Here is a 288,358-nt window from a genome sequence, read left to right as displayed (position 1 = left end):
GAATTTGTATCTTCCAAATGGGGTATTAAATGTGCATAGCTTTGAGATTTCTTCAGTTAATTTTAGCTGCCAAAAACCTGAGGAAGCATCTAATTGACTGAAATATTGAACATTAGGAAATTGAGCCATAATCTCTTCTGTGGTTGATAGTTTGAAATGTTCTCTTTTTATAGCCTTGTTGAGGTTTCTGGGAGCTAAGCATATGCATAGCTTGCCGTTATTTTTCTCCACAATGACTAGGGAGTTCACCCGTTCTGTTGGCTCCTCAATTTTTTATATTACTTGCATTGCTTCCATCCTTGCAAGCTCGGCCTTGAGTTTATCACGGAGTGCAAATGGCACCTTTTTACATGGATGGATAACTGGAGGGAACTGGTTGTTTATCTGAGCTCCTGTGTCTAATTTCAGTGGCATAATTGTTCCATTCACTGTCCTATGCAGTATCCAGTTCCTCTCATCAGGCTTGGTAGAACCTAGTACATCTATGAAAAGCGCCTCAACCAGATTGTCTTTAATTGAATTCACTTGACATTTCTGCATTTGGGTTCTGCAGCTTTTTGCAAAATGATTATTTTCCCCACATTTATGACAGAGTTTCTCAAAGGCAACACACTGTTCAGGACCATGCTGTGATCCACACCTTCCACATGACCATCTGTACCCAGTCTTCCTCTTTTTGCAGTGTTTTTCACTCTTTGATTTGACCTATTCTGGCTATATTCTTTTTTACCCTGTATATGGATTACCCCTTCTGGTAAATTCAGCTCTTTGGCTTGTGCTTTTACAGTTTCTGCTGCCCTGCATATTTGGAGAGCTTTTTCTAAAGTTAAGTTTCCTTCACGAAGCAGACTCTCTCTTAACACATTGTCTTTAATGGTACAAAAGATTCTATCTCTGATTAGAGACGTCTGCTCACCAAAGTCACAGGTTCTACTGAGTTTCCTTAATTCTGTGACATTTTGCTCTAGGGTGCCATCAGTTTTTTGCATGCATGTAAAATTTTGTGTTTCTCAAAGGTCTCAGTCCTTTTTGGCAATGTTCCTCAAATGTATTCAATATTTTACTTAACTTCATGCTTTCATCTTCTTCAAACTTAAAGTTGTTATAAATATCCAATGATTCCTCCCCCAACAACATGCAAAAAGTTTGATGATTTCATGTTATTACTTTTCTCCTCTGCCATGATGGCTGCTAAATACAAATCAAACTTCTGTCTGAATTTTTCCAGTTCTTTGCAACATTGCCTGACAATTGCAGACTGGATGGAGGTTGCAACACGTCCATTTTTGGCTCTGTTCTCCCTTCTTAAGCTAGTCAAGCTACTATTGTGCTCACCAAATACATGCAAAAGCCTTTGTGCCTGGTGCTCCACATGCTTCTCAGGTGCCTCCCTTTGTGTCCGTTTTCAGTTGCAAACACAGGAGTTAACTTCAAAATGGCTGCAGTTTCCTTCTCGTTCTTTCTCACTTCTGACACCATGTAAGTATCTTGGTGTTCATTAAATAACAAGCCAGTGAATGAGAAAGGAATAAAACTTCAGTAAAACGAACCAGGGTGTATCTCTGTTGAACTGCTGCACACAGCCATGCAGTGTACTCAACCCCCGCCATCAGGGCACATCTCCAAATTCTTATGTTCATAATACTGTCCCTTATTAGGGAGCAACTCTACATTATAATCTTCTACAAATATAGCTCCACAGTTATCAGGTAACTACATATATGCACCATAGGCTTTTGACTCAAAAACAATCAGACCACCACCTAGTAACTGACCTAAAGGTCCAATTCCATTAAATCACTGCTAGACATAATCAATAAATACTGCAGCAAGTTTGATCATACAACCAATAAATAGCAACAGAACACAAAAGCACCAGACAGTTTATTACAGTGTTAATGACCATATAGTCAATAACAATGTCTAAAACATTACAATTTTAGTCAGTTTTTAATGTCCTGCATCTTTTTGTATCATATTTTGAAATGTTGACCTTGCCTATTGATTAAATGGCAATTTCATATGGCCAGTGATTTAATTATCTAATCACACCTGCCATAAGTGATCAACAGTATATGAAATAAAGGACAGAAGTTGTGTAATTTACAATACAAATGAGCTGATTCCAGTGGTTTTGATTAAATAAAACAAAAATTAAATTAACCAGTGATTAAATTACGGGGATGGCACTGTTACAATTTTAATTTTGCATGATTCATTTGATTTACAATAGCACTGAACTAAAAACAGAAACTTTGTGATCATTTTTCCATTTTAAGTTAGATGGCCTTGTTTAAAACTGCACAAAAATATTTGAGAACTACTGTCCTAGATCACTCAACATAACTCATGACCCTGAACCATCCTGTCTTATCTATATACTGTACAAAAGTATTAAAGGTACTGGTACAGACAAATTTAATATGAAAATTGTGCATCCACTGATGTTTTAATGGCCTTTCCATGGCTTTTTCAAACTGCTTACGACCATTAAGGGGAGGCTGTACCAGGTGGAATGTTGAAATATTCGTCTCAGAAGCTCGTAAGCATAAGCTAAATCTCATTATGTCACAAATGTTATTGAACAGAGAAATTTTAAAACCCTTCAACGGGTTTTGTGCATATTTTATGTGGAATCTTTGCATTTAAGTCTAATCACTTGCACTAGGAATTTTATTCAAGAATGAGACACTAGATCAGTTGTGCATAAAATTTCCTTACCTTTCACTGGCTCTCCACATTTGTTGACTTCACTCAATGGGCAGGTAGAAAGTGCTAGGTTGCTAGTTGCCCATTACTGCTCATGTTGGGAGAGGTAAAGAGGCAGACCCACTGGAGAAACCTGGTGAAAACCTGTTCTGGGAAAAAATTGCTGTAAAGGCTGCATATGCAGGTAGTGTTTGTCATGTCATGCAGCAGGAAGGGCATCATTATACTGGCAGTGGTATCTGATACTACTAGAATTCTGTTAGAATTCTTTGAAGGTTTCAACAAACATGGACAAGTGTGATCCAGTGGATATAGTGTACTTGGACTTTCAAAAAGCCTTTGACAAGGTTCCTCACCAAGACTCTTATGCAAATTAAGCAGTCGTGGGATAAGAGGAAAGGTCCTCTCATGGATCAGTAACTGTTTAAAAGGTAGGAAACAAAGTGTAGGAATAAATGGCCAGTTTTAACTCAGAAAGAGTTAAATAGAGGGGTCCTTCAACGATCTGTACTGGGACCAGTTCTGTTCAACATATTCATAAATGATCTGGAAAAAGGGGTAAACAGTGAGATTGCAAAGTTTGCAGATGATACAAAAGAACTTCAGATAGTTAAGTTCAAAGCTGACTATGAAGAGTTATAAAGAGATTTCACAAAACTGGGTGACTGGGAAAGAAAATGGCAGATGAAATTCAATGTTGATAAATTCAAAGTAACGTACAATGGTAAATATAATTCCAACTATAGGGGTCTAAATTAGCTCTAACCACTCAAGAAGGAGATCTTGGAATCATCATGTATAGTTCTCTGAAAACATCCATTCAATATGCAGCGGCAGTCAAAAAAGGAATGTTAGGAAACATCAGGAAAGGGATAGATAATAAGACAGAAAATATCATAATGCCACTATATAAATTCATGTTATGCCCACACCTTGAATACTTCATGCAGTTGTGGTCACCCATCTCAAAAAGATATATTAGAATTGGAAAAAGTACAGAGAAGAGCAACAAAATGATTAGGGGTATGGAATAGCTTCCATATGAGGAGAGATTAATAAGATTGGGACTTTTCAAAAAGAGATGACTCGTCGGGAATATGATAGAGGCCTATAAAATCATGACTGGTGTGGAGAAAGTGAATAAGGAAGTGTTATTTATTGCTTCACATAACACAAGAACCAGGGATCACCTAATAAAATAAAAAGGCAGCAGGTTTAAAACAAACATAAGTAAAAAGAAAAGGAGTACTTGTGGCACCTTAGAGACTAACCAATTTATTTGAGCATAAGCTTTCGTGAGCTACAGCTCACTTCATCGAATGCATCCGATGAAGTGAGCTGTAGCTCACGAAAGCTTATGCTCAAATAAATTGGTTAGTCTCTAAGGTGCCACAAGTACTCCTTTTCTTTTTGCGAATACAGACTAACACGGCTGTTACTCTGAAACCAAACATAAGTAAGTACTTCGTCACACAACTCACAGTCAACCCGTGGAACTTGTTGCCAGGGGATGTTGTGAAGGCCAAAAATATAACTGGGTTCAAAAAATAATTAGACAAGTTCAACAGCCCATCAGTGGCTATTATCCAAAATGGTCAGGGACACAACCCTATGCTCTGGGTGTTCCTAAGACTATGACTGCCAGAAGCTGGGACTGGACATCAGGGAATGGATCATTCAATAATTACCTTATTCTGTTCATTCCCTCTGAATTATCTGGCACTGGCTACTGTTGGAAGGCAGAATACTGAGCTAGATGGACCATTGATCTGACCCAGTATGACCATTCTTGTGATTTTATATGGTGATGGGCAGGTTCTGAGTTGAGTCTATCAACGAGAGGAAGGGCAGTAACAGGAAACCAGTTCCCACTAACCAAACAACACCAATATATTTTATAGAGAGACATTTCCCACCCAACCTGGGAGTGAAGATCAAACTGCCATGCAAAACTAAGTTGTTTTGAAGCCCCCAACTATTTCTAATAGAGAACTTAGTGTCAGAAAAAGTAACGCCCAGCAGAATTATCACTGCATTTGATGGCTGGTACTTGCCCAAAAGCACCTCCAAGCTAATAGATGAAGATCTATATGAGTATATGCAAACTGTCAGCATCTAATAGTAAGTGTTTTTATATGTCTATGGCATGCGTATATTATTTATATAGCACCAAATACATTTTACAGACAAATACAGAGGCAAGGGCCCCCCTAAATAACTTAACAAACTAAATAAGCAATATAGATGAAGGATGGGATGCAACAAAAAACAAGTGATTCAGTTGTATTTAGCACTTCTTGTATATTTTATGTGTTAGATTCTTTTTCTTCTATATTTCTTAGAGGTGAAAGGTCTAGTTTATAAACCTCACAGATGAAGTATGTTTTAAAAGAAATAAACTACATGGAAATGAAAGCATGATAGCCTGGTTCCGTGAGTGGTCTCCATCCATAGGTGGCTCCATAGATATATAACAAACGCAAACACACACCATATACGTACTTTTTATATACACAGAAACCCATGTTAAAAGACCGTTAGCTCTTGAGTGCTTGACTTCGTAGTCTTAATATTCTTTTAACATAGTTTTTGTGTGTATCTATATATACATTACTACATCTGATTCTTTTATTGCTGAATAATTTAATTATTCTGTTTACCTTCTGCAGTATTCTACCTTCTGCCTACATCCTTGGGCCCCCTAATATTATTATATACCACCCTGTGATGGGTATCAACATTGTCCTCTGAATGTTCCAGTCACTTTCTCCATGGCAGCATTAGGTGAAGGAGCTCTCTGCAGAAAACTGCACTTCTACCATTGCTCAAATTCTTTTCAGGAATCCAGCAAGGCTTACTGAGTATCCTTTATCCTCTATTACTCCACCTATCTGCCAGGTCTGGTATGGCTAGGCTAAATATTTGAGGCATTTGATTTGAGCACTTTGGGCATATCTGTGATGCTTTTGTGCACTTTTTTACATAAGAACATAAAAACATAAGAACGGACATACTGGGTCAGACCAAAGGTCCATCAAGCCCAGTGTCCACTTCAACCTCCCTGGTCACTCAATTTCAGACCTAAAAAGTCGCAATTCTCCAACAAAAAAACTTCAAAAACAGACTCCAATGAGAAACTGCAGATTTGGAATTAATTTGCAAACTGGACACCATTAAATTAGGCTTGAATAAAGACTGGGAGTGGGTGGGTCATTACACAAAGTAAAACTATCTCCCCATGCTAATTTTTTCCCCTACTGTTACTCACACCTTCTTGTCAACTGTTGGAAATGGGCCATCCTGGTTATCACTACAAAAGTTTTTTTCTCCTGCTGATAATAGTCCACCTTAATTGATCGGTCTCTTTACAGTTGGTATGGCACCACCCATTGTTTCACGTTTTCTGTGTAGATATATCTTCCTACTGTATTTTCTACTGCATGCATCCAATGAAGTGGGTTTTAGCCCACGAAAGCTTATGCCCAAATAAATTTGTTAGTCTCGAAGGTGCCACAAGTACGCCTCAATTTTTTTTGCTGATATAGACTAACACAGCTACCATTCTGAAACCTGTATTAGTTTAATAGCTTATAATTTAATATTTTTAAGCATTACATAAATTGATTTCTTTAGTCATAAAAATACACTGTATATGTAACTAATTAAGCTTGCATCATTTGTAATTTGTTAAATTATTTCTTTTCTTTCTGCTTGGGATGGATTATTAGGTGTCACCATTGTAGGCCTCATTAGGATGATGAGTAAAGCTCAGATGTGTGTGGGGGGTGTGTGTGTTCTGAGCTAGGTGAAACCTTGTTACGGGTTGAGTTAAAACGTCATTGAGATTGACAGGTATGAACTCACCTTTCAGTTAACATAACTCTAAGCATATACAAAGATGTGTGTGAACCCACCCAGGAGCTTGTGATTGACTATTGTTTTGGGTATGGGTGTGTGAGGAAAAGAGATCACACAGAAAATGAGAGCGAGGGAGAGGCAAGAAATCTGAGCAGGAGCCTGTAAGCACAGGGTGACACTGGAAAAAGCTAGAGAAAGAGCTTTGGGGTCTGATGTTGGCGAAAGAAACTTAGACGCTATAAACTAAGAAACGGGGGATTTTTTTGTTTGTGGTTCCTTTTGTGTTCAGAGATACTGTACTGTGTACATTCCTTGCAAATAAGCAAGATCACATCTAAGAAAACAACAGACTTCATCATTTCTGCTTCCAACTGGAACATCCCCAGGGCCCTGAACTTTGACTACCCATTCAGGTTGAAAAAAAGGCAACGATACAGGTGAGGTATTTTTTGTTGGACCAATTGTTGAGAGAGACAAGCTTTCAAGCAACACAGTGCTTGTAGTTTGGGAAAGCTCTGTGTGGCTTGAAAGCTTGTCTCTCTCGCCAACAGAAGTTGGTCCAATAAAAGATATTACCTCACCCAACTTGTCTCTTTAATATTCTGGGCCTGACCCAGCTTCAACTATACTATGTACAACAAGGTGAGACATTGTAAGCCGTGTAGAGCGTTTTTCAATGCCAGTTCAAAATCAGTAAGTCCTTTTATGTGTAACGTTAAATATTTTGTATAATAATTAATAAACAAAGTTAATGATAATTAGACTAATAGTAAAGAAACTGGATTACACTTTGTACATTGGATTCTTACACTGCCTAAGTCAGAAATTGTCACCTTTTGCTAACGTGGCCACAAATGACAACTGGCAGTGATACAGGTCTGAAGTGCCGTCTGCAGTTACTGTTCTTTTCATACAAAGCCTAGCTTATGCTTTGCAAGTAGACATTAGGATGGCCCAGTCAATAGACCAAAAGAAAGGAAACTTGCACAACAGCATTTAAACACAGTAATAGGTGGTTGTCTTGTCCTCAGAAAAAAATGAGGCTTGCTTCAGCCAACGTATAAAAAAGATACATAAGGATTGTTTTAGATACAATTTCAATGAACCACATAGGGTTTCCATCAGCCAAAGTTGAAAATCAATTAGGGAGTGACTTACCAACCTCTGTAATACACCCCTCCAGCCTTTGTCTCATGTTTCTAGCTTTTAGTTTATATAATAATAGTCACAATTATATTCCTGCTTATCCTCTGCCTAGCTCCCACCTCATGAGGACAGAAATCTGTGCCAATTAGAATTAAGTTTCACAAAGAAACTCCTGTTGCCTTCCTGATTCCGGGAAGCCACAGACATAGATGACTGGAGTCTTCCAGCTGCCAGGGAGCAGGGTTATAATTTCTCTCTCAAACACACTTTGTAGATGTAGTGTAGGATTCAACCCATCTGAAAAATGGACTGTTTCAAAAGTGGACAATCATGTTAGTTGTTTTACAACCACATAAATAAACAGATTTCTTTTTATACCTTTTGAATGCAAAAAACAAAAACCGAGCATGGAGGCAAACTAGGAAGTCACCTGTGAGCATGTTTGTGATTTGCCAACCATTTTTAGGCAGTCTAATACAAGATTCTATGAGTTGCAACAGCTATGCACAATGGAGTGGGCCCAGTAATCTGTATTAAGCAGGTTTAATTCTAAATATCTTGACTCTGAGTTTAATATCATATTTTTAATATAATTTTAGTGAGGTGCTTTGTAATTAATTTGTTTGGTGAAGTTTAAGCCTCTGATTATCGTATGACTTATTAAATACTGTGTAAACTCAGAATTCAAATGAATAGAAAGAATAGAAAATGTAGTTTAGAAAGAATATCACAGGGCACAAACTATCTGTCTTGGTACTACTGGAAAACAACAGATTATGTATTAGAAATTTTATTTTATTTACTCAGCATGTCTCTACTAGAACACAAATGAGAGTGAGCTGGATAACACTCAACAGAGTTAAATCCAGTGATGAGCTGCCAAAATCTTAACAACCGATTGATTCCCTATAAAAAGTTCTGATTTAAGGGATGTGCCCCAGTGTATATTTTTTCTACCAACAGGGTTACCATACGTCCATATTTTCCTGGGAGGAATTTTAAATTTTAAAAATTCCTCCCGGATGGCGATTTAAGAGCCAAAACGCCTGACCTGTCCGGGAAAATACGGATGTATGTTAACCCTGCCTAAAGTTCTTTTTTAAAAAGATGGGCCTGAACTAGAGCTCCGTTTCACATGTGTGGGTCCCCGCCACTCCCTGGGGGTGTGCTAGGGTGACCAGATGTCCCGATTTTATAGGGACAGTCCCGATTTTGGGGTCTTTTTCTAAAAAAGGCTCCTATTAACCCCCAACCCCTGTCCTGATTTTTCACACTTGCTGTCTGGTCACCCTAGGGTGTGCACATGCGTGGGTCCCAGCTGCTCCCTGCCCCCCTCATTGAAGCAGGTGCGCAGGGTTACTGCCCTGGGAACTGCAGGGCACCAGTGGACGTGGGGCCAGCTGCAGACAGTGGCGTGGGGCAGGGCTAGCTGGAGGCAGGGGGCTCAGGGCTGGCTGCAGGCAGGGCAGGGGGTGCGGAGCTGGCTGGAGACAGGAGGGTGTGGGGTTGTCTGGAGGCAAGGGGGTGCGGGGCTGGCTGCAGGCAGGGCAGGGGGTGTGGCGCTGGCTGGAGACAGGAGGGTGCAGGGTTGGCTGGAGGCAAGGGGGTGCGGGGCTGGCTGCGGGCAGGGCAGGGGGTGCGGCAGGGGCTGGCTGCGGGCAGGGCAGGGGGTACGGGGGTGGCTGGTGGCAGGGGTGGCTGGAGGCAAGGCAGGGGGTGTGGCAGAGGCTGGCTGGAGGCAGGGAGTGCGGGGGTGGCTGGAGGCAGGGTGGGGGGCAGGGGGTGGCTGGAGGCAGGGCAGGGGGTGCGGCAGAGGCTGGCTGCAGGCAGGGCAGGGGGTGCGGGGGTGGCTGGCTGTGGGCAGGGGGTGCAGGGTGTGGCTGGAGGCAGGGGCTGGCTGCAGGCAGGGGGTGCGGCAGGGGCTAGTTGCAGGCACGGGGTGTGGGGGTGGCTGGAGGCAGGGGCTGGCTGCGGGCGGGGGGTGCGGGGGTGGCTGGAGGCAGGGGCTGGCTGCGGGCGGGGGGTGCGGGGGTGGCTGGAGGCAGGGGCTGGCTGCAGGCAGGGGGTGCGGCAGGGGCTGGAGGCAGGGGCTGGCTGCGGGCAGGGGGTGCGGGGGTGGCTGGAGGCAGGGTGGTGGGTGCTCACGGGGAGAGCGGCTCGGAGCAGCCCGAGCAGCAGGATGCAGCCCAGGCCCAGCAGAACAGCCGGGGGCCCACCAGGGAGCAGCGGGAGCCCCAGGGCCAGGGGTCGGGGGCGCAGCAGCAGCACCAGGGCTCCTGCGCAGGGCCATGCGGCAGCCCACATGGCTCCCGCAGCGCAGCGCCCCCGGTGGCCGGAGGAGGAATTACATCACTTCCCGGCCGGAGCCCATCAAAGCTTCAGCGCCCCCTGCAGGGAAGCAGGTTAACAACCGGTTCTAAAACTGCTTCAAAATTTAACAACCGGTTTGCGCGAACCAGTGCGAACCGGCTCCAGCTCACCACTGGTTAAATCTGAGATGAGGCTGGTTGTTTGGGAAGAGGCTCTAAAGAGAATGGTGGGGATGGTGCTTGATCTCACTTCTGAGTTGTTTGCCAGTGCTTTTTGTTGAAAAGGTTCTCAATTTAGGAATCCTGTTGGATACTTAAATTGCTCCTGGATTTTAAGGTTGTTTGGGTGGCCAAGAGTGCCATCTGCCACCTTTCTTATCTCAACAATTGCAATAATTTCTCTTGGATTTGGACTTTAACACAGGTATCCAAGTATTTGTGATCTCCAGATTGGATTACTATAATTAATTATATAAAGAAGGGTCTCAGATGTGGCAAAAGAGTGCAGATACAGAGATGGGCAGATACAAAGATGGTTTTAATCCCCTTCCATTTTTAAGTGTCTAATTTATGGGCCAAAGAGTCAGTACTATGGGTCAGACTCTGGCACTTGTTCTAGCTGTTTTGCCCTACCTCAGTGACACAAAGCAGTTCAAAAGCCATCTTGACCTGTTGATTTCCCTTACATAATAGGGATCCATGGGTGGCAGAGAGCCAACATAGTGACTTTATGCCTCCCCCTTCCCAGCCTCTACTGCAGGAGGTGTTCCTGGGAGAAAGAACATGTGACTAGGCATCTCTCCAGTCCAGCTATTATCAGCTGCTGGAATTGCCTTTGGGGCCATGGACAGCAGAGATAAATTAAAGCAACCTTGGATTAATCTAATTTATACCAGGGACCAATCTGGTCCCTGGTTGGCCTCAGGATCCTGGGACTGCAAAAGGTAGTGTAAAGCCACATGTGGCCCCACTCCCCATTCTATACTGAATGACGGTAGGCCAAACCAACAAATCTGGACCTATATTGGACCCTTATAAATACTGGATATGAGTGAATAGTTAAACTATAAAACAAGGTGTAAAAACTTGAAGGGAATGTTGCAACTATGAGTGTGTAAAATGAGACTTTGAGAACTCAATTAGCATTTAAAAATCTCTTTGCTTTAATATGATTACTACTATTAATTGTGTGTATTACAAGAGTGCCTACAGACCCCAAACTGATATGGGTGTGTTGTGATAGGCACTGTATAGACTCACAGTAAGAGACAGTCTGTGTCCCAAAGAGCTTACAATCTAAACAGGTAAGAAAAGCAGGAAGTATTAGGTAGTTATGTCAACTTTTAACTGGGGACCTGGGTGTTAGAATGTTTCTATCTTAATACTGAATTTATTCTTGGACAATATTTGTTTAAATCTTCCTTATTTGGTAGCTTTGCTGGTTGCACTTTGATCCCTTGCTAAATATTTAAATACTGTGACCCTTTGTCTCCATTTAACTGATGCCTAGAAACTAGAATCTTAATATCTGATTCTTTAATATCTTAGGTATATTTCAAGATTGTTTTAGTAGACAATAATTTTGTATTTTTCTATTAAAATTTTTTATACTTTTCTATTAGAAACTAGACTTCCTGGATCTATTCAAATGAGAGAGGAGAAGAGGTGTAGCTGAGTCCTGCAGTCAAGAGGCTACTCCATAAGTTTCAATTTACTGCCAGAGATAAACTTTAGGATAATGTTCTGCATTATACATGCTTTGACTCATGGAGATTCCTTATCACCATTCCGTTAAGGTGGGAAAGGTTTGCACCCATATATGCACAATGCAGTGGATATGCCTCTCTAAGCTCTAGGATAACTAAAGTTATGTGTAGGCAAAAGCCATCCATGCCAAAACTAGGCCATACTTTTCCCTAGTTCTTGTCTCAGCCCGCATGCCTGCATGACTCCTGCAGGGTCCTGCACTTAGGATGGAAGAATCCAATGCACCGCTACAGACTAGGGACCGAATGGCTAGGCAGCAGTTCTGCGGAAAAGGACCTAGGGGTGACAGTGGACGAGAAGCTGGATATGAGTCAACAGTGTGCCCTTGTTGCCAAGAAGGCCAATGGCATTTTGGGATGTATAAGTAGGGGCATAGCGAGCAGATCGAGGGACGTGATCGTTCCCCTCTATTCGACACTGGTGAGGCCTCATCTGGAGTACTGTGTCCAGTTTTGGGCCCCACACTACAAGAAGGATGTGGATAAATTGGAGAGAGTCCAGCGAAGGGCAACAAAAATGATTAGGGGTCTAGAGCACATGACTTATGAAGAGAGGCTGAGGGAGCTGGGATTGTTTAGTCTGCAGAAGAGAAGAATGAGGGGGGATTTGATAGCTGCTTTCAACTACCTGAAAGGGGGTTCCAAAGAGGATGGCTCTAGACTGTTCTCAACGGTAGCAGATGACAGAACGAGGAGTAATGGTCTCAAGTTGCAATGGGGGAGGTTTAGATTGGATATTAGGAAAAACTTTTTCACTAAGAGGGTGGTGAAACACTGGAATGCGTTACCTAGGGAGGTGGTAGAATCTCCTTCCTTAGAGGTTTTTAAGGTCAGGCTTGACAAAGCCCTGGCTGGGATGATTTAACTGGGAATTGGTCCTGCTTCGAGCAGGGGGTTGGACTAGATGACCTTCTGGGGTCCCTTCCAACCCTGATATTCTATGATTCTATGATTCTATGACTCTTCATCTGCTGCTGCCTCTTGCGGGGAAGGGCTACTCAATGCATAGAAAAGGCCACAAGTGTAAGCTAATACTACTACTTCATCCCTGAAGGGATGAGATGGAAGAAAACTACTGAGAGAGCAGTCCCTCACCCAACCTTGCCCCTTCCAACCTCTGGAGACCAGTGCTTGTGGTTAACCTACTGTAGTGAGGGCTTCCGCAGGACTCGGAAAAGGACAGCCAGCTCTAACTCCTGTCCACGCATCCCACCCTACATGCACCATCCCCTGTATTTGCCAAACAGGACACTCAGGCTTTCAATATGCTATAGAGATCCTAATGTGATGTCATTCAAATCCCAGATTTTCCTTAGTAGATGACTTGGAAAAGGGAGAACTGGTGGCTTATAAGGATAGACATAACATATAAATTTAAGGTTTCAGAGTAACAGCGTGTTAGTCTGTATTCGCAAAAAGAAAAGGAGTACTTGTGGCACCTTAGAGACTAACCAATTAAATTAAATTAAAAAAAATTGGTTAGTCTCTAAGGTGCCACAAGTACTCCTTTTCTTTATATAAATTTAAGGAGTTGCAAACAGCTTTTAATGGCATTGTAATGGGGAGCTTGTTATATAATAGAGCAGATTACTGTAATTCATCTATTGGTTGCAGAGATGGACTGAATTACTTTACTATCACATCTAATGGGTCTTACACAAACATGTAATGACATGTTAATTCTTTACTATAAAACAAATACAAAAACAATAAATATAATGTATAAATTTTAGATACATTACTATACCTTCACTCTATACATAAGAGAGTTTCTTTTAGAGATAGCAACTAGTCCTGTGACTCTGGCTAGCATCAAAACATAGAAAGCTGCCCCAGCCACAATGTGCATACTAAATAACCAAATATCAGAAACTCCTAAATGGAAATAATGGAGAAAAATTAAGAAATTAGGAATCAATAACTGTAAAAAGAGCTTAAAACATTTTACATGTTGATTGCTGAAAGAAGCTAGCAAAGTAATTATTCAGTGGAAAGAAATTACAAATTTTCCAATGCAATTATTTAGGGTATACTTTCCCAGTAATAGTTGTTAAAATTAGTGATAATTGTTAGCACTTCCAAGTGATTTTTTTAACAGGGAAAATACAAAAGAAATTTTTTACCTTTTCTGTTGACTCAAAGATCACTAGTTTTTATTAGTTCAAATGTATTAATTCAAAATAAGTGTAAAGCAAATGTAAGTTAAATCAGATGTGTAGTAAAATGTCAAGAATCAGAACGATGTGCAATTTTAATCTTGTTTTCCAGGCAGCCCTAGAACTTAACCATGTCTTTAACTTTAAGTATATGAGGTGGTTTCAATGGACTAGTCATATGCTCAGAGTTAAGCACATGCTTAAATGCTTTGTTGAATTATGGTCTCTGTCACAATGCCTACCATAGGAGATGTGGCTGAAGTGCCCTGTCACTTTTGGGATCCTCAGTCACCTAGGGTGACCAGACATCCCGATAATATTGGGATGGTCCCTATATTAGGAGTTTTGTCTTATATAGGCAACCATATCCCCTCTTTCCAAAATAAATTTTCACACTTGCTATCTGGTCACCCTACATTCACCAGAGCAGCCCCTTGGGGGCCACTGAAGCTGGCACAACTTGCATCAACTGTGAGGCTGCTTTAAGTCTTACTTCATGCCAAATCCATTGGCTCAAGTATTGGTCTGTGCAAAGGAGTCTTACAGCACATCTTTGCACATACCCCCAGGTTGCTCTCAGCACCGATGGCCTCTCCTAAGGATATGGCCCTAGTCCCTTAGTCTTTAAATAAAAGAAAATATTGCAGGAAGAAACCAAGGAGAAGAAAGAAAGAAATGATTGCTTCCTCATACAGAGAAAGCAACAGATCCTGTCTTGCAAACTGCATCAGAACAAATGTTTCATGCAGTTTGAGATATTAAGAATCCAAGTGTAGAGATTCTGAAGAGACTGCTATTGTCACCCATTTATTTAATGAGACTACCAAATATCTGAGAAAGGCAGCATAACATATTTCTGATTTGGAGCATACAAAATCTGTAACTTTTTAGAACTTTTCCACTAAAGCAGGAAATGCTTAGTCTGGGTGCCTCTCACAGCCATACTATGATGGTTCAAGATCACTCAACCACATTTAAAGATAGTGAACAAAATTTCTCTTTTTCAACGGGACAAAACAATAGAAAATGTACTGTAAGGAACAATCCTGTATTGGCTAGAAGATAAACCGGTTGATCTAATAGGTTATTTCCCTTTCTAACTTCTACAATTATGTGATTTACAAAGGAAAAAATATTCTAATTTAGTAGATTATTTAGATTATTTCTGCTTAAGATCTTCAGTCACAACTGATGACACATCTACTTTTCCAAATAAGCTTCCAAGTGCTGATGTTTTGGATCAGTAATCTTAAACTAAGGTTTCTAGTAAGAACTTTCACTTCAGTCACTGAACACGCAACCTTGTTGTGTACATGGTTTGTAATGAGTAAACTTCCTTTACCTTCTGTTCTTTAACAAAATGTATACATATGAATTTTGAAATCAATAGGAGTTGAACATGCACTTGTCTGAGGTCAGAAACTGGTTTAACAACCTGCACGATAGTAAACGCAAAGAAAGAAAGTAGGAAAATAGTGTCTTATGCATAATGAGATTATGATTAGCAAGGGGCGTAATGTGAAAAGCCTAAGAATCTGATAAATTGTGCTCATCTATTTTCAATACTTTTTAAAAAGTTTTGTCTTTTAAAGCAAATACTTTCTAATTTTTTTAAAAAGTATTGTTAAAGAAACCATCCACCTGATTATCATATCCAATCCGCATTTATTGCCATATGGACATTCACTGCAAATGTCAGGTTTACTTTTGAGATATTTTCATACTGTGCATTAATTTTAATATAGTAACTTTAATATACACATAGGTAATTATTTGACTATCTGCAAATTGATTAGGGTAGAACTAAAATGTTTAATATTACATTGATTGATGCATGTGAACTGCATGGCAAAAATGTGTATGATCATTACTTTGATTTCAATTGACTTGAACTATACAGAGCAGAGGCAGCTCACAGGTGTGTCCAAACATATGTTTCTGATGTTTTCTAGAAATGTGCTTGTTTGAAATGTTTTGTTCTAGTAAGGGGAATACTTTGTTACTAGAGGAAGAGGGAAGAAAGAGCTAGCTTGTTTGGGAACTGAGATAGGTTGACGGTAAAGGTTCTTGTTCTTACAGAAGAAGTTTTGGGTGCTGAAATGAGGAGCTGAAGGATTTGACAGTTTACATTGGGGAGGGGATTCAGGGCTTTTGTTTCAAGGTAAGGGAATGAGGCTGGTAACATCATTTTGGACCACTGTAATGAGGTGGGAGACTAGGACTCTTGCTAGTGGAAGAGGATTTGGCAATTTAGGAATGGATGGTCTCAGGTTGGGGCTTTGGTCATTTAGGGAAGTGTTTGACAGCTGTGAGAGGAAGTTCAGTAATTTGATCTTATTATAATCCCTAGTCTTTGCTCCCCCCTTTCCCCCCCCATTTCCATTCTCCATAGCAAAATATAGTTTAATCTAAGGGATATTTTACCTTTTGGAACATTGGCAGTGCCATAGCCAAGACACATCATGTGGCACATAGTCCGAAATAAAGCAAAGGCATACCTGTGTCCAGCAGATTTATTCTGTGAAATAGAAAGTAATTCAATTATTTTCTAATCAGATTAAAGAGACACTGTCAAAGACTTTTTAATTATTATACTGTAGTATAGTTGCACTATTTATTGAAAATGTTTGCAATGCAACAATTTAAGAGGCTTAACAAATACATTTCTTCTCATATTTCACCATTTCCATTTTGCTAAGATGTTTTCCCCTGATTATAATGGATAGTAAAATTGATGCTCTTATGTGTGTAATGTCTTCACCAGAATCATAGCATCATATAGATACATGCATGAGAACAAAATATTATTTCTGTAGTTTTTTAAATTCCCCAGTGAAAAAGTGGTGGATTTAAATAAATATCTAATTATATATTTACATCTCTAAAGAATGTCCACAGGACATTATATGAGTCTTTCCTATATCTCCACAGAATCTTGTGTTTTACACCCTAAGGATGAAATTCACCTGAAGGCAAAGGCCCCAGAAAAGGCTTTTAGCACCAATTAATGGATTTTTTGCAGGTCCTATGCCCTGGGATGAATATAAATATTGACTGTTATTAAATAATTATTGTCTTCCCCCCCACATTGTCTCATGCCCCCCTTAATTTCCTGCAACTGTAAAAATTTCAATAGATAAAAATAAAAAAGCTTAAAAATAAATATCAATATTATCTGTCAAAATAATTTTTAAAATGCTTTCTGCCAAGCCCACATATAGGAATGATTTAATTTATTTAATATTTATTATTATTTATTAGTACGACTGCACCTCTAAATCGGACTTTTGCAGTGAAAACATCAAAGAGTTATCAAATAAGTTATGTTGTGATCTTTTAAATATATACGTCTTCCCAGCTAGAGTTTTCAATATGTACGTCAATGTCATTATTTCATCCAAAATATATGAAGTCTTATTAACGAGACTTGTATTTTTAATCTAATAGCATTTTAAACCAAGTATTTTATAGCCAGTAATTGATAACAAGAAGCTTGTAAACAAAGCCTTTAGTGCTTTATAAAAACCACTTCACATGATTCATTTAGATCCTTTCAGGAGGGATAATACCTTTAGCCTGAACTTCTGTATGGCTTGGTGGCTTCTCACTTCTTCAAGATGACCACAAATTGGGAGTAAATGTCCTGAAAACACTCTTGGGAACTTGAATGTGAAGTACATTGTTAAGAGAGGGAGGAAAGCTTTCCATAAGAGGACTGGGAGAAGGGAGTAGAACCCTTTGGCTAGTTAAGATCTTCACATTGTGGTAGCCACTAGTAAGAACAAATAAAGATATGAGTGCACTAAGGATTAGAGGCTACCTTGACAGGGATCTGAAAGTATATAATCTTAATGGATTTCCTTCACTTATCACAGGCTAATTGTAAAGATGAATAAATATTCATAGACTATAGCTTCATTTATGTACCCTCTAGATTTATAATTCTTGAGTTACTTGCTAGAAGATAAAAAGGTCTTAGCACAAACTGTCATCACTTGGTCAAATCAGATGGAATAGCTGTGAAATTTGACAAGTTTCTTGGATTTTTATACTGGGTAGACTTTAACAAGAAGAGACTCCTGAATGAAATGTTCAATCAGGGCAGTTCTACAGAACTGTCTCCTGAAAGTAGCTTCAGAAGTAGGAAAGAGTTTGAATTAGGGAATTTAGAAGCAAAGGATTAAACTGCACTGGTAGCAATCAAATTAGAGGGGCAGAATTAACAGCTGGTTTACTGCATGGAAACCTTTGAAAAATGTTTCAGTAAAAAACTATTTTGCAAAAGTAATGACATTTTCAGTGGTTTTTTCCCTATGCTTGTTTTCATTTAAAAATATTTGTATGAAAATAGTTCTGCTGTTTAGGAGCTCATTTACTCCAGAAGGATTTTGTTTTCAAGTGAAGAAGAAGTAGCAGCAGCAGATGAATTCCTAAGAGCTTATTTGTTTGCAAATGTCTCCAGTAATAATAGGGGAAAGTGATTAAGAGCATACATTAAGAGCATACATGCTGTAGAAACAGGATTGTTTCTAAATAAAATGTTTTCAAAATTTCTCATGAGAGGTCAGGAGTTTTAAAAAGTACGTTTCAAATTTGAACAGTGTATGCTAGATTTTTCACAAGATATTATAAATTTATTTATTTATTTATTTATTGATAATTATGAAAGGCAAAGCAGCAAAGACTAAAAGGAAGCACTCTCAAGTTTGGAAATACAATTCCCATGAATTACATATATGCAATTATATCTCAAGGTATCAGACTGAAAATTCATCTTTAAAGACTTTTAATTAGTCACAGATCAGGTCAACTGAAAGCATTTTTTGTGTGTACAAATAGCCATTAATTTCCTTTGAGCAAAGAATAAGTATTGTGGGGAAAACCCCAATCCCATCCCCACTCCACTAAAGACCATCATTTTATAGGAATTACAATATATATCTTACCAAAATGTTTTCATGTTGAACCCAGCCAGTAGTTGGTAAATTTCGGAATCTCTGAATCAGAAATTGTAAGCAGGAATTCCAGTACCACATTATTATCAACAGAATAATCATGTGTATCAGGCTCAAATAACTATTTGTCTTGTAATTAGTCCTGAATCCAACCTTCACACACAAAAGGGAAATATTTAATAATTACAAAATTGTTAAACAAAAGCCAAAATATTAACACAATTGTAGCACTGATTATCAAATCTTTATTTGGAAGAGTTACTGGATATGCATACACAAAAATTATAATGTAATAGACAAAATTTAACAGCAATGTAAAAGTTATGTGTTGAGTAAAAATGATAACAAAATGGGCATATGTGGATGAAAGTAGTAAACTAGTTTAATTAACACTGATTTGGCATTCAATGCATTTCCAAGAAGTATAATTTGCATGTGCCAAGCAGAGTTTAAGTCAAAGGCAGTTCCCCTGCAAGTAAGATTTACATTCTCCTCTTAGTTGCTTTTCCTTTCTGACTCCATGGTGTAAAAGTTACACTGGTTTTGTGCACCCAGTAAATTCCAGCTTGATGCAGGTTGTGCAATTTTAATACATATTCCCATTTTCTGACAAATGTACACCCAATTTATAACATATAGCACTATTTGTTGCTGAATTTAGTCCAGGGATTTCCAGGGGAGATATACCCACATACCCTGGAGCTGAATTTAAGCCTTTTTATTTGTAGTAAAATAGGGTCCCAAGTATTCTGCAGAAATTCTGTGGGTGTTTAAAATACACTTTTAAAATGGAGTTTTTATCAAATTAAATGTAACATTAAACGGTACGTTCAGTATAGTTTGACCTGCATTATTTGCTATTACATTTATTGTATGCTGTCCATGCTCTTTCAGTTTTCAATTTGCCACAGATAGTCATCATTAGGTTTATGTTAACAGTCCATTAGGATGCATGGGGCTGTTCACCCCCCCTCAGCAATTTTCACCTGTCTTCAAACTCATGATTCATGCTTCAAGGTTGTCTTCAAAACAATAAGAGCTATAAATAATTTTATAAAAATGAAAGCTGTGATTCTGGAGCACAATTCTGTGGCAGGGGGTGAATTCTGTAGTCACCCCCTGAGAAATGCAAAATACACAAGGTTTGACTATAAGGATAAAGTCACCAGTTGAAGACATGAAAAAAAGAACTAAAAGGATTTTTAGCAAGTTTATTTAAAAAATGAACTGGAATGAGTAGTAGGATGACAAATTTCCGCCCAAATGGTAACTAATCTTCAAAAGTTATAAATGCCTTATAAGAAGGGGCTTATGACAGAAGTGTCCCTTTAGCGATATTATAGAAGTTTACTATTCAAATTACTTGTTTGTAATTTACAGTATATTACTTTGCCTACTGCCGCATTCAGATAATTAGTGGAATACTAGGCATTGCTCTATGTGAATTAATGTGGGTCAATATGTTTAGGTCAGGGTTTCATGTAATTTCTTAGTTAATGGCCTCCACAAAAATAGGCATTAGGAATCTCGAGCACATAAACCGTGTAACTTTCACCTCTGCAAAACTTGGGAAAAAAATATAATCTCATGCCCTAGTTACCAAGCAACCTACATTACTATATTAACCCCCCAAAGATGCAATTTTCAATGTCTGTGAAATATTAGAAATCTGCCTATCTAAATTTAGTCAGTCTATCTGGATGAGAAATTAATTAGGATTTATTTAAAAACACTCCTTTCATAAAGCTTTAGTCTCCAGAATCTACACAAGAAGTTACAAGGGACAGATTAGTTTACAGATTACTTTAAATTATCTCAAAAAGAATGTCATCATGTTGTGAGAAAACTCCTAATGGGGTATTTTTACTCTGCAAAAAGAATAAATAAAGTAAAGGTTAAAAAAGGGTATGAAACATAATTTTGAGAAACCTATTGAGGGCTAGATAGTCAGTGTGCTAACCCACACTAAAAGACAGCATGTTGTTGAGATGTCCTTGGAGCAGCCCAGCAGGGAGATGCAGTTATAATCACCCTTCCAATCTACTTTAACCTTCTGATGGTTTTCTTTTGGGTTGCAAAGGCTACTAAATGAAAGGTAAAAAAGAGCTCTCCTATGTAACATCTTGCAATGTGCAATCCTGCCCCTCTTCAATATGTGGTATGTAAAGATTATTCAACTGTTCTAGTGAATATATGGAAAAGTTATGAAACATTGCAGACCAGGTGCCAGAAACACATTGATAGCACGGTTAAAAGCTGTGAGAATCCCATTAGCCTGTTATCCCAATACCTGAGATAAAAGGACTTCAATTTGTAGACTTTAAGCTTAAAGGGGACCCCTAGATCATCTAGTCTGACTTCCTGTATATCACAGTGTATATCCCACTGTGACTTATGTTTGGTTAAAACATAATTTGTGTTTGACTGAAGCATATCTTCCAGGAAGCCATCAACTCTATGCAGATAATGCTGTACTCCAGACCCATCCAACTTCATTGTCACCCGAGCTGGGACCTGCTATCCCTCTCCACAAGAACTTTGATGGGAGCCAAGGCTCTATGAATCAATGCCGCTTCTTGTTCTTGCTTCGACCGCAGACATATGCGTCCAACCAGACCAAGGTAGGCCTCATAGTCAGCCTGCGGACGGGGAGATATTGGACTGGGCTTCACTCTTGTTGAAAGCCAACAGTCCAGTTCTGTCCAACTGGGATGCCTTTCAGAGGACAAAATCAACCATGTTTGATGATCCCAACTGTGCTTGCTCTGCTGCAGCTGCCCTATGGAAACTCCAACAAGGGTGTGGCATGCCTGCTTCCTATGTAGCTCACTTCCGCTTCTCATATTGGACATGGAATGTAGTGATGTGGAATGGAGTGATGTGGCCCAGATATTTCAGTTTCAATGGGACTTGCAGGATGAGGTTAAGAATGAACTGGCCCGAGTCAAGACCCCAACAGGTCTAGACGCCTTCATAGATCTTGTTATCCATATTGACAATCATCTACATGAGTGATGAGAAGAAAGGAAAGGGGTGTTGCAACCACATCCCATGCTATTGAATTCTGCCCCACCAGCTTAGTCAATGCAGATAGTCCTGATGCTTCAGCAACTCACCCATTAAGAGAGAAAGCACCAGTGATGCCTTAACTTGTATTACTACTGTGGCAATCCTGACCACACTATTTCCAGTTACAGCACAAGCAACCCAGTCCAAAGGAATGTGGTAAACAAGCCAGTCCAGGTTTGGTGAAGGAGGCTAGCCTGGGTATCTTGACAGTGTCCCCCTGAAACCCAAATTGAGATCCTATTGGGAATGAGTGCTGGCTCCCACTGACCAGAACTACACATACAAGTACCAGCTGAGTTACAAATCCTGGAGCATCCGCAGCAACTCTCTCTACAGTAGGCCTTCACTGACTCAGTCACAGCAGACAACTTTATTGATGCAGAAGCAGCCCAGGCACTACAGATTCCCCTGTAGCCCAAGCCCATTCTGGATCTAGTAGAGACAATTTATGGGCCTCTCTTATTCTCGGGGCCAGTGGCCACAGAAACTGTTCCTCTGAGATTACTATCCAAGAGCATTGAGAGACCTCACAGTTCAGTGCCATCCATTCCCACATTTCCTTCTGATCCTGGGTATTTCATGGCTGGCTTTCCACAATCCTCTTATCAGCGGGAGTGAACTAAAAGTCAAATTTTACTCAGAATTATCACAGCAGCAATTCTTGACCCTAGGAAATAGGTAGCATGCAGTAGTTCCCCAGCAGCTGTGTGGCAGGTAGCTAGCCTGACAGAGCCACCTGCTGATTCTGATCCTCAACTTCTATCCAAATACAGTGACTACAAAGATGTCTTTTGCATGGACCCATGCAAAAACCAGACACCTTGCCCCCACACAGGGACTACAGTTGCCCAATTGAACTACAACTTGGAGCAAACATTTCTTTCAGGCATATATACGCCATGTCTGAACCCAAACTAGCTGCGCTGCATACCTACCTTCAGCAGAACGTAGCCAAGGGCTTTATTCATGAGTACACTTCGCCTGCTGGGGTGCCAGTGCTCTTTGTTAAGGATGGAACCCCACAACTATGTGAGGTCTATCGGGCCCTAAATCAGGTTGCCATAAGAAACTGATACCTGTTACCACTAATCCCCAAGCTAATGGACTGTGTGAGCATCACCTGGGTATACACGAAGCTCGACCTCCGGGGGGCACACAATCCAGTATGTGTTAGAGTTGGGGACAAATGGAACTTTCGAATATATTATGATCACACGGAATATCTCTTAATGCTCTTTGGTTGACAAATGCACCTGTGACATTCCAACATTTTATTAATGATGTACTCTGGCACATTCTGGACAATACATAGTAGAATACCATTATTTTTTCAGACAATACTGAACAACACCATTATGCATATCTGTTCCATCCTGAAGAGGCTATGCCAGCCTTGCCTTTATGCTAAGCTAGTAAAATGTGCTTTTGACTAGTCCTCCGTAGAATTCCTAAGGTTCATCCTATTTCCCATTAGTATCGAAATGGACCCATGCAAGATAAAGGCAGTCCTCAAGTGGAAAGCATGAAGGAATGTTTGCAAACTACAACATTTCCTGGGGTTCGCGAGCCAGTTCATCCCGAAGTTCTCAGGGTGGATCACCCCTCTTACTGCCCAGCTCTGTAAAAACACCAGATTCCTCTGGTCTCCTGAAGCGCAAAAGGCCTCTGAGTAATTTTAACTTGCACTGACCACTGCTTCCATATTGGTCCACCCCAACACTACACAAGTCTTCATAATCAAGACAGATGCTTCCAAATTGGTGATTGTGGCAGTGCTATCCCAAAGACACAGTCTTCACCATTTCTATATCTATGCACCTTTTATTCAGACCCGTGGAGCAAAAGTATGAAATTTTGGACAAAGAACTACAGGCAATTAAGGCGGCCTTCAGAGAGTGGCACCACGATCTAAAATGGGCCTGTGCCCTATTGGGTGTACACTGATCATAAGACCCTTGAATATCTTTGTCGGACCAAGGCCCTCACCCAACAACATCTTCAGTGGGCCTGATTCTCTTTGTGCTTTGATTTTCCTATTGTTCAGGAACCAAAAATAGCAAGGCCAATGCGTTGCCCAAAAGGGCGAATATTATGCAACCTGAAGGACGTGAACCCTAAAACCTCCTGCATCCTTATGCCTCATAAGTTTCGGGACACGGCCCCTCCCTGAGATCTACATACCCTCATGCACTCAGCCTTGGCCCATGGGATCCCTCCCTCCCTACATATATATAAGTTCTTCCTGGGCCTCTGAGGACTACAACCCTACAAATATGTCATGACTCCACCCTGGAAGGACATTTTGGCTGCTTTAAAACTCAGCACCTAGTCTTTCATGTCTTCTGGTGGCTTCACATGTGAGCCACAGTGCAAGCCTATGTGGCCTCTTGAAATGTATGTGCCCACTCCAAGGTGCTGCACAATAGACCCCTCAGAATCCTGCAACCCCTTGAGATTCCACTTGCCCCTGAACAGTCACCACCTTAGATTTTGTAGTAGAACTACCTGAGTACAATGGGTTCATGAGCATTCTGACAATAGTGGGCCACCTCACAAAGATGGCACACTTCATCCCGTGCACTGGCCTACCCTTCTCCCAGGAAACCGCTCAGCTCTGGGTAGACCAAGTAATCTACCTCCATGGCCTCCCAGAGCACATCATCTCTGACTGTGGTGCACAATTTTTCTCCTGCTTCCTCCTTTGGATTTTGGGCATTCAGTCCTGCCTCTCTTCTCCCTACTACTCTCAAACAAATGGTCAAGAAAAGAGAACCAACCAGATTCTGGAGCAGTATCTTCAATGCTACACAAACTTCCACCTGAATGACTGGTCCTTGCTGCTACCTAAGGTAGAGTTCACGTACAATAATGCAGAACACATTTTTATGAGGCAAAGCCCTTTTTTTTTAAACTATGGATTCTATTAGAGTTCTGCCTGGAACATCCTGCAACTTCCCATACCCCAGCAGCCCTGGATTGGATACAACAGATACATAAAACCCAAGATGACCTAAAAGTTCACCTGGAAGCCACCAAGAAGAACTACAAACAATATGCAGACAATCAATGGCAGGCAGGGCCTGCCCTCTTGGTAGACCAAAAGGTATGGCTTTCAATGGGATCAAGAAAGAATTTTTCCTCTTGGGCCAAACTGGCTGAGGACTGGTAGGTTTTTCAGCTTCCTGACAAGTTTCATGGAAGCAGAGTTGGGTTGAAACCAATAGGACTTGAAAGTTTAATATTAGGAATGGAGAGGCTGTTTAGCTTATTACAACTTGTGGCCAACTCCCAGAGGTAAATGAAATTCAGGATTTGCTGGGGACTTTGCACCTGTAGGAGAAGGGGAGAACTGAAGTCTTCCTGGACAGATGTCCCACCTTGGTAGTCTGTACCCCCAACCTCCATGCATAGCTAGGAAGAGGGGATTCAGAAGTGAGCTGAGTCCTAAGGGTAGGCCAAGGAGGGTCTACCCTGAGTTATTTGTTATATGGACCCTGCATTAGACCCAATGAAATGCCAAGTTGTGAAAGTGGATGGTAGATGTATATTGCTTTTCCCCAGTGATAAATTAATAAAGTTGCAGCTTGCCACTTAAATCTACCCCTGTATCTGTTGTTCATTTGCTTGTATGTCCTGATCAGTAGAGCTACTTTAGATTTAAATCAGCCAATGGTATGGTCTATAAAGTAATAGAAACAAAAAACAACATTTTTACAGGAGAGAAATGAGTCTAGAACAGTGTTTCCCAAACTTGGGACGCCGCTTCTGCAGGGAAAGCCCCTGGCGGGCCCGGCCGGTTTGTTTACCTGCCGTGTCCACAGGTTTGGCCGATCGCGGCTCCCACTGGCCGCGGTTTGTTGCTCCAGGCCAATGGGGGCTGCGGGAAGTGGCGGCAGGTACATCCCTCGGCCCGCACTGCTTCTCGCAGCCCCCATTGGCCTGGAGCAGCAAACCGCTGCCAGTGGGAGCTGCGATCGGCCGAACCTGTGGATACGGCAGGTAAACAAACCAGGCAGGTACATCTCTTGGCCCACACTGCTTCCCGCAGCCCCCATTGGCCTGGAGCAGTGAACCGCGGCCAGTGGGAGGTGCGATCGGCCGAACCTGCGGACAAGGCAGGTAAACAAACCGGCCCGGCCCGCCAGGGACTTTCCCTGAACAAGTGGCGTCCCAAGTTTGGGAAACACTGGTCTAGAATACTTGCACCTTATACTTTTATATATTACCATACTGCAGTGTTAAAAAAGATGGCCTGCAATCATTTTCAAACACAATTTCCAATTTGTGTATGGCATAAAGAGCTTTCCACTGTGTGAACTTCCAGAGCGTAACCCACATTTTTATGTGCAGTCATGAACAGCCATGTGCAATATGTTGTAAATTTTGCTACTGTGCTTGCACGTGTATGCTCGGTAGCTGATATTACAAAATGCATAATGATATGGCTCCTTCAGACTTCAGTACTGACCAAAACATATTCATCTTTAATTTAACATGAACTAAGATTTAATAATAATCTTAGAATGAATTTGGTAGGAAGTATAAAGAGTAAATGATGGGAAATAATTCAATATCGGAAAACAATCCAGACAACATACAATTATATCAACTCTGATAATTTTACAGCTATGGAAATGAGGAATTTCTGCTATGATGCTGTTTAAACTCACTACTATATTTTTTTTAAAGAAAATTTGGGAAAACAGTATTAAATATAATACCTATATACAAAACAAAATGCATTTAATTAAACCCTTTTAATCCATACTTTAAATGCCATACAGTTCACAGAGAGGTGAATTCACTTAAGTAATTTTAGCTTGTACCTTATCATGATCTCTGATGTATCCAGTGAAAAAATTTAAAATTATATCAACAAAAAATATACTATCGAATATTCCACTAAAAGTATTCCAGTCAGCGCTTGACAACATTTCATACTCAAAAAAACTGACCGCAAATGGGATCACAAAAATTTGAACAAGTGCCAGAAATGAGATCTTCTTAATCCAGTAACATCTGTGTAAAAAATACATTATTAAAAATAAGTATTAGTATAATCTAGCTAAGAAATATTCATACTGCTTAATCCACTTTATTTTAGTAAAATAAATAGAGGGCAAGGATCTTTCTAATCTTGTGATTGAACAATGACTTCATTTTGTAAATGATGTTTGTATTGTGGTTGGCAAACAAATTAAACTACACCTCATGAGACTGCAATTTTTTTCATCCCTTACACTATTATGATCTTTCTTATGCTATTACTTTGCACTCCTATGAGCAAAACATCAATAAAATTTTATGTAAAATGAATAAAATGACAAATTCTGCAATCTGTTCCATTGGTGCAAATCTGAGTAACAGAACAGAATTTAGCTCAGGATCTTTCGTACCTGTAATGCTGTACATAAAATCTGAATTGAACTTTGAGACTGACCTTTAGTAGTTGATCGGTCCCCATCTTTGCTAGTCAGACCAGAGATAGCAGCCCCTCCCCCTCCCATATGCTTGTTAGTTCAATGAAATCAAATTATGGCTATCCATTGTCAGATTCACTTGGTAGGAGAAGAGGATCCCTGCATCCTCTTTCTTTCCACCATTCAGTGCACCCACACCCACTATAAAGATGATAATATGTTCTTGCATTAATAACATCAGGATATTTTTAAACATTTTTATTTTTCACCATTTATTCTGGTTGTTTTCTTTTGTTGCTGGAAAAATGGCTATTGTCATTGTTCCCAAAAAAAAAGAATGAAGAAGCCCTGATCTCTGTTAATACCTTAACCAAAATTGTTTTGAGAGATGATATGGTCATGTTGTGACATCCCCCAGGGCATAATTGGGCTGTTTATCGTTGTGCCTCCTTAAATATCCAGTCTGGTGTACACTATGCCCTGCTTTGCTGTGTGAGTTGCCACTCTGCCACTCACCCCAGCCTCTACCATGCAAGTTACCCCCAGACGTATACTAGAGTGCTATTCCCAGCCACTTTTGAATTACATATAGGGCGACACCCACATATCCCTAGTTCCAGCCTTGCACTCCAGAAGTGTGCCGTCTTGTACTGTTCAGTTACCTAGAAAATTGATAAAGAAATTGATCATGCACCAGCCCTTGTTAACCTGAGTAGATTCCCCAGACACTTCAGCCAAAAACACATTGATTTAGATTAAACACGAAACAGATTTATTAAAATAGATTTCAAGTGATTAAGTGGTACTGATTGGCAAGATCAGAGTTGGTTACAAAAGGAAATAAAATATAAAATCGTAAGCTAATTCCTTAACTTTACCATGCTAATAATTCTAAAAGCAAAAGGATTTCTCTCACCCAAAACTTCACAGCAGTTCATGCCAACTGGAATGCCTTCTAGTTAGGACTAGCCCCTCCCATAGCCTCAATGGAGTTTCTTTGTCTTCCCAATAATCTTGCCTCCTTGTGTGGAGATGGGGGAGAGGTAACTGAAGTGATGATGTCACTGTCTCCTATTTATACTCTTCTCACTTTCAAGAATATCTTCCTCCCTCCTCCCCCTCCCCCAACCCCTCTGGGTGCAGACAATGGGCATGTCTATACTATAAACTTAAGTCAACCTATGTCAGGTCGACTTACAGCCACTGCAGTAACCATTGCAGTGTTCATGTCCATTCTGCTCTTTTTCTGTCGGTGGTGTGCATCCTCACCAGGAGTGATTCCACTGACTTAAGATGGGCAGTTGGGGGCGGGGAGGAGGCTGACAAGGTGGTATAGGGGTGAATGATTATGGGTTGTGTATGTTTTGGTGTGATGGAAGGTGGTACTTGAAAGGGGAGTAAGGAGGGGATGTGTGTGTGTTGGTGTGCAGTACCTGAATGGGGAGTTAGGGGTTGATGAGGAAGGGTGTGTGTCAGTGTGTGGTGTATTGGGAATATGAATAGGGATTAGTGGTATGCATGGAGCAGATTGTATACTGAGGTCAACGTGGAGGTGTTTGGATGAAGTGCCTGGTATGTGGTGAAGTCTGTTGTAATGTATGCAGTACCTGAATGGGGAGTAGAGATGGATGAAGAGGGGTGTGTGTTGTGGAACCTGAATGGATAGGAGGGGTAGTTGAGGAAGATGGGGTGATAGTATTATCTTCTATGGTGTGTGGGTTACCGGAATGGGGGTGGGGTGAATGAGGCATGGATGTGTTGGAGGGAAGGGAGCTGTGTGTCGGTTTCATGTGTATCATGTGTACCATGGGGGGGTGGTACCTGAATGGAAAGAAGGGTGGAGGAGGAAGGTAGGTGTTGCGTTACAGTGCTGTGTTGTATACGGGGTACCTGTAGGGAGGTAGACATGGATGAAGAGGAGTGTGTGTGTGTGTGTGTGGGAGGAGGGGTTGTGTGTCAATGTGTTGTGGTGCCTGAAGGGAGAGTAGTTTGGATTAACGTGTGTATGTGTGTGGGGGAAGTGATGAGTTGAGGTACCTGAAGGACGAATATGGGTGGATGGGGAAGGGGCGGGGGCAGGGGTTGTGTGTCAGTGTGTTGTGTTATGTTGTGGTACCTGAAGGCGGAGTAGGTGTAGTTGAGGAGGGGTGTGGGTTAGAGAGGGGGCTGTGCAGCTGTCTGTTGTGTGTTGTGTTGAGGTACCTGAAGGGGGAGTCGGGGTGGAGAAGAAGGGTGTGTTTGTGAGGTTTATTGTGTGATAGTGTGTGGTGTTTTGTGTGTGTTGTAGTACCTGAAGGGGGAATTGGGGTGGATGACCCGCAGCACGCATATCTGCTCGATCTCTCTCTCTACTGCCTCTTGGCTGCTGAAGGGGTACAGTGGTGGCAGGAAGAGCTACTTGGCGCCTCTGCGCTTAGGCCCGGCCCACCCTGCCGGCTCCTGCTCCAGCCTTGCTCCCTGATGGGCTGGGCACATGTGGGCCCTGAACCTGATCCTCAGTGGCTGCCATCGCCACAGCCTCCCACACATTAGCTTGGAGACCCCACCCTACCCCGCCTCAGGGGCTATGGGGGCTTCAGCTTCCCACTCCCCTGTAGCCCCAGCCTGAGCCATGGGGAACCCAAGTGCCTCTGCCACTCCCAACCCAGGAAACTACTGAACGACACCCCTTCCCCATTCCTCACACCACCCTCTCACCAGCCGTCTCCTCTCCTCTCTCTTTCCCCTTTGACTTCTTACTTTGCCCTTCTTTTCTGTCCTTTCCCTCTCTTTTCCTACCCTTTTCTTCCCCCTTGCTCACTGCCATTACCCCTACCTACTCCCCTTTGCTCCATTCTTCTTTCCCTCTCTCCCAAACTCTCCTTCCTGTGAAGGTGCAAAATGGCTTCTTGCTCCCCTCGACCTGCTATGGGACACTAAGAATGACACCATGGACACGTTTATCATCACTTGCTTTCCACCCATCCCTGTTCCTCTTTATTTCACACCTCACAAATGGAGGTAACTTCCCCTTGCATCTGTAACTTTCTCTTTCCTGTTAAATTTTCAGCAGGCCTCCTGAAAATGCACCCATATTATTTGCAATTATACCTGTCTGTACATTTTTCAGATAGTTTAAAAAAATAGAAAATGATTGATCTGAAAAACAGCATTTTGCACACACAAATCAATAATTGGGCATGCAATTACTTGGCTTTTTGCAGATGCAAATCCCTTTCAACTGCATTCTCAAGTTCTCATTTGCTCCCAAGCAAAGAAAAACAGGTCACTGGGCACCTCACTGCCTTATTCACTTGTGCAAAATGGTGTGATTTCTGTTGGCGTATTTTTGGAGGCCCAATGAAAATGTGGCTTGAATTATTATTTCTAAATGTTTTACATTTCATTAATTTGTTTTTAAAAAGGTGGGCTGAGAGGAGAGAGAGCATGGGACCATTCAGGTAACATAAGACCCTGATCAGGCTTTATTGTTAGTAACCAATCTTGGTCAGTTTTTCAAAGTGACATTCTCAGAACAGAAAGTCAGGTATCCTAATCATCCCTTTTTCTTCTGTTTTGTGATAGAAGCACCTCACCCCTATCTGTGCATTATCAAGAAGGGCTGGAGATCATGGCCATAGCATTTGCTTTCACATGACAAGTTCCTGCTCCTTCAAACAAAAAATCAATAATAACGAAGTTCTTATGTTCTCACTCTACCCCAGGCAGCTGGCAACATATGGGGTAGGGAGAAAAGCAGCTGTTCATGCAGTAAGTATTGTAGTATTGCCAAATCTCATGACTCTATCATGAGTCTCTCAATTATTACATTTTTCTTGAAGCTCCAGCTCCTGGAATCAGGTAATTACCTGAGAATCTCAGCTTTCTTTTTTTTTTTTTTAAGTAAATTTCTAGCCCTTATGGTTGCTGAGAAAGGCAGAAAACACAACCCAAATGCACCCTAAAAGCTCAGAATCTAAACAGCAAAGAAAAATAACCCCATTTTTATTAGAGATATTAAAAGGATTACTAATAAATTTGAGGGTTTGTGTTACAGGTAGCTAACATTTTATTTGGAGGTGGGCGGTTATGTTAGAGTTCTATGGCAATATTTAGCATAAACCAACACTAATTCACTTTTTTAGGCATTTGTGTGGGACAGTTCTGTGCTCCCACAGTCCCCACTCACTGCAGGACTGCTCCTTTGAAAGGACCACACTGTGGCTTTGCTTTAGTATGGGAACACAGTTGTCCCATCGGTGATTTTTGCACCGGATTGCCAAAGGAAAACTCTCCTTCTCTCCACATTCTATGTGCTGGTGGGAGAAGTTGCATCCCAAGATTATGGCAAAGCATCCGCAAAATGAAGCAACAGCTAGCTCTGGGGTCTGTAAAGCATCTGTCAATCAGAGTTCATTCCTGATTCCTGTCTGGGTGGATCTATGTTAGAGGTTTGAGACCATTACATACGATTATAATAAACAGTTGTCATATTTAGTTTACCTAACCTGATCATTGTTTATGATAGATACAATACAGTATCACAAATCATTGCGAGTATATATGAAAAATCATTGCTATTAAACAAGAAAAAATTTAGAGTGCAGTTGAGTCACATGGTGGTATGGGCTCCTTTAAGAAACCTGGCATCTGGATCAGATGTACTTCAAAGCAGAATGCTGCACTGAGATGTGCTGCTTTGAAGTGCAGCTGCAGATCCAGACAAATTTTGGAGCCCAAACCATCATATGAATCTGCTGTACTTTAAAAGAAATTCTGTTTCAGATGCCAGTTTTGACTCATTTTAGAAAATTGCTGTCTGGATCAGCTGTACTTCAAAGCAGAACATCTCAGCACAGCATTCTGCTTTGAAGTACAGCTAATCCAGGTGCTGGGTTTTCTTAAAGCAGTCAAAATTGGCATCTGACCTTCCCAATATTTCTCTTTACCCTCAGCACCTTTTTTCTTCCCCCTCCCTCATATCCTCTTCCTTTTGCTTCATTGAAAAACAGTGCTGTAGCCACTATCTTGTTAGTGATTGTGATAGTCCAGAAGCAATAAGGAAGGTGAATTATTGACCTTAAAAGGGTTTCTGAAGTGAATAATTAACTGTAGGTATAGTGTCTGTTGAACAGCATAATGGAACCGGTCAATCAATGTCTGTTAGGTTGTAGAGGCTTGTTAGTGAATAATCATAGTATTTTTTTATCCTTCCATGTATTAACAATAAAGCTGAAAATAGATATAGCTAAATTGCAAATATATGTAATAAACATTCACAACCCACATCACAACAGTTTCATTATAATGGTTGTAGTGAATATCAACAATAATATAAACAGCATAACATAAACTGATATTAAGTACTTAAAAAGTAGTTGTTGAGCATGACAGATGCTCTTTAAACATCACTATTGTCATCCATTGCTTCTCATGTTTTGGAAATACTAAAATGAATTACTCACATTTGGACAAACTGCCTCCAACATTTCATTTTTAACAAACATATCTATTTTGTCAGGGGCAAATTTTGCCTTTAAGGCATGAATGTGAAGAACTCTTTTGGAAATGATTCTGCTGTGGAAGGCAAGCAGGGAGCAGTAGCGGGGTGGATTTTCAGAGGCTACACAGCTTCTTGCAGGGAGAGGTTGGGAGTAAGAAGGCCTATCTGGACAAGGGTGGGAACGGGGCTAAGGAATCTGTCACTATGTGAATCCTCCCCCCTTCCTCCCAGCAACCCCTGATCTCAAAACTGTATAAGTGAGACACCCCCCCGACACACACACACACGCATACACTCTCTCTAGGACCTGCTTGTGTATTCTACTACTTCCCCCACCCTGTGTCTGTCTTGTCTGTTTAGATTGTAAGCTCTGTGGGGCAGGGACCATCTCTGTGCTTCTGTAGTGCCCAGTACAATAAGGCTCCATTCTTGGTTGTCCCTTAGGCACTACTGTGATAAGCATGATTAATAACAAATATGATTAAGTCATTCCTGAACTGGGTGCTATACTGCCATTCCACAGCCTACGTGAGAGGATTGCACCCCCTTTCCCTATGCAGGTCTCTGGCCACTAGCTGAATTATTCAGACTAGGGGCAGAAGAGAGGATTTTTCCTTAGAGAAGTGCAAATGAACTTAATTGATTATTCATGCTTAGTGAAAGAAAATCAGAAAAGTGGTTCTTTCCATTGACTATAATTATGGTACTGGCTAAATGTTATAATATTCAAATAAATATTCCTAAAAGGGCCCCTGTAACAGGCTGGTAGTAGTCTCCTGTGAACCCACCCTGTGATTAGGTCTTGATTCTGCTCAGAGATACTGAATCCTGCTGACTCATTTTTGCTGGTGGCTTGTTAACTCCAACTTGGAGTAACCCTTTGAAGATAAGGTTCTAGGCTGACCATTCCTCAGGAGGAACTCCTGGGAACAACCACACCAGGGGAGAAGACTTTGGCTGGAAATATGATAATCATGCATTTCTTTGTAAATAAACCAAATCCTAGGGGTAAGCTTTGACTATACAGGGTGTATGGACTGTGTTTGGAGGAGGCTGAGTAAGGGCTGGCCTACGCTGGAAACATACATCAGCATAGCTGCATCTCTCAAGGGGTGAGAAAAATTCGCACCCCTGAGACATGTAGCTATGATGACCTAACCTCTGGTGTAGACAGTGCTAGGATGACAGAAGAATTCTTCCTTCAACCTGGCCATTGCCTCTCAGGAAGGTATATTATCTTCAGTGATGGGAGAACGTCTCCCCTCGCTGTAGTGAGTGTCTACATTGAAGTGTTACTGTGGCACAGCTGCAGCTGTGCTGCTGTACTGTTTTTTAAGTGTAGACATAGCCTGAGTTACTTATTCAAATGTGTCAGTAGGAGTCATGGGATTTTTTTCGCCTCCTCCGTATACACTGCCCACCCCACCATAAAAGAGGTATAAAAGGAAAATATGGAAGTGGTCACAAAATGGATGATGGAACAGCAGAAAGAGCAGTAACTCATGCTACAATTTATGAAGAAACAGCAACAAAAAATGAGAGCAGCCACAGATCCTGGAACAGCTGCTTCAGAGACTTATTAATCTGTGTGGGCTGCCCAGAGCGTCAGTGAATGCCATTCCTTCCTTTGCAAAGATTGGACTGGAAGATGACCAAGAGGCTTACCTGGTCGTTTTTGAGAGGATAACTGCTGTAGCCCATTGAAAGAAGGAGACCTCGGCTATTACACAGAGGCTGAGGCACTGGAGGCCATTGTGGTCATGACTGCAGACTAAAATAGGGGGATAGCCAGAAGAACCTTCACAGAAAAAAAATGTGCTGAGGAGTCAAAGGGGTAGCCAAAAAACCGCACACTCCAGAACCCAGAAAGAAGCCACAAGCCCCTCCTATGATCTGTTGGGGGCGGGGTTTGTGGGGAAGGGAGAAGGGATATATATACAAAACCGTATTGGTTCTGGAGTGTGATGAAGCAGAGGCATGTGGTCTTGTGGAGGAGCTCTCTACATCCCAGATGAGTACCTTAACCACGATACTGTAGCATATTCTCTTTCAGTCTCTCCTGTTGAAGCTGTTCCACAGTGTATAAATAATGCATTGTGCCAGAGAGAGTATGAAAATGACTGTACTGCAGGACTGACAAGGAACGTGGGAAGACTCAGCATACAATCCCCTGGTTCCAAATGGATATTTAATTCCAGGAGAGGATTCACGGCTATGAATTCTGAGCAGACGGAGGCACCTCCCTTGAACCTAGAGTTATGTGTCTAATTGCCTTTGAGGGGCAGGTCTTCGGATGAACTCCTCTCCTTGGAATTTTCTTCTGTTGTCTAGTTTAGGTGACTCAGCATGTTGGATTTGGTGGATCTGTGACTCTCCCCATTGCATTGCATAGGGAGCCTGCTCACCTAGCTCAGGGGTGTGTGTTCCAGTGGGTGGCAGGGCATCTAAATGCTAGGCATTGCAAGGCTGAGTCTAAAGGTTAAACCAAATTAAGACCACTTTCATTCTGAATGAGAGTGTCTACACAGAGGTTTAATGCAGTTTAACTAATCCACTTTAAATTCACACCTTTAGTTAATTCAGATTAAAATATCTTTTGTGTCCCTGTGTAGACAAGCCCTAAGTCTCCTTTATGGATCTAGCCCAGAGTCCCTGTGTGATGTTGGGCAAGTCACTTAAAGCAAACTTTACACAAGTGTCCACTAATTATATGATTCTAATTTTTTGGGTGCCTGACTTGAGAAACTGGAGTCTGATTTGCAGAAGTGCTGAGCACTCAGAGTTGCAACTGAAATCATTGGGAGCTGTCATTTGAACATATAAATGCTATATAATACTGAGTACACTGCAGGTCAAGCCTTAGTTATCTCAGATTGGGCATTGAAAATTAGTGGATGCTTTTGACTTTAATCTCTTTGTGCCTCAGCTCCTCCTCATCTCACAGGGGTGTTGTGAAAATAAATTTGTTTGTGAAGCAGTCAGATCCTATATTGATGAGCATCATAGAAAAACCAATAAGGAAATTAATTTTGTATTAAGAGCGGAGTCTGAATAGGGCATGGGACCATATATTGCACACTGAGGATAAAACAAAATATTGAATAGCATCTCACTAAATGAACGCTGTCCATTCTGTGCTCTGAATAAAGCAGGGGTCTTGTGTGAAAAGTATCTGATCATGTTATTAAGGTCTGTATCATAATACGTACTCACAAAGGGTCTGTATGAAGGTTGTATAGGCAACTTTCATTCTGGCATTTCCTAACTTTTGAGTGCTTGACTTTGCAATCATCAACTTTTTTTAAGATAATTTTGTGTGTTTAAGATATATACATAATGAATACTCCATCCTGTTTGGTATTTTAAGAACTTGCATCATGAAGAATTATGTTAATTTCTGCTGAACCTGTGGTGAAAGCCAACCCAGAATGGTAAATGAGGATAATTTAATGAAACCAGCTCTCATTTTCTGTAAAATAACTTTTGAAAGAGGAATCATTGGACACAGATCAGCTTTGTATTTACACAGGTCATAAGGCATGTCAGTTTGGTGATCTGCTCATAGCAGGAAGTCCTTACTTAGAAAATTCCTAGAGAGAGCTGCAGCTCGGGTAGGTGCTTATTAAGATCTAAAGACAAAAAGTAGTTAGCAGAAAAGCTTGAGGAATGTACAGAGAACTCAGGTTATGTTATGAGGCAAGAGTGAATTGCTGTTAACATAAAAGAGTGGCAATCAAGATGAGGTGCTGGGTTTTCAGTGAAAGTCTGTCAGTCCTGTTATTAGTAAGTATCTCTTTAATATTAAAAAAACTAATTGGCTATATATAAGTATTTAAGCTTGTTTAAGAGGTTTTTTATGGTTTGCTTACAGTAAATGAACAAGTGAAATGTAAAACCTGTATAAAATATTCAGCTTTTATAAATAGGCTTTAAAATAATTTAATGTCTTACTGTATTTTTTTTAAGCATTTTACTTCTCAGATTAAGGGAACAGTGGTTTATAATTGGATTGGAAATTGTGCTCTGAATTATTTTCTGATTTTTTTGTGTGCGGGAGTTCCCTCAACCTTCCCAACTCTTTTCACTTCTGAAAGTCTTTAGTTTTCATTGTTATTGCCTTTTGCAAACACATACACTTACTTCCATGCTAAATCAAATGTACTATCTGACATTTACTATGTGATGATATGTCCTCTACTGGGGGACTATATCTGCATTTGCCAAAAGATAGCCTCAGTCTGATAGGTATTTTCCATTTCTAACTTCTGTGATCTTCTAGAACTGTGTTTCCAACTGGTATTGAAATATTTCCCAGGTCCTTTTGAAAGAATACCACAAATGATTTAATATGCAGTAAAATATCCAAGGTGGCATTAATCAGTCATCTTCCCCCAACCCCCACTTTTTATTGTAGCTGGTGTGGCTGGGATTGAATTTATATCTGTTTATTGACACATACCACTGGTATGAAGAAGATGATGCTTACCTTTATACACGAGTTATGCTGGGTGTAAGTATGAGTTAGTCTGCTAAGCATCTTCTCAAAGGAGAATGTTGCAACATGCGTATTTTATTATCGGTCTCTACTGTACTACTTTTGCTGATACCGAGTAATTTTTCCAAATGAGAGACTTGCTTTTTAATATGTTTCCTTTCTTCTTTAACCTCCCCCCAAATTTGTAATATAATTTTTATACCATTATGTGTACAGTCAACACTGGCTTGGGCGAGAGCTTCTGCGACATGCCTTAATTTTAACTGCATGTTAATCCTGCTACCAGTCTGTAGAAACCTTATTTCATTCATAAGGGGAACAAGCATTGTAAGTACAGTTTTTGAAATCCATGTATTATTTTCTCTTATTTCTATAGCTCATCAATGTTGTCCAAATCAAAAATTGCAAAGGAATGTAATTGTTAGAAAAATCTGTGCATTTAGTTCTGAGTTATTATTGTTTACACTGTTATTATATGCCCATAATTAAAAGGAGACTAATCATTTGTAGCTTTAGAGGCAACACTATTTAGGGCTAGATTCTGCATAATACTGGTGATGCGAAGTGTTGTGCATATAAGCACAAAGTAAAATGTGATGGTGTGGACAAGGAGTATAGGGGAATTCAACTTGCATTAATGGAGAACATTGCTGTGTATCCATCATGTTACTCCTGTCTAGTGGCAAGATGAAGGTGAAAGTGAGGAACACATAGGTGGATCCTCATGTTTCTAATGAAAGTTGAGATTCTCACATACTCACATGATTCCAGGAGGCAAGGCTTTAAGAAAAAACCCAAACATTTATAGACTTGCAATAAAATCACAGGAGTTGGCAATACTGTAAAAATGTGCCCTCTCTTTGTGCACTACATAAGAACTTACACGATCAAGACCTTATTCAGTAATTGGTTTCGACTGAATTTCTGCCATTAAACCCTCAAGTGTACTGAATCCCTGTGAGAAATACTTGAATAAATCATGTCAATATGTAGCATGCAATTGCTTGATTTTTAAAAAAATTAAAAATAGCTGTTGAACTCACGATCCCCCTTTCCCTATGTGTGAGTTAAAAATAGTAAATTGAGTGAACTATGTAACTTGTAAAATGAGTTTTGCTTTTTTGCCAAGTGTTGTAGAGGAGCACTGAGGAGACAACTTGACAAAAACCTCACATTTCATAAGATAGTTGCCTATGGAATAGCTGTAAATGCAAGTAAGTTTTCTATTTTTCCTGGTTTGTCTTTCAATTGTCGCTTAATAATGATATAGTGATTCTACCTAATATTATAACCTCTGTATGCCACCCACCTGCCTCAGCAGGTGGGGGGAACTTGATGGGGTCAGACACCCACTACGGGACACTGGGTAGCTCCTCCTGCTAGCAGTTTCTGGCACCCATTGGCCAGCTGAGGAGAAGGGAGTATTGATTGCCCAGCATTCCCCAGCTCCCAGGATTTAACCTGGCACAGGGGTCATATGGAGCATCCTTCAGAACTGGTTTCCAGTGCAGTTAAGAAAATAAGAATTGGTCCCAGAGGTAAAAGACCTGGGATTTTGGTGATGGGCCTTGGGCTCATGGGATCCTCTTGAGGGCAGGAAGGGTGGTAGAACTCAGAGAGAGCCGAGACCTGCGGGGGGTAGGCTGAGGACAGCCTATCCCGAGTTATGGGTTATATGGTAAGGAGCTCTGTAGCCCCTGCACTAGAACCAGTTAAATGCCTAGTATAGGGGAGTAACAGTGATTAGAGAGTAGCGGTCCTCTGCTGTGTTAAAGTCTAATAAAACTTGCAGTTTATTCCATGCATATGTTTGTCCTCATTTTGCTGCTGTGTCCGTATAAAAAACGCTGATACACTCACTGTTCTAGTATGACCATTTAGTGAGTCAAACTTTCAATATGACAGGAGTCTTTCCTGCTGGTCAATAGTCTGCACAAAATTCTAGTTTTTGCTGTGGTAGAGTTAATAACATTTCAGCTGCAATAGTGCCTAAAGGTTACCCTTCTATTAGCTCCATCAAGCTTTAGAAACTTACTGCCTAGTGTAAAGACCTGTTTTCAGTAACATTCAGCAAATCCGTGAGAGAAAGTGTAACCGACACACCTCCTGGGTGTAATGTTCTGTCCCCTCTAGTGGCACTGAAACCACTGAGAGAGAGAGAGAGAGAGAGAGAGCTTAATGAGTCCACTCTATAGCCTTACCTAACAGGTGTAAGGCATTTAGCTCATGCAGTAGAGGCTCATGCACTAAGCTCCCGGGGCCCCAGGTTCAATCCTGACAACCGGGGTCTGTCAGTGGTACAAAAGGATATTTGGAGAGGTGGCACAGTATTTTCGTTACATTGTGTGAGTACTCTGCTCAGATTTCTAGAAACACCTACCTCAGACTGGACATGCTCAGAAACTTAACAAAGTCTATTTTTCTGTAGTCACTCTGTAGCAGGGTAGCTACGTTGCTCCTAAAACAGAAGGGGTTAAAAGCAGCCCTGGAGAGGGCTGTGGCTGGGGATCGCTGATTGGGGAAGCAGCCATAGCTGGGCTATGCCCCATTCAGGGCCCAGCTGGCCTGTATAAAAAGGCTGTGAGCCAGTGGACTAAGGAGTCTCTCTCTAGGCTGGGAGAGAACAGGGCCTGGTTGCCTGCCTGACAGGGTACTGAGGGTGGTGCAGTGCTGGGGATGGAGTAGGCTGAGTGGGGGTGCTCTAGGCTGGTAACTCCCTAGGCTGTAGAGCCTAGTCCAAGGTCCATAGAAGTACTGAGAGGCAGAGGAAGGCAACAGGTCCAAACGCCCTTGCCTATGATGAGAGGCCTTTACACTGCAGTCTGCCCAAGGGAGTGGGGGCTTGGTGATGACTGGCAATAGCCCAGACTGAGGCAAGGTGGGGATAGTGGGTTGAGGGTTCCCCAGGAAGGGGAGACCCAGAGGCAGAGTGTGGGGGTACTGCCAGGGGGTAGAATCCCAGAGAAAGGAGTACTGGGGGTCTGTGAGGGACATGGGGGCCAGAGCTGTGGTGGATCACTGGCCTGCAAAGGGTGCTCCATGCTGGAAAAGAGCTAATTCCCAATGACCAACAGGAGGCGCTGCAGGGGTGAGTCTGCTCCTTTACACACTCCCTTACTAACATCATGTCATCTAGTTTGCATGGTCATCACACCATACTCTATAGCTATCCTTTCACTAACCATAATGCTATTAGCTTAATGAGGATTCTGGGGTGAAAGCCTGATCCCACTGTGGTGTTACTGTAACTTTGTGAGCACAATTTCTACCAGTATAGATACATACTCTATATTTTGGATTCAAATAAGGTAGTTTATGCAATCCTCTATCATAATAGTTCTTTAGATATAAACTCAATTGATATTTATACTTAAGATAATGAATTGAATCTTCAGGGTGTAGGAGATGACAGCCAGAGAAGACCATTGGTTTTAGGTTAGACTGATGGACTGACCCGAGTTAAGATGTTCTGTGTATATGTTAACTATGCATCTAATAAAGACTGTTGTCAAGTTACTAGCAATGAATTATCATTAAAACTAGTGGATTACCTGAATATAAAACCGCACACCCATTGAAGTCAATGACAAAATTCCTATTCACTTCAATGGGGTCAGGGTTTCACATGGGTTGTTTTTTGTTTTTGTTTTTTTAAATATATTTATTTTTTAAATCTTGGGGGGGGGGGGAGCGGCTTAAAGCAGGAGAAATGAAGGGGTTAATTAGGGTTGCTACAGCCACAGCAAATTTTACTGTCAGAATTCTGCTCTCACAATGTCATAATTGAGCTTGACTCTAATATTCTGCTCTCCCTATATGAAGGATCTGCTTTCCCATGCATGTATCTGACATTAACCTTTCCATGGAGACAGAGCAGAATATGGAATCAGGATCCTCCATTAAGATCCAAGAGCTGAATTTTACCTTTTGGATGTAATGTTAAAGTAGTTAGACAGGAAGGGGGAAGAAGTAGAATATGTATCTTCCAGTATATTAGGATGATTTGCTTATCTGTCATGTCCATTCACTTATCAGAGTTCATTTTCAGCATAGAACACATTGCTAGAGAATGCAACACTTTTTTTTCTTTTAATTAACATATCAACCCAGGACTGTAAATCAGCCAACTTCTAGTTGGTGTATAATTTCTGTCATACTCCAAAATGGGAGTAAAACTGCACAGTCAAATAAGCCTGTTTTATTTTTATTTTTTATATTAGTGTAAAAATGTTTGCTAGTGTGTTAAACTGGACATTTTTGGAAATGCAAGCTTCTCAGAAAAGTGATTACTTTATAACTTCAGTAATTCCAGAGATTTACACAGCAGCTGATGTCAAGTGCCAGAACGCCAGTACTTAATCCTGACTGTCTATAGGGAGAAATTGATGATGAAATTGAAAAAAAGAAAACCTCAAAACGAAAGGACATTTGACTAGTGAAACATTACAATTTATGAACTCAAGTTTCCTTTTAAAAACAAGTGAGAAAAACATTTTGTTTGGGGAAATACTGAGTTGATGATGATATCCTTTGTGTTAAGAAGGGCCAGAAACTCAGTTGTTTAAAATACAAAATTAAATGCTACAGAAAACTCCCGATACTAAACGTTTAATCTACATCTGTACATTGTGTGGAAAATCACATTTATCTGCTTGCACTATAAGCTGTTACCCATAAGTATATTCAGTTCCTTGTTATAATACTTAGCAATGTTAAGATGATGTACAGAGAAAAATGTGAAATATTTCAGGCACAATTGTCAATTTTTTTTGTATGCTAAAAAGCATTATAGGTAGTACCCGCATAAACAATCAAGTGCCACACAACTGTTAGAAATTTTCTAGTTGTTCTTGTGACGTTGCACTCCGTATATTTTATGGAAATATGTTTATAAGTGTGAATATGATTGGAATATGCTTCATACAAAAGGTCTCTTGTAAGATATTACAAAGCTTATAATCTGTGTGTTCATCCTATTTTTATGAATGTATCATTTTTGTATCTGAAGCTAGAAATATGAAGTATTACTCTGAAGTCCTACTGTAACTATGCAAAGTGTGGGCCATTAATGGTGGCTTGGAATCTTGATGGCTTCCATTAACTAGGACAATTGGTTGTGAATGGCTCTGTTTACTCAGGTTTCAGAGTAGCAGCCCTGTTAGTCTGTATTCACAAAAAGAAAAGGAGTACTTGTGGCACCTTAGACACTATCATTTATTTGAGCATAAGCTTTGGTGAGCTACAGCTCACTTCATCAGATGCATTCAGTGGAAAATACAGTGGGGAGATTTATATACATAGAGAACATGACACAATGGGTGTCGCTCACGAAAGCTTATGCTCAAATAAATTGGTTAGTCTCTAAGGTGTCACAAGTACTCTTAGTCTGTATTCGCAAAAAGAAACACAGCTGCTACTCTGAAAACTGTAATGAGAGTGATCACTTAAGGTGAGCTATTACCAGCAGGAGAGCTGGGGGGGAAAACCTTTTGTAGTGATAATCAAGGTGGGCCATTTCCAGCAGTTGACAAGAACATCTGAGGAACAGTAGCGGGTGGAAGGGGGGGTATAAACATGGGGAAATAGTTTTACTTTGTGTAATGACCCATCCACTCCCAGTCTTTATTCAAACCTAAGTTAATTGTATCCAGTTTGCAAATTAATTCCAATTCAGCAGTCTCTCCTTGGAGTCTGTTTCTGAAGTTTTTTTGTTGAAGAATTGCAACTTTTAGGTCTGTAATCAAGTGACCAAAGAGATTGAAGTGTTCTCCGACTGGTTTTTGAATGTCATAATTCTTGACGTCTGATTTGTGTCCATTTATTCTTTTACGTAGAGACTGTCCAGTTTGACCAATGTACATGGCAGAGGGGCATTGCTGGCACATGATGGCATATATCACATTGGTGGATGTGCAGGTGAACGAGCCTCTGATAGCGTGGCTGATGTGATTAGGCCCTATGATGGTGTCCCCTGAATAGGTATGTGGACACAGTTGGCAACAGGCTTTGTTGCAAGGATAGGTTCCTGGGTTAGTGGTTCTCTTGTGTGGTGTGTGGTTGCTGGTGAGTATTTGCTTCAGGTTAGGGGGCTGTCTGTAAGAAAGGACTGGCCTGTCTCCCAAGATCTGTGAGAGTGACGGGTCATCCTTCAGGATAGGTTGCAGATACTTGATGATGCGTTGGGGGGGCTGAAGGTGATGGCTAGTGGCGTTCTGTTTTCTTTGTTGGGCCTGTTCTGTAGTAGGTGACTTCTGGGTACTCTTCTGGCTCTGTCAATCTGTTTCTTCACTTCAGCAGGTGGGTATTGTAGTTGTAAGAATGCTTGATAGAGATCTTGTCGGTGGTTGCCTCTGTCTGAGGGGTTGGAGCAAATGCGGTTGTATCGCAGAGCTTGGCTGTAGACAATGGATCGTGTGGTGTGGTCTGGATGAAAGCTGGAGGCATGTAGATAGGAATAGCGGTCAGTAGGTTTCCGGTATAGGGTGGTGTTTGTGACCATCGCTTATTAGCACCGTAGTGTCCAGGAAGTGGATCTCTTGTGTGGACTGGTCCAGACTGAGGTTGATGGTGGGATGGAAATTGTTGAAATCATGGTGGAATTCCTCAAGGGCTTCTTTTCCATGGGTCCAGATGATGAAGATGTCATCAATGTAGCGCAAGTAGAGTAGGGGCATTAGGGGACGAGAGCGGAGGAAGCGTTGTTCTAAGTCAGCCATAAAAATGTTGGCATACTGTGGGGCCATGCGGGTACCCATAGCAATGCCGCTGATTTGAAGGTATACATTGTCCCGAAATGTGAAATAGTTATGGGTGAGGACAAAGTCACAAAGTTCAGCCACCAGGTTTGCTGTGATATTATCGGGGATACTGTTCCTGACGGCTTGTAGTCCATCTTTGTGTGGAATGTTGGTGTAGAGGGCTTCTACATCCATAGTGGCCAGGATGGTGTTTTCAGGAAGATCACCGATGGCTTGTAGTTTCCTCAGGAAGCCAGTGGTGTCTCGAAGATAGCTGGGAGTGCTGGTAGCGTAGGGCCTGAGGAGGGAGTCTGCATAGCCAGACAATCCTGCTGTCAGGGTGCCAATACCTGAAATGATGGGGCATCCAGGATTTCCAGGTTTATGGATCTGGGATAGTAGACAGAATACCCCAGGTCGGGGTTCCAGGGGTGTGTCTGTGAATTTGTTCTTGTGCTTTTTCAGGGAGTTTCTTTAAACCCCTCAGAGAGAGACAAACACCTACAAGATTTCCCCATGTTTATTCCCCCCCCATCCCCCACTGTTCCTCAGACGTTATTCTCAACTGCTGGAAATGGCCCACCTTGATTATCATTACAGAAGGTTTTTCCCCCCAGCTCTCCTGCTGGTAATATCTCACCTTAAGTGATCACTCTCGTTACAGTGTGTATGGTAACACCCATTGTTTCATGTTCTCTATGTATATAAATCTCCCCACTGTATTTTCCACTGAATGCATCCGATAAAGTGAGCTGTAGCTCACGAAAGCTTATGCTCAAATAAATTTGTTAGTCTCTAAGGTGCCACAAGTACTCCCTTTCTTTTTCTGTTTACTCATCAATCTTCCTGGGTACATGTAGGCCAGCCCTGAAAGAATGGAGAAAGAGGTCTTACAGTGACATGTGATCATGTCACCTGTTACTGGAATCCATCTTAAACCTGGTGCTTTTCCATTTAGAAGGAGGGATGGGGATCCAGAGAGACACAAGATTCCTGCCTTGTGCCAAAGCTATAAAAGGGGTGGAACAGAACAAAGGGGGCTACAGTCATGAGAGAACCCCTAGTTACCATCTGAGCTGGAACTAACAAGGACTGTACCAGGGAAAGGATTGGGCCCAGACTAGGAAGGAGTCTAGTCTGTGAAAGAAGCTTTATTGGAGCATCTCTGAGGGTGAGATTAACCTGTATTCAGTTTCTTAATGTATTAGGCTTAGACTTGCGTGTTTTGTTTTATTTAGCTTGGTCACTTACTTTGTTCTGTCTATTACTTGAAACCACTTAAATCCTACTTTTTATACATAATACCACTTTTGTTTGTTAATTAACCCAGAGTAAGTGATTTAATACCTGGGGGGGCAAACAGCTGTGCATATCTCGGTCAGTGTTATACAAGGCAGACAATTTATGAGTTTACTCTGTATCAGCTTTATACAGAGTAAAACGGATTTATTTGCGGTTTGGATCCCATTGGGAGCAGAGTGTCTGGGTACTGGAGGCAGGAGTACTTGCTGAGCTGTTTTCAGTTAAGTCTGCAGCTTTGCGGGGTTCAGTCCCTGGGTCTGTGTTGCAGCTGGTTAGCATGTCTGTCTCAACAAGGCAGGGTTCTGGAGTACCAAATTAAGAATGTATGAAATTTAATATTAAAATATCAGATCGTGTACTGGGCTCGGTATGCTTATACATTGTTGTATTACACAGATTCATAATTTAATATGTTAAATGGTATGATTTTGATTTTTCTTGTAGTTCAAAAGGAACAATCTGTGACAACAGAAAGCAGAGTAGGTGATGCTGCTACAAAACTTAGGGTCAGTTTGCTGAAGCATTCAGACTTTTATGCAAGACCACTCACTTAGCGAGGTTAAAAAGGACAAGATTTTGACCCTTTGATTTTTATAATAGTGGGAATACCAAGATGGTTAATTAGTAGCAACTAACTTCAAAATGATTATTATCCTAGGCAGGCATGCAGAAAAAGAGAGATAAGCACATGCCCTCAGATAAGCACGTGCAATTTCTATTTAATTCAATGAGAGGTGTGCATGCTTCACTGACAGCAGAATTGGCTGAATAAGACTTACTAAATTGACCAGACTTACAAGAATGTAATTAAATTACATTTCTTTGTTCTTTTTTAAAATTATTTTTAAGATGTACTGTGGACACTGCTCTCTATGACAGCCCCTCTTCCTTTTCTGTCTCCCCAATAAAAGCATGTAATTTGAACTCAGTGGACTAAATGAAAAATGTAAAGGCTAGCATACAAATTACTACACATGCATACCATTTCTAAGGTTCCAGATTTTACTAATAAAAAGGGCTAAATCCTGCAGCCCTTACTCAGGAAAAACTCCCACTGATGTCATAGGAAATTTTGCTTGAGTAAGGAATGCAGAATTTCACCCATCGTATATGTCTACTTATGAGCAGTGGGGAAAGTACTGGTAAAAACAAATTATAGATGAAGCATTCTAAGCTCTTTACCCATAATGAATAAATTGAGAGCAATGAAAAATGCTCATACATTTCAGGAATTTGTACAGTGGCTTTTGAAAGTACTTAGCAAATTCCACACACTGTAGATCTAAGGAAACTCCACAAAATGCACTATAGAGATATAAAATGTTTTAGCTAATGACAAGGTATCTGGTGCCAGACTTTTTAGTTTGCTACAACTATTGTACATTAAAGGAACTACACTGAAATTGAATTAGATGTTTGCATTACTCTTGCTTGCCTGCTATAATTCACTTTTAGATTGAATTATTTTTTCTTTTAGTGGCCCACAAGAAACTATCAGAAGCACAGGTCTAATAAAACTCAGGCCAGTACTTAACATCATAGGAGACCCAGGGAAACCAACATTCTGAATGCATTTGTTTGAATTTTAATATTTTTTCTGTATAGGATTATATTTCGTATGTTAACATCTTGCACAAAATAACTTTCAGGACAGCACAGTCTGGCTCACGCTAGAAGACTTGTGTTGTATCTGTCAGGTACAAGTTGGAGTGATTGTCACCCATCAGAAGGAAGAAAATTCCAGGTCTAAGTAGATTTCTTAGTAAGGCCCCCAAAACATGAGTCTGGTAGGATGTGTTTGCATTGGGAATAGAACTCTGATTATGGTAGAAGAAAAGAATAATGTGCTGATGCTACCAAATAACATTTTTACAATGATTAGAGCAAAATGTCTTAGATAAACTACAGTGGAAATTTGATCTTCGCTTTCTCACAGAAGAGGTACAACAGTGGGAGCTGCAACGTATGCTTTCCCCACTCCGCCCTAAGTGAACCTGACACTGAAGGACTCACTTATTGGCAGGAAGAGGTTATGACTATTCAATCCTGAGGTTCCCCTTTGAGATTGCCCATTACGTTAGTTGTAGTTTTGTGATGTGGTAGTTTTTGTCCAACAGGAATTAAGACCTCTGACAACATGTTATCGTGGCCACCCATTAGGTGGCACCAATTGTGTCACTATTGACATTAAAATTTGCATAAGTGCCGTTGAGGTGAAAGGCTCCATAAACTTTTTAACAAGAGAAGGTGCCTAATTTTGAGTGAAACCAATCAATTTTATGGTGTATCATTCCTATTTTGAAGAGCACACCTTTCCATGGCACCAAAAGCTAAAGGGCAGTAGATTTGGGAACACAAGAAATGGCATCATTGGGAAGATTATGTTGAAGCTGCTATTCCATTTTATACGTTGAATATAACCAGTTGCCATGTATTACACATTGACAAGTCTATTTTTGTTGTTGTTGTTTACTGTGTAAAGATCTTAATCCACACAGACTTTTTAAATGTTTCATGTCATAGTTAATAATATTGATGCTGGCATGGGTAAATGTACAACTTTAACTTCAGTTTGCATAATTATCTCTTTCAAACAGTCATCCACATTGTTGCACATCTGCTCAACATAGAGCGATATCATATAAGTCAATCGAAGGAAGCAGGGGGGTTACGGAATAAACTTTCTGGCATTGGCAAAACGCCAAATGAAAGCTACTTGAACCCAATTAGAAACTATGAAGTGGTAAGTTGTCACAAGGTGCTTGCTTTCCTCATCTGAAAAATTGTCCTCTGCAGGTTCTTTTGTTGATAAAACTCTATTTCAATACCTTTTTAAGCAGAGCTAGGAGATGCTGTCAAAGATTAACCTGAATTTCAGCTGAAAACAATAGCTTAAAAAATGCAGTATTCAGGTTTTCCAGCTCAGAGAAATGTTTGCTATGTTAATTAGTTTAGGAAGGAGATAAGTGGGGTGTGGCTGAGTGTTATGATTAGTTGAAAATTTATTAAATCTGTAAGCTATTGATATATGAAATATGACTGACAACCTCAGACTAGAAAAAGAGAACAATATCTTAAATTTAAAAAACCAATAATAGTACATAATGAAACTTCTTTCACAGCAGGTGTTAGGTTCTCACAGTGGTTTTGCAAGGTGTCCTGAATTTGGGGCTACATTCTACTTTTTGTAAATTGGTGTTCATCGGGAGTAACTTCATTGACTTTGGTGGACTTACTCTTGATTTTACACCAGTGTAAACAAGAGTAGATTTTTTTTTCCCTCAATGAGTGCAGGCTGCAGTTAGTTGATTTTATTTTTATAGCTGTTGCATTAGACCATAGTTCACAGTGGTGGTATTTGTTTGCTTGTGTATAATGTCTCATACTTCAACTATAATGAGAATTATAGGTGCTAAGTAGAGAGCCAGTAATGGGAAAATAGGCATCTGGATAGAAGATGGAAGGGCAAGCATAAATCTGTGTCTTTGCATTGTTTTGCAAGCGTAAAGTTATGATATCATTGTATTAATAATTTTTCAACTTACAAAGTGACTATTTCATCTGCTTAAAAAAAAATCAAATCTCATACACATCAAGCAAACTACTCCACTAGCATCAAAGCCCTGAACAAACATGGCCTTGTCCTGAAAGTTGGCAAATTGGGTAGGTCTCTCAGACCCACGGGGAAAGCAAATTCTAGAGTTTAGAGCCCTTGCTGGGACACTCTATCCAGTCACCAGATGCACATGTGATGTGTTCACTACTGATTGAAGAGGAAGAGTTTGTAGGTTTTAGAGAGGATTCAACACCCTTTGGTGGTTTACTCCCATTTTTCTGAGGTAAGCCTACTCTTCCAAACACATGGAAGTAAATTTCCTAATGTTCTTTCCAAACCTCTCTAATAATAATATACTTGCCTGGCAATTACATGGTAACTAAATGCCAGTCCACAAAGTAGCCTATATTTTAACCTTTTGATGATTAGTTTTACATTTCTTTTATTGCCCACTTGCATCTGTCTCTACATTCTGAATAAGTCTGCCTTTCTGCATAAATTCTAGCAAAGGATTTCTTCCACCTTTACAGAAGAAAGTTCTGAAAGCAGTAATTCAAGTATTCTTTTCAGCTTAGTTATGCCTCTGCAGTAGCAGTGTATGAAGCATCTTTGACATTTTTCATTGTTTTATCTCAACATTCAAACTAGCCAGTGTAGTGTAAATGGTAAAAATGTCACCTAGATCAATCCTGTTAACAGGCAATAGGATCTGAACATATTCATCACAGGCACCAGTTTGAAAATGTACTCTGTGCAGTCAAGTGTGAACATCTGAGAGTAGTTCAACTCTAAAAATGGCACTTGGAACTTCCATATTAAATAAGTCCACTTTGCAAGTAAAATGTTTTGGGGTTTTTTTCTAACTTCTAACCCTACAAAGTCAATTTGGGATCTGGAAGTCAAGCTGTGCATTCGTGTGCATCATCCACAGTAATCTAGGGTCTGCAGGCCAAGTTAGGCCTTCAATTACACTGTATAAAAATGGTTACTTATCTTGCAGTATCTGTTGTGCACAACAAATCTCAAAGAACATACACATTCCGCTGAAGGTGGGTGTGCATGCACGCCAGTGCACTCAAGTCGGATATGCCAGCACTACCACTAGGTAGCATATGCACCCCTGCTCTCTTCATGCTTTCAGGCAAGGGCATAAAATGGGCATCTTTGCCACTTCTCTCTCCATTCCTTCACACGGCTGTAATAAATTCCAAAGTAAAGGGAAGGTGGGAGGGTTGTGAAATATATATGCACAACGCATCTCAAAGAACAACAATTACTGCAAGGTAAATAACCTTTTTTTTTTAACTTTGAGAGATTGTGCATATATACATTCCACTATATGTGACTCCACAGCAGTTCCTTTGCGGGGAGAGAGACTTCGGATCATCTGAAGAGGGATTGTAACACCAACTTGCCAAAGCTGGCATCATCGAGGGGTCTGAATGATGGCATAATAAAGTATGCAGAGACCACATTACTGCCTTGCATATATGACCTATAGGAACATTACTCAGGAATACTGTGTCACAAGGCGGCCTGGTGTCTTGAGCAGGGCCACTCCTATTGGCCCAGTGTGGGGTTGGTCACACGATCATTGGGATTCTCTGTTGGGTCAAACAATTGTGATGGGGGGGACTCTGGGCCCCTGGCAGGGCCAAGTAACTAAGCAGTCCATAGTCCCTGGAGTGGGGGGAAGCAAACGCTCAGTCTCTAGCCTCCTGGCTGGGGCAAACAATAGTAGTTGGGAGCTCTGACTCTGTGGGCAAGGCAGACCAAGCAAACAGTCTGTAGCCTGGGATGGGGCAGAGCAAATACTCAGTCTCTAGCTAGGGCCCTTGGTGGCCACGCCTAGTGGCAGTACAGGGGATGGACAGCAGAGGAACCCAGGCCCACCCTACTCCAGCAGGTTCTGACCCAGGCTCTGGGAAGCCAGAAAATTCCCTGTTAAGCATTGCCTTCTAATACATAAGGCCCATCTCAGGCATCTCCTTGGCTGGCAGCAGCTCAGCGTCCCAGTCAGACTCCATGATGGCTGGTCGTTCGCTGCTTAGTCTGGGTCCACAGTCCCAACAGCCTGGAGAGTCACTGATTCCTCTGCAGTAGGGTGACCAGATGTCCTGATTTTATAGGGACAGTCCTGATTTTTGGGTCTTTCTTACATAGGCTCCTATTACCCCCCTTCCATCCTGATTTTTCATACTTGCTGTCTGGTCACCCTACTCTGCAGGAGCCTGCAGTACATGTCCTTCCTCCCCTTCTGCCAGCCCCAGCTGAGCTGGGCTGCCTCCTTTTATCTGTCTTCTCCACCTGGAGCATGCACAGCAGGCATGAGGGGCGAGGGCCTTTGGGCCCACAGTGATTGGTCTGGCCCCAGTGTGGTGGTGGTACACCCCATCACATTCTGAGGCAATGGAGTGAGCCTTGGCAGAGGGAGCAATTATTCTCAATGGAGGAGAGACTTTAGTAAGATTGTAACAGAGCTTGATATAGTCAGAGACCCAGTGTGAGAGTCACTGAGACGACGCTGCACAGCTTACAAAGAGCTGGGATGCAGTCCTGAAGGATCTAGTGCAGCCCAAGTAAAAAGCCATGGCTTAATGAACACTCCAAGTTATGGAGAGCCTCCTCAGCCTTAGATACATGGGGTTTGGAGAAAAAACACCATAAGATTAATTGTTTGACATAGGTAGAAAGATGACAGTACCTTGGGTATAAATTTAGGATGTGGCCCAGAAGGGATACCTTGTCCTTTATAAAAGACAGTAAAAGGAGGGTAAGCTAAAAGAGGTTGAAGCTCTGAAACCCTACTGATGGAAATAATTGCCACCAAAAACTCAGTCTTCATACACAAAGATAATGAAGTCATATCCACAGATTGGAGGGAGGTCCTATCAGTTTGGAAAGCACTAGATTCAAATACCAAATGGTTATAAGATCAGACACAGGAGAGTAAACCTTGACCAGGCCCTTCAAAAACTGAGAAACAAGTGGAAGTCTTTAAATCATGATCTGAGGACTTCAGTAACCCAACAAGAGGTTAGGGATCTATTATGGGAGTGGATGGGTGGGATTCTGTGGCCTGAAATGTGCAGAAGTTTAGACTAGATGATCATGATGGCCCCTACTGACCTTAAAGTCTAAGACTTTATGAGGAAAAAAAATGGGAAAATTGTCTATTGGCAGATGTAGTGTAGGAATAGAAGCCAGGTGAACTCTCACAGAAGTATTTGAAAGGCCAGATGATTTGAGATGCAAAAGATAATCCAATATACGTGACTTCTGTGTGATTGGGGAAAGAAATGATGGGAGCATGTCCAAATCGAAAATCTCTTACGCTTTGCTGCGTATGTGACTTTAGTGGAGTCTGTTCACTAAGATCACCCAAACCTCTCAGGAGCACATTTTCTCTTGAATATTTAACCAGAGATTATCCATGCCATAAGATGGAGAGATTTGAGGTTCACATGTAGAGACTTGCCCTAGTTTTGCGACAGAAGATCCCTGACCCAGCGGTAGAATTATCGGTGACCTGATGGAAAGCTGATATAGATCCATGAACCAATACTGTCTTAGCCGCACCAGTGCAATGAGGATTGGTGATGCTCTGTCTTGTTTTAGCTTCCTTAGGACCCTCTGAATGAAATGATCAGAAGCGAATGCATATAGAAGATGACTGAATCAGGGAAGAAGAAAAGCATCTATGATGTAACTGGGGTTGCGACCCACCTTTGGGCAAAATCTCATGCATTTGTTGTTGAGGTTTGTTGTGAATAATTCTATTAGTGGGTACCCCCAGTGGTGGAAAACCTGAAGGATAACATCCATCCTGATCAACCACTCATGTTAAGTCTATGAAGATCTTACTGAAAGAATTCAGGAGAGTGTTTCTCATTCCTGGAAAATGGAAGGCCTTCAAAGAAACTTTGTGTTGAATACATAGATTCCGCAGGAGGATAGCCTCCTGACACAACTAAGATGACCTTGCCCCTCCCAGCTTGTTCATGTAAAACATAGCAGTCGTATTGTCAGTGAGAACTTGAATCACCCAATTCTCAATGTGAGCATAAATATTTTGTCGGCCCAATGTATGGCCCTGCGCTCCAGCATGTTTATATGGAGGAAAATTTCCTGAGGTGAGCTTGAGCCTGAAGTTGACTAAAATGGGCCCTGTAGCCTTTGACAGATGCATCTGTAACCAGAGACATAATCAGTAGGACAGAAATGGAACTCACTTGCATACGTTCTGCTGATCCATTCACCAATCCAGAGACTGAAGCACTTGCACGGAAACACAAATCTGCATGTCCAGCAGATGCCTGGAAGATCAATATACAAATGAAGCCAAGACTACAGTCAACAGAGGTGAAGTCTGGCATGCAGAGTTAATCACGTAAATGAGGCATGTGGCTGAGACTTGCACTGTCATTGTTGGATTGAACTTGAGGATTTCTGAAAAGAAGGCTATAGATTGGAAGACTTCCTGTGGAAGATAGCCATGTTTGTTATGGTGTTGAGGTCTGCTCCTATAAAAGTTATGTGCTGAGTTGGTTGTAGCTGTGATTTGTTCAAACTTATTTTCAGACCTAGATGGAAGAACGCGTGCCTGATGACTAGGACGCTGTTTTGGACATGATCCCTTGATGCTGCTTGATCCAACCAATCATCCATGTAAAGAAATATGTGAATGTCCAGATGATGAAGGTGGGCTTCTATCACCACCATGAACTTGGTGAAAATGCTCGGAAGGCCAAAAGGAAGCACTGTGTACAGGCAGTCATTGATGGCTATCAGAAATTGAAGGTACTTCCTGTGGGAAGGATGTATCGCCACATGGACATATGCATTTGTAAATTGAGGGCAGCATTCCAGTCTTCAAGGAAGGGATAACATAAGCAAGCGTGACCATCTTGAACTTGATTTTCTTGATGAATTTGTTCAGCTTTCTTAGATTTAGGATGGGGCAGAGGCCACCAGACTTCTTTGGAACTAGAAGGGAGCAGGAATAAATTCTTCCAGGATCCTCTATTGTGCCCAACCCATAGCTCTTAAAGTAACATGGTCTCATGAGAAGACTCTGAAAAGGGATGGGGAGAGTGGATTGGGGAAAGGGAGGGAGATGAACTGGATTACATATCCAGTGGGTTGAGTACCTACTTGTCCAACATGATCTTCTGCCATGTACAATACAATCGTTGTGATCCTGAAAGGAGGAGATATAATTGGTGTGCTGTCCTCAATCAAAGAGTCAAAATGACTGCTTTGAGGTAGAAAATGTCTGGTGAGAAGGGCCCATTGTCATGGAAGATGGCAGATAACATCAAAAAGGTCTTTAATCTTCTATGTACTGGGGCCTCTGATGGAACAATGGTCTCAGGTAGGGTTGTGATTTAAATTTGCTTCATTTTAGTAGCGGAAGTGTAGACTCCCAGCGAGCAAAGTGTTGCACGAGTCTTTCAGTGTGTGCATAGCATCATCCATCCTGTAGGAGAACAGCTTAGAGCCCTGAAAGGGTAAATCTTCAAGTGTAGTCTGCAGCTCTTTTGGAATTCCGGAAGCCTGCAGTCAGAATGAATGCCTGATGGAGACAGCACTGGCAACAGAACTCGAGGCTGTCAGGGGCATCTATTGCTGCCTGAAATTATGTAAGTTAAAGTGAAATAAGAACAAAGCAGATCCATGCTTCTTACAGTCTGTCAACCATTGAGCACCCCACATTTATCTCTCTCAAAATGATTTTTTTCAGTGCTGTACCAGTTATTACCTCTTTTTTTTTACCTACTCTTAACTCTAATAATTTATTCTCTCTCTCTCTCTCTCTCTCTCTCTCTTCTGAGGCACTCTTGTACAACAAAAACAGATGCAAGTACTAGCAGGATTATGTAATTTCTTACTATCAATTGCTGAAACAACAAATTCCAGTTAATATTTACATTCATGTCCGGAATAAACCTAAATGGATAACAGAACAGATAACCTTTTTTTCATGCAGCTTCTAAGCTTTTTGCCTTGTCTGGTTTGTTGCTTAAATTCATTCTTATACTGAAGCTGCATCTTTGAATTAGTCTCTATACATAATAATTTATTCTTATTTTAGAACCCAACAACACAGATACTAACTACCATAGCCGGAGTAACTGGTGTCATAATCACTGTGGCTTTCATTCTGATCATAACTTCATCCACAGAGATCATCAGAAGATCATTCTATGAGGTGTTCTGGTATACCCATCACCTGTTCATGGTTTTTTTTGTCGGTCTGGTTATCCATGGTATGGGGTGAGTGTGTGTGTATATATATATATACGTGTGTGTATATATTTATGTGTATATATATGATGATGATATCAACACTTTAGGATCACACAAGATTCAAACCTATGATAGTGAGTATGAGTGGGGTATTTGATATGATTTATGCAGCAGCCAAGCAGCTGTGTTGTGGATCACAGGGATGCTTAAAAACAGGACTTTGGCACCTAAGCACCCTACTGGTCTAGAAGCCTCCTTATTTTTGATCCCTTAATCCATCATGGACAAAGTGTGATACCATTACTCAAACTAATTATTACTATTAATATTATTATTTCATTTTATTTATTTGTATTAACATGGCACCTAGGAGTGCTAGTCATGGACCAGGACCCCATCATGTTAGGTGCTGTACAAACTCTTTATGAAATGACTGTCCTTGCCCCAAAGAGCTTACAAAACAAGAAACAACAGATGGATACAGACAAACTGGTGGGGGAGCCCAAGAAAACAATGAGACAATATTGATTAGCATGACAGGCAATGGGTTAATACATTACTCCACAAGTAGTCCCACTGACTTCACTCCACTCCTATTCAAATACGCGTAGTGTAAACTGCTCTTCAGCATTCTTAAGAATGCCACACTGTGATCCCAAAAAGGACCCCTGAGAAAATAATAAAGTACTGAATCATCAGTTTGTGATCTAGCTCGTAGATAGGGGAAGTTTGGGAGGGAGACTGACTCAGGGAGTTCAGTCTTCCTCCTACTCATCTTGTTGCTCCTGGGCATGAGTAAACTGCAACAAATGTCACCCGTACACTTCCTGGTCTGCAGCATAGCTACTCAACTGGACACACTTGGGAGTAAGGGGAGGCAAGAGTCAAGGCTCTGTCTACTCCCCACCTGCTCTTGCTTCTTCCTGTTCACCCAAGAGAGGGAGAGATGCAGTGGCTCTATACAGGAGCCCCCTCTGTACAGGAAGTACCTTTTATCCCCTCCAATCCCTTGCGCTAGTGCACAGGATGGGCCATGATCTGACCCCAAATAAATCTGAAAGGGAAAAAGAAGAGCAACAATTTGACCTAGCTCCATTATCCCCTCTTCTTCACCCACAATCAGCACCAGCTGTAGTACATTTTTAAACTCAATAGTTGAGGAGGGTATGTTCAAGAAAATTCACTTCATTGTAAATTCTCTAGTGTAAAGAAGTTAGAATTTAAATACGTTAAAAACACGCATCTCATTAAGGCTCTTCACAATTATTTGGTGCTCTTTAAATACGTTTCTTAAAGCTGCAAAGAAAAGAGTGACTATTTTATTTTTCTGAGCAACACCAGCTGTTCACATATAGAGGAGGACAAGGTCTCTGGTCCAAAGAGTTTACCTTCTGACTCAATCCACAGATGAGAGAGAGATCCATGTTACGCGTACTGACTCTCCAAACTGCAGTGGTGTTGCTACATACCTATAGCATAGCATACACACTGCATTTGGTGGGTTGACAATGAAAAACCGAAAAACCTTGTGGACGAAGTATGGTTGAAACAACCTGAAAGAACAACATTAAGACAACAAACCAGCTGCCATATTTTCAGATATTTCCATTTCTGCATTCAGTACAGTATTCGTTAACATACTAGTATAGCAAAACAACAAAAGAGACCATATCAGCTGTGTGTATCTTTTTTTTTATGTGTTAAGTCAGCTCGTCCGACGTCAGACGCCGCAGAGTCTGTTGCTGCACAATGTCACTTATTGTAAAGATCACTACTCAGAATGGGAGAAAGCCACTCAATGTCCTTTGCCACTATTTTCTGGCAGTGAACCTGTGGTAAGAATGATGCTCATGTCATCTTTATATTTATGCCCTTTCTTGAGGCAGCAGAATAGCATTGGCTAGAGCCGTGACCTGGACTCAGGATGCTGGAGTTCTATTCCTGAGTCTGCTGCTGGCCTGTAGGGTGACCTCAGACAAGCAAGTGCAATTTTCTGTGCCGTGGTCTCCTCCTCTAAAATATGAGGATAATGATCCTTACCTCCTTTGTAAAGCACATTGACATCTACAGATGAAAAATGCTAGGTATCATTATTCCGTAATAACTGTTTTTGGTATAGTCCTTTTTAATCAGGCAAACTCCCAGTGTAGACTGTGGATTTCAGAATCAAGCCTTCTGTGTATAAATCCATTATTTACAGCATTTTTGTTGTTTGTTTATTCAGTATAAACAACGTGCTTGATGTGTACACAGACAGCCGTACTCTGTTGTGTAATCGCCGCTAACTCACGCAATTAACTCAAAAAACCATTTGTGATTTAAAAAAATCCTACTTCTTGTTCAGCCAATCGCTAAGACAAACAAGCTTGTTTATATTTACAGGAGAGAATGCTGACCACTTCTTATTTACAATGTCACCTGAAAGCGAGAACAGGCATTCGCATGGCACTTTTGTAGCAGGTATTGCAAGTATTTACGTGCCAGATATGCTAAACATTTGTATGCCCCTTCATGTTTGGCCACCATTCCAAGGACATGCTTCCATGCTGCTGATGCTCATTAAAAAAATAATGCATTAATTAAATTTGTGACTCAACTCCTTGGGAGAGAATTGTATGTGTCCTGCTCTCTTTTACCCGCATTCTGCCATATATTTCATGTTATAGCAGTCTTGATGACCCAGCACATGTTGTTCATTTTAAGAACACTTTCACTACAGATTTGACAAAACACACAGAAGGTACCAATGTGAGATTTCTAAGGCTAGCTACAGCACTCAACCCAAGGTTTAAGAATCTGAAGTGCCGTCCAAAACCTGAGGGGGATGAGGTGTGGAGCATGCTTTCAGAAGTCTTAAGAGAAACACTCTGATGTGGAAACTATAGAACCTGAACCACCCAAAAAGAAAATCAACCTTCTGTTGGTGGCATCTTATTCAGACGATGAAAATGAACATGCGTCGGTCCGCACTGCTTTGGATCATTATCGAACAGAACCCGTCATCAGCATGGAAGCCTGTCCTCTGGAAAGATGGTTGAAGCATGAAGAGACATATGAATCTTTAGTACATCTAGCACTTAAATATCTTGCAATGCTGGTGTCGTAAATATAAAGGGAAGGGTAAACACCTTTAAATCCCTCCTGGCCAGAGGAAAAACCCTTTCACCTGTAAAGGGTTAAGAAGCTATTTTTACCAGCTTAGGTTAAAACTTCCCCAAGGTACAAACTATTTTACCTTTTGTCCCTGGAATTTATTGCTGCCACCACCAAGTGTCTAACAAATATAGCAGGGAAAGAGCCCACTTGGAAACGTCTTTCCCCCCCAAGCCCTACACCCCCTATCCTGGGGAAGGCTTGATAAAAATCCTCACCAATTTGCACAGGTGAACACAGACCCAAACCCTTGGATCTTAAGAACAATGAAAAAGCAATCAGGTTCTTAAAAGAAGAATTTTAATTGGAAAAAAAGTAAAAGAATCACCTCTGTAAAATCAGGATGGTAAATACCTTACAGGGTAATCAGATTCAAAACATAGAGAATCCCTCTAGGCTAAACCTTAAGTTACAAAAAGACACAAACAGGAATATACATTCCATTCAGCACAACTTATTTTATCAGTCATTTAAACAAAACAGAATCTAACGCATATCTAACTAGATTGCTTACTGACTTTTTACAGGAGTTCTGACCTGCATTTTTGCTCTGGTCCTGGCAAAAAAAAACAAAACAAAAAAACCCACCACCACACACAAACAGAGAGAACCCTTTGTTTCTGCTCCCTCCAGCTTTGAAAGTATCTTGTCTCCTCATTGGTCATTTTGGTCAGGTGCCAGCGAGGTTGTCTTAGCTTCTTAACCCTTTACAGGTGAAAAGGTTTTTCTTCTGGCCAGGAGGGATTTAAAGGTGTTTACCCTTCCCTTTATATTTGACAGCTGGCTACAACAGTGCCATGAGAGTGCCTGTTCTCACTTTCAAGTGACATTGTAAATAAGAAGCAGGCAGCATTATCTCCTGAAAATGTAAACAAACTTGTTTGTCTGAGTGATTGGCTGACAAAGAAGTAGGACTGAGTGGACTTGTGGGCTCTAAAGTTTTTTACATTATTTTATTTTTGAATGCAGTTTGGTTTTTTTTTTTTTTTTTTACATAATTTTACATTTGTAAGTTCAGCTTTCATGATAGAGATCGCACTACAGTACTTGTATGAGGTAAATTGAAAAATACTATTTCTTTTGTTTTTACAGTGCAAATATTTATAATCAACAATAAATATAAAGTGAGCATTGTACACTTTGTATTCTGTGTTGTACTTGAAACCAATATATTTTAAAATGTAGAAAACATCCAAAAATATTTAAATAAATGTTGTTCTATTATTGTTTAACAGCGCAATTAATCGCATGATTGATTTTCTTAATCACACGATTAATTGCGTTTAATCTTTTTAGTCACTTGACAGTCCTAATAAAGAGACTCCATCCCCTAAGAACTTACTATCTAAAGCAGTGGTTTTCAACCTGAAGTCCATCTGGGGATCTGCAGACTATGTCTAAGATTTCCAAAGGATTCTGCACCTCCATTCAAAAATTTTTAAATAGAGGAAAAAATAACATTCAGTATCTTGTAATGCTTTTAATGGCTGCCATAGATTTTTCTTAAACTATTGTTAGCCACAATTAATGAGGAAATGAATGCCTCTCTAAAAATTTCAGCTACAGTGTTTCCATAAAAATCAATATACTGTTATGCTCTGTGAATACAGACAGAAGCTCGCTTCCAACAACATGGTCTAATATTAACTATCATAAAGCTAACTAGTGAACTTATCCTTTTCTCTGTTAGATCTCCTTTGCCAGACTTTCCTGCATACCCAAAGCCATAAACTTAAAGTCACATTATATTAAATGGATTGTGATAATACCATATGGTATCTGTAAGAATGTTACTTTTCTGGATGTGTAATACGCTATGATATAATATCTGGTAGCTAATTCTGAATTCCATTCAAAAAACCACTCAGAGGGTAAAAGCCATGATGACATTTCTGTAATACTTTGTATTGTATCTGTCAACCCATATGGGCTTGATCTGGCTCCTACTGAAGTCAGTGACACAATTCCCATTAACTTGTATCAGACTTTATATCATCAATCCCTATCTTGAGTCAGTCCAGCACCATCTCACTTCATTCTAATTATGAGGAGAAATCACCACCTGGGAAAGAATGTAAATTTTCTGATTACCAGGGAAGGACATCTGTCACCTACCAGTCCACCCAGTCCTGGAGGTTGCTCTGTTATTCTTAACCATCCAGGAGACATGTTCAGACGAAAGAGTTTAAAAGCTGTTTGCTAATGATCAAAGTGGCTCATTTCAAAGCTTTGGCTGAGCTCTTACAAAGGACAATTCCTGTTACATGTTTTTATTTACAAGTAGTACAAACAAAGGAGAAAAACCGGTTTAATCATTGTTGTAACTTGATCTACGCTAACTTATTTGGGACACATCAAACTGCTGACTGTGCAGAGACATTTCTAGTCTTTAGGGACAATGAATGAGCTGAGTTTCTGCTTTAACTCAGAATCTTCTTACCTTTGTCAGCCTCTCACCATTATTACAATGTGTATTTTTAATTTAATTTTCAAGACTTATCCTAGGCAAATTGCAACTCCATCCCCTTAGCACCATCTAAAGAAATTACATAATATGAATGATGTCCTTCTCATAAGATGCTTTATAACCTAGCATCATTCCAGCTTGTACACCAAAGTCAATGTTTCAGCAAACAAATATTGATTTAGGTGGCTTGAAAAGGCACATGTTTTGCAGGTCTTTGGTTAGCTTAAATGATCTGTTTGTGCATTCTTCCATCTATGAAACTGGAAATATGATGGTGTCCTCTGTACAGACAAATGTCTGCATTTTTGTAATCTTGCAGATTCAATTATATCTAATTATCTAAAGCTATTATACTCCAATTGAGTACAATTATCAACTAATATACATGATCAGCTATGTATCTTTGATTATTATATTGATCAGTATATATGATCAGCAAAGTACAATGATCATATATACCTACAGTATGATCAGTTTAGTTCCATAAATCAGCTTAGTCCAATTATTGATACAGAACAGACTAACTGATTATGTGAGAATATATACTTAAAGCATAAGTGAACATTTTGGATCTAATTCTGGTTAGTGCTGGAAAGCCTATTTGCATACTGGAAAGCCAACAATGAGAGCACTGGGGAGAAGCTGGTTACCCCTATTCTGACTACTCTGAAATGTCTCAGAGTCTCTGTGACAAAAGCAAGGGAGTAAGACTCTGGATTTTGCTCCATAAATATATGCATTTATACTCCATGACCTAGCAATGACATATACATACAACTCCTAAGTAGTTAATCCTTTTGTCTGTTAGTAGGAAAAGCTTTTAAAGGGAGGATCTTGGCCAGAATACAGATGTACATTAAACACAGCTTTTGTAGTGTACCCATTAAAGAATTCATTATATTTGTTTCAGGCAAATGCAAGAATTTGTCCCTTAGTAGACAGTTCAAGAAATATGCTCTCTTCCTAGGTCAACCAAAAGCCACAGAAGAAAGGTCCAAATCATGTCATTTTATGCTAACTGCTGATTTAAGTTTTGTTGTCTTTTTCTGTGCAACTTTCTACAGGCTTGGAAATGGGTTTTAGGTCCTGTGGTAGTATACATCTGTGAAAGAATTATTAGGTTCTGGAGATTTCAGCAGAAAGTTGTCATTACAAAGGTATGTAATATAGTCTAAATGTCTGAATAAAAACCAACGTACAAATGAAATGGTTTTATCAACAGAAGTTTTTTTATTTGCCAGTTTTGTTGATGACCACTCTGTAACCTCGTCTTCACTGCTAGCTTCGTGAGCTCTTCCAGTATTACCATGTAGTTTTGCAAAGTATTGCTTTTTAATTTGGTTTTAGCTTTTGCTCCCGCTCCAATAGTGAGTCCATAAGTTCTACATGTAAGCAAACTTGATCCACAATGTACCAGATTGATGAGGCAACCTGTGATCAGGTAATGTCTCTCCCTTTTTGGGCCCATAGAGTGAAATCCTGATCTTTATTGAAGTCAGCAGCAAAACTCATACTAACTTTAATGGGGGTCCAGGATTCTACCCTTGGAGCCTGGAGACCTGAAGGGAATTATGGGGCATATCCTTCATTGGTAAAAATAGTCATAGCTCCATTGAACTCAGTTGAGTTTTGACAACTTATGTCAGCTGAGGATCTGCCTTTAAGTTCAAGGCCTGCTTAACTCACTTAGATTAGTAAGTAAAGCAGGAATAATTCCACTGAAATCAACTGAGTTACACAGCTGGGAAACCAGCTTAAGTGAGATCAGACTCAAGCTCATTGTCTAAAAGGGTAATTGTGGCAGATGAAGCCTTGATGGTAAAGTTACTAAAATGAGAATTTCAGTGGACTGAAATTTCTGTTAAACAACCATTCATGATATTTAAAAACTCAGTTGCTTAACTGAGATGAGCTTTTAGTGAAAGTGAATTAGAATTGTATTCAATGGGTATGTCTACACTACGAAATTAGGTTGATTTTATAGAAGTCAATTTTTAGAAATCTATTTTATACAGTCGATTGCGTATGTCCACATTAAGTGCATTAAGTCGGCGGAGTACGTCCTCACTACCGTGGCTAGCATCAACTAACAAAGCAGTGCACTGAGGGTAGCTATCCAGCAGTTCCGGCAGTCTCTGCCGCCCATTGCAATTCTGGGTTAATCTCCCAGTGCCTGATGTTGCAAAAACATTGTTGCGGGTGGTTTTGGGTACATGTCGTCAGTTGCCCCTCCCTCCATGAAAGCAATGGCAGACAATCTTTTTGCCCCTTTTTTCTGTGCAGACACCATACTATGGCAAGCATGGAGCCCACTCAGCTCAGCTCACCATCACAGCTGCTGTTGTGTCTTGGGTGCTGCTGTCAGTAGACGGTGCAGTACGATTGCTAACCATCATCATCCACCGCTTCCACTGTAACTCTGCTCTCCTGCTCTTGTAAATGAGCTCAGTCTCAATAGAAAATTTCTCCATGTTGTCATCATCCACCGCTTCTGCTGCAACTCTGCTCTCCTGGTGCCATGAATCCACCTCACAGGTCCTCTCGTCATTCTGTATAAATATCTATTTCTCATGGCATCCAACGTCAACCACCACTTCCACTGCAACTCTGCTCTCCTGCAGACGCCATACCATGGCAAGCATGGAGCCCACTCAGCTCACCGCTGCTGTTGTGAGCATTGTAAACACCTGGAGTATATGCAGAATCGGGCTAAGAGACGCCAGCATGAGGACGATTTTGATGAGGAAATGGACACAGACATTCCTGAAAGCATGGGCTGTGGCAATTGGGACATCATGGTGGCAGTGGGGCTGGTTGATACAGTGGAATGCCGATTCTGGGCCCGGCAAACAAGCACAGACTGGTGGGACCACATAGTGTTGCAGGTATGGGATGATTCATAGTGGCTGCAAAACTTTCACATGCATAAGGCCACTTTCCTGGAACTCTGTGAGCTGCTTTCCTGCACCCTGAAGTGCAGGAATACCAAGATGAGGGCTGCCCTGACAGTTGAGAAGTGAGTGGCGATAGCACTGTGGAAGCTTGCTACGCCTGACTGCTACCGGTCAGTCGGGAATCAATTTGGAGTGGGCAAATCTACTGTGGGGGCGATTGTGATCCAAGTAGCCAATGCAGTCATTGACGTTCTGTTATCAAGGGTAGTGACTCTGGAAAACGTGCAGGTCATAGTGGATGGCTTTGCTGCAATGGGTTTCCCTAACTGTGGTGGGGCAATAGACAGAATGCACCTTGCCAACCAGTACATAAACTGCAAGCGGCACTTCTCAATGGTGCTGCAAGCACTGGTGGATCACAAGGGACATTTCACTGACATCAGCATGGGATGGCTGGGAAAGGTGCATGAAGCTTGCATCTTTACGAACTCCAGGCTGTTGGAGCAGCTGCAAGAAGGGACTTACTTCCCAGACCAGAAAATTACCCTTGGGGATGTTGAAATGCCAATAGTTATCCTTGGGGACCTAACCTACCCCTTGCTCCCATGGCTCATGAAGCCGTACACAGGCAGCCTGGACAGTAGCAAGGAGCAGTTCAACTATAGGCTGAGCAAGTGCAGAATGGTGGTAGAATGTGCCTTTGGATGTTTAAAAGCTCACTGGCGCTATTTGCTGACTAGGTCAGACCTCAGCGCAACCAACATTTCCATTGTTATTGCCGCTTGCCGTGTGCTCCATAATATCTGTGAGAGTAAGGGGAAGACATTTATGGTGGGGTGTGAGGTTGAGGCAAATCGCCGTGTGTCCGATTTTGAGCAGCCAGACGCCAGGGCGATTAGAAGAGCACAGCAAGGCACGCTGCACATCAGACAGGCTTTGAAAACCTGTTTCATGATTGGCCACACTTCGGTGTGACAGTTGTGAGTTCTCCTTGATGCAAACCCACCCCCTTTGTTGATTTTAATTCTCTGTAAGCCAGCCACCCTCCCCCCTTTGAAATAAAGTAACTACTGTTTTGAAACCATGCATTCTTTATTAATTTTTTTAAAAAGGAAGATAACTGACAAGGTAGCCTGGGTGGGGTGGAGTGGGGGAGGAGGGAAGGACAAGGCCACATTGCTTATTGTAGCCACGCTACAGATCAAACTGTTTGAATGACAGCCTTCTGTTGCTTGGGCCATCCTCTGGAGTGGAGTGGCTGAGTGCCTGGAGCCTCCCCCCTACCCCCCCCCCGCGTTCTTGGGCATCTGGGTGAGGAGGATATGGAACTTGGGGAGGAGGTCAGGCGGTTGTACAATGGATACAGCGAGGGTCTGCGCTCTTGTTGGCTTTCCTGCAGCTGCACCAGATGCTTCATCATGTCAGTTTGCTCCCCCATTAGCCTTCGCATTGCCTCCTGCCTCCGCTCTTCATGCTCAATTAATGCTTTCCTATGTTTTTTGTTTTGTTTTTGTTTTTTTGTGCCTTCTGATCTGTGATAACCTCAGGGACAGAGATGATAGGGGGAGCCTAGAAACATTTGCACCAGGGGGGAGATAAAAAGGGAGAGTAAAATTTAAGATGATACATTTCTGAGAACAAAAGGGAGACTCTTTCACAGTGAATCAAGCAATTCACAGCAGACAGCACATGTGCTTTAGGTACAAGGTCGCATTTTGCCTTTTATATTGAGTGCCTGCTGGTATGGTGACACATCACACATGGCTGGGCAACAGAATTCGGTTTCCATGCAGCCATGGTAAGGCAAAGGGTATGCAGGGTTCGTTTCTTACGCATAACATGTGGGAATGGTTTCAAACTGCAGCACCCTCCTTTCCCATAGCAAGCAATGGGTTGGGTTTCACATTTAAAAGGAGGGGCTGCGGTTTTCAGGTGGATGTGCAGCACACACCTCCCCCACCCCACCGCGTGGCTATTCTCCGGGATGATCCCTTTTAGCCAAGCGCAAACAACCCAGCATGAACGAGGTCCTTTTACTGTTCCCTTACAAAAATTCCCTATTTCAACCAGGTGACCCTGAATGATATTACTCTCTTGAGGCTAACACAGAAAGATATAGACCGAATATTGCTTGAATGCGACCAAAACCCAGGACCATTGGCTGCCATGCTTTGTGCTGCAATGATTCCAGAATACTTTGAGTACCTCCATAAGAGCTTTATGGAGATGTCCCTGGAGGATCCCCGCTCCATCCCCAGACATGTGGACAAACTTTTCCAGTAGCTGTACTGGCTGTGAATGCATTCCAATTCTTCAGGGCAAATCAAACATTAAACACTATTGCTTTTAAACCCTATATTGTAGTTACAAATGTGCACTCACCAGAGGTGTCTTCTCCAGCTTCAGGGTCGGGGATCCCGCCTTCGGATCGTATTGGCTCCAGGGTGATGAAAAGGTTCTGGCTGCTGGGGAGAACGGATTCACTGCTTGCCTGCTGCGCATTCTTCTCCTCCTCCTCCTCTTCCTCATCCACAAAATCCTCCTCCCTGTTGCGTGAGACTTCCCCCTTGCAGGTGTCCATGTACAGTGGTGGGGTAGTGGTAGGGTCCCTTCCTAGAATGGCATGCAGCTGATCATAGAAGCGGCATGTATGAGGCTCTGACCCAGAGCGACCATTTGCCTTCTTTGTCTTTTGGTAGGCTTCCCTCAGCTCCTTAACTTTCACTGCTGTGTGTCCCTGCTGCAGCCTCTCTCCACCATGCTCTGTGAGATTTTGGCAAATATATTTGCATTTCTTCTTTTTGATCAGAATTCTGCCTGCACAGATGTTTCTCCCCATACAGCAATCAGATCCAATGTCTCCCTTTCAGTCGATGCTGGAGCTCGTTTGCGATTCTGGGGGGATCGCATGGTCACATGTGCTGCTGAGTTCGCCACGCTGACCAAACAGGAAATGAAATTCAAAAGTTCCCGGGACTTTTTCTGTGTACCTGGCTAGTGCATCGGAGTTCAAAGTGCTGTCCAGAGCAGACACATTGGAGCACTCTGCGATAGCTCCCGGGGGCCAATACTGTCGATTTCTGTCCGCACTACCCCAAATTCAACTCAGCAAGGTCAATTTTGGCACTACTGCCCTCGCCAGGGAGGAGTACAGAAGTCAATTTTAAGAGCCCTTTAAGTCGACGGAACAGGGTTGGTTTTGTGGACGCATTCATTTTAAAATCGACCTAACGCGGCTAACTTTGACCTAACCCCGTAGTGTAGACCAGGCCAATGGGCTTGGTTCTTCTTACTTACCTTGGTGTAAATCAGCAATAACATCATACATGTCAACTGAGTTACACTGGAGTCAAATTGCTGTGAAAGGAACATTAGGCCCAATATGTCTGGGGATACAGTTCTGTGTTCTCTCTGACTCTCAAGCTAAAGTTGCCTAAAATGTGGTTTCTTACACAGGCTTCACTTGACTTCTCAAACCCATAATGCAAAATACCATATAATAAATGCAATGGAAATTCTTAATTTGATGTTGAGTAACAGTAGCACTATGATATACTGTATAGTACATTGTCCACTGCCAACTTAAAAACTAATGTGTATCCCACTTTCTAATTCCTTTTAATTGAAGGCAAGTAGAAGTGAACTAGAGGAAGCTCTGTAACTTACTATAAATGAACATGTATTCAAAATTAACACAGCAGAACAGGACAAATCAATCTTTTATTGTGGTTTACTTTGGTTTAGGTGGTGACTCATTCCTCTGGAGTCCTTGAGCTCCATATGAAGAAATGTGGCTTTAAAATGGAGCCTGGCCAGTATATATTTCTGCAGTGCCCTTCTGTATCACAACTGGAGTGGCATCCTTTCACACTTACCTCGGCTCCTGAGGAGGAATTCTTCAGTGTGCACATAAGGGTAGTTGGGGATTGGACAGGAGCCCTGTTCAAGGCATATGGAGCAGAGGAAAAAGTCTTTAAGGAGCCCTGGAAGCTACCAAGGTTTAAATACTAACTTTTGTGTGTGTTGCCTTTTGTACAGTACTAGATGATAAACTTGGAATCATCTCAGTATGTCTTTATGCTAAAGAACAATGAATATGAAAAATGAACTTAGAGCTCTTAGTTATCAAGAAGGTCTGTCACAAATCCCTGATTCAGAATCAGCTTATACATAAGTATGGCCATTTAGCTGTACCTGTATATTTATGAATCAGATTAAAATGACAGTAGCCATTTATATATGCTAGCTTCCTATCTATTAAGTTATGTATTTAGGTTCTTATAATGGCACCTATCATCATAGTATCTTGCTCCCTATCCCTGTGTTGCGCTCCCCTACAACTGTGGTTCTCAACCCGGGGTACACAGAAATCTTCCAGGGGGTACATCAACTCATCTAGATATTTGCCTAGTTTTACAACAGGCTACATAAAAAGCACTAGTGATGTCAGAACAAACTAAAATTTCATACAGACAATGACTTGTGTATTCTGCTTTATATACCATATGCTGAAATGTAACTACAATATTTATAGTCCAATTGATTTATTTTATAATTATATGGTAAAAATGAGAATGTAAGCAATTTTTTCAGTTATAGTATGTTGTGACACTTTTTTGTATTTTTATGTCTGATTTTGTAAGCTAGTAGTTTTTAAGTGAGGTGAAACTTGGGGTACACAAGACAAATCAGACTCCTGAAAGGGGTACAGTCATCTGGAAAGGTTGAGAACCACTGTCCTACAACTCTCTTCCACTACCTGGATCCCTCTTTCTACCTCCATTCCTTATCTCCGAAAGATTCCTACTTCTCCCAGCTGTCCTGATCCCACTTTCATTGGATCTAAGGAACTATCTGCCGCCTGCAGCTTCTTCCCTCTACTGATCTGTGAACACCTACATGCTTCTTCCTCCTTCCCAGCATTCTCCCTCCACTCTGCCCCAACTTCACAAATCCTTTTCAGTTACCTCCCTCCTCCTTAGATCTTTGTGTAGAGTTAAGTAAGGCAAAGAGGTACTGAGGATTCTTAGAAGTGAGTGAGACTTATAAGTATGGTGCTGAATGTTTAGGTTCATGGCAGCTGCTTGTATGTCCCCTAATCGTTTACTATTATAAAAGGTTCTGTGGCTTGTTAGGCATGGTATGCAACTCCTACAGGATCTGCAGAAAGTAATATGTTCAGAGACTTTGTGTTCTTTGTAAGTAACCTTTGTTTAACTTCATTTTCAAAACAAAAATCGCCTGTTTCAAATATTAATAGTAAAGGATGAATTTTCAAACAGTGCACAGGGATTTAGCCATCATCATCTACTGATATTAATGAAATCATGCTGCTAAATCATTACTGCACTATACGGAAAATTACTTCTAAATATTCCATAAATGCTTTATGCAGAGAATGATACATCTTATATAATTGTAGTGTACCCACCACATGCTATCTAGACACCTGATGACAAACCTCATCATATATGTTTTTATGCCCTAAATTCCCACTGACTTCAGTGGGAGTTTTGAGTGCTCAAGAAATGCAGGATCGGGCACAACATGCACAAATCAAGACCCATGTAGAGAGAAAAATAGCTGTTTATAGAACCACATATTTAGGTTTGTGGCTAAATTGTCAAAGATTGTCTTTTAGTATGTGTTTAGTTGCTATTTCACATGCAATTACACATGCAAACAATTGGAAATACTTGAATAAAAGCAAACCAAATAACTTGAAAATGGGAAATAGAGTAATTGAAAATGGGACATGTTGCGGCAACACCCTTAAACAAGCCATCAACACAACATTCAAAATAATAGATTTTCAAATAATTAATGTAAGTGTGTTTTGTGGACTGTTGCACAATGATTACATCTTCCATTCTTAGTAGTGTACTTAACTCTTCCTACAACATCTGCATGTTTATAGTTTTATTAAGTATATTTTATTTCTGAAATACTTGTTCCTCTGAAAGAGTTCAGAAACTAATTCTTTGCTTACATATGATCTTTCTCTCTATCTCTTTCATTATATAAATACATCCTGAAAACTTTTCTAAAAGATTAATAAATCTGCTCCTCTGTCCTTTGATTTGTACAATATGGAAAATAAAGCTCTAAAAACAGGATGCTCGCATTTCAGAAACCCTGAAAATTGTAACTGCATGCTTAAATAGATAGCCAGGCCCCTAACTCACATGGATGCTCTTGTGCTCTCATTTCACACAAAATAGTTGCTTTGCTATGAAATGCCACCCACTGAAAATTAAATCCTTGTGTGATGGCAATTTGTGTGAGAGTTTAGACGTGATTTTTGAATATATGCAACAGAAACACTATTTTTGAAAATGTAGCCCAGTATCTCTCGGATTTTAAGTCCCATTGATATGTTGCTGACTTTTAACAAATGATACTTTGTTACTCCAGACTGGCTGTGGATGGACCATTTGGAGCTGCAACTACAGATGTTTTTCACTATCGAGTCAGTGTATGCATTGCAGCAGGAATAGGAGTCACTCCATTCGCTTCGATTCTAAAATCCATATGGTTTAAGTGCTGTAATCCTAATACAGAACTGATGTTGGAGAAGGTAGGGTGGAAATTTGTTTATAATTCCTTTAAAAAGTTCACTGCCCTAACATCCTCTGGGATTATTTTAATAAACTAATACTTGTCAAGGTTAGATAACCAGCTCCTTCAAGTTGAGGGTAGAAATTGCTTTAGTTTCTGTTGAGATGGAGGAACTCTCTCATTTGTCTGCTATCCAGTGGACCCAATGAGTTTTCAGAACTTTTCTGAGATAAAGTATTTTTTAGCTGCCAGCCCACTCTATATTAAAGGCCTAACTGAACATTTTTATTACTTCTGCCCTCAACCACTGGTGCAGTGGCATCTCCTTACAATTCACCTTGATACCCAGGTAACCTATAACAAAAAAAGAAGTGAGGGAGAAGCTTAGGCGCTGACTTACTCAGCTCCCAGGGCGTACTCGACCCCTGCTCTTTAAACTCTCCAGTAGATGCACTGGTTCCAAACATGAATTATTTCTAATAATGTAATTGATAAAAGTGTGCCTGCGGCTGCAGGTCCTGGACAGCACCACTGAAGTTAACATATTCTTAATTCTCTGAACTATCATTTGTAATAATAATATTTAATAATATGGCAGTGCCTTGTGAGGATAGGGTGAAGAAGAGACAGCTGGGGCGGAAATGGAGAGAGCGAGAGAGTGAAACACTAACAAATAAATTGGTTAGTCTCTAAGGTGCCAGAAGTACTCCTTTTCTTTTTGCGAATACAAACTAACACGGCTGCTACTCTGAAAACTAAGAAGAAAGTGGCAGGTATAAACTGTCCCTTCCCCATCCACAATGGCAAGCTTGTGGCCCTTCCAGACATTTTGACTCACTTTCTAATGTAAAAACTCAACTGGGAGCTGTTCAGGGTTTCAGATTTAGGGCCAGAGCCTGCAACTGTGTCTGTGGGCAGACCAGTGTAAGGGTCCACCCACAGGGACCTGAATGCAGGTCCTAGGCCTTGATCTTTATAAAATAAAGTTAGTTAAAACTGGTGGTTTGATGACACATTGCTGCTGAAAGAGCAGCTTGGTTTCTAGGAATGCAGGAGGCGAGAAGGGGTCCAAATAGACTAGGGAAAGTAAGTGTGTGTGTGTGTGTGTGTGTGAGAGAGAGAGAGAGAGAGAGAGAGAGAGAGAAAATGAATTAACAATACCCCATACTTTAATAGCAGTAAGTCACTTTTCAGAGCATGCACTAGAAGAATTGGTTGCCTTCTGGGATGGATAAAGGCACAAGGCTGAATGTACTTAAGGTGTGCCCCAGTGACCCGCTATTTTACACCTTGCCATGCCTTTTTGCTATAATGCATTAAGTCCCACAGGACCTCTGTGAGAAACAGGAATACTATTATTTCTACTTTACATGTAACTTTTCTGTTTCACAGTTTCTTCATTAGTGTAATAGGAATAATGATACTTATTTCTCACAGGTGTTGTGAGGCTAAAATCATTAATTTTGGAAAGATATCTTGAGATCTCGATGGAAGGTGCTATGGAAGTCCAAAGTAGTATTAGAATTTTTTTATCAGTCATTTAAGTGAGATTGACTTAATCTCAGAGTAATTGGTTTTTTTTCCATTGTCTAAAAGCTTCCACTTGTGATATAATTACACATAATTTAATCTGTCTCCAAGTATGTGGCGCTCACCTTCTATAGTGATGAGTACCATAGAAATGTTGATTAAGGAAATAAATAAGAGGATTTTCTTTTTTAAAAAACAATTTCATTTTGATTGGAGTACAGCTGTCATTACAGTTATTAAATTAATATTTCCTACTGTTGCCCACATATAGTTGAGATATAAATACTCAGAGCTTGCATAATGTCAGCAGCTGTATAATTTAAAAAAACACAGCAAATCAGAAGCAGTACACATTTATCTAATTCATTTTTCACAATTAAATAGCCTTAGAGTGTAGTTTTCATATTGCTTTTTTGATGGTTAGGATGGACATTCCAGTACTCCTGACTGGAGTGTTACCACTCAGTTTAGTTATGCACAGGCTGGTTTCTTCCTCACACCAGCTAGCCTCAGTTTTGAAATTTTGCAGTTGGAATTTATGAAACTGTACTGGTTAACTCAGATTCTAACACTGGCAAACAGCTGTATCCTCTTGTTCCCTTTTTAAGATTCACCCCATCCCACAAACTTTCCAGCAAAATACAGTAATTTGGAAATACTAAAAGGCTGCAGAGTTCATGTTGTAAAATGTAACTTTGTGTTTAAAGCTGCTTTTGGAAAACAGCCTTTATGCCTATAAGGCTGAGTGCTAAATTCTTGATAGTTTTGTTAGGGCACCCATGCAGGACCCTCACCTTTGAGTGGGGAGGATAGAGATAACTACAGTGTGCTGGACTATGCCCCAAAGGGGGTGTGGTTACTCAGGTTGTGGGACCTCCACAGCCACCCAGAAGCAGCTGTGGGGTAGCCCACACACTACACATTTAAGAGCAGCAGTAAGAGCAGATGAAGAATATTTTTCCCTTGTTCCCCCTGAGTCATTCTTGCTATGTCTTCTGAGTACAAGCTGAATCTGTTGCTCCATTCCCTTCCCCGGCGCTCTCAGATGCGAGGAGGGGGAGTGAATGTTCATCAAGGAGTAGTTATTAATGATCTGCACTGTGCTGAAAGCAGCTTTATGAAGTATATGCATGCACCTTATGTGAGAGAGCAGAGCTCTCTGCTCTTGCTTACTATACCAAGTGTAGGGTGGAGGAAAACGAATGATAAATATGTGAGGATGAAGAGGGCGTGGAGTATAAGTGCATTATTGAAATAAGAGACTACTCAAAATCCTGCCTTACAGATCTGATTAATAGTAATACTGCATCTAACTCAATTTGCAGAAAGAGCACTTGGAAAATTTAAGGCAGTTTACTTGTGCAAGCCATCAAGATGATGAATATAATAGGTGGGGTGGGTGGGGATTAGTGAAACATAAATCTAATGAGGGGTTGTTGTTTGTTTTGAGGAGCCTGAATAACAGCACAGACAGTTAATACTGTGAGCCCTACAATAAAATACAAAATTCAGAATATTTGCTTACTTATAGAAATACACCATTCCTGGACGGTTTTATTCTACAGTGTTAATGAGGGTGAATTTTATTGTATTTTAATCATATTTGTAATATGCTGTGGAGTGCCCAGAGCATCTCGATGGAAAGAAAGGGAGGCTCTTTATAAATAATATTTACCATTATTACCTTTATTTTTCTAGGAGTCTGTGTGTTTCATAGTTTCATTTTTCCATAGGCCAACTTTCCTCACCAGTTTCTCTCTCCTTCCTTCTCAGGACTCTATTTGTGGCAAAAATATTCTTTGTGAGGAAAAATTCTGTTAATTAATTACAAATATTTCTCATTTATAACAAATGACAATTTTAAGAAATGCAATGGGCACAGCTTTAGTGGGGATGAATTTGGCTTAGTATACCGGGTTTGGGAAATTGTCCCCTCCCCTCCTTTCCCCACCCATTTGCACTAGTCGTACATTTTTGTAAGATGAATTGTTGAAAAGGTGTGAGTAATTAGCTGGTAAAATAGAGGTTGTGGGGACAGTTCCTCAGAAAAAGTCACCAATAGCCATGATAAAATACATAGTGATGTTTTTCAGTGGCCTGATTTTCAGAGGTACCAGCTGCTTGTAGCAACTGCTGACTTCAAAATTCCCAGACAAAACCTTTGTCAAGGGAGGTATGAGCCTGTAAATTTTGTACGTGGCAGTTAACTTAAAACAACACTGTTGTTAGTTACCAAAAGGAAACGTTTTACTGCCAATGGGCCTGATTTTCCTCATATTTACACCAATGTAAGTATCAAGGTTCCTTCCCCACTCTGAACTCTAGGGTACAGATGTGGGGACCTGCATGAAAACCTCCTAAGCTTACTTTTACCAGCTTAGGTTAAAACTTCCCCAAAGTACAAACTATTTTACCCTTTGCCCTTGGACTTCCAATGCCACCACCAAACGTTTATCTGGGTTTATTTATTATTAGGAAAGCATTGTTTGGAAACGTCTTTCCCCCCCCCAAATCCTCCCAACCCTTGCACCCCACTTCCTGGGGAAGGTTTGGTAAAAATCCTCACCAATTTGCATAGGTGACCACAGATCCAAACCCTTGGATCTTAAGAACAATGAAAAAGCATTCAGTTTCTGAAAAGAAGGATTTTAATAGAAGTAAAAAGTAAAAAAGAATCACCTCTGTAAAATCAGCATGGTAAATACCTTACAGGGTAATTAGATTCAAAACATAGAGAATCCCTCTAGGCAAAACCTTAAGTTACAAAAAGACACACAGACAGGAATATCCATTCTATTCAGCACAGCTTAATTTCTCAGCCATTTAAAGAAATCATAATCTAATGCATATCTAACTAGATTACTTACTAAATTCTAAGACTCCATTCCTGTTCTGTCCCCAGCAAAAGCATCACACAGACAGACTCTTTGTTTTTCCCTCCCCCCCAGCTTTTGAAAGTATCTTGTCTCCTCATTGGTCATTTTGGTCAGGTGCCCGCAAGGTTATCCTAGCTTCTTAACCCTTTACATGTGAGAGGATTTTTCCTCTGGCCAGGAGGGATTTTAAAGGGGTTTACCCTTCCCTTTATATTTATGACAGTAAGTCAATAGCAACTCCATGGAAAGCAATGGGATTATTTTCATGTAAAAACAGTGTAATAATAAAAAAACCAGGCCTCAGACATTTAGAGTTAAGGTTCTGCAAACAACCCTAATCCAGACCCTATATAAACACTAATCCTTTACTTATTCACCAGAAAGCTCACTATTTCCCACCACCAGAACTTGTCTGCATTTCCAACAGAGACCCTGAGCACTCACCTACAGTACAGATCTAAGAAACCCCTCACATTAACCGTAGACCCTCCTCTAATTCACCCAACACTTCAGAGTGAAACACACCAATATCTTGTGTTGTAATCCCTTATAATACAAAACAACATATTCCCTTTCCACCATCTACCATTTCACTAGAAGCTACACAGCTCAGTCTATTTCATCTATCTTGCATATATATGTACTAGAAAGACCACTATGTCTATCTCATTTGTCCTCTACACAAAGTTCCAAAACCTCACCCTCCATAAGCATGTCTCAAACAAAACTTTACCCCTATTCATTCTACAGACATGGGCTGTAAATGCCAAATAATCGCAATCACCAAAGCACAAATTTATTACATATAGAATGTGATTTATTCAAGGATATGAAAAGCTTAGTTAGTAGTAATACTTAAGAAGTAGCCCAGTTAAGTGGACAAAGTGTGGGGCTACAAGACTAGAATTAAGAGTTTGTTTTGCTGAATTTGAAGGTGGAATTAACATGTTTTCAAAATGTGCTGTGTTTGAGACAAAAACACATTAGGCAGACCTGTCAGACTTCCTTTTGATATTTAAAGGTCAAGGCACTGGGGCATGGTGAGGAGAAGGAGAGACAGGATTTTTAAAAAGACCAAAACAGTATAAAAATCATGGACACAACAAAACAAGAGCCAAAGATCACTTTTCTGACTTTGTTTATAGCTTTGTATCCCTTCTAACATCCCTTGTCCCATTCTTTTCTTTTTAGATTGTATACTCTTTGAGAGAGAGGGAACTGGCTTCTTATGGGTTAGTAAAGTGTCCAGTACACTTTGGGGGATTATACAAATAATTACATTAAAAAAACATTAAGATTGCAAGGCAGCCAATCTCCGGTTCCCCCAACCCTCACTGGCTCTGAATCCCACTTCCTCTTAGCTCCTCATCCAATTTTCCCTATTCTCCCCCCAGCCAGCTGGTTTGCAACCTGCTCCCCCCGCCCCATACATTTCCCTCACTTGCTCCCAATCCCAGTCTCCTTCCCCAGACAACCCCATCTTCCCCTCCAGCTCCCAGGCCCAGTCTCCCCTTCCCTGCTGCCCAGTCTCACTCTCTTTGCCCAGCTAGTTCTCGTCTCACCACACTTTGTGTCCCAATCAACTATTTCCCCTCCTACTGGTCTGGCTTTTGTTTCTTCTGCATTTGAATCAGACAGCTTCCTCTTCCATGCTGCCTGGGTGCTATCAAGAGGGTAAGTGAGAGCACTCAGCTCTAGTGCCTGGCCTTAGCCCAACCTGGAGCAGCAATTACCAGGAAAGTCCAGATTCAACCCTGTAGCCCTTGGCTGGTACATGCTCAGTTGCTCTGTGGGAATGGTGCATGCAAAGTCCACTCACATGTAGAAGCTGTGAGGGGATGGAATATGTGAGAATAGCGCATGTGCAGTCCTGTCATGCAGAAGAGCTGTGAGGGTCTGGAGCAGTGGTGGGCAACCTGTGGCCCATAAGGGTAATTCACTGGTGGGCTGCGAGACAGTTTGTTTAAATTGACCATCCACCGACATGGCCGCTCACAGCTCCCGGTGGCCACAGTCTGCCATTCCTGGCCAATGGGAGCTGCGGGTGGCCGTGCCTGCGGACGATCAATGTAAACAAACTGTCTCACAGCCCGCCAGCGGATTACCCTGACAGGCCGCGTGCGGCCTGCGGGTCACAGGTTGCCCATCACTGCTCCAGAGTCTGGAGCATGCTCAGTTGCCTTGTGGGGGTGGCCTATGCATAGCCTGGTCATGTGTAGCTGCTGTAAGGGGCTAGAACATGCACAGTCACTCTGTAGGGATGGGGCATGCGCAGTCCATTCAGCAGTAGGAGAGGTCAGAGACTTGAGCATGCACAGTGCGGAAGGAATCTTTAGGGTTTTTAGCTGTTAAGCTATAGTAATGTTCTACTGAACATTTGTAAACTGTGATTTTTTTCAAAGGCTTATAACTTGGACGAATTTAAGCGGATTGTCACAGGACAACAAAAGGCACCTCCCTGACACACAGCCTCCCCCCGCCCCTTACCAAATTTCAATTCTCTTCTCTATAACTTGAGGGCACTAGAGCATTGCAAAGAATAAGGTCTCAAGAATTTTTTTAACATGGGCAAAACAACATATTTTCCTCTTAGCCTCAGTTTTGGAAACAGTTGTATCGTTTTGGGTGAAATTTGCCCCCCGCCAAAATCATCCTGAGGCAGACACACAGCAAAGAAAATTTCAGCCCAAATGGTTAAAGTTTGGCAATGTTCTAAGCAACTGAAAACAAAATCTTATAATTGGAATGTCTGGCAACCTTAATAGTAGGTGGCATTACCAGCCCCACCTATAATAAATGAAGAACCATAATTAATTTAATTAAGAGTTTTGTTTAGGAGCATAGATGTTTAATGCTGCACTCAACACAGCATCAGCAACCTTAAGACTAAAAGGACAGAGTGGGCTAGTTCACAGGTTTTTCATCTTTGGAACCAGAGTTCAATACCACAGTGATGGGCATGGTATAAATCTCAACAAAATAGAATACCTTTCTTAGTGGATGAATGAAGTTGAGTGTGGTGGTCTCATCTTAGTCCCTGTTTGATCACATCTTGAAATCACTGCAGAGTTTCATAGGCTTTTCAGTCTCCATTGAAGAAAAATGCAGAGTTAGGTTTTGTAAGCCAGTGTTGAGATGCATTGACAGAGTTAGATGTCTTGCATGTTGCCTGTCTGCATTAATATTTTAATTCACTAACATTCATTCACATTTTTTTAAGAAGAAAAAGGTGTTTAAAACCATACAAAGAAACACAATGTCAAATGTAGATGGGATCGTGTTTAAATTTCCACTGGAGTACAGTAGCATGCTATAAGATTAACCACTTATCTCAACATAAATAATTTAAGAGCTTTATAGAAAGCCTGTTGAAAGCTTGTGTCTTGTTGAATCTTGTTACTTTTACCTGACAGGTTTATTTCTATTGGACTTGCCGAGATGCATCTGCCTTTGAGTGGTTTGCTGATCTCCTGTTCTTGCTGGAAACACAAATGGCTGAGAAAGGGAAAACCCATTTTCTAAGTTACCATATATTTCTTACTGGCTGGGATGAAAGTCAGGTATTAACGAAATGGGTTTGAGTTAATGTACTTTACTTTTCCAGTATAGCAGCATATGAAACAGGAACAAGGAAATGGATGAATTAATGTAATTATTATAAATTTTTGAAGTATTTGATAAACAGGTTTCTTTTCTCCTAAAATTTCATTTTTAAATCTTTTGTGATATTTTTTCACACCCACAGCATTTTAAATCCATTAACAGGAAGCAAGGAGACAAAGAACTGTAAATAGAGATCCCACTTCCAAAGAGATCCCACTTTCCCACTTTAGGAAAATAGGAACTTGGGAATTGCTTTATTGGATCAAACCCGTGGTCCATCTAGTCCAATATCCTATCTCTGGAAGTCGTGAGTACCATCTGCTGTAGAGTAAGGTGGAAGAAAACTTGCCAGCATGGAAAATTTCTTCTGAACCCTAAGTTGGATGTTGGCATGATGGTTTAATACCTGAGCAATATTAAACAAGTCATTCCTCAATGTTAGCAAACTCACAGACTATCTATTATCTACCATCTATTTTCTAACAAGCTTTTTACCATGCCTTCCATGGTGATTGGTTGCGTTTAAATCCTTACTACTGTATGTAAAAAATATATTTTTGTTATCCATTGTGATGGGCTGTATAAACCCCATACTGGAACTGAAGGGGTTAAGGAGCAGCTCTGAGCCCAGGTGATTCCCAGCCTTCCCTCAACCCCCATAACTGCAGAACCTGCTTCAGCTGGAGGAGGGGCTTTACAGGGAGCCAGATAGCTAAAAAGGGGGCAGTCAGGATAGGAGGACAGACCTATCCTAAGAGCTCCTGAACAAGGGAACTACAAAAGCCTTTGCTGCCAGGAAGGGGCAATTAGTTAGGCTGAAGGGTCAGATTTGTCTTTTTTGCTATCTTAAGTTGGACTTTGAGACTTGGGGGGCGGCGAACGGTAGGAAGTGGCCCAGGGAGGCAGCCTCAAGGCACTTCAGTATGCTGATATTTTTGCCTCTAATAGGGCTCTTGGTTGCAGCCCGATGCAGTGGGAGGGCCCAGGCTCCCCTGCCAACCATCCTTGTTGTGGAGAGTACAAAAACCTCTCTTCCACACACACCTCTGAGAAGTAAGGAGAAGGTAGAGATGCTGAAAGTCCCAAGGCGAAGCTGAGCCACCTAGAGGGCTCAGCTGGGGAACTTAGGGCCCTCCCTGTTGTGAGGACATGGAACTATATATATTTCTTTGGACTCTGTTACCTCAGAATGGGGCGAACTAAATTAGTAACCTGGCTGGAGAGTAATGAGTTCTGCAAGTTAATTGTGTGCTGTGTGAAAATGTATTTCCTTTGATCAGTTTTAAATTTGCCAACTTTAAATTTCATTGATAGATCCCACTCTGAGATCTGCATACTACTTAGAGTAAGGAGGCTCATTCAGCTTCTTCCCTTTTTATTTGGCCCCAAACAGGTCTTTCCTTTCTCTCTGCTTTATTAATTGGTTAGTCAAGTCACATTAGATGCAGGAAAGGAAAACCTCTCCTCCTGTTTTTTATTTTTTTTTTCATGTAATGAAAGGACTCGTATAGAATTAAAAAAGAGGAAATATACCACAAATCATTCTTGGTCTTGTAGCCTTGATCTTCTCGCATCTTAGTTCCTTTCCACTTTCCCTCAGGGATTGTTTAAAAAGGTAATGACTTGAGGTGCTTTCAGCATTATGGGATTGATTTTCAAAATTTATGTGTACAGTTGTTCACACACCACAAAGTCCAAACAGACTCTTATATCAGTTTCTCAACCCGTGGGTCAGGACCCAAAACTGGGTTGCTAGAATGTTTCAAAGGGTCATATGGTCCAGTCAGCGGGGCAGGGCCAAACCTGGGCAGCGCTGCAACCCCACAGGTTGCAATACCCAGAGCTGAGAGTCAAGTCCAGCCAGCCCCACAGCACAGGAGCTGCAGGAGCCACCACTCTGTGGTAACTGGCCAGCCTACCAGGTAAGCGGAGCCAGCAAGTACTTCTCAACTGGGCTACCTGCTCACCTCAGGGCCTCGGAGCCTGGACAGGAGAGTGACAGGACCAGGCCCCAGCTCCCCACCCTGGGGAGGGGGAAAGGCCTGCAGGGAGGCATTGACTGACAGGCTGGCGCTGAGTCCCAGGCCTGCGCCAGCCACGCTACCACCATGACAGGGAGCCAGAGAGAGTGACACTTCCCCCCCGAACCTTGAGTGTGAGGCCACAGGTACTCCCTCCAGCAAACCCCCCCCAATACACCCTCCTACTTTGTTTGAAACAATGTTTCAAACAACAGATTGGGCTACTTTGGAGCTAGTTTTTAAGTCACTTTGGGCCAATAATGCAGTAGAAATCTGGGAACCCTGAAACTCCCCCAGAGGACAGGACCTGACCGAAACCACCCCAGGGCCTCTATCCCCAGACTATTTACTGCGTTGCGACAGGCCACAAACATTTAAAAATGGGTCATGAGCCCCAAAAGATTGATAACCTCTGTCTTATACCATTTATCTAACAAAGACTGTGAAAACTTCTTTTGGAGAGAAAAATCTACTACCCATGCTGAAGCATGCAACAGTCTGACCAATATTAAACAAGTCATTCCTCAATGTTAGCAAACTCACAGACTATCTATTATCTACCATCTATTTTCTAACAAGCTAATCAAGAAGCTAACAAAACACATGGTCACCATCACCTGCAAGCTGCCAGTACCCTGAATCTTCATGCCAGAACATGGTACAGAAACAAACAATTTTTGCTCTCATGAGTGACCTCCAGCTCATAGACAGAGGTGGATATCTGTACTCCTCATGTTGGACCTTTCTGTGGCATGTGATACAACTGAGCTCCACTGAGCAGTGATACTGTTATCCCACCTCCAAAAGGTTGCAGGGGTGAAAAGAAGTACAGCGAAATGGCTTTCTTCTTCTCGGACCAAACACAGAGGGTTGTAATTGGTAACAGTTCCTCGACCTCCAGAGCTCTCACATGTGGAATCCCACAGGCCTTAAGCCTCTCCCCTATCTTACTTGATATCTTTAGGAAACCACTAGTGGAGACTGTGTGACAACTTTAGCCTAAATACCAGCAATACTCAGATGACACCAAGCTTTAGATTTCCTTTACACAGAACAAAACCAGCATTCTCTCCAGGCTGTCCCCCAGCAGTTGGCCGAGAACAACATTTGGATGAAGAGCAGTTGACGGAAGCTAAACCCAGGCAAAATGAAGGTGCTGTTATTAGAAAGCAAGAATCCCTTTGGAGAATTTACTTCTTCCCCCTCTGAGGGCATATGGCTTCAGATTGTTAAATTTGTTCAGTCTTGATGTCCTTATAGATTCTTCACTGCCACCAGATGGCCAAATAGAGATATGGTGGCAAACAAGCCCTCTTCCATCTGTGGCTGATCAGGAAACTGTGTCTCAAGATATCAACCCAAGTTCTGGCAATGCATTTGAGACATCTAGGCTTCATTACTGTAATTCATTATACTTAGGATTGAAGCCACAAATATTGAAAAAAGGTCCACTTGGTACAGAATGCAGCCACCATCTGCTGAGCAGCACAGCTGGCCATGAGCAAATCATCCAGTCCCTGCATTGTCTCTCCACTGAACAGACTCCAGTTCAAGTCCTTTGCCATGATATTCAAAGCCCTCCATGAGATTGGCCCAAGCTAGCAGGAAGACCGCATCTCCCTTTGCCACCATGACCTCCTGTGACTGCTATGCCTCACCCGAAGACTGAAGCTGTCAAGCAACAGGGGACACTCATGAGCACAAGAGAGGGAACTTTCATAAGGGATGGATCCAGACTATGGAATCCACTCCTGCAAAAGATAATGACCACAGGTTACGCCACATTCGGAACTAAATTCCAAACAAATTTCTTGACTTAGCTTTTCTTCAGTAATTCTGGACAAGGATAATAATGGTAGCCTATAATACAAACAAACATGTTACTCCTACCTACAGAGGGAGGAAAATGGAGAGAGATTATATGTTTGATTTTTAAATACCTATGCAGTAATGGGTGCTATATAAGAACCTATAGAGAGAGTAAATCTGCATGCAAATTATACACATAACTGCATTTCTGTGCATGTAACTTGAAAAAAAAAACCAAGGCCTTATTTCTGTCTACATATAGGAATCAAGTATATTATTTAGGAGAAAAGGAACATACGCATTGCTATGTTGGATCAAATAATATGTATTAATTATAATAGTATTAATTATATTACAGTATTATTATTATTATCCCTCGGTATGACATTATAGGGATTTTTTTTTTACCAAATAGCCTTCAAGATTCAAGATCTTTAAGCATAAAGAGGGGAAAGCTACCATCAAAAATGTATTCCCATGAGTCACCAATAAATCCTGACCACAAACTGACTCTGTAGGTTTGGGTAGTCAAAAGTTTTGTTAAACTGTCCACACAACTTCTGCATTTTCGATGCTCAAATGTATTGGTTCTCTTTTGACTTTCCTTAATAGCCTCACAAAGCCTAAGAGCACTGGCTTCTGGAGATCATTAATCGTGATGTTTTGCACATCTACCATATTCCTGAGCTGCTCATTCATACCCTGAGGGATTGCTCCAAGTGCTCTTGTAATCATCTTTGTTCTGTTTTCCATCATCAATCCACTTCGTGGCAGAGTTCTTCATACTTTTCCATTTTTCTTCTTGTTTCTTTTTTGCTTCTTCTGCTGGTATGGCAATATCAATTAACATGGTCTTGTTAATTGATTTATTATTTATGTATTTATGTACTGGTTTGCTATAGTGCCTACAATGTGCTAAGTACTTTCCAAGCATACAAGAAGAGATGGTCCCTGCCTTGGGGAGCTTAAGTCTGTGTACACCGAGCATTGGACAGATGAGTTATTATATATCAAATTTAGAAATACATCTATTTCCTTTGTTCTGGAAGTTTCTCAACTTAGGTTAAAGTGGGTGTGGATAATCCTCAATATCAACTTTGGTTCTTTGCCTCCTTGCTTACTGGTGGTTCAATAATGTTTTCTGAAAGGAGAATATTGGGGGAATAAGGGGACGGAAAATGGCAAGCAGAATTACTTGCAAGTAAATTTCCTTTTTCAGCTTAACAAAGGAAAGTTATTGCTGCTTGTCTGATATCATAAAGTATGCTATTGGTAAAGCATTGGCCACCGCTAATGATGGTATGTATATGCCATATGAGAGTATGAGGTGGAATATTGTTCAGAATATTTAAGCAGGTTCTTTTCTCTGCAAATACAAAAATGAAAGTGGTGGTAGAATGTTGTGCACCGCTTGTGCATACCCTCTTTGATGGCTCCTCTGTGGTCAACTGAAAATTCAAAGCACACACATCCTGGATACACATAGAATTCCTATATTGCATATAATTTCTATTATTTATTTAAAAATCACCATTACTTCGCTACTTATGTTTTTCCTTTCCCAGATCATTTCTTTTCAACATTAAAATGGTTATCACCTTCTTAACTACCGGGAAATGTTCAAAAGCTGCTAAGTAACTTAGGAATCGAAGTCCTGTTTGCAAAAGTGACTTAGGCCCAGATCCTCAAAGGCACCTAAATACCTTTCAGGATCAGAGCCTTAGGAACATGTCTCATTGAAAGTCAATAGGACTTAGGTGCCCATGTACCTAAGTCACTTTTGAAAATGGAATTTAGACTTCTAAGCCACTTAGGCACTTTTGAAAATGTTGTCCTCCCCCGGCCACCTTTTTTTTTAGGGGCCAGAGTGCTGGCCTCTGATGATGATTATAAGTTTGTAGTTTTTTTTCCCCCTGAAAGAAAAGGAGTACTTGTGGCACCTTAGAGACTAACCAATTTATTTGAGCATAAGCTTTCGTGAGCTACAGCATCCGATGAAGTGAGCTGTAGCTCACGAAAGCTTATGCTCAAATAAATTGGTTAGTCTCTAAGGTGCCACAAGTACTCCTTTTCTTTTTGCGAATACAGACTAACACGGCTGTTACTCTGAAACTTTTCCCCCTGAGTAATATATATTTCCACCTTTTATTCAGAGACTGTATTATCACTTTACTTCTTACTCAGCATATACATTGTTGATTTTAAAATTATTGTCTTGCTGTAAATTTTGCTTTAGGCTACTCATATAGCTCTACATGATGATGAAAAGATGGATGTAATTACTGGTCTGAGACAGAAGACCTTCTATGGAAGGCCGAACTGGGACACTGAGTTCAGGCAAATAGCAGAAAATCATCCTAGGTAAGACAGGTTAGCTTCTAGCCTTATTATGTAACTCTTTCTCAGCATAAACAGTGGGAGGGCAAATCTTTTAAAATGATCCTTTTAAAATTTAGCTTTTTGCTATGTGGAAAGAAGATTTATGTTTAATGAAGCTTTTAATGAAGAAATCTCAGAAATAGAATGCCAATAAAATCTAATTTTTGGATAAGAAAATCTAATATTTAGAAGTATTTCAATACCCTGGCCTTTGCCAGATATAATTGAAACACACAATCCAATTACTGTTCTGCACAAAGGACAAAGTAACATTAATTTCCCTTGAAGATGGTTATTAAAGAGATAAATTGTGATTTTTTTTCTTGTGATGTCAAGGATATGTTTGTTCTCTCAACATATTTGGCTACCGTTGTAAGACTGTGCTGTTCTGTCATTAGTTCATCTCTGCTGGCAAAGACAGTTCATCTGAACCTGGTGGATTTGCTAGTGGTCTGAGAAAAGCTTCTTTGTTCCTGGAAGCCTTTGAACAAAGAATTTGAAATATTTTTGTGCTCATCACCAGAAAATTCAGGAATCTTTGTGATTCTTTTCCCTTTCCAAATATTTACCTGTTAATGAAAGCTGAAGGCCTGCATTCAGGAGAAAGGCTTGAGAAAGGAAAAGGAAAAACATTTTTTTAACGAATGAAAAACTAAAATGCTGGAAGGGGAAGAGAGAAAAGAGTAAGCTTCAAGAATACCATAAAATTGAAAAAATAACAGTAATAGAGAAACCAGTTGATAGAGGTAAAAATGAATACAAATCAGGAAATAAGAAGGAAGATTAAAAAATGGGCAAAGGGCTGAAAATATAATTTTTCCTTTTTATTATTTGTGAAATATTGCTACTACAAAATCATATCTTTTAAATTTAGACTTGGAGTAAAATTCAACTTGCAGTCTAAACTTTATTATTTGACAATTTTCAAAATATAGTTGTGAAGTGAAAAATCTTCAAGAACGACATTTTCTGTGCTGCTTTTCATGCACAGAGTAGAAGGTGATGGTGAGAAGTCCTGAATGTTGTGATGCTTCCTTAAGAATCCAGCACTGAACTTTTGGGAACATGAATTTGGGTCATAATAGGCATGTCAGTCTGATATTGATCCAAGTCAAGATAATGAAGTAGCTGATACAGGACACAATTAATAAAGAATTAAAGGAGGGTAATATAATTAATGCCAATAAACATGGGGTTTTGGTCAAACTAACCTGATATATATTTTTATGAGATTACAAGTTTGGTTGACAAGTTAATAGTAAAAAGAAAAGGAGTACTTGTGGCACCTTAGAGACTAACAAATTTATTTGAGCATAAGCTTTCATGAGCTACAGCTCACTTCATCGGATGCATTCAGTGGAAAATACAGTGGGGAGATTTATATACATAGAGAACATGACACAATGGGTGTTACCATACACACTGTAACGAGAGTGATCACTTACGGTGAGATATTACCAGCAGGAGAGCAGGGGTGGGAGGAGAAACCTTTTGTAGTGATAATCAAGGTGAGCCATTTCCAGCAGTTGACAAGAACATCTGAAGAACGGTGGGGGGTGGAATAAACATGGGGAAATAGTTTGACTTTGTGTAATGACCCATCCACTCCCAGTCTCTATTCAAGCCTAAGTTAATTGTATCCAGTCTGCAAATTAATTCCAATTCAGCAGTCTCTCGCTGGAGTCTGATTTTGAAGTTTTTTTTGTTGAAGAACTGCAACTTTTAGGTCTGTAATCGAGTGACCAAAGAGATCATAACTGGTTTTTGAATGTTATAATTCTTGACATCTGATTTGTGTCAATTTATTCTTTTACGTAGAGACTGTCCAGTTTGGCCACTGTACATGGCAGAGGGGCATTGCTGACACATGATAGCATATATCACATTGGTGGATGTGCAGGTGAACGAGCCTCTGATAGTGTGGCTGATATGATTAGGCCCTATGATGGTGTCCCCTGAATAGCTATGTGGACACAGTTGGCAACGGGCTTTGTTGCAAGGACAGGTTCCTGGGTTAGTGGTTCTGTTGTGTGGTGTGTGGTTGCTGGTGAGTATTTGCTTCAGGTTGGGGGGCTGTCTGTAAGCAAGGACTGGCCTGTCTCCCAAGATCTGTGAGAGTGATGGGTCATCCTTCAGGATAGGTTGTAGATCCTTGATGATGCGTTGGAGAGGTTTTACTTGGGGGCTGAAGGTGATGGCTAGTGGCGGTCTGTTATTTTCTTTGTTGGGCCTGTCCTGTAGTAGGTGACTTCTGGGTACTCTTCTGGCTCTGTCAATCTGTTTCTTCACTTCAGCAGGTGGGTATTGTAGTTGTAAGAATGCTTGATAGAGATCTTGTCGGAGTTTGCCTCTGTCTGAGGGGTTGGAGCAAATGCGGTTGTATCGTAGAGCTTGGCTGTAGACAATGGATCGTGTGGTGTGGTCTGGATGAAAGATGGAGGCATGTAGGTAGGAATAGCGGTCAGTAGGTTTCCGGTATAGGGTGGTGTTTATGTGACCATCGCTTATTAGCACCGTAGTGTCCAGGAAGTGGATCTCTTCTGTGGGCTGGTCCAGGCTGAGGTTGATGGTGGGATAGAAATTGTTGAAATCATGGTGGAATTCCTCAAGGGCTTCTTTTCCATGGGTCCAGATGATGAAGATGTCATCAGTGTAGCGCAAGTAGAGTAGGGGCATTAGGAGACGAGAGGTGAGGAAGCGTTGTTCTAAATCAGCCATAAAAATGTTGGCATACTGTGGGGCCATGCGGGTACCCATAGTAGTGCCGCTGATTTGAAGGTATACATTGTCCCCAAATGTGAAATAGTTATGTGTGAGGACAAAGTCACAAAGTTCAGCCACCAGGTTTGCCATGACATTATCGGGGATACTGTTCCTGATGGCTTGTAGTCCATCTTTGTGTGGAATGTTGGTGTAGAGGGCTTCTACATCCATAGTGGCCAGGATGGTGTTTTCAGGAAGATCACCAATGGCTTGTAGTTTCCTCAGGAAGCCAGTGGTGTCTCGAACATAGCTGGGAGTGCTGGTAGCGTAGGGCCTGAGGAGGGAGTCTACATAGCCAGACAATCCTGCTGTCAGGGTGCCAATGCCTGAGATGATGGGGCGTCCAGGATTTCCAGGTTTATGGATCTTGGGTAGCATAGAATACCCCAGGTCGGGGTTCCGGGGGTGTGTCTGTGTGGATTTGTTCTTGTGCTTTTTCAGGGAGTTTCTTGAGCAAATGCTGTAGTTTCTTTTGGTAACCCTCTGTGGGATCAGAGGGTAATGGCTTGTAGAAGGTAGTATTGGAGAGCTGCCTAGCAGCCTCTTGTTCATATTCCGACCTATTCATGATGACGACAGCACCTCCTTTGCCAGCCTTTTTGATTATGGTGTCAGTTGTTTCTGAGGCTGTGGATGGCATTGTGTTCCGCACGGCTGAGGTTATGGGGCAATCGATGCTGCTTTCCCACAATTTCAGCCCGTGCACGTCGGCAGAAGTTTCCCCATGTTTTTTCCACCCCCCACCGTTCCTCAGACGTTCTTATCAACTGCTGGAAATGGCCCACCTTGATTATCACTACAAAAGGTTTATTTCCCCCCCTCCCCCCTCCCCGCTCTCCTGCTGGTAATATCTCACCTTAAGTGATCACTCTCGTTACAGTGTGTATGGTAACACCCATTGTTTCATGTTCTCTATGTATATAAATCTGCCCACTGTATTTTCCACTGAATGCATCCGATGAAGTGAGCCGTAGCTCACAAAAGCTTATGCTCAAATAAATTTGTTAGTCTCTAAGGTGCCACAAGTACTACTTTTCTTTTTGCGAATACAGACTAACACGGCTGCTACTCTGAAAGTTAATAGTGTTGATGTAACAGACTTCTATAAGGCATTTGACTTGCTATCACACAACATTTGGATTAAAAAACTAGAATGATCTAAAATTAACATGGCACACATTAAATGGATTGAAAGCTTGCTAACTGATAGGTCTCAAAATGTAATTGTAAATGGGTAATCATCATCAAGCAGGAGTTTCTAGTGGGGTCTTGCAGGGATCATTTCTTGTCCCTGTGCTAGTTAACATTTTTATCAATGATCTGGAAGAAAACATAAAATCATTCCTGATAAGTATGCAGAGGATGGAAAAATTGGGGGAACGGTAAATAATTGAGGACAGGTCATGGATACTGAGCAATATCGCTTGTTGGTAAGCTGGGCGCAAACAAATAATATGTAATAATAATAACTGTAAATATATACAGGTAGGAAAAATGAATGTAGACCACACTTACACGATGGGGGACTCTGTCCTGGGAAGTAGTGACTCTGAAAAATATTTCGGGATCGTGGTGGATGGTCAACTGAATGAGCTCCCATTGCAACGCTGTGGCCAAAAAGGCTAATGTGATCCTTGCATGCATAAAGAGAGGAATCTTGAATAGGAATAAATAAAAATATTTTAACTTTGCATTTGGCACTAGTATGACCACTGCTGGTATACTGTGTCCAGTTCTGGTGTCCGCAGGTCCAGAGGATGTTGATAAATTGGAGAAGGTTCAGAGAAAATGGGAATGATTAAAGATTTGGAAACGTACATTATGGTGATAGATTCACAGAGCTCAATCTATTTAGCTTAACAAAGAGTAGGTTAAGGGGTGACTTGATCATAGTCTGTAAGTATCTACCAGGGGAACAAATATTTGATAATGGACTCTTCAGTCTAGCAGACAAAGTATAACATGATCCAGTGGCTGGAAGTTGGAGCTAGACAAATTCACACTGGAAATAAGGTGTACATTTTAAAAAGTGAATGTAAATAACTATTGGAGCAATTTACCAAGCTGTCATGGTGGATTCTCCATCGCCGGCAATTTTAAAATCAAGGTTGGATCTCTTTGTAAAAGATATGCTGTAGTTCAAAAGGAATTATTGTGGGGAAGTTCTATGGCTTGTGCTATACAGGAGGTCAGACTAGATGATTACAATGGTCCCTATGAATCTATGAATTTGCTTGTGAGCCTCAGTTTATACGTTTAAGATCAAATGTGAACACTTTAAAGGAAAAAGTGTATGAGAGAAACATTTTACTGGAACTGTATTGGGCAAAAACTGTCCCTCCTCCATGCCCTCTGCACGTGCAGATGGTTCAGGATGCAGAGGAATTGGCATGGTTTTGCTGTGTGTGGGTAAAGGGGCAGCTGGATTTCATGAGGTAACCAGACTCAGGGTGGATTCTAGGGGCAGGCAAACAGGGCCATCGCCCTGGGCACCAGCTTCCAGGGACGCTATAACAACTTCCAGGGGACACTGGACTGCTAGGCTCCCCCTTCCCAACTGATTGGCCAACTGTGTTTTAGGTTTTCTTTACCTGACTGTTAGGGGAGGTTGGGTGCCAAAAATGTTTTCTGCCCCGGGCAGCAAAATGACTGGGGCTGTTCCTGACCAGGGTCTACATCCCTTGGATACCACTGAGTCCAGGTCCACATGGGCTCCTTTCTCTGCAATGCACAGCGTCTCTTTGGTGTATCTACTACACCAGGGGTTCTCAAACTTCATTGTACCATGACCCCCTTTTGACAATAAAAACTACTGCATGACGCCAGGACGGGGAACCGAAGCCTGAGCCTGCCTGAGCATCACTAACTCAGGCATGGGGTGGGGGGCAAAGCTGAAGCTCAAGGGCTTCAGCCTTAGGCAGGGGGCCTGTAACCTGAGTTGCAACATGCAGGGCTGAAACTCTCCGGCTTCAGCCTTGGGTGGTGGGGCTCAGGCTTTGGCCCTGGGCCCCAGCAAGTCTAAGTCAGCCCTGGCGAATGGGGTTGTGACCCACTTTGAGGTCCCGACCCACAGTTTGAGAACTGCTGTACTACACCATGAATCCACCATTCACACCTGCTAGAGAGTACACAGCTAAAACTGTCCAGCTAGAGATTGGGGCAGCAGCAGCAAATCAGATTCTTAGCAATTCCAAGCTCTTATAGATACAATTGCTGGTGCAAACATTTGGGAGCTCCAATTGCCACTTAAGCACAGGTGTGCTTTGGAAATTCAGTGGTGGGCACATGTTCTTGGTATTAACACTTCTGCAACACTGTTTTTGTAGTTAGAATTCACTTGAACCTCATTTGCACTTTCCTTTGTCAAAGCTTATTGGGAGCAAACATCAGTTGTACCTCATTGCTGCAGATTTAGCTTCCTGCTCTAATGGCACAAATTCTGAAAATTTTCTCCAGTAGGTGCACAGCTAATGAGTGTGTACTTTATATATTTAATGGATATGTGCACAGTGTCTTTTTAAAAGCAAACCCTCAAACAATGATATATTTGATTGTGCAGCAAATAGCTATTTTTCTATTGTTTGTAACATCATTGCCTAGATATTTGCAAACTTGGGCATGGACTTATTCTTCTATGAGGACCTCTTACATGTCAAGTTTCAAAATTCAGCCACTTTTAAATTATGTCTGTGGGCAGAAATATGTATTTTTTTTCATCTTCATAGAACTCAAAAATAACTGTAGGGATTTTTTGCATTTTTTAAAATTACTGCCACTTAGAGACAAAGAATGGAAAATTTTAGCCCATGGAGTAGGTATTTTTTTGTAAAACTATGATCGTGTGAAAACAGAGTTATCATAAAAAATGTTTTTTGCAACCCCAGTTATAGCAATCCAGTTGAACACTGTAATAAAATGTAATAAACACTAAAGAAGAATTTAAAATAAAGATGGTTATAAAATAATACTTTGTGAAATGAACACGGGCAAAACTTTTAAAATGCATTTGTCAAAAGGCCATTTTAAAAGATTTAAACAAAACTGAGGATTGTCAAAATATGTGGTTTATTTGTTTTGTTCTGTTATCTTTTTGTTGCTGCAGCAAGAGCATCGGTGTATTCTTCTGTGGACCCAAAGCTCTCGCCAAGATCCTTCAAAAGAGGTGCAACTTGTACTCATCAGCTGATCCAAGGGGTGTTCAGTTTCACTATAACAAGGAAAGTTTCTAAACAGTATTTTTGAAATTTTATAATTGATGTCATTGTACTGTATCCTTTTTCAATGAAATCAGTGGAAGTTAGGGGTCTAAATATAGTTGAGGATCTGGGCTCAAGTGTCTTTATAATTTTAAAACTAAAAACATGAAACCCCCACAGAATTTACATAAGTTAGTGGAAGATGCAGCTCTGCTCTACATTAAAAAAACAAAAGCAAAAATATATTAGATCTGTACTGAGGTGTAAAACACAGTTCATAAGGATCATATAATGCGTTTACCCATCCATACAATAAATCTGTGAAGCAGAAAACAGCCCAAGTGTGTTAGCAGTTGAATAAGACAAATGGCAATATTATGTATGTACAAACACATGGAAAAATATTCACTGGAGAAGACAAAACTATATAGACAAACAACCACATAAGGATAAAAATTACATCCCAGAGGTCTATAGGAATATTTTATAAATCTGTTTGGGGATGCAGTTTGTATGAACTAAGCTGGTGCTACAAGATATAGTTCTATTATTATTGAGTTGAAGACGATGCATCTTTATTTGAAAATTGTGCAAGTTTTCTGAAATGTCTGTGAAATGATTAATGTGGTGCATATAGTGTAGCGGTAAAGTGAGTGGAGAATTAGCATCTCTGCCAGTTCACCTAGAAGCATTTATCTTTTTTTTTTTTCTTTTTTTCCCCGGGTGCCTGTGATGAGCCTCAGGGTAAGCTGACACTTATTTTTTAAATATAAATTAAGCTTCTTTTTTGTGTGTTGAAAATCTTGAAGGGAATGAGGAATATGTGTAAGTACCAATACCAGCTGCTATTGCATGAAAGAAAGAGGTGGCAATCTCCTGTAGGTTCTGAATGATTGTTTTAATGGGCCTGGATCTGAGGTATCAAGCACAACGATATTGTGCTGCCAGAAAAACAGGATCTGTTCTCCCTTACCTCATGCAACAAGATGTAACATTTAGCTTCTGGCTCAACATGGCATCTCTTCACTGCTTTGATTTATTCCCACTTTTGCAAATCACTGTGGTATGCTACAGGAGATGCATTTAGAGCCCTTGTTATTCAGTAGTTCATTGAGTAGCATCACTGTTATCACCACCAGAGGAGAATTTCACTTGTATCTGGGCTGAGTGACCTAGAATAAAAAGAAAAGAATAACAGTAAGTGGGGAGGTTTGTTAGACTTGAATGAAACTGCATTTAGGTTGAATGAAAATCCCTTTATTATTAATATAATTTAAATCAAAATGGAAACTAGGAAGATTTGGCTTAGTGCCTTGTTTTTGAGTAGCACTGAGCACACAGCAGCTATGATAATGTGAACGTACATGTAATTATTATTGTGTTTATGTATGAAAACATCTGCTGTCAGGGAAAATGAAAGATGTCTTCATGAATTTGTCCATTCAGCTTCTTCACTGGGAAGTGTTCACAACTGTAGAGAAAAATATTAGTAAATAAAATATAGTTAAAACAGCACAGCCTCATCTCATACTGTACTAATGTGACAGTCAACCAACTATTCACATGCCCATACCTACAGATTAATTATTTGGACCTTACAATAAAATTAACATTACCAACAGATTTACTGTAAGAATTTAAATTGTACACTTGTATTCGCCAACAAGTATAATTTAGAATATACGATTTTACATGCTCTGGGATTTTTTCCCCAAAAGTGCAATAGAAACTGTCTAGTGAAAATTGCCCTGTTTTACATGAAAAGATGAAACAGGGTCTGCCAAATTTACTGCATTCCATCAGATTATATATACTGTATAATTATAAGGGATCCCCTCCATCTTTCATTCTGGTATGATAAAGTGCTGTATTTGGGCAAAACCAAATATTGTAAACTACAAAAAAGAATAGGACTTTCAAAAGGTTTGGATAGTCCAGATTAGCAGGAGAATTTATCGAAGTTTATACAAAGAGAGCTCTCCTGGAAAGGGGATAGTTTTCAATGACTGTTACCTGACATTTGTGTTGCTATTCTCAACCGTGCATTGGAGTTTTGTTAGGGGAAATTACTTGAATGTGAAAATAAAAAACAAAGTGATGAGAAAAGAAGTGAAACCATAACTGCCAAAAGCACTGTTGTAGGAGATGGACTAGCAGCTGCACTCTTGTGCATAGCAGATGTGTGCAGTCCACCGACTTTTATTTTCCCTTTGGAAGCATCTCACCCAGATACAGGCCATACACAAACTTGCTTTGCTCATGAGATCTGAAGAGGTTACAGCATGTTGTCACAAAAAAGCAACAAGCCTAGAAAGCATAGCATTCTCAGACTGTCACCCATCCAAGTAGTTATTAGATCCAAACCTGCTTTGTTTTGAAAATTAGATGAGTTTAGGTCCATTGAGGCAAATGGAAGAACAACAGCTGGATTCTGCTATTTGTAACTTATGGTGACCCTTATCATTTCCCTGCTCCAGAAATTCTGCCGTTCTGAATCTTCAGAGTCAAAACGGGGGGGGTTGAGAAATGTTCTCCATGAGTAAGGCTGTGTCCACATTAGGGAAAACAGTGTTTTTGAAATATGTGAACTAACATGTTAATTAACTTACATTAAAACCCTAATAGAGACAGGAAATTTGTATTTTAACATGAGTTAACTGGTAAGAACCAACCAGAGCTGTATTTTGACACAAGTTAAAATGCAAATTGCCTTGTCTACGCTATGGTTTTAATACAGGATAACTAACACAGGTTAGTTGACATGTTTTGAAAATACAATTGTTTTCCTAGTGAAGACAAACTCTTTGAAAGGTTTATAAATATGCTATCTGATACTGTTGAGGGGGTGCTGATTAGGTGTACCAAGACAACAGCGCTGTCCAGTAATGATGCTCTGGGATATAATGCCCAACAGTGGGGATTCCAGGTGCCGCTTTGCCTAGTGGCAGTATCTCCAAGAGGCCACTTCACCTAATGGCAATATCACCCAGTGGCAAGAGTGGTGAGGGTAGGGGAACCCAGGCCCACACTATTCCACCAGGTTCCGACCTAGCGCCCTTCAAAACCAGATGCCCTGACACAGGGTTCAGGTCCAAATATCCCTAAGCACGTTCCCTGGGTCGCGTCCTACCCTCATCCCAGTCCCTCCAGAGTTACACACGGGTTCCCTCTTGTGCTCCCTCTGCTCTGTCTCCGGCAGCTCCTCCACTGGTAACAGCAAGTCATCCCCTTTGGTTCCTGTAATCAACTGACTTCCTGCGGCTCAGGTAGGCCCCAACAGCTTGGAGTCCCAGCGTCTTCCTGGAAGGAGGCTTTTACGCACAACCACTCTCGTCCACAGGCAGCCCAGGCTGAGCTGAGCTTCTCCCTTTTGAATGCTCCTTCCACTGGGAGCAGGTCCAAGGGCAAGGAGGCATGACTAAAAATAGAGCATGCTAAAAATAGAGTGTAGCTCTGACAGCATGAGTGGCGGGAGGGGCCAGCCACCATGAGTATGTGCCAGCCACCATGAGTATGTGCCTAGTATCTCACATAGGTACATATTCTGACGGCTAGCCCATCTTGCTGCTCACGCAACTGCAACTATACTCTTACTTTTTTAGCTTGAGCAGAGCTGTTATAAAGGGAAGGGTAATCACCTTTCTGCATACAGTGCTATAAAATCCCTCCTGGCCAGAGGCAACATCCTGTTACCTGTAAAGGGTTAAGAAGCTCAGCTAACCTGGCTGGCACCTGACCCAAAGGACCAATAAGGGGACAAGACACTTTCAAATCTTGGGGGAGGCTTTTGTTTGTGCTCTTTGTTTACGTAATTGTTCTCTCTTGGGACTGAGAGAGACCAGACAGAAATCCATCTTATCCAAGTCTCCCATATTGCAACCAGTATAGGTAAGCCAGGCAAGGCGGATTAGTTTCTTTTGTTTTATGTGAATTTTCCCTGTGTTAAGAGGGAGGTTTATTCCTGTTTTCTGTAACTTTAAGGTTTTGCCCAGAGGGGGATCCTCTGTGTTTTGAATCTGAATACCCTGTCAAGTATTTTCCATCCTTATTTTACAAAGATGATTTTTACCTTCCTTTTTTTTTTTTTAAATAAAATCTTTCTTTTAAGAACCTGACTGATTTTTCCATTGTTCCAAGATCCAGGGGTTTGGGTCTTTGATGATTTTGTAACAAATTGGTTAGGATATTATTTTCAAGCCTCCCCAGGAAAGGGGGTGTGTAGGGCTTGGGGAGGGGAGAGAGATTTGGGGGGAAGATGTCTCCAAGTGGTCTCTTTCCCTGTTCTTTGTTTAACACGCTTGGTGGTGACAGCATACTGTTCAAGGACAAGGCAAAGTTTGTACCTTGGGGAAGTTTTTAACCTAAGCTGGTAAGAATAAGCTTAGGGGGTCTTTCATGTGGGTCCCCACATCTGTACCCTAGAGTTCAGAGTGGGGAAGGAATTCTGGCAAGATCTAACACAGGTATGTCTCCCCAGGCTGGAACATACATCTCTAGCTCAAAGTTTAGACATATCCTTATAGTCATAGGGCTCAGGGTTGGGATCTGAACTCTGATCCAAATTATACTTTTATTGGATCACGGGACCATCTCTAGTCCTTCATGACTGCTTTTCTAGAATTTTATTCTTTCATATTAAAGGCCAAAATCAGAAAACTTGGATGCCTAAAGTTATACAGCTAGAAACATATTTAGATACTTTAAGTGATCTGATTTTCAGAGGTGGTTGAGTACCTTCAACTTAGGCACCTAAGTTTGAAAATGTTGGCCTAATACCTTTGTAGACTGTGGCACAGAAAAGAATCAAGGAAATACAACATCCCGTACACTTTCCCCTGTCGTCACATAAATAAACATCTTTTAGCCATCATTGGTGTATGTGGGATGGCAGTTACAACACATCACAAAAAGCCATTTAGTTTTTGACGTGAATATCTGTTCACAAATATTTATTCTTATTTAAAAAAAAACTTTTTTACACATTCTGGCTTTGTTGACAAGTCAAATATGAGTTTAATGGTCTCATACTAGTTCCTTTTTGAGCATCTCACAAAACCACCATGTGAGTTGGCATGGTGGGCATTCCCAGTTCAAGGAGAGCCCAAAAGAATTGTGGGTCAAAACTGAAGTACATTTGGGTTGAACATGTATGAGAAGTTGCACAAATCCCCTGCCTGCACTGTGTCTGACTGAAGCCAATGCCCATTAGCATGAGCACAGTACTCACTCATGCATCTTAAAAACTGGTTAAGATAAAAAAAGAGAAACTTCAGATTAAAAAGGTCATTGACACCTGATCAGTCCTGCAACAGGGAACACTCATTAATTATACATTACTATAAGACTATGTTACATTTATGTAAAAATGTCTACACCGAACAACCACCATTGCACATTAATTTGAATAAACTAGCCATACAATTTTCTGAGTTCACGCAGCGTTGAAGAATTCAGAAGGCTATGTAGAATGTATACCAATGCACTGCTAGCCCTTTAAGATCCTTTTTTAAAGATTTCTTACTCAGCAGACAAGAGGATGATAGTTAAGATGCACAGTTTGACAACTCTGAACATACTAGCAAAGGATGAAACAAACCAAAATATACGCTGTGATATTATTGGTCAACACATGGAGTCTTCTGAATATAAACTATGTGCAAAATAACTAGATCTGTCTGGATTGGCCTTTGAAAGTTTACACAATCCAGTATGCCATTTCTTCTAAAGGACTGTACTATTACTATTTTTTATGGTAGGTATGATAATCATTACAAAAGATGACATATCCATGGTATGGCTGGCGGAGTGTAATCACATAAAAATAGGGCATCTATATATATTACCGTAAATACATTATAACAGTTTAACACATTCTACTTATGAATAACTTTTCACGCAAGGAACCCAAACCAGTTTATGAACAAATGGTCTAATTCTGAGAGGTGCTGAGCTAATGGAACGTCCAGGAAGTCCAAAGGAATTGATGGCGCTCCGCATTATGCAGGATCAGTGCATAAGAACTTAGTCAATGAAATTAATTGGAGTTTTGTCCAAGTGAGGACAGTAAAATTTGGTACCGTTAATCAACATCAGCACAAATGATATTTTACAAATATCAAACAACTTTTTTACTACTAACTAACCTTTTTTAATAAGAGAAAAATTGAATTCAGGTTAAATGACTGGAATGGTCACATTTGTCTATAATAAATATTTTAGTGCTTTGGTACATGCTGGTTGTCTTATTGCTATACCTACACGTAACAATTAATAATGCAGCCCACAAGCAGTGAGATGTTTCTTTGGGGAAGGACACAAATACATACAGAATTCAAAGTTACTGCTCTAGGCCCCAATCCAGCAAAGCACTTAAGCATCTGAGTAGTCCCCTTGACTTCAATGGTCAGTATGGCCTCTTGACTTCAATGGGACTAGTCACATGCTTAAAGTTAAGCATCTGCCTAAGTGCTATGCTAGATCACTGCCCTAGGTAGCTCACAGAAAGTGATGCACAAACAAGAGACTGTTTTGCTGTGGTTAAAATAGGACACTGGGAGTTAGGATTCCTGGGTAAATCAGGGCAACGTTTTTCAGATAAAACTTTTTGGGGGGGTGAAAAATGCAAATTCAGTGACATTGAAATATTTCATAAATTATGTTGATTTTGCCTAATTGTTTCTATTAGAAAAAAAACAAAATCAGAAAAAAAATGAAATGCTTAATTTTGACATTTTTGAAATGAAACATTTTGCCCTTGTGGTTTGATGTGCTGTTACATTTCAAACCTTCCTTTAATTTTATTTCAAAACCATTTTAAAAAAATGATCAAAACTGAAACAAAACATTTCTATTTAGGCAAATCAAATCATTTTGTTTGACCCAAAATAATTATTTTTGCTTTTCTAAATTGCCAAAAAAACAAAAAATCCATCATTGGCTCAGCTCTATATCTGGGTTCTATTTCTGACTCTGCTCTCCAGAGGTGTAAGGGTGGATCTATGACGCTCCTCCCCTGCCTGAGCACCTAGGCAGAGTCAGCCTGAATCTGCCCCTTAAACATCTCACCAATTTTAGCCGTTTTTGGAAACTATATTACCAGTCACCTAATCTATTCTTAGCCCAGCGGCTAAGATGTTTTTAATGGCAAATATTTTGGATTCCTAATCAACAGATGTACGTGTATGAGAAAATGCCTACATGCCAAGTAGATGCTGTAATATACAATACATTTCTTCAGTAAAGTAACTGAGAGAAATACACAGAACTTTTATTGACATCAAACAAGCTCTATTTAATAGTTAAAAATGGGCTGAATTCTAAGTGAGATTATGAGTTAAAATAAGATAAGAGAGACTAATAGATTTAGAATATTACAAAGTGGGTTAAAAATGAACAACTGAGATGGGAAGAGAAAGAACAGGGCTTTTAAAAAAGTCTTTAATAAGCAATATTATCCAAACACCTGAGCACAGATTTTTGTCCTGGCACTCTTTACCCTAATAAGAGAACAGGAACAAGACTTGGCGCCTGCTCCTACTTCCAGCAAAGGGCATAGTAAAACGTTCAGTGGCTTAAATGGTAGCAGGACCCTGTGCTTCAGAGCACAGCACTATCAGAATAGCTGAGGTTTAATTTTTATGTATGGTATATCAGAGAGTTTTCAACAGGATGAAAGACTCTTTTTAAATATTTCATGTAGAGAATATACAATGGCAAAGAATATAGTTAAGTAAATAAATAATGTTCTGCTTCCGTTTCCTGGGATGCACTTATCCCCTTTATGACTCTTGATACTGCAGTGCATTTCCTTGCTTTCAGACTTCTCTTACCTCACTCATACTTAACGAATTTTCTAAGATTACAGACATAGATGTGTTCATCTCTTGTCTAGTCTTCTTTAACAGCTTAAGATAAATCCTATATGAACCAGGTCTGAGGTCTTCATCCTGATTCTTTATCACCTCTGTTATTGGCTGTGTAGAAATCCAGGCTAGTGAGTGTACAACTGTCATCTGATGGTTTTTGGTTATTGTCCTGCCTTGAAAATATATTTAATGCTGTATCTGTGATACTGTTATTTACATCAGTAAATTCATCCTTCCTCATTCCACTCACTATTTTCTGTACAATTAATGGGGCATTTTTAGCACATTTTACTTCAAGAAGAAATCAGAAAACGGCAGTTTCAATGGGATGGGTGAATATAAGGCACTTTACTATGCAGATGATATCTTACGTCCCTCAACTGTGTTAGTTTGCACAGAGAAATCCAAAGCTCATCTGAGAAAAGTGATCAATTAATTTTCCAAATTCTCTGTGTATAAAGTAAATTTCCAAAAAAAAGTGAAGTACTTCCCTTGTTCAAATCTGCCCTCATAGGCTGCCAAAGTCATGAAGCACTTGGGCAAATTGTTCAACAGAGGATTGGAAACTGTGCTATGAGACATTATCAATCTGGGAATCCAGTTACTGAAAGCTTGCTTCATGAACTGGAGCTAATTGATGCTCTCATTGTAGGGTTGAACCCGAACCATCAAAATGACAGTAGTTCCACAGATAAATTCATTTTTAGTATGCTGCCACTTAAAATTCCACCCAGTCACTTTAAAAGGATTCAGAACATGATTCAAATCCTTTTATGGTAAGGGAAAAGACCAAGAATTAAAACAGAAAAATTAGCTGCTCATAAAAACAAAAGGTGACATAAGGCTTCCAAATAGAGAATTTTATTATATTGCAACATATTTTTCACAACTGCCTCTTTTTCTTTTACCTACTGAGCCACTTCTTACTTGGATCAATTTAGAAGCTCTAGAAATGGCATCTTTGCCAGTTCAATCCTGCATAGTCATGCCAATTAAAAGGTTCAGTATCCTAATATTAAAGTATAATAAGGAAGTTTGGATAAGGGAGACCAAACTGATCAATTTTTTTATCAAAATTATTTAATCATTCTACCACCTGGAACAATGCTAAAATACAAAACAAGAGCATGTTCCTTTACCTGGAGGAATAGGAAAAAGATTGTTTCCATAGGGAAGCTGTATCTGAAGTGTTTGCAGACTACCTTTACATTTTTGCAAAATGGTTTTAACTTAAGAAGTGATCAACAATTGAGATTCCACGTAACTTTAGTTTATTTGCATTCCTATTAAATATATTTGACTATGAAACAAGACCTGCTGGTAACTCTTTATTGGACTGTTATCAGCTGAGTCATATTAATATTTGTAATATTTATTACAGGAGTTGTCCTCAGTACATGAGAGTACAAAGGGTAAAATTTTCAAAAGTGCCCAAGGCCCAGATCCTCAAAGGTATTTTGGTCCCCAACTCCTATTGAAATCAATAGGAATTAGGCACCCAAATACATTTGAGGATATGGGCCTACATCCCATTTTCAAAAGTGCTTATTTCACTTAGAAGCCTACGTGCCATAGACTTTCATTTGGACTGGACAAATTTGATCTTGCCTCACTCATATCCATTCGGAAAGCGGCTGCAAAGATCATTTTCCTAGCTTCCACTTGTTAAATTTTCAAACAAGAGCCTCAGTGCTTTCTTTCATGCTGCTCCTTGTGCTAGGTAGGAGTTCCTCATAAACATCTGAAAAGCTACCTCATTATCGAAGCAACCTCATCTTCCTCCTTCAAATTCCTCCTGAAACCTACTTTGCTGTGATGCCTACAAAAAACTTGACAACAGCTAGGCTGCTGGTGTGCTGAGACCACTGCCTGTCGTGATGACCAAGATTGTCTCATTGCTTCCTTTTCCTGCCCTGTCTGTCTGTCTGTCTCTGTCTGTTGTCTCTTGTGTTATACTTCGATTGGAACAGGGTGCATCTTTTTGTTTTATGTTTGTCCAGTGCCTATCACAATCGGGTCCATGAATAGAACTCCTACGTGCTATGGTAACACAAATAATAAATAATAATAACTTACAATGATCCAAGAAATATAATGAGGGGAAATGAATGAAACTGAGAAAAGGACACTTTAGGCTAAAAAATAAGAGAAAATATCCTAATAAGGAATTGCTAGAAGCATGGTTTCTTGAGTTATTACAAATAGGACTAGACAAACTACAGAATAGACCTTAGGAATAGACCAACCCTGTACGCACTCCCAATAAACCTCTAATTTCCACCTCTAATTTCTAGGGCTCTCATATTTTCTCTGAGTAGCGGTCAGAAACTTTTAATCAAAAATGCCAATTTGTCAAATTGTTTCAAAACTATGTTGACTTCAGTGAAATGTCTCTTAGGAAAAAAACCCAGAATGAAGTGTTTTGATAATGTTGTAAAGCCTCTGGTGGGTGGAGACCACCGTCTATCATGCTGACCAATATTGTCTCATTGTTCCCTTTTGCTCCACAATCTGTCTCTATCCATCTGTTGTCTCTTGTGCTACACTTTGATTGTAAGCTCTTTGGACCATCATTTTGCTCTGTACAGCCCCTAGCACATTGTGGTTCTGGTCCATGACTTGGGCTCCTTCATGTTACCACAATACAGATAATAAACAAACAATTCTTGAAATGCAATTTTTCAAACCAACTTTGAACAGTGTTTATCCAGCCTACAAGGCTGACTAGCCATCTCCGCAACCAATTTAAGGAGAGCTGTGTGTTTTAAGTTTTCAGACAAGGCTTTGTCAGATGAAAAGTCAGAATTATATTAAAAAGAAAAGGAGGACTTGTGGCACCTTAGAGACTAACAAGGTGCCACAAGTCCTCCTTTTCTTTTTGTGGGATACAGACTAACATGGCTGCTACTCTGAAACCAAAAATTATATTAGTTTATCACCACCTAGCTGAATCTTTGGGTCACAGTGCAGTGGGATCTGTCTTAAAAAGGCCAGATTGTTAACTACAGCAGTGCAGTGATATTTTCAAGGATTTTAGGATAAGGGTTTTTATTTAAGAGTTAGACGCTGTCAAGATTTTAAAAAATAAATCAGCGTAGCTGATGTGTAAATCAGCATACGTCCATTGTCTTTAATAGAACATTATACTAGCTGGGAAGCTGGTCCAATATCTTTAAAGAAACCTCATGTATTTCTGAGGAAAATACCTTGGTGTATAAAAACTTGAATAATACCTTTTCGTCATTTATACTGTGTGCTTATTTTTTGCACTTCACTTTCTAATTCTCATGACTAGCACAATGCTGATAAGTTTTGGGTTCTAAAACTGCATTATAATTAAAAACAAAACAAAACAACCTTTGCACTGAAATTTTAAAATGTCATAAAATCCTTTCTATTTAAATTATGTTTTGTAAGCACTCCTCCTGCTCCTTTTTAGCAAAATGTAAATTTTGGCCTAACTTACTTGAAAGCTTCCAAAATCTAGAAGAGCTATGATTGACAACCTACCTATTCATCTGTTTAACTACATTTATTTTTCAGGTTTGTTAGTCAGGATTTATACTTTCAATTTTTCTTAGTACATTTGCCTTCATTCTTCACTGTAGACTTGTTTCACTGACCTTCCGCTTTTATTTCCAGGTACAATATTAATATTCTGGCAGTCTGACTCCACTATCTGTGGTTATTTAAATGTTTTGTTAACTAGTGAAGACTGTAGCATTCACTTAACATGGAACAAGACTGGCACCCAGTGGCCAGACCAGAGACCTCCAGCATTTTATTCTTCACAGTTTTTCCATTAGGCATCTTAGAGTTTTTCTGGGATGTTGAAGATAGCATCTTAATCTCACAGAATCATTTTTCCTGTACTGCCCTTGGCATTAAAAAGGCATAGAGCAATTGTAGCTAAAAAGTTCACTGTCTGTACTCTTCTACTGCCACAAAAATGTCTTTATAGAGAGTTCTCTGAAAGTGGACCATGAGTAACTGCTAGGTTCAAACACCCCAAACTGCAAAACACTTTTATACCCTCAGGGCCAGATTGTGACTGGCTGTTGTACAGATGCGCAGAAAGCGGCAGAGTGCAAGATGCCCCCAGCCCCACTTTGCACATCCTACTTTAAGGCCCGATATAATCTCAGTCCTTACACTTAGGGAAATGCAATGACTTTTTCATCCATACGCCGTATGGATACACATCACCCCAAAGCGGGTTGGGAGAAGGCAGGGCCTTGCTCTCGACCCTCATCCACACTGGCCTGCAAAACAGTCCTGACACATCCCAAAGGATCCTTGGGACACAATCCTTCCTAGAGTTTCCCCTGTGCTGGTACTAGAGTTGCCAGGTGTCCGGTTTTCGACTGGAACGTCCGGTCCAAAAGGGAAACTGACAGCGTCTGCTCAGCACAGCTGACTGGACGCTAAAAGTCCAGTGACCTGCAGTAGCAGGAAGAGCAGCAGTTGTGGCTGGAGCCTGGAGGAGAGGCTCTGCTTAGCAGCTGCTGCTCTTCCCGCCCCCAGCATGACACAGAGAACTGGCTGGCTCCAGTGGCGCCAGAACCCGGTGGGGGGTTGGCCTGTCCACTTTTCCCAGGAGCGGACCCCCCCTCCACCCCCGGCCAGGCCAGCATGGAGCCTGGTGGGGAGCCTGGGCAATTGTGGGAGCCACATGGACCCTCCACCTGCCTGCGGTGTGGGGGGGCTGAAAGCAGCCCCCAGCCCGTGTCCCTGGCCCCCGGGCTCCCTGCCCAGCCCAGGGCAGGTGGAGGGTCCACAACTCCACGCCAGCTCACCACAGTGGCCCGCACAGCTCTCCCCAACCTGAGTCTGGCTGGAGGGGGGCCCTCCGAGCCACAGCCCGGCCACGATAAGAGCTGCACAGACAGGCGAGCAGCAGACCCACCCCCTGCCCTGGGTTCCGGGGAGGTGGGAGGAGACATGGGCAGGGGTTGCTTTTGGTGGAGATTTGTCAAGAGCAAAGCATGCTGCCAAGCCAAACTAATTTCTTTCTTTGACAGGGTTACTGGCCTAGTGGATATGTGAGAAGCAGTAGACATGCTATAACATGGTTTCAGTAGGGTTTTTGACACAGTCCCACAAGACATTCTCATGAGCAAACGAAGGAAATGTGGTTGAGATGAAATTACTATAAGATAGGTGCACAACTGGTTGAAAGATGGTACTCGTAGAATAGTTATCAATGGTTCACTGTCAAAGTGGGGGGGATGTATCTAGTCAGAACTCTCATGGGTCTTTCCTGGGTCCAGTAGTTGATATTTTCATTAATCACTTGGATAATGGAGAGAATATGCCTATAAAATTTGCAGATGACACCAGGCTGGGAGGGATTGCTAGCACATTGGAGGACAGTATTAGAATTCAAAATGACCTTAACAAATTAGAGAATTGGTCTGAAATCAACAAGATGAAATTCAGTAAAGACAAAGTACTACAATTAGTAAGGAAAAATCAAGTGTACAAACACAAAATGAGGAATCACTGGCTAGTCAGTAGTACTGCTGAAAAGCATTTGGGGATTATAGTGAATCACAAATTGCATATGAGTCAACAATCTGATGCAGCTACAAAAAAGGCTAATATCATTCTGGAGTATATTAACAGAAATGTTGTATGTAAGACACAGGAGATAATTGTCTAATTGTCCCCCTCTACCTGGCACTGGTGAGGTTGCAGTTGGAGTACTGTGTCCAGTTCTGGGCATCACACTTTAAGAAAACTGTGGACAAACTGGAGAGAGTCTAGAGGAGAGCAACAAAAATTATAAAAGTTTTAGAAGCCTGACCTATGAGGAAGGGTTAAAAACACTGGACATGTTTAGTCCTGAGAAAAGAAGACTGAGGGGGCACCTGATAACAGAGTTCAGACATGTTAAGTCCTGTTACAAAAAGGATGGTTATCAATTGTTCTCTATGTCCACTGAAGGTACAAGAAGAAGTAGTGGACTTAATCTGCAGCAAGGGAGATTTAGGTTAGATATTAGGAAAAACTTTCTAACTATAAGGACAGTTAAGTACTGGAATAGGCTTCTAAGGGAGGTTATGGAAGCCCCATCATTGGAGGTTTTTAAAAGGAGGCTAAATAAACACCTGTCAGAATGGTATACTTGGTCCTGCCTCAGTACAGGAGGCTGGACTACTTCCAGCCCTACATTTCTATGATTCTATTGTTTTAAAGGATAACAGAAAACAACACCTGTCAGAACAAACAATAGATTAGAGACTTTGTGGTAAGGAAACTTTCAATAGGGCGGGAAATAACAGATTTTCTAGTTATAACCTCATTTGGGTGTTTTCGGGTCACTTTGCAACACAAGATAGCCAGTTATAATTTGTCTTTTTATTTATCTTAAATTGGTGTAAATTAATTGTCACATGGACCTCTCTCTACTAGCCTGCAGGCCACAAAACTCTAATGAGGATGGCATTTTCTTTAAGCCCATTTTCTAGAACAAGGTGAATATATTTAAAACCTACCAATAGTAATTCCGAGCAACACATTAGTTTTAAGGTCAGTGTGATTACATTTTCATTCTTGAGATAATTCTTAAGTTGTCATAAAGTGAATGTCTATAAATATAGAAACACAATGTAAATAGTAAGTATGCCATTTACTGAGCTCAAGAGAAATCTGTAGAAGGAAAATGTCATTAGCATTCATAAAAAGAGGAACGAAAGAATAAACAAGTTTATATCTTCTTGAGATTATAGACTACAACATGCTATACTAGCTATTCAAAATGCCACACAGATCGCACCCTTTCAATGGAAATTCTTCACTGGATACCAATATAGTATTGATGGAGTGGCAGCTGCTGTTCCATAGCTAAGGTCGTACTTCTGGCCCTGATCCTGTGATTGTAGGCAGACCCCTCCAATTGCTCTGAAGCCAATGGTACTCCTGGTGGGCACGAAGGTCATATCATATCAGTTCTATAAAATTATGACTGGTGTAGAGAAAGAAGATAGGGAAGTGTTGTTTACTACTTCTTATAACACAAGAACCAGGGGTCACCAAATGAAATTAATAGGCAGCGGGCTTAAAACAAATAAAAGGAAGTATTTCTTTACACAGTGCACAGTCAACCTGTGGAACTCCTTGCCAGAGGATGTTGTGAAGGCCAAGACTATAACTGGGTTCAAAAAAGAACTAGATAAATTCATGGAGGATAGTCCATCAATGGCTATTAGCCAGGATGGGCAGGAATGGTGTCCCTAGCCTCTGTTTGCCAGAAGCTGGCAGGGGATGGATCACTTGATGATTACATGTTCTGTTCATTCCCTCTGGGGCACCTGGCACTGGCCACTGTCGGAAGACAGGATACTGGACTAGATGGACCTTTGGTCTGACCCAGTAGGGCCATTCTTGTATTCTTATGTTCAGTAAGTTAAACCTAGGGCTGAGTTAGAATTTTTCTGAAAACTTGAAATGAGTCAGACATCACATTTGTAAATTACAATGCCCTGAAAACAGATTCACCAGTGTTCCAAAATTCTACATTTTGGGGGTCACTTATACCAAAATAACCTCTCCCTTCCCAGAAAAAAACCCAACAGAACACAAGAGAGAGGTTAAAAACAACTCTACTGGTTTTTCCAGGCTGAATTTCAAGACCAAAATTTAGTTGATTAAAGTCTAATTTCAACTGTTATTAAAACTTTATTATTAGGTATGGTAATACCCACTATGGGCTAGGTGCTTTCCAAACACTTAAGAAGGACAGTCCCTGTTCCAAGGTACTCACAACTGAAAATTATTATATACATAATAAGAGCTAGTCTTTTTCACCAAAGCACTTACAATCTTTATAGACAAGACAGACAAAGCATAGGGAGTGGGAAATCAATGAAGAAAGGTGAAAAGAGTTGCCTAAAATCCTGCCACACAACAGTGGCAGATCTGGGAATAAAACCCATATCTCCTCACTCTCAGGCCAATATCCTATCCACTACACACATTGCCTTGGGGAGGACAGCTCCAGAGACTGTAGTTTACTATGTCAATGGACTGCTGGAGAATGAGGCTTTCATTTTTAACAGAAGTTCCTAAGCCCTCTTCCTTGCACTGTAATGTAACCGTTAGTTAGGGAAGCTTGTCAATGGAAAAATGACTCCATTCAACGGACTTTTCCCCTGCCTTGGGACCTGAGGAGCTTCACAGGAAGGGAAGGGGAATTCCTCCCAATTTCCTTTTCTCTAGTCTCCTCTTCCTGTGTACTTCCTTAGGTCCATAGAAAGAGACCCTCTGCTTCTGCATACCTCCGGTGAATGTGTGTGTGAGGGGGGAATAAAAGTGCTGGAAAGAGCAGAATGAATGGATGAGAGATCAAGGAGTTTCACGCCTTCCTGTAAACCTGGTGAAGTCTGCAGTTGAAGAGACCTTTCAGTGACTATCAAATAGATTCTATGGCCCAAAGGGACACTGTGATGATCTAGTCTGACCTCCTAACACAGGCCATAGAACTTCTCCAAAATAATTCCTGTTTGAACAACAGCACATCTTCTACAAAAGCATCCAGCCAGTTTTGATGTAAAAATGGCCAGTGCTAGAACCCACCGTGACACTTGGTTAAAAAAAACCCCCTAATTACCCCTAATTTTAAAAATATGCGTTATTTCCATTAACTCTATAACCCACTGGGAGGGGAAACTGCAGCACAAAGACAGGAAATGATTTGCCAGGTCACACAGCAAGCTGGGACAAGGACAAGAGGATGGATGATGCAGTAGTTTGGGTGTGGGCCTGTGACCCAGGAGATTAGGAGACTCATTGTTGCCCTCCCTTTCATCGCTTCCCCTCACCCTCTGAGCCTTAGGCTAATTCATCCAGAGCCTTATAACACTGGGGCCAGAGTCTTGGGCCTTGTCTACACACCAATTGCGTATTGGTATAATTATTTCAGTTAGGGGGTGATTTTTCTACCACAATAATTAAATAGGTACAACCCCTAGTGTCGACACAGTTAAAGGTGGTTTTATATTGGTGTATCTTATTCCCCTTCCCTGCAGGAATAGCCACACTGGTATAAAGCACATTTATAGTGCTATGACTGTATCCACTTTAGAGGACTTGTAACGCTTTAAGTATAGTGGTATAGTTAGAGTGGTACCATTTTTGTGTGTAGAAAAGGTTAAGGAGCAACTCTGGGCCCAGCTGATCCCGCCCAGCCACACCCACAAAGCATACTCCAGCTGGAGGTACAGCTTAAAAGGGAGCCAGACAGCACAAAAGAGGGCTGACAAGGCAGGGTGACGAGCCTGCCCTGAGAACTCCTGAGGAAGGGTGCTACAAGAATCTTCTGGAGAGAAAGGGCCTGCCTGGTGAGCCCAGTGGGACTGAAGGTTCAACTGGTACTTTTGCTCTTACTAATTTATAACAGAGTGCAAAAACTTTGACAAGAGAGAGGGCGGTAGGAAATGGCCCAGGGAGGCAGACATCAGGCTTTCCTGGGTGCTGGACATTTGGTAATCCCTACAGGGCCCTGAGCTGGAGCCTGGTGGAGTGGGATGGCCTGGGTTGCCCTACCAACCTCCCTTCATTAAGAACCCTCAACTTCTAGACTCCCTGCTGGAGGCAAGGAATGAAAGGGCCTTTGAAACCTCAGCTGGGCTGAGACACTTGTTGGGGGGTCAATAACTGAACCCCATATCTTCCTAGGAAACCTGTCACACCAGGGAGAAAGAGGACTAAATGAGAAACTGATTGGAGGGTCAAGTCACCCCCCCCCCCAACAGAAGATAGATCAACTCCAGGTGTGGAGGTGGTGTAGGGGCCTAACCACTAGGCAATGCCACCAGCAGACACCATCCATCACAAAGTCTAAGTGAACATCTGAGGTTGGTGTGGTGAGAAAAAAGCACACTTAGTACTGGAAATATATGAATTTTTATTATTAAAACAATGGTCTGAGGTGCATATTACCAATACTGTACATGCAAAGAAGAGAAGATGGTAAATTGGCATATCTATGGGGTGGAGTTTGGTTGTCTTGCTTGAGAAGTATTTGGTTCTTGTGCTGTAGAGCAAGCACACATGGGGGTAAAGCGCACAGGTGCCTCTTACTCCCCCATTAGGGTTATAGAGTCTAAGGCCAGAAAGGAGCAGGATATCATCTATGCTGACCTGAACATCACAAGCCACTAACCCTACCTAAATGTTCCTGAATTAAGACCAATCGTCTGGATTAGACTGGAGTATTACAAGTATCAGGAGACTAAAGTATTGTGTGCCACAGACAGAGAAAAGGAGGGACCTCGGTGCACCAATGTCCCACACCCCCCACATGGCAGGGAAATGATTAAATGAGACATACCCAGATAAACCTGGCAAGCGACCTGCATCCCCACACTGCAGAAGAAGGTGAGTCAATCTGTTTTAGGGAAAATTCTTTCCTAATACCAGATATAGTGATCAGTTAAACCAGGGGTGGGCAAACTACGGCCCGGGGGCCACATCCAGCACTTCAGATGTTTCAATCTGGGCCTCAAGCTCCTGCTGGGGAGTGGGATCTGCAGCTTACCCCGCTGCATGTGTGCTGTGGCTCTGCACAGCTCCCGGAAGCAGCAGCACGTTGCCCCTCTGGCTCCTAAGCATAGGGGCAGCCAGGGGCTCCGTATGCTGCTCCTGCCCCAAGTGCCAGATCTGCAGCTCCCATTGGCCAGGAACTGCAGCCAATGGGAGTTGCAGGGGCGGCACCTGCGGACAAGGCAGGGTGCAGAGTCGCCTGGCTGCACCTCCGCATAGGAGCCAGAGAGGGGGACATGCTGCTGCTGCTTCCAGGAGCTGCTTGAGGTAAGTGCCACCCGGAACCTGCACCCCTGACCCCCTCCTGCCCTCTGAGCCCCTCGGTCTCAGCCTAGAGCACCTTCCTGCTCCCCCAACCCCTCATCCTCAGCCCCACCCCAGAGCCCGCAGCTCCAGCTGGAGCCTTCACCCCCCCACACACATCCCAACTGCCTGCCCCAGTCTGGAACCCCCTCCCACACCCTGAACTCCTCATTTCTGGCCCCACCCCAGAGCCCTCACCCCCTCCTACACCCCAACCCCCAATTTTGTGAGCATTCATGGCCCACCATACAATTTCCATACCCAGATGAGGCCCTTGGGGCAAAAAGTTTGCCCACCCGAGTTAGACCCTGACCATGTGATCAAGACCCCCAGCCAAGCATCTGAGAGAGAATTAGAGAATTTACATTTTTAAAAACTCAACATGAAATCAAATTTATTAACAGCTTAACTTGAAGTAATTAAAGAAAAACCCCATAATTTTTTCATTAAACCCTTCTTGTTGTTTTGTAAAATAGCAATTATCATTTGCTATTCTACATTTTTCATCAATATGTGGAGCTTGCTCTTTCTACATTGATCGTGTTTTAGCATTTTAAAATGTCAGGGGCAAATCCTGTAGTTTTTACTCCGCCAAAATTGCCATATCTTGGCTGAGTAAGAACTGAAGGATTTTAAAGAGACGCTTAAAAAGATATACAGTACAATGGAATATGTAAAGGACAAACATTGGCCAGGTCCTTTTCCTATTGAATCAATTGCAAAAGTCACATTCTCCTTATTGAGAACATGATTGGGCCCTTATACAGCATACTGAAAATACATTTCACAGTAAGATTCCAAGATTATCATTCTGTTTCACTCTGTAGCCTAGGATGTCCATAGAGTCAGTGTGAAGAGATTGGAAATAGCTACAAGCATGGATGAGGGCTCCTTTTGTTCAGAATATCAGGTGCAACCTTTATTCGGTTTCGGGGTCTATCCTCACCAATTTTTAAGGTCTCAGCCATTTTGACTTTATGAATAATACCTGTGCAGTGTACTGCCACAGTATGTCACGCAAAGAATCCTAGGTAGGTAACACAACCAATCATCACCCTTACTCCATAGCTAATTTGCATTCAACAATTTCATTGGTTGTGTGAGGGAGACTGCACGGATGGTGGATTAGTTGGTCCAGCTGCCACACCCCTTCAACAGGTTTAGCTACGAGTTTTAGATCAGGGGTTCCCAAACTTGGTTTGCGGCTTGTTCAGGGTAAGCTCCTGGCGGGCCACGAGACACTTTGTTTACCTGCGTGACCGCAGGTACGGCCGCTCGTGGCTCTCATTGGCTGGGTACGGCAAACCGCAGCCACTGGGAGCTGTGGGCGGCCATGCCTTTGGACGGTCAACGTAAAAAACCTGTCTTGCACTCCAACCAGATAAACTGAGGTAAATCTACAACTTGCCCTGTCTACGCTAGGATTTTACAATGTTAACTATCACATAGTAAAAACTCACCTGTGTTCCTGGTTTAGACAGGGCATGGTACCTGATTTTGCCAGAGGATGTTGTGAAGGCCAAGACTATAACGGAGTTCAAAAAAGAACTAGATAAATTCATGGAGGATAGGTCCATCAGTGGCTATTAGCCAGGATGGGCACGGATGGTGCCCCTAGCCTCTATTTGCCAGAAGCTGGGAATTGGTGACGGGATGGATCACTTGATGATTATCTGCTCTGTTCATTCCCTCTGGGGCACCTGGCATTGGCCACTGTCAAAAGACAAGATACTGGACCAGATGGACCTTTGGTCTGACCTAGTATGGCTGTTATTATGTTATATGGGAGAAGCCTAGACTCTAACTCAATATGCTAACGGGTCTATCATATTGCTGTGTCTTCACTTGAACTGTAGAAGGTGTTTAATTAGAAAGAGAGGACGTGATCTAACTTCTTTAAATTATAGTTTAGATAAAGCCTATGTGTGAATAACCCAAATGGGGGGAAAGTAGCCTAACATTTTTAAATACTTGCAGTTAATTTAGAAATTTTTTCACCAACTGTTAAATCAACCAAAAATAGTGTGTGTGTGTGTGTGTATATATATATATATATATATATATATATATATATATATATATATATATATATATATATATATATATATATATTACCTTAAAACAACTGTGCAATGGTCTGATTTTTCTATGTTCTTCAGAAGGATATGAATATCTTCAGTCTTAATTTACCTTACAAAGCTGTCAGGATGTTGGTTTACCGTTCGTTAATTAATCTTATTGCATTTGAAATATTTTTAGTGACTTAATCATTACACTTAGATATGGACAGTAAAAAAGTTTATATTAGTGTACATTTAAATTGTCCTTTAAATATGCTATTTCCATCAGTGGCTGTAAATACCTCTGCTGATTCCATGACCTTTTACGTAACTGATGCTTATCTGTTTTATAATACAAAGTACATGGGTTTGAGCCAGGACAAATCCCATTGACTTCAATCAGAGCAGGAGGGGGCCCATCCTGCCCAACTTACTCCTTATAGAGGGACTTTAACACGTTACTGGGATCTACTGATTTGTTGTTGTATTATTGGGAATTTGTTATTGATGCTAGAAGCTTTATTCAGTGAATATAATCTAGAGCCCCCCTCAGTGATTTCCCCTGATTGAGGGTTACTTACTGGAAACATTAGATTACATTACATTAAATGTAAGCTTGACATTAATAAAAAAAAACACACCCTTCTATGAACTTTACTTTTCCACCTGCAACTACCAATATGCACTTCACTTCTCCAGGACTTCCTCTTGGCTTTTTATTAAATATTCCACTTCCAGAAAACAGCTTCTTACCATTCACTTACCTGTCAAAGCAATCAGTAAGCAAATAAATAAAAAAGCAAAATCATAAGTAGGTACTTAAAACCCATCGTTAGTTCTACAGTACCACAGAGAAAGGAACATTCTTCTCTGCAATGCCCAATCACTTCTGATGTCAGCAGGGGACTCTTACAACCAGTACTGGAAAATGTTGAAAGAAGTGTACTGTACATATATTTTTAGCTACAGTATGTTCTGTAATTCAAATACTTACTTGTGACAATCAATTGCTTGATTAATTTTGTCATTCATAGGTGAAGTGTCACTAAGCAGCTGATACTGCAAGCTGCTGAATGCCTGAATCTCCCACTGTAGTCAGAAGAAGTTAAGTGCATGAAGGCCCAGATCCTTAAAGGTATTTAGGAGCTTAACTCCCATGGGATCCTTTGAGGAGTTAAGTCTAATTGTCTCCAACTCAAGACCCCCTAAGGCATGATTCCCACGAGGTGCTCAGCACTCTCAACTCCAACAGAAATTAAGGGGAACTGCAGGTCATGAGTACTGCTGAAAATCAAGTCCTAGGTGTGTAGAATTGGGCATACCATGAACTTGGAAATTAGTTAACTCAAGTTATTTTTTTTGTTTTTTGGTTTTTAAAAAACCTCTAATGTAAACATACCCTAAAAAAACTGGAAGTCGGGATATCTGCTTTGTATTTTTAGTTCTGCTCCAGACTTGGAGTACCACTTTAAGCAAAAAGAAAAGGAGTACTTGTGGCACCTTAGAGACTAATATATTTATTTGAGCATAAGCTTTCGTGAGCTACAGCTCACTTCATCGGATGCATTCAGCAAGTCATTTATGGCTGGATCTTCAAAGCTACTGAGTATCTGCAGCTACCATTGATTGCAGTGACTTCTGAAAATTGAGACACCAATGTCTATGTACTTCCACTTCGCCCCTGTAAATGGGGATAACACTAAATCACCTGACAGGCTTTCTTAGGATAAATTATGTTTGAGCTTTGAGAGTCTTGGATAAATGATGTTATATTTATTGTCCATAGTAATGAAAGCTCTAGTGAAGGCTGTAAATGTTTTTTCTTGTAGCCGTTTTATATGCTAAAAATTTTCTGGAGAACACCACTTTCAAGATTGAAACATGCTTCAGGGCTGTAATGTTAACAAATCAATGTTGTTAAAAACTTCGAGCTAGACCCACAAATGGATTTAGTCTCTAAGTGCCCACATTCCCTGGTTGCCTAAGTTTCTGCAAGTAAGCATGCGCAACACTGCACACATCTGATGCCACAATGCTGCTTGATACCCTATCTCATGCTTAAATCCCAGCATGATGCTCAGATTAAACATTCCCATGCCCATCTTGCACATCGTCCAGTCCAGTAGGTGTTTCCAGAGCACACCAAAGCCCACAAGACTATTGGGGTGACCAGACTAGGAATTTTGAGGTGAAGGCATGGGCATGTGTGAATACCAGTAGCCATGAGTTAGGTTACTCACCTGGAATGTGGGATACCTGATTTCAAATCCCCACTCTGCTTCATGTGTAGCAGGATCTCCTATATTCCTGGCGACTGCCCAAACCACTGAGCTATAGTATTTTTCTGGACTAGGTATTTTCTCAATCTCTCCTTTTGAAGCTTTTCCCCTCAATTTGCAGGCTTTCTAGTGAGTCCATTTGTAGGTGCTCAATTTTTGATGTGGATTGTATAGGGAGCCTGAGCACCACACGTAGGGATGAGGACTCCACTGAGTGACAGAACACCTAAACATGAGGCACTGTAATGCTGAGCACTGCAATGCCTTTGTCTTATTGTGGGTCTGGCTCCTTGTGTTTTGCACCCCGTCACTTCTTACAGTTTTACGCCCCAGTTATGTTATTGGATCTACATGGCTGGACACTGCTGCCTAGTGAGGCTTAGGGTTGCCACCCATCCGGTTTTTACCTGGACCACCTGCGTTTCGGCTTGTGTGTCCCAGTGCCATCTGACAAGCCCAGAGGTCTGGATTTTTGATCTGGTGGGGAGGGGCATGCCCTTCTTGGGGGGGGGGAGGTGGAAAGAGGGTGGGGCCAGGAAGAGGCAAAGCAAATGACACAACGGAGGGGCAGAGCAGGGGACGGAACCTCAAGGGTCTAGTTACCAGCCATTAGAAAGGTGGCAACCCTAGTGAGGCTCTGCCCAGGAACCAGCCCCCTTGCGTGTGGCTCCAACTTCAGGGCGGCAGGGGGCCCCAGCTGCCAGCAGAAGCAGGTGGAGGTGCAGGTTTGGCAGCAGGGTTCGGGACAGCGGATTTCACGTTAATCACGGGGCGGCACACACTGCCCTGAAAGGTTTCAGAGTAACAGCCGTGTTAGTCTGTATTCGTAAAAAGAAAAAAGAAAAGGAGTACTTGTGGCACCTTAGAGACTAACCAGTTTATTTGAGCATGAGCTTTCGTGAGCTACAGCTCACTTCATCGGATGCATAGCATGCCCTGAAAGCAAACCTAGGGCAAGGAAAGCACAGGCTGAACCCAGCGCAGCCTCCCCGCCAGCCGCGCGCAGAGCAAGAACTATCCGGTGGCGCGAGCAGGCCACCCCTACACACCCACAGCAAGAAGCGCACACGTTACGCACTACTGCGCCTGCGCAGTGTGAGGCCCATGACCCTGAATCGGCCTGAGAGTAGGAAGCGCATGCGCAACATACGGGGAGCGGGAATGTTGAGAGACCAATGGTGCGCATGCGATCTAAGACCACCGTTCCCAGCCGTAAGGAGATGACGCGTGTGAGACCCTATCCAGCCCCGGGAAGGCGGAGTGTAACGTTGAGGAGGACGGCAGGGGCGCATGCGCTGTGGGGAGACCCATGCCTGATTGGGCGGCGAAATTCTGTTTCCGGTTCGCTTTCCTCCGTATCCGGGTCCCTGCGCCGCGTGGCGGTTGTTATAGGTTAACGCGCTTTACAAAAACTATAACAGCGAGCAGTCGCCTGACTCTCGCGCGCGTGTTCCCGCTCGGGTGCGCTCCGCGCCTCCACGCGACAGCGGCCTCTACCAGTAAGTTTCACGTGGGCAGCTTCCGCACATGTCCCCCTCCCCTTTGGGGCCTCTGCGCATGTGCGAAGCCTCTACGCCGGGGTGGTGCTACGTCGCCGCGGGCCCCGTGATATGGAGGGGGCGGGGCCGGGGGCGATCACACCTCCCTCCCAGCCTCACGGGGCGCTGCCTGGCGGCTAAGCCCCGCCCCTGTCGGGGACGGGAGAGTTGTGATGCAAAACGCGCCGCCCCACAAGCGCGCGGGTCAATGCGGGGCCTCGCAGCCCCGCCCCCTGGGGCGCCTCGCGGGTAGCGCCTCGTCCGGCCCCGTGTTCAGCCGGGCACGCGCTGCCTGGGTCTCTGCGTGCGCCGGGGCCGGGCCCCCAGGGCGCGGTCAGGTGTGCGCCTCTTTTGGGCGGAGGCGCGAGCAGAGCCCTCTACAGAGGCAAGCGGGTGAGAACCGTGGGGCCTTGTGGGTGGTTTCACTCGCCCCTTTTAGACGTTCCCAGGCTGGAGAGCAAGTAGTTGGCAGCCCTGGGCTCACTGGAAAATGGGGGGTTTGTCAGTGGTTGAGCTCCTGGCAGTGCCCAGTAGTATTAAAAGCTGCACACGCTGGTGCAGGTCAGGGACCGCCCTATACCGCGGGGGCAGTGGCCTATGTGGAGGCTACAGCTCTCATGAAGCGTCCAGTGGGATAGCTTTCTGATAACAAAATTACTGCACGACCCCATGCCACAAGGGCTCCCACAAAGTTAAGTGGCTTGGACTTCAGTCCCGCGGGGCTCAGGCTTTGGCAAGGCTGGCATTAGACTCACTAAGTAGCAGGGCAGAAACCCTGAGCCTCTGAGCATAGGGTTGAGGCCTGAGCCCAAGGCCTCTGGGGATGAAGCCCTCTGGCTTCAGCTTTCTGCCCTGGACCCCAGCGAGTCTAATGCCAGCCCTGGTGATCCCATTAAAATGCACTTGCAACCTACTTTGGGGTCCTGACCCGCAGTTTGAGAATCTCTGAGCTACAGGATCTATCTGCTCTAACTAGAAAGCCATTTGCATCCAAACGGACCGTTGCATGCTGGAACGTCTTGTCTCTAAGGCTACTCAGATCTCGCTGAAGCATTGCATGCTGAGACTGTAAGACTCCGCTGCAGAATACTGTGTAATCCTTAAGCTAGGGGAAGGGGTCTGAAAAGGGAGCACATCTTGGTAATATCTGTGGCATGTAGGCCTTTTTCTCCACCATCCAGAGGATCAGAGTTAGAAGGATCACAAAGTGTGACCAGTGTTGTGGAAAATGGCACTTAGGCTTTCCACCTTGTTTGTCTGTTTTATCACCAAACTTGATGTCTCAAGCAAAAGAGGAAATAGTTTTTCTTTTTATTGGGGAAATTGATGTAATTAAATAATTGTGTACAACTTCTGTACACTTGTACTGACTTTCCCTTTCAATGTAAAACCACTACTTTTTAGTTTAAAAAAGGCTAGAATTAAACATCAAAATACTGGACTGTTAAATAACTCTATTTTTGGAGGTATAGGGGATTCATTTTACATCTGTTGTCTGACCAGCCAAATATATATGATTCTAGTGCTGCCTCCTGCACGCAGTACCTAATTTTAAAGGTGTGAGTAGATTAAAGTTAATGAAACTGCTCATGTGCTTAAAATTAAGCACATTCCTATGTGTTTGTTTGATTAAGACCTTAGGTTGTAAATCATGTGTATCTTTAATATATGCTTCTAAAGCAATAGGTTAATTTGATATCAGAATAAGTAAATATTTTGAGTCTTTTACTTCATTCCATTCTGTTTCTTACATATTTAATTCTGTCCTACTGTACGCTTGATTACACCTAGTCCCTTCTTTCCCTGTTTTTTAGGAGCAAGAGTTAACAGTTTTGGCCAATGGCTGCTTCAGGAAAGGTGGCTGCTTTCCGTCTACCACCTCTGCCAACTGTTAGAGAGATTATTAAACTGTTTAATCTCCGAGCACAAAAGCAGCTATCCCAGAATTTTCTCCTGGATTTGAGATTGACAGGTAGGACATTTTTTATCTTGCATCTTTCAAAATTTTTAATCATAAACTGCCTATTCGTTTTTCCCCAGAATTTAAGTTCTATCTACATTTGTTTGCATGGGGACTCTTGTCTTCCTCACAACAATACTCTGGTACATTTAAAAAAAAAAAAAAAAGTAACGCCATACATTTACCTATAAATGCTCAGAGATTTAATTCTGTATGAGGATTAAATGCTGTATTGGAGAGTGGGGGGGGGTTACACTGTACAGGAACTCCCGCACTTAACGTTCTCTCGTTTAACGTTGTTTCGACCTTACGTCCCTGCTCAATTACAGAACATGCTCCATTTAAAGTTGTGCAATGCTTCGCTATAATGTCGTTTGCCTGCCTGCTTTGTCCACAGCTGGCAGCCCCCTATTAGCTCCCCTACGCCCCTCGCCATGCCTCCCACCCACCAGCAGACCCCGCCGATCAGCGCCTTCCACCGCTTCCTGCCCATGGCAATCAGCTGGCTTGTGGTGTTCAGGAGGGTGGGGGGAGGAGCGAGGACTTGGTGCGCAGGCTCCCCCTGCCTCCCGAACACTGCAGACCAGCTGATTGCTGCGGGCAGGAGAGGGAGGAGCGAGGACCGCGGTGTGCGGAGTAAAGAGGGTGGGGGGGAAGAAGAGGCCGGTTAAGGGTGGGGGCTTGGGGAAAGGGGTGGAATGGACCGGCCGAGGGTTGAGCCCCCCACCCCTAGTGCTTGCAGAATAGGGGAAGATACCACTGCTGCTGCGCAATGTGCTTCTCCTAGCCTACAGCACCTTCAGCCTCCTTGCCTGCCTCATTGTCTCCAGTGCCAGTGGGCTGTTCCTGTGTGGGGTAAGGCGGGGGCACCTCCCAACTATAGTACTGTATGACAAAAAAAAATTTCCCTGGAACCTAACCCCCCCTCCCCCCATTTACATTCATTCTTATGGGGAAATTGGATTCGCTTAACATTGTTTCACTTAATTGCATTTTTCAGGAACGTAACTACAACATTAAGTGAGGAGTTACTGTATTTATACATAACAGAAAATTGATTTTCTTATTTAAATGTGAAATTCAACTCCATCTTAATTATGGAGCTGTGCCTAGTGCTTATAAAAAAAACCAAAACTAATTCCCCCTCAAAGGTTACCAGAGAATATTACGGAATGGTGGGAGGCAATTAGGTAGCGTCTATGTTCCCCTCAAAAATGAGATACTCTGAGGATCATATTTGTGCAGGGTATGAAGTACTGCATTTGTTTGTTTATTATCCTAGCGTGTACTTTGACTAGGAAGGCCATGTGCCCTAGTTTACTGGGATTGTCCTGGTTTTTCTGAGCCTGTTCTATTATACTGGTCAGATTTATTTCTCTAGCTTCATTTCAGCCACAGTTCACATCACCTATGCTGCTGACTCTAAGCTGTGTTGCTCCTTCTCTGCTGACCTAGAGATGGTTCTACTGTGCAATATTTGCACGGTGTGGGTGTGAAACCCCCAAGAGCTTTTCTACACTTGAAAGTTAACTCAGATTATGGTAGGGTGCAATAAAAGTAGTTATGAGAAACAGGAATGTGTGGAGTCAGTCAGGAACAACTCCATATGTGGACAAGCCTTAAAGGTGAGATTCACGAGAGGGCACTTAGGCACCTAAGTTCAAAATTTAAATCCTCAAAACCCTTGCTCAGCTGTCACCCAACTTTATAGGTGCTTAAATTGCCTAGGTACCGAAGACTCCACTGGTAACGTCCCCAGGCATCTAAATTTCTGCTGGTGGGCATGCACTAGCTTTGCCAACTTTCTAATCACATGAACCGGAACACCCTTGCCCCGCCCCTTCCCCGAGACACCCACACCCGTGCCCAGCTCCCTCTCTGAGGCCCTGTTCCCCCTGCTCACTCCATTCCCCTCCCTCTGTCGCTCACTCTTCCCCACCCCTACTCACTTTCACCGGGCTGGGACAGGGGGTTGAGGTGCCGGATGGGGTGAGGGCTCTGGCTGGGGGTGTGGGCTCCAGGGTGTGGGAGGGGGACCTGGGCTGGGGCAGGGGGTTGGGGTGCTGGACGGGGTGAGGGCTCTGGGGGGGGAGCCGGAGATGAGAAATTTGGGGTGTGGGAGAGGCGTCAGGACAGGGGATTAGGGTGAGGGAGGGGATGTGGGCTCTGGGAAGGAGTTTGGGTGCAGAAGGGGCTCAGGACTGAGGCAGGGGGTTGGGGTGCGGGAGGGGGTGAAGGGTGCAGACTCCGGAAGGGCGGTGCTTACCTCGGGCAGCTCCTGGAAGCAGCTGGCATGTCCAGCTGCTAGGCTCAGGGGCAGCCAGGTGGCTCCCTGTGCTGCCTCTGCCTGTAGGCATTGCCCCCACAGCTCTCATTGGCTGTAGTTCCTGGCCAATGGGAGCTGTGGACTCGGCGCTTGGGAGCAGTGTGCGGAGTCCCGCTGGCCACCCCTGCACCTAGGATCCGGACATGCTGGTCACTTTCAGGAGCCGTGCGGAGCCAGGGCAGGTAGGGAGCCTGCCTTAGCCCCACTGCGCTGCTGACCGGACTTTTGGCCTGTTAAAATCTCCCGGATTGTTTTTAGTAGTCACTAGGAGATTGAGGCTGATTCTGGTAGACTCCCAGCGAATTCGGGAGGATTGGCAGCCCTAACATGCACACAGCCATCTCAGTCCTCGTACCACCGAGCAGCTTAGTGTCTAATTCACACCTGAGCCCCAGCGGGATTCACAAGATAGGCATCCCCTGCCTGCTTTGCCCGTAATATGCATCTGGTATATCAGGCCTTGCTTAAAACAGAGACTGTGGTTGTGCTGCCTGTGTCCCCTTATATGCAATAGCATAGAGGCTGAATACACATCTAGGATATGGGAGAACCAGATTCAAATCCTCATACTGCTTGATGTGGAGTGGGGACTTGAACCCTGGTCTGGTACCTGCCAGGTGCCCTGTCAACCTATTGGGTAGTCACGTCTGGGTCTCGCTCAGCCTCTTCTGTTGAAGTGGTTCCACTTTGCAAACCCCCCCCCCCTTTTTTTTCTTTTGTTTGTTTGTTTATCACTCCCTGTGTTCTTCTAATGTCTGACCCTGATTTTCTCCACCTCCTTTTGTACAGATTTTTCTGCTCCCCACTCCTTTAACCTTTATCTGTCCACAACCAACTCCGCTCCGTTTTGCCCTAATCTTTCCTGGTTCTTGTTCCAGGGTTCCCCCAATCTCTTATCTCAAATAGCTCTGCTTCCTAGATATCTTAATCCCCAGGCTGCTCCTCTTTAGCCTTGTTCATTTTCTATTTCTTTGGAACTGCCTCAGTGTAATGGAATTTCCCTTTTAAAATGGACAGACTCTACAGAGATGCCACAGGGGTTACCTACCAGAAAGAGAATTGAATTTCCTATTTGTAAGGAGAAAATTATTTTTCTATCTTTTTTTTTTAATAGATTCTGTAATTAACAAAATACATTAAGCACCTGACTGTGCAAGCTGTCTGTTTGGTTATATGAGTTTCTCTGGTAATCTAGAAATGAAACTGAATTCTGTGCTGTTTAGCAGGCTCCATAAAACAACAGTACTCCCCTCGTTTAACCAGGAGGTGTCATTGTTTATGTCTCTTCTGTGTTAAACTCATTGTTTACTGTAGAAACACAAACTGTATTGATCTTGGTGAGCTCAGTGCCGTGCAAAATAAAAGCTTTGTATGTGCTTTGTGACTTACAGATAAGATAGCTAGACAGGCTGGCAAGCTGAAAGATGCCCATGTCTGTGAGGTGGGCCCTGGGCCAGGAGGAATTACAAGATCCATTCTGAATGCTGATGTTGCTCAACTCCTGTTAGTTGAAAAAGATACTCGATTTATTCCAGGACTGCAGGTATCAAATAGGAAATAAATTGTTTTTGTATAATTAATATATGTTTAAACATTTAAGAAGTTAAAGTACTTGAACAAAAATTAGATTTCCTATTTTGATCTGAACAATTGAAAAAAGTACTCCTAGCTCTAAAACAACTTGTATCAGAAATATTGCAGCGTTCTCTGCTTCTTTCCTAGTGGTCAGTTGTTTAATGTACACTGTTCAGCCACATAGATTAAACTAATCTGTTTTATTATGTTTGATTGGATGCATTACCCATTAATTGGAATAATACTGCTTAATACCAATTTATGTAGAAATCCTTTTAAGGTTTTGAGATTTAAAATAGTTTATAGTCCATCTCAAACAGCATTTATCTGATCAGATCTTTTTCACCAGATTGATATAATGACATTTTTGTACTTCTAATCTCTTTTCGTGAAAATCATTTATTCAGCCCAAACAAAGGATAATAATGCTCGGCCCCACTCAGATGAAACAGGTTTCAGACAGGTAGCCATGTTAGTCTGTATCAGCAAAAACAACGGGGAGTCCTTGTGGCACCTTACAGACTAACAAATTTATTTGGGCATAAGATTTCGTGGGTTAAACCCATTTCATCAGATGCATGGAGTGGAAAATACAATTGAAACAGTTGCAGACCCATGCTGTCTTTGCAAAAACTGTTGTAGTTAGGATCATCCTGATACAGTTGTTATAACAGTTATAACTGCATCCATTAAGATTGAGTATAATCATTATCCACCAGTTAATTTGAATCTCATAATTGACTCATAAATCACCATTATTTGAACCAAGTAAGAAAGTATATGATGTAATTAATTCTTTGTGCATATCTTATCAGATAACTGCTTGAATTAGCCAGTACATTTTTGTTTGACTTTCAAAAACTACTGCAGAAGGAGATTCCTCTAAATAGAAACACCACTTCTAGGATCCTCCAGCAAAGTATCTTAGACAATTATACAGACTAGTTGGGTGAGTCACTGTTTTTCAGTAGCGAGCCCCTCACAGCAGAAGTTCATATGCTTTTGACAGGCTATTCAGTGTATTGGAGATGTTGAGTAAGAGTGGGTGTGAATAAACAAATAGTATCTTGCATCCATTAGTATTAAATTTGGTTTTGAGCTTTATTTTCCAAATAAGATTATGATAAATTACAGAATGAGTCCCTCTTTGATGTGGGTCATAACCTCTGTTTTTCATTGAAAGTTCTCTCTCAGTCTAGAATAGCTGTACATTAAAGGCCTGGGATTTGAACAGCAGAAAATGCTAGGTATTAAAATAACAATTGGGGACTGTTATTTAGAAGAATCTTTTACCATGTGTGAAACCAGTGACCTTTAAAGCATTCTGCATTTTTACTAAGTTCTTTTCAGGCTTTCCCATGATTTTTTGCTTCATAATATTGAAGTAGGGGTCTGTAGTACAAAATTGAAAACAATACAGAGCCTAAGAGCAAAATTCTGCCCTCAAATCAAATGTGCACATGCAAACCTAATCTGACATATATATGCAGGTAGAACTTTATCCTATATGTTAAAAGACAAAGGACTGGATTTCATTGTGGGTGTTTTGTTTATTTATTTATTTATTTTTGTAGCACATCCTAGTGAGGTGGGGTTGTGAGGTACCTCACTACCCCGTACCCTTACTGTGAGGATGCCTGGTCTTTGCCTGCTGGGGGTCAACTCCCTGGGCTATAGGCAATAGAAGCATTCCACCCCTGCCAACTTGAGCTCTGCTGCCCCACCGCAGGTTAGCGGTGGGCATGCTTCAACCCTCAAGCCCTTTGAATGTCCCTCTGCAGAGTCCAGCAGTTGTTCCACTGACCATTTGCTGTATTCCCAGATCCACTGCTCTCAAAGGGAAAATACATCCCAGCTTATGAGTTACACCTCAGATCGCTCCTCCGCTTAATAAACAGCATTTAGAAAAGTGTATAGTGAAAACAAGTAAGTTTATTTAACAAAGTATAGAGATTTAAGTGATAGCAAGTAGAAGTATTGGAAATAAATGACTGCATATAAAATAAAATCATAACTTGCATTCTGGAACCTAGACTTATTTAACTAGTCACTTTCATGTCTTACAGTATTGTTCTCCAGCGTTTTTCAGCCAGGCAGGCTGTGATCCCTTTTTCATGAAACAGTCCATTTTGTCAACTTCTCTCCTCAGTGAAGGATATGGTGTGTCTCTCTGCATTCTTTTGATACACTTGATGAATCCTTTCATCTTAGTCATAAACTGGACACCCTCCATGCGGTGTGTTCCTTTCCTGTAGATATGGTGATCTCTAGTCAATTTAGCAGTCTTGATTAGTTGGTGGCTTAGTATGCAAATAGACTTACATTGTGAGGCGCACAATACACAGTGACCAGATATAGAGATAAGTGTCTCCTGTGCCCTCCTGAGCAGAACCTGTCCAAGACAGGTCACCAGGTAACCTGCCTTTAACTTCAAGGCTTTAAGAACACAATTTCCAGTATAGGTACATAACTTCTTAAATATTATCTGTACATACATTTCACAATGATTATGATGGCCAGTGGGCTACTGGCTTTTGGTAGAGCGCTTATATGCCAGTCCTTGGTGAATTATTGTGCATAATTTGGTCAGGAGATTCCTGTAAAATTATCTAAATTTCATCCTCAAAGGGTCATAGCCTCATGCTGGCATACAACCTGATAACTTGGCTAGGCAGACTTTTATAAAGAGGGCAGAGGTCGGATTTTCCCCTTAGGCTGAGCGATGGAATGACTGCAGAACTCTTCCATTGTGGTGAATTCAGCCTATTGGTGGAAGTATCTGTCAGTGCCCTTTATACCCACTCAGATACAAGGTGGAGGGCAAGAGGAACTGAAGTGACAAAGCCTCTGGTCCCATCTTCCCCCTGGTACTTTGTGCCTAGAAGTTTGTGGAACCTCATTAATTCTTCTGCCAGAGGACCCTTGATGGATGCAGGATTTGCCCTAAACTGCATTAATTCACAATGGGGGTCCCAGTCATTAGTTCAAATTAGCAATGTTCTGTTGCAATTTTATGCCAACAGGTTTCATAAAATGCAGTGGAATTTACTAGTGTAGTGAAAGTTAAAGGGCAATAGGTAATAGTTGGCTATTAAGACACAAAGTTGCATCTGAAAAAACACATTTTGTTTTTTCTAATTTGTTACGGTCATAACCATAAGGGTAACCTAAAATTCCTCCTTACCTGTAAGGGGTTAAGAAGTTCAAATAACCTGGTTGGCACCTGACCAAAGGAACCAATGGGGACAAAAGATACTTCCAAATCTGGGGGAGGGGGGTGGGGAGGAGGAGAGGCTTTGTTTTGGGTTCTTTGTTTCTGTGTTCGTTCGCTCTTGGGACTAAGAGGGAACGGACATCAATCCATGTCCTCCAAACCATTCTGAACCAGTCTCTCGTATTACAGAAATTGTAAGTACAGCCAGGCAAGGAGTATTAGTTTCTTTGTTTTCTCAACTTGTGAATTTTCCCTTTGCTGGAGGAAGATTTATCCCTGTTTTGTTGTAACTTTGAAACTAAGGCTAGAGGGGGTTCCTCTGTGCATTGTGCATCTTTTGTTACCCTGTAAAGTTATCTTCCAACCTGATTTTACAGAGGGAATTTTTACCTTTTCTTTTTTTTAAATAAAATTCTTCTTTTAAGAACTGATTGGGGTGTTTTTTTTTTTCCAGTGTCCAAAGATCCAGAGATTTGGGTCTCTGTTCACTTTGTAACCAGTTGGTTAGGATATTATTCTCAGCCTCCCCAGGAAAGGGGGTGTAAGGACTTGGGGGGATATTTTGGGGGAACAGGAATTCCAAGTGGTCCTTTCTCTGATTCTTTGTCTAAATCACTTGGTGGTGGCAGCATACGGTTCAAGGACAAGGTGGAATTTATGCCTTGGGAAAGTTTTTAACCTAAGCTGGTAAAAATAAGCTTAGGGGGTCTTGCATGCGGGTCCCCACATCTGTATGCCAGAGTTCAGAGTGGGGAAGGAACCCTGATAGTTACTTATACCTATTTACTTTTATAGTGCTGACAAGAACCTTAAACTGTTTTTTATTTTCCATCTCTAATATGCTAATGAATTTTTAAATTATGCAAACTATAGTCACTTAAAAAAACTAAAGACCCTTCTTGACAGCAAAACCCACTATTAAAAAAACAATTTCACATATGATCACCGCCTGTTATTTGTATGGACATCTGTCTACTTCGTTTGGTACTATTTACTTACTCCTTTGATCTTATTATGTTATCTGGCATCCTTGGATGTCACCCTTCACAGTAAAAATTAACATATCAAGGCAGAATAGCTACTTATAGGTAGCTAAACTACTGCTGCAGTGATGAAGTCTACTCTTAAATTGGTTTGAATTAAAATTCCGGACTTGTTTCATGTTAGATTTTTTTTTCTCTCTCTAGTTGAAAATAATTTAAAAGAGAGGGGGACTTCTTTTTTTATTTTTTTTAAGAATTAAACTCCATTTCAGTATCCCCTGCATGGAATTTAAATCTCTGCTTGAATGCTATGTCTGTGAACATTCCTGGAAAGCAGCAGTTTCCTTTGGCTCAGAAAGCTGAGAAAGTTGGTTTTCCATTAAGCAGTATAGAGGTGAACTTTTAAAACGTTTTTCATCCTGTCCAAATCCCCGAGTGAAGCTGCATGATTGAAATTGAATATGCAAATGATGCTGCTGAAATGACTTGATAAGCAATAAATCTAAGCTACCACAAAAATCAGTTCCCTTTTTTCATTGATTAAACTCAAAACATTTAGCTGTTTATAACATAGGTTTGAATGTTCACACACACAAACCGAAATTGCTTTTTCGTTGTTCATCTGTTTTTCCTAATCTGTTTTAAAAATAATAAAAATCTTCCTCTGATACTTGCTAAATATAAAAATTGATTTGCTCCATAAATAGTATATTCAATAGGGGCACTTTTATTTAAACGGAAAAACATTGCAGCTATCAGATTAAAACACATCAGTGTATCTTTCACATGTTTCTTACTGTGTGTACTTACTACCAGTGTTTGTGATTTACTATTATGGTTTGCTGTCTCAAAGACTATTTCTCTGCTTGTTTGATCCTACAGTGAAGACATAATTTCAAATACACTGTCTTAAATGAAGCATTATGAATCAATGCAAGGTCAAGCAGCAGTAGATGGCTCATGAGGGAAAATCTAATTACTTAGAAAACAAAAGAAAAAAACCCACTAAGGACTTGACTAGATAAATGGTTAGTGCACACCAAGCTAAGATGTAAATCTACAGTGCAGTAGCATGCTGCTCACTAACTGTTCATGTGGACCCTGTTAGTGCACATTTACAGTTCCCTAGTGCATTTTGATCATCTCCATTTTGAAATGGGAGTATATCAGTGTGCACTAGGGGAATTTTTTGTGCAAGTGAGCAGGGTCCACATAGATTGTGTGGCATGCTAGTGCACTGTAGATTTACACCGCCACTTGCTGTTTCTCTAGACAAGTCCTTAATAACAGATATCTCTAATATAAAAAGAAAGGGAGCAAAGCACTGAAAATTTCAAAGTACATTTATTTTTGTATAAACAAACTATTATCCACAAGTTTGTTTCAGTACAAAACTCCTTCTTTCATGGCTGTATAGATTTGCATTATAAACTTGATCCTGCAAGGTGTTAAATCCTTTAGCCTGATCCTGCACAACGCGTAAGCATGTACTTAACTTTAAGTGTGTGAATAGTGCCATTGATTTGAGTGGGACTAATAATGTGTTTTGCTTGATCAGGCCAGAGTGCTCAGGATTTTGCAGAATCGAGCCTTATATGAGAGTTTTGCATGTTTGAAGCACAAATAATAAGTTACATTGACATTTGAGAATTTTCTCCAATATATTTTAATAATCCGTGTTCATTCCAGGATTGAAAATTCTTAAATCTTTAATTATTTGTATTAGATCTAAACTCTCAATCCTGTAACCCTTTATTCTCACAAGTAGTGAATAGTAGGTGTATAGAATCAGACCTTTTGTTTGTATTGGGTTTGTGTATGTGTGTGTGTGTGTGGCTTTTGCATGGAAATGTGCGTTTTGTTCATCTTTTATTTATAATGTGCTCAGACCTAAAAGATAATTATTCTATTTTACTACTACATGTATGTGAGGATCAAAATATAGGGCCAGATTCATGCCTAACGTAACTCCATTGAAGCAAAGGATGCGTATGGCTCAGTATGTTTAAAAGTTTACCAGATTTTATTGGAGCTAAATCGACTAATTCTGCTTGCTTGCTAACAAATAGATGCTGTCTGAAGCAGCTCCGGGAAAAGTGCACATTGTTCATGGGGACATTTTGACATACAAGATGGAGAGAGCTTTTCCAAAACACCTTCAAAAGAAGTGGGAAGATGGTTAGTATCTGTTTTCAGTATATTTGTTGTTTCCTCCAAACAGTTGCTATGCGAATCAGTTTGTTTGACAAGGTACCTGGAGTTATGATTTCCATTTCCTCTCACTTCATCTACACACATGGGTTTTGATCCCTTTTGGTGGATAGCAGTTGACTAGTCTCACCCAGATTTACATTTTAGCTGTTAATAGTTAACCCTTCAAAGTGATCTTCTCCTGAAAGGTAAGATTAGAGAGGCTGGTTTTCTTTCCTCCAAAATAAAAAACAAAACATGAGAATCGCCTGTTTCCTACCTTGTCTGAGACTTGATGTACACTAGCAACTTATAGTTATGGTATAACTGTTGCTTAGGGAAGTGGAAGATCCAAATCCCTGAGCAAGGCAGTTACACCAACCTAACTCCTGTTGTAAACAGCACTGCCTCAATGGTAGGGCTTCTCCCCTGGACATAGCTACTCTTCTTGAGGAGGTGGAGTATCTACGCCAACAGGAGAAGCCCTCCTGTTGGCATAGGTAGCGTCTTTACTGAAGAACTAGGTCGGTGCAGCTGAGCCATTGCAGCCTTTTAAGTGTAGACGCGCCCTAAGGCAAAGAGGCTGAATTTGTATAATTTAAAATGGTTGATACCTTTGCAACTACTAGCCTCAGGATTCAGAGTAACAGCCGTGTTAGTCTGTATTTGCAAAAAGAAAAGGAGTACTTGTGGCACCTTAGAGACTAACCAATTTATTTGAGAAGATCTTTTTATACACACACAGCATGAAAAAATGGGTGTTTACCACTACAAAATCTGGATTTGTGCTGGAAATGGCCCAACTTGATTATCATACACATTGTAAGGAGAGTGATCACTTTAGGTAAGCTATTACCAGCAGGAGAGTGGGGTGTGTGTGTGGGGGGGGGGGCGGGCGGAGAGAACCTTTTGTAGTGGTAAACACCCATTTTTTCATGCTTTGTGTGTATAAAAAGATCTTCTATACTTTCCACAGTGTGCAGCCGGTGAAGTGAGCTGTAGCTCACGAAAGCTTATGCTCAAATAAATTGGTTAGTCTCTAAGGTGCCACAAGTACTCCTTTTCTTTTAGCCTCAGGATGTTGTCATTGTGGAAAAAACAGTTTCTGAAGAGCACAGAAGTAAAACACATAGTGCACATATTGTTGTTTTCCCCCATCCTCCTGCTTTTGTGTGATAAACCACCATTTATTAAATTCTGTTGTAACCCCACTGAAGAGTCTTGTAGAATCCTCTTTGAAACTTGGAGAGTTTCGTGGTACTTGAATTATATTGCTGACCCTTCGGTCATGCATACTGGGAAAGTATAAGGTCTAATCATGGCTTTTTATCAAATCTTGGGGTTTTCTTATGGCTGGATTTCACCTTTCTCCTAAAACCATATGACAGTACTGATAAACTTATAGGTAAGTTTAGTCGTCTTTTCCAAAACCTGATTTCTTAGTCAAAGATAGACACAGCATCTGGTGGATGCCAGAAGAACATTAAAAGTTTTTTTTTCTAATTTGAGATTCAAAGGAAACATATTCCGTTAACTCTTTTTGGAAAATCCCCTGCTGTATTGCATCTTCCCATGTTATTGGAAATTTAATAAAACATGGGTATGCGCAAATGTGTATATGAGGATGGAGTTGAATTTTTAAAATGTACTTTTCTAGAACTGATGCATTTAAGAATTCTATTGTCTAATTAGTTTAGATACAAATACACAGGATGGATGTTAGAAAGTTCCCAGAATTGTTTATTGCATATGAAAAGAAGAATAAGGGTAAAGCTGTTTCTGTGTAAACTCTGTCAAGATGCATTTGATTATAGATTCTAAGGTTGGAAGGGACTATTGTGATCATCTAGTCTGACCTCCTCTATAGGACAGGCTGTAGAATTTCCCCAAAATAATTCCTAAAGCATATCTTTTAGGAAAAACCTCCAATCTTGATTTAGAAATTGTCAGTAATGGAGACTCCACTTAGACCCTTGGTAAATTGTTCCAGTGGTTAATTACTCTCACCATTACATTTATGCTTTATTTCTCACCTGAATTTGTCTAGCTTCAACTTCCAGCCATTGGTTTGTGTTATGCCTGTCTCTGCTAGATTGAAGGTACTTTGATTGTAATCAAGGCGCTCTTGAACCTTCTCTTTGCTAAGCTACATAGATTGAGCTCCTTAAGTCTGTCACTGTAAGGCATGTTTTGTAATCCTTTAATCATTCTCCTGGCTCTGCACTGAACCCTCTCCAATTTATCCACATCCTTCTTGAATTGTGGGTACCAGAAGTAGACACAGTATTCCAGCCGCGCTCACACCAGTGCCAAATACAGAAGCAAAATAACCTCTCCTACTCAATATTCCCCTGTTAATGCGATCCTGGGAAGCATCACTCTTTTGGCCAGAACTCCACTCATTTGGCTCATAATTGTTTTCAGTTTTGTGAAATAGGCCTTGTTAAAGCACCAAGTGTGTGTGTATTACTGGTCTGCACTTTATTCCACTTGCATGTTATAAATGTGATCAAGTCCTGATCACTTGTACGTAAGCTACCATTCACTTTTAGTTCTGTGCTCAGTTCTCTTTATCTGTTAGGACAAGGTATAATATATAATATAATATATGTTGCTGCAACATTTTTTGAATTAGGAAATTGTCATCTATAATGTTTAGAAATTCCAAGGATGTTTTAAGTACTGGCAGCATGAGACCTCCAGCATATGTCACTCAAATTGAAGTCCCCCAGGATAACAGTTTTTGTTCCTACATATTATAGATGAGTGCATAAGTAGATAGTCATCCTGTTCCCTGGTGTGATGTGATGGTCTTGTAGCAGTCATCAACTACTATCCCATCTTGTGCTTTATCTGTTAGGACATTGAGCCATAAGCATTCAAGATAATTTTCTTCTGCGTTATTAGGGACGTGGAAATAAGTAATGGCACTTTTTACATAGTGCCACTCCCACTTTTCCCATTTTGATACTTCCTAAATAGGTCGTAACCATTGATTTAACATTCCAGTCATGTCAATCATCCCACCAGGTTTCAGTAATACCAGCTAGATCAAATTTATGCTTATAAATGAGCATTTCCTGTTTCTCTTGTTTGTTACCTAGACTCCTAGCATAGTGTATAGGCAATTCAAGATTTTTTTTTCCGTTTACGTTCTTTGGTTTCTTGAATAAATTTTGTTCTCAACATCTCGATTTTGTTCTGAGGACTCATATCTTCCTTCTTTGTACCCTCCCCTTTTGCTATTAGTTTAATTCCCTCCTGAGTGCTTTAGCCAGCCTGTCCCCAAGGAGATTAGTCCCTCTTCTGCTGAGGTGGAGGCCTTCCAAATTATGCAGCCCTCTCTAACTGTAGAAAGTGATCGGTGTTCCACCAAACCACAGCTTTTCACCCTACCCCACTTATCTACCTATTCTTACAAAAGATTTCTTTTCAAATTCTTATAGATCCACCAAATGTGCATATCATTGGAAATCTGCCATTCAGTGTTTCAACTCCTCTAATCATCAGGTGGCTTGAAAATGTTTCCAATAGAGACGGACCTTTCGTTTATGGCCGAACTCAGATGACTTTGACTTTTCAGAAGGAAGTAGCAGAGGTAAGTTTTGTTATTGGCTTATTAAAAACTTACAATTGGACAAATTATTTCAGCACCTAATTACTTTAGTTATAGATGAGAAAAGCCTGAGAGAGATTTTGTTGACTTGCAGAATGTTTTAAAACTGCCTAATAGTCTATACTGCTCTGAAATTGTAATTTTAAGACAGGAAACCTGGCACAGGGCTTAAGTTTGTGTGTGCTTAGCTACTAATTATACAGTTTAATATTAATTTTCAAAATCTGCTCAGTTCTCTTCATTGCACACTGTTTATAAAAAGTTTCTTCTTATGTGGGAGACAAATATCCCTTAAGCATTGAAACATTTCACAATCTTGTTTTCTCTGAAGTCTGACTGATTCATTCCAAGTAGCTTCCACAGCATGCTCCTTTTCTGCCTTCAACTGTTTCCTTTCCACATCAGCTGACGTGACATTTTGAGTTAGCATTTCATCTTGTTTTTCTAAACCTTTCAGTCACCTCAAGAATTACACTGGAAGCAATTTTTTACCCTGCTTTATTTTAGACCTCCCTTGCTAACAGAAGATTTTCAGATTTGAAATATGTCATATCACTGATTCCCACCAATGATTAAACACTTCAAACATAGGGAATTTCTTGTCAGTGGAGCCCATAGATGCTGGTCTTTGCTTTCCTGAATATAATCTTGATGCCAGAAATCAGAATGGAACCATTGCCAATCTCTTCACCATACCCTGACTCTGATAAGAATAAAACTGAGTGCACCAAATCAGTTTCCAATTCTAAGAACTCCTGGAGCAGTTTTTGACTGGTTACATTTCATTTGAAAACTGAGAAACTTGATGAAAGTGAAATTGATCTTCCTGCTCTCCACAGACTCTCTCAGATGTTTCTAGTCAACTGATGATCAGCTGACTCACTCTACAATGCCCTCAGACATTTTTTTAGCTTATTTCATTCAGTGTTTGAGAAAACCAGATTACCATTTTCTCAACCACTTCATTGTTCTGTAAGTATTCAGTTTTGTTTGTTACCTGAGTGTATATTCTATGTGTTGCACTCAAAAGGCTAAAGTAGCTGCTCCAAACTGAAAACCAGGTTAGACATTAAGTTTTACCTGCAAGGCCTTTTGTGAATTGTGTAAATGAGAAATACAGTGATTGTATGCCATAAATTAAACCTCTTGTTATTTCGGGTACCTAGAGCGTTACTCCGGTACCTAGAGCTCCCATCCTTCTGCTGCATTTACTGCAGTGTTTGGGAGGACAGGGTTTGAGATAAGTACTTAAGTGGTTCCAGTATATAGCTGTAGAGAACATCTGGGACAAGTAGTTTGTATTTTGTGAATGTGAAATAAAGCAGCCTTCTTTTATTGTCTGAGTTCATGTGATTTCTGACACACAAGATCCAGTTCTTTCCCCCAAAATACTTGATAAGAGCTATTAGCCTAAACATTAAAAAATGGCTAATAGATTAGGCTTTAAAATATAAAGTGGAAAGATGTGGAATGCTATGATAGCAGGAAGAAAGAAATACAAAGAGAATTGAGAACATAAAAACACTCCGTACTTTATATAGCTATAACCAGCTGTATGTGCCTTTTAGGGGTTTTTTTTCAACATGACATGCAGATTATAGTGTTTCTGCACCCAGCATAGCTCGAATGACATGCAAAATAGCATACCCGTTAAGTTCATTGTATTTAGAAAGCTGAAAAGACTGAATGTTATAAAGTGGAGTGATGTTCTCAAGGTCATGGAATGAGTCAGTGCTGGTTGTTGTGTTTACACTGTAGGATCTTCTGTTTCTTGGTTTCTCATTTATTTAAATGTGCATGATTCCAATGAATATTTTATAAAAAAGATCAAAGTCTTTCAGTGTTATGGTTCACATTTCTGTTATTTATATGAGTTGGTATGCCTTTTGGGGAAATATACTACCTTCAGTAAAAAAAAACAGGTTACCTTATGGTCAGCCAGGAAACTGGGAGTCAGAACTTCTAGGTTTTATTCCTGGATCTGATGCGCTCTGTTTAGACCTAAGGCAAGTTGTTTCACCTTTCTGCCTCCGTTTAGCTGTTTGTAAAAAAATTGGACTTAGATATCCAGGATATAGGTGTCTTATAAATACTTAAAATGCACTAGTAGAAAAACAGGAATAACAACGCTTAGTTTCACAGAGGTATATAGAGATGCACGTTTAGATCATCAGATGAAAGATACTAAGTAGAATTTCTATTTTTGTTGGAAGAAGAAAAAAGTATGACCAAAAATACTTATTACTGTTTTTATTTTTTACCTGGCACAAAATCAAACATTGCCCATATATGGATTTTAGATGGAATAAGAAGTTTGAAAGACGAAAAAGGGCAACAACAAGGAAAAAGTGATGATGCAGATTCTGACAGTAAAACGTCTTTGTACAACTTTATGTGGCACATAACTTGCATTTTCTTGTTAAACCAGTTCAGTCATTTCATTTTAAGCGCTAGCGTAGACCAGACAAAACCAAGTGTTATGCTCTCTTTCTGAAATAGCATTGAAAATGATTTTGTCTTTTCTACATTAGCACTTAAACCCTCTGTAGTGTCAGTACAGGGATTTTCAACAACAGTTCAATTTCCTACTGTATGCAAGGCTTCAGTAGCCACACCAACATTTCAATGGTACTGTGTTCACCAGAGGGCACACTGGATGCAGACATTACCATCAGATATCCATGTCATCTTTTTCATCTGCATATATTGTGAAAACAAAGGTGATGTGGCAAATGAGGACATGAATCACCTTATGATACTTCAGTGCAATAAGAACCACTTCTAATGTTTGGCATTCTGTACTTATCACTCTTTCTTTGTACAAATACCTTGAGGTCTTGTCCACACTGGCTAAATACACACAAAACAATTCCAACAGATCATGGGCACAGTAGTGTAGACCGGACCAGTTTTTACCACTTTGAACTAACATAGCTGAAAGTCAAGGAGCCTCATTTATCCTACTGCTTCCTCATGTTTTCATACCAGTTCAGCTGAACTGATGTTAGGACTAATTGAAAAATGTATGAAAAAATTCCCATGCGTTTCTCTAGCTTAGCAAGGGAGATTCTGTCTGGTATCCCGTGCCCGTGTTTCCTAACTGCAAACAGAGGCACCAAGAGCAGATAGAGATTACATTTCCACCTACTCCATTTAAGATTATCTCACCTGATGGTTCATTATGTGACCTGCAACACTACTTCATTCTTAGCTCAATTATATTTAGTTTCCGATAATGCATGACTACTGTGGTGGTCATTTACAAAACTAGTAATTTTGGCCTTGTAAGTCTTTTTGAGACTTTTTTTGAGAGAAAAATTAAGATTAAGAATTAAGAAAATTAAGAGATCTTGAGAGCTGAATTTTAAGTGAAAACAATTTGAAGATTTGTTGCCTTATTTTTATTAAACCGTTTCATTTAACGATATTTTTAAAATGTCATCCAGTTATTGAGGAGGGAAAAATCAGTCTTATCTTTGTAATAAGTTCAGATGGATTTACAGGGAATAATACTTTTATTTGCTTCCTTATATTGCGTCTGTGAGAACCTCATTTGACTAATATTTGATCTTGCAAGAATTAAAAAAGACCAGAAAAATGAACACTCAAACGTGGACATTGGGAACAAGGGAGGCTTTGGGAACATTGTCACTCAATTCTGTCTTCAGCATGAGCCCTGCAAGCAGATCTGTTCAGGTGGCTCCCAGAACCATTTTTATATCAGTGAAGCTCCACAGAAGTGCAGGGAACTACCTGTGCAGATTTAACTACAGGTTTGGGGCAATAAATTGTATGTAATTTAGATACCTTAATAGGCATGTTAGAAAAACTTTGGATGGTTTGGACATTAATTTTGATCATTGTATTTACTTTTAAGAGGGTGCCTTTAAAAAATGCTTTTGTTACTCTTGGTTTTAAATATCCTTACCTCTAGATTAAGCTGCAAGTTGATAGAGCTTTAATATTCTTTCCACTTGGTCAGTCTGGATTCACTGACTTATAAATGACATTCTGATTATCCCATAGAGGCTCACAGCCACCACGGGAAGCAAGCAACGTAGCAGACTGTCCATCATGGCTCAGTATCTCTGCACTGTTCAAAACCGGTTCACAATTCCAGGCCGAGCCTTTGTTCCAAAACCAGAGGTGAGTCATCTTTGTGCATTGACTTTGCTAGAAGGAGATGCAAGCTACAGTTTCATCTAATTCTTTACCGTAACAGCAACTTATAAAAAGATCAGTAGTTGTACAAAAAGGACTGATCCTGAGAGATGCTTAAAACCATTGGAATGAGTTGAGGGCACACAGCACCTTTCAGGATCAAGGCCAAAAGCAGTGTGGACCTGATCCTGAAAAAAAATTTGCAGAAATACAGTAGGCAGTCAGAGATGAGTAATAAAACAACAGGAGGCATGGAAAGTCTTCCATGTGAGGGGAGCTTGAAAAGGTGGTGACTGTTTACAGAGGAGATGGTATAAAGAAGTTAAATAAAAGAACATGGTAAATTTAAAATTGATAAAAGGAAATATCTTTTACATCCACATACAATTAATCTGTGGAACTAACTGTCACAAGATCTCATTGAGGCCAAGAGTTTAGTGGGACTCAAAATAGGGTTAAACATTTATGTGGATAACATTCACAGTGACATTAGATAGGATATTTTTTAAAGAAGGGATATAAATTGTCATGTTTCAGGGAATAAACCAGCCACTATGTGAGAGGGTCAAGAAAATTCTTCTGCTGTGGATAAGCTATTCCGTAATTGTCTACTTTGATGATTCTTGTACCTTGCTTTGGAGCATCTGGTACTAGTCACTTCTGAAAGGGGATATTGGACTAGCTGGATCTGCTGAGCAGATCAGATAGAGCAGTTATGTTCCTTTTTCCTGCTCCTATTGAAGACAGTGATAAAAACTCTCATTGACTTTGTAGGATTGGACCATAAACTGGGATTGCCATATAATACTAATGAATACAAGGTTTAACATTTTTATATAATGTAAAAAAGTTGGGGCTAGATTCACAAAGGGAACTTAAGCATTACAACGCCTAACTCCTAGGCACCCTGCTGATGAGTGAAATTCACAACCCTGAGTTAGACGCCCAAACTTTCCATGCATTGTATGGGGAGAGTTAGGTACATAAGAAAGGGATACATAGAAGCCAGCAAACTAGCAAGTGGGAAATGCTGAGGAGAAGCTTTTTTTGTATAGATTAGGTGTACTCTGAGCATAGCTACTGGATTGGGCCATGCAGATGAGATAGGCAGAGAAATGCCTAGTCTGAGAATCCTATCAGGGTTTATGCAGCTTTGCACGAGCCCACCAGCAAAAGCATAGGCACCCAAGAAATGTAGGCACCTACAAGATTAGGTGGCAGCTCAGTGGTGGTTTTGTTAGAGACAGGGTGCTTAAATATTGGACATAAGGCACTTATAGAGACACCTCAGTCCTTTTGTGAATCTAGCCCCAGGTACCCACATTTCCCTTCTTTGGATTAATTTTTCTCCTTGAAATAACCTTTATCGATGGAATCAGATCAGTGCTTCCACAATTAGAATGGTACAATTTTGAGTGCATGTAGTTTTGTACTTTTTTTCTCTGAGGAAGATCCTCAAAAGCAAAATACATTTTATGGGATCTATACCTATTTGGACTGCATTCATTAATGCTGAACAGTGACAGCACGTTGATTCTAAAGTTTCATCCAGCAATAAACAGCTTTGTGGGAATTACTAAAATAGTTGTAAAGTATTTAGTGACAGAATATAAAATGAAAATATTCTTTAAACAGATCAATAGCCAGTGAGCTACTGTAAACCATTTGATTTGGGACATGAGTAAACATGTAGAGAGAGAGAGTTTAAAAACGAAATATCAGGAAAGTGATCCCCAGGCATAAGAAGGGATGCTGAGCTGCAACGGAGCATTAGTGAAACTACAATATTTCAATCAGTCTGATCAACTCCCAGTTCAGCTGCTACAGTGTTACTCGCATGGTGTTCAGAAATATTTTAAGGCTGCTCAGTGTATAGCAGCATTGGAGTAAATTAAGGCTGGAGGCAATTGAGTGAAGCACTACCACTGAAAAGGCTTAGAGTAATGCAGATTATTGATGTTTTCTGATGATAGTGGGGAAATCTGTTTCAATAAGTGAGTATTTCCCCCTCTTCTTACTTTTAAAGTAAACCATTCTTTTGGACTGTAATTTGAAAACTGCTTACTGAAAAGAGCAAGGTCTCTTACCTAAAAGAAATAATTGATTAATGAAGTATCTGTGCATATTTCTAAAGTGTGGTGTTCTTAAATGTTTTACAGTCCCATTCCCAGGGATGAGCCAGAGCTGGTCACAGGTTACACCTGTGACATCCCAGTCCTTTCCATAGCAATGTATTGGTATATCAAAAACTGTCCGGTAGTGTTGGAGAGTTTTTAAAGAAACCTCAAACAAATGACACATCTATCATTGCCAAACAATGGAGTTTCATCAGTACATGCCAAAATGTTGGAGCTGGGTCAGTTTGTTTTAAATATATTTTGTGACAGGTTGGAACACCTTCCCCTGTTGTTCACGCCCCCGCCCGGTCCAGGGTGCCACCTGATGTGCTGGGATTTCACTGAGCCTGCCTGCTCCACTAGCCTGGGGGCCCTCTCCCTGTTTTGCTGAATCAGGCTTTCTGGCAGCACGCGCACACACAGGTAGGGATGCATCAGTTGTAGAATCACAGAGTCTGCAAGCAGCTCTCTATGAGGAGATTCAGCTAGGAAATTGCCCGGCACTGAAGTGCACACCCCCTTTTGGGGAGTAAACCCAAAATAATTATAGAATCGTAGAATATCAGGGTTGGAAGGGACCTCAGGAGGTCATCTAGTCCAACCCCCTGCTCAAAGCAGGACCAATCCCCAACTAAATCATCCCAGCCAGGCCTTTGTCAAGCCTGACCTTAAAAATATCTAAGGAAGGAGATTCCACCACCTCCCTAGGTAACACATTCCAGTGTTTCACCACCCTCCTAGTGAAAAAGTTTTTCCTAATATCCAACCTAAACCTCCCTCACTGCAACTTGAGACCATTAGTCCTTGTTCTATCATCAGCTACCACTGAAAACAGTCTAGATCCATCCTCTTTGGAACCCCCTTTCAGGTAGTTGAAAGCAGCTATCGAATCCCCCCTCATTCTTCTCTTCCACAGACTAAACAATCCCAGTTCCCACAGCCTCTCCTCATAAGTCATGTATTCCAGTCCCCTAATCATTTTTGTTGCCCTCCGCTGGACGTTTTCCAGTTTTTCCACATCCTTCTTGTCGTGTGGGACCCAAAACTGGACACAGTACTCCAGATGAGGCCTCACCAATGTCGAATAGAGGGGAACGATCACGTCCCTCGATCTGCTGGCAATGCCCCTACGTATACATCCCAAAATGCCATTGGCCTTCTTGGCAACAATATTGTCTTACGCTTTATAGAGAGATCTCTCCCTCGGTGTGGAGAGAGAGAGAGATGCACAGCTTCCTGCCCCGCCAGCCGCCCCCAGATATGAATTACACAAACTGGGTTATGTTATAAAAAGAAATAAGTTTATTAACTATAAAAGGTAAATTTTAAGTGATTATAGGGGATAGCAAACAGAACAAAGCAGATTACCAAGCAAATAAAACAAAACATGCATACTAAGCTTAAGATCTTGAAACCACTCTCTTTAATAAGTAATTTCTCACCCTAAATGTTGCTTTTGGGGCAGGTTGCAGAAATTTTGAAGGTTAGCTACCCTGCTTGCAGCTTAAATCTTCAGGTATCTTATTCACAGACTATTTTCCTTTTCCAGCCTGGGTTCAGTACTCCTCCCCTTTTCCCTTTGTCCTTGTTCCTTAGGTGTTTCCAGCAGTCATCCTGGGTGGGGATTCAGTGAAGAGTGAACCAAGTTCAACTTACCTCCCCAGGCTTAAATAAGATTTAAATAAGGTGGGAATCTTTTGTTTCCCAGTCTTGACCTCCCCACTCCTTTTTAGTGGAAAATTACTAGAAGTCCAAGATAGTGTTTAGTACCAGGTGACATAACCACATGGCCTAGTAGCGTCACAGCAACTTCCCAGGATGCCTCTCAGGAAGGAGAGAGATTAGTATCTTCAAAGTCTTATTGTTTCTTCCTAATGGCCCATCAAGGCTGATGGCCTGTTTTCTGGTGGGTTTCTCCCAAATACACACACAATTGTAATTGTTACATAGTCAGTATTCCTAACTTTAGATACAGAAATGATACATGCATACAAATTGGATAATCACATTCAGTAAATTATAACCTTTCCGATGATACCTTACAAGACCCATCTTGCATAAAATATCTGTTATGCTGCAGCTATATCATAAGCATAGTGCCATAAATAATATGGGGCATAACGTCACATTTGTAACACTATTCTAATGAGAAGGGATAGGCATTGCTTTTTTTATACTGCTGTAGATAGCAGAAGCAGAGAAGATATATCAAGGTGTACCAAGATGGTCAACTAACGTATTGGGGAGTGCTGTGTTGTGTGACTGCATCGCTCTGTTTGGAGACTAGCTGGGGATGGATCAAGAGCAGCAGCACAGCAGTGTGATGAGGCACTTCCCAATTGATAGTTTAATAAACGCAAGATTCCAAAAATTGAAAGAGCAGGAAACTGTGTGATTTATTTCCAGCCTGAAATTCCCTCCGTGCTTATCCCCAGTGCTTGTGGCCCAGTCTTCTGCACATGAGAATAATCAACCATTACTAGTAGCATTCTTTCTTGAAAGAGAGAATACCCCCTGGGTAGGAATCATTAGTGCCGTGATCCCTGTTTGTGTGGGGGGCATTGCTTTTTTTCTGGTGTGACACTGTGGAAACTGATAACTTGAGTAGCTCAGATAAACAGTTCCATGCTATTAAGAAGAGAAGGCTGGGGAAGTGTGCCTGGGTCTGGAACTTGATCCTTCTTGATCCCCCAGCACCTGGTTTTGGTGACCCTTGGGTCCTGCTGCAAGACTTGTTGGCTTTCTCAGGTCGTTCTTGCAGGGCAGGTTTGATGATAGGATGGACTTGATGATGGGATGGGATTCTTTGGGGGCTGCAACATTTTTGGAAGGTCTGCCTTTTTAATGTTTTTGTTTTGATACAAATGTATATTTTTTTTGCCTATAAAACCTGATATGCACAGTTGAAAAATGAAAATAAAATTAACTAAATCCTGTTCAACCATGTCATTGCCCCTTTGCTAATGATCTGCCTGAGAGCTGTCTAGTCTTTATTTACTCCTGTGGGAATTCTGCACCGCTGCGCATGTGCAGAATTTATGTTCCCCACATATTTCTTTTCTTCCCCGCAGAAAAATGACTTTCTGACAGGGAAGCAAAGGGAAGTCAGAAGAGTGGTCATGCGACCCTCCCAGGCAGTATGTTTTGGGTGCTCAGGGCAGCCAGCAGAGAGGTAAATCACTGGGGCAGGAGGCGGGACCGGGGAAGACCCAGCTGGTGGCTCCTAACCTGTGCCGGGCTCAGCTGCTTGTCCTGGCTGGCCTGGGGAGGAGAGAACTTTCTTTTCCCCTGCATGGCATGCGGGGCTGAGTCAGACCCACCACCAGATTTCTCCCCCGGCTGCAGGAAGCTCTGCAAACTCTCTCTCTCCCGATTCATGCACCCATTGCTCCTCAGCTGCAGGGGAAGGGACCCCTATATATGGAGCTGCTCCCCCATCTGCTCAACCCCCATGCATCCAGACCTTCTCATACCCAGACTTTCCAGCCGAGCCTCACCCAGGACCTCCCTCAGAACCCCTCCCCCCACCCCCAAGCTCCATTCCCCTTGCGCATGGACCACCCTGTCGAGCCACCCACACCTGGATCTCCACCCCACTGAGCCCCAACCGGCTGCACCTGGATCCCCACCCCACTGAGTCCCATTCCCCCAGCGTCTGGATCCCCCACTGAGCCCCACACAGCCAGTCCCATCCTGCTGAGCCTCAACCACCTTCATCAGAACCCCACTGCAGAGTCCTATTACCATTGCACCTGGATCCCACCTGCATCCATATTTCCCCACATAGAACCCTCTCAACCACACCTGGATCCCCACACACTAAAGCCCCTCCACACTTAGATCCTGCATTGCTGAGCCTGCCTGCCCACATGGAGGGGCAGAGCCCTGGGGTGTTTCTGGTGCAGGCCTGCTCCTTGCACTGTGTCAGGGTTGTGTGCAGCCTCACTGCACAGTCTGTGCCCCGGGGGTGGAGGAAGCTGCACAGTGATCTCCCACCTGTGAGCAGCCAGTGGCCTGTGCTTCCCAGTTCCATGCTGGAGCCTCCACATTTATTTGACAAATAAAATTTGCAGAATTTTAAAATATTGTGCGCAGAATTTAATTTTTTGGCACAGAATGCCCTCAGGGGTATTTATTTTCTGTGACCTCAAGTATTAAAGTATTAAACCCTTTTAACTTTTAGCATATTATTTTTCATTTCCCTCCTCTTCCCTATCCCGACTCCTGTCTGCATCTTTTCCTTCCCAGTTATAAAATTGTATGACTACCACCCTTTTTTATCCTTCTCTGGCCACTCCACCCTTGAGTAGGCAGAGAACAGCATGCTTCCTTCCCACTTATCTGCTCTTACCAGCTCTTTTTTAAATTGATACATAACTGCTTCTTGGCATCCAGAAAATCCCTGCCCTTGGATTCTGAGGACAGACTGAACCTCTTTCTGGTATGAGACAGCAGGAGACCAGTAGCTGGAAAGGCATAGGAAGGTCCTGGTGGCAAGGAGAGGCGGTTTCGAGCTTGGGATGGGTGAAGTTGCCTCTCCGTGGGAGTTGGACCTGTCCCTATTATAAGCAGTAGGGTTGCACATGTGTAACTGAAAGCGAATATAGTCTGCAGACTGTTACTTACAAGAGTCCATGAAACAAAAACTGCACAGCTTCATTGTCAGATCCCAGGCTGAGTTTGCAGGGCTGTTGAGAAAAAACATCTTTTTACTTGTAAACTGAGCAGATTTAATCTGGAATCCTTGAGAGAGAAACACTCAGTTCTGTGATGCCATTTTCACAGTAGAGCCACATTTCCAAGTTCTACTGATTTCCTTCCTGCTCTACCTTCTCTTGTAATTTCATAACCCAGCAGAAGCAGCTCATGGGACAGTACACGCAGCCTGAAGATATCAGGCCGGTCCTGGGGTCAGTCCTGTATCCTCTCCCCTTCCTCCCAGTGGGAGATCCCCTGGACTGCCAGAAAGGAAGTGGAGGGAGTTCAAAACTCTGGCCAACATCTCTAACTCGCCTGCAGAGCTCTTCCAGAGAGACTGTTCTCTCCTTGCCTTAGCCCATTTCTAGGTCTTTATCTGTCTTTGTCTCCTCTTCTGGGCTGCATTGTTTTTCCTCCAGCCTTGTAGTCTCTAAGATTCTTTGCTCTTTCTCTTCTCTCTCGCACTCGTCTCCCCCGAGTTTCCTCTGCATCTCGAGCCTCTGTGTGTCACACATTGCAAATTACATTCAAAGCTACCTGGAACTTCTTACTGCCAGCATGGAGAAAAGACTACGGTCAGGCAGGGGCACTAAACCTCTATAATTACTTTTTTAAAGACCTGTTGTTTTGTTGGCCATTTACTCCCTCCAACTTTCAGTTTTTATAAAGTAATATCAGTGAGTCCTAGCTCCCTTTTATATCAGAAATGTGTGAACCGAGAGCGAATGAGGAAAACCTAGAGCTGGGGCCCAAATCTCAACTTCGTGCTGGTCCTCCCCTCCTCTCCGGCAAAGGAGGCTAGTTGGGGGCATGGCAGCATTGGTGTAGTCAAAACTGGGGCTACTGTAAACCAGCCTCCTGACTCAGGTAGCTGTAATTGGCTCCCTGTTGTCTCCCACTCTCCTATGTTAAATAGAGCTCCACCACATGAGAATCTGGCTCTTAGAGTGCTGATAGGCAGTTAGCTGGCAATGGGTTGATCAGAATGAAGTCCTGTGATCCCCTGACTTTCTCTGATTAGCACCCTTCAAAAAAGACAACATGCTTAAAGTTAAGCTTTTATTTATTGAATATTTCTCTCTAAACTAAAGCAAATAGTGACAATTGCAAGAGGAAAAGAAACATAGAAATCAGCAGACAAAAACATTGCAGATATTTTTCATGCTCCTTTTGCCACATTTTGCTTTGACTCCTGCTGTCCTGTAGATTTATCCTCTAACTTTTTTGCCATGATCCTTGAGAGTTTGACTACCATACAACCTTAATTAGATACCAATACTGTATGTGGAGTTGCTTTTTTTTCTCTTGGAAAGTCGTTGAGGCGCTTGTTGTGAGTTAAACAAAAAGCTCTTGCTTAGATTTTGCGTTGGTAAATAAGGAACTTCTGAGTCTTCTATATAAGTAGTCTTGGCAAAGGAGTCTTTCTTAGCTGCTTATGTAACTAGTGTAGTCTTCAGGTTTGCTTACAACATGCAAATAAATATTTTTTTGGGTCTTTCCCAAAATTTCTCTTTTGGTTCTTGTTTTCTTGTGATTTTTTTAAAAAATACTGATTTAAATTTCCAGGCTACAGATGCTCCTGATTAAGTACAGGACATGCCACTAAATTTGATATCCAAATATTTTTGAAACAATAATACCTCAAATCAGTTCTCCAGAAAAATATAGGTGTTTAAAGAAAACTGTACACCCCTAAATGTATACACTTTTACAACATAAACTCAATACAACTGCCTTGGAGTGTTGTGATGCACTAGGCCACTGTCCCTAAATAACTTTGGCTTTTTCAGTTCTGGTTCTGGCTAAGTCTGCACCACTGAATTACTGCTGATCTGGCACAGTTGCCAGTGATGGTACAAAACAAACTGCTTCATAAAATAGGCAGAAAATTCAAATGCTCACTGTTAACGTATAATATAAGGCAAGTTCTGTACTCATAACTCAGAGCTAATGGATATATGATAGACACTGTCATTGTGTGTACAAAAGTATTTCTCTCTCTATAAAAGCCCATAACAAAAGATTAAGCTTCACTCCTTCCACACCATTCAGATTTGTCTTTATTTGATGCTTACTATATTAATCTATTTTATACTACAGTTCTACCATAGTATTGTAATGAATCATGAGCTAATAATCTGAGCACTAAAAAGCTGTATAAGAATAAACAAGACATATTATAGTACCTGACTGAATTGTGAGGAACTTGTCCAGAGTCATATCCCCAGACATTCAACCGCTCCTCTTTTATCCCCTTGCTTACATCAGCAAATTCACATAATTTTTTTTTAACACCTAGGACAATATTTGACATGAGACATCTTCTGCAATGTCCAATAAGTTATGCATGCTGGAAAGAAGGTTCTGAGGCTTTAGAAACATTCACCAAGTTAATTAAACTGACAAAGTACTTGTAAACTAAGATGCTGTCATTGACCACTGCTGTGTATGGCATATTGCAATGGTTTGATCCATTGACTTCAACAGGTCTTGGATCAGGCTCTATGAAATTAAATTTTAAAAGGGCCAAAAATATACAGGGTTCAATAAATAACAGTAGGTGAAATACTCCATTAGTTAAAGGCTAGTGGTTTGCTTTGTAGAGTAAGGAAGATAGAAGTCAGGGAGGGTGCAGATTTTCCTTGTACCTAAATATGTAGCTTGTAACCAGTGGGTTAAAGCTTCCAAGTATTTCCTCAGTCATGATGACACTTCTTTTGTCATGTTCCTCCTTAAACCAAACATTTGTTGTTCGGTGTTAGGTTGCCAGCAGTTGGAGACTGCCTCATAGACATTTCTTTTAAAATAAAAAATGGAACCCACAGCAGGTGGGGAATTTTTGGGGCCATTTTTGGCAATATCTCAATGGCAGCGTTCGCTCTTCAGCTCCCGATATGCCAATATACAATGTGGCTGCGTTTTTTAAAAAGAAAGCTAGTTACCATGGCAGTTGGGAGCTGGAAATGAAAGGCAGATGTGGCTGTGATTTAAAAGCAATGCATGGGGCTTCACAAAAATGGAGAGTTGGTTTTGTTTTGTTATCATAATTAAAATGAAATTCTAAAAAATAAATCACAAATTTTGGTACATTACTGATACCTGTATTCGCTGAATAGATTTCTTTTTGTGATTAACTGTCTCTGCTGTAGCTAACCATTAGTTTAATTGTACTGTTTAAATTGGTTCCTTTCTCTTCAGTAAATTTCAGTTGGAAAGCCAAAGAACTTGGTTTGAAAAATCAGCACAAAATAGTGCTTGCAGCAGATATTTATGCTTTATTTCCTGCCATCTTTTTTCCTGATTTTAATTAAAAATAAAAATACCTTGTTAAAATGTAATTGCAGCGCTGACATTAAGAACAATTAAGTGTTTTTAAAAAAAAAAAAAAAAAAATCTAAAGTAAACAAAAAAGCCCCAGCTGATAGACATTACTATATTTACACATAGTCCTTCAGGTTGTAGCCTACATTGTTCTCTTGCTGTGTGGCTGGGAACTGTTGTTGCTTAGTAGGGTAAATCCATGCTCCCTGCTGCTTTTTAAAACAGGAAGTGCAGAAGATCACACCTGCAATGAACAGAAGTCCTGCTGAAATGAATCCAATATAAACAGCTCCTCCTGGTTCATTTTTACTGCTCTCTGGGACTGTTGGGTCCAGAAAATTTGAAATTATCTCTCTTGTATACCAGGATGTTGGTATCAACTCAAAGATTCCTGCAAGGATGAAGCAGACCCCTCCAGCAAAAGAAGTGTAGCTTTTGGTGTCCCTGTCCCCTCCCAACTTTGTGCACTTCATTCCTACTGTGGAGATGCAGATCCCAAAAGCTGATAGGATGCAAGATAGGACCATGGTCGTCCGTGCAGCCTGGATATAGACAGGGAGGGATAGGACTGAATATTTCAGAGTGCAGCTAAACATCCCGGTGCTGTACCATGTGCAGTCCATCCAGAGCCCTTGCATCTGTGTTATAGCTGTTATGATATTTGAACCCACGTCTGCATTTACTTTCCAGTTGGGCAGTAAGGTGGCTGTGATGGCGCCGAAAACACCCAACAAAGCTAGAATAAAAGCAAAGAACTGTAGACCTGCTGATGCCATGATGATTATCTTCTGTCACCTTTGTCTGCCCGTTCCTCTTCTGTTGTAAACGTATGTAACTGGCTGATAGCTTCCCAGCCAAGGCTGTAGCTGTCTGTGTGTGACAGAAAAAGGGGAGGAGAAGGGCAGGGGGAAAGAAAGGAGAAATCAGGAAACAAAAAAGCTTGCATTTAAAATTAGAGCTATCTGAATGAGTATCTGAGCATGACCCTGCAGCAGATGAGAAGCCTGCAGAACAGCTGAGCAGCTGTACACAAGGCACTTGAACGTAAATGTTTATAAATGGACAGCGTTTTAGAGATTGATCACAAGAAAGAGCTGCCCTTTCATATGTGACTAAGCCATGAGCTAAAACTTGCTCCACCAAAGTCATGTTTAATGGTAGCATCCAGGTTTTTGGCTTATTAGGCAACGTGAATGCTGTATATAAAATTATAGAATTTAGTAGACATCTGGGGGACAGTATATTTTACTTTTCAAGTACTTGACCTTAATTGTGTAATAGGAATTGGCCTATAGATGTTTATTGATTTTTTTAAAATAAAAATATTGATAACATTTTCTATTTGTTCTAAAATGTCCTTGTTTAAAAATAGCAACCACTCTTGTGTCTAAATAATACGGTCACCGAATTACAGATTTTTGGGAGGAGTGAAGAGATGGGTCAGTTTCATTTAAAATATATTTACAATTAGGCTATCATTTGTGTAACCCTTTTCTGAATTTTCTCTTTAGTTCCAGAAACATGGTCCTCCGATCACATGAAAGATTTTAGCAGCAGTGTTATGATTGTCAGCACAAACAAAAATAAGGATTCAACTGATCCCTCAGTCTTAGGTTTCTATATAATGTTGGATCTGTAGTATTTCTGTGACATTAAGGGATTCCAGTCAGTAACTCCTTGTTAAATCTAGTTTTAGGTGCTGAGTGCCATCAAGGCCTGGGGCCTTTGGGAGCTGAGGCTGGTCAGCACCTTGCAAGATCATGCCCTAAGTCTCTGCCTTAAAAATCTTTCCCTAAAATTGAAGCTTGATGTCCAAATAAAGTGTTTGGCCTGAAAACAAACATTTTCCCCCAGTCATTTTAATATTATTGTTTACAGTTGTTTTTATCATAATAAGAAAAAAGAAGAGCAGTTCATAGTGACTTTTGAATTTATTCATCTCCGATCATTATAGGGTTGCCAACCCTCCAGAATTGGCCTGGAGGCTCCAGGAATGAAAGATTAATATTTAATTAAAGATTATGTCATGTGATGAGACCTCCAGGAATATGTCCAACCAAATCTGGCAACTCTAGATTGCTAAGACTAGGAGAAAAAACCGGGGGTTAATTTACAATATACCCTTTATTGTGTGCAGTGTTGTGGCAGTGTTGGTCTCAGGATATTCGACAAGGTGGGTGAGGTGAGGTATAAAGGTGGCAGAATCTAGCCTAAAGGTTGTATCAGAGAAATAAGGTGGATAAGGTAATATCTTTTATTGGACCAACTTCTGTTGGTAAGAGAAACAAACTTTCGAGCTGCACAGAGCTCTTCTTCAGGCCTAGGAAAGGTACTAAGAGTGTCAGTGCGACATACTCCGTACTTTTCCCAGGTCTGAAAAAGAGCTCTCTGTAAGATCAAAAGCTTGTCTCTCTCACCAGCAGAAGTTGGTCCAATAAAAGATATTACCTTATCCACCTTATTTCTCTGATACAACCTTTAGGCTAGATTCTGCCACCTTTATACCAACTGTAGCTTAATCTGGGGTTTATCCCATCTAGATGAATATGGCTTGATCCTGTGTTTACGGAAGTCTGTGGCAAGGCTCATAGTGACTTCAGTAGTACAGGATCAGTCCCAATGTGAGTAAGAGGGCCAGAAGACTGACTGCCTTAGGTATTTTGGGGGGGGGAAATCTAGCTACTGAGATGGAGATAGGATTACAATTATGCACATTCATCTGGAGAGAGCTGATTCAACAAAAAATTAATTATTTTTACAGGTGGAGTTAATGTACATTAGCCTGATTGACAGATTAGCTGCTACATCTGTGGACAAAAGCCTACAATTAAAAACCAAACAGTTCTAAATACAGTATAGCCTATTCAGTGAGTAATAGATTCTTCTTAAATGAAAGCCTGTTTCTCATTTTTTTTCAAATGCATAGTGTGCTCCAGAGGGATAGGAGAAGCCAATATGTGCTGTCCGCATTTAAAAAAAAAAAAAAAAAAAAAAAAGCATAGAAAATGTCTGGTGGGACAGCCTTATTTCTTGTCTTGATAAGTTGGGCACTTCTTGGGATGAGAGAGTGTTTGTTTTTTAAAAAGCCTCATTTGTACTATTATATGAATGCGTCATGAACTAAAAGTATATATTTACACATGGGAGCCTGTTGTGTACCAAAATGTATGTGTTGTGAAAGCCAGTTACGTATTTAACTGATTAAATACTTACTTTTACAGGGAAGGGAGGTTGAGGGGAGGGAAGAGGGCATTTGTACCCAAAAGAGTGAAACAATTTTGGAGGCATTCTGTAGCTGGAGTTGATACTGAGTATTTTATACCCTTTTATAAAATATCATAATGAGGTTTGTTAAATACAAACCTTTTAAAAAATATTATTGAAGTGCAGTTGATGTATGAAATGATTGATTGTGGGGTTTCACATTTATGTGTCTTGCTAACTTTCACATCAAACTTGCGAATTTCACAAGTAAAATTATGATTTTCCTAACTCACCAACCCTACCAGTTCAGCTAAAGATCTGAAAATCAAACCTCTGCACTCCGGGCTGCTCAGCATCCACAATAATAAAGGATCTGTAGTTGGATGTTAGGCCCCAAGAAAGCACTTAGGCCTATGCTTAACTCTATCCCTGTTCAGGACAGCGCTTACACACTTGTTTAAATTCCATTAGCAGAAATTTAAGCACATGCTGCCCTAACAGGGATGCTTTCCTGAACTGCGACCTTAGTGAAAAGTTCTGTTGATGGACAAACCAGAATAGAATCTAGTCACTTTTCCATAACTATGACAGTTCTGCAAACTAACAAGAATTAAAGGTAATAAATTTGTTACTGAAATCAGACTGTATAATTTTGAATACTCGGGGAACAGAGATGCCGTGTAAGAAAGTGCCATTTTTCCATCTTCACTTTTCTGACCATAAACACACCCCCGCTTTGCTGCTTAGGCTGACCCTTTTTAAAAACTCATTGTCTGGAAGAGGGATTTTTTTCACTCATGTTACAGCTGGAGGGTCAGGCTACATTAACAAAAGCCAGAATCTTTGCAGTAATGTAATACCAAGGATATATAGCTATGAGAGTGGACACAATTCCCTTTAAAATGATTGAATCTTCTGGGCGTCAGGTTGAATAGAAATGAGGCCACTTCTGTTTGTCATCCCAAGTAAGGCAACTTGGAGTCGCTGGAGCCCGTGAGGAAGGCCAGGATTAGGCAAAGCTTGCTTTATGAAATTACATCTATTGTTGGCTGGCTGGGGCTTTTAGCAGAGCCACAGGGAGGGGAGAGGCATCAGTTTGGACTCCTGCAATGTGGTTGCTAAGATCAGTGGTGTTTGAACACTTTTAAAAATGTCACTTTTTTTTTCACTTGTATAAATGAAAACAAATGGAATTTTTAATGTCCGAGGTTTAAGGAAAAGTCACAAGAAATAGTATGTGGGGAAAGTTGAAGTCAGTGGAACACATGCTTTTCTGAAATAGTTTGCTATTAATTTATTATGTACTACAAAGTGACATTAGTTTAGATCAGTGTTTATGTGGAAGCACTACCCATTATAGACTTTGGATAATTACTTGATTACTAAATAACGATTAACGTAGTGTGTGGGGTTAGTGAATGAAATTAGAATTTCTGTGTGTAGTTAGCATAGTTTAGTCATTTAAAAGGCTGTTCTACATCTTTCCAGACGTATAGTTGATATATTAGCCAAATTGTAACAGTTAAGGTACACATTTTAGAAAAAGTGATTCCAGCTTTAACATCAGTAACTCAGGCCACCCAGTCAGAAGACCTCCCCTTTTTCAGAATCCCTTCAGTTTGCTCAAACTACCAAGAATTTCTTCAGCAAAAGCATCTCGCACTAGCTGTAACAGGACCCTGCAAAGGCATGGCGTTGCTTCCATTTACAGGGCTAATTTGCATGGCTAGATCAGCTCAAAACTTTCATTTTAAAAGTGTGGCTTGATCAGCACATTTGGGTTTTGAGTTATCAGCCTTTCTCACTACTTCGTTTGTAAATTTCAACATATTCAAACCTGCAAACATTGCTAGCAGTAGTTGTATATTGTAATTAATAGGTATATGGTAAATTCCAAGCACTATAAAACCTAGTATAAACACTGTGGACCATAATAAAAATACTATCTTAAATTTCTGTTTGCGTAGCACTTACCACTGAATGTGAGGTCTGAGACGTTTTCTTCACTGTCAGTGCCCTGTAGAAATACAGTTTCTCCGGAATGCAAAGATCTGTTTTTCATATAAAATAGCATTGGTGTTTTATTAAGCAAAAAATTGCTTTGTGTTCTCTTTTTCTCTCTTCTGCCACAAGGGTAGCCCTGTTGCCCATTCTCTCTCTTAGTTCCATCTACCAGAGAATAAAGGACCACTTTGTTCAATGAGTTGTGTTAGAGAAACACTGTTAGTGAGCAAAAACGAAGAGATTATGAGAAAAACACATGTAAACCCTTTGTCCTAAATACATAATGATATCCAGATCCCATGATGAACACTATAAACATTTGGCAAATACAGGAAAATCTTGAGAATCTAGAAAATTTACAGATGTATGTTTTAAAGAAGAGATTTTTAGAATGGATTTCAGTGGAATTGAGAGTCAGAATAAAGGAGTTTTATATCAAAGATAACCGTATATATGAGTTTACAGTTCCTAGTAAGATTTATACACTAAGCTTAATTCATGATTAGAAATGTTGCATACAGTTCCGTATGATTTTCATATTTTACATACCTTTCATTAACAGTCTTTAGTCTTCTGTGGATCTTCCAGTAGTTGATTGTCTTTCCATGAACTTGGATGAATGAATAAAGTAGTAATGCTCATGGAGGCTTACATGGTAAACACAGAGCACTGGCAAAGTGGCTCCAACAAGTCAATGTGAAGAAACATGTTAAATCAAAGGGGGGGGGTGTGCTGGTTGTGCTGTGAGATAAAGACATATAATTTATGAGCTGTGGGGGAACATGTTTGTGTTGCAGGATTTGGGAGAACTTAAAATGCCTTTCTGTTATCACTTTCTTATAAAGAATATTAGGGGGTCATCATAACCTGGGGGTGACTTTCTTTGGTAACTTAATGAACTCTACAGAGTTAGTATTTTAATGCTGAACCACAGTATTACAGTTACTGTGTAATATGTACAACTTTCCATAACCTCTCATGGACCAAAAACGATCAGTAAGTTTTGATCCATAAAGCAGTGACCTACAAGTGTCTTAGATTTAATCAATTTGAGGGCTTTTTATTGCCTACTTGTAGTTGTCTTAGTTTAGTTCAGTGAAATCCTATAGTGCACCAGATACTTTTTTTAATCTTTTGAATGAATACAGCCTGTAAAACTAAAAATTTTCAAAGAGATGATGTATCTTTAGTTCTGCTGTTTGAGAGAGGTGAGGGGAATAAGAGGAAATTAAACATACCCCCACTCTCCAAAACCCCCCCATCAATGTTGAAGTTCTAACTTACTGCACAAAAGCAAAGAAATTCCGGGGAAATTTTTCAAATGTTGGGCCTCAAGCTGGTGTGATATCAGAATCAGGTCCATTGGTGTTAGTGAGTTGGCACAACTGCAAATGAGGAACGAATATTTTCCTGAATATCATTTTTCACTAGGGTTAGACCTGAATGAAAACCCCAGCTGTGAATGAGACAAATTTTGAGGAAATTAGTTCTGTTTTCAAAATATACAGCTGTCCCTTGTCTCTATGGTGAACAGCTAAAACCCCAGTTCTGAAAACTCTTGTCTTCTCGGATTGCTGGCTTGTGCCCATCTTATTTAGAGTGAAGGCAATTGATGCCTCTCATTTTGGTGAAGTTTTAAAATGTTCTACTTGTTGGGTGAGCACTGAATCTCAAGAAAGGAGTATCTAGGTTTGCAGTTAGCACTGCTCTGCTGCAGACGTGTATTTTCCATAATCTGAACTTTGTTGCTACCGCTGGGTAAGCGGTAGAGTTACTTTACCTGAACAGTGATAACAGACTGGTGCATAAACTTATTTTTCTTTAGTTCATTTGTTTTCATTGTCCAGGGAATGGGCAGACCTAAGCTAAATTATATGTTTGTGTCGGGGTTGTTGAATCATGTGGCAGGAATCTCCATCATAGTAGGATACCCTACGGGAACGACGGGTGGTAATGAGTGTTGTTACACTGTTGGCAGATCAGTTTATTTCAACTTTAAACATTTTTAGCTTTTATTATTACTTTATTTTTTATTTGTAATTATTTCTTGCCTATTAAAAATATTTGGACAATAAGTAAAAGGAGCTGATAATAAGATAAACAAATGAATCTGTATATTTTAAATGCATTTGTGTACACTATGCTGGCTTATGTTATTCTAGCCCTTTTAATACGCATAACATAGAACAGGATAATAATGTATGTAATTCAAAGGACGTGTCCAATTACAAGTAAAAAGCATTTTCCTTTAGCTGTTGTCATAGTAACCAGGCAGTTTTCTAGGTTTCTAAGGAAAACGGTTCCTGTAATTGAGTGAATGCTGAGGAGTGGTGTGTGTGTGTGTGTGTGTTTTCCCTAGAAGCTGAAAATATTGCTGGTCAGCTATGAGATTGCAAATTTTCTTCCAAAGGAAAGCTAGTGTCCTCCTAAACTTAAATTGCATTTAATTTTTTCCTGAAATTTTCTTTACAAAGGTAACTCCTACTTCCAAAACCAAGGATTCATATCTCACTTTGCAGTCATTCTACAAAATGCAAGGGGGGCAGAGTGGATGACCCAAGTGGGTTTTTTTGGCCCTGCTACCTATTATATTATGAAAATTGTGTGTTTTATGTCTTAGGTTAAATTTTAAACAGTCACCTAAGCTGAGTAGTCACTCTGATTGTGAATGTAAAATATGGTTTTGCATATGCAAAGCAGCACTTCCATGTTCAGCTGCTAAATTTTCCCAGCTAAGTACCCATTTTGCATCTGCAGATTAATTTGGATGTGCATTTGTCTTTTCGTGAATGATTTTTTTTTTTTTTTGGCTACAGCATATACTCCTGGGGCCAAGTTCTGGTTTCAGTTACACCGATGTGAATCTTTTTAATTGATGGGTGGAATTTTTCTGGATTTACTTGAGTGTAGTAACCAGATTGTCATTCCAGTCCAGACCAGTGCTCCATCTAGTCTGACATAGCCCAATACCAGATGCTTCAGAGGGAAGTGTAAAACTTCAGTAGTAGACAAATATGCACTAACATGCCTGTGAAGGAAATTTCCTTCTAATCCCAGGCAGTTAATAGTTGGTTTACATTTTATAACATTGCCACACGAACTCTTGGCAGTAGGTTCCATAGGTTAATTATGCATTGTGGTTAAAATATATAGTTTATATACTTTTAGTTTGTTGCCTTTCAGTGTTGTTGGATATCACCTTGTTTCTGTATTGTGTGAAAAGATAAATAAGAAAACTCAGTTGACCTTCTCTCTGCCTTTCATTCTTATTTATGTATCTCTGTAATGTCCCCTTATTCCTCTCCTTTCTACTCCTTTTCAGTATCACCTTATTTGGAACTTATAATTTATTTACTGCATTTTATTATTGTTCCTATTATCTGTATTACTTTTGTGCCTAGAAGCCCCAACCACGATCAGGGTCCCATTGTGCTATATACATACACGTAGTAAGAGACTGGCCCTTCTTTAAAGATCTTAGTCTAAACAGAGAAGATGTACAAAAGGTCTAAGTGGACATGGAGAGCTGCTGTGACCTGCCACGGTCAAATAGCAGGTCAGTAGGAGAGCCAGGACAGAATCCAAGTCTCTTAGAGTCCCATCCACTGCTTTATCCCTAGGATCACCCTGTCCTCCTCTCTCTCTTCAAGCCTGTAACTCTCTGGGTTGCCCTTCTCTTTCTGCTATATTCTTTTGGAAGCAGGTTTACAGAAAACTGTGAATGTAGTTTTCAAGGTGTGGGCATAACATTGTTTGTATTATGGAATTATGTTTTAAGTGTTATTCCTTAGTGTTTATCGGCCTAAAATCTTGCTGGTTTTTTTTCCCACTGACCCTGTACTTTGAACACAAGTCTTCATTGAACTGTCCAAAGTGAGGCCCAGATATTTTTCCTCTGTGGGACTGTTAATGTAGAGCCCATCAATGTTTTGAGTAATTAAGATATTTCTTCAGTGTGGATTCCCTTGCATTTGTTGCTATTAAATTTCATGTGCAACTTTTTTGCTCGATCACCTAGGTTTTTAAAGTCCTTCTGAAGTTCCTCGTAATCCATTGTACTCTTGACTCACCTAAAGAATTTTTCCACTTCACTGTTTACCCTCACTTCCAGATAATTATAGAAATCCCAGCCCCCCCCACTATTATAACCTCTTTCCATGTTAAAAATATGCCATTTAATCTCTCTCTCTTTCTGTTTTTTTATCAGTTTCTGATTCATGATAGTACTTTACCTTTCATCCCTTGACTGCGAAGTCCGTAGGGTGACCAGATGTCCTGATTTTATAGGGACAGTCCCGATATTTGGGGCTTTGTCTTATATAGGCCCGTTACCTCTCCCCTCCACCCCATCCTGATTTTTCACATTTACTGTCTGGTCACCCTAGGAGGCCTGGTCTACCCACAAAACTTGTACAGTTTTACCTATACCACAGCCCCCCTAGTGTGGACACAGTTATACTGGTATAAAGGTGCTTCTACCAGTATAGTTATTTGCATAGGCGAAGGAGTGTAAGCACCTTTATATCGGTATATCGGCATCTACTTCAGGAGCTGTACAAGTAAAAAACCCCCAAATTGTTAAATCAGTACCAAAGCTTTGTGTAGAGCAGTCCTAAGCTTCTTTTAATAATCTCTTGTGAGACTTCAAACAAAATGTGGGTTCAGACAGGTTGAGGAGATGCTGTTTAGAGAAACCATACTAGTTTCTTATCATATATTCCTCACCCAGTTGTTTTATAACTCTGTATTAAATACAGTTTGCCTAGTTTTGCAGAGAGGCTCGCTGTTTTGTAATTCCCAGGATCAATTCTTGTGTGTTCTTTTGTTTTTTTTTAAAGAGAAGTACAGCATTGGGTGATCTGTTCTCTAATGCATTAACTGATTTTAATGAGAAATTACATATTTTTATTGCTTGGCCACTTCATCCTTAAAGTTGAGTATACTTTAGTACTCGTGTAATACTAATTTTCAGTCTGATCCCTCTTCTAAAGATGTTTTTACTTCGTTGTATTACTTTCGACATTAGATACTCAACTACAATTATTTTTTGAACAAATTCCTGTTACTCAGGATTAAATCAAAAATAGACTCTTGTGTGCTTTAGAACTAGCTGTTTCAAGAAACAGAGTATAACGGAGTAGAATTTGATCCCTTATTTTGAAATTTTACCCCCTACAATCCAGTATTCCGTATTGTTCAGAATGAAAATTTTTAGCCTAGTCAGTACTCCTGGGTAAGTTATTTAATCAGATTAATTTGTCTAGGATGATTCTTACATACAGTAGGAAGTCACTGTTTCATTTTACTTTCAGTACTTTTTTTTGTTGCTTATGTATGAGGATCGAGGCTACGTTATTTCAGGTGCTGTATGCAAACCCAGAACAGTCCTTGCTCCAAAGAGCTTACTTTTTATACTATAAAAATAACAGACTAAAATAGGAAACATGTAACACAAGACTTACAGATGAACTGTTGCAAGAACTGTAGTGCACTGGCAGTAACTATGCTGCTTATTCATCATTTGAACTTACCCCCCAAACTTGCTCCCTCAGAGTTCACCTCAACCAGCTCAGACTTGTTAAAATGCAACTTGCCTTTGGCTATACTAGAGTTTTAAAACATTTTGGCTAATCCATTCAAATATTCCTCATTGTAGCCTAGTCTGCTCAAGCCCTAATACCATATGAAACATTTGATGAAGGGTGAGCAAGATCGGTAATATATAAATATGACTTTCCTCAACTGTCCCTCAGCCTAGCTGTTAAATGTTGGCTAATTTCTTCTATATATTATGGCAGAATTGTGTCTCTTTAGGCGGGTGTGGAAGAGAGGTTATTAGCTTCATGGATTAATTCCGAGAGTGTGTTCCAACATAAGAAGTGGCATGGAAAAAAGTACAAAGATGTTTGAGAGAGGAGCAGACAAGTAGATGATTGAAGCTGGTATCATTGGCAGAGCAGCAGGGGCACGTACATGTGATGCAATAAGAGGCAAGTGGATAAGTAGGAAAGGGCAGATTTGTAAAGGGCCTTGAAGATAAAAGACAAGACCCTAGGGTTGACATTTCACCCTTGAACATGAATAATTGTAATATTATTTCACAGCTCTGTATCTGCTAGTTATTTTCAAGCCATTAATGTATCTTTTTATGTTATGCCAAATGCTGATTCCTGACACCCATGCTGCTAGTTTAGGAATGGTAAGAATGTATACTGGAGGGGAAAAAATTAGAAAATGCAAACCTGTGTTCACTATCTGTATCTAATATTTCTTTTTTTATAGGTGGATGTGTCAGTAGTGCACTTTACCCCTTTGGTGCAACCAAAGATACAGCAACCCTTTAAGCTGGTGGAAAAGGTCGTTAAAAGTGTTTTTCAGTTCAGAAGAAAATACTGCTGTCGGGGAGTGGAGTAAGTAAATTCTTTAACCAGAATTCTCTTTAGAACAATCGTGTTGTTGATGCCTAGTAAATCCATCAAGAATAATGGAGCCTTCATTACATATTCTGGGTTTGTTCACTTTATGTAAATTTATACTGCTTACAAGGCATCTCGGTTCATCACATCTAGCTCTGTAAGTAAGTAACTGACTCAGATAATGACAATATAGGTTCTGGACAAGATCCTGTGTGGGTTGTGTCCAAAAGAAAAGGTCTAAAATTCTGAACTGAAGGTAAATTGATTAAATAATATTTTACTAGCCAGGAACAGGGGAAGAATTATTACTCACAGGGAGGTAATGGGCAAAAAGTGAGATCATCCCCTCCACTCTGGGCCCTTCACACAGGGTAAAAAGGCTGCAGCTGTATAAAGACACTCTAAAAGCCCTATTGTAAAAGCTCGGGGAGAATTGTCCAGTGCAGAAACTGAGGAAGACAGCTGTATGCTATTGTCTGAGTACTTGTTCAGACACTAGTGTTGGGAGCATACCCACGTCACGGTCACAGAATGCAATGCTGCAGAGGCTCTGGGGGGAGTGTTGCTCGGCTTCTGTAACTTTAGCCAGCCCTGTTGGGTTGTCTAATTATGCTGAGGATCAGCCTAGAATTGCATCGGACTCTGGGTGGCCAGCTCTGTGCTGCAGCACAGTATCTCACCATAGCAGGGGAGTTCCATTTATTCTCTGCGGTGCAGGCAGTTGATTTAAACCCACAATGCCAGTTTGTCCATGCTAGTGGCTGAGTACGTACCTCTGGGAGGTGGTAAGTGAACAGGAGGCCAGGCACAGGACTAGCTGGTGTGTGTGGCACATGCTTAGTTTGGAAAGAACTGCTGAGGAGCAGAAAATACAAACATTGCTGTCTTTGTATTTTATGAAGATTAAAAAAAATCAGTTATTGTTTAATCTCACATTTCTGATACTATTCTAAGTTCTTTGTAAGGGGGGAAAAAATCTGTATTTTTTTTGCATGTCTTGTATCCACTAGCAGCTTAACGTGCCTTAGTACTGTGCCTAGCATGTAATTAAGGATCACAATCCTTTTATTGTTCAGCTGGTGAAAGGAAATTAGCAAATTCTAGATGCCAACTCAGGAGTGCTTATAAGTTTTAGATAGTTATATGAAAGCAAGGTGGTAGGCTGAATGGTTAGTGTCTACTTAAACTGTAAATGTATCAATTCCTTTACATGCCATATGTTATATAAAGTTGCTAATGAAGTACAGTTTGAGTTACTCTAAATAAGACACAGACCTGTATAGATGTTCAGACTATCTAATGTGACCACCCCAAGCTTCAATATTTTCCATGACAGGTGCATTCTCCCCTTTGAACATTTGAAATCTCAAATTCCATCTCCATGGCCTATGCATCCTTGGCTTCTCTACTGAGCTTGCTAGGCAGTAATGGTGACAGTTGTTATGTGGATCTCTTTCCATGAGAGATGTGATTCTTTTTACTAAGATTACCAAAAGTCATCAAGATGGTAAGTCCTATCACAAAATTTTGACCTGATCCAAATAATCAATTCTTGTCCTCTCCTTCCTAAATATTACAGATAATTTAAAATGCGTACATCACATTTACACCAGAATTAAACTTGCAGTCTCCCACTAAATTTGTTTATTTTCTTAACATCTAAACCTGAGTTGGAAAATTTAATTGAAAATTTAAGGAGATCTAAGTGTTCGAGTTAGGGGTGAATGAAAAGATTTAGTTCAACATAAGCATATCCCCATGTCTGTGTGCTTTTTTTAAAAGAAAAAAATGTATTTGAATGTCTTCCTTCTTGTTCCCTTTTAGAATCCTGTTTCCAGAAGCTGAACGCTTGGAAAAAAGTGAACAGATGCTGATGTTGGCAGATGTGGATCCAACTCTGCGTCCAACTCAGCTCTCCATTTTCCATTTTAAAAACCTGTGCAATGCATACAGGAAAATGTGTGATGAAGACACAAGCCTTTTCAGTTACAACTACAGAGAAGAACTGAAGCAGAAGAGAACTAGAAAAAAAGGACACTTGGAGCAGTCTGAAAGGGAAGACCAGCTCTAACGTGTCAGACTGTGCATCTAAAAATAAAGTTGTGTGCCTAATTGTTTTAGGCAAAGGAGACTGTTTTCAAGATATACACACACACACACACACCTTTATTTTTGTTGAAATACTGGGGGAGGGGCCATTCCTTATTTATTTCATTCTGCTCAGCAGGTTAAGGATCCCATGTTTGGTGTATCCTCCATTCTGGTCTCTAACTTTACCTTGCTGAATCAGGATCTAAAAGTTTGGGTAGACACATACCTTGCTGAATGCAGGCCTCTCTGAAATTAATGGGAGTTTTTTCTATGAGTGAGTCCTTAAAGTAAAATTTTATTCCGGCATAACAAATATTATGTGATAGTGTTTTTCTCCTTATCCTGGAATACTCTACTGGGCAGAAATCTTGTATTAATGCACTCAAGCAAATAGCTTCAAGAATGATTAAGAGTATTAGCAGTGCACTTCTGTGCACTTTTTTTAATCCCAAACAAAAGAACTCTGTCTTGAAAGCTCCAGTAGGAGAAAGCTGCAAATAAAGCAAGAAACTAGACAGAATGCTCATTTTCCTTTTACTGTACAAGTTGGTAGAGAAAATAAAAATACACTCAAAAGATTACAGTACAAGCTTTTTTATATTTACATATATATATATAAAGTTAACAGCATCTTGCAACTTACAAAAATGACTCCTGCACTCTTGTGCACTAAAACACCTTAAAATAACTTAATTTTTGCTTTATTTAAAGCAGAATTAAAACTGCTGAAAAAAATGCCCAAAGGAAAAGTTGTTTTGACTTTTTTTTTTTTAATAAAGATCACAATTCCCCCAGCACCTTTTCCACATAAAACTTAAAATAATTAGAATGCACCTTTTTAAAAGGACACAACATCATCTGGCTAACTGCTTAAAAGGGATAAACTAATTTACAGACTCGGGCCAGCTTAATCTATTTTTCTTGATCCACAATAAATTAAAATAACTTAAGAATCCTTTACAACTATATTTTTGTGGAAAAATGTATTAGTGCACGAAACCAACAGTAGTTTTTCAGCAATTTCCACATAATCACTAGTTTTAAAGCAAATCAAGTAAGTCAAATTTTATGTGGATATTAAAATTTTTAAATAACCTGTTAAATCATATAGCACTCACAGCTAGGATTTTCCATGCCTCTCCACTGTTTCATAAAAGCAGTCCTCATTAACTACAGAAGCTAAACTCTGGACACTAAATTCCCTCTCTAAAATAGAATTCAGATCCAAGTTTGCACTGTCAGAGTGACCGTCAAGAGAATGGTGATGTTCTTGCATTGCCAGTAACGTTCCCATGTTATGCTTTGTGGTGTTTGCTTTTCGTTTAATTGGACAGAAATGCCCACGCACCAGCTTTGAATGTTCTCCTGCCTTATAACTATCCCCAGCCTCTTTTTCAGGGAGTAGCTTGTGCTCTATGTCAGCACTGGGCTCCTCTGAAATCGTCAGCCGCTGGAACTGTATTTCTATGTCCCTTGTAGGGCTGCCCTTCTTTAGGCTTTGCTGATAGTCATCCTCATCATCACTGAGAATATCCGATTCCTTGACAAGGTTGTTGGAAAAATCTGATGTGCAGCTCGGAAAGTGTTTCAGAGGAGATGAAGTTTTTGATTCCTGTATGCTTTCTGTGGTATGGCAGCTGCTACTCTGAGTACTGCTACTCAGGCTGCATTCATCAGAATCCAGTAAGTTTCCTTTCAGTGTATCATTGTTCCACTCGTTACTGGAGGAATTCTTCAATACCTTTAAGGATCTTGTGGAAGCTGCAAGTATAAAAGGCAGTCTTATTTTTGCATTAAAACAGCTTTCACAAAACAAGGGAGTTATACAGTATCCCTCAGCAGCATAATCATAAAATCTTATGGCTTTCTGATTTATAATGTAATTAGTCCCATTTTGACTAAAACGTATTGTATCCTCTGAGATCAGACTGCTGGTATTGACTATATTTGATTTTATATTGCTCTAGTAGTTGTAAAGTTACTGCGTAGTTAGTATATGCAAAATCCTTCATAAAGCCACAGATATAGTTTGCAAAGCAACAAATCTAAACACTTGTGAGGCTGGGTCAGTTACCCAGTGTATTGTATGGCCAAGCACCATCTGAGTCCAAATTCATTTTTGTGTTGGTTGCGTCCCATGATGCAAGAGGAATGTTTCAGTCATAATTGTTTCAACTCCAGGTAGAGGACTTGCAGTATTGGCAACACTAGTGGCCAATTTATAGATTCCTAGGCCAGAAGGCTATCGTCTAGTCTGACCCTCTGTATAACCAGGCCACAGAACTTCCCCCAAATAATGCCTAGAGCATATCTTTTAGAAGAACATCCAATCTTGATTTTTAAATGGTCCGTGATGAAGAATCCACGTTCCAATGGTTAATTATTCTCATTGTTAAAAATTAATACCTTATTTCCAGTCTGAATTTGTCTAGCTTCAACTTCTAGCCATTGAATTGTGTTACACCTTTCTTTGCTAGACTGAAAGCCTCATTATTAAATGTGTGTTCCCTGTGTAGGTACTTAGACTGTAAATTACCCCTTAACTTTCTCTTTGTTAGACTTAAGGAGATCAATCTATTTAGCTATCACTATAAGGTATGTTTTATAAGCCTTCAATCATTCTTACGGCTCTTCTCTGAACCTTCCACAATTCAGAAGGATGTTGATAAATTGGAGATGCCAGAATTTGACAAAGTATTCCAGCAGCACTCACACCAGTGCCAAAAACACTTAAAATAACCTCTGCTACTCGAGAGTCCCCATTTATGCACCCAAGGATCACATTTGGCCACAGCCTCACACTGGGAGCTCATGTTCAGCGGATTATCCAGCAGGACCCCCAAATCCTTTTCCACATCACTGCTTCCCAGGAGCAAGTCCCCAATTGTGTAAGTACAGCCTACTTTCTTTGGTCATAAATGTATACATGTACTTTTAGCCATATCCAGCACTAGAAAGCAGTGCTCCAAAGAAGTCCTGTATTTCACCAAAAAATGCACTGATAAAGCACTCCGAGGTGGAGTGGATAGACGCTGTGAGGGAACAAGCCCTCCTCTACCTTGCCTCACTTCCCACTTTTCACTTCACTTCCCGCTCTGTTGCGTGAGCTTTGGATAATGGTAGGGCTAAACCACTAAAGAAAGCCAAACATCACTTAGGGAACGCCTCGTAGTGGATGGAAGGGCAAATCCCTTTCCACCCAAAGTAATTAATTTGACCTACACTAGGTCTGTTGGTGGAAGGAAGCTAAATGGGGTAGATTTGGGGTGGGGGACACAAAGGGGGTAAGTGGCAGCAGTTCTGTGGCATACTTCTGCTGCTCCCTTAACCCCAAGTACATCACAAGAAGGATTCTAGGGAGGTAGATTTTCTCTGTGGCAGTGTCCCTGCCTGGGGATGTGACAACAAAAGTTAATGCTACCTGTTAGCATCTTATGTTGCTCCTCCCACCGTGATACCCCCCTGAGTGAGGAAAGTATGGCAGCTGTTAGCCCCACCCCTCAGAGAAGGGATGCCCTAGGATTAGTGAAAACAGTTAGAGCCATGGGATTTTCCAGAAGATCTCAGGCCAGTGGCAGGTTCCACAAGCCAAGGCCCCTCTCTGTTCTGCCCAGAGTTGGGCAAACTGCAGACTGCCCCACTGGCAGAATTGTATTTGAGGGTCTACACCTCTGTATGGGCTTTTTTTCCCACGGGGGGATGAGGGATAATAACTAGGGCTGTCAATCGCAGTTAACTCTCGTGATTAATTGCAGTTTTAATCACACTGTTAAACAATAGAATACCAATTGAAATGTATTAAATATTTTGGATGTTTTCTACATTTTCATATATATTGTATTCTGTGTAGTAATTGAAATCAAAGTGTATTATTTTGTATTACAAATATTTGCACTGTAAAAATAGTATTTTTCAATTCACCTCATACTAGCACTGTTGCGCAATCTCTATCATGAAAGTGCAACTTACAAATGTAGATTTTTTTTTTTGGTTACATAACTTCACTCAAAAACAAAACAGAGTAAAACTTCAGAACCTACAAGTCCACTCAGTCCTTCTTCCTGTTCAGCCAATTGCTAAGAGAAACAAGTTTGTTCACATTTATAGGAGATAACGTTGCCCTCTTCTTATTTACAGTGTCACCAGAAAGTGAGAACAGGTATTTGCATGGCACTTTTGTAGCTGGCATTGCAAGGTATTTATGTGCCAGATATGCTAAAACATTCTTATGCCCCTTCATGCTTCGGACACCATTCCAGAGGACATGCTTCCATGCTGATGATGCTAGTTAAAAAATAATGCGTTAATTAAATTTGTGACTGAACTCCTTGGGGGAGAATTGCATGTGTCCTCCTCTGTTTTACCTGCATTCTGCTATATATTTCATGTTATAGCAGTCTCGGATGATGACCCAGCACGTGTTGTTCATTTTAAGAACACTTTCACAGCAGATTTGACAAAACGCAAAGAAGGTACCAATGTAAGTTTCTAAAGATAGCTACAGCACTCGACCCAAGGTTTAAGAATGTGAAGCACCATCCAAAATCTGAGAGGGATGAGGTGTGGAGCATGCTTTCAGAAGTTTTAAAAGAGCAACACTTTGATGCGGAAACTACAGAACCCGAACCACCAAAAAAGATCAACCACCTGCTAGTGGGATCTGACTCAGATGATGAAAATGAACACGTGTCGGTCTGCATTGCTTTAGATGGTTATCGAGCAGAACTCGTCATCAGCATGGACGCATGTCCCCTGCAATGGTGGTTGAAGCTTGAAGGGACATATGAATATTTAGCGCATTTGGCACATAAATATCTTGTGACGCTGGCTACAAGAATGCCTGTTCTCACTATCAGGTGACATTGTAAACAAGAAGCAGGCAGCATTATCTCCTGCAAATGTAAACAAACTTGTTTGTCTGAGCGATTGGCTGAACAAAAAGTAGGACTTAGTGGCTCTAAAGTTTTACATTGTTTTATTTTGAATGCAGGGGTTTTTTGTACGTAATTCGACATTTGTAAGTTCAACTTTCAGGATAAAGAGATTGCATGACAGTACTTTTATTAGGTGTATTGAGAAATACTGTTTGTTTTTTACAGTGCAAATATTTGTAATCAAAAATATAAAGCAAGCACTGTACACTTTGTATTCTGTGTTGTAACTGAAATCAATATATTTGAAAATGTAGAAAACATCCAAAAATATTTAAATAAATGGGATTCTATTATTGTTTAACAGTGTGACTAATTGTGCGATGAATCACGACAAAAATTTTTTAATTGTGTGACAGTCCTAATAATAACTGGCACTTTTGGTATGAAGCCTCCCTACCAAAAAGTAAATTATATTTTAAAATATGAATTACAGTAAAAATACACCACCCCCTTCATGTCTAGAAAGAGAAATGGTTTGGCTCATGCTATAATAATCATGAAACTGCAAGTCTGTATTTCCCAGTCTAGCAAACTGACTCTTACCCAGTTTGGCTGAAACAGGGATGCGGTTCTTGAGTGGAACTAGGCGATCTTTACACGTTTTCTCCAATGGTGACTCACATTTTATGTGACGTCTGAAGTTCTCCCGCAGAATGGAACGAATCACCTTAACAATGTTAGTCTTGCTTTCGCAGTCGCTGCCAGGTTTAAGGGAACAGCAATGAGAGGGTAGATTACACAGGTCACTGTAGTTTTTTTATATTCCCATGCCCAAGCAGTCATTTGGAGCTGCCTTCTTTGCTACCGAAGGTTGGTGCTATTTAGTTATTTAGACTATGTGGAACAGCTTCAATAGGAAGGTTGAAGGAGTCCCACCCCAGAATACCCACTAGCTCACTGGTGAACGTACTAGACATCAGGCAGATGGAGGGAATCTGAACCTGGGTCTCCCACATTCTGGGTGAGTACTCTGCCCCATAACCTTTAGCCAAATGGTTAATCTCCTTCAGCAGCTGTGTTTTATGCAAGGCCCACTCGGCATGCCTACCAGATCAGGCACAGCAGGGGAGATAGGCAACTCCTAGTTTGAGGATCCTGGTCAGGTTTAGGCATGAGAGAGGCAGCTGTGTGCACGCCCACTAGAAGTAGTTTAGGGGACTGAAGCAGCAGAAAATTAGGTGCCTAGGAAAGTCAAGTGCCAGCTAAGCAGGGATTTTAAGGATCTAAATTTTGGACTTCGGCACCTGAGGTGGCATTTGGGAGCATAAATCCCTTTGTGACTCTAGCCATTGATTGCATCAGATATAATTCACTGAAATTTAAGATCGTACAATAAAAGGTGTGTGCAGATTCCTGACACTATGAATGAGCCGAATTCACTCCAATCTCAGATATTTTCAGCACATCAAATTCCATCCAAGTAAACATTGCCTCAGTGCCTGGATTTGAGGTGATGGGTGTTTTAGAAGTGCTGAGAGACAGGAAAAAAGGTCACTTGGAAAAATAAAATGTTCTCAACGTACTTTTGTCATTCCATTAGTGTAATTTTGTCAAAAATAATCTTCATGTCAAGTTTACCTGCTGCACAACTGAAAGATTGTTTCAGGCCTGCCTTCTATTTCTGACTTGGTATGAATCAGTTCCCAGATGCAATTGTTTTCTGTTCCTAGAGATAGGAAAAAAATTGTGAATAATTCATGCCTTCAGACTACACCATCAGCACTCTAGATCTCAGTGTCTCACCAAGACAAGGTTCAGAGAAAAGCTGAGATCTGCATGATGAGCTGGAACCCTCCGAGGAGTGCTAAGTTTTATCGCTTAACAACTTGTCTTTAAAAACTCAACTTCTTTTCCAGAACGAGACTCCTCCTTTCTATCACTTGCTTCAACAAACACGAACATGCTCGTCATTATTTCTGAAGCCTTGGAATCCAGTCCCTATGAGGTCTGATTATTAGGCCTTTTCTCACCAGACACAGGAACTTTGACCTTGAACCTCCAGTGGCAACACTAGGCTATTCCTTGCATAGACAGGCATCTCTTTGTTTCTGTCTGCTTAATCTCCCCTCCTGCTCAGCTATTAGCTTGTCACATAATTCAGTTCAGCTCTGCTATATCAATTGGGGCTCTTATTGACTGATTTAGGTCTCATATCTGAAGCACTTACATGACCTCCATCACCATAGTATTAGAGCCCTTCACAGTTGTTCATATATTGATCCTCACGCACCTGTGAGGTAGGGAAGTGCTATTATCCCCCTGCTTACAGATAGGGAACAGAGGCACAGAGATTAATCATGGGATTTTCTAAAGCACCTAGGCACCTAATTTCCATTGATTTAAGTGAAGTAGGCACCTAAGTGCTTTTGAAAATTCCACCATAAATGACTTGCCCAAGGTCACACAAGAAGTCTGTGATGGAGCAGAGAATGGAATCCAGATCTCAGACTAGCACACTAAGCCCTGAACAATCCTTTCTCTCATGCTGCATCCTGATTATATTCCTTGCCACCCCTGGACGGCAGTGATATTGCACGGGGTGTCAAGTATGAAAGACTTTGGCCCATATTACCATGTTATCATTAGATTGCTTTGAGCAGCCTCTTCAGGTTTTTTCCTACCCTTTTGTTGTGGGTTTCTGTTTTGCCATGTTAATCCTAACTTGTCGCAGCTCTATTGTGAGTTTCGGTCATGACATAGCAACACCAGCCTAGCAAGTCAGCTTCAGGCTAACCGTTTAACATCCAACATTCCTGAACTTGTTCTCTGATTACAGAAGGGAAGAAAATGAGGTGTGAAGACAGAATATCTGAATGAAAATATCTATCAGTGTATAAAGCCTATGGCCCTTACAAGCACATGCTACTACAGGGTGTGGGTGTATAAATATTTATAGGAGGGAGAGATAAGAGGGCATATGTTCATCTGATACTACATTGTGTAGCCAGGTTTGCAATGTTTGCCTGTTCACAAGACTTCAGAAAGCAATGTGCAGCTATTTATTAGTTCCTAATGTATTCAGTTAAATATAATTACCTGCTGTATTCCCCAGCCGGACTTGAAGAGCAGATAAAGGAATTAGCCAACGAAATTTAAATGGATCCAAGTCGCCGTAATTATGTGCAGCCCGTACATTATTGGGCTACAAATTGAAAAATAACCAAGACATATTTTTTAAAAAAGAGGTAAAGCAACATAAGTGACGTCTGCATTGATATAAACGTTCTTGATAAAATGGCCTTCTGTCCAAGTACTCACTTCACAAGGCAAATTTTATCCGAATAGTCTTACTCCTTAAATATCTTACTGTTACTTTGATTGTAAAACAATGGAGAGCTAGAGCTGAGAAATACAGATTGCTGCAGCTTTGAAAAATGAGTTTTTTAATAAATTACATATTTCCACATGAAGGAAACTACCTGAGAGCAAGTTCACTATGAGTAAACCAACTACCTATTGTTTAGAAAACAAATTCTTCAGTTTGACAATACTGTTACATTTCCTTTTATTACAGTTGTTTATATCTCTCTTAGTATAAGCACATTACATTAATGCTCCATGTCATCTCCTCTGTTGTAATTTACTCCTGGGGGAATTCTGTGCCCTGCGCATGCGCAGAATTTATGTCCCCCGCAGAAAAATGACTTTGACAGGGAAGCAAAGGGAAGCCACAAAAACGATCAAGTGACCCTCCCTAGCAGTATGTTTCAGGTGCCCAGGGCAGCCATTAGAGAGGTGAATCACTATGGGGGGAGGGCAGGACTGGGGAAGACCCAGCTGGTGGCTCCTACCCTGCGCCAGGCTCAGCTGCTAGTCCCGGCTGAGGAGGATGGGACTTCCTCTTCCCCTGCATGGCATATGGGGCCGGGTCAGACCCACCCCCTAGATTTCTCCCCCAGCTGTAGGAAGCGCTGCAAACTACCCCCCACCCTACCCCCCCAGCGCTTCCTGCACCCATCGCTCCTCAACTGCAGAGGGAGGGATCACTGTACAGGGAGCTGCTCCCCCATCCAGCCAACCCCTGTGCATCCAGACCTCCTCATACCTGACTCTCCGCTGAGCCTCACTCCCCCCACCCCCGCCAAGCCTGGACTACCCTGACGAGCCACCTGGATCCCCACCCAATTGAGCCCCAAACAGCTGCACCTGGATCCCAACCCCACTCTCCCAGCATATGGCTCCCTCCACTGAGCCCCCCCACACCCTATGAGCTCAATCCCCCACACACTTAGATCCCCGCTGCTGAACCCCAACCACCTTCACCAGGACCCCCCTGCAGAGTCCCATTACTGTTGCATCCAGAACCCCCCAACAAGCCCTTGTGTATCCAATGATATCCCCCATTGAACCACCCGCACCCCAATTGCCCGACACAACTCTCTCAACCCACACCTGGATTCCCCCCACACTAAGCCTCTCCACACCTAGATCCTGCCTTGCTGAGCCTGCCTGCCCACACCTGTCATGGAGGAGCAGGGCTCTGGGGTGTTTCTGGGCCAGGCCCGGTCCTTGCGCTGTGTCAGGATTGGGTGCAGCCTTACCACTGAGTCCATGTTCCTGCACAGTGATCTCTGATATCTGTGCAGCCAGTGCCCTGTGCTCCCCAATGCCATGCTGGAGCCTCCACATTTGGGCCCCACACTACAAGAAGGATGTGGAAAAATTGGAGAGAGTCCAGCAGAGGGCAACAAAAATGATCAGGGGACTGGAACACATGACTTCCGAGGAGAGGCTGAGGGAACTGGGATTGTTTAGTCTACAGAAGAGAAGAATGAGGGGAGATTTGATAGCTGCTTTCAACTACCTGAAAGGTGGTTCCAAAGAGGATGGATTTAGACTATTCTCAGTGGTAGCGGATGACAGGACAAGGAGTAATGGTCTCAAGTTGCAGTGGGGGAGATTTAGGTTGGATATTAGGAAAAACTTTTTCACTAGGAGGGTGGTGAAACACTGGAATGCATTACCTAGGGAGGTGGTGGAATCTCCTTCCTTAGAAGTTTTTAAGGTCAGGCTTGACAAAGCCCTGGCTGGGATGATTTAATTGGGGATCGGTCCTGCTTTGAGCAGGGGGTTGGACTAGATGACCTCCTGAGGTCCCTTCCAACCCTGATATTCTATGATTCTATCTGACAAATAAAATATGCTGAATTTGCAGAATTTTAAAATGTGCGCAGCATTTTTAATTTTTTGGCGCAGAATGCCCTCAGGAGCATGTAATTAGCTTATTCACGGGGAAAAGCCATCCTAGGCAAATTAAGGCATGGCTTATTTCTTTCTAGATTTAACTGCTCATTGTATATCAGTCTCTGCAAGTTATTTCAAGACACTCCCTTGATTGGTTTCCTTGTGACCTCCTGAGGAGTAGAGAGTTGGGTGTATTTCAAGTATTTGGGGCCTATAAAATATGATACTTAGCTGTAAACGGACATTTGTTTTAGCTATCCCGATTAAATAAGTATGTTGTCTTTCCATACTACCTTTCGTTCCAGAGTGAACTATGTACTACATACAGGGATCGCTTTAGCTACATGGCTCACCAGTTTAGGACAGGACATAAAGAATGCATATTCAGTTGATACTATAGGGGGAAGTGATGTAATTGGCAAATAACTGAGTTTGAATTATGCCAGAATACCCAGGTTAATGAAAAGTCCCCTAGGTTCTTTAATGACTCTCAAATGATGAAGTTTAATATCTCATCTGACTGAAATCACCTCCCAACATCCTGCTGGGGCATTAGTTCACACAGAAATGTGCTGCTTATTGAATCAGTAACACAATCTGTTGCAACATCCAAACAGTCTTCTAGTCTCAGTCAAATACTGAACACTTCAACCAATTTAGCCTGTGAGAGCAAGCACAGCCCACTGTGATATGGCTGCATTAAACCAGCAGCTTGTACCATTCACTTTTCTTTCAAGTTGGCATATTCAATTTTGAATCATAATAGTGATCCTAGATGATCTGGTGGTCCCTTCTGGCCTTAAACTCTATGACCCTATGCTTAAATATATATAGCTTGAATTGAAATTATTGCCAGACTTACCAGTTTCTTTTTCAGTTTACAGTTCTCCTTATATACCAGTATGACGGCCCGCTTAAAAACTGAAAAGGAAAAACAAGAGGCCTCTGATTGTAGGTCTAGTATTCAACAAAAGAGACATGATGGTTGTACTGACTATTTACAGTTATTTCTAGTTAACTACAATCTACAGGGTATTTGTTGACCCTACACACACAACAAAAAAATTCCCATAGCAACTGCTTAAACTGTGTGATGCAAGTCTGCCTCTGTCACAAAACTACTTTCTTAAAAGAATTAGGGATGAGCAATATTGTTTGAAAGCCTATCGCCCTGTATCAAGGTTACAGAAATTGGCCTTTAATAAATGCAGATGTACAAATTGGAAACATTATTGTGAAGAAGCAACATGCTAGCAACTTCCCTTGAGGGGAAGGAAAGTGTTGCAGAAAAAAAGAGGCCCATTAGAGATGATGTCAAATCTGTTCTTTGATGCAGTTCAGCATTTCCTCTGGAGCGTGACAAACTTCAGAACTCTCCAAATTCCTGATTAGCTATCTAAGGTATTACCATCATATCTGAGTGCCTCACACACTTTAAATGTATCTATCCTCACAATGCCCCAGTGAGGTAGGGAAGTGCTATTATCTTCATTTTGCAGATGGAGAACTGAGGCACTCAGTGAGTTGCCTATGGTCACTAGGAAATGTCTGTGGTGGAGGTGGGGAATTGAAGCCAGATTTCCTCAGTTGCATGCCGTTTCTCTAACCACTGGACTATCCTGCCTCCCCATGTATCACTCAGACATTTCCCTTTAGGGATGGGGTTTGGGAATTCCCAGTACCTGGCCCAACATGTTCAGTATAAATGAATCACTGGTAAATCCAACTGTGTTAATCTGTGGGCAAAGAGGTGGTGCCTCCTCATGCATGTGCTTCAATTTCAAACAGAAATGCCCACTTACCCTAAAGGCTACCCACAACTGGCATGTTAAGCATAATTTTTTTTAGCTCACCCACAATTTCTACATAAGTCAGCTGTGTCTAAATTCGTTGAAGTTCAAAGTCTCTGTTATTCTTTCATGTAGCTGATGACTAACTCAAACCTTCAAAGTCATTCACGATCTTCAGCTACCCATGTAGGTGTATGCCATACAGTGGCAATGTCTGCAGAGATGAGCTGAGGTCTTTGGTGATAGTAGAGCAGGCAGAAGGAAAAGCCATCACAGAGAAGTTAGTGCATGTGCTACTAATCTCATTTCCAGGTATCTAGACCTTTATCTTCTACATCTCAATAACATTTCCGGGAAATTGTGTGTCTGTCCTCCATATCAAGGACTACCCCAACCATTACATGGCTATAGCAGGGCTTACGTTTTAGTTAGTTTTCATTAGTACAATGTCAGTTGTCATATTTTACTAGCTAGATGATGTACTCGATATCTTTAGGGTTTTCTCTTAATAGGACACTAACCAAACACTGTAAGTTCAAGGTCTTTTCTTGCTTTGCCCAGTGATGGGAAAGGATTCAACCAGGAAACAGCAGAGTGCATCAGAAGTTCTCCCATTGAAAGTTCTGTGACCTGTATTACGTTATAAAAAATAAGTGCAATTAATTTCTTGATTAACAATCATCAACCACAAATGTTAACGTGTGCAGGCTGATAAATAAAAAGTATGCCTGTGTTTAATGTTATTTGTATATAGCCATGGCTCAATGCAACCATATATACACATCCCAACTGAGCCGTGGTTGTGTGAACAGCAATATATTTTAAAAAATACTGCCCATAAAAATAATAGCACACAAGTTATGGAAGCTGGGTGATTTGCCTCTTAGAGCTTATTTTTGTTACTAACACTTAAGCTGAAGAATGTTATGTCTGACTTGAAGTTCTGTCATTGAGATACAGCCAAGTGTGACGTTCCTTTATCATCCCTTTCATTTCTGTAGGCTAATCAATGTATAAGACCCTTTCACTGACTGAATTAGGACATGACTGGTTCTCTTAGGCTTTTCTTTCTTTTGAGCAGTTCTTTCTCGCTTCCAGAACAGAAACAATTTGGCTCTTTTACCAGGATGAAACTTAAAACAATGAAATCAGTAGCTGTCACACCTTTAAGGATCAAGCTAAATGGGAGATCCACTTATACATCTTTGGCCACAAATGGCTAAATCTAGTGAGCTTGCTGGCCCAGTTCTGGGAGACACTAGAGAACATGATCCATTATGCTTCTGCTAGTTTTCTTTTTTAATATTGTAATAAAATAACCAATTTGATTAGAGGGGTGATAAATACACATTTTACTTGGATGCACATTCATGTCTAGAGCTCAGATCAGAGCAAATAATTTTGAGATATTAGTAACAAAAAAGCCCTTCCTGGATGGTAAGAGTCTCTCACACCAGAGAACACATTACAAATATTAATAGACAAAAATAGCCACTTCCCCAGCTGGTGTAAATTGGGAGTGCTCAACTGAAGTCAGCAGAACTATGACAGTTCATACTAGCAGATGCGCTGGCCCCTAATACCGACTAATTTTTTTTGTGCTTATAAACAGCCATGTATGTATCAACACTAGATGAATCCAGAATGATGTTAGTAATGGGCATTATAATGAATCCTGCTAGAATCTTTTTGATGAAAAAAGATTCCATTTTCTGAAATCTAAGCACTCATGCATAAAATGTGACCTCAAGCCTTGGGACGTGGATAATCTACAGGAGTGATTCCCAACCAGGGAACCAACATGTACCCCTGGGGGTAGGCAGAGGTCCTTCCGGGGTTACATCAACTCATCTATTTGCCTAGTTTTACAACAGGCTACATAAAAAGCACTAGTGAAGTCAGTACAAACTAAAATTTCATACAATGACTTGTTTATACTGCTCTATACACTGTACACTGAAATACAAGTACAATATTTATATTTCACTTGATTTATTTTATAATTATATGGTAAAAATGAGAAAGTCAGCAATTTTTCAGTACTAGTGTGCTGTGACACTTTGTGGTTTTATGTCTGATTTTGAAAGCAAGTAGTTTTTAAGAGAGGTGAAACTTGGCGGTACACAAGACAAATAAGACTCCCGAAAGGGCACAGAAGTCTGGAAAGGCTGAGAGCCACTGATTTTCATTGTTTTCTTGCTGTGAGTTACAGTGGCTGTCTGCTCCCATCGGCCCTTCATGACAGACCAAGAGAAGGTTCTGGCAGCACTTTGTGTAAACATGACAGCACCTGCTGAGGTCTTATCTATAGGAACAGTTTATCTGCAGCATGGGGTATAAGTCTACCTTGCACTTGCCTGCTGTGCACAAAGTACCTGGGCGGAGCCTGTTGCTGCGCACTGAAAGTTCCCCAGTGCACTCTGAAACAAGACAAGACATTTTAGTGCACATCAGTAGGGTCCACAGGGACACTGAGTGTGCGGGTAGGGTATTGTGAGGTAGATTTACACCCCAATTTGCCATGCACTGTTTGTATAGACAAGGTCTTTGAGAAGGAAATTTGATGGGAGACACACAAAACCGAGCACCCTGAACTCTGAATTAAGATCCTCTTCATGACTTCAATAAGAGTTAAGTAGATACAGTATCTTACAGGACTTCATCTGAAGTGTGAATAATATATGTTCCATTCTTTCTCTTACCTCCTTCTCTGTTCCACTCTGATCTGCAACCAGCTGGTCAAACACAGTTCCATAGTCCTCATATATCTTCTGCATCTCATTGATGTGACTGGCTACTTTTTCCATTGCCTTCAGCGCTTCTGAAGTTTTTAAACAAATCCACCATTTAACAGACAAATAATTCAGTTTCATTTTATAAGTGCATGCTTTTTTTTTTTTTTTTATTAAAGCCTAGGAGAGATTTTTACTCAGGGCTGAAATTATTCAAGGTCCCAAGCCACAATGGTCCATGACCAACAATAATTATGACTAGATCAGTACTTTACTTAGTAAATATGGGCTCTACACCTGTGGATAAGCATATTCAAAGAGCATCTTAGCTGGTGTTTTAAATCCCTCAAAAGACTGAAATAAATATTTTAGTAAAAAAGCTACAAAGTATATAAAACTTCAGCCGGTAGTAAATATAGCTGTGGTTGTGGCACCATTAATATAAACAAGAATCAATGAATAAGGTCATTAGGAGCTTCAGTGTGACTACAGCCACACTAAAATAAGCTGTTTGCATGAGTTTTACTGTTAAAAAAAAAAAAAAAAAGGGGGGGGGTGGCCCGCGAGTTTGGCTCAGCCTAGGAAGACTTGGGGAAATACAGTAGCCAACCACACAGGCTCCTTGCATGTTGTATCTTGGGGAAACATTCATGAGGTTAAATTCTATAGACCAGCTTTAAAAAAAAAAAATTCTTACTACTACAAGAAAGGCGTTGAATTTCAGCTGGGTTTATATATAAAGGGGTCAGAAGAGGTGAGGTTTGCTTCCCCACACCCTGCCAACTGTTAACTGAGTATTCCTTTCATATTTTGGTGTCAAGTTTATTCCACCAGCAACTCATCTCAAGATTGGTTTTGATACAGAAAAGCTATTTTCTTCTTTAAGAGTTTCCCCAGCTCTTGGGGTTTATGGCACAGCTTCACATTTGACTTTTTTTTTTTTACATATGTGTATGTATATAAAGTGATCAGGGTTGCTGACACCTGTATTTACTTGGCATCTACTCTGAATCCTCCAGTAAAGGTTCTAGCCAGCTCTATTTGAAGTCAAAGGAAAGTTTTGCCACTGGCACCAGATGAACTAGTATCTGGGCATACCTGATAAGCCTGTTGCTTCGATGTTAGCCTCAGATTTCTCACTTACAATAGATTTTTGCTCAGTCTGTATGTTGTGAAAATGAAAAAAATTAACCCATAAAACATTTCCTCAAAACGCTGATCCCTCAGATGCTGAGTGCTTTCAAGTTCCACTGAAATAATTTAAAATCCAAATAAAGGATCAAATGGGAGTTTTGCTTGGGTGAGAGAGGGAGGACTAGGTCCTAGACAATAATAACCCCTACTTCCTTTTCTCTTGTGCTTAAACAGGTGGTCTTTTCCTTTCTAAATGGGAAGATTGCAAACCTCTGAAGTCATAAATCCATCTCTACTAAAATGAGAGTTATGGGCAATTTTCTCTCACTGATTTGGCTGAGTTTTTTTTAACATGTTTTGACAGTGAATAACCACCACAAGATGGAGTTTTCTTCACCATTTCCTAGCTTAAAAAAAAAAAAAAAAAAAAAAAAAAAAGCAAGTACACTGAGTTGTCTTGATTGTGTTCCAAGAATAATACAGATTGGGAAGCTTGGTCCCAACCATCATGGCAGCTCTTGGCCATACCCATTTTTTCAAAGACATCCATACACTCCAACATCTAGTAGGATTTTCTGGGAAACAACGGAAAGCAGCTTGCTCTTAATCACTTTTTTTTTTTTTTAAAGGAGAGAAAGGAAAGTAAGTATTATTCTCTCTAAGATTTGAAACGACTTTCCAATAACACAGAAATTCTGCTGGTGTGTAACAGTTGTACCATTTTGATAAGGCTTGAAACTAAACTGAAACTCCCTTTAGTCTCCATAGAAGAATGAAGATCGAGACCTGTCAGATGATAATGCTCCTCACTCTCATTATCTGTCAGGGACACCAGTTCCTTCAGGAGCAAGGGGTACTTCAGCACTCTCTGGACAGGCTTGATGAGGTACGACTCCAGCGTAGAAGAATGCTGTTTCGTGGGGTTCCGTGCATCCAGAAAGGCCTTAAAAGCTTTATCTGTTTTGGCTAAATGTAGAAAGGAAACCTGGTCAGTTCAATGTAGAAGTCATAGAAGCTAATTGGAGAACAGAAGAACACAATGTTTCCATTTTTTTTTTTTATAAAGGCACTTTTCATATGCATTTCAAACACTGCTTAATGCAGAAAATGAATAATTAATCGTGGGTTTTAATAGCATAATAATTACAAGTAACGTTACAGAACTGACAGTTGCTGAGTGAGCATCTCCTGGGCATAACTCTCTCAATGTACCATAAACTTGGCCTGCTCCAAAACAACCAAACACCAAGATCTCAGTGTGAAAGAACTAATTTATCACTTCTATCTCAACGTACACTTAGTTCTCTGCAGCTTTGACTGACACAAACCCTCATATGTTGCGCACACACATACACCCAAAAATAGATCTCAAAGCTGCTGGTTTTTTAAGTGTGAACTGAATCTGTAGATAGCACAGCCTTATGGAAAGAGCTTCTGTTGCTATTCAAGCTACTCTGGAGGTGTTACAAAAGAAAACTTCTCCTATTATTTTCTCAGATCATGATTACATTTCAGCACAAAGACAGATCACAGATATTCATGTAAAAAGACCTCCCACTTCTCCTTTTTTAATATTAGGATTCTCCTGGGGCACAAACCTCAAATTGATAAAACTAGTTATAGTGATTTATTTGAAGTTAAAGTCATGCAAATGAATTATATCAATCAAAAAAATGAATTACCTCGCTCAAGGACTTTCTGAACTTTTATGTGGTTTGCACAGAACCCACTGTACAGTTTGAAGTGGTCAGCATAATACAGGAAAGAACCACCGAGTGAAAACAGCAGTTTCTGAAACCAAGATAATCAACATATTTATTTATTAAAATCTTAATTAGGGCTCTGCAATGATTTAAATAGTTTATGTTGTGGCCCCATTTCCAAGCTAAGGCAGTTTCTGTTCTGAACCATGCTGGCAAGGATATATTCTCTAGATATAACCATAAACCTAATTTAACAACTGGAATCACTGCATACCAGAACATTAAAGTGTGGCTCCACTCTGAAAAGCCAGATAGTCTTGTTAGATTCTGTATTTGTTTTGTTTCAAAGGCGTTCCCATAAATATGCTCAGTTTACAACTGAAAAAGGTGGTTGAAATGGATTTTTCCAAAAGGTAGGTGTTTGAAAAGCAAGTGTACCCTCTCCGACGTATGGCTGTATAAGTGAGAGGGTTCTAGTAGAATATGGAGCCTTTTGGCTTTAGGTTATGTATTCAAATCCAATCCAGGTTTGTAGGTAAAAGTTGTTCCCATTTGACAATTATTCAGTGGCCTACGGTAAATGATTGGATGGTTTCAGCCAGTTCTCTGTGGACATCACCAAAACAACCACTTCATCTGGCAGTCAGTCTCAGCCTCAGCAATGAGACCAAGCATTGCAAGGGTTTGGGCACTGACTCTCCCCTCATTCGTCCCTCCAGGTCAGGATTAAAGGTGCGTCAGGGGACCAGCGGTGTCCAAGATAGAGAACTTCAGTCTCCGGTGCTATCAAAATGACATGTTTCATGAACATTGAATTCACTTTTTAAAAAAGAAAAATTAAGAACAACTTAAAAAAATTGAGCTTTCCCTATTTATTATGTATCTTTGGGAAATAAGCTAATGAAATGCATACAAGCTAAAGATTAATACTGTAATTAGTGCCACTTCATAGAGCAATCCAAGAAAAAACAAATCAGTAGTTATAATAAAATTCTAGTGTTTCTGCATTACTCATTACATCTCCATACCTCCTGTCTTCTACACAAAGAAAATCACAGCTAGCATGAGCCTGTCAATTGAAAAGTGTGAAGAGGCAGTTTTCCTGCACATATAAAAATAATTCCCTGTACTCCTCCACTCTCCCTGTCCCAGGTATGTGTGGGTCAGCTACACCAATTACTTCATCTTTGATTCCTTTCTCTGCCAACAGCGTCATGTTGCAGCATGAGTCTGCAAAAATAAATCGGTTTTGCTGTGTCTGCTGCTTAACAACAGCACATTTTATAAATGGAGCTTCACACAGACACAATGGGATTCCATTCCTATACTTGGATATGCAAACACATGCAATCATTTGCTCTTCAAAAACCCTGTTTACCCCATTGGAAAGGTATTGGGAAGTTTACTTTACACTGACAATATTGCTTCTTGCACAAGGTTTAATAACTGGTCATGCTGTTGAATACACTTAGTTTACCCCTCAATGACTACATTATATAGTTTTATCCTACTACATGGCTGCAATGGGATAGGGAGAAGGTTGGGCAACCATGTGACGGAGCTTATGGTGTTGGGAAGAATATGGGTGACTGTATGGGTGAAAAGCAAGTAGGGGCTGATGACAGAAGAAGGTATAAAAAAAATTCTGATGATTTTCAAGCCTGTTTACATTTTTTTCTAAAAGGTGGTAATTCCTGGGTGCCTTTGTGTTTCTTTTTTTGGATGAAGGTAAGCTTGGGAAGGGCTGCGAGTCCTGGGGACTACCAGGGCAGGAGAGAGATCTTATCAGAAAGCAATCCACAGAATGACAGAGTAAAAAAGTAGGAGCCATTAAAAGAGGTGGGAAGGGGACAAACCAAAAAAAGTAACAAAATTTTAAAAATAGCCTTTTTACCCAAAATTTCTTTAGTAAAAGTCAATGCGTATCTGGGAGACACAGCAGAACTGTCCCCTACTTCCATAACACAGCAGACACGGGATAGGAGCCAACTCTTGTGGGTGGTGAGTGAGTGGTGCTACTAAGGCATACTGAAGAACCATACAGTGAGCCATATTCTGCCTTCACTTACTCTCCATGGGCCCTGGATGTGAGAGAACTCCCATTGACTATAGTTGGGGTTATTTGTATCATGTAGCCGGTGAATTAGGCACCATGACTTCAGTGGATTGCAGGGGGCATAATGCAGGGCAGAATTTGGCCAAGCGATAATGACCTTGCTATAAGAGAACACAGCACCTTTAAGCATTATGTGTTTATAGAATACTGAACATCTAAATCTGTACTTGTTTCCAATGGCACATCATGCACCATGGAAAAGAGAAGAACTAAAATGCAAAGTAGGCCTTTATTTTTCATTTCTGAATTCAGTCAGTGCTCAAATATGTATTTGCAATAAAAAGCAAAGCTTTTAAAACATAAAAAAACCTGCTATATGGAGAGAAAGAGAAGAGAGAGAGAAAATAAACCTAAATACCAGAACTCTGCACAAACTTCCAGACACATTACAATTTGTTAAAAGACCACATGTTTACCCGGAACTGGGATGGGGTTTCCAGTGTGTTAAAATCTGAGGAGGAAGAAATTCCATCTTCCAGGGTCTCCAAAAACACCTTCTGGAAATTCAACATTTCTGGCAGACTGCCAAACAATGACTCCATCTGTGTGAAAATCAGACACGACAGACATGAAGTGTCCAACTTTACTGGATGCCATGAGGAGACAATCCACTAAAGAGGAGCTATAAACAAAGGGATGCCACAGGTCAATGATTTTTTGTTTTCTTAATAATGTTGGCATTGACTCCACAAAGAAAAAGTGGCTAAAAAATACCAAAGTATTTTTTAGAAATGTTTTAGTCAGGAGAACAATTACCATTACAAAAGATGTAACTAATGTGCTAAATAGAAAAACACAATAGTGTATGCTCTATTGGTATGTTTGCTGTTTGCTTTCTCCGTCATGTTCGCCCAAGTGTCAAGCGATTTTAGAAAGAATAAAAAAGAACGAAGAAAACATCTTTTTTAACCATTGCCTCACCTCATCTTGGGTAAGGAAGGTCTCATTTTGAAGGGGTTCCAAGTATAACCCAAAAAGGCAGCTCAAATCCTGCAAGAAACAAAGAATTTGCTCAGCTTTATATAACAATTCAAAACCGTACTGCATTTGAAAGCTGTGTATAAAAATCATGTTCAAGAAGAAAACTGAGAAACAATTCACTTTTTTGCAACACTAAAAACTATTTTTAGTTTAGACGCAAACTAATCAGAACCTAACACTGAGGCTTTATCAGTCTTATAGCCCCAAACTGCACAGTGTAACAAAGAAATGATGTTTTAGTGCAGAGAGGTACACAAATATTACAGAAGATGGTTTTATGAAGAACATAAATATTGAAATACATGAACAACATCAAGGTTCATAAGCATGCAGGTTGGGTGAACAATAGCAGTAACAAGTCCATTAAACACTAGTATTAACAATCAAAATGATGTGTAGTGTTTTTAAACCTTATTACACATTAAGGTGCTTTGTTATTTTTTCAGGGCAACATGATTAAAGGGCTTTTCCAGTCATTTCTTCACAGACTTGAAGCTGTTTTGGAAGACTTATGTCATATCAAAGTGTGATGGCTGCCTCGTGGGTCAATGCAGTAGGGCTTTGTGACCCTGAGAAAAGAAGTGGCAGAATTTCTTACAGAGAGGGCAGAATGTGTGTCTTCTTGAGAGCCCTGCACCAAAATGTTATGACTTGCCTGATCTGGGATGTTTGGCAGCTATTACAACACACCTCAATGACCTCCATATTAAACCACAAGATAAAAAGAATCTGAATTGTCGTCCTTGAAGCTATTTGAATTTTGGGGGATCGAGATGAAACTATCTGATTACCAAATGCCTGCACATAGTTTAGGTCACGTTCCCATGTCCAAGTAGGTACAATGCTTGCTTTGTATCATAAGTGGATGCATCCAAATATCTAAGGGCACAATCTGAGTCTTGATTAAAGTGAAAAGGAGTACTTGTTGCACCTTAGAGACTAACACATTTATTTGAGCATAAGCTTTTGTGAACTGTAGCTGTAGCTCACGAAAGCTTATGCTCAAATAAATTTGTTAGTCTCTAAGGTGCCACAAGTCCTCCTTTTCTTTTTGTGGATGCAGACTAACATGGCTGCTACTCTGAAACCTTGATTAAAGTGGTCTCTATACAAGAAAGAGCAGCTGGACTTCTTCAGGGATCCATTTTATGTAGATATACCTAGTTTGCTCGAGGAAGAATAGCTGGAGATAATTGAGATTTCTAAAGCAAATACATTGGGAACCTTCCCTCCTAGACTTCCACATGCATGTTGATTCCAGCAAATACCTATACCTAATAGCATATATTTTGGAGATCAAGTGTTAGGTTGGCAGTACTTCGGATTGTGAACAGGCTTCTTCCTTGATGAAAGTTAACAAATACAAGCTTCACATAAGACTTTTAATTGAAATTTCTGCTTTTGGAATTCAGACTTAATTAGCTTGGGTCTAATTAAAGAGCCAGGCATTCAAAAAAAGTATGGCCTTATTTACTAATTGAACAAATTATTATTACTAGAAATAGCTGAAATTGTGCATTATGTGTTTTAGTCTCCCTGGCTGCAGACTCAAAAATAATTGCCAATTATTGACCAATGCATTAGTTTCCATGGTAAAAGACATTCTTCGTAATCAGAAAAGCTAATCTTTAAAAATATATGAAAGCTTAAATTCTGGAGAAGTATGGAAAAATCCACTGGATGACCTGACAGGATGATCTCAATCCTCAGATATTGCAGATGCCCTCTGCCCATGAATTTCCACTCCCCTGGATATAGGAATACATCTCAAATTGCCCAAGGATCTGAAATCTTAGGGCCTGGACCTGCAGCCTTTACTCACAAAAGGTAAGTCCATTGAAGGTGATGTGAATGCTCATGTGAGTAAGCTCAGGCCCTTTTAGTGGTCAGCTCATACACAGATAAGCCTGAAAATGTACAAGTATAGTATGCAAACCATTGTAGAGCTCAACAGGAAGCATATAGCTAAACAGGAGGTTTTTTCTATTACCTTGACATACGATTTCTCAGTGTCCATAAGTTCTTGGATGACCTTTCTCAACCTATCTGCATCAGACAGGGCTCGTCCCAGTGGTCTCAGGGGTGGATCTTGGCTGTCCTTTTGTCCTTCCATGCCGTTTGCCTGGACTTCAGGAAAATTCTGACACAATGTAGTGATTTGTTCGGTACTCTATTGGATTAAAAGAAGTAGACACATTTGAAAACAAAGGACACAGAATGTAGGTGCAGCCTTTTTAGAACTTTCTATAGGAAAGGGGATTCACAGATTCATGTTTCCTCCTGTTCTAAATTCACTGGGCCATATCATACCATTGATTTTTTAAGCATAACTCCCTATTGCTTTGAAGGCATAATACAGCATAAAAGAAAACAATAAATGGCATAATGTGGTCCTTTACAAGAAAAACTGTTTCACAGATTCAAAACAATAACATTTGCAATTTTCTAGTGATTTGATCCAACATTTTTTGTATTGATTTCCATGGATGTTTAACACATACAGGAAATACAAGATCATGCTCAATCTGCAACATCAATTTTGATACTAAGTATTGTCTGAAGTTACTTTCTGTATGATCTATTTCTCCTCTTTTTTGCCACATTCACTCCAGGAAGATAGGAAGGAACAGAAAATAAAATGTTCTTTACCTTTCTTTTTACTTGTTTTTATTTATTATCTGTTTCAGATTATTGACTTTCAAATAAGATTGCGCTTCTTAGTGTCAAAGTCACTTTTGAAAATGGGACTTAGGAACCTAAATCGTGTAGGGGTGTTTGAAAATTTTAACCATAGTAAAAAAAGGAGATAAAAACAGTTTCTCAAGCAGGATGAGAGGTGGAGATGAAACAAAAAGGGTAATGAATCCTAGAAGAAAATAGGAGAATGCCTCCTGACAATGCGAGACTGTTTCCTAGTATACCCCAGAGTGTTTAGTCTAGCACAGTTTTAAATTACACAAGCAATACGATTTCCAACACTCCTATATGTCTGACTACAACTTTATACCATGAGCAGCACTGAAGTATCTGACAGGTTTCAGAGAAGCAGCCGTGTTAGTCTGTATTCGCAAAAAGAAAAGGAGGACTTGTGGCACCTTAGAGACTAACAAATTTATTTGAGCATAAGCTTCCGTGAGCTACAGCTCACTTCATCGGATGCATCTGTTCCTGTATATACCTATATGTACACTGTACCTGGAGTGTCTAATATTAATATTGGATTGTCACAAAATGTTGTGCCATATCTTATATTCTATTTAGGAGACCAAGCCATAAATGAAATCAGCTGCACACATGTGAGAGTCCATATACAAATGTTTCCTTCATGGTTCTGAACTAAGGTGCTGATTCAGCAAAGCAGTCAGTGCAATACACAGCAGCCCTTAGGCTGCTCTAAATTACTTCAAAAGTCATTTCAGATGGCCAAAAATTAGGGAAGCATAAAGGTGGCTCCTTTCCACTCCCTTTCCTTCTCAACTATTCTGAGTCCAAACTCAGCACAGCACAGCCTTTAGTCCAGAATATGGAGCTGGGTGTCCTCAGCAATAATGTCAGGCTAAAATCTGAAACAGAAACTACAAAGGCTTGCCATGTTATGGTGTCACCCAATGAAGAAATAACAGAAGTTCTGATGTTTAAGGAAGTAGCTCCTAAACCAGGGACGGGCAAACTTTTTGGCCTGAGGGCCGCATCGGGTTTTGGAAATTGTATGGAGGGCTGGTTAGGGGAGGCTGTGCCTCCCCAAACAGCCAGGCATGGCCCGGCCCCTGCCCCTTATTCCCCCCTCTTCTTGTCTCCTCTCGGGACTCCTGCCCCATCCAACCCCTCCATTCCCTGACGGCCCCCCCGGGACCGCTGCCCCATCCACCCCCCCGCTCCCTGTCCCCAACTGCCCCCAGAACCCCCACCCCTGATGGCCCCCCCAGGACCCCATCCAATCCCTCCTCTCATTCCTGACTGCCTCCCCCCAGACCCCTGCCCCATCCAACCACCCCTTCTCCCTGTCCCCTGAGCGACCCCAGAACCCCCACCCCGACTTTCCCCCGCCACCCCATCCAACCCCTCCTCTCATTCCTGACTGTCCCCCTGGGACTCCTGCCCCCATTCAACCCCTGTTCCCTGCCTCTGACCGCCCCAACCCCTATCCGAACCCCTGCCCCTTGAACACCCCTCCCAAACTCCGCTGCCCTCTATCCAATCCCCCTGCTCCCTGCCCCCTTACCACGCTGCCTGGAGCACGGGTGGCTGGCGGCGCTACAGCTGCACCGCCCGGCTGGAGCCAGTCATGCCACCGTGCAGCACAGAGCACCGGGTCAGGCCGGGCTCTGCAGCTGCACCGTCCCAGGAGCTCATAACCCCACCCCCCCCAGAGCATTGCGCCAGCGGTGCAGTGAGCTGAGCCTGCAGGGGAGGGGCCGGGAGCTAGCCTTCCAGGCCAGATGCTCTGCCATATTTCCTATAACAATTAGGCGACATGCATCATATAATGACACCATAAATTACAACATAAAATCCCAATCAATTATTCGACAAAATAAATATGCATTCCTAACATCCAGATAAGTGGATATAATTTTTTAAAATGTGAAACAATATCAACGTAGGACTTTCCAGTCCCTGGCTTTAAATGGCTATTATTCCCACACAATGCTTACAGTACCTTGCAACACTAATGCATGCAAGCATCTACTCCACAGTCCCCGTGTAATGACAGCTCTCAGGACTGCGGAATCTAGTTAAGGGCCATATTTACAGCACAAAATAGGATTTGACAAAATACAGTATACGTTGAATGGCATCTGTTGAGATTACAGTTTTGTCTTGCTGAAATTTGTCAAAAATCACACTTAACTCTGTGGCATTAAAAATAGCAGTTTTTGAAATAATTATTCTTTGCACTTAGCAAATCATGGTTTTATTTTAAGAACCTTTACAAGAAGATGAATTTCCAAGACACTTGAGTTTTATCTCCTTTGTTTCTGATGTCAGACAGTTTGACATTTGTGTCATAATGACTTAGACTTCAGGCGAAATACAGCTCAAGGTGTGTGTGGGCAGCTGTGATTGACATCCATGGGAGTGCAACCATTGATCAAGAATACTAGGTAGCCTATTGAAGGCTATAAGCAAAGCACAGTATTACTCTGTAAGAAAAAATATGTAAAAATTATATACATATTATAGAAAGATGAACTTGAACAATAATGTTGAATGAGTCATCTTCTGTAAGTGCCTGAAAGGGGTGTGGGATGTCACAGCATTATTTGGAGGCATTTTGCAAGACCATGAGCTTTGGAGAACTGAGCTTTCCCACCCTCTTCCTGACTAAATTCTTGTTGTATCTCATGCATTTCTTTTATTAAAATGTCAGGGCAGCTTTCATTAAAGCAAGTCTAGTCCTCAAATGTTGAAGTACATGCCCCCTGCCTTAGGTGGCGCTTCCAGCCTGTACGCCCTTACAGTTTTCAGACTTACTGCCCACTGTCATCCCTGGTGAAGTGGGGCGCTGCAGAACTTGGCTCCATGATGCACATGGGGCTGTGCACTCCCTGGGGGCAGATTCTTCATTCCTGGTGCAGCCATTTACACCTGATAGAAGAATGAAATGCTACCCAATGGCAGGACTTTACACCCACATTGCACTGCACACTTTGCACAGCTGCGAAGGGCCACAGTAGATGCAAGGCAGTACAGAATGCAGATCTTTGCAGAACAGTTTCTGCAGCAAAAACAACGAGGAGTCCTTGTGGCACCTTAGAGGCTAACAAATTTATTTGGGCATAAGCTTTCATGGGCTATAACCCACTTCATCAGATGAAGGGAGTGAAAAATACAGTAAGCAGGTATAAATACACAGCACATGAAGAGATGGGAGTTGCCTTACTAAGTGGGGGCGTCAGTGCTAACGAGGCCAATTCAATTGGGATGGATATGGCCCATTCCCACGAAAGGCCCACTGTGTTCTGTTTGGACCAGTAGCCCAGCATTCATGAGCAACTCTATAACAACAAACCCATGCCTGTGCATAAAATTCCGGCTTTTCATTTCATCCTGCTCCATGTTTTTCCAACCCATCCTTAATGCGCAGTTCACAACCTCCTCTAACTCTTGTCTTTGCTCCTTTCCCCCCCCCCGCTACATCTTACACTTGGCCCAGCCTGCTATTCCTCACACACTAAATGACCTCCCACTCTGTATTCAAATCCCTCCTTGAAACACACTTTTCCTCTAAAGCCTTCCTACGCTGATTCCTCATCACCACCTTTGCCACATCTAGACTAGTCCATCGCTTGATATACAGTCTGAGACGCAGAGCATGATATGTACAGCGTCTGACCTGTCACTGAGGTAGGCTGAGTTCTTCAACGCCACCTAGGGGATTCAGATACCAAGTGGCCACCAGCTTCACCCAGATGACTTTGATAATCTCCGCCTTAGTCTTTGGGCTCCTGGAATGTGCTAGTTTTTCCTTTATGTTTGTACAGCGCTAAGCAGACTGTTGGCGCTCAGTAAATAGTAACAATACTCTGTGTCAACTTCACAGGGTGTTGTTATTAATCTGAATCCAAGCTGTATTACAAAAATAACAATTCAGATAACTGAACAGGGAGCAGATCCCCAGGTCCAGCTGGGCTATGCTCAGTGCAGGATCTGGGGAAAGGGCAGAGGGAAAGTGGTTGCATTGATCCTATGGCCAAACATGAGTCTGTCTAGCCTTTGGCATAGCTTAGAGTCATTTACAGGCAGCCCTTTGGCAATGCACAGTGAAGTTTAACCTGGGCTGAGGATCTGGCTCATGATATCTAAAAAAAACAACTATGTTAGATTTCCAAGGTCAAGTGAGACAAGGCAATGAGTGTTAATCTAGGGCCAATAAACTTACATACTGGGATTCCAGGATAGAACCGAGACAGTCCTAACTGTGTCATGTTTAATTTGACCATTTTAACAGGTTTTCCAATGTGGCTGTGTACAACACTTCTACCACCACACCAGCTCTACCTGTACAAGCTGATGTAAAGGGCTCCGGGTCACGATCCTGTTGCTTTTCCCCTACTCTCCCCACCACCCCATAGAGATGTAGAAGACACCCCAGAGGTTGCTGTTATGCGAAGTCCTGAAGAGTCACACAATGGGCAAAAATTGCTTTCTCACCCCTCTGTGGTTGCTCACACTCTGGTCCTATGCATTTTGCTTTAAGAAATGAGAATATAATTTTCCCTATATTTTGGCTGCAATGTTCTACATAAATAGGAAATATCTTTATCGACCTTTGTCATAAACATAAAGGGAAGGGTAAACCCCTTTAAAATCCCTCCTGGCCAGAGGAAAAATCCTCTCACCTGTAAAGGGTTAAGAAGCTAAAGGTAACCTCGCTGGCACCTGACCAAAATGACCAATGAGGAGACAAGATACTTTCAAAAGCTGGGAGGAGGGAGAGAAACAAAGGGTCTGTGTCTCTGTCTATATGCTGCTTTGCCGGGGATAGAACAGGAATGGAGTCTTAGAACTTTAGTAAGTAATCTAGCTAGGAATGTGTTAGATTATGATTTCTTTAAATGGCTGAGAAAAGAATTGTGCTGAATAGAATGACTATTTCTGTCTGTGTGTCTTTTTTGTAACTTAAGGTTTTGCCTAGAGGGATTCTCTATGTTTTGAATCTAATTACCCTGTAAGGTACCTACCATCCTGATTTTACAGGGGTGATTCCTTTACTCCTATTTCTATTAAAAGTCTTCTTGTAAGAAAACTGAATGCTTTTTCATTGTTCTCAGATCCAAGGGTTTGGGTCTGTGGTCACCTATGCAAATTGGTGAGGATTTTTACCAAACCTTTCCCAGGAAGTGGGGTGCAAGGGTTGGGAGGATTTTGGGGGGAAAGACGTGTCCAAACTACATTTCCCAGTAAACCCAGTTAGGGTTTGGTGGTGGCAGTGGTTATTCCAAGGACAAAAGATAAAATTAATTTGTACCTTGGGGAAGTTTTAACCTAAGCTGGTAAAAGTAAGCTTAGGAGGTTTTCATGCAGGTCCCCACATCTGTACCCTAGAATTCAGAGTGGGGGAGGAACCTTGACAACCTTTTAGAGGGATTTGTTCTGGGCAAAGATATAACGTGCCAGTGCTTAATATTGCCAGATTCTCCCATGAGTTTGGGCCCAAGCAGACTTAGCAGTGATGCTTATACTGTAACTTGGTTATGAGTCACGTCTGATTCTCAAAAACACAGAATAAAATGTATTTGAGAAAAAAATACTCAGAGAACAACCTTTTTAACTGAACAAAGAATCCCCTTACTAGGGAGCTATGATTAACCTTTGGTATTTTCTTTGCTATTTGGCATTTATGCACATGGCAGTCTGAAGCTCTGCCATCCCCTGCAAAGTTAAAAACCTATGCAAAATGAATTGGAGAAAGAGCACACGACATTAATCAGAACTGGTTAAGCTCCAGCAAAATTTCATGGCTGCCCTCTGAAACACTGCGACTTGATAGTGTATGATATTGAATGAAAACCAGGGTTCCATGAGGTTAATTAGTGTTACCTTCTCTGTGTTGTTTATTTTACCATTTCTCATGTAAGCACCACGTGTACTCCAAAGTTTGCTCTGCCAGGCAGGCAGTTGGCATTTGTTTGAAAAAAAGTGATTAACAGGAATGTTTTTGAGTAGGCTTAGAAAATTCTTTAACATAACCTCCCAATGAAACGTTCTCTCTCTCTCTCTCTCACACACCCACACACAAAATACATGAGTGTGAAATCTAAGCAAAAATTTTATATATAAATACATATATAAAATGTAGACTAGTCCATCACTTGGTATACAGTATGAGACACAGAGCATGGTATGTACAGTATCTGACCTGTTACTGATGTCTATTCACAGTTGTGTACTCTTATAAAGAATGCCTGCATCTATGTGGAGGTAATTAATTCTTTGAATTTATTATCTGAAGGTGAATCATGTTGATTATCATAATAAAAAAACGAAATGACGCTTTACTATCATATCGACAGAACAGAAAGTGACTCACTTTAAACTTGAATCCTCGTCTGGTTAGTTGCCTGATGTACCAGTAGCTTATTATTTTCCAGGGATGAGACCAGATTAGCATCACAGCTGGTCAACAGAAGAAAAGCAGTGGGATTCCAAGAAATGAACAGTAGGCCTAATGCCTTCTCTAGTGTCAGCTCTTGTGGGAGAAGAAAACCGGAGGAGAAGCCCATAAAGTTTCCACTTTCTTTAAACAGACGGGGTAGACCTAGTTTTCATGATTTTTCTATTTAAAGTGCTTTTGATCTTCTTTCACCCTCCCTGTGAATGGAAAATGCTTTCCACTCAAAGCCATAGAAATCTGCAGGTTGTAGTTTCTTAAGGGACAGGTGACTGTCAAGACAGAACCTTTTAGGGATCCACATTTCACTGGAAAAAAATCATCTATAAACTCCCCAGGTGCTATGCATGTATAGATAGTATATGTGTTCTACTAAATCATTCATTTGGCTGAAAATCTGAAAAAATGTCTGGAGTTTGGGAGTTATTGAAAGTAAGCTGGTTTTCACTGGAAACTACCATAATGAGCTTTTCACTGCAGATATACTGAGGTTACTGATAATAGGTGGCACTGGAGGTGGGGTAAGAGACAAAATAAAATGAAAATGTATATAGCAGAACTCTTGTACTGCTATAGCTCTAGTTATTTCAGATGGTCAGTTATAACCCCCCAGTTTCAGGATTTTGTATCTTGGACATCATTTTTTTTTTTTTTTTTTTTTAGTTTGAGGACAACAACAAAATAGAATTGTCTGTTCACTAACTAAAAAAAGTAGCTTAGTTTATGATAATATAATTACCTTTCCAAGGCCATTTGTTCATGGTGTGAAACAAATCCTTGCTGGTACTGCTAAAAAATCTCAATCATGCCTGAAAACCATTAGTTGTGCAAGCACAATAACTTTTTCTAATACATGCTCCATGATACTTTGGATCAACTTGATTCACCTCAATGGTTGCAGAGGGGCCTAATACAAAGATTTTATAAGCAGATTTTTAGCCCATTCTCAATCTATTTTATCCACTGATATGATACTTTATAACAATTCTTAATTAAAACTAGGATATCATCTTTTGACACTATGGAGGGCCAAAACATCTCTGAAGTCCCTACAGTGCATAAGGGATAAGATTTCTCTATACAGAAGAGCAGGTAAAGAATCTGTAGTTTCTTTTTAAAAGTACAGTAAGTGTGACTAAGTGCACTGTGCTCAGGCAAACAAATACAGCTCTGAAGTATCCTCCAAATATCACAGTATGAATTGAAAAGGTGCTACCTGGAAGCATTGTTTTCTTTAGGATTGTTTCAGTTTAAGATTATGCTTTTTAATTAAAATATTACTAGTAAAAAAGCAAAGTAGATTAAACAGAAACAAACCTCATATAAGCTCTCGGGTTCTGATCTGCAAACTAAGCATGTTCAGACTTACCTTTAGCGATGGAGCAGCATACCCAGTAAGTAAAGGATGAAACACAGTGATGAGTATTTCGTATAACCACCAGACAAATTGAGCTGAGCTAAAGTTAACTCTGAAGTTTCCAGTCTCAGAAATTTTAATCAGAATTCTAATGCCATTAGTAAAAACATGGATTTGCTTTTCTCATGAAGAGTGTAAAGTAATGTTGGCAAGGTAAAATTGTTCTAATTAAAACATGAGAAGTTTTAATACTAGCTTTATTTAAAAAGAACTGCTGAGATATTTGCTGATCAAGTAGCATTCTGTGTGTTAATTAAATATCTAACACCCTTTTGTGACAATACAGCACATCAGCATTTGAAATGTACAAAAGTTTGCATCCAGTAAACTGTTATGCAAGACAATTAGGCCTGCATTCTCAAGGTGCTCAGCACCTGCAGTTCACACTGAGTTCACAGGAGTTTTGCTCAACACCTCTGAAAATCAGTGTCTTAGGGACCTGATCCAATTTGTACTGAAGTGAAAGGCAAAACTGAAAATCATTGCAATGATGCAGGGTCCAGGCCTTTAACGTATCATGCAAAATTTCAGATGGCATTATTCAGATAGACAGACACCTAGACTGACATACTGATTTAGAAAAAGATGGCACCTCTCAGTGTATACATAATAATGAAGTGTATATAATAACTTTTCCTGAATCCCTACTGTATTTTTATCCTGTAGCCTTATTAAAAATATTGCCTCTCTCCTCCTTCCCTCTCTGCTTATTCTGATGCAGTCAGCCATTAACATATGCAACTTAAGGAGCAGAAGATTTCAGGCAGGGGTTTTGCATACTTTTCTGTTTATGTAGTGTCACAATTTTCTTAAAATTTATTTCCCCTGGGGGGTCCAGGGTTGCAGCCTCTGCTTCTCCTGCAAATAAAGCTGCAGTTCCAGATTATTTGTTAGAAAGCTCAGAAAAGGAACCAAATGTTAATATTTTGGTTATTTCCAAGCTGTAGTGAACCGCTGGAAAAACAAGCGCAATTCCCTGCTGTGGATCTAAATCATCCTTTGATAGATACTCTGCTTGCAACAGAGACCCACAAAAATGTCATTACTTGGGTAAAACTGCAAATAATAATAAAAAAAACCCACCTTGAAACACAGACAACTGTAATAAAGCTATTTATTGAGCAGACACCTCTCTAGAAATCTATTATTCAATTACTAGCTACAGTAATTTGATGTAGTGTTCACTTATGCTTTCACTCCTACTAAGAGCGATGACCAAACCATTCATCTGACAAAACATGTAGTCCCTAGTGCGTGTATAATTGGTCAGCTTCTAACCTTGTTACATAAATGTCCTTTTATGAAAACAGTTCCAGAACTTACTATAGAGAAAATCTGGTGCAAAGACCCATAAGTTTCTGCTGCCAAGTTTTGTGAGCTCAAACTAAATTCTTAGCTCTGGTTTTACTCCTCCTGAAGGCAGGCACTCCTCCTGAAGACAGGCACCATCAACTTCCCTAAGGAAAAGGCTTTTCTGAGCAAGGTAAGTGCCTTTAGATCTCATACTATCGCATCTTTACTCTGAGCTCAACAATTGCAACATACTCTGCAATGATTATCCTTTGAGTTGATGAATGAAAATTTGAGATACTATTGGTGCCCAGTTTTAAATTGGACTAAATACTGTAAAGGAATGTAAACAGAATTCCTTGCGTACCTTCACTTTTAAAACACTTCCAACATCATGGAAAAATGCCAAGTACATTCAGATAACAGCATTATTTAAAAAAAAAAAAAAAGAAGAAGCAGAGTGTAGTTGTAAATGGCAGCTCATGGTTTGAGAGAATATGGTTTTATGTAGAGCAAATCTCCCCTGAGACATACCTGCTAACAGAATGCCATGGTGCCAGTGAATTTTACCACTTAAACAAATACATCAGGTGCTGTAAGGAAATTAGCCAGATACCTAAAACACCCATGTGGTAGGGACTGCCCTGAAGGTCAAGGTGACTTTACCAATAATGTCGATGCTCTGTCAAGTGTATCAGCCACTAAATGGTGTGGATTACAAATGAGCTCTGAAATGGAAAAAGAAACAAGCAGCTTGCTAGATGTTTTGTTTATATAATTGTGCTTGTCCTTTATTTGAACTTTCTAGTTTGATAAAAACATTCTAAACTATGCTGCTCGTTAATAAATTCATGCTCAAAAGGGCACTCTATGTCTCATGCTAATCAAGTCACAAAAATATCCTGTTAGTAAATAGATCACTTATAAAATGTGACTTTAAGCAAAATGTTATAGGATATTATGCCATTAGTAGGGGTGCTGAGCCAAAGAGTTACAAGATGAATAAACAATTGTTTAGTTAATTGACTGTGCTCTACCAATGAAATAAAAAGCTGCGACATCCTTCCCCACTTTCCCTCTATTTACTAACACTTTTGGGGCCCACTACTGTGGAGGCACTCAGCACCCCTGAGGAGATGCTCAGCATCTGGCAGGAGTGGGCCCTTAATGCTACACTTTCCCCTCCCTATCGCAATACAGTACCCATGACCCTTAATTTTTAACCCAAACAATATGCCAAATATTGCCCTTTGATACATGCTCACTGCTTCAAGGGAATAATTTAGCTCTTAATTATTGCAACTTCCCTCCACCACTTCTCAGTTTATTACTCCCAGTTGGTAGTTCAGCATTAACCATTTTGTAAGGCCCTGTTGCAGGGTGGCTGCCTGTCAACAAACCAATGACCATTTAATCCCTGACATACTATTAAATACTGTTGAATATTCCGAGGGCATGTAGGTAGTGCCCACCACCTGTCCTGCTGATCGACCATGTCTGTCCTTAGATGATGGCAAGACATGAGGTGCACTGGAGTGCCAAAAGTGCGGAGATCCAACCAAAGGACACTATATAGTGGTTACAATGACGGGGATATTTTCAAAGGGTCACGCAATGTTTCATCCCCATTATCCACATCTATGGGATTTTAATGCTTTGAGAATCAAGAAAGCTATGTCTTCAGCATCACCTTCACTAAGGTGCAATTATATGGAAAGAGGTATTGTTCTTCCATCTTTTTTCTGCATCAACACAAATGATGGCAATTAAAAAAATCTGTTTTCCTCAGTGGATCAGTGTTAAAAAGAACTCAAATTCATACAGCATGATTGAAAACAGTCTGCTAAACTCTAGGTTCATAAAATTCTTTATTCTTGATTAAAGAACAATGATGACTGCTTTAATTCCATATTAGGAGGGTATTCTTTCCCAGACTTGCTAATTAAGCCTGGATTATTAGCTAGCCATATGCCAGCTAAATGATGTTACCAATTAACAGGTCTTTCAAAAAATGTGTTCATTTCAAAAATTAAATGCAAGTGTTCTAGTAATATTTCCAGCTCCTCTCTAGGAGCTGGATATAGAAAAAAAAATGAAAAACAACAAAACAAAAAACCTTTAAATTACTTTTTCTTTTAGCAATCTGATAACCAGACAAGTTCTGTCCCCCACAAAAATCCACCATCAAAATCTACACATAAAATAATCAACCACCTTGGAAAAAGTTATTTTAAGATGAAGAGAAATATGTTTGTTCCTTTTTGCTGTAAGTAATGTGCAGATTTCCTGTAGGGACAGATGTTTGCCATCTTTCATACCACTGGCAGAAAGCTCAGTAGCTAGAAATTGACATAACAACTGCCATGCCATGCTGGGTCAGATCACTGATTTACCTACTAACACTGTGTGTGTGTGTCTAACAGTGACTAGCGTCAGATGCTTCAGAGGAAGATGCAAGAAACCCCTGTAGTGGGCAATTATGGAATAATCTGCCTAACAGTGGAGTTTCTCCCTAAACAACCCCCCACCTTCCCCCACTCAGTTTGTTATTGGCTTGTAGCTTGAATCACAAGGATTCATATCCCTTCTAAAATACATACACATGCAATTTTATATTATATAGTACTGAGGAACCTGGGAACTTTCATGCTATGGTAGTTCTATAAATGAGCACAGTGGCAGTGAGAGACAACTCATAATGAGTAGGCATTCTGGCTAGGGAAACCCTGGGATTCCATAGCAATCACATGCTAGGTATGAAGGGCTTTTCTTCCCCAGCATGCTGTTCCTAGGGAACTCCAGAGCTTCCCTGGATAGTATGCTAAGAATTATGAGACATCTTTGTTCCTGTGCCCATTTGCTAAGCTGCTGTTAAAGAATGTGTTTCCCCCACCTTATTACATGAGGGTAGAGGGTGAATCCTGTTCCCCTGAACATACTTTTGGATTAGAGGAGGCAGTGATCCATTATGGAGAGGGCAAGGGCTGGCTGCATTTATAACATACACCTGAACCATTTGCAAACCTGGGCTGAAGTTTGCACATACAACATTAAACCGCACCCACCCTGATTTAGGGTAGGTTTCAGGTTCTGTAATATGAACTGTTCACAAATCCCTAGGTATTACTATTTCAAGCTTGATTCACTTGATCTACACATCTACGCATAGGGTGTGAGGGGTTTGGTCTTTTATTTCTCAAGAACTTGATGGATAACGTGAACCATTATTTCTGATTGTTGACTTAAATATTTTCACTTTGCAGCAAACGTTTTAAAAATATCTTTGGATACGGTTACTTGTTCAAAGTTTAATTGACAAATGAAGAATTTTAAGTCTAGACATTTTAAACATCAATAACGATCACAATATTTGATATTAATTAACATTTCATTTAAAATATCTTCAAGCATCACAAAATACTGAATTCTTTCTTCTAAACGTTCATACACACACACACACACACGCACAGAGAGCTTTGTTCTGTATTCAAGAAACTTTTCTTAGTCGCTGAATGAGAAACTATGGTAACCACTGAGATTTTAAACACTTTCTAGTTACACTCCTCCTTTACCAAGTATCTTAGCTTTGCCGTTCATATTCTTTAGAGACAAAGAGGGTAACCCTTATCCTTTCCCATTAATGCACAGACTACAGTTGAAACACTAAAAAGAAGCACCTATGGTGACAGCAAAAACCTGAGTTAAAACTTTAAAATACTGATCCAAAACCCACTGAATTCAATGGAATCAATGAAATTAAGCCCTATGCGAGGATGATGTGGTTTTCAATCAAGATAATCAGAAACTGATTGGAGGGAAATATCCTGCCTACCTGCAACATTTACAGGGTATGGATGTAGCCACATTCTGTTACTGATAACACCAGTTATCATCATGGAAGCCTCCTGGGGTTGCACTGGAGTGACTGAGAACAGATTCTGTCCCATGTGGGGGGAGAGAGAGGGGGTAAGCTCTTCAAGCTATTAATTTCTGACTCCAAAATTTTTAATAATCCTTTACCTTCCTTTTATATAGGTGCTGAGCTACTGATTTTCTTCTATGGTCAGCAGATTACTCCACCTTTTGAATGTTCTCTAAGAACAATATTTTGACAGCTGCATAAGTGGATGGGTAGCTTGATGGGGTACACATACTCTCCCTGCCATCATATGGCCTGCAAAAGGACCTATCATACTTGCAGTCCCTGCACATAGAGGAATTCAGGACTTGCTCACTTGGTGTACCTCAGAGGAGGTGGGATGGCTCAAGGAGGAGACACGGACATACCTGGTATTTCCACACAGGTCTAAGAAGCACTTGGCCACTCATAGAGGAATTATGGCTCCCAGAGACTGGTTCCTTCCTTCAGCTCTCCATGTGGCTTTGCAACTGTCTATCTGATATTATGTCCTCATTATGGACAGCTCCTCATTTTGTCCCAAGTCACAATTCAGGGAGACATACCAGGATGTGTCACTTGGTTGGAATGATTCTCCCTCTGGACTCAGACATCACTGGTGCTTTGCCTGCATGCAGTGCACAACAACTGTGCTTCCATCTCCAGTATTCAATCGCTGTTAGGCTGGCCTTGCCAAGTACATCAAGAGCCAGGGAAATGACAAAATTGTACTTCCATGCTTCTGCCTTACAAGCCAAAAATGTGCAGAATGTTATTGTCACTAGAACTGAGTGACCTCTCATCCCTGAAGAATGAAGCATGAATCCAGTACTCTGTAGCTGGCAAAGAGAATTTAGTCCTCAGAATCTATCACAAACCTTGCAGACTCGTGTCTGATGCACTATATTGGTGCTGCTGTCGTGCTTCCTTTTTGTCCACGTGTAAACTGGGGGATTTTTCCCAGAGTAGCAGAGGGGAAAGATACATTTCAATGTGGCTCTCATCAATTTCCCGCACATGCAAACATCAGAGATTGATTTGTTTTCTTCCTTCAAGTTGTCTGCACCAATTTCATTAATGAGAAACTCACAGTGTGTCTGGAGGTCAGTTACTACTTCAAGCCAGAAAAACCAGCATGATAGCACACAGAAAGAGTCACAAGTTCACACATTTGCTCACAAACACTTTTAAAATCACCTACTTTTCTTCTTGGCATGCTTGAACAACTGGAAAATGAACTATACATTCATCATGGTCATGGGTCTTATTAATTTTGGTTGAACTGCGTGATCAATGCGACACACAACAGACAGGAAATGTCTGGGATTTGCAGCAGATGTTGATACGCTTCTAGAAAGTCCTTTACTAATTAGCTCATGCATATCGGAGGCCAACTGTTAGGACCTTGTCTGGGTGTCAGACACAACTGCAGTACTCCCTTGAACGTGTGGCGCAAAATCCTGGCTCCTCTGGAGTCAACAGCAAAACTCCCATTGAGCTCAGTGGGGCCAGGATTTCACCCCGGCTTACTAGAACTGCTAGCTGACCCCAAACGTAGCAGGGAGGTGGCAGAGCCATGGCTCCAACTCCATTCTGCACCAGCCAGAAAAGCTGGTTGGCATCAGCACATGCTGTGCCATCTGGAAATGTAGTACAATAGCTTTCAGAGTTCCCAGTAGGGCTGCGCACTGCTTTCAGTGCAGAGCTATGGCTTCAAGGCACAACTGAACCAAGCAAAACCGATGATGAATCATAGAATCATAGAATATCAGGGTTGGAAGGGACCTCAGGAGGTCATCTAGTCCAACCCCCTGCTCAAAGCAGGACCAATCCCCAATTAAATCGTCCCAGCCAGGCCTTTGTCAAGCCTGACCTTAAAAATATCTAAGGAAGGAGATTCCACCACCTCCCTAGGTAACGCATTCCAGTGTTTCACCACCCTCCTAGTGAAAAAGTTTTTCCTAATACCCAACCGAAATCTCTGTTTCCGAACGTCAGCTTGTCCTCTCGCAATACATCTCGATTCCATACTGGCATGATGCCCACATTGCACTGAAGAAGAACAGATGATTTCAAGAGAACCATGTCCACCACTGGTTCCCTCCACCCCGCAGTTAGAACAGAGTAAGGATATTAATTGCTGGTTGCTCCACTAGTTCTGGGGTCTTATCAATTACTAAAGAAAATTGCTCACCACACAAAAAATCCGGAATGTCTTTTTGATGGTGATCAAAAGCTTCAGGCAGCTATTTCTCTTGCAATTAATGACATGCAGGGCACGCATGCACTGCCTGGGATATTGCAAAGCAGAGCTAAGAAGAAGCTGTACCCATGAAAACATTTACTGGAACTGCCTCAATGCATAAAAAGTGCGCCAGGATGTGGGGGCAACTAGTGGCTTCTTCCTTCTATTATTTCATTCCTCTGTTGAAGCCTGGGTCATCTCGGTTTGATTTTCTTTCCATTTGAATTAATGCCTATTGTTCATGTGTTCAGCATAATGGGATTTGCCAGCCAGGAGTTTTACAATCTTTCCTGCACAAAACTGTCTCTCCCCACCTCGCTTGCCTTCTTCCCATTTTTATTTTAAGGTCAGTATTCTTCTGGGGACATTTTTGGGATGTCAAGATAAGAGAGTATTTATTCTAATCCGTGAGCACTTCTGCTCTGGAAGCAAATCAGATGCCTGAATAATGTATGCACAGTGTCACACACTCACATGCTGGATGAAATCAAAGGGCATATCTGTACTGATCACATGTACGTATTATACATGACATGTCTCAAAAAAATTAACTTTCCTTCTCTGAATATTCTATTCAGCTTTTGCTGTAGGGAAAAATTGACTGTTTCTAACATTTACTGATTAAAAGCAAATCCTTCCATAGCTTATACACACAAATTCAATTAGTGGCTTCTGCCTGGTTTCTACTGGATAAGTGTCCTCATCAGCATAACTGGATGGCACCAGTTTACAAGTGTTGGCAGCCACAGCAGAGATGTCATTGTTTATTATATCATAATGATCACCTGTACTTATGCATAGTAAGTGTCTTTATGGATAACATGCTCATACACGAATTGTTGGAAAACAGGTTAATAATGTATGCACCATTCCCAATAGCCATTTGTCTTCCCTTAGATGGCAAAATGACTCTCATGCTTTCGGCATTCATTACATGATTTTATTAATTTCCTGCTGAGGACAGGAATCATTACTCACACTCCATTCACCTGAAGCTCCCTCCAAAACAAACATACTCCATTTTTTAAAACATGTTTATGGAGGAACTGGATGGACCAGGAGATTGGCAACGGGATTCAGAAGTCTTGATCTAGGTTTGAATCTGGGCTAAATGGACAGTGACAGAATTTTCACCAACTAACACCACTGTCTCTCTGAAAGAATTTGATGGTGTTAGTAAAGTTCTAAGTGAAGAAGTTTCAACACCATGTTTAGGCAGTCTCAGTAGAGAGATAAGGGATTCCCTCTGCTTTGAAGAGTGTCCCTCCAACACATGGCTGGGCCAGGTGAACAACAAGGGCTACAAAATGTCCAACACCACATGGATGCACAGAAAAATTTATAAAATGCAAAGTGACTTTTTATTATAGGAATAGCTATACTGAACCAATGGAAAATTAAACAAACCTTTCAAGTGCTGACCCCAATGCAGGGTTTCCTTTTCTAATACAGGAAGTGACTATTTCAAATGTTTTCAGGCTTTCATTGGTAGAACCTTTTAGACAAGTTTGTGTTGCTGCTTACTGTGCTTTACCTATTCTGTAATAAATTAAGGATTGAAGCCTCCAGGGCTATCCATCCAAACTTTGGCATTAGCACTAAATTCACTAGCAAAAGCCAGCCTTCTGACTTTTTAACGTGGTTTGGCCAAGCAATGGAAAGATGTATGAGAGGGCTGTGTGTGTCCGTGTCCACACCACCCTCTCTTTCCAAGTGCATATCTGTTGAAGAAATGGGTTGTGAGGATCACCATTAAAAGGTAACAGTTTGACACAGCTCAAATTCTGCCTTTTAACATATCCTACTAAGTAGCCGGGAGCCATATTTATAAAGTTGTCAGAGGTTTAGGACGGTGTGAACTTTGTGCAAGGAATCATTTGCCTGATTGGTAAAGATGTTTACTGAGATTACATGTACAAATTGTTTATTTGCATGTGCAAATGGCCAGATGTATTAGTGGTCATTAGCATAGATATGCACAAAATTTACGCAGCCATTCCGGGTAACTGTACATGCAAATTAGATGGATAAGTGCAGGCATACTCTGGATAGTTTTGGGACCAAAAAGAAAAGCTTGTTTTTGCCAAAGTTAGGAGTATTGCAAATTGCATACTGAGCATACACAGCCGGTGTGCACTTCTAGTCTTCTGATATTCTGAAATATAGCTGTTGGGTTCCTCCCATGTGGAAGCAGTAGGACAAACTTGGATTCTCAATGTATGGGGGTCAATAACTGTTGTTTCCTAAGCCATTTGGAAATGTGCAGGAGCTTGCCCACAGGCAGAGTTAATGAAAATATTAACTGCTCATGATCAGTATGAAATTTGAAAGTTCTCTTATCTCTGGTAAATGACCAAAAAAAAAAAAAAAATTTCAAACAGTCCAAAATGGGCATGCATTTTTTTCAAACCTTCCAAACATTTGCCTGCCCATAATTTAATATGTCTGAAATGGTTTCTTTCAAGTGGCCCACGAAATACATCCATTAGGTTCTGAATAAATAAATACAATTTCAGCACCAGACAGACCATTTTGCAAAAGCTAAGGCAGCATTTGTAGTGTTTTTTTCCCTAAAGAAAGTGTGAGCAGGACAACTGCTTTGATCACATTTCTGCATTAGACAATTCATTTTGATCTGCCCTTTGAAAAGGGACATCAAATTATTCATAATACTTGAGAACCTGAAATGCCATCATCATTGATTTGTATTCAGCTAGTCAGGGAGACAAAATATGATATTCTAAATATGCTCTATTTCATTTAACAGTTTTGGAAGAGGTTGGCATATGTTACTCTGAATTATTGCATTCATTCCACTATTACTATTATTACAACAAAGTATCAGCTATCTATTTTTTCTATAGATTTTGTAAATACAGGAAAATAACCATTCTTTTTATAAGAACTTTAATATACAGCTTTGAACACACTGAAGTTATTTCAAATGCATTGCATTATTAACTATTTTGTGAACTATTTTGCCAAGCTGGAAACATACAACCAGTCTGAGGACAGAATATGTCTTTAAAAAGAGTGACTAAAATCTACTGTAAACTAATATTTTTTATTATTATCTGGTAAATCTCTGGTCTGAAAACATCTCTCTCCTACTCTCACAGACACACATATCTAATATCAGCGAGAGAGAGAGAGAGAGAGAGAGAGAGAGAGAGAGAGAGAGAATGTTTACATTAAGGTCTTTCCTTTTTTTGTTCAAATTTAATTTGTTTCAAGAAGCACTTTTCTCTGATGATGCTTAAAAGAATTAGAGCAGCTGAAAATTAAATAAATAATGTAATGCATTAAAAGAATCTACCAAAAATACACAGGAAAGATAGACAAGTTATCAATTGCACGGTTATATTTCCAGTTAATATACACCATAGCTTACAAAAAACATTTTTCATAACTATGACCTATGAATAAAAATAAAAGTAATCGACATAAGGCACTGAATACATAATGCAGCTTATGTTACTTTAATGTATGAAGGACTTGATCTTTGGCAATTGTCAATATATCAGCATTTCAACGAACACCAGGAGCACAAGAAATTAGACTTCAAAGTGATTAAACACAAATAAATCTAATTGAATCAGCAATCGTGCTGCATCCCCAGATTTTTCAAGGTCTTCTATCTTCTGTCAACAATACGCCTACATATTGCAGGAACAGCAATTGCCAACGTTACATACCACTGCCATATAAACAATATTTTAACACAGTTTGAAAATGTATTGACACAGAATGTGTTAAAAGTGTAACATTTATTGTTTAAAAAAAAAAAGGGTGTGTGTGTGGGGGGGGGGCAGTTATTAAGAAGGGTATAAATTGGGCATCTCAGAGAAAGGAAAACTGCCAAAACTACAGAATTGCCAAGAACAGATGGATTTAAGTGTCTACTTATTTTATATAATTTCTTAGAGCTTATCAAGAAGTTTCATTTTCTGTACTAAGTACTGTAACTCTTTATCTTCCTGTTATCTCATGAATTAACTTTTAGACTGACAGACAGACATAAAACTATTTCAGTTCATTCATTCATCTGTCTCCTGGACTAAACAATGAATGAAAGACTGTTAGTGTCAATGTCGTACCCCTACATAAAGATGTTCTTGCCCCAAATTAGTATGCACCTCTGAAATTCATTTGGATGCTCTCTTCACTGCATTCTTCATCAAATCCTTATCCTTTAGGTTGTTACAGGAAAGAGGCTACATAATGAAAAATAAAATCCCCAAAAGTGCAAATATAAAAATAAGTAAACATACAGATTTATATTAAGAGTTTAGCTTTGTTAAGATTGCTTTTTGTTTACTTACTTGTTTTAGGAAAAATTCAACCAAAGTTCAAAGGATTCTGCTTCCACAAAGCAAGTGATTACATCTAAAGCTGTTGTCTGTTGGGAAATGAACCACACACACACACACACACACACACACACACACACACACACACACACACACACACACACACACACACACACACACACACACACACACACACACACACACACACACACACACACACACACACACACAAGTAAAATAATCCCCAAACTGCCTGTTGTTCCAAGATATGTTCAGAACCACCTACCACCACCACCGTCTTCTTCACAATGCTGTACTTGCATATGTAGCCTCCTCTCACCCCCACACTTCTGTAACATTACATAATACTGAAATATCCTTACAACTGTACTTCCATACAAATGCATCAAACTAGCATACACAGATATGTGAGGCAAAGGAAAAAACAAAACAAAAACAGATACTATACCTTCAGAGGCTGCATTATTTTCTTCTACTAGCTTTTATTAGGAGTGCCTATTGTTCATATGGTGAACAGTCCAACAATCAAAAACAGAAACCACTTCTTTTTGTTCCTAATCACCAAACATGCCCAATGAGGCTACTTTCTAACTTACTGTCTTTAAAAATCCTACATGTATTAGAAACATCGACAGGGTCGTACAAAGAGCTGTGACAGTAATAGGTACCCTCCAACTGAAAGAAGACAATCAATTAAAAACCATTTGCAGAAATTGTAGGGCTGTCAAAGACTCATTTACAGCTGTGGTTCATGAAATCAAACTGCATCTGATTGCCAAGCCATTTTTTCCACTGCATCTAGAAAGCCAGGACACCCTCTGTTAACTCTTAAAAATAACGTTTGCATTACTGTATTCCAATCAAAGAACCCAACTGCAATATAATCTGGGAAATAACTTAACACATTATGCACCGGTATAACTGGTAGAGAATTTAGGAAAGAGTCACCAGGGAGCAAACCTGGCTGATCCCTTCCAGTTCTTTTGGAATTAGCGGTAGCACATAATTTAGATCACAGTAGCTTATCCCATCCAATAACTACTATAAATGAATCTCTCTCTGTGTATCAGTATCCTGCTGAACTCTCTTTAATTTCCCATTTTCTGGCGTATTTGAAAAAGACATCAGGAATGATTCTGATGTCTGTTCCTTTCCTGTTGGCAACTAAATGTTTTTTGCAAAGCAAAAGTACAAAAATGTCTTCCTTCAAGCAGACTGTGATCTGATTTGCATGTCTCTCAGCACTATTCCAAAACCGTTGTTCTCCCTCCTCTCACACACACTCTCCTTGGGCAAGATTACAGTGGATGGGTATGCAAGGAGAAGTAGGAGAGGGGCACCAGGGGTACAAACAGCCTCCTCTGAGTAGAAGACTGCATTGGACTATTGGCGCCCAAGGCAAGAGCCTCTCCTAGACGGGCATGAAGGCTGGATTCAGACAGCAGCATACAATAAATTTTTACAAAGGACGTAGCAGTTGCTTTGATCTCCAAAGCACAATGCACCCCAATGCTCCTAGTAGGATAGTGCACCTCCACATTGCCCCAAGTGAGGCAACTATGTATTTTAAGGGGCAAATCCAGACCCAGGTTTCATGAACTGTGAGGGCTCAAGACTTCTAAAAATCAGACCCCACGTATCCCTTTTGGCTGGGGGTAGCCAAAAAAATAAATTCTAAAAAAATGGAGGCACTTAGGCCACTGTAGAAGAGGCCGCTAGTTCTAAGTAACTGTTGCTATGGTCACCTCACCCAAAAAAGTTTTTGGAACAACAACAGCACAAAGAATAAGAATGGCAACAGACATTCAGAGAACAGCTAACCAGCTTAGAAGGCATAGCTGGTACAGTGATTAGCATGCTAAATTATCTTCTCTTTAGCCGTGGACTCAAACCCCACCTTTAGGTGACTTGCAAAGATGAATTTGGTGAACTCTGCCTTATTCCCATTTGTCCACACGGCAATATCATTAGGGACAGAGCAGCTATGCCCCCTGGTATGTTACAGGTCAAGGCTGGCCTCAAGCTAATAATATTAGTCCTTCAGGGTCATAAGCAATAAATTCATTTACTAAGAAGAATAATTATATAAATAAGCTGGCATATAATCAACCCCCCTTTTCTGCAAGCTGCAGCGTGTCCCCAATTTGTTTATTATCGCTAGGTCTGGGATATGCTCTTACCCTGAAAGGTGGATCAGTCTTCTGCCTATATGGCACTTGGTCCAAAGTGCCATCAGTACTGCTCCTCTTCAGACCAGCAGTGACATCAGGCACATTGCTAAAATCTGCATTTGAAAGAAAAACCACCACAGTTTAGAGAGTTACCCGTGATGAGAGGGAGAAGAATCGATTTGTTTTCATTTGTAAACGCTCTCTGCTGGTAGTCAGGTCATTTGGGGGGAGGGGGTAATACGTTAGCTTTCCCTATATATAACACAAGAGGAAAAAAGAAATGGACAAACTTCAGAGTGGAAGCTCTGCTTTTCAAAATGCAGCTGGATAAGAACGAACATCTGAAAAAACATACATATCTGATCTACAAAAATAAACCTCTTCGTTCTTGCTAACAGCATGCTTCCTAATGTAGCCTCATCCGTCTACAAGGCAGCAGTCTGTGCCAGGTGATGGGGATGACCAATCAAAATGATTAAATGTACAAAACCACTCTCTTTGGATGAACACTCTGTTCTAGGACATGACTTGGTTTTAAACTCCTTAATGGGCCAAAAAGAGAATCTCGTCTTAGAATAACTAACTTCTCTTGGCCTTTGGCTCCCTTAACGTTTTAACCACTTTTGTTATGCTGAATGTTTTTATTTTTTAGCACCTGTGGTAATACAAATCCCACACCAGGCGCAGCCCAAGTACTTGCTTGTCTACACTTAAAGGGTGGCAGCAGCGCAGCTATGCCGATGCAGCAGCACCACTGTAGGGCTTCAGAGAAAACCCTACCTACACCCATGGGCGGGCTTCCCTGTCAGCATAGGTACTTCACCTCCGCGAGAAGTGGTAGCTAGGTTGACAGGAGAAGCTCTCCCGCTGACAGGGAGCAGTCTACATCAGGAGTTAGGTCGGTATAAACGTCGCTCAGGGGTGTGAAAAATCTACACCCCTGAGCGACTTAGTTATACCGACATACGTTGCTAGCATAGACCAAGCCTTAAGCAGTGAAACAGTTAAAACATCCCTACACGCACATCAGACTTGAGTGGGATTTCGCACGGGTGGGGTCAGATGCCTTTGCAGGATCGGGGCCTCAGCTAATTACCTGCTATGGGGAGGGACTGTCCCCTTAATTGCTGTATAAAATGCTCATTATACTAATTGGTGCTGTACAGAAACGTTAAATAGAATACCTAAGGAAAATAATAAAGGAAGAAAAAACTATAAAAAAATAAGATAAAATTAAATGAGAGAGAGCTAAAATTAACAGAACAAATAAACAGGCAAGGATCAAAACTTCCTCCAAAAAATAAAGGAAAAGACAAGGAAAATAGAGCAGTCAGGTACGAAGCAGAAACATAAATCCCATGAGAGACACTATTCATCACCCCGACCAGTTTGCTTGAGTATTCTGCCCCCCACACACGTATTTTGTCATTTGAGTTTTAAGATTTTTTTTTCAGTGCAATGACTATGTCTTCTCATATATTTACACAGCATTTACTGTTAGCACAACATGGCCTGATTGTGGTTAGGGGCAAAGGATGTAACCACAATTTAAATTTGAAAAAATAATAATTTTTTTAAAAGGTAACAATTAGCGCTGTCAAGCAATCACAAAAATTAAGCGTGCGGTTAATTGCACTGTTAAACAATAATAGAATACCATTTATTTAAATATTTTTAGATGATTTCTACATTTTCAAATATATTTATTTCAATTACAACACAGAATACAAAGTGTACAGTGCTCACTTTATATTTAATTTTGATTACAAATATTTGCACTGTAAAAAAACAAAAGAAATAGTATATTTCAATTTACCTAATACAAGTACTGGAGAGTGCAATCTCTTTATAATGAAAGTCGAACTTACAAATGTAGAATTATGTACAAAAAATAACTGCATTCAAAAATAAAACAATGCAAAACTTTAGAACCTACAAGTCCACTCAGCCCTACTTCAGCCAATCGCTCAGACAAACAAGTTTGGTCACAATTTACAGGAGATAATGCTGCCCATGTTTTGTTTACAATGTCACCTGAAAGTGAGAACAGGCATTCGCATGGCACTGTTGTAGCCGGGACTGCAAGATTAGTACATCTGGCACGTAAATATCTTGTAATGCCATCTACAACAGTGCCATGCGAATGCCTGTTCTCACTTTCAGGTGACATCGTAAATACAAAGCAGCCAGCAGTATCTCCCATAAATGTAAACAAACTTGTTTGTCTTAGCAATTGGCTGAACAAAGTGAGTGAACTTCTAGGCTCTAAAGTTTTACACTGGTTTTGTTTTTGACTGCAGTTATATAACAAGAAAAATCTACATTTGTAAGTTACATTTTCACAATAAAGAGATTGTATGAGGCGAATTAAAAAATTATATTTATCATTTTTACAGTGCAAATATTTGTAATAAAATAATCTAAAGTGAACACTGTACAGTTTGTATTCTTTGTTGTAATAGAAATCAATATATTTGAAAATGTAGAAAAACATCCAAAAATATTTAATAAATTTCAATTGGTATTCTATTGTTTAGTAGTGCGATTAATCGTGATTAATTTTTTTCAATCACAGTTCATTTTTTTGAGTTAATCGCGTGAGTTAACTGCGATTAATCGACAGCTCTAGTTACAATAAAGTTTTATTACCAGGGAAGGAGCCCATTTTGGGAATATGACAACGGAGTAAAAGTTGGATACCATACTAACACTGGGAAGGAAGGATATGGCCTGCTAATTGGTCTGGAATTTGTATCCTCTTATTTCTTCCTTTTGTGATGAATGCAAAACATCCTTTGATTGCGCTCTTGTGTGCCATCAGAACTGGTCCCAAAGGTCAGATAGGCAGCAACAACATCAGCCACATGGCTAAAAGCTGCACACCCCTCACCCTCCTGACCCCAAAAGTAAAAGAAAATTCTCTTGGAGAATGTCACATTTACAGATGAGAAGGGATTTAATATTCAAGCTATCAAATGGAACCTGAAGTCAACAATGAAACACAAACTATACAACCTAAAATTTGTACTGAGCAGCTCTCAGCACCCAGAGTTACCAACAACTCCAGCGGGAGCTATGGGTGCTCAGCACATCTTGGGATTTGGCCCAATGTGCACAAATGTTTTGATAAGCTCCTTTCCTAATTACATTACTTATGCTATGTTTTGTCATGCTAGCAGGCAGATACATGACTCACCATCATTCAAGAGAAATGATAATGTAACCACCACTACAACTGAAAAGAAAATATGCTTCCTAAGTCAGTTATTTACTATTAATTATTCAGTTAAAGCGGGGCAGATAGTGCACAGATGGGATAATCCATGAGAAAGGCAAATACATGTGGAGTGTCCAAGAATATCGCACATGTAAGGAAATTTCAGCCCTTGCATCTCTGCAGTTATAAACACAAAAGTCAATATGGAAATTATTCAAAAGACTGAGTTAAGATACAATGGAAGCATATCCCGTGCAGACATCTGAGGCAGCAGCATTCTTATGCTATATTCCTAGTCAGGAAGCTAAAGGAAATCAACTTGAATACGTCAACATCAGCCATCCGGCAAGCGACTTCATCTACCACAAAGAAACCATCAACCAGTGTAAATGTCACCAGTCTCCTTTGTCCATTTAATTAACGAAGAAGTCTTAATTACATTCCAGTCCGTGCTGTTTTTACCAATTCATCCTCCCACTGCAAGTTATCAAGGGAAGCAAGTAGTAACAGAGAACATTGTCTCTAACTATCAGCCTATTAGAATCTTTTTTCACAATACTTCATTCAGGACTTGTTCTATTTTAAATTTTCTGACCAATTTGAAAAATAACTAACACTCATCATCAGCACATCAAGTGTTACCAAATGTCAAGAGTCTTGTAGCTGGGGAAGCCTCCTCCTATCCCAAGGGGAAAATAGAAGGCAGCATGTTTCAACCTGCTACTCTATTATAGACAACAGCCAGTTGGTGAAAAACTTCAACAAACTCCATATAATAAAGGAACAGATGGCACAGCAAAATTAGCTGTACCCAGTCTCACTCTCCAAACAGGCTCAGAGTGCTGTGGAGACAGCATGCTCAGTTTTGGGAAGTGGGAGAGGTTCTGTGCATCGCTTCACACTAGCCTCCTGTCAGGTTAAGAAGCAGTCCTGACAGACTTCAAAGGCAGTCCTGGCAAGAATGGGGTGACTGCAATGAAATGTCTCAGTAATGGAGGGTGTAAATAGGAGAAATGGGGGTGTTTGGAAGGGAGGGCTGTAGAGGACTCCTTCCTAGGGAAAAGAAGTGGATATAACATAGTCTTTATCAAACTTGGTACAAGGTTAACAAGCTCTTATGCGCCTTAAAAATAAATGACAAAATATTTAAGTTTTTTAAAGGAAATTATTTAACTCTTCAAGCACTCCTGAAGAATAATCATCAACTTCAGTGCTTTCTGCTCATAGGTTTTGTAGCTAAGCAGATTTTAGTCCTGCTTCTCCTCTTATATCTCCTCTCCAACAAGAATCCTGTCTTCCTCCCTGCTCTTGCAAACCTAATGGAAGAAGGGGAGGTGAAGAACAAGCAAACAAAAATACATACACCTACCCCTAAAAAAACCTCATCTACTGGGGAAGGGAGAAGAGCAGAAGACTCATGAAATAGACTGAGGACCTCACCATGAAGACTTGATTTATGAGGAGCACTTAGACCAATGGTTCTCAATCTATTTACCACTGTGGGCCACAGCTGCACAATATATATACAACCTAAATGGCCCTGAGGATGTCAGGTGTGCTGATCAGGTCACAAGTGGCCTGAGGGCTGCGGGTTGAGGCCCATTGACTTAGACACTATGGTGATAGGTGTTATGGAAACCCTAAGACAGACAGACAGCAAAGAAGAACAGATAGGCTTCAGTACAAACAAGCAGACTTTCATCACTTGCGCATTACTTAGGACTAAAAAAGTTTAAAAAGCTTACTGAGACCAAAGGGCCTGATTGTCCTCTTTCACTGATTTTACATGGGTGTAACTAACACTAGAGTTACTCCTGATTTGTACTGGGATGAGAAGAAAATGGATGCTTTAGACACCTTAGAAAAGTTTACAAGCAACAGATAGAAACCAGTTGTGATGGCCTCAGTCTAGTTCCTCCAGGGCAGAGAGCCAGAGAGCCAGATCTCATTAACTGGTTGTAGTGATAGGCTGTTTGCAGAAATATAATTGTTGCCTCAGGAAATGCTACTATGCTTGCTCATAGTTCTGTAGTACCTGAAGAAAATTTGGTGGCCTATCTAAAATGAGATGGTGGTCCCAGCCCAGTTCCTAGCAGACCAAGTAAAATCATTATCACAATTGGTACTAATTTGCACCAGTCAGAGATAGTCTCAGCAGAGAAGTCAAGATGTGAACAGGCATGGGGACTGAAATATCCACTCACCCTTACAGATGATGGTTTAGATCGTTGGCTATAGTACACAATACAACTCAGGAGGAGACTGGGAGTACAAAGATAGTCATTGTGCTGGCTGGGTGGCCAGCCAGTTCTTCACCATAACTTAGAGCAGCCTGTGAGCTGCTTAAAGTTACACTGGCTGCCAGGAGACCCAAGGTACTGATACCGCAGCCTGGAATCTGCAGGAAGCATGGGGATCCCAACCATGCTCTGGTCCCCTCCCACACTCTCAGCAGAGAGGGTGGAAGGATAGTGGTGTAATAATTGCTACATGAGCTCTATTCCACTATAGGCTCCCCAGGGTGAAGGGATCATGGATGGTAACACCATCCCTATGCCCAGATACTGCTGCTAGCACAAAGCAAAATAGCTGCACTGCACCAGAGTATCTGAGCTGGTTTCTGTGAGAGACACGAGACATGGTAGGGCAATATGCCTACATAATGGCATTGTTTGGAGGCACAGCATAGATAAACTTGCTAGAACCACATTTCAGATCATTTTTATTTGCAACTTGGCAAAATTATTATATTGTACTATATATTAAGAATTAGTAGCCCCAGTCTGTTGTGCGGGAAACAATCAATTCAATGAGTTTCTTGAATGATTGTGCATCCTTTAGACACTGCTTGTAACACAGCCAATATTTAACATAGGATTCCTTCTTTCTCTGTGGCCTGATCTATGACACAGACTTTCCATAACATGGAAATTAGAAACTGCTTTTGTGTAAAGACACTAATTCAGGTGTATGGAAAGCAGCATTTTTTTTTTTTTTGGTTTTGTTATTCTCAAGAATGGTCAGTTATGAAAGCCTGCAAATTCCTCTTATTCGTCTAACAAATGTTACAGCCAAGAGAAAGGCAAGGTTCCAGAAGTCTGGAAAGAATGTTTCCGAAGCCTCTGGTAAAAGTCATTGTATGGCCTCCGACAAATCTCAGGAAGCTGCAAAGCCTTGGTGGTCTTAGCTCCTCAATATCTATTGAAAAAGAGTCAGGGAGTGGTAGATGAAGCATTCCACCATAGCTTGGAGAGCAGAAATATCAGTGTGGTAAATTCTAACAATGCTCCCTAGAGAGCAGAATTCATAACTTCAAATTAAATAGTTCAGCCTGGCAGATAACTGCATCTTATTCTACTGAAAAGTAAAACTATTTCATATTTTCAAACAGTAGAGATACTCTCTTGCAATAAAATTACAAGAACTTAAAAGTATATTTACTTTTGATTAAAGCATATATCTTCTTATCCTACTTCCTTCAAATTATAACCCTGTCACATACCTGAAGCTGCATTTAAACGGAAGGACGCGTGAAGGTGTTGTTTGATCCAGAAAAATGTCTTATAGAGTAATTTACAAGAGAACCTTTTTTGTTTTCTTAAAGAAGATATTTGAGTTTAATAAATATTCACTAAAATACTTGGGATCCAGTCACTTAGATCTGATGCAAGCAAAACTCACTAAAATGAATGAGATGTCTACATCAGGTCTGAAGAATCAGGCCTTTTAACTTCTTTGGTCCACATCATTTTCCTGGTTATCTTCATGAAGGGGGCATTCTGCATGGTTTCTCCCATCCTGGCTGCAGTCAGTCATCTCTACATTTTCCTGCGTAGGGACCAGAGAGAGCCTTCTATGAAAATTTTGACTGCAGCTGGGAAGGGGTGGGAAAAAGAAGGCAAGCTTCTGGGGGGGGAGGCAAAGCACACTTGTGGAAAATTCAGCAGACAGCTAAGCCATAGCCTTAGGGTGCATTAACTGTTCAAAGCCCTCTTCTATGCTGGGAAATCCCCTTGCGGGAGGGAGATGTGTCCAGAAACTGTGGTGATTGGGGAATTCTTGGTAATGGAGGTTTCAATGGAGCTTTGTTGCGACAGAATCAGACGACCCCAGTGCTTTTACACAGAAGCACAGGGCTTCCGTCTGGATGCCATTCAAGTCCTTTATCAACCGCAGGGGATCCACTGAGTTTGGGAGCAGAATCTGTGGGGAGTTGTGTGTGTTTGTGGGCAGAGATGGGGCACATCCTGTTCCCTGAAGGAAAGATCTCCTGCTGAGGTGGTCCTCTCCTACAGAAGAGAGGGTGATCAGGTTCTTTGTGAAGTCAAGCCAGAGAGAAAAATTGCATAACCTGTAACACAAGTAGTTATGCACTAAATGGAGAGAGAAGAGGAAGCCTAGATTCCCCTAGAAAACTGAACATGAAAGATATTACTCCAACCCAAGTCATTCTCCTTAGTTCCATATGAAGAAGTCCATCCATTCTTACTCTAGTACCCTGTCGCTACACAATGCAGCATATGAAAATTGCTTATTCTGAGTGATAGCTGCTCATGATGTAAACTAACGACTTTGAGAAGAGATTTAAAACAAAGTTCAGACAAGGCACCTCCTGAACAGGTTTCTAACTTAGAGCCAAATCCTGAGAGTCTTTGGGCTCTCTCTTGACTTCAAGGTAAGTTGCAGGAGCTCAGCAAAAATTTAACAATTCTCAGGTATGAGGAGAACACAACAGGTAAGTAATTAAATTAACCCAGTTACTGCCACTAAGTTTTTCACTGTTCTTTGGATCAGAGTTTCTTAAAGTATAGTCTGGAGAATTATTATAAATTTATGAGTTGTACTAGCCAAAATAACTTTTAAAGCAGATAAAAAATTACAGAAGCCAAAATAAAGATAGTTAGATGATAATGTTCACAATGTGAAAAACTAAACTCAACATGGGATGTTACAATTTTCAATAGATAATAAATCAGTTCAGTTAATTCCAGGCTTTCTTACAACCTTTTTACAAAGGCAAGATTTTATCCTAGGTCTACAATTATGTGGGCAAGCGAGTGTGTTATCAGCATGGAATGATGGATCCTTAAATGTAGATCCTTATTAATCGCCTATCAAGTTTATCTGTGTCAAGGTTCCTCCCCCACTCTGAACTCTAGGGTACAGATGTGGGGACCTGCATGAAAAACCTCCTAAGCTTATCTTTACCAGCTTAGGTCAAAACTTCCCCAAGGTACAAAATATTCCACCCTTTTGTCCTTGGATTGGCCGCTACCACCACCAAACAAATACTGGTTACTGGGGAAGAGCTGTTTGGACACATCTTTCCCCCCAAAATACTTCCCAAAAACCTTGCACCCTACTTCCTCGACAAGGTTTGGTAAAAAGCCTCACCAATTTGCCTAGGTGACTACAGACCCAGACCCTTGGATCTTAAGAACAATGAACAATCCTCCCAACACTTGCACCCTCCCTTTCCTGGGAAATGTTGGATAAAAAGCCTCACCAATTTGCATAGGTGACCACAGACCCAAACCCCTGGATCTGAGAACAACGAAAAAGCATTCAGTTTTCTTACCAGAAGACTTTTAATAAAAATAGAAGTAATTAGAAATAAGAAATCCCCCCTGTAAAATCAGGATGGTAAATACCTTACAGGGTAATTAGATTCAAAACATAGAGAACCCCTCTAGGCAAAAACCTTAAGTTACAAAAAAGATACACAGACAGAAATAGTTATTCTATTCAGCACAATTCTTTTCTCAGCCATTTAAAGAAATCATAATCTAACACATACCTAGCTAGATTACTTACTAAAAGTTCTAAGGCTTCATTCCTGGTCTATCCCCGGCAAAGACAAAATGTAGACAGACACACAAACCCTTTGTTTCTCTCCCTCCTACCAGCTTTTGAAAGTATCTTCTCCTCATTGGTCATTTTGGTCAGGTGCCAGCGAGGTTACCTTTAGCTTCTTAACCCTTTACAGGTGAGAGGAGATTTCCTCTGGCCAGGAGGGATTTTAAAGGGGTTTACCCTTCCCTTTCTATTTATGACAATCTGCTAATGGAATTATAGAACTGCTCACGTTAGTTCAGCCAAAGCAATTCTTAATAGAATTCAGAAATTAGACAGGTTACTTAATTATCAAAGTACTGTCAATTCAGTCCAAAATTATCTTGCCAAGGTGATACTGATAGCCAAGCTTTGCCACTTATACACACACAAAACTATGTATCACACATTACACCCAGAACATAATACGCAGATAATAACTTTGAAGATATTTTAATTTCTCTGGAATTTCAATTCAGTAGGCTCTCATGTTACTTTAAACAAAGGTTCAAAGAGTGGGTAAACCTGCAGCTTACAAGCCAATTCAAAGATTCTTCCTCCTTTGTCTAACAAGCAGTCTGTTCTGTTGCCCACAATATCTGTGTGGTTTCTGGGCTGAACTCCGAAACACTCAGCGTTTCTCAGAGTTAACTTTTGCTGTGGGGAAGCCCAGTCTCCTGATTCAAATAGCACTAGGCTTAGTTAGTGTACTGAGTTTCTCCACCCTCAACACACTCAATTACTTATTGAGCTGGCGTAACTTCTAGACAACTAAAATTAAACTTGTTAGTGTAGCAAGTGCATGTAAGAGATTTTAGTAATTCAGCAGGTTTTAAGTCAGGAACATACTTTCTGAGATGCATTTAGCCTCGCATAACAAAACCGTCACTTGGGTAAACAATACATGTATAAAAGCCATTCGCTACTTATCAGTTGGAGCTGGCATGAAGGCAAGTTCTCTAGCTCAGCTTCGCAGTTGCAATGACTGGTTACTCAAAATAGAAAGTTCATTCAGGTAATTCACTCCAGGTGTTGTGACAGCTGTATTCCTATTCTCTTTCCAGATTTCACAGTGGTTTCCCTAGATAGGCATTTAAAAGATAGAGTTCACGGGCTGTTGTCAGAGACAAGACTTTAGCTATTACCAAACAGAGAGTGCTCTTGCGGGCCGGAGAGTGAAAGTCCAGCTCACAGTCTCTCTTGTTCAGATGTTTTGGCTTCATGACGAAACATGTTGAACAATACAGGGCATTTTATATATTTTCTGTTGGTGACATGGCCTGGTTCCTCTTCTTGGCAAAGCTAGTGAGGACCAATCAGAAAGTAACTGAGGCTTCTTCTGATGAAGATTTGAAATGTGTAGCCAGGATACAAGTTGTGTCTCTTTTAATCAACCAATGAGAAAACAAGGTTTTCTTTGTTTCTCGCAACATTGTGTCTGCAAAATTTTTGTGCAAAACATCTTGTGTCATACCAGTTTGTGTAAGATGTGTTGGCCCATATGTTGAACACCTCTGGCTTTGCTCCAGTCAGCAACCTACTTCAGCAAGTTATTTTCTGTGGTTCCTTCGCAGCACGTTCCGACTTCACACAACTCTATGCTTTTTTTTAAAACAGCACTTTCAATTGTCTGCAAAAATGTCCATTTTGACATTAGAACAGAGTCTTTATGTAAAGTCTTTTCACACGCCTTGATGGTTCTATTTTTGTTTAATGCAGCAACATGAAGTCATTTGATTCATTTGTTTGGGCGATCACCAATTGGTGATAACAATTAATGAAATCATACAAAACAGCTGTATACACCTCAGTAACAGTACCTGATAATTCCCTGTACCTCAGTGACAAGGTTAGTAGGACCACTTCACATGTGAAACTTTCTCTGTGCAGCTGCCAACCATAAGATAATCAGTCCTTATGGTCATTTAAGTCATACTATTTTGACTGGTTTACCTTAAAGATTGGCTTCTCGGTATGCCTTTGGGATGTATCAGCGTCTTTATACAAAACAAATACCCTGTGAGATATACCTTTTTTAAAGAATAGTTGTATCTATCTATCTATCTATATATCTATCTTACTGATCACATTAATTGGGAGGGCAATCTTTGAGGAGGCTGAAGAATAGAGGATATCAAGGAATTGATGGTAGGTATTATTGACTTCCTCCAATGAATCTGGACACCCTCTGCCAGTATCTGACACCCTCTTTGCCAGTTCCTGAAAGAGCTCAAACTCATCCACCAAAGATGGTAGAGAAGACATGATGGCTTCATCTGGAGAGGAGGAGGGTAGGGTCCTTGGAGTCTCTTTCTCCTCAGTACCAACTTCCTGTTCCTCTAAATCTCGAGGTGGTTCTGAAGTGAGTGTGCCTCAAGAGTTCTCGGGCAAGGCTCAGAGTTCGAGAAGCATGTTGGCGGTGCACTGCCCAACTGTCCCAATATGGCCATTGGGGGGGGAGGGTGGCATAAAGCCCAGTGATAGCACCCATGGGGGGCCATACCATGTTGGTGGTGGTGGGGCCATCTGTGGGTATATCCTTGGGCTCTGTTGGTAGTGGGCACCATATGGAGCTTGGGAAAAGTACTGCAACACTACCTCCTCAGGGTTGCTGTCTGAATCCTTGCTAAAGAGTGGAGGGGCATGGCATGGCCGGGGGGATATTTCCCATGCTCTGTAGAGGCTCTTGGTACCAAGAGGAGGGGACTCCAGTGCATCTGGCATGTAGAGGTCTCTTGATGGCAGAGTTCCCCCTGTACCGATCATCCTGGTGTCAGTGGCAGTGCCGGAGGGACGGGATGTCGTCCGCACCAGTCACTCTTATGTTGGTTGAGCCACCGCTGGCAGTACTGATGTGGGCTCATGGACTGGGAGCATCTTTTTAAAGAAGTGTTTACTCCTGTCCTTTGGTGCCGATGACTCTGTGCCTGTGCCCATCAGGTCCATGGGCCATGGTTACTGTCTGTTTCCATAAGCTAGGGGTACCGGACCGAGATGACCTCAGTGCTGAAGATACTGAGTGAGATAGTGATTGCTTGCAGTTATCTCGGGTCTCACTATGGGGGCTTCCCGCTCTCTTCTTAGAAGATTTGTGAAAGGGGTCCGCAGCCTGCTTCTTCAACCTGCAGCCCCTAGATATAGAAGGCTGTAGGAAGACTCATGTCTACCAGGCTACTGGGGTTGGAGAACTGCCTCCATGAAGATAATCTTCTGGCAGAGCTCTGTCTTTGCAGGATCTTGGCTGGAGCTGTTGGTAAAGACTACATTTCTGTTGTGTGTGGCCTTCCCCAAAGCAGTGAATGCACACACTGCTTATCCATGATTGGGATCGCCTATTTACAAGTGAGGCACTTCTTGAAGCCCGGCAAACCAGGCACATCCTTTTGGGGGAAAGGGCCCCCAACGGGGGAGAAAATGTGGGAAGAAAAATAAAAACTTTATTTTTTATTTTTAAGGGTAAAATAAAGAAAGGGGGAAAACTACAGCTAGAAATACACCTAGGAGACTAAGTAAACATAGGTAAATAGATTAAGATGATAGTCTTAACAGACTGCTATTGACTGCGTCTCTAGCCAAGGGTAGTCGAGAATGAACTGAGGACGGTTAGCCCACGTGCACTGGCTAGCCTCGTGGTGCAGCCCAAGGAGAGACAGCGCATGTGCGGGCCCAACAGACACTGCTACCGAAGTTCTCTGATCAGCAGTGCAGGGACACAGGCAGACCTACAGTGAAGCACCCGTAGACACACTACTCAAAGAATAAACAATGTTTAAATGCATGGAACACAAACAAAAGACACAGGAGCAAGGTAATTTCCTCAGGAAGAACTACATTATGTAAATGTTAACTCTGGGGTAATTTTATCTATTTTCATCTCAAGGCAGTGTTTTACAAAAAGCCATCAGTGTAAGTGAGGAATATTTCACAGATTTACTGAAAGATCTGAATCAACAGATGGAGGGAGACAGAAAGAGACGTGGGCTGCTGTGAAACTGGCAAAAGCCAGTGCTTCAGTCAGAGTCTGCTACTGGAAGCAATGAGTTTACCAGCTTGAAGTTCTTCCAACTCATTTTCTCTCTTTTTCTTAATGCTATTATAATGGGAGACATAGAAGACTTCAAGAATGAGAAATGCTCTGGACTCAATGATCTTTCTGATGGAAGCTCTATAGGAGCAGGGCAACCTGATCTTTATTAGAGAAAATTAATTAGCCTCTGAAGAAGTCAAGAGGGGAACATCCCTCTTGAAGGTATTTATCTGTCTAGGCTAGGGTGACCAGACATCCCGATTTTATAGGAACAGTCCCAATATTCGGGGCTTTGTCTTATATAGGTACCTATTACCCTTCACCCCCAGTCCAAATTTTTCACACTTGCTTTCTGGTCAGCCTAGTCTAGGCATTTATGCGACACCTTGTTATCTGAGTGTCTGTATGGCAAATTTGAATTTGAGGCAATGAAGATCTTGAGATATTGTAACAACAAATCATTTCCTGAAAACGGCTCTGTAATAGAGATTTAAACCTATTCAGATCAACCTCTGTTTGTAGCTCATGCTTCAGATGTCAGCAGAAGATTCATTAATTAAAAAAATAGACACACTAAACACTAGTATACATAGTATTCAATTCTTGTCATTAACTCTGCTGTTTATTTCTCCATCATCTACAGCATGTAGAAATGGGGCAAGTCTATATTTTCCATGGCAGGAAAAATTCCATCCTAATTCCCTCATTTTTATTACTTCTTTACAAATATTTGTTTAACTTCCTTAGGACAGAGAACTTTGTGCAAATTTAGTTGCTCAGCTAATTGGGTTTTCAGTGTTTCATTTTATTTCTTTTCCAGTATAAACAGGTGGCTCAGCAGCAAGTGCATGCTGCCACATGGGAAGTCAGATTATAGCATCGGAGAGGCTGTATACACTGCCACAGCCGAGTTCTGGTCTCCTGAAGGAAATGAATCACTCTTATAGAAAACTGAACTTCCAATGCCTGGTTTTTTAGCAGTGGAAAACCAATCACTTTTCTTCCCTTCTCTTTGATCAGAATTGCCAGATTTTGACACAAGGTAAAATGTCACGTCTGCAATGCAAGGGATTAGGTAGGAAACTGCATTCGTCATAAAGACATTAAGGAGTTATAAGCATATAAATGAAAACTCAGACAAACCCTATCACTAAAGCTAAATGAAGTTAGTGTTTTTCAAAAGATTACTTTATAGTAACTTCTGCTTCATTATAGGCCAGATGTTGTTACCCAGCATGACTAAAGGTAGGTCTACACTTACAGCAGTGTGTGTAGGGGATAGGCACTGCACACCCAGCTAGCATGGGTATAAATAGGAGTGTAGGCAGTGAGGCTCGGCAAAGGCAAGGGGAGTGCAGTACACGCCTGAACTCCCAGGTCTCACACCCTACCCACCTAAGCACTGCCTCCTACTACCCACATTAGTGCCTACGCTGCTATTTTTAGCAGTGTAGTGTTGCTCTGCCTCTCCCCTGCTGAAGCCTTTCCCCGCTTTAGTGAAAGGCTGCAGGGGCAGGGAAAGGCTCTCACAGGGGGGAGGCAGTGGGGAAAGGCTCTGGCCGCTCACCACTGCCGGTATGTTTCACTGTGGAGTACAGATACGTGCGTAATGCTTGTACTCTACATGCTGCCATAAATGTAGACATAGCCTAACGGTATCAGCATTTAGTCCTATAGGATAATAATGCACTTGGAGTATATTTCTCAGACCTGAAGAAGAGCTCTGTGTAGCTCAAAAGCTTCTCTCCCCCCTCAACAGAAGTTGATCCAGTAAAAGATAGTAGCTCACCCACCTTGTCTCTCTAATAATACTCTGAGACACTTTTCATTTTCAAACGCCTTACACAACTTAACTAAATTCTCTTATCTTCCTCTCAGAACTTCTAGATATAATCATCTGCTTTTTATAAATGGGGGAGTAGAAAGATTAAGGCCAACATATTCCAATGTGGCCTCTGCTCAATTTGAGACAACAGGTGTTTGTCTTTCAGAAGTGCTCAACACATGCTAATCTTCCTGATTTTCTAAGGAGCTGTGGGTGCTCAGTCTCTCTGAAAAGAAGGCTCAGGTTGTTTCAAGTTGGACATTATAAGGAACCAAAAAATCAGAAGCCACCTTGGAAAACTGTGGTTTAAGTGACTCAATTAATACCACCCAGGGTAACAGTATCAGAGCCAGAGTTAGAACTAAGGAGTCTCTGGCACCCAAGCCTGGGTTCAGACTACTACACCTAAGTTATTTATAAATAAAAAGAGAATACAAGGATGAAACCCATTAAGATTACCTATTTAAGTCAAAGTAGCACCATTTTCTTTTGTTTCTACATCAGTGGTTCCCAAACTTTAACAGCCCGTGAACCCCTTTCGCTAAATTGTGAAATCTCGTGAACCTCCTCCTAAAAATGAATATTTCCAGGAATTTAAGTTTAAATTTCCTCCGCACTCCGTGGGGCTCCTGTTGCTGGATCCTGTTGACCGCCCCGGTTAACTGAGCTCCACTGAGCTTGGGCTGCAGGTCCCGCTGACTGCCGGGGCTCGGGCTGCCAGCCCCAACTGCCAAGCCCCGCTCTCCCTGGGTCTGCTGTCTGCCCTGCAACTGGGTCCCACCTGCTGCCTCCAATGCCCAAGGTCCTCTGGCCTCCATGAGTGAAATTTTTCTGGTGAACCCCCTGTAACATTCTGCGAACCCCTGGGGTTTGCGAATGCCAGTTTGGGAACCACTGATCTACATGAACCAAATTAGATGACAGACTTTCTCACAGAGCTTGAGTTAGAACCATTTCCCCTTCCCGCTCTGCCACCCCCATTTCAAGGTAAACCAGTCTGCCTTAACTGCTTTCTTAATCAGATAAGCATATACACTTTAGTGCCTAGAGTATGAAACATACTCTAGCAATATCTTATTATAATGGAATATCTGGAGATTAACCGAAGTTGCAAATTTGTCTCTGAGAAATAATGAATCTGGTAAATGGACACATACATTTATTATACTCCAGGTAATGCTGGCCTGTAATATCAAACCAACAAGCTGAGTAGTGGCCCTAATATAACTAACTAATTAGTTCCATCATAATTTTTGTTTTAATGACACTAACTTTTATATGCCAATAGTCAATTTAATGGTATTTTAAATTGAACTAAGACCCCAAGAGAGATGCTACCGAGGGTATCACAAATCTTGTAATCAGAAATTATTTTTTTAATTTCAAAGATGACCCAAAAAGTTACTTTATAATTAAATCCAACCTATCAACTTCTCCTTTGTGATTTTTTTATTCTTTTTTTTTTAAATCATGAGGACTTCCTCTCCCTCACGCAGCAATGACCTTGATCTAGGTTTCCTGTGGAATTTTAATAGCATCCTCCAGATGTATAAAGAGGGAATTGCACCTTTTCCCCCCATTCATGATACATTGAGTTAAATCTGCTTATATCTTATAGGCACAGTTTTCCAGGGGAGAAAATCCCCCCAAAATACTTTACATTTCAAGCAGTATCTTAAAAACATGTTGACATCACAAAACAGATTTCTTCAACACAACAGGGCAATCTCAATCACAGTGATGTTTATACTCCTTGTTTGTGATGTGGCATTTGATAGAATGTTTCAGTTCACAAAAGGCCAAGTCCTGCAGTCCCCACTCACTCCTATTTAGACCAACAAGTCCATGAGATGATGGGTAAAACTGGCATTGGCCTACCATGGACTTGGGGGTGGGATGGGGAGAGAATGCTTGACAGAGCTCAATAGTGCTTTAGGGGCATGATCTGGCTCCCATTGACTTCTATAGGCTCTGGCTCAGACCCAAGGGGAGTGTGCCCACTGCTACAATCCTTGAGGGTGTGCAGCATGTATGAGCTGCCTTCTACTAGCTGGTAGGGCAGAAAACAGGATGATACACTCACCTCCTTCCTGACCATTTATGGGTGTCCATGATGCTAGCCAGTCCTAGCACTAAAGATCCTTGCACCCTCCCCCATCTTGTTCTTTGATATAGCATATGGCCACAATCTCACCTTCACCCCATACATTTAGCATACTTCCTATATCCGATAGTTAGTATGACAATTGGATTGAGAAATTCAAAGAGAAGGCAGCTGAATAATCACATTAAAAGTGTCTCAAGGTAAAAAATACATTTATATAAAGCAGATACCTGTATTCTCCTTGAATGCATTAAAGGAAACACTGATTGGTAGGAAAGGCTGCTGTAAAATGTCTCCATTTTCAGCGGGATTATTGTTATTATTTTCATAATGCCCTAAATGTACATGGTAAGTTGCACAAATGAAGCATATTAAAACATACAGCAAAACTTCTACCCCTAAAAGCGATACCATCTCAACTTTTGATGCTCACATATGGTTATACTGGGTAGCTTTGACATTGCAAAACAGAGTACTTGGCATTACTGGGATGATACAGTGGAATAGGTTAAAAGAACATAATTTTCCTGTAGAAATGATCATTTTCTGTTTCATTGCTACTCTCAGGAAATCACTCTAATTACAGAAATGCATGAAATTTAAATGGATTTTACACAGTTTATATCTGGATTCTTCTCTTGTAGCATGAGAATAATTTTTTTTTAATGGATTTAAAAAAAAAAAAAAGAAAGAAAGAAAAACTAGTTTTAAAATAACTGGCTGGCCAGGGAAAAATACAATCATCATCATCTCCTCCTCACCATTTGCAGTATTCTTTTTGAAGTTATCCAGAAATTCTTCCAGGAGCTGTGACTGGTTTGGAGGGGGTAACAAGCTTTTCGGGTCCCTGGAAATGTCGCCATCTGACCACGACGTACATAATGCTCGCTTAGGGCCATAATGACTTGCTCTCACCGTGAGCGTGACACTTCTCTCGGAAAACAATAACTCCATCTGCCTGAGGTCAAGATCAGACACAGCCTCTCCGTTTATAATCAAGATTTCATTGCCCACTCTCACCCCTGGGAGAATGAGAAAGGAAAGAAAATACTGGAGCACTGAAGAACAGGGCTACAAAACAAATTGTATTGCATTTTGATTATACATATTTTTATACAAATGACCTAATCCTGCAGTTATCCCACTGGAGTCAGCGGGAGTTTGTGCGCGCGCCATGACTGCAGGATTGGCTATTTGTTGTGCCACCTATGACATGGTTGTTTCTACTCAAAGGCTAAAGCAGGATGACTCTGACATGCAGCTTTAGAAAAGGGTATGATAGAAGAATCACACAGACTCTCAGACCATGAGTTCATTTTAAGGTGGCCCTCAGCATCCTGAAAAGCCTATAGGCAAAATAACTCTTATTTTAGGATCCCAGTTCAGGAAACACAAGGAGCTTTATCAGGCTGATTTGTTCATTCTTGCAAATTGCAACAGGGAAATCTAACAAGTGAGGTTTTTATGGGAGAGTTCAGTTAGATCTAAATAGTGGCAACTTGTACATTTTAGGATCAGCAACAGCCATTGGCCACTGCACTCCAGATAACTAAGGGAATAATTCTCCCCTTCCTTTGCAGGCGGTGCCAAACACAGCAGAATTGATGCAGTTCAGCACTGTGGAGGGGAAGGTGAGATGTTAAGAGGCTGATGAGGAGGCGTACAGTCCATGAGCACCACAAAGTAGAAAACTTCAGTGATACCCTGCAATGTAATGCACAAGGTAGTTCTTTGGGAGCCAGCCTGTTGCATACATCACTGCTTGTTGCAGGCAAATGGGAGGCTAAGAGCCATGGAGGTTAATTCAGCCGTGGAGGTTCCACCGTGTGAGGTGGAGAATTTCTCTCTTCTGTCCCTGTACAGATCCCAACGTTTAGTGTGGGAACAGATTTTGCCCCAAGTGTAGACAAGCATTCTTCTCACTTCACCTCTTGTTAGAAGGATTCCTCGGCCACTTTATGTAAATAATCTTACCTAGGCTTCATCTACTGTACATGGTGATCAAGCAAGAAGACCAAGGGTAGTAGAAGCAAAGAACCATTTTCAGACAATTTTAAAGCTCCCAAAAGTTTGCTACTTAATAAAATGTAATGAAAAACGTAACAGTGCTTAGTACAGCCATGACACAAACCTTCTTTGTAAGCCAGTCCATCTGGAAGGACATCACTTATGAGTATATGAGTGAGATGCTGGTTTTCAACAACTTGAGCTGTGACTGCAAACCCTGGAATTAAGAATAAAGATAGTTTTTACCCTTACCACTTGGTCTGCTTAAAACAACAATCAGGTGAATTTCTGGTCAGGTATTTCTCATTTAGTTTTGTATGTTCAGTAGATTTAATCTACATAATCAAAAGGGAGGTGACATTTCTCACTCCCAACTTGTATACACACACACACACGGACAAATGCTCTCATATAAATTTATTTCCTCTTCAAAGAAATGTAAATAGTTATTATGAGATATTTTATTGTTTTTTCAAATAAGCCCAATATAGCTTTTCAATAATATAGATCACCAGATCCAGTGAAGCTCTATAAAACATTCGACAAATATTGTGAGGATTTTATATGATTTCTTGTAAAAACTGGGAGAGAACAGTGTCTGAAGACACACATCATTTTTACATGTTTATAACCCATTTTTGTGTACAACTGACACAATCAGGATCAGGCCCCCATTCTGATGGATGCTGAACAAACATTAAAAAAAGAAAAGAAAAAGAAAGTCCTTGACCTGAAGAGCTGCCCCTCGGTGGCTGTTTCCTTTCTCTAGCTGAGAATGCTTGACACAAAGAGGTGGATGAGATGAGAAGTCAGCATGATGGAAAAGGAGTTCTCTGCAATACCATGAGAATTCTCCATTTTGTTCCTCACACGCAGATTTCTGGTCTCAGTCCCTGACTCAAAGAAACTATAATCTCTGACACAATCAAACTCACATTAGAGCTGGTCTACATGGTGTATTAGTCCACACTAGAGGGTTGTGAATTCTAGTGTGCACTAGCATGTTGTGTGTTAATTAGACCTGTGGATCCTGCTGGCACAGACTAAAAATTCCCTAGTGAGTGTTACTGTTATACTTTTTGAAACAAGACTACACTTACAGGCACACTGGAACTTTTAGTGAGCACCAGCAGGGTCTGCACAGGCCAATTAGTGTGCAACACACTACTACATGCTAGAATGTACACCTCCCTTGTGCAAACTAATGCACCATGTAGACATGCCCTTAAAAAAATCAATGGAAAGACTACCTTAGTGGGAATGAATTGACCTGAATGTGAGTGAATCAGGAAACTTATTTTTTCTGTTCCTATTTCTCCTTCTACAGTATTATCTTCCTTCCTTTTTTCTCCACTGCCTTGCTCATTCTTGTCAGTTGAATGACTAAAGTCCACATTTCACAATAAGCAAACATAAGGATATTCTTAGGCATTACCTCCCACAGGGAAAAAAAGCCAGTTAAAATTTCTGTCAAGTGACAGCCTGTTGGCACAGAGTCAACAGAATGTTTTGCTGCCAAAAAGGAAATCATATTTCCTTATTTGAGAGTAGGCTGGGTATTTCTATTTAGTTGAGCATGAGAAAGTTGCCTGCCAACACTTCAGCAGCATTTTTACTTTCTGGTCAATGAAGTGGCATTGCACTTTCAAGCCTTTCACTTGTTCCCCCAAATGCAGGAGTTTAAAAAAAAAAAAACAACAAAAAACGCAGCAGTATCAAATGAGGAGCAATTCTTGGGTCTTCCCTAAAGTGCTAACTTGTGCACTTTGCAGACTTGCCATACTGAACATGGAGTGGCCCAAAAGTTGTCAACAAAGAGAAAGCTTGTGGAAGGAAAAATTAAGCTTCAAAAAGAACAAAGAAAATAAAAGGAAAATCATTGGGAGGGATTTTACTAAAACTTACCAAAATCAGTTATGTTCTCAGTCTTAGTAAGATGTACATGGTAAACATTTAAAGGAAAAATTTCTATTTCATCATATATCTGTTAGAGAGAAAACATCACAAGTTGTTAAACTGTGAAACTGTAGGACTGCAAAAGCCAAAGGTTCAATACATCATTGAAATCAGTATCATTTTAATTATTAAAAAAAAAAAGCTGCATTGTTAAATAATCCATTAACAAAGGGCTAGATTCTGCCACCTTTACTCACATTAGAGAAGTGTGTTATGCGGCAGGTATCACTGAACTCAGTGGGACTAACTGTAGACTAAGATATTACCTAATGGGTGAAATTCACCCATGTGCAGAGCACCAGCACTAGGCGTATGCACCATTAAGTCCCACTTAAACCCTCAAAATAGCTCTTAAACCAAGGCTTAAGTGATGCCCTAGATCTGTAGTTCTCTGCACATGGGAGAGTTTACTCCATTGTGAGTACGGGTAGCAGAATACAGTCTGTGACAGTGACCTAATCTAAAAGTCCCATTTTGTATCTAATTCACAGACATTTCATAGAATCATAGAATATCAGGGTTGGATGGGACCTCAGGAGGTCATCTAGTCCAACCCCCTGCTCAAAGCAGGACCAATCCCCAACTAAATCATCCCAGCCAGGGCTTTGTCAAGCCTGACCTTAAAAACTTCTAAGGAAGGAGATTCCACCACCTCCCTAGGTAACGCATTCCAGTGTTTCACCACTCTCCTATGAAAAAGTTTTTCCTACTATCCAACCTAAACCTCCCCCACTGCAACTTGAGACCATTACTCCTTGTTCTGTCATCTGCTACCACTGAGAACAGTCTAGATCCATTCATAGAGTATAATCTAGCTGTGGCTACAAGTATCGAGAAGTTCTTATCTAAAATTAGTCAAACTTGCCTGATCTTGTATGTATTCATATGCTTCAGGAATACAATACTCAATGTTCTCATCAACTAATCTTCTAAGTTGTAGACCGTAGTGTCTTGGTTCCAGCTGCCTCATCTAAGGGATGAAAAGAACATATTTGAAATTCATGATTTATTTACAGAATCCCAGATGTCAAAGAAGCCACATACACACAAAGCCTTCAGAAATTAAGCAAAGGCAATCTTCAACAAGTTATTTTCTAAATGGTTTTGGGGTGTATTGTCTGTATTGCCTAGATGATACAGTTCCAGCTCACATCAGTGTGATTTTCTGTTTCTTGTAAGTACACTCAGGAAAAACTTGCATTAACATTACATCTTGGCTGTTAGATTAACCAAGTGTCATTATGTGTTTTCAAATAAACTTAGAACTCTGTTCTGTCCTTTTGAACTTGCACACATCTTCATCATTTTCTGTGGCTCTTCTGTGCAGCTCAGTTCTGCACATAACCTGTACCTCTGATGAGGAAAATGCATATGCATATACAGGCTCTTAGGGCTCTAAGGGGTTGCTTTTATTGCACTTTTTACTGCCAGGTTTCATCTATGATCAGTGAGTAATACCTACTTTTCACCATATGTGGTCAAAGTGAAAACCTAAATCTGCAGGAAGTCAACGGGGAATGGGAGTACTCCCTAAGGATACTAACCTAAAAGAGATGAGCCCCTGGTGAGTCTCTCTCTCAAATTTAGCTCGCTGCCGAGACTACTGCAGGAAATCTTGCATTTCAGAATTAATAGAGCAATGTTTCAGAAGAGAAGGCAGTTCTGCATCTATTAAGGTCATTTCACCTCTCTGTCCAACAAGCCTCTGAGGCTTGTGAAATCTTAATCCACTGAGGAAGGATTGTTTAGCTGAATATTTCATTATGTGTAAACAGAATGTATAGGTAATGTGTGCACTGTATTCTAAATAATTAAATTAAAATGCATATTCTCTCTCGGTGTGTTATGCAAAGTTTTAGGTATGCAGAATACAAATGAGTGAAAACCATCAAAATATGGTTGAGAAAATAAGTAAATAAATAAATAAATAAATAAATCAGACTTTACCCCCACACCTTTAAACAATGTGTTGTGTTAAAGAATGAAGATTCCTTACATTGCCATTCAATTCTGGTGAGGGTAAGAAGGAAAGAGAGCCAGAAAAGATGTAGCAGAAAGGATTCAGTGTTAGACTGCTTATGAAAAACTTTACATACAGAATAGAAAGAAAAGATAAAACAGAAAAGGTTTCATTAAAAGAAAACATTAAAATAAAGTAACTTACTATTAGACTACTCAAGTGATACAGGCATAACAAAACAGTATTTTCTACAGACAGACATTTTGGAACAGTGTAGTGAGGAAGACAAGTAATTTACTTTTAAACTTGATTTTATAGATCCCTTGATTTTATATCCCTTTATTTCTTTTAGCAGGGCTTCTATGTGTTACATGACAAACCAGTTCCAAATGTCTCAGCTCTGTCTTGCCATCTGGTGGTCAACCAAAGTCTTGTAGGATAATAGCCTAGCTCTTCTTTCCTAAAATTTAGCTCTTTTGCAAATGGTGGGGTCAACCATTCCTTTTAAAAATAAGGACTAATTTTCTTCTCAGTGATCCACGAGGAATGGGGACTAACATGAGCAATAACAAAATTATATCTTTCTAGTGACAGTGTGTAGATTCACTGTGACTTGGCTAAAGCACTGTCCTTGTGTCAATTTAGAAAATGTAGATAATGCCCAATTTTTAAAAAAAGAAAAGAAATCATTTTGTTCAGCTATTATGAAGAGAAAGTAGTTGTGACTATCTTTCCTTTAGAAGCCCTGGCACTCCTTAACTTCAGTAAATTGAATCAGCACTCCTGGAATTTCACACTGGTCTAAAATAGACTAAGTGGTGGGGGGAGGTTTTCTGTTGTGTTTTTTTAATCAGGAGGTAAGGTCAATTGGACATAATTGTCAGTTAACAGGATTTTTAAACAGAGTTTCACCCCAGATTTATTGTTTTATTCCATTATAATTTGAAAATGGTTTGAGTCACAAACTCAGAGTCAAGTTCAATCTGTTGGCACAAGTGATGATTAACACCCTAGACTATTTTTGGTGTTGTGAAGGCTCTAGTCATGTCTCCGTAGTTAATGCTGAGTTCTATTTTGCCTTTAAGCAGTGATTCAACCTCTTTGTTTTGCATGAAAACTACAGTGTATCCTCCCCAAACTTACAGCACCTACTCTGAGAATAGGCTAAATTTTTTGAGAATTTATAAATAAATCCATTAGTTAATTTATTAATTAAAAACACTAGGTCCTTTAAGAAATTAACATCTGTCAGTCTTTTCTTTGTCCCAAATAATCTTATCAACGGAATATTGCAGACACTCCAAACTTTCCATATAGTTTAAAAGAAGTAAAATCTTACACAGAGTCTCTATTTGAAGAAATTAGGTTCTAATCAAGCAAAGTTATTAATGATTATTGTTTCTAATTGTTATGATTTTATAGGCTACAGAATAAGCTCAAGGGAACAGTTTAAGTAGCTCTTAAGTGGGGCCATTGTGACATCAGAGGTAACTCAGTTACCACCCTTCCTCTACAGCTAATTTCCATGCAACAATTCTATTCATTGTAATAGATATAAAGTGATATAAAGGGAGGCTGGATATATGTCAAGAGTTCTCATGGGTAGATTGTTAGGGTAGGTGCATGGGTAGATTGATGGGTAGGTGCAGCTGTTACTGCTCTTTCAAGATTCTTGACTGCATGCTAGCTTGGGCATCAATGAATGCCCATGCCACCGCTTGAAAGGCTCCCCATGACGCTGATGCTTTGGTTCCACTGAGTCTTACACACAACTGCCAGAAGCACAGGAGGAATCCTTAAATTACAGGGACACTGGGACTCAGAGACTGGGCTCTCCCTGCTTCAGCATCAGAATAATTAATAACAAGTATAAGTGATGGCCTTTTAAAGCTCACAAGCTGCTTTCAGGTGTGAGAACTCTGTACCTTGCATGCCAAAGACAAAACATCTTCCACTCTGTGTTCTGGCTTGAGGGTTAACGTGACTCCTGGCCTATCACAGAAATGAACATATGTTTGGATTTCCCAAGTGCTCTCTTTCTGGACCCTTTCTGATGCAGAACAGTAGACGTTCAAAAATTCATCAACTTGCTGCTGAAAATAAGGGGAAAAATTGACAGTACATGGAGATATGACAATATCAATAATATATTATACTGCAGGTTTGCTACTGGTATGTACTATGTGCATTTAGCAAAGGTATCACAATAAGCTCTTTCCTGTCATACAAGAACAAATTACGTTACAAGTTCTCATACAATATCACTGACTTTAGTCCAGATTTTGTCTAGAGACTTGATTACATTATTTCTCTTGCATTCAAATGACACTATTTCACTCACCTATCTCATGTTACTAGTTCAAATTAACTCCTAATGTGGCAAGATTATACATATGTGAACAAATGGAATACGGTCTTAAACAGGATTACACAATTAAACCTATGTAAACAAATGAAAGCCTTAAACAGGATTAAACAATTAGTACCGTATTTTATCAAAGACTTTGAATAGATCACTGTACAGTAGAACCTCAGAATTACAAACATCTCGGGAATGGAGGTTGTTCGTAACTCTGAAATGTTTGTAACTCTGAACAAAACATTGTGGTTGTTCTTTCAAAAGTTTCCACCTGAACTTTGACTTAATACAGCTTTGAAACCTTACTATGCAGAAGAAAAATGCTGCTTTCCCTTTTAAAAAAAAAGTTTACTTTTAACACAGTACTTTACTGTATTTGCTGCTTTGGGGGGAAGGGGGCGGTCTCTGCTGCTGCCTGATTGTGTACTTCCGGTTCCAAATGGAGGTGTCTGTGGTTGACTGCTCAGTTTGTAACTCTGAGGTTCTACTGTATTTCTAATGAGAAAAAGAGGATAATCTAGTAGTCTTCCAGCAGAGGGCACTATGGAGCAAGAAACATCACAGACAACATAGCAGAGGCATAAACTACTCCTGCTATACCTACAGTTTAAGATTATATTGTTTGTTAGAGAGTGAAGAGTATGTGATCTTTCACTGCTTAGGCTCAAATTGAAGCTCTTTCCACCATTAAACATGAAATACATCTGGCAAATCACAACCAACTTTAATGTGGAGGTAATGCATGACACAAAGCCATTTTGTATACATTTATACAACCATTTGATTCATCTTAAATATCCCGTTACTATCTTTCTCATCTTTGCCCTTTCTTGTGCGCAACAATTTAGGATTCAAAAGTAACCCACCAAAGGAGAAGAAACATACAGCTACAGCTGCACTGTGTTGAGACTAGACTTTCAACCACTGTATTAGGTGTCAGAACTCTGAGCCAGATTGTGGCCGGCCTCTGCACATATAAACAATAGAGGGGATTTGTGAGGGAGCACAAGGAAAAGAACCCAACCACAAACAGAGCTTCCCGTACTCTGAGGGCAGGATCTGCTCCATGGTGTGAGCCACATCAAAGTAGGAGGGGAAGCAGAGGTGGGGCCATGACGCTGTCCACTCCCCACCAGCTAGCAAAGCCAGCCATCTATGCAGGGAAAGGGTAAAAGTGTGTGCACGCCTTTTGTACAGTTGGAATCTGGGAGATACAATTCTGCCTGGAGCACCTGCAGGGGCCGTGCAGCCCCAGGGGCCCAGTGCAGGGCTGTGATTAAAAGCCACAATGGAATCCTTATAGTGGAGCTGCCTTGGACAGGGACTGCGTTTCCTTCTCTGTTGGCACAGCACCAAACATAATGACCACACTCAACAAATAATAACAACGTCATTGTTATTCTTGACATGCATGCCAATCACAGCAGCAAAAACAGTATATCAAACAGCCACATCAGTGTATTTACCACATTACCCATAAATACAAGTTGCAGCCAGATTAGAAGCCTGGAGCAGGAATTATTTTATAAAGAGCCACATTTTGATGACTTTCAAAAATCATACTTTCCTAGTGGCAAACTACCAGCTAGAAAAATGATACCAAGGGCAAAGCCTCAGCTGGTGTCATAGTCATGGCTTTACTGTAGTCAATGGAGCTGCGACAATTTATATCTGCTGAGATTCTCCCTCATTGACTCTTGTACCATAATTCCTACAGAACAGTTGCTATATTATAGGATAATTCCTACAGAACTATACTCACATCAGAAAGCACCGAGAAGCCAAGAAGATAGGAATCAACTATGAGCTTCTACAACTGTACAAATGATGAAAAAGAGATCAAGCAAGAAAGACAAATTGCAAATATTAAGAATCCTGATATCATGTGTCAAACTGTTAATTCTCAGTGTGCTTCCTAGAGAGAAAGGTGAAGCAACCCTGTATGTCAACTCAGAAGATGCTAATAACAATTCAATGGTTTGTAATTATCAGTTGGCTTACTGAAGGGAAATCAGCCCTTCAGTCTGCCCATTGTTAAATCAATCTCACTACAATCATTGGTGGAGAAAAATTTCAGAGAAGCAAGGTGGGGAAAAACATTATTTAAAGGCATCTTCCCCCACCCCAGCACAATCCCCTTTAAATTATACGATTCAGAGTTTTTTTTTTTTTTTTAAACTAACATAAACCGCTAGGGATCCAAAATAATCTGTTTATTATGTATACTGATTCCCAAACATAAGCATTACTAAGGGCTTGATGTGAGGAAAACTTAAGTCTTTCTATATTAAACTACAAATATATTCCTTAGCTGTGGTCAAGATACTGTTGCTTCACCCACATTTTCCATCTCAGAAACTCTGACATTAAATGAGATTTTTTTTCTGTTATGCCTGCAGCGACTAATACTACAATACTTCATTCATTCCTTGCCACATAAAGCTACAACAACCCATCTAGTTTTCCAGCAACATGTGCCAGGACTTTTAGACTGTCATACACTATGCCACAGTGTTGCTTGAGGAGCAGTAGGATACTTCATGATTTTCCCATCTTTCTCTGTTTGTTGTCACCATCTTCATAAGGAACACCTCAGAAAAGCTGCCCGGAATACTTCGCTACTTGTATTCCATTGCATTCGCCAGGAAGCATCTTATGAAAGGGTTTGATTCTGTTTTTGATTTTTATTTGAAATTGGCTAATGAAACTGGGTTGATTCCAACCTTAACAGTTTTGAGACTTACGATGAATCACTTCTGAATTGTTGTACAATTCATCAAAATACCGCGATCTTAAAAAATGCATAGGCCATATTTTGAACCCTTAAAAAGTTTAGAAACAAATGCCCCACTTTTGCATATTTAGCAGCCATAAGTCTAGATTTGTTATCCCTCTGCTGCCATGAGTGGAAAGGATTCAGATGTAGTGAATGTAGCATCAAAGGGCAAAGAAAAACCATAGATTATTCCCTCCTTCCCTGCAACCCTTTCAAAACCCCTCCATGGGGGCTCAGCATGTTTCAGGTTCCGCCTGTTTGGCGGCGCGGGGCAAGTGGTGCAAGGATATGGCAGGGGGTGTCTGTTGTCTCTACCTCCCAGCCCTGTGACAGTATTGTAACTGCATGAGTTTTATTAGTTTTGGATTATTCAGTGTAGCCCATGTCAGAGTGAATCCCCTGGCCTTGGAGTGGGAGGAGGGGCTAGCATGAAGTGGCTGGCATGAAGGCCATGGCAGCATTACTCCTTACTCAGTAATTACTCATTACTTCAGGAGACATGCTGTCACGGAGACCTGAGGGAACCAGAAGGCTCAGGTTTAGAGGCCAGAATCCTGTTGTATCTGGTTTCTATAGCACAGTTTTGTTACAATCAGTTCTGTGGGATGTGGGGAAGGAGGCAAACCTCACACCACACCCCATGGAATAATTCGAGGGAATTCTGAGTTCTCTTTAGGGGATGATTTGACCCAGAAATCCCATATAATTACAATGTATGTATACTGCCTATTGAAAAGAGAGGGGTGACTTTCTATAAATATTCCCCCTCCTCCCACAGTATTCAGCAAACAACAGGCATTACACAGCTGAAAGAACAGTTGTTTTTACTGATTTTTTGCATCAAACACATAATGAGTTAGAGATTATTTTCATAGGCACAACAACACTCTAGGGTTTGGTACCGTCATTGGGAAAATTCTGTCAGAGTGTACTTTTGCATAATTCTATGGAAATCTATATTTATATTTCTTTATTATCTGGCCACTAAATTAATACTCACAATACGGAAGTAAACCATACACCTCATCATAACTGGAAATTACAGCATAAAAAGCCATGAGATATAACAAACTTTTCCCAAGTCTCAAATGTTATCTAGCATCAAGAGTTGCATTACAGCTTTTGATTATAGTCATTTCTAAGTGCAATGTTTCATTCTAAATGCAGATTTCATCTAATGCTAGGTAGACTAATTCAATGCAGGGAGCATAATTTCTGTGGCATAATTTCTTCTTAGCTCTTTAAAACTTAAAATTACATTGGGGATGATCTGGTCCAGGGAATGAAAGTGAGTGAAAATGTAAAGTGGAGAGAAACTATCACTTCTTTTCCAGAGGGATACTCAAGGGAACCAAATGATGGTCTAATCAAAATTAAGCCCTAGAATCCTGATCCTTAGTACCACAAACCCTTGGGAGGGCTGCACCAGGCATGACACCTGCGACTTATGCTGCTATTGTAGCAATCTGTCAACAAATTTGCCTCAGTTGGTTTGGCCCTATATCCTGCTCACACAACAGCAAGTTTGCATGGAGAGGGCTTCTTCTGTCTGGACTACAAATCCAGAAAAAATGGGTTAGTGCTGGAACAGGGCCGAGCCACATGTTGCGGCCCCAGAGCCTACTCCCCAGCAGGAGCTTGTGGGCTTAAAATGTCCAGATCCAGCCCACGGGCCATAATTTACCCACCCCTGTTCTAACCACTTGGATCAGCCTAGTTTACTGACCAAAGGCTAGTCCTGCCCACTGTCTTTTAAACCAATGAGAACTTCCTTGCCATGCATAGCAGGAGGGGAGATATTTGGCATTCCCTTGCTTTGTCCTTATAGCAAACAAAGGTCTGCAGCTTGAAAGAATATGAGTCATTTGCTGCCAGTGATTTAGGCACACAAATGAATGATAGGTCAGAACAGTAATTAAAAAAGATCTCTGATATTTTGTAAAAATGTCTCTGCTTAACAGATGAGAATTAAAAGTACAATATCACAGAAACAAGCCACACAACAAAACTAAATGAGATCATCTTAATTAGAGGAGAATATTTGCACAAGCCTAAGAAGGGAGAGGAGCTGGAAAGCCCTCTCAATGACCCTGATGCCATCCAGATTCTACAGTACAGTTTAAGTCCTCATTGTACCTGCAAATACAACTAACACTGAAACAGTAAGGACTGAATTGTGGCAGCTATGCGGTGTACTGCTCTGCTTCAGGGGCATTGCACAGACACATCACCTCAGAGGAAGAGGAGGGACTATGCTCTTTTCTGCTCGTAGACAATTGTGTGGCCAGGGTAGAGGTCAGTTCCCCATAACCCTATCTCCTCCTTTAGAGTGGCTTGCACCCCAGGAAGCACGAAGAAGGAGGAGGATTGTGACTGTGACCAGCCACTATGCAGGGTACTTCAAGTGGGGGCGGGTTCTACTGCCCTCCACCACATCTCCTCCCACACGTACGGTGCAGCCAGGCACATTTGGTTCTGTGTCTTTCTGCCTGAAAATACAGACTCTGTAATATTACAGTTTCTTAATCTTTAAATATACAGGTTCTGTCAAACGAATTCATGCCAAATGGTAAGCAAAAATCCAGTAATAACTTGGTCTAGGCTATACTACACAAGAAATGAATACTTCCAAATTAACTAATTGCTGATATTGATGCGCATGCGCGCGCTCTCGCTCTCTCTCACTCTCACGCACACACACACACAGGTATGTAGCAGTTAGGATCAGGATTATATAGGAAGTTTTAGTTAAGGAAAAAGTCTACCTTACACATTTAAAAACCCATGTCAGAGTAGTTTCCCCTAACAGATTATAAATCAAATTGTGGTTCTGTCAATTAATACCAGAGGATATTCAATAAAGTTTCTGAAGTAGCTTTTTTTCATATACTTATGTGACATCCCTTCAGAAAGTTAAAAGTACATTTAACGGTGTAGTACAAAGACTGGCTTATCTTACCTCAGTAGAGGGGGATGATTTCTGGAGTAGCTGTGTGCCTGCAAATCCATTTTCCCCAGTTGAATCAAAAATCTAAATTGAAACAAATGCACAGATAAATAATCAAACAAACTAAGTGCTATGTAACATACAAGGTTAGTTTCCAATACAGCTAAATCTCTTGTGCATAAACAAACAAAATATCATTCCATCAACCAACCAACCTGAGAATAGATTATTTTTGAGACATATTACCATTTTATTTTGACTAAGAGAATATATTATGACAACATCCATGCTCTCTCCATAGTTAACGCTACAGCAAGACTCCTCTTATAAGGCCACACACACATTCACATTCCCTCGCTCTTATCTATCTATATATGGTACTTGCATTTATCTAGTATCTTTGAGCGGCAAAATAACCCTCTGGCCAACAGTTTCCAGTCCTGGTAGCCTGTGAAATACCATATCATGTCAAACCATGTGTCACTATTATTTATAGAAACGCTATTCTAAATAAATGTTGTGGTTTTCTAAAACACATTAGCTTGGACTCATGGTTGTAAGAGAAGTCTACCTTTATAGAAAGAAGGGTTAAAAAAAAATAGTACCAATAACAAGAAATGGTAGCTGAGTATTATCCCCACGTTAGAGATGGGGAACTGAGGAATGGAGAAATTAAGGCTAAAGTTCTCAAGCTGTAAAGTGGGGATGAAGCTTACCTAACTCACAGGTGCTGGGAGGCTAAAAAAGCCATTAATGATTATGGATACACTCAGTTGCTATGAGAAAAGGAGTACTTGTGGCACCTTAGAGATTAACCAATGTATTTGAGCATGAGCTTTCGTGAGCTACAGCTCACTTCATCCAATGCAACATCAGTTGTTATGGTGATTAGTCATATAGTACCTAGACAGATAGACCTGCATACTTCATTCATGCTTTGCCACTTGTAAGTAATAGGACCAACCCCCAAAAAGGCATATGTACAAAATGTAATTTTTAGCTCACTTCTAATATCAAAGTAGGAAAATATCAGACATAAACATTGTCGTTAGAAAGTGTCATTTTTTGGTCGTCCCAGTTAAATGTCTTAGGATACAGAAGACAATCCCAAACTCTCTTCTCTTGACATGTACACATGATGTGGTATTGAAATGTGAATAAACAGCAACACTTATGAACTTCCTTTCCCATGTTCCACTCAGAGCTCTAATCAAAGTATCTTATTTTTATGACCTTTTGAAATAGTTTTCAATTTAGAACCAAACAGAAACAGAAACTGTTTCAGAGATCAGGGATAATGTGAACCTTGATATCAACCATCTGCCAGGATTCAGTTTCCATAACCGATTGGTTTCTAAATAATGGGGGAACAAAATACTATCCTCTTCATTCAATTTTATATCGAACATCTTCCCAGGGTGGACTTTAAATTAATACCATAAAATAAAACTGGGCTGAAGATAAAAAAAAAAAAAAAAACTTTAAAAGGTTTGAGAGTATGCTATCTGGCTTTCTGCTTAAAGTATTTTGAACTATCACATTCAATTTGAATTAAACCAATGAAAGCAAGGAGATTCAGAGTCAAGGCTGACATCCTCTTCTAAACTCACAATCTGATGATTAGGCACCACAGCACTGTGAACACAGCACTCACGAATGCCTTCCTTGCTCATCCCAAATTCCTACTGGATTCAAAGGTACATAAGGAAGGGTGGATTGGGCCCTGAATAGATCTATCTATATAGCTATGCAACTCTATGGCACCCTGTGAGGGTCAGCGAGTCAAAATTTCAGCCATCACTCTTAAATTCTTCACTTTTATGGAAATGAGTCAGAGCCCTAGTATTACTGACACACAGTACTTTGTGTTTACATTTCCTTAGTTTTACAGTAGGATTTTAAATAAAAAGTGAAGTAAACTTAAAAGAAAAACAGAAAGTCTCTGAAAACTGAGATTTATTTGGGGTCAGCTTGTTCCAGCCCTTGGCGCTAATTCCCTGCAGTGAGGGTGATGAAAGGAGCATTTTGCCCAGACTGTTGCCTGCAAATCCGAGTGTGGAGGCGCCCTCCTCTCCATGTTCAGATTCCCCCCCTTCTGCTCAAAAAAGGAGGGATACAGCTGTCTTGGTGACACAGTCCCCGCTGTGAACTCTGTGGAGGCCTCTCCACAGAGTCTGGGGCATGAAGGGGAGTCATATGGAGTCAGGATAGGGAGGGATAGTGGCCGGGGCAGGGGATGCACTGTCTCTCTTCCCAGCCCTGTAGATATTAGCCAGGGGCTGTCAGGCTTGGGTATCAGTTATTTATTACCTACGTTCATCATGAAAGCACATCTCTCTGATATGCTGAAATATGTCACTATGCAATAGACTACACCCTTAATCTATCACGTAGATAAATATTTACCCATTCAGAATATGAACTGCTAGACCATAAAACCCAGACATATTAATGTGCAATATTAAATCCATTACATCAGTTCTCAGGCTATTGTGATATGAATATGGATGGGCATGTTTAAAAAGTCTGAAGGCAAATTACCGGTGTATTTGCAGCAGCCAATTTTCAACTGCTACATGATCAGGGATTTTTGTTTAATAAAAGTAAAATGCAAGACTGGGGGAATAACTGAAGAACAAGATGGACTAATGAGTGACCCGCATGGCTGGTTTTACAAAATGAGCCCAACTAACATGGTAGGCACGCAGAAAGCTACTGAAAACAGTAGCATTCTGAGTGTGTGCATGAGCCTGCCTGCCTTATGACAGTTAACCAAAAATTAACCACTCCTTCTCTCCTTTCCTCTACTGCCTGTACAATTCAGAAAAAACTCTGCCAGATCCTCATCTTGTGGAAACTGAAGTAACTCCATTGAAGTCAGTGGAACTGTGCAGATTTATGCCAGCTGAAAATCTAGCCCCCTACGTCATCACATCCTTCCCTCTCCGGCTGAAGGAGCACTGGAGTCTAAGCTCCCGTCAAGACCCACCAGGGCTGCTTTGCATGTCCACCACATGAGGTCACTCCAAAGTGTTGCTGCAGGAATCTCCACCTCCTCTTGCAGAGTACACTGCCCTCACAACACACTCAGGCCCTGCTTGTCTAGAGCCACTGACTGTCTACTCCTGTGGGTCAGAATCTCTCTTATTCAGCAATGTACACACACAGCAATAGGAACTTAATTTTACAGTACTGTCATTTACAAGCTAAACATAAGCCTTTTAATGATTTTAAACTGGCATTTACCTGAGTTACTGAAGGTCGTTTTTCTTTCCCTTTTCTTGCCAAAGTGTCTAGCCCTTTGAGTGAGGAAAATAAGCCCTTTTTACTTCGTACCCTCTGTGACAGAGACAGGGTTCGTTTCCTTAGAGCAGCCTCATCCCTGGAGCAGATCTATTAAACATACATACAAGCCTTCACATCTCGATCACATAACAGCAAGATAACGCCAAAGTAATTATAACGAGGCATCAAATGAGGGTTATTTCAGTTTGTCTCAACATGGTCCCAGACCAGTGGGTCAAACCTTCTGCACTGCTGCTCCTTTTTTTATTAATACAAAGTGACAATTGAAGAAATATGATGTAAAAAAGTCAAGTAGGGAAGATACTGAGAAAATATTGCTCTGCCCCACAACAAGCTAGTGCTAGTACAAGGCCATAAACCATGCAACTGAAGAAGTTATTGCAAAGATCCTGTGGAAGAATGATAAGCCATGATTTAGATGTTAAATTCCTCAAGGAAGGAAGGCACACAAAAGTCTCAAGCATGCAGGATAACAGCATATTGTCAGACCACATGATTAGCAAATAATAACACTAGCCACATGGGCAAAAAGAGAGAGAGAGCGCGCGCATGTGCAAGAGAGAAATATAGTCCCTGTCTGTGGCACAGCTTGCCTCAATATTTCAAGGTGGACCTTCAAAACTCTTTTTCACCCTAATTCCCGACCACATCAAATGTGATCCAGTCCTGCTCATTGTGATCAGCCTTAGGACTTTTGGCAAGGGTTAGAGAGATGGGGGAAGATTCTCAGCTGGTGCAAACTATGGTAGGTCTGTTGAAAGGTATGACAGCGTACAACAGCTAAGGATCCGCTCTATTATTCTTTGCAGACTGACAACAAGATTTTCAAAAGTGTCTAATGATTTTGGATACCTCCCCCCACTTTTGGGGGCACAACTTGAAACGCTGTAAAGAGGCCTGATTTTCAGATGGATGGTGCTCAGCACATTCTGAAAATCAGGCTCTTTTAAGCTGTTTTAAGATGAGCAACTCAGCACTGATGGGCCCAAAATCACTAATCACTTTTAAAAATATTAACTCCAGCCCTCACCCCAATTTAATTTATTTTATTTAATTTATATAAAAGTTGAGCTGTGAATTTAAGGGAGAAAAAAAATCACTGTGGCAAACCTTCCACAATGATAAGTTTACATTTACAAGCCCATCTCTGCAAAGAAGAGAGTCAGAAACTTACACGGTGGTCTTTTTGTTTTAAATGAAAGCTGAGATAAGCCTCAACATATCTGAGTCCTCAAATTTGGGGTGAAAGAAAGCATGGCCCAATGCTTCCAGGTCCCAAAGTCTGTCTCTGGGCAAGATAATTCCTGAGCATTTAGGGTCCACGAACTAATGGGGTTTCTTTGGCAGCTGGTGGGTTTGGCGCTGTGTGAGAGTGTGTCTGTGTGAGTTTCCTGGCTTTACTTGTCATACAAATAAATCACTAGTGATAAGGTAACCAGACCCTTCTATAATACAGTCACAAAGTGCAGTCACACTCACCAGTGCATGGAAAGAGGAGACTGAGAAGATGCCCAGTCTCCCCAGGGCCAGTTTTGAAGGACGGCTGGTGGCAGCCAGAAGGCTCTTAGGGTTTGGTAACTCCCCACCTTGTAGACTCGCCAGGTAGCAGCGCATCCTGAAGAGGTCCATGTTAAATTTCTCTAGATTCTGCTCCCATTGCTGGATCTATGTAGATATGAAGAGGGACAATTAGAGAAAAAAATGTTTTTGTGGGTCTCATTGAAAATGTGAGCTCTTCCACAAACTTCTAGTAAACTACTTTCATCTGAAGGTATATGGATTGGATTAGTTTTTCCCCTGCCAAAACACATTCAGTCATATTGTGTTACAATAAAACAAAGCTGGTGGTCCTAAATATATACTGACAAGATGAATGTATCATGGGTAGCCTGATTCCCACAGAAGCAATTACATAAAAACAAATCCTTGTGGTTCATGAAGTTTCAAGAAAATTGATTAATTTTGTTTCCTACATTTTTATGAGCTTAGATTCTATGTTTGGTTGCCTAAAAGCAAAGCTGCATGACTCAGCTAAATCAATCATCCAAGTAGCAATGTTGATGGGTTTTGCTGGTCTTTTAGTGCTCTTCCTTTTGAATCCCCCATTCCTAAAGAAGAGGTAGCAATTGGTAACACCAGCATGTCTGGCTCTTACTCCTATTAACAGATAAACCATTCCCCATACCTAATCATACTGTAAATGTCAATTAAATACATTATAAGCCTTACATATAATATAGAGCCTGCTGCAATGAAGAGTGTGTTTGCATCATACAATATAAAATATTCAAATACACACACACACGCTTGCTGAGAGTCCAATTTTTAAACTAAATTAGGCACCCAAATCCTAACCTGAGGAGTTCAAAGGTGAATAAATGTTCATTTAAGGTGTGCACTTATATGAATAAATTTCAAACTGAAGATCCAAATGCTGGACTGGATACTGAACATAAGTACCCAAACTTGAAGTGTGGGCTTTTGTGTGTGTGTATATATGTGCACAAGCACAGACATTTACATAATGTATGTGGGCCAGATTTTGCCCTCAGTTACACTGGTGTAAATTCCTTGATTTAGAGAGGTGTAAGTGCAGGTAGAATCAGTCTATATATACATATATATATTACATGCCTCAACAGAAAAGAGCAGCTGTATTTTGCAAGTTAACCATGGCCACACTTTAGGCCTAGTCTATACTAGAAAATTGGTCAGGGATGTGAAAAATACACCACCTTGGGCAGCATAGGTATGTTGACCTATGTCCCCGTGCTGATAGCGCTAGGTCACCAGAAGAATTCTTCCATTGACCTAGTGACTGCCTCTTGGGGAGGTAGATTACCTACACTGATGGGAGAATCCTGTTGGTGTAGGCAGCGTCTACAGCAAAGCACTATAGGGTCACAGCTGTGCCGCTGTAGCATTTTACGTGTAGACAAACCCTTAGATAAATCCTATCATCTGAAATCTAGAACTATTAAAAACTCAGTCTGGACAAGTACCTTTCAATCATTTATTGCCCAAAGGAGAAGCTGATAACAAGGGTATACAAATTCTAGGTGCACTGAATGACTAACACATTTGGCTTGAAGCTTAAAGTGAAATCAGATCAGTTTCCTTGTCATGTCACCAAATATCAGAAAGAAATGAATAACTTCCTTGCCTAGTCTGTTGTTGTTAAATTCTGCTGGCTCCTTCTGAATGCTGCTCCCCCTAGTGCACTTCAGGAAAAGTGTACATAGGTAGTTAAGTATGGCTTCAGGAAAATACTGGAACCACCCTCTTTTCTTGTTAGACAACTCAATTTAATGTCAAGGTCATCCACAGACAAGTCACCCTTTCCTAGTCCTTAATGCTTTATGAGTGACACAACCACAAGTCATGTAACCAAGGAAATGATTCACTAATAAAAAATAAAATATATAATTCTGGATAAGCTACGCAATATCCTAATTTTTGCAATCCATTTTTCATTTCTTGCTAATAGCTCTCTGAGTTGTGACACTGCTTTTCTCCTGCCCTGCTGCCTTATTTCTTATACATTTCTTAGGGCTCATCTACATCACTAATTTTTGCAGTGGTTTTTGAAAGCAAGATAAATCCTGTTGGTATAAACCCTTCTTTACAATGGTGTAGCACACCTGCATGGGGGAAGTGTAGCTTCACCAGTGCAAAAATATTTCAGGTAGACAAGCCTTGAGTTGCCAGCTACATGCTGGCATGAGACACCAGAGGTTCCAAATACATTATTCTTTCTGAAGGAGTGGGATATGTTGCAGCATGTTTGATGCACACTCTTTTTGTTTTCTCCAAATATTTGTTTTAATGTCTGTGCTCCATTGAACAGGAAACTGACCATTTCCCACGGTAATGGATTTTTTTTAATTCTCTTTCTTGCTATTGCAATTATTCCATAAGTAGAGGTACCATAGAAAGTCTCCTGTAAGAGCTACCCCGTCTTTGGGAGTAGTGTCTTTTTTTCCATCTCCTGCAGACAACAGAAAGGGCTCAATTCACCACTGCATTGTTTTAGTTTTATGCTGGTGCAACTCTGTTAATTTCATGGGTGAAAAAATGGAGTGATGGAGGGGTAAATCAGGCCTCTTATCATAAAGGAAGATGAGTGATGGTGGTGGTAGGAGCTGTACTGCAACTGATTGAGGAGCCACTAAATGTTCTGGATTCACTTTGAGTTCCTCATTTATTGTTCCTCCACTCCTCCCTTCACACGTGTTCGCAAACAAAGTTGGCACCACTATTACACAGGTCAGAGTTATCTGCTTCTCGGGCTCTTGAGAAAAAGAGCCCAAAAAAGAGCCTCCAGTTTTTCTGTGACACACCATCTCAGATTTCAGAGTAGCAGCCGTGTTAGTCTGTATCCGCAAAAAGAAAAGGAGTACTTGTGGCACTTTAGAGACTAACAAATTTATCCTTGATCAGAAAAATTGTGTGTTATGTAAATCCAGAAAGGAAAAAAAAAAACTTTGAGTGTTAGTCTCTTAAAAATGTGTTTTAGGTCACAAAGAAAAGACACACAAACATACACACAGAAAAGAGAGTATTTTCCTTATGTGTCCTTCACATAAGGAAAATTCCTAGTGCAGTCTCACCAGAAACAACTTTTAACGCACGTATGTATGTATGCCTGTGCATAAATCCTTACAAAGAATTCTTCCCCTCACCGCTCACCCTGGATTTATTTTATGATTGTTCTTTATTTTAAGCTTCCCTTTACTTCAACTCCTTTCACCAGACACCCTTAATATAAAACTTTTCCATCTACCTCTACTTCATGGATAGGGTAATATAGTATGTGGTTCCACAACAGTCTTCCCTCTCCATACACTGATGTCCACAGAATTAAAGTGTGTGCAAGCTTTCCACAACAATAAAAAGCTCAGGTCTGTCTTTTCACCTAGGGTATGTCTACACTGCAGCTGAAAGGTGTGATTCCCATCTTGGGTAGAAGTACATACATAAACTTTGCTCAAAATAGCACGGGCACAGACAGCAGCTTGGGCTAGCCTTCCAAGCACATACCTAGGGTCTTGGACAGGGTTGTCCATGAGCGATTGGCCCAAGCTGCAGCACGAGCTGCTGCAGCCACACTGCTATTTTTAGCATGCTACCTTGAGCAGAGTTAGCCTGTGTAAGTCTACACCCGCTGGGAATCACACTTCCCAGCTGCAGTGCAGACACAGCCTTAGAATGGAATTTTGAAAACCATTCGGCTGTGGCCTAAGTCAGCTCCCATTGTAGTCATGGGAGTTTTCAAAGGAGGCAAAGTTAGGCTGAGTCTGAATATATTTGAAAATCCCACATTTAACAAACAGAGTTGGGATTTTCCTGGACACTTAGGGAGTTTGGCCTACCAACTCTCAGAAAATCATGGAGTTTAGGCACCAAAGTTCCTTAAGCTCCTTTGAAAATCCCACGTAAGCTTTTCTACAGAAATATATTTTAAATAAATATAAGCTAAAATGGGGGAGGGACAGGAAGAGATGATGCAAGGATCTTCTGGAGAAAGGATTACATGACTGTGTTTATCAGCCATGCAGGATGCTAGCTAATCAACTCCAAAAGCACCAGTAATCATGATGTTACGTTTAATGGCATTAGCAAAAACTGTGGGCAGGGAATTTCAGGGATTGTCTTGTAGTCTTATCAAAACCAGGGATGTCTGGAACCAATTGGAGACTGTGAACTAATACCAGCTGCTATTAGTCTAAACCTTTTAAACTACGATAATTCTCCCTGCCCATGATTTATACACTTGAAGACTAAAGGGGAAAACTTGCAATCTAAAAAGCAACAACTTCAAAGTAAAACACATCCTGGTCCAACATGTTAATTACAATCCACGGGCTAGCAGCTACAATCCTCACTCTGCCTTTAACTTGAATGAGGCAAATATCCCATTGGATTTCAGCCTGAGTTAAGACTAGAGGATTTAACCCCATCATGCACATAAATTAGAAGTAGGGGCTATTGTGTAAGACAAGAGGTAAAAAAAAGAAAAGTCAATGCAACAAACAATAGCAGGGAATGGGAGGAGGAGAAGAATGATAATGGGTATGGTAGGTGGTTACATATATGATAGGCTAGCTAAACAGACTTGATGGTTTTGAGACATATTTTTAAAAAAACAAACATACACAACACAACAGAACACACTTCTGGCCATCTACCCAGCCATTATCAATTGCAGGTAGGACAAAAGGAGAGGACAGTCAGATTGCCTGGCAACATGGCAAGCTAGCATTCTTCCAGGTAACTGCAAGTATTTTGTACATAATAGTAAATGCTTTGATTGATAGACTGAGATCTGCAAAGCCAATTAGGGGGAGGCTGGATGCTCAATTCCCATCGATGGCATCCAAGTCCCATTGGTTTTAAAATCTCAGCCAGAGGTTATAAGCCTCCTTGAAGAAGTGGGTTTTGGAAAGGGAGTTAAAAGAGGACAGGGATTGGCATTGTACACATTATGGTCAGAAACAGAGGTCCAGTTTTAGAGAGGTGGGCATGAGAGAAAAACATAAAGGGAGCATCCACGTAAGTGCCTTGAGAGAGAGAAAAAATGAGACAAAGGCAGAAAGATAGAAATGAGATAAATTGTGGCAGATCTTGAAGACATGGATGAGGTACTTGAATGATTTAGGCTGAGGGCCACTAAAGGAATTGTAGGGTGGTTGAACATGGTTAGAATGGTAGGCAAGATGGATTATTTTTGCAGCAGATACCTGGACTGGGGAGGAAGAGGCTTCAATAGCTGAGGTGCAGGAGGAAAGAAGCTTGGAAAAGATTTGGGAAGCAAAGGTTGTTCTTAGATCACTAGGAGAAATGGCTCCTAGGTCAGAGAAAAATCTATTAAGATATTGGAAAACAACTGGAAAACAACTAAAGGGTAAAACATATGACACCCTTATAGCATGAGATAAGCTAAGATGCTTGCACTGTTCATATCTGTGCTAATTTAACAACCTATAGGATCTGCTACAGGACTGAAATATATGTAAATAGTTAACAGATAAGGGCCTAAAGTGACATTGAAAGGTATTTAGATGCCAACTCCCACTGATTTCTGTGGGAGTTAGGTGCCTAAATACCTTTGACGATCTGGACCAAATTGCCAGTCGATGCTGTTCAAGAATACGTTGCATTATTCCTGGCTTCTTGAATGCAGCTCTTTACATGGAGCTCTGAGAAGGATCATTTTAGGTAGGGAAAGCCCAGTGTAACAAAAACCATCTCCACACAAATGACTGAAATGGAGTGTCAGATGTAAGAGCTGACTCATGAAAAGGGGACAAATATAGACAAAACACATTTAAAGGTTGATCTAAATACTCTCACATGAAAAAGCTTTGTGCTCACTCAGACTGAGCCAGAGTCACAAAAAGAATAAAACTCCTTGACACATGATATGATTTTAAAACAAATTCTTCCCATTGCACCAAACAAAGCAAAAGGAGCCCAGGTAAAGGTGAGGAGAAGGAAAAGATTGGTCCAACACTTTAAACTGATGTGATTTTTCCCCCCATACACAAAACACCGTGCTCCTTGCTAACAGAAATGACTGCAACAGGACTATTTGCATGGGTAAGAAGTGCAGGATTTTGCCCTGAGACTTTTTTTCAGACAGAATGTATCCTTAGAAGCTGATCTGGGGAACCTACTGTGGCCCTATGGATTTAAAAGAAAAAATCCCTGCTGTTTTATAGGAACAGCTTTTCAACCACATTACAAACAACACAAAACTCTTTGCATTCCATTCCTCAGTTCTCAGACACAATCCATATTGCACACATCTGGATGAATGAGTCACTCACTATCAGGGGACTGTGAAAAGATCTTTTTATTTTGTCATGTGTTCCTACAGAGAGCTTGAAGCAGCAACTATGGCACTCTTCCAGGAATTTGTATAACATAAGGGTTACTTCAGCTATCACTAGATCTTTGAAATCAAAGAGATGAAAAATGGAAGAGAACACAGTAAAACAACATTAGTGTAAAATCAATAGTATCCTTTATTTACCATTCTGTCTACTAAGTTAAGAAACATTAACGAAAATATATTGAAACAACAAGAAGAATACACATGGAGAAAAACTACAGACAGCTAGCTTTTTCCAACCAGTATCACTTTCTTAATCGGTGGAAGTACAGATGTACAGAATATTTTCTATATTGACCACAGTATGGAAAGGAGTCATCATTTCAGGGTCATAGCAACAGCATCAAGGCCCTGATTCTATAAGGCACTAGGCATGTGAGTAGCCCCATTGGACTATTCACATGCTTAAAGTTAGGCATGTGCTTAAGAAACTTGCTGAATTGGGGCCCGAACTTATTAGCCAACTTCTGCAAAGGATAGAAGAATTAGCCTGCAGCCCATAATCTCCAGCCACCAACACAGTTTCTCCAAATGCAGAGATGCTCTACATCTTAAGTTTAAAGAAAGTATTTTATTCAAAACCTTGGTTGATTTCCTTTCTTGATTCAGGATCCGCAAAATGGCAAATGCATCAGTGTGAAGACCAGAGCAAGATTTCCCTAACTTCTCTCCCTGCCTATTTACGTCTTTCCATAGTGGTGAGCTATCATTAAAATGGAAGCATTTTACTGAGGATGGAGAGAAGGACAATTTTACACAGTAAAAAATAATGAGCTAGAACCTCAGCTGGTGCAAATCAGTGTAGGTCTATTGTACTCAATGAAGTGACATTGATTTACACCACCTGATGCTCTAGCCCAGTAAATCTAGATATCAGTTGTTAGTCCCTGGGTGTGCCAATTTTAAAAAAAGTAATTGAATCGATTGCAACTAAAGCTTTATTTCTCTTGCAGCAAAAACAGCAAGGACCCAGCAAAGTGCTTTTGAAAAAGATTATCTTGGAGAACTGGTACTGTGACTTTTTACTCATGTATGTTATTATCTAACCGTATTAAATTTCATTCTTTAAAAAAAAATTATGAAAAGTTGGAGTTTGGGAGGTCAGTTTGCACAATAAAATAGCTTGAAATTAAAGTCATGATCTTATAAATGTTTGTTACTGAAGGAGAAATCTATTAAATGTTAAACAGAAAAATAATCTGTTAAATGTTAAACAAACCATGTAATGAATTGCCCTCAAAGTGGCAATGAGAGAGAGAGAGGACAGTAGAGGCAGGCAAAGGGGAACTAGTACAGTATAGTTCAAGATGACTTTGGGCAAGCAGAATGCAGTCCTATTGATCTTGCTATTTTGGCTTTTATGGTGACAGACAAAATACACTTAGCTAAAGGAAACCTAGGAAAACTCCCATAAAAGTAATTCCAAGCACGTGTCTGCTTTTCCCATTAACGTTTCATTGTTTTAGTGCCTGCTAATAAAAAGAAAATACCTCTCCTCACAACCATCTGATAAGCGAGTTAAGTAGAATGTCTACAGCAAATGTGAATCATGTCAGCTACGTCAAAATTATTCAAAAAAAAATAATGTTATGCTGCCATTTTAGAATCTGCAGAAAGAAGCCCAGAATGCATTCAAGCCAATATTATTCAGAGTTATTCCATATGATCTTTTCTTTTAAAAGAAATTCGTAACAAAACGAAGAGGAACAGGGAGGGAAGCAGCCATGTGATTGAAAAATAGCAAATACATTAATGAAAACATTAAGCGATATATGCTGCCTTCTGTCCACAGCGGACTTTCCATTCATGCTGATAGACGTTCCCCATGTGCCCAGATGCAGGGCCCTACTTTTGATTTATTTTGCAACATTCTTTTTAGAATAATTCTATTTAAAGATCTCCTGGACATGCACCTGACCCCACTCCCATTGAAGTCAAAGGGAGTGTTTTCATTGCCTTTAACATCAGTTAAACTGGGCCCCGTGATTGTAGCATATATTATGATTTATTTGCCCACTACACAACAGTACACATGTTAATAATTAAGTGAGCCAAAGTGGTTAAATGTGGGTGCTTAAGCTGTGCCTGAAGATAAGTGTATATGCACCCATTTCATGTACATTCCCTAATGCACAAAAAAATTGCACTCACAATGTTTGGTGGCAAAATGCCACTGCAGCTCCAGAACAAAAGTAACTGAACTAGTGTTGTTAGTTCTGAGAGGAGTATGAACTGAGATGTGTAGTAAGGGCTCTTCAGAAGCACTCTACTTTGTCCTATCTCCCTTCCCATTTAACTCAATGAGAGTTTTACTATTGACTCCAATGGAGAAGAGTTAGGCCAAGGTGGAGTGCTTTTTAAAATCCTACCCATAACGTATTTATGATATACTTAGAGAAAGACAAATATATCACAGCTTCCAGATCAGTGAGATGGCATAAACAGATTTCAGACTCACAGCTAATCCATTAGATATGGCCCCTCCCAAGACCTTTGTATCTGTAGTTACAGCAGACCCTTTGTGGGTTTCCCCCAGACAGTGGATCTAATTCTTTTAAAGCCCGTGCAGTGGGTCACCATTCTTTGTAAGAGGGCTCTAAGTTTGCTATTACTGGACTGAGGTCCCATATTGCTCTAAAAACGTTACATCTACTGCTGGAGGCAGTCCCTGATCTAGGAGATACTTCGGCTACCTGTCCAGCAGCAACAAGTCCCAAGGCAGAGAGTTATAAAAATAACACCTTCTTCTTCGTAGTTATTTTGTGGGGAGGGCAACTATCATTTTAAGCTTTAAAATTCTTTGGATTCCCAAATGTTAGAAATGCAATAATTCTTTATCAAATGCTAGCAATCAAACCCACCAAATTTCAAACCTAATACTATTAAACTCCCCAAAGTCCTAAATACCGGAAAGTTTAAAAATATATATGCACACCTTTAAATATGTACACATACTTAAAAATGAACATGTACAGACTTCCGTACTATAACCCCTTTTTAGAGGCTGGTGAATGGTGTGCGAAGAACCACATGGTGCAGGGATGTAGAGAACTCCCACTCCCTAACTCCCCTTCGCCAAAGCAGAGGCATTCAATATCTTGCTTTTTAACAACAAAGATGTTGAGGAAGATAGAAGCTGTAAGTCTTGGGGAGCTGTAGGTTCCTATAGTATGTAGGATTTTCCCTTGGATGGTACTAAACCCAGAGATTTTACAAAGGACTGGGCCCTAAATTTAATCACATAGTGTGAAATCTTAGCCCAACGAAGTCAACAACAAAATTCCCATGGACATCACCGGGGTCAAGATTTTACACATGAAGTTCTATGAAGAGTAGAACTTAGTATTGGGTACCGAGCATGTTTAGGTGCCTACAGATTTCGGGGGCAGCTGAGTGGGGGCTTTGTGAATCCCAGTGGGGCCTGATTATGGGACTGAAGTGCCTAAAGTGACAGTTATGTGCTTAAGTCCTTTTGTATATCTAGCCTTGGAAGTCTTGTGTAAAGAGACTGGAGGATTTTGCCCTAAACATTAAGAATTCAGATTCCACAACTGTCCCCTGGTTTTGTTCCATACGTTAATGATGATTCATTCTTAATTCTTATAAGCAGTTAATAAACTATAAGCAACAAGAGCAGAAGACAGGAATGTCTGGCTGATAATTCACCCAGCACAAGTATAACATAGACCTTGTTTGACTTTTGCAGCATGCTACAGAAATATCTATTTCCATATGTGGAAACTTGATTAGTAGTCCTTACAGGCAAAGTTGTAGTAGTTAGCTTCTATAACCACAGGCTAGGTCTTTTGTATGGCATTGTATAGCTACCAGTGATTTCCCCGTTTTGCATTGTGAATCCATAGGGACACTTGTTCTCCAAGTCTAGGAAACATTAACAAAATCTGAGCCCAGAGCAGGTGAGCCTTTGTAGTCAAGACTGTGTAACAAACTCAGTAGCAGAAATTAATACATGATTTGTAGTACCTGATTCTCTATGGCCTTCCTGTTTTTTGGATCGCTGACAATTGAAAGCTGTAATTCTGCCATCTTTTTCATCTTGCTATCCATGTCAATCTTCTGGATAAGGCTCTTGGTCTGGTTTTTCAAAAGCCTGACAGTGTCCTCTTTCCCAAGTTTCTTTGCAAAGAGGGAAGCACAAGCAGAGTGTATTGCTGTAATCCAGTTTTCCAGGTCCGTCTGGCTTGTTGCCTACATAACAGATCAAGAAAGCAACATTCTAATCAAAGAGGAAAAATGGCACTTAGGTGATACTAGAAAGTTTTTGTCAGGTGCATTGATTTGTAAGAGCTTTATGCTTTAAATTAAGCATGTGTGTAGAGTTAAGTTAAGTAGGTTGCTGGTAGCCTTTTCTCCACTGTCTCATGGGGTATGTCTACATTGTGATATGAAAAAACCCAGGCACGGCTGTGGCTGGCCCAGGTCAGCTGACTTGGGCTGTGGGACTATAAAATTTCAGTGTAGATGTTCAGGCTCAGTTTGGAGCCCAGGCTCCAAGACAAAGTGAGGCAGGAGGTCCCAGAACCTGAGCTCCAGTCTGAGCCCGAATGTCTACTCTGCGATTTTTAGCCCTGCAGCCTGAGCCCTGCAAGCCCGAGTCAACTGACCCAGGCTCTGAGACTCAGTGCGATGGGTTTTTTATTGCAGTGTAGATGTACCCCATGATTGCTACACCCAGCCTTTTACTTCTGAGTCCTGCCAGGCCTGTGAGTGCCCTAGAATCAGCAAGCACAAGAGCACTTCTGAGAGTTGTAGAGGTGAAGTGATTTGTACGGCTCAACCCTTCAGCCAGCTAAGAAGTAAAACTGGCAGGCTATGAAGACAAGTTTCCTCCAGTCTGACTTGGCCACAGGGATGGTGGCCACAAAAGTGATTTCCGAGGATAGGGGTCTGCATATTTGAACAAGCACAAATTAGTGGAAGGAGCACAGCAGGACAAGGGAGGATGCATTTTTATGCACTTCATGTCTGCAAACATCAATTTAAAAAAAATACAGCTTTGCAATAATGTATTTTTCCTTAGGAGGATGGCTGCATGTTATGAGCCTCTCCAATAACACAGACAGTGGTTAGTTTCCTTAGATTAATAACTACTTTTTTTGGATTCCAAACGTCAACATTTAGCTGAAGCAAAACTCCCTTTGAGGCTAATGGAGTCAGGGGTGGGTCCATCTGTATGGAACTGTGGAGTGCTAATAATGTATCTGGATTTTGATAATACTGCTGATTTCCTATGAGTTGTAACGGGCGAACAATAGATGCCTTACAGCATAAGTTACACTCCGTTTATTTTAACCCCATCCATTCCAGCCCCTCCATTATTTCTGTAGCTGTGGCTGGCTGAGTTCACTGATGAAGTATCATCATGCACCTGAATGGACCAGTGACAGACCTGGAGAATCTCTAAAATCATGACAGCATCAACAGTTATCATAGTTAACTACTGTTTTAATTTCATGCCTGCAGCCCTCCTCCTTGTCAGGACCAGACATTTCTCTATCTGAACATCATTGTTCTACTGTTACCTCCCAAAGTACACTTCTCACCTTAAGCTCACAGTACATTTGGCTATCTAATTCTTGGTCTCTCTTGACCGACTCTGATCATCTCCCCTGCTACTCATCTGGGTTACCCTTCCTGTTCCCACCTCTTCTTATGTACCCCTTGCCTTTCCCTTCCCCAACGAGCAAAAAACAGCATTAATGGAGTGGAGAACATGGCGCTTGGTTTTCACTCAGTCCTCCCTCTGGCAAAAATCCCCATAAACGTCAATGAAAGTTTTGCTTGAAGATAGGATTGAGTGAAAGTCTGAGGTACAGACTAAGATTTAAACAAACACATATATAGTTTATTGCTATTAATCATGTTTATTACAAGGGCCAACCGAGAACAGGGCCCCGTTGTGCTAGGCACTATCCAAATACAGAGCAGCTGACTATCCTGTCCCTACCCTGCAGGGCTTACTATCTAAATAGATGGGACAGACACAGGGTGGTAAACGAGTAGAACACACAGGCAGTGTGAACAAAGCGATTGTAGCCAACAGCATATTAGTTCCACAATTTCTGGGAGCAGGAGGGAGGGTTTAGTTAGGAGGGGATCAGATAAATGGAGAGAAAAGGGAAGGGAAAGGGAGTGACAGAGACAGGGCAGTGGAGAAGAGGGTAAGAAGGGTAGCTGTGGAATGAAACTAAGGTGAAGAGACTGTAAAGGAGCAGGAGGGGCAGGATGGCGCAAACAATCAATCAGCACAGGGCATATTACTAATTATATTATATATAAAGACATAAATAAAAAATATTATCCTTACCTGAAATAGATACACATCTCCAAAAGAATTGCTGAGGCAAAACACATTTTCCTTCTTGGGATGTTCAGGGACAGACTGCACTATGCTGTCCTCTGCAAACAGAGCATATCTTGGTGAATTGCTCTGTTCCATGAAATTCCTGCCGTAAGTCTCATAAAAGAGCAGGGTACAACCTTTGGGGGGGAAAAAAAAAAAAAAGAGAGAGAGAGAGAGAGAGAAACGAAGTGAGGTTCCAAAGTTCTTTTACACTACATGCTGTAGGAATAAAGAATTAAGATGCAAGACACATGGCTGTCCACCATTGGAGTTTGAAAAAGAAGTATTACTAAACCAAGAGAAAGGCAAAGGTTAATGGTGGCTTTGTCAAAAAGAAGGGAAAACTGATAACTAACAAACAGGAAAAATGTTTTCTGAAAGACACAGACTTGGGCTGAAAAAAAATAAATTATAGCTTAGTAAACTTAGAATGCCAAAATGCTAGAGCAGTGGTTCTCAACCAGGGATCTGGAGTTCCCCAGGCAGCCGCGAGCAGGTTTCAGGGGGTCCACCAAGCAGGGCCAGAATTAGACTTGCTGGGGCACAGGGCAAAAGCCAAAGCCCCACCACATGGGGCTGAAGCCCGGGACCCTGAGCCCCGCCACTTGGGACTGAAGCTGGAGCCTGAGCAATGTAGCTTTGTGGGGGCCGCTGTGGCATGGGGTCCCAGGCAACTGCCCTAACATCAGCCCTGGCTTTTGTATGCAGAAAAGCAGTTGTGGGCCCCAGAGTTTTTATTGCATAGGGGGGCGGAGGGGGCGGTTCAGAAAGAAAAAAGTTTGAAAACCCCTGTGCTAGAGCACATATAAAGGCTGCTCAGCTGAAGAAGCTGTTGTGTTTATTTAATAATTTGTGGAGCCAGTTCTCTCTCACTCAGTCACCTGGGAAACCTTAATATTTGCTAAAGGGGATTAGCAGATGCTCAGTACTTTTGATCTTCAAATATGTATAAAATGAGTAAGCATCTCTGGAGATTAACTTTGGTTCCCTTGTTTCTATCTGCAAATTCTGTAGTCAGACACGGTTCACTATCCACATAACTTGGATGTTTTAAAGGATTTCCCTTTCTTGGACTGCATTCTCAGTTTTTCAGATAGAATGACATGCCAGATAGCAGATTGCCACATCTGCATCCTGGAACTAAAACTCAGTAACTAAGCTGATAATCGTACATATAACAAAGAGACGGCTAGGGGTGACCCGATCACAGTCTATAAGTACCTACATGGTGAAGAGAAATTTGATAACAGAGAGGTCTTCAATCTAGCACACAAAGGGTATAACAAGATCCAATACCTGGAAGTTGAAGATACACTAATTCAGACTAGAAGTGAGGTGCAAATTTTTAACAGTGAGGGTAATTAATCACTGGAACTATTTACCAAGGATTGTGGTGGATTATCCATCACTGGCAATTTTTAAATCAAAGTTGAATGTATGTTCTAAAAGATATGCTCTCATTTAAACAGGAATTAATTCAGGAAATTCCTATGGCCTGTGTTATACAGGAGGTCAGACTAGATGATCACAATGGTCCCTTCTGGCTTTTTAATCTATTACTGTGTATCTGTCCTGAACTATAGAAATATACAGTAAAGGGTTTGAAACGGAGCCAAACAAGGATTAACATTCTACCTTTTTCCACCGTTTTTCAAATTAAGAGGCACTGTCATGCAGTGTAGGGCGAAAATGTAGGTTTTGCCATAAAGTGGTAATTGTGAGAATAGTGGTGCACCTTTATGTGTGTGCGCGCATGCATGTGCACTTATGGTGGTGTGATGGGGATGTCATACAACCCTAATACAAATAGAAATGTTTCAGTTTTACACATGCTTTTTTTTTTTTTTTTTTTTTTTTTTTTTTTAAAAACCTGCAAATAGATTTCCTCCCCCATTTTTAATGTTCCCCTGACTAGCGTTGGAAATCCAAAATCACAGCGTTCTAGTTCTTGAGAACTGGAGGTGCAACCTAGGTCACCAAGTGTAGATGTAAAACCAGCTCCAGCTTTAAACGTCCTCACTATTCAGGGTTGTTTGGATTCTGCTCTCCATTGTAACCCATTACAGCCATCGGTGCATGCTGGCTGTTAAGGACTTACGGAGTTTGGAGCCAATGTTCTGGTTGTGACCCATCTCTATAGAGAATTAAGAGAAACAAAAGTGAACCTGACCAGTCTCATTTCATTTTCTAGTGTGAATTAAATGTAAACAGTAAATTCAGAAATTAGCACCCAGGTGGCCTGAGTGCTGGGTTGACACTCAGAGGAAAGAATTCTCTCCCTAGTATACCCCACTGAGGGCACTCCAGTCCAATAGCTGGAGCAGCCTACACAGCCATTTATGTGTCCTTCACTACCAACACACACACACACACACACAGAGGGTGTCTGACACAACTGGCCAGTATAGCCACAGCTTTGTCCCCAGCCTGCTATGCTCTGCTTCCCTATACAATAGAGCCACACTAAGGGCTCTGTGCAGATGCAGTGACAGGGGGCATGATTTGCTCTGAAATAAGAGGCATTGCACCTAGTGCAGAGTGGGCGTAGCAGTACCAAATCCAAATTCCCCACTTGCATACATCAGCAGCAGCGTTTTACAGCCACTATGCACACACACATTGCACAGACATAAATGACCACATAAAATGCAAGGAAGGTGAGAACTGGGTTAGAGGTTTAGAATTCAAGCCTAGTTTTAATGGGTTGGTGCTTTGTTCCTGTATATATTTCCCAGTTTTCTTCAGTCAGAGAGCACTGTACCATCTCAAAGTATTTTTGACTTATCTGGATTTATTGTTGTTTATAAAAAGTATAATTATATTATTTTAAAATTCTTTCTAATATCCTTAAGGTGTTATAAGAACATAAGGAAGGGTATTTCAATCCATATTTTTATCCTGATAGTTTTTCACTAATTTTAAGTTTTTCAGAGGAGCAGGGCATGTTTTAGAGTTCAGCCATGTAACAGCAGAACTATGATCCTTATAAATGGATAGGTCCACACATTCTCCCTACTCCTGATGCTGCACTGGAACTGATTATAGTCTATGTGTTTTGATCAAAGCTTGTACTCAGGGGGAATCGGTGGGAAAGCAAGTTCCCTTGTTAAAATAAATTAATTAGAGGGGACAGATGGGAAGGACAGTTCCCCTTGTTAAAGGTTTACTATTCAAGCTCAGGTCTTGTCAGCACACTAAGTAAAGTGGAGGCCTCAGGACACTGATAAATCCAAGTTTGGCAGGTAACCAGAAGGTTGTAAGCCTTTTCCATATTTATAATTAAACACATATCAACAGAATGCAGAGAAACATGCTGTTCTCATTCACATACGTGGCTCTTTTAAAAATGTATTTAAAAATATCTTGGTTATTTAAATTTCCAGAACAAATTAAACCAAGATTTGATCAAAATCTACACAAGGAGTTCTGAAGCAAGTTTCTTGATCTTAATATAGTATGCTATATAAATTAAATTAAATTAAATAAAAGAAGGAGGCCTTGAAATCCACACAGACAAGTTTATTTTGGCAACAAAAATCTTTGCAAGACAAGTAAAGTGTATGTATGAAAAAGGAAATGTCTATTTATGAACAACTAACAAAGACAAAAAGATCCAGCACCATGAAGGTAACTATAATACTAATCCCATGTGAAAAGCACTCAAGATACAGTAATAGGACTCTCACAAAACAAGTGCAACATACTTAGCATAAGGTGTTTTGTTGGTACTTTAAGAAATCTTTCAAAAGACAGATTAAACTCATATTTACACTTCAGTGTCTAAACAAAGGTGAGGAAAGGGTGGTATTCAGATACTGCTTTTTCTCTTTACATATGCTATTTGCAGACGTGATTCATTTTACTGCCTCGGTCTAGTGATAAAGACAAGTGATATAACCTGTTAATTAAGGCTTTGTCTACACTGGACTTTCATCTGTAAAACTTCTGTCATTCAGGGGTGTGAAAAAACACACCCCAAATGACAAAAGTTTTACTGATGAAAAGTGTCGGTGTGAACAACGCTTTGTCGGCAGGAGAGCTCTCCCACCCATAAAGCTACCGCCTCTCGTTGGGGGTGAATTTTTTTTTTTTTTTTTTTTTTTTGGTCAGTGGAAGAGCTCTCTCCTGCTGACAAAGAGCGGCTATCCTGCACACCTTTTAGCGGCACGGCTGTCGCAGCACAGCTGTGTCGCTAAAAGGTGCATAGTGTAGACATAGCCTCAGTCTGACTGCATTTTGATCACTTAACAACAGATCTCAGAATTATCGTGCAGAATTATTGTATTTTTTTCTTTCCTGCTGGTTTACTTTGTATGAGTTAACATTGCAACATTTTGAACATCACCAATACTTACAGCACAGAATTTATTTTTCTTCAGGTCTAGACCCATGCATGAGTCAGGTAATAATTTTGAAAAGTGAAATCTGTGGGAAGGTTATTCTATTCTCTCCTCCAGCCTCAAATATGCTAGGAAACTATTTACTTTAACTATTTCCTTACTTATTAACTTAGCATTATATTAACTAAAAGGCAATTCCCAGCAGTATAATCTATACAATATAGGAAATCACCTGTTAAATTCCTCTGCCTCCCCAAACAAGTCGTATGTTGATTTTCCTCCACATATTTGCTGACACCCATCCGTTGCTGGTAATACACCTGCTTCCTCCATTACAATCGTTAGTAAATGTGCAACCTTAGCTCCGACCCAACAGTCATCCACCAACCCACAAACAGCGTTTTCCCCCCAACAGATTGGCTCCACACTGTGCTGTTTCATGGTAAGGGAAGCACACCAAAGCTGAAGGTGCAAATGTAGGCCCACTTTTAGGAAGGTACTTAAGCACATGCCTATTTTTAAGCATGTGAGTAGACGACTTGTGTACTTAAAGTTAGTCATGGACTTAAGTATCTACCTGAATTAGGCTTTGTCTACACTACAGACCCTACAGCTGTACCCATGCAACCGCACTGCTGTAAGGTTTCCCGCGTAGCTGCTCTATGCTGGTGAAAGTGGTCCCACTGGCATAATTAAACCACCCTTAACATGTGGCAGTAGCTATGTCGACAGGACAGTGTCTCCCACCAACATAGCGCTGTCCACACCGGCACTTCTGTTGGTGAAACTTTTGTCAGTCGGAGGAACGTTTTTTCACACTCGTGATCAACAAAAGTTTTACAGACAAAAGTGCTAGTGTAGACAATGCCTAAGGTCTTCAGGGGCTGAGTTTCAGTTCAAAAAGTTATCTAGGTTTCATTTTAAAAGACCACTAAACAATGGATAGCACCTGTGTTGGCAGGTTAAAAGAGTTTAAGAATGATTTACCTTTGAGTGTTATCCAATACTGTTTCCACTTTCTCCGTGCAACCAGCTCAAGTTTTTTCTCCTTCTGTAGAGTTACCAACGGCTTGAAGAAGAGCCACCCTGCTTTGCGCACAACTCCTTGTTCTCTCTCATACAGCAGATCCAGTTGCTCTAAGGAACTGAATGATTCACTGCTGGAGTCCTCTGTGTCTGTTGATGTGTCCGTATTCTCAGCGTTAATCCTGCTCATGTCCAGCTCCCGCATGAAGTTTTCGTAAATGTTCTGCCTCAGGGCATCACTGCTGATTGCATTAGTGGATTCACTTCTCTGGGGCAGAATATGGCCAGAGCCAGGTGACCACAGCAAACCAGACAGCTGCGAAGGTGACAGAGTGTCCGTAGCAAGGTTATCAATTCTGCTGTCGAAGTACTCACTCAGATCTTTGGATTTTGGCTCCTGTAAATAATGCAAATTGCAAGTAATCTATGGCGAAGAGACATACTGTCTTGTTTCATGTTTCGCCATTGCAAACTCCATCACAGCGTGCCTGCTTTCACCATGATGGTGCCTGTTAATCTTAGCGATCTTTGCTACTGTCAGTACTACTGCAACATTTTTGTTCAACAGAATCCCAATAGGGCTAATTGCCAAACCAGCAGTGTTTCCTGACTCAACAGGCCTTTAGAAAAAAAAAAAAAAAATCATAGAACTCCTTGATAATTGCTGAGAGTTGATTTCCAACAGCCCAATGGGCATTGTGAATAGAACCATATACCTCTGACAACTGTGAATTCATCTGTTTTCCTGAGCGTCGTGAAACAGGGACATTGTCTTTTACACCCCAACCTGACTATAACAGTAACACTGATAACAGGGGTTTTATAATGGGTGAAATTGAATTCAATCTAGGTAGCAAGGTTTCAATATCTGACCGTTTAAAAACTTTGGATCTTTGGATTAACAGATGTAAGTTGATGACTTTAATGGAGCTAGGCTGATTTTGCCTCCTGAGGATCTGAAGAATGTCAGTCTGAAATATTTTTAAACCCACTGAATTCACCATCTACCAACCAAGATAAATGTGCTCAACTTTGTTTTAAAACTAAGAGAAAGTGTGTTGGATGATTTGCACAAATCCAGGTTTTAAAATGCAGTGGTGTATATTTTCTAAAGATTGTAGACATTGCTATTTCAGTGGGGGCAGTATATTGTGAAATCCATTTGTATTATTCATGTTTGTATGATACAATTTCACTTCTTCTGCAACCGAGCAGGGCAGTTCCCTTTTAAGCTCTTTGAGATGACTGTTCTACATATGATTTTAATTCCACATTGGTGATGTGGAATGTTCACTCATTCCTGCAATAGTCTGGCTACATGGATGTTCCGAGCCTCATGGCCTGACTCAGCAAGGTGCTGAGCACCCTTACTTCAGTGGGCACTCAGGGGTCTTAGTATTTCACAAGATTGGGCTCTTCAAGCTAAATTCCACTGTCAAAGAGAACCATTCCACCAATCTGATGGGAGGATTTATCTCCCATCCAACTGTATTTTACTGATATTCTTAAAAAATACATTATACTTAAAGAATAAGCGAGAGAGAAACTATTTGCTGCCTTTTGTATGGGGAAAAAAAAAATCTAACAAATTTTACTTGAAAATAGCCAGTGGCTGTAAATAGCTCAACCAGAAGCACAACTATTACCCAGGAAAGTGTTATTTTTCGCTCAAGTTTACACTGCTTCTATAGTAATATTTATTTGCACTCTGACTTCTACATATGGATAAAGTAAACAAACACTGGTCTCCTGTGAACTAGTCGCACCAGAAGCTTGGAAAGCAGCTGCATTTTTTTGCCACATCCTAGATGCGGCACATCTAAAATGTACTGGAAGAAGCTGCGTCATGTTTTGATAGTATGATGACCTCCAATGTAAAGCCAAGAGCAACAGGGAGATCCCATGCCGTTGCAGATTTCACAAGGAAGGTCACTTTTCAGCAGTAGGCTCAAAAATGCCAGATTTAATTTAAAGATTATGTTCCAAGACAATACATTTAAGTTTGAATCTGGAAGAAACCCTTCTAACATCTAAATCTTTTAGATGTGCTCAGCAAAATAGGTGCAGCTTTCCTATAAGCGTGTATAGTTTCAGCATGTAATTGAACTCTATCCTTTCCACAAAGCTTACTACGATTAGGACTTAGTCTCAGAGCACTAAAACAACAACATAACACATATTGATCCATTTGGCACATTCCTCAGAACGGGACAGCGAGAAGCCAGCCTGGCCCAGAAGGAGCATTTACCAAGGGGTAAATCACTCTGCTGAAGTCAGCTGAGTTATGCCAGTATAAAAGTGGCTTGATATCAGAATCAAGGGCTTGGCTACACTTGCGAGTTAAAGCAGCCCCGGGCGCCCTAGCTCACTACCCGTCCACACTGGCAAGGCACGTAGAGTGCATCTGGTACTTCACCTTGGCGAGAAGATTAACGCTTGTTGCGCCTTGGCTGAAATGCCTGGGCGTTAGTGCGAACAAGGTGTTGCATTACTGTGCTCTGATCAGCCTCCGGAAACATCCCATAATCCCCTTAAGTCAAGTGGCCACTCTTGTCATTGTTTTGGAATTGCTGCAAGAATGCGGATATGCTCTTTGAAAGCTCCATTTCTGACAACTGGCATGCTTATCTGCTCCAAGACAAAGCAACCGTTACTGTGGAATGCTGTGTGTGTGAGAGAGGGGTGGGCGGGGGAGTCTGCTGCTGTCTGAACTTACAAGACAGCATGCTGACATGCTCTCAGCCCCCCAAAACCCACTCTCTCCCCCCCACATACACACAACACACTCCCTGTCACACTCCACCCCACCTCCCCCATTTGAAAAGCACATTGCAGCCACTTGCATGCTAGGATAGCTACCACAATGCACTGCTCTCTGTGGCCGTTGCAAGAACTGCTAACGTGGCCACACCAGTGCGCTTGTAGCGGTCAGTGTGGACAGACTGAAACGCTTTCCCTACTGCGCTCTACGAAGGCTGGTTTAACTCAAAGCGCTCTACATCTACAAGTGTAGCCATGCCCCAAGTTGAGTGTCTGAAGTTCATTCCTGCAGATGGAGGCAGGAGTAATCCTAAATTCCAATGAAAGTGAGAGGGAATGAATATCCTAATATGCAGATTTGGATGAGAGTTGGGTTCATATTATTTGGATAGTTGAGACTATTTGGAGTTAGAAAAAAATGACAATGGATATAAAAGGTTTAAGATGTGAGCTATATTGAGCAAGGGAGAGAAGGCAGCAGCATTCTCACCAGTGCAAGTGGAGAGGCAAGATTTTAAAAAATATTATATATATATTATGCATGTTCCTGCAAAATGATTGTATTCCATTGATCACACAACTCCTGGCCTGACTCCAGGCACTGACTAGCTGCAAATCTCTGGTAAGATTTGGGAATCTCCATTTCCCCTTTCTTTAATCCAGTGTTGGCACAGGCACATGCTGAAACATTGGCATTTCAATACTTTCTTATCGCTCTTCAGAAGCAATCAGCTTCCTACAAAAAGACCAATTTTCAGTTTATTTAGGGAATATATTGTTAGGTTTGCAAAATCACTAATAGGGCCTCATTTGGGGCCCACTAAATTAAGTGCAAGCCATGCCACTAACTGGTTGTAAACTCCATTAAAGTTGTCAGACAGGGACTCGAGCCCCAAACCAATACTACTTTGAGAACTTTTGTCTCTCTAGGGATCCAGCTACACTCCACTGTAACCAAGTGACAGCATAGCTATCCCCTGAGCCAGTTACAACATGTTTAAAATTGGTAAAGTGGAAAGGACCCAGCCAAGCCCCCACAAACAAACTACATCTATGGACAAGATGCTACACGTTTTAACCTGTTGTTGCTAGAGTCCTCATCTCAAAGACAGTTGTTCTCTGTTACTCAAGCCCAGCATTTTCAAAGTAAGATACTATAATTAGGATTGGGGTTGATTTCCTTTCACCAGGTCTGGTTTGATACAGACTCACCAGCAACATTTCCCTGCTGTTGGGGAAGTCAGTGAGTCTCTTTACTATGTATACACAGCTGGTGCAAAACAGCCATTAATCCCTTACCGGATATCATTCTGAAAATGTTGTAATTAACTAATGCATAACAAAAGGGCTATGTTGCGGACATCATATTTAGAGCCTGATATGAACTTTTATAAAAATCTAAATATTCAGTGCTGTTTATATCAATGAAGAAACCTCGGGTAAAAAGCTAAAGCACTTTTTATTAATTCAGTTTTTTCCTGTTTTCTAACTAACAAGTGAGTGCTAAGGTAAGGTTTCAAGAAACTTGAGGGCTCCATAATAACTCTCAAAAAGTGTTAAGTAAGGTAATGAACGAGCTGAGCAGCCTTCAGTTTCCCAGAGCCAAATTCTGTGGCCCTCTCTTGGAATTTACAAAGGCAACCCTCAGATTAACCTGATTTCTTGGCACAAACTGGCCCTTAATATTATATGCTGTGCCTTGAAGTCAGTTTGGCTCACACATTGGTTGTGGTATAGAGTGAGGAGGAGCTCCAGGAAGATTATGCCACAAGATGGCATAATGCCTACCAAATCTTCCCAGCACACTGGAGAAGCACAGTTGCTGCATCATCCCTTAGAGGGAGCATGTGTGATCTCCTATTTAGCTAGATAATACTGCCGGATGGTATGAAGATGTACAGGTACATGGCTCTGCCTCCTCTCTGCTCACCTTGGTGGTGGCTTGCATCCCTGCAGTTTTAGAAGGGAGCAGTCCCTAAACTGATGAGAGCACAGAGAGCACAACTTTGGCCAGCCCTTTCACGGGAGGCATTATGGGAGTGAGGGAAGTTTCTGCATACCCCATTTGTGTGTTCTTAGAAGGCCAGGCACAGTCTGGCCTTTACGGAGCTGATTCTGGGACCTAGAGCAGGAGACAGGAATTTCAGTCTCGATCACAGCTATCCTCAGTTCCCATTGATGGGATTAACCTTAAACTGTTCTAAAGAGACACCCACTAACTAACCAGATGGCACTTCAGTTTTGATACCCAGAGAATTATGTAGCCAGGTTCATACACAGGAAGAAGACAGCTAGATAATAACATCTCCATAAAACTACAGGTTTAACCAAAAACCCCGTTGTCTACAGTTGGATTTGGAGATATAACTGGGTTGTCCTTTCCTAACTTGAGAGGGATAACAGCGAACACTGGTGATGAGGGGGAAAAAAGTTTACAAAAGATATTTACAACATGCACATTCCCATGTTTCAGGATTTGTTTTACTGCACTTTTCAGATTATTTTTATAGACGTTTTCGGGGCTACAAATTATGTTTTGATCTACAGGATCAGATATCTCTTTGCTTTAACACTGAAACTATTTTAAAAGCTCTAGTCCATCTCATGAAAATCTAGCGACTTGAAAATCTATTCACTGATGTATTTGCTTCCATAAATGACAATTCGAGATAGCTGGAATTTTCACCAATCATTGAGTAGTCTTATGGGAAAAACAAAATACAGGCATTACACTAATGGAAGGTATCTACAGCTCTCAGTACTAGACTTTAGGATGAGTTTTTCCACATACCTGCAGTTTTCTTTTCTTTCTAGAGAGGCTTCCTGTCCAGTCACTTATGCGTCGCATCCTGCTTTTTAATGTATCCTTCTTGGAGGCATCTTCGTTTAGGGGTTTGGATTTTCTACATGGGAGAGTATAAGAAGAGTACTGTGCAGGGCCTCTGTGTTCTACCCTAGAGGGAACATCAATGTCTGAGGCAAAAGAAACACGGTTGCTTAAGCTGGCATGAGTGCCAATGTATTCATCAGACAACCTGAGATCTGAGGATGGGCTGCCTTCTAAATTTGTATCCTTATATAGATCGCGGAGGGAGGAAAGAGATGAACTTTGGTTGAAGGACTTTTTGCTGTCATTTGTGGGAAAACTAGCATGAATCCTTGTATCCGGAGTGCTCCTGGTCAGGTAGGAGCCATCCAGCTCATTGATATCCCCATTGTTTCCCCAGGGAGAGTCATACCATGAAGATTCTGAGCTTAGGGAGCTTCCTTTACTGGATCTAAGTCTTGAGTCAGTGGGAGATAGACGATGACTTGAAGTGTCATCCATACTGGAGTTCCTCCTCACATCTAGCAGGTCATTAGATTTGGATTCTAAAGTAGGCGAGTACCTCAGCAGCTGGACTGGTCCATTGGATTCCTCTGTAGAGTCTTTGTTGTTGTTGCTACTGTTGTGAAACTCAACCTTTAAACAGCCATCCAGCTTCCCCAGTGTTTTAATGAGAACTTTGGGGCTCCTCCTGTCATCTGGTGGTGAGGTTGATGCTAGGCTCTCATTCTTTCCATAGCAATTTAAAATATGTCCACTGCATTCCCTGGAGGCAACATGATTACTTGCAGCTTCAAGGCCAATATAATGGAAACCATTCTCAGGAAAAAATGCCGCATTGCTTCCCTGGCAGTAGTTCCCTGAGGCATTTGTCCTGTGTTTGGCATGGATACTGCCTTTAGAGGACTTTGCCACTGTGTCACTGAGCCTCGGTGAATAAGGCTGGTTACTCTTGAAGTGAGAGAGACAGCTTCTGGCTAGTGATCTCGATTTGTAGCTAGTGCCACTGCTGCTGTGTCCCCATCCATGCAAGGAGCAAGACTTTTCATCGTTCGCATGAATGCTGTGAATTTTCAGAGAACATGGTTTCTGCTTGGCACCAGATGCAGCATTAGCATGATTTTTTGATCCATGAAGGCTGTACTGACTTTCTGAATTTCCCATTTTCCACTAAATTAAGAAAAAAGTTTCATTAGTATCAGTGGCCAGAAGATGAAGAACTAAGATGAATAGAGCACTTTTACACTCTAAACAGGAAACGGACTTTTTTTTATTGTATGAAACAACTTTTTTTAAAATAGAGTCAATAACCATTTTCAGTATTTAATAATTTTTTTTTTCCAGCGGGTGGGGAGGTGGTCAGGAAAGCTCATTCTTTGTGTGGTTTGTTACCCTGCTATAAAGCTACCAAATGCTGGCGTCTAACCCCATTGAAATCATTTCAACACCTCCCTCCTCCCACACCCCCTGGCAACATCTTCTTCTTCTTCTAACTTGTAAACCCTTTAACTCCCAAGAACAATAGCATAACGAAAGGGAAACAACAGGATAATCACTACTTAGATGTACAGTGAACTGTACTTTCAGAAAACCCCTTCTGCCAGGAGACACGCAAACTGCAGTTTCAGCTTGACTAGCTTTGGTGAAATAAAATGTTCCTTCAATAAATTGTTCAGTAAACCCCTACTCATGATTAAAAACAGCCAACGGTGTGGGGGGGGGGGAGACTTGGGTTTTTTGAATAGCTTTCAATACAAAGCTGCACCATGTTTGTTCAGCACACAGAAGTTTGGAAGCTCACTCAACAAAAGGTACTTGAGCAATCCTTGCTGACTTAAAGTAGCATTTACAGGAGAAGTTCAATTGCTGGTGTGAGAAGGTTGTACAATCTGGCCCCATATAAGTGCACTTGAAAATAAAAGGCCCAAGTTGGCCCACCCTTACTTTTGTTTCAAACTCCAGTGGCTGCAATATACATACAAAGGACAAAGAATGTTTTGAACAGATAAAAAACAAGTCATCCTAAACCGTGTTTTCAATGTTGAAATAGTAACTGGTGCTTCTCTTCATATTAACTTTCAGACTGGACTTGTGTAGCCTCCTTACAGGCTTCTGAGAATCCACATTTTTTTTTTTTTACATTTATTTTGAAACCCTCCCTGCTCCACCCTATTTATTTTTCATTAAGTATTTTGCTATACAGTTTAGTATGAAATAAAAACAGAAATACCTCTAGAATCACCATTAAATGTGGGTGCAATTAGCAATCAGTGTGCTTTGCATTGTCCTGATAGTTAGCCACCACACTTTCCAAAAACGGGATGGCATTCCATGAAAACTTTCTGGAAAATACAAACAAGGAAAAAATATCTCAGTCAAATATATTTATATATACTTTACCTCTGCTATCAGATAAATCAACATAAAAATAAGACAGCACAAAAATAGAGAGAAGAGAATTGGTTAAGAGTCTTTATATTTCAGCTACATATTCCTATACACTATGTTTGTTAACAGGTGTGAAATTATTGCAATAGAACCTAATATTGGGATGTTTTCTAATTCTTTCTTACTCCCCTTTCAGTGATGAACTGGCACAAACTTCCATTACTCTGCATTTTGCTTTGGTAACATGCATTAAAATTCATCAGGCTGTGCAAGTATCCATTACAATTTGGACCACTTGTACCAAACTGATCAGAGCAATGTCTTTGTGCTTGTTTACTCCTGTCATGGCTGAATTCCAGCCACAACCCCAGAGGTGAAAGGCTACCCTGCCAACAAGCCAGCAAACTCTTCTTAAAGTTTATTCTGATTTTAAGTTAATCTGCCAGCAAAACAACAAAAAGGCAGCACCAGGCTCTGCACACACCAAAAGGTAACAAGACAAAAGTCGCTATTGAGAAGCTGAGTATACGTCAGCTGTTCACATGGCACACAAAGGCTGTAATTCAAAACAACAGGACAGGATCTGAATTTCACAGAACTCAACAGCAGGTTATTGACTGCAAACGCTCAGCAGAAGAAATGCATCACTGTAGAGAAAGTTTTTTTTGGGGAAAATTATTAGAACAGCAGTTTAATGGATATACTGTTTACCAAAATTCATTCCCTCCCCCAAATAAACTTGGCGGACAGTTTACAAGTAATCCATGAAGAGTCCAAAGAACTATGACATTTTCAATGGAAAAATTATCCCATCCGCACAGAAATAAAAAAATACACTGAAAGATTTAGCTTCTTTATAAAAAAAAAAAAGAGAGAGAGAGCGCGAGTGCAAAAATGTGGATGATTTTATGTCTTTAACATATTAAGAGCCACACAGGTGACTAAAGGAATTCATCAGCAAGCTTTGTATTTGGCTAACTTTTAGGTTACCTACAAGTCACAAACTAGCATTAAAAACAGTATCGACAGAGAGCCTTAGACAAAGGTCAGCAAACAAATGTCTTAGAGGTATATTATATTTTTTGACCTTGCTCTGCAGTGTTTACACACCTCTGTATACAAAGCCATGAGTAGTTTCACCAAGCCATTTGTTAGAGACTTTCACAAAATGTAGGGACTTGAACATCTTATGATAAAAATCTACTTTATTTGAAATGTTAATAATAAGGAATTTAGATGTTTATGCATCCCCTTATCTTGTAGGTACTAACTGACTATGCCTAGAAAAGCATTAGTTATATAAAGCAGCTCTAACAACAGCAGCTTTAATACACAGCAATTGATTTAACAACAGAAGGGGGAAAAACCCTACATTCAAGATGAAACCAAGTTAAATAGAAAAAAAAATGCATGAACTCTATCAAGTTCCCAGTTAGTCAGTCAGTGTAAATCTTTAGCAAACCTGCTTTCACCATTCCAATAAGAGCAGATCACAAACTAGGGAGTTTGTATGTAGAACCTACATATCAGAGCATAAACTACACTTGCAAGGAAGCTTTGAGGGGCTTATTTCTATTCATAAGGGGACATTGAACCCACTTTGTCTAAAGAAGCAGGCAAAGTGACCATCTGGTCTCCATAATGATTGTGCACTGGATGGTAATCCTTTTAACAGAGAGGGTAGTGAGCAAGCTGCTATTAAGAACCTCAAGATAGACATCAGTTTTTCAAGGCTCAAGTCACTGGTACAACTTCCAGCGTACGTGTCTGATGCCATGTACATATTATATAATGGGTGAAGGAATAAATTTATCTAAGGTACAATGATTGTAAAATAGGGCCTCAGTCAGTGTAGGAGCCAATCAAACGTACAACAAAACAGTCAATAAATTCCACAGAAATAGTGACAAGGGATTTTTCTCAGCACTCTGGGACTTCAGAACGCCAGGACATTCTAAACATTCAAACCAGTGACACAACAAATAATGACATCTGCAAGACTACAGAGCAATCACCACTCTCAAAATTAGCCGCAGCCATTGCTACTTTTCTTACATTTGTATAGAGATTTTCCTTCGACAACCTACAATATGCGTGAGTTGGGGGAATCAGTTTGGTGCCAAATCCCAGATGATACTGGTGCATGGGAAAGGCTCTAAGACAAGTTCCAGTTTCTTTGATTCAGAGATGCAACGTATTTTAAACCTCCTTAATTCTGGAAGGTACAGAAATTGAAACATAAAGGACTGATCTTAGCTACATCTAAAAGAATAAAAATATATATTTCACAGCATCTTTGTATTTCAGATTAAGAGATCAATTCTCCCACCAGTTTGCAGAGACGGCTGTATGGATACCTCTCATGAACAAAACCAGCTCCTATTAAACGTTTTCTGTCATTGTAGTCAGTGTATTTATAAAGTGGCTCACCTCACTCAAGGATGATAAAAAAGTTTATTTACTTTCAATTGTACTAGACATTCCATGAAAAAGAGTTTTTAGCCTTTACCCTAGGTGCTCCATGATACATTAAAAAAAATGCAAGTATACCAATAGACTACTCCAGGAAACCCCCTCTCCCCCACCTACCACCACCACATCCAATAATTAACTTAAGTCAGAATCCAGCAGCTAAAAACATTTCCCCATGTTTATGATCTTCCATATAAAGTCCTCCCAGTCTCTCTGGGCTCAAGAACAAAAATGTGCATTGTAGCATGCCCTGAAAGATCGACCAATTAGGTCTATTTCAGACCAGGGTGGGAGTGAGATCCTGAACTGAGGATCCCTCCTGGACAATGGCCAGCCAGCTACACCCCTTCTCTTAATCTAATGGGGCTCCACCTTAAGTACCTTCACTGACTGCCATTATGGCAGGATAGCGATTAGACAGCCTTACCAAATGATAGAAAATGTCCTTGGGAATAAAGGGTATAGCAGCACATTGCAGCTTTAAAGGAACTTTCCACACCAAATTATTAATCTCTGAGAACAGAGGTTTATAAAGAGGTATTTAGATGAACTCATTAGCATCCCATACTGTATGTAAAAGCAAAGACAAATTTTGTGTTTTCAAAATGTATTGGGTGAAAGCAAATATTTAAAAACAATAAAAAATAATGTTTTGGTATTAGATTTGCTTATAAGAAACAACAATTCAAGGGAACAGGAAGTTTTCAGACCTACAGAATAAATTGCTTATTCTGTGGCAGCAGTTTACAGCCAAGGACTACAAAGATTCCTGTTGTGGTTTCACTTATTGTAAGAGCCACACTACTTTGATTTCAGCACTGCCATCTCTCTTCTTCCAGTACAATGATATTGCCTAGGTTAAGACTTCCCTAAAATTAAAATGCAGGATGCATCTCTATTCTAAATTGTGCAGAACTATAACTTCAGATTGACAGAAGGTGCACAGGAAGACACAAAAGGACGGAGTACCCTTCAACCAAAGGCAGAATTATTTGGTATCCACGGATGAAATCTAAAGGAAAAAGACTATGGTAGGATCGTCATGTGGCAATTTTGTAGATTTCTTTGGTTATGGTTGACCTCTTCAAACTATGAAGTTGTTAGAGACCGACTAACGTACATTCTAAGCAATGGTGAAAAAGGCATCTTCATGCACACATGAATCAGTCTACTTCTATCTGTCTATTTGTATGCAATATTTAAAATATCTTCATTCCTCTTGATGGGCACTCAGTGTGAAATTCACTCCTGTGCATGGCCAATATGAGACCTATGCACCATTTAAATTCCACTTAAGCCCTCTTTTAAGATCTTATGTGGGGATGTGTGTGCTTCACAGGCCTGGTGCTGGTCCTTTGGACATGCGTGAATCTCACACTAAAAGAATACAGTGTCACTTAAAGGATATTGAAGCAGGCAGCAGGGAGGGATCTGGGTCCAGATAGACTTCCATTGCTATGAAACCATCAGAAAACAGATTTTTAGACTAATACAGCCTCCTTTCTAACCTAGGCAGATCAACATAAACAGTGTTGCCAATAATAATTAGAACCAATCGTTTGAAAGGATGAAGCATCTTGGAGAAATATCCAGGCTCCAAAAAAAGTACTCACACTTATGTTATATTGCCATTGTTCACCTGCCGTGAAAAAGTAAGCACATTATTGAGGGAGAAATGGTCATTAACCTATCTTTACTCCCCACCCCGTCCATGACCCATTAGTTCCAAGTCTGAGTTCAGCAGATCAAGAGCAAGAGCTTTGTTTAAGACCGACTGTAAAACACTACTGAATGTAAATAGATCATCTGTGAGGGGAAATTCAACAAGAGACACGTAGGCAATATAACTGCATACACTCCATAGGTAACTGAGCTTTTAGCTGGTAGAATGGTAGTAATAACATTTTAGGAAAAATAAAATTCAACCCATATGGAACAGATTTTCTGGCTTGGGATACATCAGAGGACCCCAGATTAGAAAATTGGGCAGAAGACCAAAGGAAGATGGGAAACATCAGACCAAGGCTAGCAAAGCCACCTAGGAAACATGAACAAGAAAAAGGCCTTGTCTTTCCATTCTTTACTGTTGACCTGGAGATGAGAGAAGACATCAGATGACTGTTCTAATGAATCAGCAAGGCACCCACTGTAGAGGCCTTTCATTTAGAACAGTGGCTGCAAAATCTTGGTGTCCTAGGGTTCTCTCTAGTCGCAAATGCCAGTAGTTTACATGCCAGTCCTCCACTGCCAGAAGACATCACAGAAACACGATGGGCAGGAGTCCACTCTTCTGAATACCATGGCCACTCAAAAATAAACCCTGTCTGAAGTACCAGTGCTGAAAGTGAGAATCAGGAAGATGAAAAAAATACGTATAGAAGAAAGTACACCGAGAGCCTAGGAAATCTCACTGTTCTACTCATGCAAATACTGACCTCAAGCTCCATCATGGTTATAATGTTTGTACAAAAGATAGGAGATTAATCAAAAGGAGCCCACGCTGACAGATGAATGTGGATTTCTTTAGATAAGTGCAGTAAAGGGGTACTCTCTCTGACCTTTCTTATGGAAGGACTTACAGTATTTGGCATTGACCTCTGGTGGGAGACACTATGGCAAATGCTATTTATCTTTTCTCTATTGTTTTTTCACTTGTTTGGGGGATTTTTATTTTGTTTAAGTATATATTTATTTTTTTATAAAAAATGATCTAATCCTTTGAGAGGAGTGGAGTATAAAATAAATGCGTCCCCAGAACTCACCAAATGCAGCCTTCTGTCTTAGGAAACATGTACTCCACAAGCTAAGGGGGTATATTCCGAGCTCACATACTCATGCTCCTGCTAACTCAACGAGAGCTCGTGTGAGTATATTTAGTGGTGTAGCTGCAGTAGCACGGGCAGGAGCAGTGCCAGCACAGCTCCCTGAGTCCAAACCTGCCTGAACCCCACATGTACATATCTGGCACCAATACGCCATGCCGCTCCCCATGCTATCACAGCTACACTACTATTTATACTCTCGCTTACCCTCACTGAGCTAGCGCAAGGATGTCTATGCTAGGGGAAACCTCTAGCTTATACTATATACACAGCCTTAGAAGGACTTTCAGCTGTAGAATGTGACTGTAATATTCACCTTCAGGAAGGGGGGGGGGAAGACATGGTGGTGCCAATGTCTTCGCAAACATGGCTGGTCCATCTGCATGTCAAATAAGGGCACCACAAGAAACTCTCATCTCAATTAGTGGTGCTGTGATTATGCAGAATCTAAAAGTATTTCAGAGTAATTAAAAAAAAATCCCTCTCCCATATGAAATTGCTAGTTTGTTATTTTCTTTTGCTGCACTTATGTGGTCTGGAATGCTATGGCTTTGACTTGGACCAACGAACTCTCTCCCCTCTTTCTCTAGCTCAAGACAATTAATTTAAGAAAAAAAGATTCTTCTTTCAGTAATTCCCAATACTTTTTCTTGTCAGCTTAAATCACTTTTATACCCTCCTTTCTGTAATGGTCAAATCATCATCAATTTTAGATAGTTTACTGAGTCTGAGCCTGTATTTTTCACTTAGCTGCTATACGGCTTATGTTTGTGGGGAGGGGGAGGGCTTAGTGTATTTGCTTTGTTAGTTCCACAGGAATACAGGGTTAGAAGTATCTTGTTTATAAATTATACCTTTGTTCACTTTGGTTTGCAGTTTAATGTGACAGTCACGCAGAAAGCCAAAAAGTAAGCTAGACTTCACCTTTTTCAAGGCTGTACATGGATCTATACAGGAAATAAGCAGGGATGTGTGTTAGTGTTACACTGTAGCTGAATTAAATACCGAGTTTCTTATTGGCAGCAATTTACAGTATTTTTTAAAACTATGCATTTTGGTCACATGCTTTCACAAATGAGAAGCAGATTTTTGACTCCTGCAACTCCAATCATATTCCTATGACAAAAATACACCATAATAAATTGTACCATAGTATTCTTGGCAGAATATTTTGCATTTATATACTACTGTATTCAAGCAATGAACTAAAGCAGTGGGGGAAGAGAGGAGGAAGCATTATTTAGCCTTAAAAGTCCCATTTGAAGCCAGAATCCAACTCAAACTCATTTGACTCTCTTTAGAGCAGAGTCTCATTAGGTTAAACAGAAAAAAACTGTTCGGTAGATCACAGATGAAAATAAAAACAAAATACGACAACAGTTTTCTTCATAAAACAGTAATCAGTATTCAATTATTAAATATCAGCTAGATAAGTCTTTTAAACAGTTAATCATTGATCACACGCTTCTAATTTTATATATAAATAAAAACCCACAATCTCTTTTTTGGTTTTACATACAAAGTCAGTACCAAAAAGCCTACATCACTCTTCACATGCCATATCAGAACTGCAGACCCTGTAATAAGGCCATGATTTTTCCTTTTACTTAAATCATTTTTCTGAGCCCTAGACTTGTGCAATTTAATTAAGTTATGTTTTACAGTCTTCAAGTTAGAGCAGCATGGAAGACTGATTCAAGCTTGAAGATCCTTATCCTATTACAGGAGGGCTGATACAATCTAAATCTCTGGAGACATAATTTTCTTCTGCAGGAAAAACAAAGTCCATCATTTGTAAACGTTATTGAATTGATGCACAATGGCTAGTGTGCACATCCATCTAAGTAATAACCATTAAGCTTGAAGAAAAAAAAAAAAAAAAAAGAGAGAGCCAGTTCTAATTTTGGCTAATGTAGTTGTAGCAGTTAAAGAGCTGATGTGTCCTCTCTCAGAGGGACGACTTCCTGCCCATGCAGGGATGAACTTAATGATCCGATAGGTCTCTTGCATCTCTAGCTACTATGTCCTCAGTGTATAGACCAAAATATAAAGTAGATTAATGTAATGCCTTCAAGGAATTTCAAACTATTTAGGAAACTAATAAGTTAGATCCTAGGAGTGCATGGACAAATTGAGCAAAAGTTTCTAAAACCTGATTTCTCAAACTGTCCTCCCTTTTTTCAGCTTACAACTTTTGGGCACAGATGTGTGCAGAAACTGATGTTCTGTAGCCATACATCCTGAGGATGGGTGGTCTTGTGGTTAAGGTACTGGACTGGGACTCAGAGCTGAGTTCAGTTTCTGGCTCTGACACAGATTTTCTGTGTGATGTTGGGCAAGTCATTTAGTCAATCTATGCCTCCTTTCCTTCACGGACATAAGAACAATGGGTGAGGTTTTCCAAAGTGCCTCAGTGACTTAGGAGAACAAATGCCACTGACTTTCATTGGGACTAGTGCTCTTAAGTCACCTAGGTGTTTTTGAAAATCCCATCCAATAACATTTCCTTTCTCTCGTTCTTTGTCTATTTAGATTGTAAGTGTTTTGGGGCAGGGACTGTCTCTTAATATGTGCACAAACACCACAGCACAGTTGGGCCCCAATTTCAGTTGGGACCTCTAAGTACTACTGCAAATACAAAATAGGGAAGAAGCAGAAGAAGGTGTCTAGCTACTTTGGATGCAGCCACAGTCAGCTAGTTAGTCATCTAAATTCTCTCAACTGTGCCCACATGAAATTTTGGGTGCCAAAAAAGACGCTTGATTGAGAGCAAGACCCCATTGCTCAGCAATAATTCTCCTGCAAACTTGTATGCGAGAATGTCTTACTAGGTCTTCCTTATTCTGTTAAAAAACTTTCACTTCCAATTGGACAATTAGTAGAGATGGTTAGGACTGCCATTGAGTAGCTCATCTGTGGAACAGTAACCACCTTATTTGCCTTAAACTCACACCCTTCTCCTCTAAAAGCAAGAGTGTTATCTACTGATAGAGTTTACATGAGTAACCTGAGCTAACACAGGTCACCTTTGGGTAGCTTGTTTATATCAACTTCTTGTACATATGTCCTGTATGTCAGAATTAAAATTGGACCTTACAGCAATAGTCTGTTGTTTAAACAATGATGACATTTAGGTGGGTATGTGTACATTTCAAAAAATAACCACTCTAAGATGGAAATGTCATACTTCCTTCAGCAAATAATTTAAACAGATACTCTTAAGTAGCAAAGCTCTGTTTGCAATCAGGTCTAAATATTTTTTTTCTTTCCAGTTGAATGTAGCAGAGAGATCCAAAAGACAACAAGGCCAAATCTCTGTGCCACTCCTGCCACTTTACCCTGCTTTATCAGCATAAAGAATGAAAGTTTTCCCTCCAATATTAAATGTATTTAACACTAAGAAAGGAAAATTTTGGTCCATTATGATTTGTATTTATTGTAAATTACTAAAATTATGGGACAGGCTAGGCAGAATCCAAGAAAAAAAAAAAAGGAGAGAGATAGTCTATGCATTAATCATCATGGATTGGGGCAGTCACTGTGGTGTATTACTGACAATATAAAGCTCTATTAAAGCATACCATACATATGAAGCTTTCCTTAACCCTTCCCCCACCCCACACACACACCCCGGGCAAAAACACAAAAAACAACCACCACCTTTAGGGCCGAGCTGTAAGGTGATTTTGGCAGTGTCTAATTCACCAATTACAACAATTAAGTTCAACTGATCACAGATACAAAGAGTTCTGTGGAGGAAAACAATTCACGTATACTATGTAGTGTAGATGTTAGCTAAAGAAACCACTATAGTTGGAAGACATCAGAGAAGTAGAGACACAAAAATTGTTCATTCTGCCCAGTACCTTCAAGTTCAAAGGTTTCTTATCTCACTTTATTTTTCTTTTAAATATTGTTTTTGTGCCTGACAGATAGTTCTCTCCCACCCTCTTCCCAATTTCTACTGCCCACCAGCCTTACCTTCAGCAAAGCTCCTGCTTCAGCCTCTTCTCCCTAATGTTTCACAAAACTATGCAGCATACACACACAGACACTCCCTTTCTTTCTGCCCCAGTAAGCCAGGAAACTGTGTCTAACACTTCAAAATGTTCAGCCGTTATGAGCTAAAAACAGATTCTGGGCTACGCTGGATGTATTTTTGTCTGTAAGCTACACACCCTCCTCATGTTCAATTTTTTCCATTGGTGGAACAGTATGATGCAGACTTAACCAGAAAGTGGTTTTCCATGGGCCGCTTGAAATGATTAGCTTGGACAGCCTTCCATAATGCCTCAAAGCCACCAGGGAATACTCTATGACTAGGCTGTTGTTTGACCCTGCATTCCAGAATTACCACGAAAGTTCCATAGGAAAGCTACTAGAAAGTTTGCTGAATAAAGGTTTGCTTTCTTGAAGGTAGCCTCAGTGTCTTTTTTAAACTCATTAACAGCAAGTACACACACACCTAACATCCTTGTGTATGATGCCTTGGTAAACAAAACAACTTCCAAACCCACCACTGGAATGTTATAGTCATGAAAACCCTCTCTTAAAAATAATTCTATGATTTTACACAATGTCATGCATATCAGGCAAACCCTATGTTCTCTTTGGTTTTGTTTTTAAAACTGTACCAAACTGCAATAGCCTACAAGTTGAACCATTTGTTTCTAATAATGGTCATACGATACAAAGCAGATATATATTTTACATAAATGACAATATTTTTAAATTTCAGTGCCTAAGCCTAGGCTACTAAATCTATATTTAGGCACACAGATAATAGCCTGATTTCCAGAGGTGCTGAGCAACCACATCTATTGACTGCAGTGAGAGCTAAGGATGCTCAGAACATCTGAGAACCAAGCCACTTATTTAGATGCCTAAAAGCAGATATAGATACCTACCTCTAAGCACCAGCATTCGAATATTTTGGCCAAAGTGCATTGTGGAAGATATGTTAACTCAGTAACAATGCTAATGAAACAGGCTAGAATAAGTTTCATCTAGTTAAACTCCTTATGTATCAAGACTCTTTAAAATGACAACCAACAATCATAGCTACCAAACTGTTATCTATCCTGCATGCTTATGCAAAGAATATCAGTTTCACAAAATCAACTTCCCTATTCAGAAGTTTACTTTAGGAAAATATTTCTCCATGTTGAACAACAGGATGCATGATTTGAAGGACAATTGCATTCTAAAGTGGAAACATTCAGCAGAAAAGACAGTTACCTTTTCCGTAACTGGTGTTCTTCGAGATGTGTTGCTCATTTCTGTTCCACAATAGGTATGCGTGCTTGCCATGTGCACCGGTGCTGGAAGTTTCCCCCAGCAGTACCCATGCAGGGGGGGGGGGGAAGCGCCCCCTGTGGCCTGTAGAGTGGCACCTGCCTGGGCATGGTATAAGGGGAGCTGCATGCTCCCCCCACCCTCAGTTCCTTCTTGCTGGACAACTCCAACAGAGGGGAAGGAGGGCGGGATGTGGAATAGACATGAGCAATACATCTCAAAGAACACCATTTATGGAAAAGGTAACTGTCTTTTCTTCTTAGAGTGATTGCTCATGCGTATTCCACAGTAGATGATTCCAAGCTATACCTGTTGCAGGTAGGTAGGAGTTCACAAGTTTCCAGGACGGAGGACAGCCCTGCTGAACCCGGCATCATCCCTGGTTTGGGGGACGATCGCATAGTGCGAGGTGAATGTGTGAACCAAAGGCCATGTGGCAGCCCTACTAACGTCCTGGATGGGGACATGGGCCATGAAGGCAGCTGACGAGGCCTGCGCCAGAGTCGAGTGTGCCCTCACAATGGGTGGCAGGGGGACACCTGCCAGCTCATAACAAGAACGGATGCATGAAGTGATCCGATTGGAAAGCCACTGAGTGGAAATCGGATGGCCCTTCGCGCGCTCAGTCGAGGTGACGAACAGTTGTGAGGACTTTCTGAACGGCTTGGTCCGCTCGAGATAGAAAGCCAGAGCCCACCGCACTTCGAGCGAGTGGAGACGGTGCTCCTCACTGGACGTGTGAGGCTTGGGGCAGAGTACGGGTAGAAAAATTTCCTGACCCATGTGGTAGGTGGAGACCACCTTGGGGAGGAACGCGGGGTGTGGGCGGAGCTGGACCTTGTCCTTATGAAAGGCCATGTACGGTGGCTTGGAGGTCAGGGCCCTGAGCTCCGAGACTTTCCTGGCCATCAAGACTGCAACCAGGAAGGCCACCTTCCAGGAGAGGTGAGATCAGGAGCATGTGGCCAGTGGTTCAAACGGGGGCCCCCCCATGAGGCGAGCCAACACCAGGTTTAGGTCCCACTGCGGGATGGGGGTCTAGAATACAGAAAAAGATGGTCCAAACCCTTAAGGAACCAGCCAGTCATAGCATGGGAAAATACCGTGTGCCCTTGCACCGGCAGATGGAAGGTCGATATGGCTGACAGGTACACTTTGACTGATGAGGGGGCCAGGCCCTGGGCTCTCAGGTGGAGGAGGTAATCAAGGATAAGTTGGATCGGAGTGGCCACAGGGGAGACACCCTGGTCTGCCGCCCATCTAGAAAACCGGGACCACTTCACCAAATAAGCAAGGCGAGTGGAGGGCCATCTACTTTCGAGGAGGATGCGCTGAACCTGTTCTGAGCACATCCTTTCCTCTCCACCTAACCACTGAGCAGCCATGCTGTGAGGTGAAGAGCCACTAGGCTGGGATGGAGGAGGCGGCCCTGGTCCTGAGAGAGCAGGTCTGGGTGGAGTGGCAACGGCCACGGCAAAGCTACCGCCAGGCCTGTGAGGGTCCCGTACCAATGCTGCCTGGGCCATGCTGGGGCAATCAGGAGGACCTGGGCCTTGTCAGTCTTTATCTTCTCCAGGACCATGCTGATTAGAGGGAACAGGGGGAAGGCGTAGAAAGCCTGGCCTGACCAGGACAGGATAAGGGCATCAGAGATAGCACCCCTCCTCAGGCCCCACTGGAGCAGAACTGGGGGATCGCCTGTCCTGCCGAGTCGCAAATAGGTCCACCTGGGGAGTTCCCAACATTCGGAAGAGCCAGTGGGCCACTTCCAGGTGGAGGGACCACTCGTGTTGCGAGGAAAAGTCCCTGCTAAAGCAATCCACCCTCTCGTTCCGGGCACCCAGTATGTGGAAGGCCTTCAGGTGGATGTCGTGGGCAATACAGAAGTCCCACAGCCTGAGGGCTTCATGGCAGAGGGTAGAGGATCAGGCCCTGACTTGCCTGTTGATATAGAACATTGAGGCCTTGTTGTCCATGAGGACTCTGACTACCTTGCCCTCCAGGTACGAGCGGAAGGCCATACACACCAGCCGCACCACCCTGACCTCCTTGGCCTTATATGTAGGGTCAGGTCTTGAGCCGAGCACAGGCCCTGGGTCTGAAAGTTCCCCACATGGGCCTCCCAACCCAGGTCCGATGCATCGGACAACAGCTTCAACGACGGGGCCCTATCCCAGAACGGGACCCCTCGGAGCATGTTGTTTGGGGGCGGACCACCACCGTAGGGAGGTGATCACAGAGTCCAGTACAGTGAGGACCTTGTCCATCCTGTCCATGGCCTGGGAGAACTTCGAGGCCAACCAGAGCTGGAGGGGCCTCATCCTGAGTCTGGCATGACGGACCACATACGTGCATGCCGACATGTGACCCAAGAGCTGCAGGCAAGCCCTGGCTGTTGTCACCGGGAACCTTGTGACCGAATCAATGAGACCTTTCAGGGTCTCGAATCTGTCTGGCGGGAGAGAGGCCCTGGCCAACGCTGCATCCAGGAGCGCCCCAATAAACACTATGCGTAGGACCGGGACTAACGTGGACTTGGTGTTGTTTACCAACAGGCCCAAGGCAGTGCACATGGACAGGAGGAGTGCCACATGATCCCTCACCTGCAACCAGGAGGTGCCCTTGACAAGCCAATCGTCCAGATAGGGAAATATCTGGAACCCCTGCCATCTGAGGTAATCTGCTACCACTGACATGCATTTTGTAAACACCCTGGGGGCAGTGGACAGACCAAACAGGAGGACTGTGAATTGGTAGTGATTCTGTCTCACCACGAAACAGAGGAAGCGCCTGTGCCCCTCGAATATGTGGATGTGCAAGTATGTGTCCTGTAGATCGAGGGCAGCGTACCGGTCCCCGGGATCCAGGGAGGGGATGATGGAGGCCAGGGAAACCATGCAGAACTTGAGTTTCACCATGTACTGGTTCAGACCTTGCAGGTCCAGGATGGGCCTGAGCCCCCCTTAGGCCTTCGGGATAAGGAAACAACGGGAGTAATACCCCTCGCCCATGAAATCCTCGAGCACCGCCTCTATCACTTCTAGTCCTAGGAGCCGCCCCACCTCCTACTCGAGCAGAGCTTCGTGTGAATGGTCCCCCAAGAGGGATGGGGGTGGCGGGTGGTTGGGCGGGGAGGAAGTAAACTGGAGGGCGTAAACCCAGGAGATGGTGTTGAGGACCCATCGGTCCGAGGTTAGCTGCGACCATTCCGGGAGGAAAGCACACAACCGGTTGGAAAAGGGGAGCTTTATTGGGGGTGGATCCCTGATGAGGACTGGCGGGGTGCCCCCAAACATCCTGTCAAAAGCACCTTTTCCCCACCTGCTTGCCCTTGGAGGACCCAGGCTGGGGGGCAGGCCGAGACTGCCTCTGAGGGCATCTCTTATAGTCCTGCTGCTTCTTATGGGTGGCCTCGTACTTCGGAAAGGCGGCCTGGGTGGGAGTCTGCTGCGGCTTGAACTTAGATTTTGCTGGAGCCGGTACACGGAGGACCAGAGTCCGGAGCGTCGTGCAGAAGTCTTTCATGCCATGCAGCCTTGTATCTGTTTCCTCTGCAAACAGAGCTTTCCCATAAAACAGGAGATCCTGCACGGAAGACTGCGCCTCGCTGGACAGCCCAGAGATTAGGAGCCATGATGCCCATCTCATGGACACCATGGAGGCCATGGATCGTGTGGCCGTGTCCGCAGCATCCGAGGCTGCCTACCCCTTCCTCCACTAGCACTTTGAACTCCTTCCTATCACGCTCATGGAGGGAGTCCTCAAACTTGGGCAGGGAGCCCCACAGATTGAATTCATACCGGCCCAGGAGAGCCTGATGATTTGCCACTCGTAACTAAAAGCTCAAAGACTAATATAATTTTCCTTTCAAAAGAGTCCAGTCTCCAAGAGTCTTTGTTCTTTGGGGTAGGGCTGGCTGACCCTGCCGTTCCCTGTGGTTGACCGACTCGACCACCAGATTGTTGGGTGCCGGGTCGGTATACAAGTACTCATGCCCCTTAGTGGGTACAAAGTATTTGCATTCCGCCTTCTTAGAGATGGGGGCCAATGAGGCCAATGTTTGCCACAGGGCATCTGAAATCTTAGCCACCCCTTCGTGGAGAGGCAAGGCCACCCTACCCAGTTTCGATGGGGACAGCATGTTAAAACAGGGAGTCTGAGGGCTCCTCCATCTCCTCTGCCTGGAGGTGGAGGCTTGCTGCCACCCTCTTTAAGAGTTCTTGATGGGCCCTGAAGTCCTCCTGCAGGGGGAAGCCGCAATCACCACCTCTGGGCTAGGTGAGGAGGCCAGTGTGGTGCTCTGGGTATCAGCCGGCACCGGAAGGTCCACCACCTGGTTGGACTCCGGGCACGGTGCTGAGGACATATGTCCCACCGACTCCTTTCTCGGGGGTCTGGAGAGGGAGGCCAATGGTGCTTCCGAAGCTCCGGTCAGCCAGTGAGCTCGCACCAGGGGCTGGGCATGGTGCCCACTGGTACCATTGGGAAAGCCATAAAGTTCAGTGCCACTGCACCTGCTGTGGCACTGGCAGGGCCGGCTGTTTGGGTTGGCTGGCCTGGCCCATCGAAGGCCAGCTATGAATGGAGACCGGGTTGGCATAAGATCTGCTGCCGTTTCTGGATCTACATCGGCCAACTGGTACCAACAGTAACAGCTGCTCTGCGAACGGCCTCAGTGAACGGCTCTGCGAACGGCCTCAGATGCCGGCGATCGACGCCCAGGGCTGCAATGTCTTGGCGGAGACTTGGAGCTGGAGTCCGAATGAGAACGGCATCGACGACTGTGCTGTGACCGACTGCGGTACCCCCTCCAAATCGAGGACCATTGGCGACACCTGCCGCGGTCCCATCAATATTCGTTCCTTGAGGACAAGCGGTGCCAAGAGTCCTGGCCGGATGGAACCCGGCCAGACAGTCTGGTAGGCGTTGAGGGCTATCCACATGGACTCTGCCCCAAATGGTTGCTGGGCGGTGAACGGCGTCAGGAACATTCCCTTGACCGAGACCGGTACTGGGTGGGAGGTGACCGCGGAGATCCCAGCAGCGGCTTGCCTCTGGAGCGTGGGGCTGACATCAGCGGCACTCCGGGCACCAGCATGGACATAACGTCCCAACGTCCCGGACCGCCTGGAGGGCATCCAGAGAGGCCTGTTCCAAAGGGGCCGGGCTACTCCGCTTAACATGAGTCTGAGGCCTGGAGCCCGGTGGGGATCGAGGACTGCCCGACATGGGCCTAGCCGTCTCTCCCAGACTTCCCTCGGTGCCGCTGCAAAGAGGGAGTCTTCTTGCCCCTCTTGGCATGCCCCATGGACAGGGAGTGGTGCCCACTGGTTGATGGCACTGGAGGGTCTCCACGTACTGATGCCGCAGTGCCGGGTACCGGTTCAGAGGGGTGTGCTGGAGTCGGGGTCAGCGCCGACTCCATCAGGATGGCCCGGAGCCTAATGTCCCTTTCTCTTTTGGTCCGAGGCTTAAATGACTTGCAAATCTTGCACCTTTCTCTGATATGGGTTTCTCCCAAACAGCCTGCGTGCGGGTCACTTCTTGGCATAGAGCACCTACAAGAGCTGCACAACTTAAACCCTGGGCATGGGGCATGCCCTGGCCCAGGCTCACTGTCTGACTAAACTAAACTAAACTACAGGTACTAACACCGAACGAACGAACAGTTCTGGGGACAAGCTACAGCAAAGCTGGAGCAGAGTAGTTCTCAGAGTAGCAGCCGTGTTAGTCTGTATCCGTAAAAAGAAAAGGAGTACTTGTGGCACCTTAGAGACTAACAAATTTATTAGAGCATAAGCTTTCGTGAGCTACAGCTCACTTCATCGGATGCATCCAATGAAGTGAGCTGTAGCTCACGAAAACTTATGCTCTAATAAATTTGTTAGTCTCTAAGGTGCCACAAGTACTCCTTTTCTTTTTACAGAGTAGTTCTGACGCACCTTCACTGGCAGCAAGAAGGAACTGAGGGTGGGGGGAGCGTGTCCCAGGCAGGTGCCACTCCAGGGGCCACGGGGGGGGGCACTCCCCCCTACGGGTACTGGTAGGGGAAAAACTTCCAGCACCAGTGCACGTGGCGAGCACGCACACCTATTGTGGAATACACATGAGCAATCACTCAAAGAAGAACCCAGAAAACCTTCTACACAGATTTGCACACATTTGATTTGAGTGAATGCAGGAGACCTATTTTAAAAACAATTTGCATAGGAACACAGGCATTCCTACACCAGATCAGACCTGCGGTCCATTGAATCCAGTATCCTGTCTCAGATAGTGGCCAGTTCCAGATGCCTAAGAAGAAAGTGGAGGAAACCATGCAGGTTGATAATTCTGGAATAATCTGTCCTGGTTTCTGTTTAACGCTAAAAACAATGGCTGGCTGGCTCCTGCACTGAACCATGAAGGTTAATAGCATCAACATGTTTAGAAGGGTATCAGATGTAACTATTAATATGTTCTCATTATCCATACAAAAGTCTAATCCTTTTCTGAGTCCTAATGGGCTCAATGAAATCCTGTGGCAGTGAGTTCCAGGTTTGTTTTTTTTAAAAGTAGTACCAAAGTGATGCACTAGTAACATGCCTAGGCTGCACCCACCTAACTGGCTAAGATACCTGTTATACCTGTTTTAAAAGAGTGTGAGTTTTTCCCTAACATATTGCTTGAAAACTCTTTGAAATTAAGATATGTTTTATGATACACTTTACTGATCCCTCTAAGCAAACTACTGAGTAGAATCCCCAGATATACTTCGTGCAGGCTATGATACCCTTGTTTGTCTGTGCAGGTGGGCGAAGAGGTGTGCAAGAAGACCCCCCTCCTATGTGCTGCCAACCCAGGGCTTCCTATTCCCTTCATGGAGGTGGGTTTTTTTTTTTTTTATAGCGCTGGGAGATGCCGCGACTACATAAGCCATGTTAAAGCACTGCCGCGCAAGTGAACACATGCCCTTAGCTTCAGCCAATATAAAGATCACAGGAGAGAGTCTGCTGGCAGGGCATTTGCTGTCAAGGCCCCTTTGCTTTGCAATATTCTTCCACCATGGACCAAAATAACGTGAATTGATGACTGTTAGGGCATGCTGCAAGCCACATCTCAGAAAAGCTATGGAAGACATAAGCATTGTCAGGTAATGTTTAAAGTACTGGGTAATATGGGAAATTTGCTTTATTTTTGTGTTGTCAGGTCTTTCAGTATTGTTAGATGCATGAAGTCACTGTTTCTTTGATTTCATGTGTTTTTTACAGTATGTTTCAAAAAGCATCTAGAGTGTCTAGATGCTAGATAGTGCCTCGTTACTCTCTTACAAACCAATGCATGTGTCAGAGGCAGAATCAAAAATGGGAGATCAGCTGAAGAGAAAGCAGGTTAATGGTGTAGTAGTTCCAAATCCTCAGGTCCGTGTGGATGATGACACCAGACAAGATAATCAAATGGTCTGAACAGAGGGTTCAAATGGAGAAAAAATAAGCTTCACTCATTTGAGTTGCCAAAATAAGATACTTCTCACAGGAAACTGCCCCCACCCTCCTTTCTTACATGAGGGAATTAAATGTTTAAAATGCTTGACATCTAAACAAACATTATTGCACATTCGAGCTAACACGTCCCTGAGATGAATGGGGCAGTTCACACCTCTCAGAGCTATTGCTTCAGGCTCACTGAAGGTTCATCTCTGCATCAGTTAAACTTAGGTTTCAGAGTAGCAGCCGTGTTAGTCTGTATTCGCAAAAAGAAAAGGAGTACTAGTGGCACCTTAGAGACAAATAATTTGGTTAGTCTCTTAGGTGCCACTAGTACTCCTTTTCTTTTTTCAGTTAAACTTAGTTCACATTTTTGAAGTTTTCTTCACAACCATAACAGCTAGAAGCTTTCATTAAAAAAAAATTAAGTTAAGATTTCCGAAAACAAGAAAACAGCTGATATAGGTGACAACACACCATACCACTGTATACCATCCCAATCCGATCCTTTACTAAGCTGGTGTCTATAAAGACATAGAAATAGCATTGATATGTCATGCTGATAATCACAGTATTTCGCAGGTTCACAAATTCTCTCATAGCACGGGACATAATAGAAAATGTGTCTCTTGGACTAACTCCTCTTCTATTTGGAGTCACATAACACCTTTTTGACACCTCCAACAGTTGTTTACACGGAAAAATAATATTAGGAAAGGATTTCTTGTATTTTTAGCTTTTCTCCATTCTCTCTCTTTCCCCCTGCTCTCCCCTCCATTCTCTAGACCTCTGCACAGAAGAATGTGGAAATGGGTCTAAAGAAATCACAGATAATTTTGAGGTTACCTAGCAATATCAACCATCATCAATTACCCAGGGAAATGTTTTGTTCCAACAAAAACGTAACAGTAAAGTAAATACAGTAAAGTATTTGTAAAAGACTTTTACTACAGCAACATATGTGTCAGGTTTTTAAAATGTATGTTGTTGCATAGCAAGAAACTAAATTTAAGAATTGAAAAATGCTCACGGAAATATAAAATGGAACATTTTTAAAATAGTTTAAAGCATCTGCATTTAGTTTAAAGCATTTGGAAAGTGAAGTCTTCAAACAAGCAGTTTAAAAGGCATAAGTCTATCGAACGTGTGCAAAAATATTTGAAGGCGGAGTCATCTGTCACATTAGCATAGGCAAGAGGTCTCCCGACATAAATATTTATAAATCACAGGTGTTATTTCACATTGCATAACAAATGTTGCTTGTGCCATTAAGTGATCCAACAGACCAGTTAATTGCCTTGGCAACACTGAATATTTATTATCTGACAAAGATTGAGGGTCAGACACTTTAAAAAAAGATTTTTAATAAAGGGATACCGGTAAGTCAACAGAACATGCTAAATTCATTTTGAGTCACAATGCTTTGTTACAATGGGATAAATATGGGGGAGTTTCTGTCAATGTTTGCTTAGATAATCTGCATCAAAAGACATGTAAAAATAGATCTTGTATAAAATACATTTTAATTAAAACGGTGTTGCTAGTTCTTGTGACTATCACAAGTTTCACGATATTTGGTGTTTTTCTTAAAGCTTCAGCTTCTGAAGTTACGCAAGAATCTCAGCTGTTTTTATTAAAAGTAAATTTCCAGCTTTCACTGTTGCAGAGAAAAGCTTGAAAATGGGACATGAGTGGCTCATTGTAAGGGCTCACAAACCAGAAGGCAAGTAACAAAATTTCAAAACATACTACTAAAAAAAAAAAAACAAAAAAAAACCTTATGATTTTTAAGCGAATCTCATGATTTTTAAAGCCTGGCTCATAGTTTTTGAGCACTGGAGTCAACTGTTGAATTACATTGCAATTGTACAGAAATGTAACAAGAAATAAACCTGGTATACAAATACTAAAATAAGGTTTTCCCTGGTTAGAGTGTCATTTTATATTTATACTACTTAAATGGAGAAATGCACATCAGGACTTGTAAGTTGCTGCAGAGAAATATGCCCAAAGCAGAATTAATAATAAGGACAATTTCAACATCTTGTCTACCCATTTACAACAATTTTTCTGGTTGGAGATGGTGGTGTTCAAGTTGACAAGTTCCTAATGGCCTGGATTATTCAGCAATTCTCAGAGGACTCTTTCTAGTCATTAGGAAAAAAGTGAAACAGACAGAATTATCTTACTCCCATGGAGCCTATCACACTAATTGACAGCAACATCACAATGTGTCCCATTTTATTTATACGAGTTAAGTAAACAAGACGCTTCTATTATCTTTAAAAAAATAATATGGGGAAGAGGATTGGCTTTTCACATGTATGTTTCAGTATAGCATCTCAAACTTTAAAAGATCCTTGTTTTAAACAAAGAGGCCATCCATACATTGTGAAGCCCTGTAGATACCAAATAAAGTAAAATAAATTAATTCCATCAAAGGGGAATTGGCAACATGTTGATAAGACCAAATGGTTTAAAAAAACATTTTGTCAAGTTTTATATTATGGAAAGACACTGCTATGGGACGATCCTTCCCCTACAATCTGATGGATAATAGGTATAAATGTACTGTCATAGCAGCACGAAAAGAGGCAGATAAGTAGCGCTCATATTTAAATGAAAGCGTTCATAAATATCCTATACTACAATAACTGGGGAGGAGGGAGGGTAAAATGTTAGGGAAGCAGGGCAAAAATGGCAGTAGCTGCATCAACTGTTTTTTAGCCAAGTATCTTACCAGAAATTAGAAACAAGTGACTGTTCCACACAGCCTAATCTTATCAAATAGAAGCAGGAGATACCACCCCTATGTTTTTGGAGTGAAGGATCAACATGACTGATTCAAACCATTTTGCCATAATTAATAGAATTCTATTCAAGTTGACTCACTCTGAATTGAATTCCTGAAACAAGCACGGATAACAGTGATATTAATGTAGTAATTAAAAATATATGTACTGTATTAGAATTTTATAACCAAAGTACAAAACACGAAAAAAATAAGATTCATACACACTCACAAAATATCAGAGGGGAAATGTGAATAGTTACCAGATCACCATATGGAACAAGACAGACCATAGTTCACTGACAATTCATTGGTTAGGTGATTGGAAGGATATTGCTTAAAATGTAATACTCTCATTCCATTTATAAACAACCTGCGTGGGGATCAGAAATAATATAATCTTATATATATTAATATAAGGATAAATCAGATAATAGGAGGCTCAAATATTTTACAAAACCCCTTACAAATGTTTAAAAAAATACTACAAAGGTAAAATTTTCCATTAATGTGACATGAAAAATCCATATTTATCACCTACATATAAATATTTTTCAGAAGCAGAAGGCAGAGATTTCGAAGACCACCAATGAAATGGAAAGATATAAAGTGTTTTGCCAACATAACATTGT

The 288,358-nt window shown here is 40.9% G+C and overlaps 4 protein-coding genes and 1 long non-coding RNA gene across 10 annotated transcripts; 2 read left to right on the top strand and 3 right to left on the bottom strand.

Moving 5' to 3' along the window:
* Window positions 1-36,608: 36,608 nt before the first annotated feature.
* NOX3 (NADPH oxidase 3) lies at window positions 36,609-92,103 on the top strand. The gene is made up of 13 exons (XM_074946993.1): window positions 36,609-36,653; window positions 37,285-37,380; window positions 37,582-37,692; window positions 38,495-38,579; window positions 48,002-48,147; window positions 55,055-55,236; window positions 56,915-57,044; window positions 61,894-61,986; window positions 67,468-67,721; window positions 70,138-70,300; window positions 78,101-78,247; window positions 84,357-84,481; window positions 91,365-92,103. Exons 1-13 carry the CDS (start codon window positions 36,609-36,611, stop codon window positions 91,489-91,491), a joined length of 1,704 nt encoding a protein of 567 aa, XP_074803094.1. The 3' UTR covers window positions 91,492-92,103.
* Window positions 91,959-94,750, bottom strand: LOC141984054 (uncharacterized). The gene is made up of 3 exons (XR_012638628.1): window positions 94,619-94,750; window positions 92,823-92,929; window positions 91,959-92,630 (listed from the first exon to the last, which is right to left on the bottom strand). It is a non-coding gene; the product is annotated as an uncharacterized LOC141984054 (long non-coding RNA).
* A 21,126-nt stretch (window positions 94,751-115,876) lies between these two features.
* Window positions 115,877-161,433, top strand: TFB1M (transcription factor B1, mitochondrial). 3 transcript variants are annotated; one of them, XM_074948662.1, is made up of 8 exons: window positions 115,877-116,009; window positions 117,863-118,020; window positions 121,726-121,877; window positions 128,176-128,284; window positions 131,743-131,894; window positions 135,939-136,058; window positions 157,700-157,827; window positions 159,658-161,433. In XM_074948662.1, exons 2-8 carry the CDS (start codon window positions 117,888-117,890, stop codon window positions 159,902-159,904), a joined length of 1,041 nt encoding a protein of 346 aa, XP_074804763.1. In that variant the 5' UTR covers window positions 115,877-116,009; window positions 117,863-117,887; the 3' UTR covers window positions 159,905-161,433. The 3 variants fall into 3 exon arrangements, with proteins under 3 accessions (XP_074804763.1, XP_074804762.1, XP_074804764.1); XM_074948661.1 differs by lacking the exon at window positions 115,877-116,009 and adding an exon at window positions 116,256-116,441; XM_074948663.1 differs by lacking the exons at window positions 115,877-116,009; window positions 121,726-121,877 and having other exon boundaries at window positions 117,883-118,020.
* Window positions 143,969-152,106, bottom strand: CLDN20 (claudin 20). Its single transcript, XM_074946992.1, has 3 exons — window positions 151,967-152,106; window positions 151,388-151,582; window positions 143,969-147,079 (listed from the first exon to the last, which is right to left on the bottom strand). Exon 3 carries the CDS (start codon window positions 146,983-146,985, stop codon window positions 146,326-146,328), a length of 660 nt encoding a protein of 219 aa, XP_074803093.1. The 5' UTR covers window positions 146,986-147,079; window positions 151,388-151,582; window positions 151,967-152,106; the 3' UTR covers window positions 143,969-146,325.
* TIAM2 (TIAM Rac1 associated GEF 2) lies at window positions 160,446-273,044 on the bottom strand. Of its 4 annotated transcripts, XM_074948657.1 has the most exons (27): window positions 273,029-273,044; window positions 266,723-266,834; window positions 264,457-265,662; window positions 258,867-259,302; window positions 253,504-253,676; window positions 251,160-251,384; window positions 240,761-240,946; window positions 239,222-239,368; window positions 235,988-236,059; window positions 229,819-229,986; window positions 226,799-226,903; window positions 225,883-225,961; window positions 224,102-224,194; window positions 222,732-222,992; window positions 204,975-205,078; window positions 182,489-182,668; window positions 180,439-180,507; window positions 179,934-180,059; window positions 177,381-177,489; window positions 176,485-176,664; window positions 174,535-174,653; window positions 172,354-172,462; window positions 170,905-170,963; window positions 167,895-168,000; window positions 166,437-166,524; window positions 165,402-165,556; window positions 160,446-161,685 (listed from the first exon to the last, which is right to left on the bottom strand). In XM_074948657.1, the coding sequence occupies exons 2-27, from the start codon at window positions 266,735-266,737 to the stop codon at window positions 161,045-161,047; spliced, it is 5,211 nt and encodes a 1,736-aa protein (XP_074804758.1). In that variant the 5' UTR covers window positions 266,738-266,834; window positions 273,029-273,044; the 3' UTR covers window positions 160,446-161,044. The 4 variants fall into 4 exon arrangements, with proteins under 4 accessions (XP_074804758.1, XP_074804760.1, XP_074804761.1 ...); XM_074948659.1 differs by lacking the exons at window positions 204,975-205,078; window positions 222,732-222,992; window positions 224,102-224,194; ... (10 more) ...; window positions 266,723-266,834; window positions 273,029-273,044 and adding an exon at window positions 203,243-203,510 and having other exon boundaries at window positions 160,456-161,685; XM_074948660.1 differs by lacking the exons at window positions 204,975-205,078; window positions 222,732-222,992; window positions 224,102-224,194; ... (10 more) ...; window positions 266,723-266,834; window positions 273,029-273,044 and adding an exon at window positions 202,786-202,905 and having other exon boundaries at window positions 160,456-161,685.
* Window positions 273,045-288,358: the final 15,314 nt, after the last annotated feature.

Source organism: Natator depressus, chromosome 3 (assembly GCF_965152275.1).
Source record: "Natator depressus isolate rNatDep1 chromosome 3, rNatDep2.hap1, whole genome shotgun sequence".
In the NCBI taxonomy this organism is placed as follows: domain Eukaryota; kingdom Metazoa; phylum Chordata; order Testudines; family Cheloniidae; genus Natator; species Natator depressus.
This window is presented reverse-complemented; position numbering and strand designations above follow the sequence as displayed.

What these genes read in the sequence shown, in the direction of transcription:
- TFB1M (XM_074948662.1), top strand. Translation starts at nt 117,888, where the DNA reads ATGGCTGCTTCAGGAAAGGTGGCTGCTTTCCGTCTACCACCTCTGCCA. An exon ending in CCTGGATTTGAGATTGACAG is followed by an intron (nt 118,021 to 121,725) that starts GTAGGACATTTT and finishes TGTGACTTACAG; the next exon opens with ATAAGATAGCTAGACAGGCT. An exon ending in TTCAGAAGGAAGTAGCAGAG is followed by an intron (nt 131,895 to 135,938) that starts GTAAGTTTTGTT and finishes ATTATCCCATAG; the next exon opens with AGGCTCACAGCCACCACGGG.
- CLDN20 (XM_074946992.1), bottom strand. Translation starts at nt 146,985, where the DNA reads ATGGCATCAGCAGGTCTACAGTTCTTTGCTTTTATTCTAGCTTTGTTG.
- NOX3 (XM_074946993.1), top strand. Translation starts at nt 36,609, where the DNA reads ATGAGGTGCTGGGTTTTCAGTGAAAGTCTGTCAGTCCTGTTATTA. An exon ending in TGGAATAGCTGTAAATGCAA is followed by an intron (nt 38,580 to 48,001) that starts GTAAGTTTTCTA and finishes TCTTTCAAACAG; the next exon opens with TCATCCACATTGTTGCACAT. An exon ending in CAGAACTGATGTTGGAGAAG is followed by an intron (nt 70,301 to 78,100) that starts GTAGGGTGGAAA and finishes TTTACCTGACAG; the next exon opens with GTTTATTTCTATTGGACTTG.
- TIAM2 (XM_074948657.1), bottom strand. An exon ending in GGAAGGCCATAGAGAATCAG is followed by an intron (nt 240,947 to 251,159) that starts GTACTACAAATC and finishes ATATCTACATAG; the next exon opens with ATCCAGCAATGGGAGCAGAA. An exon ending in TTTTGTCTTTGGCATGCAAG is followed by an intron (nt 226,904 to 229,818) that starts GTACAGAGTTCT and finishes TTCATCCCTTAG; the next exon opens with ATGAGGCAGCTGGAACCAAG.